This window comes from Drosophila innubila, chromosome X (genome assembly GCF_004354385.1).
Source record: "Drosophila innubila isolate TH190305 chromosome X, UK_Dinn_1.0, whole genome shotgun sequence".
Taxonomy (NCBI): domain Eukaryota; kingdom Metazoa; phylum Arthropoda; class Insecta; order Diptera; family Drosophilidae; genus Drosophila; species Drosophila innubila.
The window spans coordinates 38,282,183-38,566,388 of NC_047626.1; the positions used below are offsets into that span (position 1 = coordinate 38,282,183).

A 284,206-nucleotide genomic window follows, 5' to 3' on the forward strand; every position below is an offset into this window, starting at 1 on the left:
CTAATGTGAAGAATTATCGATCGATAAAGCGGCCTGCCCTTGGTTTCAATTTTACCGGGACTTAGCGTTTTCCCGCTAAACTAGCGGTTTTTTCAAAAAGTCGTAGAACAAACATTTCTATTTTTTCGAAAAGGAATAAATCCCCATCATTTCATTTAAGCTTCTTTAGCGCGTCGATGCAAATAGACAAACAAACTGACTTTTCATTTCATTTTGAGAAGTCCACTAAATTTTTCAATTTTATTTATCTTTTGAACCAGTTATCGGATTTGGGTGATTGAGGTATCAATCGACGCGTATTTTTAAGTAGAATTTTTCAAAAATAAAAGTAAAAAAAAAGGCCTTAACAGCCCCATTAGCTGCAATCATTTAAATTTTTCCCCTCCCACTTACACCCTCGTATCTCTTGACCCTGGTTGGTTAGAAAAAGTTTTAGTATTTGTAAGTTAGGACTAAACCTTTCGATCGGTATATAACTCGGTCTGATCGGACAGTCGTAGCAAATTTTCCAACTTAGCTGTATATATTGTTAGTTGCCTTTCGCACCCTTCGTGATGCTTTCGTCACTAACGCGAACTGCCGTCCGCAGTGATTATTTAATTAGGACAATCCAAGTTATGGTACTGCTCCCAATGGTGGCCAGGTTTTCTCTACCCGATGCCGGCTAGCTCATTCTTTGGCAAGCATCGTTCTTGCCGTTAATGTTGGCTTCGACAGACAGTGCAATTTGACCGTCACACGTTGTTGCTGTTTTGTAGTGCACACAATTGCAAATCACAAGCGCTGGGCTGTTGCTGGCCTCGAACTTGTTGATGTTGTGCAACAGCTGTCTCAGCGAAGCCGCTGCTTCAGCGAGTCAACGGCACTTAGAATGCTGACGCGGCGCGGGGGGCGACGAGGGAAGTAGAACGTTGGGCTGGGGGCGATGAGAGTCGAGGGGGAATAACTGCACTGTTAACTTATATATAGTAATAATTTGTTGGTAAGAAAAGCGAAAAATTTAAATGGCAAAGTAATGAAGATGGACGTGGCCGAAACGACGCCAGATTTGGTGGGAAAATTTCAGATTTGGCGAAAAAGCCTATTCTGTGAGGTTGGTTAAGATAATTTTAGAAACAAAAAAGTTTGTCATACTAAAGGTTAATTTGCATTCGATTGTTCCAATGACAGCTATATGATATGGTTATCCGATTTTGACCGAAATTGGTTAGAATGTCAAAAATAGTAAACAATCTGTAACTTTGGTTGAGATAGCAAGAAAAAAAAAAACAAAATATTCCATACATAGCAATTTGACAATTTGAATAATCTCAATACAATATTAAATCCCCAAAACCAAAGCTTTGATTTTTCTCAAAGCTTATGAAATGAGGAATAGTGTAACTGCCTAGTAGGCGGCGTACATTGGGGTCTAGGACCTAAACGTAGCTCGCATAGAGATCAGTTGAGAATTGTATGTTCAACGAGAAATTTAATATTTAACTAAAATAATATCTTTACGCATTTATTTAGTTTTTGTGTTATTTCTACATTCGAATATTCAACCTTAGAACTGAATACCTATTCATTCTTACATACATCTACACACAGCTTAAAATTTAACCCAATAGACTTAAAACTTTCAATTTTTTAGTTAAAAAAACTATGATTTTCTTGTCGCATTTATAATTCAGTTTTCAGTCATTCGTTTAATTATATTATTTTAGTTTCGCGCAACTCGCCACTCTAAAGTATAGAAATAAAGTAAGGACAGCAAACGGAAATAGGATTCTCTTCGATTTCGATACCGATACTCACGGTTGCATTTGTAGTTCTGTTTGCTGGAATGTCTGTTTTGCAACATCCAACAGTATTTCTATTTTTTAACTTAAAACTTCTAGGAAAACTATAACTCTTACTTTTTTGGTTTTCCTTTACGTATGGCTGTGTTATTGCCACATTACCACATGACAGCTATAAGAGATAATGAACCGATTTGAACCAAATTTGGTAAGGATATATAACACATTACTGGATTCATAACCTGTGAGATTAGCTGACAGATCTCAAGAAACAACAAAATTTTTTATACTAAAGAGTGATGCGCAATCGATCCCTCCTATGTCAGCTATATAATATGGTAGAAGGGCTCGCTTCGCTCGTAGTCAAGCATGCTCAGCAAAATACAGAAAATCATACTGAGCGATCGCAAACAAAATATAAGGAGATGGCAGAGGCCATGAAGATATAAGAAGGGAGTGTTTACACTCTTCCACGAACATTTGGATATGAAAAAACTTTTCAGATAAGGTTTTTTTTTTATCGATCCACTATATCATATATCGACCGATCGGTCGAAAATCAAGTTGTAGTATGAAAAAGTTTTTTGTTTTTTGAGATATCTCAACCAATCTGACAATGTACACATCTGGGCTGATACTATACATCCTGACTAAATTTGGTTCAAATGGGTCCACTATATCATATAGCTGCCATAGAGGCGATCAGTCGAAATTCAAGTTCTAGTATGAAAAAGCTTTTTGTTTTTAAAGATTTCTTAACCAAATTGATAGAATATGCATTTAAGTTTGTTTTATACATCCTGACCTGAAGTTGGTTAAAATCGGTCCACTATGTCATATACCTGTATAGGACCTGGGCGCAGGTATCCTACTGTAGACCGTGCTCGACTGTAGCCGCACCACACCGCGAAAAAAGCGAGCCGGGAAAAGGTGAGCGAAGCGATAGCTAATGAATCTATCTGTAATTCATTCACACACAGCTTTGAATTTAAGCCAACACTTTTAAAGCTATACACTTTTGAAATAAGAATTTATATATTTTTATTTATTTTTTTTCTAGCAGTTTTATTCTAGGAAAACTCGAAAAAAAAGTATCCATTATTTACATAGCTACATAAACTATCTATTATTTACATATCTACATAAACTACGCGTTTGATGTATTAATCGTTTATATCTATAGAGAAACGGCTGAGTTATTAGCCTTGCAAGCCCGATTTCAAGTTAAGATCGGTTTCATGACAGCTATATGTTATAGTGGTGAGATTTTAACCAAATTTGGTTAGGCTCATAGCTTAAGACTTGGGAAGAGATAGATAGAAAAATAAAAAAAATGTTCATACTAAAGGTGGATTTTCGACCGAACGTTCCTATGATCAGAAAGTAGACATCCACAAATTGATGTTCTGTGAGATTGGTAAAGGCTTCTTAAAATGAAACACAAACTTTTTTTCATAAAGCTTTATTTACACTGAAAGCGAACTGAAATGTGGGTATTCGAACTCCCATTTTTTGAGACTGAAGCGGCGACTCTAGCCAGTGCGCTACGGACCATCATGAACTATAACTGATAAATCGGAGCTAAAATGCGCTTAGCAAAACGTGCAAAATAAAATCGTTTGTCTGCTTAGCACCCTCTGCAGTACTTAAATCTAAAGACCTATTTAACTACCAGTGATGCATCACCGGGATAGAATTTGCCTAGCGCCTCTGCATTACTTGAATTTAACGACTTAGTTAACTACTAGTGATGCGCCACAGGGACAAGATTTTCCGATACTATGGCGAACGTGGCGAAGAGTCAAAATCAAAATTCAAATGACAAAACCTAAAATTTTTTTTTCTGTCTTTTAAATGGAATTTTCGATTGCAAACGCAGCTCTAAAACCAGACGGTCCGGCTAGGAAAACCGGAATGTATTGCTACATTCAAATTAAGCAAAAACGTAGACCTCAAAACATACGGGAAAATAAAGCAAACAATAACCGCGGTGACTCATACCAATTTTCTGGGGATCCAGTAAGCAACAACAATAGATTTGCGCCGCTGGCTGATACTGTCAACGGCCAGCCTGCCAAAGCTGGACAAGGTCCAAAGAAACTAAAGCCCCCACCTATATAAATTCGGGAGAAAATATCCAATGAATTTGTGAACAAGATGGTTGATCTCATTGGAAATAAAAACTTTCACATCATTCATCTAAACCAAAAAAACCTCTACACGAGTGACTCGTCTAGTGACTAGCAATTTCTAGCCCCAAAATTTCTGATATCCAATTTTGTGACGAACGAAATTGAGTTAAATATAAAAATTTTAAATAAAAATATTATTTATATATTTATCTGTATATAATATATATTTATTTATATGTATATATAAACTTTGGTGCAAATACATAGCCGCACCCAGTTTTTTCAGTTTACGCATAGAAACGGTGGAGCTAGAAAAATTTTGAGATTACCGTTTGAAAGAGCATTAAAAATGAGGGAAAAGAGATAGTAAACATCATCACTCTCCATGGAAACTTTTACCGTTATGATTTATTTTTGTTTTCTGCAAGGTGCAGAATTATAGCCGCACTTCACCAAATTAAATACTATGCTGAAAAATGTTAACGAATTTATTTATTTTTATTCAGTTTAATGTTAAATATAACCTTCCTAAGCAATAAATAATTAGTAGATCCTATTCGCCACACAGTCTACCAGACTTTGTAAATCGCTTAGGGACAGATCTTTCCCTGACTTACTTACTGCCAATTTCAGCGCCTTAGGGTTATCTTACTTGGTGTTTTTGGCGAAAATCCTTTAGATCATCAACGCCCACAAGTGATTCACTGGATTTCAGTCCAGAAATCATACGTACCACTCCAAAAATCGAATTCAAGCCAAGAACACGTCTCACAGCTAACACGCATTTATGAGATGCTCTGCTCAGCATATTATTTAATTTGGTGAAGTGCGGCTACAATTTTTCTAGCTCCACTCTTTCTATGCGTAAACTGAAAAAACTGGGTGTGGCTATGTAAAGTTTAGTTGTTTGTCCAACTGACTGAGCATTGAACCGGCCAAACTGCTCAAGACACAAGTTTGAAATTTTAATTTTAAATCGGCGTTTTGGCAATTCGCCCTATAAGTGCGTTAAATTCGATGTCAAAGTTCGCGCTTATTTTGATTTACATATAGCAGCGTTTGGTCAGCCAGCGGGTTCAGAAAATAGATAGTGCAGAGGATGGTGTCGTAGACTCATGCACACGGTTTAAACTCAGGCAGACCAAGCAAAATTTTATTTTTTAATTTACATTTTTTAAAATTTTTTAAAATCAAAAAAAAAAATATTGCAACATTTTGCATTTTTGTTGTTGTTTGTTATGCTGCTTTATCATTGTTATTCTTTTGTGCCAATGTCGCACAAAATCTCAAAGGGCTGCAACATACAATTTGCTTATCAAATGCCAAAGCTGCTGTTCACAGGCTGTGTTAATAGAATGATTTAAATAAAATAATTTGTTCTTTTTAAATTTTTTTCTATCAAATATAATTTAATGCTACATTCCGTATTTTTGTTGTTGTTTTTTTTTTTGTTTTTGTTAAAACCAAAGAAAACTAAGCCCAGGGCTGCAGCATATCAAATTTGCTTAGCAGCTGTTAAAGGTTCTGTAAGAAAGCTGATTTTTACACAAAAAATCTTTTTCTTTAAATTAATAAAACAATAATAAAAAACCGACAAACAAACAAACCGACTTTTCATCTCATTTTAAGAAATCCACTAAAAAATACAAATTTAATTATCTTTTAAACTAGTTGTCGGAGTTAGGTGATCGAGGAATCAATCGACGCGTATTTTTGATTAGTATTCTTAAAAAAAAAAAAATTTTGGCAAAAGACCCCAACGGCCCTCACGTGTATTTATTTTATTTTTCAGATGGCAGCCAAACTTGAGCAGTTAATTTAAATCAAAAATCGTAAATTTTTCTAACTCCATGTATTTTTCGCGATCAATGTTTAAGTTGGGTATGAAGTGAGAGAGTTGAGAGTTGAGTACCTGAGCCCAGGTACTCTTTTATATAATTTGATTTTCGACCAATTGTTTCTATGACTGCTACATGATATATGAAACCGATTTGAACCAAGTCTGGTCAGAATGTACAAAACCAACATAAATGCATATTCTATGAACTTTTTCATACTAAAACTTGACCGATCGGTCCTATGACAGCTATATGATATAGTGGACCGATTTAAACAAACATCGGTCAGGATGTACAAAACTAAGTAAAATGCATATTCTAGCAGTTAAGATATCTCAAAAAACAAAATACAATGGGCTCAGGGTAAAATTAAATTCAAATTGATAAGTCGCAAATCGTAATTGGAGTCGATGTAGACTCTACATGTCAATAGTAGCCACAAACTACAATTTTAGTCAGTCTAAATTCTAGCAGCACAAATTTTCCTCTCTCACTCTCTCGAAACAAATTAGAGTCTGACAGAGGCTGCATTGCGTGCGCAATTTAAAATAAAATGCTAGATAAAAATAATGCTAAAATAAGTCTAGTCTTATGCGATTTTACAAGCGGAAAATGATAAGTATCTTCTTACAATGATAATAAGCGGAACTTAATGAATATATGTGTAAGGATCGAAAATATTAGTGGAATTCTTGAAACAGATTCTGATTTGATTTCGATTTGGTTTAAGCAAATCTGAACCAGTTTCAGGAACGACCCTATTTGCACACTGATTTGATTTTGATTTCGAGAATTTAAAAAAGGTGCGGAAAACACAAATTGACAAGTGAAAGTGTGAAATCTGTTTTTCTAAGACTTTTTATTAACAGTTTGGTTGCAGAATAGTATAATTAGAATAATACTATTTGTTTATAATGTTTAAGCTGCAGTCTTACACATTAACAGCTCCTTTAGTATCTGCGTCTTTTTAAGCAAATTTTGGGAAAAAGCTTCAATTCTCACAGCCCTTTCTTAGCTGTCATATCCATCTGGGACATTTTTAGTAACTCATTCTTAAAATGTAAGAAACTTTTAACATTCTCCAAATTAAAATCACCACAAAATGTAAATGTAATGGTCTCACATATTATCGAAATGAAATCAAAACGAAATCAGCCTAAGACCTGTTTTCGTGAAATCACTTAGGGCCACCACACTTTCCGTACAATTTTTGTAATTTGCCCGGCAGCCCTACACATTTGGTATGGAGCAGCTGTGAACAGCTGATCACCGATATCAAGTCTGTAACGAAAGTAAATCTTAATCTGTTTCAGGAATCCCACCATTAATTATTAAAATTATTTTTTTGCAGCTTTCAGTGCTTGGTAACGATGCAAAAGTAGTGCTGCAAAAGGATCGCTTGTCCTCTCATGCAATTTCATGCATAGCAATTAGCTTCTGTCCGACTTTATTGAAAAAAGTAACGTCATATCAAATTTTGGAATGGAAAAATACATAATTATATAAAATATATATATATTATATATAACACAATTATATTTTAATCTAACTGTATATTTTTATGTACATCAATTATACATTAAAATTTTTATTACATGATAACGATAACATTTTTGTTTATCGCTCGATTTTTTGTAGGTACCCAAAAAAAAAGGGTACATATTTATGTTGGGTACCCAAAAAAATTGGTACTAGTTCGTACTCTCTTTGTGCGCTTACATTGCGCGCGGCTTCCATATAAACGTGTATATGCTGATGCAGATGTAATTATTGAACCCACAAAAAAAACCTCTACAGGAGGTAAAAGTCTAGTGACGAAAGCAATTTCTAGCCCCAACATTTCTGATATCCAATTTTGTGACGAACAAAATTCAGCTTAATCAAAAAATTTTAAATAAAAATATAAATTAATAAAAACAAAGCGAAAATTGGCATTGTGCACTGCGAGTAAAAAGGGTGAGCTTCTTTGTACATAAAAATTACTTTTTGCAAAATTTTAAATCGTTAGAGCCGTTTTGTCAAAAATCGCCAAAATGTAAGCTATAAAACTTTATTTCACCTGTAAAATGTTACCTGAGTACTTTAGAAAAAAAGTTTAAAGGTACGCCTAAAAGCCCTCAAACACACCTTTCCAATGATATATAGCTGTAGCTTCTATGGTTCGGAAACTGTTGAGGTTTCAATTTTACCGGGATTTAGCGTTTTCCCGCTAAACTAGCGGTTTTTTCAAAAAATTCTAGATTTTCGAAAAGGAATAAATCCTTATCATTATATTTAAGCTTTTTTAGCGCTTTGATACAAACAGACAAACAAAGTCCACTAAAATTTTCAAATTTATTTATCTTTTGAACCAATTGTCGGATTTGGGTGATTGAGGTATCAATCGACGCGTATTAAGTAGATAAAAATAAAAAATTTTACCAAAAGGCACCATCAGCCCCATTAGCTGCAATCATTTAAATTTTACCCCTCCCACTTACACCCCCGTATCTCTGGACCCAGGTTGGCTAGAAAAAGGTTGCCATTTTGTAAGTTAGGGGTAAACCTTTCGATCGGTATATAACTCGATCTGATCGGACAGTCGTAGCAAATTTTCCAACTTAGCTGTATATATTGTTAGTCGCCTTTCTCAACCTTCGTGATGCTTTCGTCACTAACGCGAACTGCCGTCCAAAGTGATTAAAACTTATTCCGAAATATCTTCTCTATTTATGAATCAATCGCTTAGAAATTTTCAGGGTCGTTTAATAGGCATACTTCTCAACTGATTGTTCAGTTAGGGAGTGCTACCTGACAAATTACGCCTGAAAATCCTTTTAAGCGATTTGTGGGCAAAGGGGGCGTGGCATTTAAAATTGGAAATAAACTTGATCTGCTTATGGTATCCAGGAACCTACATACATGGTCTCTGAGATCGATGAGTTCAAACAGACGGACAGACGGACATGGCTCAATCGACTCGGCTGTTGATCCTGATCAAGAATATATATATTTTGTGAGATCTGCCACGCCCCTATCTGCCGGTTACATACATTCTGCCAAACACATTATACCCTTTTTTGCCCATTTTCAAAGGGCTTAGTATAGAAAAATATTAGGATAATAAAATAAAACTAAAAATTAGATTAGAAATTAACAATTAAAATTAGTATTCAATTAAATTATGAACTAAAATGAGAATTAGCATTACGTCTGGGGTATACTAAATTATAATTAATCCAACATTTGTTGCATGGATTGGGAAAAACCCAATCACATCAATAAAGAATAAAATGAGAAAAAAGAAAAACCCGATAAATCTACGATTCGATGGTCTTGTATTTTTCATAGGACACCAAAGGCCCATTACACAGCTCAGTAAGATCGGAGATTTACCGAAGATAATTAAAAAGAGAAGATTTGATAAGGGGAGAGAGAGATTGGTTGAAAGTAAATAATAAAGCTCACTATAATTCGCGCATAAAACTCGAAAACGATTGTGCAAAGCGTAGTCTGTATTGCAAGTGGGTAATAATAAAGGGCTGGAGTTCCTAGTTGCCCTGAAGGTGACATTGAGGTAGAGACGTTCTAATAGCGCTGGAGGAAAATTACTCCAAGACAAGTCCAACGGTTTTCAAGGGACGGAAGATTCAGAAGGATAAGTCTACTAGAGTATGGTGGCAAACAGAGGTTCGGATTCCAAGATAAGCCGCGCACGGCAAAGGGTAAAAATTGCTTCTGTGCAGACTCAATTCAATCTAGATAAAGAATGTGCTAAGGGTTCCAGACACAAAACTACAATCAAGAATAGGGCGAACTAAGGAAGTGTAGTCGGTCTTCCGTTTTTAGAATATAAGTGGAAAACTGATTTATATTTCTTTTCGAGTTTATTTATTGTGTTAAGAATTGATTTTCTGACGTTTTAAAATTTGTATGATTATTTTTCGATGAACCGTTTTTTTTACAAAATTTTGTTAACCATTAAAATAATGAAAAATACTAAATTAACTTATGACCAAATAAACTGCTGTTTTAATTGCAAAAAAAAAAAATATACTGAAAAAGTCTATCGATTTATAAATAAGACTGCTAGTAGGTAACATTATTTAATAAATAACAAGGGGGCTCCGCCCCCTGCTCGCTTCGCTCGCCTACCCCCGGGTCGCTTCGCTCGCGGTGAGGTGCGGCTACAGTCGAGCACGCTCGACAGTTGGATACCCTGAGCACATGTACTCTTTTATAAAACTTGATTGTTGCCCATTTTCAATGGGCTCAGGGTATAAAAATTACACACGCGAAACTATGAACAACTTTCGGTTTTCTTAAATCACTGTGTTTATCACTGCAGACTACGTTATAAATGCTTCACTGAACTAATACATCACTCGGTATTATATTAAACTTATTTAAAATTAATAAGAAATTGATAAATTGGTGAATCGCAAGTCGTAATATTAATCGCTTGCAATCGATACAGAGTGTGTCAAGAGTAGCCACAAAGTACAACTTCGTTCAGCCTGCAATCTGACAGCACACATTTTCCCCTGGGGTCGTTTTTCAGGGTCGTTTAATACGCATACTTCTCAACTGATTGTTCAGTTAGGGAGTGCTATGTCAAAAATTGCGCCTGTAAATCGTTCTGTGCAATTTGTGGGCGAAGGGGGCGTGGCACTTAAAATTGGAAACAAACTTGACCTGCGTATGGTATCCAGGAACCTACATAACAAATTTGAAGTCTCTAGGTCATATAGTACTTGAAATCGAAACCCAAATGAAAATGGGTACTATTTCGTACTTTCTTTGTGCGCACCTTGCAAACAAACGTATACATGCTGTCTCGCTCGCACGTTTGATTTGCCATGCAAATGTTATTATTGAATTAAATGTAAATTCCGAAATAATTTCTCTATTTATGGGTCAATCGCTTTCTAAAGCATTCGATCTTCATTGCCCAAATAGTCCTCAAATTCAGTCTACTTCCCGCCGAGTTCTGCTCCAAGATTCAAGAAGTTATCATTAATTCGGTATTGTGTAAAGATAACAAGTGCGGTAGGCTGGATCTACATATATATATTAGGATATCACCACTCTTCAGAGCTAACCCCAATGAGGAAAAAGCTGAAGCACTGCATTATGGTCGGATGCAGAAGCTGTATATAGAAATCAGTTGCCTACAAATAAATGAGGAATACAATACTCACATTGGAAGAACTCCCTGTGATGGACGGCCATATGGGCAGTTACAATCTAAGGACAAAGAGCAGAAACATTAAAAAAGCTATTCTACTAAATGATGAGTTGTTTTTCCATAATTTTAGAACTGGGTACTTGCATAGAAAGTTTCCGACTCAAACTTTACGATCGCAGAGCAGCTGAAGCAAGCTGAGTTCCTAACAAAAATAGCAAAAGGACTTGTTTCCTTCAAGGAAATGGCATGAAATGACTTATCCGGCTTACTAAGCATATCATATAAGAAAATGTTTTCCTTCAACCAATTGTCGTTGTTTTTTTTCAAACATTTTTATGCATCTTTTGGACTGCTTCCAATTTTCTGCAGCCTTAGCAGCAAAATTACTAAGTTTTTATACCCTAAGCCCATTGAAAATGGTCAAAAAAGGGTAAAATGTGTTTGGCAGAATGTATTTAACAGGTAGAAGGAGGGTGGCAGACCCCATAAAGTATATATATTCTTGATCAGGATCAACAGCCGAGTCGATCTAGGCCTGTCCGTCTGTTTGTCTGTCCGTCTGTCTGCCTGTCCGTCTGTTTGAACGCGTCGATCTCAGAGACCATGTATGTAGGTTCCTGGATACCATACACAGATCAAGTTTGTTTCAAATTTTGGATGCCACGCCCCCTTGGCCCAAAAAGCGCACAAAGTGACTCACAGGCCCAGTTTTTTAGATATCACTTCTTAACTGAACAATCAGGTGGGAAGGAAGTCTATTAAGCGACCCTGAAAATTTCAAAGCGATTAACCCATAAATAGAGAAAATGTTTCGGAATTACATTTAATTCAATAATTACATTTGCATGGCAAGTTGAACGTGCGAGCGAGACAGCATGATACGATTATATGCAAGGCGCGCACAAAGACAATACGAAATAGTACCCCTTTTTTTTGGTTATCGTGTTAGTATGTTATGACTATTTCAGAAACTAAAAGTGCTCGAGACTTCAAATATGGTGTGTAGGTTCCTGGATACCATACGCAGGTCAAGTTTGTTTCCAATTTTGAATGTCACTCCCCCTTCGCCGACAAATCGCACAAAATTATTTACAGGTGCAATTTTAAAGATATCACTCCTTGACTGAACAATCAGGTGGGAAGTAAGTCTATTAAACGACCCTGAAAATTTCAAAGCGATTGAGCCATAAATAGAGAAGATATTTTGGAATTACATTTAATTCAATAATAACATTTGCATGGCAAGTTGAACGTGCGAGCGAGACAGCATGATACGTTTATATGCAAAGAGCTCACAATGCCAGTACAAAATAGTACCCATTTTTTTTTGGGTACCGAGTAGAATCGAGCGATAAGCAAAAGTATTATCGATATCATGTAATGAAATTGTTGATGTATAATTTATGTGTATACAAATATACAATTAGATTAAAATATAATTGTGTTAATATATAAATATGTATTTTTGCATGGCAAAATTCCTTATGACGTCACAATTTTCAATAAAGTCGGGCAGAAGCCGATAGCTATGCATGAAATTGCATGAGAGAAAAAGCGATCATTTTGCAGCACTACGTTTGTATCTTTGCCGAGCACTAAAAGCTGCAAAACAATAATTTTAATTACTTATATTTCCGATTTCCCACACATATATATGATAAGTAACTGCTTATTATCAATGTAAAAAAAAATTTAAAAATTTTTGCTTTAAAAATCTCATAAAATTAGACATTGTCTTTTTTCAAATTTCGCGCGCACTGCAGCAGCCTTTGGCAGGCTCAAATTTGTTGCGTAAGAGGGAGAGAGTGAGAGAGGAAAATGGGTGCTGCCAGATTGCAGGCTGAGCAAAGTTGTTTGTGGCTACTCTTGACACACGCTACATCGATTGCAAGCGATTACGATTACGACTTGGGATTTACCAATTTATTAATTTCTATTTAATTTTAAATAAGTTTATTATATTAAAGTTTATTATATTAAACTTATTTAAAATTAATTAGAAATTGATAAATTGGTAAATCGCAAGTCGTAATCGTAATCGAGTGATGTATAAGTTCAGTGAGGCATTAATAACGTAGTCTGCAGTGATAAGCACAGTGATTTAAGAAAACCGAAAGTTGTTCATAGTTTCGCGTGTGTAATTTTTGATACCCTGAGCCCATTGAAAATGGGCAACAATCAACTTTTATAAAAGAGTACATGGGCTCAGGGTATCCTGCTGTCGAGCGTGCTCGACTGTAGCCGCACCTCACCGCGAGCGAAGCGAGCAGGGGGCGGAGCCCCCTTGTTAATATTGACATTGTGCCTATAATTAGAAATAATTTAATGATTGGCAGAAAGATGCAGATAATTTTGACACTGGACGATGCACTAAGGACCATTCTTAGAAACACATAAGGATTTCAGCCGAAAACAGCCAAATATCACAAGTTCTATTCCACGAAAGTCTCGGATATGTTAGTCACAATACTCTTAATGAAATGTTAAGTTCTACATCAATTTACCACTAGTACATACATGTACAGAGCACACAAGTACTTTTTCATTAAACACATACCAACTTCATCTAAGTTCAACAATTTTTTCTTTAAAATTATGAAAAAATAATGTTTTACAGAGCAATGCAAAACAAAATTAAAAATCGATCGAAACCTCGATCACCCAAATCCGACAACTAGTTCAAAAGATAATTAAATTTGAAATTTTTAGTGGACTTCTCAAAATGAGATGAAAAGTCAGTTTGTTTGTTAGTTTGTATGTTTGCATCAAAGCGCTAAAAAACCTTAGATGATGGGGATTTTTTCCTTAATCCCGCTTAAATTTGAGCCCCAATAGTTATATGTATATATATCATTGGAAAGGTGAGTTTAACGGCTTTTAGGCGTACCCTTGAACTTTCTAAAGTACTCAGGTAACATTTTACAGGTAAAATAAAGTTTAATACCCTGAGCCCATGAAAAATGGGCAACAAAGGGTATGAATGTATGTAACAGGCAGAAGGGGGCGTGGCAGACCCCCAAAAGTATATATTCTTGATCAGGATCAACACCCGAGTCGATTGAGCCATGTCCGTCTGTCTGAACGCGTCGATCCCAGAAACCTTAAGAGCTAGGGACTTCAAACTTGTTTTTATTATTGGATCGGATTACTTTATCATATAGCTGCCATTGGAACGATACATCGAAAATGAAGTTTTAGTATGGAAAGTTTTTTTGTTTGTTGAAATATCAGAGCCAAACTGTAAGAACATGCATCTCGGGTGGTATTATACATCCTGACCAAATTTGGTTAAAATCGGTCCACTATATAATGTAGACTATAATGGAGAAAATAGAGACGCTCAATCGAAACTTAAGTCTTAGAAGAAAAAGTTTTTTGTTTTTTGAGATATCTTAATCAAACTGATATAATATGAATTTAACTTGGTTTTGTCCATCCTGGCCGAAGTTCGTTCAAATCGGACGACTCTATCATACAGCTGTCATAGGACCGATCGGTCAAAAATCAACTTTTAGTATGAAAAAGTTTTTTGTTTTTTGAGATTAATAAATTTTTCATTTCGAGTTTCTTTATTATATGTTTAGAATTTATTTTCTGACGTTTTAAAATTTATATTATTATTTGCCGATTAACCGTTTTTTTTACAGAATTTTGTTAAACATTGAAATTGTGAAAAATACCTAATTTAATTATGACCAAATAAAATGCAATTTCAATCACCAAAAAAAAAATATATTGACTGAGTCTATCGATTTGTGAATTACACTGCTAGTAGGTAATTTAATTCTCTTATGTTTTGTAAAAAAATAAATACAAAAATGCAACTTGAAGTATTCTTAAAAAGCGATAAACTGAAGACCGTCTGTAGACGTTCTTGGCGGTTTGGGCGGAAAAAATATGGCCGTTCGCTTGCATCACAAGGGATTATCAAACGCGAGCTTTGGAGATAACTTTTGCTATCTTTTGCTTCTTAAGTTTTTTTTTGAGTTGGTAACCACTAAAATAACTAATAATATGCAATTTTGCTTAATTTAAGTGTCTATTATTTATAAAAAATATATGTTTATAAGCAATTTTAAATGAACAATTGCTTGAGTTGATAGATTCTGTAAAAGCGATGATAAGTTTAGCAGGTATAATAGTGATGGGACTTCCCAAGACATTCAGGCAACAGTTTCACCTAAAGTGTTGGTCCTATACCCATCGATATAGAAGAACTATAATCATCAACAACTGCATGCTTCAAGCCTTTCTAAAGCATTCGATCTTCATTGCAAAATTAGTCCTCAAGTCCAGTCTACTTCCCGCCGAGTTCTGCTCCAAGATTCAAGGAGATATCATAAATTCGGTATTGTGGAAAGATAACAAGTGCGGTAGGCTGGCATCTATATATATATATATGTAAGGATATCACCACTCCTCAGAGCCAATCCCAATGAGGAAAGAGCTAAAGCACTGCATTTTGGTAGGATGCATAAGCTATATATAGAAGTCAGTTGCCTCCAAATAAATGAGGAATAAAATACTCACATTGAAAGGAGTCCCTTTAATGGACTTCCTTATGGGCGGTTACAATTCAAGGACGAAGAGTGGAAACATATAGAAAGCTATTCTACAATTTGACGAGTGACTTTTCTATAATGAACATGAATGCCACTTATGCTAACATATTATACAATTGGGTTCTTGCATAAAAAATTTCCGGCTCAAGTTTTACGATCGCAGAGCTGAAGCAAGCTTCCTTCAAGGAAATGGCATGAAATGACTAAGCCGACTTAGCAATCACTGAAAGCGAGCTGTTCATCTGATATCAGTTAAAGATATGCAAATGCAAATCATTTTCCAATTTGGTTGGATAACAAGGAAAAAGATGCATATATTCAGGGTATTGGTAAAAGTGAATGCTCAATTAATACAAGTCAGTCTCCCAGAATTGTTTTTGGGACTAACATTACAAAAATAAATATATTTTAAGACATCTAAATTAAAAAAAATTTTCTGTGAAAAGGATTTTCCACAAATTACATAGTTACGGTCAACTCACGCAATTGTTCAATTAAAACTGCTTATAAATTTATATATTTTTTAGTAGTCACTTAAATTTAAGTCAATTGCATATTATTATAGTTATATAAGTGATTACCAACACAAAAAATAGCTAAAGTTATCGCCAAAAGTCGCGTTCGATATTCCCTTGTGATGCAAGCGAACGGCCCTAATTTTTTTCCGCTCAAACCGACAAGACCGTCGACAGACGGTCTTCAGTATTTTGCACCTGACGGTCATTCCAACCACCGGAAAATTATAAAATTTAAAACTTCAGCTTATTTAAAAAAATATGAACATGATTGAATGTCTATTTCGATTTTGCCTGTTAGAGGGTTAACCAGATTTCCTCTGGGTCAAACTCCAGTAGAGGGAAGATTTTATTTTTAGTTTTTTATTTCATTTTATTAATATTTTTTTTAATTTTATGATATTTTACAATTTGGTTAAAATCGGGTTTCTATATCATATAGCTGCAATAGGAGCAATCGGGTTCACATTAAGCTTTGGTATAAAACATTTTTTCTTGCTTAAGTTATCTCAACCAAACTCACAGTTTGTGTTTTTTTTACCATATGTTACACCCTGACCAAATTTTGTCAAAATCAGATGACTACATCATATAGCTGTCATAAGTACAATCAAGCTCAAATTAACCTTTAGTATGAAAAACTTTTTTGTTTCTTAAGACATATCAACCAAACTCACAGGTTGTGTGTTTGAGACTGCCTGTTACACCCTGACCAAATTTGGTTAACACCGGGTAACTATATTATACAGCTGCCTTTGGAACAATTGGATGGAAATTAACTTTAAGTAAGAAAATTATTTTTATTTTTTCAGCTATCTCAATCAAACCCACAGAATATTTATTTTTTACTAAATGTTACGCCTTTAAATTTGGTCTAAATCGGATGACTATATAAAATAGCTGCCATATGAAAAACTTTTTTAATTTTCGCAATATCTTAACCAAACTCACGGATTCGCTTTTGGACGACAAAGATCGAACTTTCTTCCAAATCTAGCAGAGTGCATACAATTATTCGTTTCTTTTACAAAAAATGTTTTATTATATCAATTTGTTGCTATTTATTGCAATAAGCAAAAAAAAGCATTATTGATTAAAAAACCTGTCGAATAAACCCAATGTTAGAAATAACGACTCTTTGCTTTTAAATGGCAGAAACTGCAGTTAAAATGCCTTCACTTAAATTTTTACATTTATTCTTTTCTCATATACAAACAAGTTAATGTGTTGATAATTATATATTTTGACCGGACAAAGCCCCTTCGCATTATTCGAAATCTACAATTGACTTTTTAGTGAGCATAAATGTTAAATTTGTTCCCAAAGGCAGAAATCTCACTTATTTACCGCAGTGCCGCTCAATTAAAGATTTTTTTGGTTAACTTAAAAGTTTGGTGTATAAGAATGGCTGGAAGGCCCAAAATATAGACCAGTAGACACGACGCATCCGAAAATGCCTTAAAAAAATTGACCCAAAAGGCGTACAGCGAGCATGCTCGAGTGTCTGAACAAGACTGCGTAGTGTAGCCGCATAGGACCTTTTGAATAAGTCCATTAAATAAAATAGACTTATAATAAAAACAAGTCGGGAAGGCTATAGTTGTGATCTCGACCATGTGATACCCGTTACTTATTTCAATATATATAAAAGTAGTAAAAAGAAATTACTTTTATTACTTTGAAAACATTAATTCACCATATCTGCTGTTCTACTTGTCCGATCTTGATGTGATTCAGTGGAATAATACATAATAATATTATATAACAGTAATTACCATTAAAACGGAATTATCTTAAAAACTGTGGGTGGTGTGGTTTTTTGCAAATTGCGGGGGTGAAAGGGGGCGTGGCTTGAAAATATAGAAATCTGTGTGCCAAATTTTTTTACTCTACCTCTTACAGTCTCTGAGATCCTTGTGTTTATACAGTCGGACGGACGGCGATTTGCGTAACAAAAATGTAAAACAAACTTGACCTTCTCCAACACCTTTGAAGTCTGTGTGTAAAAGTTTGGTTACTCTATCTCTTATGGTCTCTGAGATCTAGGCGATCACACGGATGGACATGGCTATATCGATTCGGCTATTTATGCTGATCAAGAATATATATACTTTATAGCAGGGGTGCTCAGTGCCTATACACACGATGCACATTTTTTTTTGTTGTGCACATAGCATATGGAAGTGTGTGAGCTTACACAATAGTAGGCTCCTAGTGCACATTGACAAATTACACAAACAATTTTTGACATTTCGTTTTCCTTCCCTTTCGATCCTTTCAAAACAAAAACAATTTTACGCATTCGCTCTCTTACTTTTCATTTTCTGACATGTCGCCGAGCTCAGCAACAACAATTTCATAGACTTTGTTGTTGCATGAGTGACTCGTCGCTAATCCGAATGTAGTTTGTTGTTGCCTTATCACTGCGGACGGCAGTTCGCGTTAGTGACCAAAGCAGCACGAAGGGTGCGAAAGGCGACTAACAATATATACAGCTAAGTTGGAAAATTTGCTACGACTGTCCGATCAGATCAAGTTGTATATTGATCGAAAGGTTTAGTCCTAACCTACAAAATGGCATAATAAAATTTTTTCTTATTCTCCTGGGTCACGAGATACGGGAATGTAAGTGGGAGGGGAAAAATTTGTATGATCGCAGCTTATGGAGCCGTTTGGGCTTTTTTGTAAAATTATTTATTTTTCTTATTTAAAATTCTTTTTAAAAATACGCGTCGATTGATATCTTGATGACCCAAATCCGTTAACTGGTTCAAAAGATAAAGAGGTTTGAAATTTTTAGTGTACTTCTCAAAACGAAATGAAAAGTTAGTTTCTTTGTTTGTCTGTTTGTCTGTTTGTATCAAAGCGCTAAAAAAGCTTAGATGTAATGATGGGGATTTATTCCTCTTTGAAAATCTAGAAATGTTTGTTTTACGACTTTTTCAATTTCCCGCTAGTTTAGCGGGAAAACGCTAAATCCCGCTAAAATTGAAACAGTTTCCAAACCATAGAAGCTACAGAAATGTTCTATATATCATTGGAAAAGTGTGTTTGAGGGCTTTTATGCGTACCTTGAAACTTGTTTTATAAAGTATTCAGGTAACAATTTACAGGTGATATAATGTTTTTAAGCTTACATTTTGGCGATTTCTGACAAAACGGCTCTAACGATTTCTGTTAAATTATGTTATGTTATTATGTTTTAATACGTACTATTTCGCGTTTTTTGGTATATGAAACATAAATTTTGGTTGAGGGGTTTGGAAGATATTACCTGCTAAGTGAATAAATACATTTTTTTATAGGTCAAATATCATGTTTTAGTACGAAAAATGAGAAATGGATTTATGAGATATCTCAACCAAACTGATACAATATGCATTTAGCTTGGTTTTATATATCCTGACCAAAGTTGGTTCAAATCGGACTACTATATCATATAGCTGTCATAGGACCGATCGGGTCAAAATTAGGTTTTAGTATGAAAAACTTGTTTGATTTGTGAGATATTTTAACCAAATTGATAGCATATGCATTTAAGTCAGTTTTAAAAATCCTGACCGAAGTTAGTTCTTATCGGACCACTATATCATATAGCCAACCGGTCCAATATTAAGTCTTAGTATGAAAAACTTTTTGTTTTACGAGATATCGTAACTAAACTAATAGAATATACATTTAAATTAGACTTATATATTCTGACCAAAGTTGGTTCTAATCGAACCACTATATCATATAGCTGTCATAGCACCGATCGCGAGAAATCCAAGTCTTAGTATGAAAAACTTTTTTTTTTTATAGTAAGTACGGGGTACGGGTACGGCTGCAGCAACACGAGCAAAGCGAGCGGGGGGCGTTTAACAACTAAATTTATATATTTTACTATTTGCCTGCATTAATGATAAAGCAAAAATGTCAAAAGCAATTCCAAAAATTTCTGATATCCCACAAAAAAAACATCTACACGAGGTAAAAGTCTACTGACGAAAGCAATTTATAGCCCCAAAATTTCTGATATTTAATTTTGTGACGAACAAAATTCAGTTTAATTTAAAAATTTTAAATAAAAATATAAATTAATAAAAAAAAAAGCGAAAATTGTCATTCGGCACTGCGCAAAAAGTAATTTTTATGTACAAAGAAGCTCACCCTTTTTGCTCACAGTGCACAATGCCAATTTTCGCTTTTTTTTATTAATTTAAATTTTTATTTAAAATTTTTAAATTAAAATGAATTTTGCTCGTTACAAAATTAAATATCAGAAATTTTGGGGCTATAAATTGCTTTCGTCACTAGACTTTTACCTCGTGTAGAGGTTTTTTTTGTGGGATTGTTTAGTATACACTGAAAACGAAAAACTTCACTTTGTTATGAATTGTCTTACGCATGTATTTTATTCACATTTTTTCATTTGTAATTTCATTTTTTCACTTGAAGAAACATCTTCCTATTTTTTTCCAGTGTACACATTAAAACAAAAGAAAATTAAGTTTTATGTGTTCGTGCTATTTATTTTATTTGTATTTTTGTGGGCACATCCATAAAGCAGCTGTGAGCACCCCTGCTTTATAGGGCGGGAGATTCCTCCTTCCCCCTATTACATACATTCCAACGAACACAATATACCCGTTTACTTATTTTTTAAGTAACAGGTATAACAAACTCAATGACTGCGGACGGCAGCTCGCGATAGTGACGAAAGCAGCACGAAGGGTGCGAAAGGCGACTAGCAATATATACAGCCAATATGGAAAATTTGCTATGACTGGTGTAATGGTGTAGTCCAAATTTACAAAATGGCATACTTAAACTAAACTTCTTCTAACTCACCTGGTTCATGAGATACGAGGGTGTACGTGGGAGGGTAAAAATTTAAGCGATCGCAGCTAATGGGGCCTTTTGGTAAAATTGTTTGAAAATTCGCGTCGATTGATACCTCGATCACCCAAATCCGACTACTAGTTAAAAAAGTAAATAAATTTAAAAATTTTTAGTGGACTCCTCAAAATGAGATGAAAAGTCAGTTTGTTTGTTTGTTTGTTTGTTTCTTTGTCTGTTTGCATCAAAGCACTGAGAAACCTTAGATGTAATGATGGGGATTTGTTCCTTTTCGAAAATCTAGAAATGTTTGTTTTGAAAAACCCGCTAGTTTAGCGGTAAAACGTTAAAATGTTAACCCAATAGCTTCCGAGCCATAGAAGCTACAGATATGTCCTATATATCATTGGAAAGGTGAGTGTTAGGGCATTTAGGATTTTTCTGAAGTACTCAGGTAACATTTTACAGGTGAAATAAGGTTTTTTAGATTACATTTTAGTGATTTTTGAAAAATTAACACATGACATTTTGATCAAATTTCAAAAGATTACAGTCAATGAAATTCCGCGTTTTGGTATATCACACTTATCTGTAATTCGTTTCGGCAAGATATTACCAATTAAGTGTAAATATACATATCTACACGAGGTAAAAGTCTAGTGACGAAAGCAATTTCTAGCCCCAAAATTTCTGATATCCAATTTTGTGACGAACAAAATACAGTTTAATCTAAAAATTTTAAATAAAAATATAAATTAATAAAAAAAAAGCGAAAATTGGCATTGTGCACTGTGAGCAAAAGAGGTGAGCTTTTTTGTACATAAAAATTATTTTTGCGCAGTGCCGAATGCCAATTTTCGCTTTTTTTATATTAATTTATATTTTTATTTAAAATTTTGAGATTAAACTGAATTTTGTTCGTCACAAAATTGATATCAGAACTAAAATTGCTAACTTTACCTCGTAGAGGTTTTTTGTGGATATCAGAAATTTTGCAATTGCTTTTGCTTTTGACATTGTAACTTTATCATTAATGCAGGCAAATAGTAAAATATATATATTTTGTTGTTGAACGTATTTCATATTTAAAAAATTTTTGTTTCAAATATAAAGAAAAACAAGGGGGGCTCCACACCCTGCTCGCGATGCTACAGCCAAGCATACTCTACTCTCGGAGACCCCGTACTTACTATGAAAAAAAAAGTTTTTTATACTAAGACTCGGATTTCGCCCGATCGGTCCTATGACTATAATATATAGTGCTTCGATTAGAACCAACTTTGGTCAGGATATATAAGTCTAACTTAAATGCATATTCTATTAGTTTGGTTACGATATCTCGTAATACAAAAAAGCTTTTCATACTAAGACTTAATATTGAACCGATCGGTCCTATGACAGCTATATGATATAGTGGTCCGATTTGAACCAACTTTAGTCAGGATATATAAAACCAAGTTAAATGCATATTGTATTAGTTTGGTTAAGATTTCTCATTAAACAATAAAGTTTTTCACAGTAGAACTTGATTTTCGCCCGATTTGGCCTATGACAGCTATATGATATAGTGGTCCGATAAGAACTAGCTTCGGTCAGGATTTTTAAAACTAACCTAAATGCATATGCTATCAATTTGGTTAAAATATCTCACTAAACAAAAAAGTTTTTCATACTAAAACATAATTTTGACCCGATCGGTCCTATGACAGCTATATGATATAGTGGTCCGATTTAAACCAACTTTGGTCAGGATATATAAAACCAAGCTAAATGCATATTGTATCAGTTTGGTTGAGATATCTCATAAATCCATTTCTCATTTTTCGTACTAAAACATGATATTTGACCTATAAAAAAATGTATTTATTCACTTAGCAGGTAATATCTTCCAAACCCCTCGACCAAAATTTATGTTTCATATACCAAAAAACGTGAAATTGTACGTATTACAACATAATAAAATAATAAATCGTTAGAGCCGTTTTGTCAAAATTCGCCAAAATGTAAGCTTTAAAACATAATATCACCTGTAAAATGTTACCTGAATACTTTAGAAAAATTTTAAGGTACGTATAAAAGCCCTCAAACATACCTTTCCAATGATATATAGAACATATCTGTAGCTTTTATGGTTTGGAAACTGTTTCAATTTTAGCGGGATTTAGCGTTTTCCCGCTAAACTAGCGGGAAATTGAAAAAGTCGTAAAACAAATATTTCTAGATTTTCAAAGAGGAATAAATCCCCATCATTACATCTTAGCTTTTTTAGCGCTTTGATACAAACAGACAAACAGACAAACAAAGAAACTAACTTTTCATTTCATTTTGAAAAGTCCACTAAAATTTCAAATTTATTTATCTTTTGAACCAGTTAACGGATTTTGGTCATCGAGGTATCAATCGACGCGTATTTTTGATAAAAATTTTAAAAATAAATAATTTTACCAAAAGCCCCAACGGCTCCAAGCTGAGATCATACAAATTTTCCCCTCCCACTTACACCCCGTTAATTAGAAAAAGTTTTAGTATGCAATTTTGTAAGTTAGGACTAAACCTTTCGATCGGTATATAACTCGATCTGATCGGACAGTCGTAGCAAATTTTCCAACTTAGCTGTATATATAGTTAGTCGCCTTTCGCACCCTTCGTGCTGCTTTCGTCACTAACGCGAACTGCCGTCCGCAGTGATCACTAAGAGTTCGAAGATTACAGCAGCAATAGAGTGGCATATCAGCAAACCCATGTAGCAGACAGCTTTTGCGCGACAAGAATAACTAGTTCTGTCCGAAAATTTTGTTTTGTGATGCAGAAAAAGCCAGTGTTGCCAGATAGTTTAGTTTTGTTTTTTGACAAATCGGACTTAAACTAGTTTAATTAACCTAAACTTGTTGTGTCTTTCTGCAGCGCATATGAAATTTATTTATTCCTTTTATACCCTGAGCCCATGAAAATGAGCAAAGAATGGTATAATGTGTTTGGCAGAATGTATGTAACAGGCAGAAGGTGGCGTGGCAGACCCCCCAAAGTATATTTATTCTTAATCAGAATCAACAGCCGAGTCGATTGGGCAAGGTCCGTCTGTCTGTCCGTCCGTCTGTTTGAACGCGTCGATTTCCGAGACCATAAGAGCTAAAGACTTCAAGCTTGGTATGTAGGTTCCTGGATACTATAGGCAGATCAAGTTTTGTTGTTTTAATTTTTGGATCGGACTAATATACCATGTAACTGCCATAGTATAGTATGAAAAAGTTTTTTGATTGTTGAGATATTCGAACCAAACTAATAGAATATGCATCTGGGCTTGTATTATACATCCTGACCAAATATGGTTAAAGTCGGTTTACTATATCATAAAGCTGCAATAGCTGCAATCGAAAATAAGGGCTTAGTATGAAAAAGTTTTTTGTGTTTTAAGATATCTCAACCAAACTGATGGAATATGCATTTAATTTGGTTTTGTCCACTTTGACCAAATTTGAAAAACTGTTTCTATCTTCTACTTACAGCAATGGCATTATAGAAATGGAGCAACTTTACCAAGCCTAATATGATTGGTAACATAGCTAAGTCGAACACAAACTAATTATATATAATAAAATCAAGGCCTGTGACTACAAAAAAAAAGTGTGTCTTAAAGACACAATATCACGCAACGACCTCAAGCTACTTAAAGGCAACAGTTCATTTCTTGGTAAAAAAGATGGAAATGGAGCCGACGGGCGGTTTACCGCCAGATAGACATCGGCAGTTGGTTCTGTGCAATCGAGCCACAGAAATAGACGTTATAACTCCCCCGACTTTGACAGAGCAATCACAGGCTCAAAAGCTACAGCAGCAATATGTCAAGCCAACTACATTGAGCTTGCAGCCACTCATTGCATTACAGGCATCAGCCCAAGTGTTTCCCCCTATACAAACCAGCAACAATTTGAAGACATTAGAAAAAGTCAGCAGCGCCTGTAAGAGTAACGCTGCATGTGGAAGTAGTACCGCTTTGGCCTCCACCGCCACTGCTATATCTGCAACTACCCAGGCAGCAACTGCTTTCAGCGCCAGCTCGGTGGGTCTTCACCATCAACATCATCACCACCAGCAAGTAGCAGCTGTTTCAGCGGCAAAAGCTCAATGTCCAGTTGGTTCTATATGTGGCTCGAGCTCATACAGTAGTAGTACACCATTTTGCGCCACTACACTGACACAGGCACAAACAATTGAAAAGTTGTCACGTCCGATGGCTTTCGATAAGGTAAGTAATTGTGTAAATGTTTTTTCTTAAAAGTGCTTGAGCGTTCACCGACACTTTTTGCTGAAAAGCCTTCGTTGTCGTGTAAACACACAAAATTTTAAAGCGTCCAGGCTTCAGGCGTCGTGTGTACTCATAAAATTTTAAAGCGTCGGTAAAAACCGACGCTCACCGATGGAAGTAGAACACGTTCTATTCCATCGATTTTTTGCGTCTGTCAATTGAAGTCATTGAAAATCATACAGAAATATAAGAGTGCACCCAGAGCGTCGGTACAAAAAAAACGGTTAGAAGATCCCCGTCTGTACAAAGCTTAAGAAAACCAACTAGCAACAAGGTACAAGAACTCAATTGTTCAGGAATCGTTTTTTTTTTAGGCTAGGCAGCAGACAAAAAATATCGTTGTCAATACCCACTTTTATAGTCTGAAGAACTTTTTTGTTTTATGAGATATCTCAACCAAGCTGATACAAAATGCAAATTACCCCGTTCCTATGTATTCTGACCGGAGTTGGTTCAAATCGGACCACTTTATCATATAGCTGTCATAGGACCGATCGGGCGAAAATCAAGTTTTAGTGTGAAAAACTTTTTGGTTTTACGAGATATTGTAACCAAACTAATAGAATATGCATTTAAGTTAGACTTATAGATCCTGACCCAAGTTGGTTCTTATCGAACCACGATATCATATAGCTGTCAAAGACCAATCGGGCGAAATCCAAGACTTAGCTTTTTTTTGTCATAGTAAGTACGGGGTCTCCGACAGTAGAGTATGCTCGACTGTAGCAACGCGAGCTAATCGAGCATGGGGAGGAGCACCCTAGTTTTTAATTAAAGAACAATTTTTTTTTTAATATGAAAGAAATTAAACAAATAAATTAATTATTTTACTATCTGCCTGAATAATTGATCTCACAAAAAACAATATCTACACTAGGTAAAGTCTAATGACGAAAGCAATTTCTAGCCCCAAAATTTCTGATATCCAATTTTGTGACGAACAAAATTCAGCTTAATCTAAAAATTTTAAATAAAAATATAAATCAATAAAAAAAACGAAAATTTAAAAAATTACTTTTTGCGCAGTGCCGAATGCTAATTTTTGTTTTTTTTTTTATATATTAATTTATATTTTTATCTAAAATTTTTATATTGAACTGAATTTTGTTCGTCACAAAATTGGATATCAGAAATTTTGGGGGTAGAAATTGCTTTTGTCACTAGACTTTCACCTCGTGTAGAGGTATTTTTTGTTGGATATTTACATTCCGCCGACGTATATTCTCACTTCGAAATTTTGACTGAGCAATATTTTCACTTGTCGCCTTTCTCATTGATTCTAAATCTCGCTCCGATATAATTATTATTATTATTTTTTTCTCTTTTACACTCAGAAAAATTTTTTTTCTATATTCAAGAAAATCGCCATAAAATTAGAACCGCCCTAAAGTTGAGAAAAGTCTTCTAATTATAAGAAATATTTTTCTTCAAAATAGAAAGCACCACCCTTAAATAAATGTTTAAGGGATAGTTCTTTTAAAAGCCAAAAGTTTTCTAAAATTTAGGAAAGTTGCCTTTAATCGGCTGCTCAAAAAACTTTCTGTATTTTACGATGAATTGCCTTTTAATGCTCACCAAAAACAAAAGAATTCGAGGCACAGTAGGCTATTCACAATGAAAAGGTTTCTAAGTTGTGTTCATAACTCCCGTGGCTCTGTGGTTAGAGACGCTAGCCTGCCACATTTTCAGTCTGGAAAACTGGGTTCGAGTCTTAGAACCAGACCCAGACGTCATGAAAAAACTCATATTTCAAGATTTTAAGTCATAAAAATAAAATAAACTAGGGGGGACGCTCGCTTCACCCGCCCACCCCCAGCTCGCTCCACTCGCGGCGCTAAAGTCGAGTATTCTCGACTGTCGTAGACCCCGTTCTTACTATGGAAAAAGCAAAGACTGCTAAAAATGCAAAAATAATTTGTTCCGTTGACGCCCTTGAAGAGCGCTGTGTTACATTTTTGACTACTTATTTCAATGGCAGCTATATGATATAGTAAACCGATTTGAACTGTTAGAATGTATTAAACAAACGTAATAGCGTATTCTGTCAGCTTGCTACGATATCTCATAAAACAAAAAGTTTTTCACACCAAGACTTGATTGTCGCCCGATCGGTCCTATGACAGCTATGTGATATAGTGGACCGATTTGATCCAACTTCCGTAAGGATGTATAAGAGTAACCTAAAAGCATAATCTATCAGATTGGTCACAATATTGGTCACAAAACCAAAAAAAACTTCATACTTAAACTTTATTTTCGCCCGATCGTTCCTATGACAGCTATGTGATATAGTGGTCCGATTTGAACCAACTTCGGTAAGAATGTATAGACTTAACAAAGTTACATGCATATTGTATCAGTTTGGGTGAGATATCTCATAAAACAAAAAAGTTTTTCATACACTCAGAAAAATATGCCATCCTAAAATTAGGTACGCCCGTACTTGAATTTATACCGTTTTGTTCTTAAAATTTTAAGATTGCTGTGTACTAAAAATCTTGAGTTAAGAATGAATCGATCTTAAATTTAGAATTCTGTCTTCACATTCCTATGGCAGCTATCCGAAATAGTAGTCTGATTTTATCCAAACTTAGTCATAATATATATAAGACCATGGTAAATATAAAATCTGTGAGTCTCGTAAAGATACCTTGAGAAACAGCTGAGTTATTTGTACTTAACTAGTTTAAGATTTTTTTTGTACTTAAAAAAGTTTTTGTCAAGATCGAAAGGAATTTAAAAATAAGATCGTTTCGTACTAAAAACAAGTACGTTTTGGGATATTTCTTTTTCATTGTCGCACCTAAGAATTCTCAACTGGTTCTGGCGACGCATATATGACGTTAAGCTTGGATCGCTGGTAAAATCAGCACCTATTCCGAAAGGTCGCTAACCATGAAAATACAGTATTATTAAATGGTATTAAATTTTGGTAACTTGCTTAATTTTAGTACACATTAAAGTTAATTAATTACGACAATAATTTGTACTAAAAACAAGTACATTTTCGGTTTTGTCCAAGATTTTTGTGTACTTAAAGTAGTATGTTTTCAATTTTTTTAAAGTTGAATTAAACCCAAAGCGTACTTAAAATATCCCCGAAAATTCTCATTTTATGATTTCGGTACTTGCGAAAACCGAACTCGAAATAAGATTTTTGTTCTCAACTTTAGAATTTCCGAACTTAGACAGCTTTTGAGATCGTTTGTACTTGAAAACGGACTGTTAAATACGGAAATCTTGATTTTTTTCTGATTGTACTTAAACTTGATTTCCGCCCGATCGGTTTTATGACAACTATATAGGATAATGTTCCGATTTAAACCAACTTTGGTCAGGATATATAAAACTAAGTTAGATGCATATTGGATCAGTTTGGTTGAGATATCTCATAAAACTAAAAGTTTTTCATACCAAAACTTGATTTTCGACCGATTGTTCCTATGGGCGCTATATGATACAGTGGTGCAATCGAAAAAGAAGCAAACTTAATGTGCCTGCAATATTGAGGAATCTGCATACCAAGTTTGGTGTCACTTGCTTTTAAATTGTTCTAATAATTTGAATATGAAATTTTCTTTGTTGATTTTTAGAGGGCGTGCCCGGCGTGCCCGGATTCTAAAACAAACTTGATCTTCTTGCAATATAGAGGAACCTACGTACCAACTTTGGCGTCTCTAGCTTTTAAATTGCTCTTTAAATTTGGATATGAAATTTTCCATGTTGATTTTTGGCCAGTAAAGGAGGCGTGGCCAAATTCTGAAACAAGCTTGATCTGCTTGCAATATAGAGGAACCTACACACCAAGTTTGGTGTCTCTAGCTTTTAAAGTCTCTGAGATCTAGGTGTTCATACAGACGTCAGGACAGACTGACATTGCTATATCGACTTGGCTATTGATGCTGATCAAGAATATAAATACTGTTTAGGGTCTGCCACGCCTCCTTCTGCCTGTTACGCACATATTCTGTAAAATAAACTTAATAGACCCCTGTACTTTTTTTAAGTACGTGTATCTGGTAATGTGTTATATATCCCTACCAAATTTTGGTTCAAATCGGTTTACTGTTCAATATAGCTACCATAGGAACGATCGGTCAAAAATCCACCCTTAGTATGAAAAACTTTCTTATTTTCTAAGATATTTCAAACAAACTCACAAATTATGTTTTCTATGTTGTCTTATACATCTTCACCAAAATCGCTTCAAATCTGTCCACTATCACTGCGGAGGGCAGTTCGGGCTAGTGACGAAAGCAGCTAAAGGTGCGAAAGGTGACTAGCTATACATAGTGACATATCCATTGCACATACCCACTTATATTATTTAATACAACACCTCACTTATGTATGCCTAAGCACATTCTCGTATCAAGTAATAAGATATCAATAAGAATAGAGGGCCAGTGAAAATAACATTTCAAGTGCTCCCACGAGCCTAATGTTAACATAAACATCCGCTAGCTCACTAAGGGTCAGTATTGTCAACGCGGCACAAATCCAAGCTGTTGCTTAGAACCCCAAACGTTCGTCATCTCAAGAAAGCGATCCCTAAGATCTCTGTTTACTTAAGAGCAGATTCCATCTCCAAGATCCCACAGCCGAGGTTTGCTAAGCGTCGCAAACACACTTTATGATTAGTCTAGATTTATTCTCTAGCTCGAATGTTCGCCTTTTCCGTATTATAAATAAAGTTAATTTTTTTATATAACTAAACCGGATTGAACATTGTTATTGGCGTAGCCGGTAGGATGTGTTAAGTGTTTTTCCAAAATTGATCAACTGAATAGACTATTAAAGGATTCGCGATATCCCAAATCAAATAACGTTGAACTTCAATAAAGTGAAACTAATTTAATACACATCCGCTAAAGAACTTATGTGCGTAAATAAGTTACAATAAATCAAGTTTAACCACTTAAGGATAACTAATATCCTTGGCTAAAACAAAAGTAATTGTGCTTATTTAAACGTAAAATTAACTTTGTGTTTTTGTGACCACTAAAGGATATTTATTATCCCAGGCCACATTTTCGAATCAAAAAGAAAATAAAACCAAAGTGAAAATGGTACCACCACCAGTAATGGAGCTATCAGAGCATCATCTGAAGCAAGCCCTTGGACAAATCCAAAAAATTCAAACCTTCGATGGAACAACTGAAGAGCTGGCAGCCTTCATAAGAAGAGTCGACAACACAGTATCCTATATGGAGCCATTGAGATGCAGACGACTGGAGCAGCTCAACGTGTATCTCAATTGTCGGCAGCAACAAACTAGACAGGATTAAGTAACGCCCTTATCGAGGAATTCAAAACACAGACGCCCTATGAAAAACTTTTACGTAGATTATACAATACAAATTATAATGGCAGTGTCCGTAAGTTTATCGAAGACCTAGAGTATAAGACTTTTGTAATATCAAACAAGTTAATGCTAGAAGGAATACCTTCAAATACAATTTTATACACAAATGCCATGAACAACACAGTTAAAGACGTAATTTCAAGAAAACTACCAGACAGAATATTTATGGCTCTTGCTAGACATGACATAACGACAGTAACAAAATTGAAACAAGTTGCACAAAGAGAAGGACTGTACGAAAATAACTATTCGGACCGACCAAAATCAAACGGTAACAATAATACTTCGTACCCATCAGGCAGTAATAATTTTCGCAGGAATAATGGAAATGCATATCAAAGCTTTTATCCACAAAATATGCATGTTAATTATCAAAATAATAATCCGCAAAACCGAGCGAAAGCAATCAGCAATTGCATCAAGAATTCAAACAGAACCTCAATCAAGGTAGAGTTAGTAACCCAATGAATACCAACCAAATAAAATAGCCCTGGTACTTAAATCAACCAGTCAAAAGACAACGAGAAAGTAATAGTGGTCAGTACAAAATGGATACAGCTGAAAATTTTCATCAAGCAGCCTCGACCCCAAATCAAAAGAAACCCCTTCATTCGATTAATTATGAATAACCAACATCTCAGGTGTGTAATAGATACAGGATCTTCTATTAATTTAATGAGAAAAAATTTTCTAGAATTCCCAATTACCACTTGCAAACTAGAAGTTCATACTATAAATGAAATATCAACTTAAACCAAAGTATTTCTTTAGCCCCTAACAAACTCTGTCCGTCACACCAAAATTTTATATACACGAATTTTCAAAAAATTACGATGTATTAATAGGCAGAGAATACCTCCTAGCCTGTCAAGCAACAATTAATTACAAGAAGAAGTTGTAATTTTGAGCGGGTATCAATTTATCATGAGATATAATCATAAAGACTTTGTAAAGGACAATACTGCATTTAATAGCCGTGATCCACCATTTACAAAAGACATCGCAATTGATTGCCTTGATCCACCTCTTACAGAAGATAGGCCTTTTAATTTCGCTATTGAAAATGAACTTAAAGAAAGTAATCAGTACAGGTTAAAACATCTCAATGAAGAAGAAAAAAATAAATTAACTAAAATCTTATTCGAGTTTAGAGACATACAGTACAAAGAAAGTGAAAATTTGACTTTCACCAGTACAATTAAGCATGTCATTCAAACTAAACACGAAGATTCCATTTACAAACGACCATACAAATACCCTCAAGCATATGACGAAGAGGTAGAAAAACAAATTAAAGAAATTATAGATCAGGGAATAATTCGCAAGTCAAATTCTCCTTACTGCTCACCAATTTGGATTGTACCAAAGAAAAGTGATGCATCGGGAAAACAAAAGTTTAGAATAGTCATTGACTATCGAAACCTTAATGAAATCACAATCGATGATAAATACCCTATCCCGATAATGGATGATATATAAGACAAACTTGGAAGATGTCAATATTTCACTACCATTGATCTAGCAAAATGCTTCCATCAGATTCAAATGGATTCTGATTCAATTCCAAAGACCGCGTTTTCAACAAAAAACGGCCATTTTGAGTATACTCGTATGCCTTTTGGACTTTAAAATGCTCCTGCAACTTTTCAACGTTGCATGAATAATCTTTTAGAAGATTTAATCTATAAAGATTGTTTGGTCTATATGGACGATATTCTAGTGTATTCCACTTCATTGGAAGAACACATATTGTCATTGAAAAGAGTTTTCAAAAAGCTCAGAGAAGCCAAATTAAAATTACAGCTATACAAATGTGAATTTATGAAAAAATAAACCGAATTCCTTCAGCATATTGTAACAACTGAAGGTATAAAACCGAACCTAATTAAGGTTGATGCCATTCAAAAATATCCAATACCAAAAACAACAAAGGAAATCAAATCATTTTTAGGACTTTGCGGATACTATAGAAAATGTATTCAAAACTTTGCAAACATTGTAAAATCCATGACATTGAAATTGAAGAAAAATACAGTAATTGACGTAAAGAATAAAGATAACATTTCAGCTTTTGAAAAATTAAAAATACCTATAACTTCAGATCCAATATTAATATACCCCAACTTTGAAAAGCCGTTTTCATTAACTACAGATGCAAGCAATATTGCTATAGGAGCAGTACTATCTCAAGACCATAAACCTATATGCTACGCAAGCCGAACACTAAACGAACATGAAATAAACTACTCAGCAATTGAAAAAGTACTTTTAGCAATTGTTTGGGCCATTTAATATTTCAGGTCCTATCTGTGCGGGAGAAAATTCGAAAATCTCAATGACCACAAACCTTTAGTTTGGTTAAACAATGTTAAAGAACTAAATATGAAATTACAGTTAGACAAATGTGAATTTATGAAAAAGAAAACTGAATTCCTTGTAACAACTGAAGGTATTAAACCGAACCCAATAAAAGTTGATGCTATTCAAAAATATCCAATACCAAGAACAACAAAGGAAATCAAATCATTCTTAGGACTTTGCGGTTACTATAGAAAATTTATTCCAAACCTTGCAAAGAATAAAGATTACATTTCAGCTTTTGAAAAATTAAAAATACCTTTAACTTCAGATCCAATATTAATTTACCCCAACTTTGAAAAGCCGTTTTCATTAACTACAGATGCAAGCAATATTGCTATAGGAGCAGTACTATCTCAAGACCATAAACCTATATGCTACGCAAGCCGAACACTAAACGAACATGAAATAAACTACTCAGCAATTGAAAAAGAACTTTTAGCAATTGTCTGGGCCACCAAATATTTCAGGTCATATCTTTTCGGGAGAAAATTCGAAATCCTCAGTGATCACAAACCTTTAGTTTGGTTAAATAATGTTAAAGAACTAAATATGAAATTACAACGATGGAAAATAAGACTTAATGAATTTGATTATCACATTAAGTATGTCCCAGGAAAAGAAAACTATGTCGCAGATGCTTTATCAAGAATTAAACTAGAAGAGAATCTATTAGGAAAAATTTCCAACAGTACAGCAGCAACAGTGCATAGCGCACAAGAAGATAATCAAAATTATATTTCAATAACAGAAAGACCAATCAACTATTACAACAGACAAATAGAATTCATTAAAAGTAACAATAATGAAGTAAATGTATTGCACTATTTTCATAAGACCAGAACACAAATTAAGTACAAAGAAATGACAAACACCCACGCTAAGGAATTAATTAAAGAATATCTATATACTTTCATAACGAGGTAGATTTCCTAAAATTTCAAACCGCTTTCATAGAAATAATAAGTCCAAATAATTTAACAAAAGTAATGAGATCAAATAAAATGTTAACAGACATTCAAACATATGCAGAATTTAAAGAATTTATCGTTAAAACACATAAGAAATTATTGCACCCAGGTATTGAAAAATTAACCGTACTTTTCAAAGAAAAATACTACTACCCAGATTATCAGAATTTAATACAAAACATTATTAACGAATGTCAAACTTGTAACATTGTTAAAACAGAACATAGAGACACAAAGCTAGCATTTGAACTAACTCCAGAAACATTCAACCCTAGAGAAAAATATGTTATAGATTTTTATATGGTGGACAACAAACAATTTTTATCTTGTATAGACATATATTCTAAATTCGCATCCCTTATCGAAGTAAATGGTAGAGATTGGCTAGAAGCAAAGAGAGCGTTACTCAAAATATTTAACGAAATGGGTAAACCAAAAGAAATAAAAGCAGACAAAGATTCAGCATTTATGTGCTCAGCGTTACAAATCTGGTTAAGATCCGAAGAAGTGGACATTAATATTACTACAAGTAAAAATGGCATTTCTGATGTTGAAAGATTTCATAAAACCGTTAATGAAAAGTTAAGAATTATAAATAGTGAATCAGATCCAGAAAATAAGTTGACTAGGTTCGAAATAATACTTTATAAATATAATCACAAAACTAAACATAATACTACAGGTAGAACACCAGCAGTCATTTTCATATACGCAGGAACCCCAGAATATAACACTCAATTAATTAAAGCAAATCAAATAGAGAAACTAAACGAAAAACGTAAAGATTTCGAAATTGACATTAACTATAGACAATCACCTTTAGTACGATCAAAATCAACTAACCCATTTAAGAAGACAGGTAATCTAAAACAATTAGACGAGAAACATTTCGAAGAGACAAATAGAGGCAGAAAAATTATACATTACATATCTAAATTTAAGAAGAAAAAGAATCGAAAAATGGATATCTTATATTCACAACAGGAACCAAAAACTTACCAATTAATTACGAATACCACTACTTAACTGTTAATTTAACAAAAATTGAAGATACATACAATAATCTAATAAAACAAGCAAAAGAATTTGAAACATTAACACAAATTAAATATTTAACAAAGAAATTGAAAAAAGAGAAATGAACGGTATTAGATTATCAAAACGCAATAAAAGAGGTCTAATTAATTTTGTAGGAACATTTTACAAATATCTATTTGGTACATTAAATCAAGAAGATAAAGTAGAATTAGAAACAAAAATAAATAACCTTTCAGAAAACAGTGTTCAAGCAAATGAATTAAACCAAGTAATAGATGCAGTAAATAAAGGAATAGAAGTTATAAACACTTTAAGTTCAATTAATGAGGGAGAAGAAAAATTAGCAATAATAACATTTAACTTACAAGAATTTACAGAATACATAGAAGATATAGAGCTAGGAATGCAACTGACAAGATTAGGTATTTTTAGCCCTAAATTACTTAAACATAGTCCATTATCACACGTGAATTCTGAAAAGATTTTAATCATTAAAACTTCAACATGGCTTAAAACAACTACAAACGAAATTTTGATAATTTCCCATATTCTTCGCGAAATTATTAATACGCCAGTTTTTGAAATTATTCCATATCCAGACAAAAACAAAAACATTTTAACTGAAATTATCCATGACAAATATAACTTACAAAACAGCCAAGCTTACACAGATAAAACCAAAGATCAAGTTATGAACAAATGCATTACAGGAATATTAAATCAAGCATCAACCGAATGTAGATATTCAAAGACACACAAAACTTTTGAAATTAAATACGTAGAGCCTAATATAATGTTGACATGGAACTTACCTTAAACTATTTTAAATCAAAATTGTCTGAATAGAGAAATAACAATAGAAGGTGACAATATAATAAAAGCATTTAACTGTTCACTTCAATTAAAAGAATTATTAATTACAATCACTATGTTAGATTACACACAAACAGTTTATGTAAACAATAACGTAACTAAATTAGAACCACTTTCCTATATTCAAGCAAAAGAAATTGTACAACAACAAACAAAACATTATAATACATTTCAAATTATTACATTAACGACACTTATAATTATTATAATCACTCTAATACTATATTTTAGCTATAAGTATAAAAACATACCACACAAAATAATTGTTAATTATAAGAAACAAACAGAAACAAACCCACAAACAAATAATGTAAACTTAAATCAAATTTTAAACGTTAACGAAAATCCAAATATTGTACTCGAATCTATCCCAACTTTATACCCTAAAATCACCGCCCGAGGACAGGCTAATTTTTTATGGATGGGGAAGTGACATATCCACTACACATACCCACTTATATTATTTAGTACGACACCTCACTTATGTATGCCTAAGCACATTCTCGTATCAAGTATTAAGATATCAATAAGAATAGAGGGCCAGTGAAAATAACATTTCAAGTGCTCCCACGAACCTAATGTTAACATAAACATCCGCTAGCTCACTAAGGGTCAGTATTGTCAACGCGGCACAAATCCAAGCTGTTGCTTAGCACCCCAAACGTTCGTCATCTCAAGAGAGCGATCCCTAAGATCTCTGTTTACTTAAGAGCAGATTCCATCTCCAAAATCCCACAGCCGAGGTTTGCTAAGCGTCGCCAACACACTTTATGATTGGTCTAGATTTATTCTCTTACTCGAATGTTCGCCTTTTCCGTATTATAAATAAAGTTTATTTTTTTTTATAACTAAACCGGATTGAACATTGTTATTATATACAGCTAATATCGAAAATTTGCTATGACTATCCGATCAGATCGAGTTATATACCGATCGAAAGGTTTAGTCCTAACTTACAAAATGACATAGAAAAACTTTTTCTAACTCTGTTCTAAAATACCTTAGATGTAATGATGGGGTTTTATTCCTTTTCGAAAATCTAAAAAGTTTGTCTTATGATTTTTTGAAAAAACCGGGAAAACGCTAAGTCCCACTAGTTTCCAAACCATAGAAGCTACAGATCTGTCCTATATACCATTGGAAAAGTGAGTGTTAGTGCTTTTAGGCGTACCTTTAATTTTTTTTCTGAAGTACCCAGGTAACATTTTACAGGCAAATTAAGGTTTTTTAGCTTACAATTAAGCGATTTTTTAAAAATTGACTCATGACATCTTTATCAAATATCAATAGGTTGTTCGTTTCGGCAAGATATAACCGATTAATTGTAGATATACATATTACTGGCATATCAACAAACCTATGTAGTAGACAGCTTTTGCGCGACAAGATTAACCAGTTTTACCTGAAAATTTTGTTTTGTGTTGCAGAAAAAGCCAGTGTTGCCAGATGAGTATAATGTGTTTGGCAGAATATATGTAACAGGTAAAAGGGGGCGCGGCAGACCCCCCAAACGTATGTAAATTCTTGATCAGGATCAACAGACGAGTCGATTGAGCCATGTCCGTCTGTCTGTTTGAGCGCGTCGATCTCAGAAACCATAAGAGCTAGAGACTTCAAACTTGGTATGTAGGTTCCTGGATACCATAGGCAGATGAAGTTTTTTTTTTATTTTTGGATCGGACCACTATATCATATAGCTGCCATAGGAACGCTACATCGAAAATGAAGTTTTAGTATAAAAAAATGTTTTGTTTGTTGAGATATCAGAACCAAACTGATAGAACATGCACCTGGGCTTGTATTATACATTCGACCAAATTCGGTTAAAATCGGTTAACTATATCATATAGCTACAATAGAGACGCTCAATCGAAAATTAAGTCTTATAGTCAATTTATACTGAGGCCGGTAAGCAAAAAGCCTGAGCTTACGGCGAAAGTCGTTTACACTGATGAAAAGGTCGATATTTTGAAGTCTAATTGTCAAATTGTAAATTGCTATCTATCTTAACCAAATTAATAAATATGCATTAATGTTGGCTGTGTACATTTGGTTCAAATCGGTCCACTTTATCATATAGCTGCCATAGGAACAATTTTTCGAAAACAAACTTTTATAAAATAGTACCTGTGCTCAGGGTATTCTACTGTCGAGCGAGCTTGACTGTAGCCGCACCTCACCGCGAGCGAAGCGAGCAGGGGGCGGAGCCCCATTGTTGTCTTTATTATTTAAGAACACAATTTTTATACCCGTTACTTAAAAAATAAGTAAAAGGGTATATTGTGTTCGTTGGAATGTATGTAACAGGGAGAAGGAGGCATCTCCGACACTATAAAGTATATATATTCTTGATCAGCATCAATAGCCGAGTCGATATAGCCATGTGTGTCTGTCCGTCTGTCCGTCAGTCCGTCCGTCCGTCCGTATGAACAAAAGTATCTCAGAGACTATAAGAGATAGAGACACCAAGCTTTCACTCACAGACTTCTATATACCCCACGCAGATCAAGTTTGCTTCAAATTGAAGCTACGCCCCCCTCCTCCCCCGCAAATAGCGAAAAACCTTTCGCTCGTCTGTTTGAACAAAGGAATCTCAGAGACTATAAGAGATAGCGTAACCAAATTAGACAGACAGATTTCTATATACCTTACGCAGATCAAGTTTGTTTCAAATTTAAGCCACGCCCCCTCCGCCCCCGAAAATCGCGAAAAACCACCACACCCACAGTTTTTATGATAATACGTTTTTTGTGAAAATAAACGTTATCTATTAGTATTATCTATTATCCCACTGAATTGCATCAAGATCGGACAAGTAGAACGGCAGTTATGGCGATTTAATGTTTTCAAAGTAATTTCTTTAAACAAAAGGATCTCAGAGTCTAAAAGAGATAGAATAACCAAATTTGGCTCACAGATTTCTCTACACACCACGCAATTCAAGTTTGTCTTACATTTTTATCACGCCTCCCTCCGCCCTCGCAAGTCGCGAAAAACCACCACACCCACAGTATTTAAGATAATACGTTTTTGTGGGTATTAGAGTTGCAAGTTGCTATTATCTATTATCCTATAAAATCGCAGCAAGATCGGATAAGTAGAACAGCAGTATGAACGTGCCGAAGCTCTTGAAGCAAAATTAGCTCCTTAGAGTATGCAATAGTTTTAATATTGTTAGACAACAAAAATGCATCAAATAATTCTCAACTGGTTCTGACGACGCAAATATGACATTCGGCTTGAATCGCTACTCGACTCAACCCAAATGGTACCGATGAATCTTCAATGATGATGGAACTGGCATCTATCGAATCGTATTGAGCATACTCCTTGCATTTATGCAAGTGTAGTATGTTGTTGAGCGTGTCAAGTCACCGGTTACCATATAGAGAGGTCGCTAACCAAGGGGATTGACATTTAGCAAAATTATAAACCTGAAGAAGTTGCTAATTAAAAATTTTTTGAATCGACAACTAAGTAACAACAGCAACACAATATGCCAAGCAAACTTTTCTGTCATTCTTGTGCCTAAGAATTCTCAACTGGATTCAGGCAATATAAAATAACAAAAATTAATAATAACAAAATCCCTTTTTCTTAAAAAAAAAATTCTTAAAAAAATACTTTTATACATATTTAAGTTAAGTAACGGATATCCTATAGTCGGGATCTCGACTATAACCTTTCCCACTTGTTTTTCTTGTTTGATTTATTTTGGTTTATTATCATTATTAAGGCGAAGACAGCTGCACTGCGACCCCCTGGATCGATTGTGCCCCCTTCTGAGCCTATAGCTCTCCCATCAACCCTATTTCTCTCACAAAGTCGAGAATTTTCGCCGGATTGAGGTCTGCGATGTCCTACCAGCGGCGGGAGATCACCTGATAGTAATTCTGAGTCTCTGTAACTAAGGATATGGCTGTTACCAATACCCTGTCGTGCCATCCTTAACAGAGTCGCTCTTTCTAGTAATCCAATGAATACATGGAGTGGCACGAGCTCCATTAGAACTTCTATGACCGTTGTCGGACATGTGCTTATAGCTCCCATCATACTTATGCAGGCCATTCGTTGCAGTCTTAGCAACTGTTTCTTTACGGTGATGAGCTGCGCTCTATCACCCCAGGCTATTGATCCGTATGTGAGCATTGGCCTGACTACCATAAGGTATAGCCATCTAATTATTTTCGGTGATGTGACTCATGATTTTCCGACTATGCTGCGGCATGTGTAGAGTGCTCTAGAGCACTTTGCAATCGCATTCTTGACATGTGAGCCGAAGTTTAGTTTATTGTCAAAAATGACTCCTAGGTATTTAACCTCATTACTCGTTTCTATATGCTATTTGAAAGCCTCACTTGCCTTATTTTCTGCAACTTGTATCTTCTAGTGAAGGGAACGATGACTGTTTTGGGGGGGTTAAGATTGAGGCCCACCTCTTCACACCACTCTCTCGTTATCCGTGGACCTAGCTGAACAATGTCATCGGTATACCCTTGACATTGAATTCCATAGCTGGCAATGCCCTTTGTCTGTAACCGAGTGCGAGGCTACTAATCATGATCTTCCTAAGCAAAGGGAGGAGTATGTCCTGCCCCTGCTGTAGAAAGGAGGGTGATATCATGTCAAGGCCAGGCGATTTTTAGGCTTGGAAGGTTCCAATTGCCCATTGTTCTAGTCTGGCTATACTACTGCTAGTGAATGTTCGATCCCTTCGCTTCAAAGCTATGTTTGCTTCCGGTGCACGCCTCGAAAGTGCCCTGTGGAACCGGGCATCTTTGGTTGTGTTTCCTATACTCTCGCAAAAATCACTATAATTCTTCCCCCTATCGTTCTTGACCTCCTTGTTATAGGAGTTCAGGCTTTTAAGGTATAAGTCCCATATTCCGTCTCTCTTCGCTCGATTGAAGAGTCGGCGGGTGGTGAGTCGTAGCCTCTCGAGGCTGTGGTTCCACCATGAGGCATCTGTTTCTATGCGCTTCCTTTCAATAGGACAGCTTTCTTCAAAGGCATTAGTTATGCTATTGCTTAAATTTAATACTACTTCCTCGAGTTCCAATGGTGAACGGGGGATGCTTCCCACTTCTCTCCAAGGTGGAGACTTGCCGGCGGAATAAATTATCATTATTATACCCGTTACTTAAAAAATAAGTAAAAGGGTATATTGTGTTCGTTGGAATGTATGTAACAGGGAGAAGGAGGCATCTCCGACACTATAAAGTATATATATTCTTGATCAGCATCAATAGCCGAGTCGATATAGCCATGTGTGTCTGTCCGTCCGTCCGTCCGTATGAACAAAAGGATCTCAGAGACTATAAGAGATAGAGACACCCAACTTTCACTCACAGACTTTTATATACCTCACGCAGATCAAGTTTGTTTCAAATTTAAGCCACGCCCCCCTCCGCCCCCGAAAATCGCGAAAAACCACCACAACCACAGTTTTTATGATAATACGTTTTTTGTGAAAATAAACGTTATCTATTAGTATTATCTATTATCCCACTGAATTGCATCAAGATCGGACAAGTAGAACGGCAGTTATGGCGATTTAATGTTTTCAAAGTAATTTCTTTAAACAAAAGGATCTCAGAGTCTAAAAGAGATAGAATAACCAAATTTGGCTCGCAGATTTCTCTACACACCACGCAGGTCAAGTTTGTCTTACATTTTTATCACGCCCCCCTCCGCCCTCGCAAATCGCGAAAAACCACCACTCCCACAGTATTTAAGATAATACGTTTTTGTGGGTATTGGAGTTGCAAGTTGCTATTATCTATTATCCTATAAAATCGCAGCAAGATCGGACAAGTAGAACAGCAGTATTAACATGCCGAAGCTCTTGAAGCAAAATTAGCTCCTTAGAGTATGCAATAGTTTTAATATTATTAGACTTAACAAAAATGCAACACATAATTCTCAACTGGTTCTGACGACGCAAATATGACATTCGGCTTGAATCGCTACTCGACTCAACCCAAATGGTACCGATGAATCTTCAATGATGATGGAACTGGCATCTATCGAATCGTATTGAGCATACTACTTGCATTTATGCAAGTGTAGTATGTTGTTGAGCGTGTCAAGTCACCGGTTACCATATAGAGAGGTCGCTAACCAAGGGGATTGACATTTAGCAAAATTATAAACCTGAAGAAGTTGCTAATTTAAAATTTTTTGAATCGACAACTAAGTAACAACAGCAACACAATATGCCAAGCAAACTTTTTTGTCATTCTTGTGCCTAAGAATTCTCAACTGGATTTAGGCAATATAAAATAACAAAAAATAGTAAAAAAAAAATCCTTTTTTCTAAAAAAAAAAATTCTTAAAAAAATACTTTTATACATATTTAAGTTAAGTAACGGGTATCATATAGTCGGGATCTCGACTATAACCTTTCCCACTTGTTTTTAAATATGAATGAAATTTAACAAATAAATTTACATATTTTACTATCTGTCTGCATTAACCCGAATATTTCCAGCGTTACCATATGGTAACAAGCAATAGGCATTTACTAAAACTTCATTTTCCGACAACACATTAACATTAGACTAACTTTAATATGATATTCTAAGAGTAAATTGTTGTCTCTTACTGATAAAAAGTTGATTGAAACAATCTCTTGAAGCTAGCTAATCAAAAATGCGCTTAAAGTTGCTCACTATATTCTGTGCAAAAAACTAGCATTTGGCAATTCGTCGCAAGTAAATTTAAATCGTTTAACTAATTTTAGTACTGAACTATAGGCAATGCCCACATCGTTAGAATGGTAAAAGAGTGCTCTTTATAATTATAAAAAAAAAAATCGAAAAAAAAAACACTTAGGGTGTTCACTTCACAGTGGTAGCATGGCAGTGGGCACATGTGCTTTACGGGAATCGTGAGCATCCCTTTACAATTCAGTCCTGCCCAGAAATTTTTATTTCAGTTTTTTAATTTGGTTTGAAAATGTTTGAGCTTCCTGGTAGTCTAGATGTTAGAGTTTACGATCTACGTACAAAAGTTGCCGGTTCAAATCTGGAATCTCTTTCAATGTTTTTATTTTATTTTTATTCGATGCGCCCATTATAAACAATTTATATATTTATAAAATATGAAAATTCAGTTAATTTTTTGTTGTTTTGACTTGCAAAGGAAGTTGTGGGTTGCATTGTAAAATTTTCCTACTATCAAACAAATGCTTTTGTGTAGTGACGTCACTTAATAAGAAGTGTCAAAACTTTTACACTAAAATATGCCAAAACTACTAACTTTTGATTGAAATGATCGACTTTTAATAATGTTTTTTATCATCTTTACATGGGCATATGTGCCTAACTATTTGTAGTCAAGGGTCTGGGTCCTGGCAGGAAATTTTTCAGTACAAGTTGTTGGTGTCACGTCTAGTCATGTATATCAAAGAGGAGTCCCCTGTTGGATAAAGACTTATATAAGACTTTTCGCAAATATTCGTAATTTGTAATATTAAAAAAACCTTTACATTGTTATTCCCAGCGTTACCATATGGTAACAGCCGAAAAAATTGTCTTGTCGATCATCCTGCCAAAGACGAACAAAGAGAATGTCTTTTTCGGATTCAGCGACCTCTAATTTATCTGTCCTGAAAGTTTTATGAAGAAACTCGATAAATAGTTGCTCAGGACGATTCTTTTTGCAAACAGTGCAGAATTTTTTTCGTCACAAAATTGGATATAAGAAATTTTTGGGCTGGAATACGCTTTTGTCACTAGACTTTTACCTCGTGTAGAGGCTCTTTTATGGGATATCATATAGCTACCATAGGACCGTTCGGTCTAAAATATTTTTTTAGTATGAAATTTTTTTTTGTTTTTAAAGATATCTCGGCTAAAATAATAGAATATGAATTTAAGATGGTCTTATGCTTCCTTATCAAAGTTGGCTCAAATCGGTCCACTATATCATATAGTTGCCATGGGACCGATCTTTCGAAAATCAACTTTTCTTAAAATTTGTTTTCTTGTTTATATGCAAAAAATTTAGTCGTCTCTCCATAGATATGAATCTATCTTATATATCTTAAACGACACTCAATTAATACACCTATGCAAAAAAAACGCAGTTCATAAATTTTTTCGAGTTTTGCTTGAATTTTAATTTAAAAAAAGCTAAAACACAACCTTAAAAAAAAACATTAATTTCCTAATTCAAAAATCGATAACTCTAAGACTACTGTTTTGACTATCGGTTTTGGCATTCTCAAGTAATGACGACTAAAGGAGACGCACCTCTAAAACACGGCAGGAAAATTTTAAATATTTTAAATATAAATAAAAAAAACTACCGAAGAAAAAAATGTTTTTTGTCGTATGGGTCCCTATATCTATACAAAAAAGTGGGTTTGGCTCAATTCAGAAGAAAAAGGTCCAAAATTGTTGCCCAGTGTTATCTCCTTATTTCACAAAATTATTTCTAGATATTTAGAAACTTTTTTCTAAAATTACGCCCAGTCGCCTTTGGCGCCTTTTCTAGACCCAATTTCTATATATAAGTGTGAAAATCGACTGTTTTAGGGCGATTCTACGGTAAGATTTTTATGAGTGTAGGACTATATCTTCCAAAAAAAAAACCTCTTTACGAGGTAAAAGTCTAGTGACGAAAGCCTTTTCATACCCCAAAATTTCTGATATCCAATTTTGTGACGAACAATTTAATTTATAAAACTAAAACAATAATATAAAATAAATAACAAATTAATTTATAAATATAAAACAAATATATAAAATAAATATAAAAAAAATTACATTCTGCACCAAAAAATGTTCAGCATATAATTACTTAAAATTGTTTTTTACGCAGTGCGGAATGCATTTTTTTTTTAATTTATAAATTTTTGTTTTAAAATTATAAATTAAATTGAATATTGGTCGTCACAAAATTAGATATCAGAAATTTTGGGGCATGAAAAGGCTTTCGTCACTAGTCTTTTACCTCGTAGAGGTTTTTTTCTTGGAAGATATCAGAAACTTTTGATACTTTGAAAGAAGGTTAATAATATGCATACTCCAAATATAAAAATCAATTCACATTAACATCATAGCAGGATACCCTGTGCTCAGGCAGCTTGAAGCCGTTTGGCACGCCGAAGATTTGAGGCGTTACATTTTTGACTGATTGTTTCAAGCTATATAATATAGTCAGCCGATTTGAGTAAAGTTTGGTCGGAGTGCAAAAGACCTACTTAAATGTATATTCTGTCAGATTGACATATCCCAAAAAATAAAAAAAAAATTCGTACTAAAAAGGTTTTTTCGACCGACCTATGGCCTACGATCCTATGGCAGCTATATGATATAGTGGACCGACTTAAACCAATTTTGGTCAGGATGTATAAGACAGACTTAAATGCATTATCTGTCAGAAATGTTGAGATATCTCAAAAAACAAAAAAGTTGTTCGTACTAAAACGTGATTTACGACCGATCGGAAAATGTATATATTCAGTTAACAGGTAACATCTTCCAAACCCGTCAGCCAAAATGTAAGTATCATATAACAAAAAAAAATTTACGTATAAACATATTGAAAATAAATAAAAATCGTTAAAACCGTTTTGTCAGAAATCGCCAAAATGTAAGCTAAAAAACCTTATTTCACCTGTAAAATGTTACCTGAGTACTTTAGAAAACAAGTTTAAAAGTTAAAGTTTAAAAATTTAAAGACCTTAAAATTACCTTTCCTGCGATATATAGGACATATCTGTAGCTTCTATTGTTTGGAAACTGTTGTTCAATTTTGGCGGGAAAAAGCTTTTTTCCGCTTAGATAGCGGGTTTTTTCAAAAATTCGTAGAACAAACATTTCTAGATTTTCGAAAATAAATAAATGCCCATCATTACTTCAAAGGTATTTTAGCGCTTTGATACTAACTTACAAACAAGCAAACTGACTTTTCATTTCATTTTGAGAAGTCCACTAAAATTTTCAAATTTAATTATATTTTGACCTAGATGTCGGTGATCGAGGTATCAATCGACGTGTATTTTTGATAAGAAATTAAAATAAAAAACTTTACCAAAAGGCCCCCACGGCCCTATTAGCTGCAATCATTTATTTATGTCATTTTGTTAGTTAGTACTTAACGTTTCGATCAGCATATTACTCGATCTGATCGGACAGTCGTACCAAATATTCAATATAAGCTTTAAATATTGCTAGTGGATTTTCGAAACCTTCGTGCTGCTTTCGTCATTAGCGCGAACTGCCGTCCGCAGTGATTTAGGATTATAGGGCGACTATAGAATTCAAAATATTTTGTTCATGCGTCCTTAGCCTCACAAGGTTTGGGTATACTATGTTATGCAAATGCAATATGCATGGCAAGCAATACTTTATAAACGTCTCTACTTAACTGCTCGTGGAGGGAAACCAAAAAGATATTTTTAAATTAATAACGCACTTTTCTACTGCTAAATGTCCCAGTTTCTTGTGCTCTAATCGAAATAACTGATCTTCCGCAGTGTTGTGCCATTACGCGTAATTTTTGAATGTCTACACATTGTTGACGACAATGCGTAAACATTGTAGACAATCCGTAAGCAATGTAAACAATCTGTAAACAATGTAAGCAATCCGTGAGCAATCCGTAAGCAGTGGAAACTTTGCATAAACAATGTCTACAATAGTATTCTTCATAGGTTTAGCTACGCTGCTGGTTGATTTTTGCTGTTGTTATCTTTTTTTTAAATGGCCTGAAACCCTTGCTAATAAAAAACTAAAAGCAAAAAGCTAAATGCAATGTGTCAACCAATTGTTATTATCTATAGATATATAACTTATATTTATATAAAATTATATATTTCTTAATATTTTGGTATTCTTAGTAAATATTTCAGTCGCCTTTAATAATGTCGATTGATCCTGTACTTAAAATTCTTTTAGAGCTCGACAATGTGTTTCAAATGTATAGTGCATCAGGGGTGACACAGAAAGCAAAACAGCCCGAAAATCTCCTAAAACCTCCATACATCTCCATCCGAACAAGCGAGCAGAAAAATCAAATGAACGAACTAACATATATTACTCATAATCACGGACTTACCTCTCTCGATCACTTCTTATTTCAAACCATTTAATACAACTCCATTATGGTGCACCATAATATTATAACAATAAGCAATAAAATTGGATAGTTACCCAACTTTATTTGAATATAATTCATTTATATTCAACCATTTTATATAACTTTTTTCCCTTGAGTGCGCCAGCTCACTCTTCTCACATTGTCGGCATTGTCTACATTGTTGACATTGCTTACATTGCTTACACGTTCACAATTTATAGTTGATACTCAATTGTTTACACGTAGACAATCGTGTAATCTACATGGTGTAGTCTACGCGGCACTTCACTGATCTTCCGTGCCAGAGGTAACATAAAACCGCAAGCTATGCTTTTCATCCATTATGTAAACAACGTCATATACTAACTCAAAACCTAGGACATCGGTATTCTCTAACAAATCACGGGCTCTCACAATATCTGAATCTCTCATCTGTTCAGTTTGTAATATTAAAACAATATACTCTTTTGTTACGCCAATTACACCAACGATAGCAAAGGATTGTAATAAGGAATTTTTAAAAGTTTTTCACTTTGTATCTGACCCTCTCCCAACGCTTTTTTACTATCGTTCACTAATTTTTCTGAAATTCTATATCCCGATCTCTAAGGATTTCGACGTGCATGTCTCAACAATTATTGTCACTACAGTTATTTCTTCGCTCATCCCTACATCTGTCCTCCGGTTTCCACTATAGTCATTCCTACTGTTATCCCTATGATGTTCCATACGGTAGTCATAGCTCTCCAATTCCAAAGACCACCGAGCAATTTTTGTATTAATTGCCTTTCAACTGAGGGTTTGCACCAAAAAATTACAGTCAGTCACTATTTTAAAGGATCTATGCTCTAACTAAGCCCTTGATCGTCGCAATGCATAAATAATAGCAAGAGTCTTAACCTCAAAGCTATCAGACCTAAACGAGGCATCTGTCGTCTTGCAAGAGTAAAAACCTACAGGATGCATCCTTCCATCGTCTTTACGTTGCATTGACGCGTGCACTTGCATCAGTGTGCAACTCTGTTTATCCATTGGGACTAAATATTGCCAGTACCAGAGGATCTGCCAGTGCTAACTTAAGAGCATTAAATGCCTCTGCTTGCTCTTCATTAACCCGAAAAGCTTCCATATTTTTAGTTATCGATATTTATCATTTTATCTTAACATTAATCTAACGATATTTAGAGCTGTGCATTTTTGGCTATATCGATAGCAATATTATGACACGCTTTTCTTTTTTGATAAATAAGTTCTTAGTCCCATCCATATCTATTGGAAGGTCTAATACATCTACCATATCGCGACACTTTTCTGTTATCAGACTTAAGTTCTAATTCCTCATCTGAACTGAAACTGTGTGGATTCTCATTTTCATCAGACAGATTATGGTTATGTGCATATACAATTGCACCATCAGTTTAATTTTCAAAAGTTTTCTCGGTTTGTTCTAACATAATATTTCAGCTTGACTTAAATTAACATTTTCAATTTCGCTTAAATTTACATTTTCAGTATAATCTAAAATTACATTTTCAGTTTGATCTAATCCCCTTTCCTCACTTAAACAACATTCTAGCATTTTATCATTTTGGTGAAAAAGCAACATTTCTCCCTAAATATTTCATATGAGGGCTAGTGGTGGGAGAATAGTACATTTCGAGCAAATGTAATAGCATTTCAATGAAACTATGCGATATTCATCGTTTATGATTCGATATTTCGTATTTTTTTAGGATATCAAGAAAGTATTATGACTTAATTACACACAAATACAATAAATAAACGGCGCCAAATTTGAAACAAATTTACAACATAGCATCGGCGAACAACTGCGTTGATTGCTAAATTTTCCCAGACGCCTTCTGAATCACAGCGTTTTTCTGTAGAAGCTCGTTGTTTTTAGCTGCTTCTTTATTGGTTTTTAATGGGCGAATCTTGTGGATTGGTTGTTTTATCACTCCATTTTAAGTTTTAATTGAGACTACTCTGACTTTTCCATCAATCCCAGGGTGGGTTTTTTCGTTTCATCCAAGTGGCCATTTTGTAGAACTTGTATTTTCACTTTTAACTAACACAATTTCGCCGATTTCCAGGTTTGATGACTCCGTTGCCATTTTAATCGCTTTTGAAGGGTTACCAAGTATTCGTCTTTCCATTTTTGCCAAAAGTTTCCAACGATTTGTTAATGACACCATTGGATCTATCTCATTTTCCGTTACCTCTAACATTGGTCTCCCGATGAGAAAGTGTCCTGGAGTCAGGATGTCATCAAACTAATTGCTGGAGTTCATCGGAAATAATGGTCGTGAGTTCATTATAGCTTCAATCTGTGCTGTGTTGTCTCCAATTATTCTTTTTAAGTGATATTTCACCGATTTTACTCCATCTAGCGTAGCATGCTCCTGTCCATCGTGGAATCTTTAGGCTTTCAATGGATTTTAGTTTTTTGTTAAACTCTACCCATTCTTCGGAAAGCGTCGTACTCAGTGTCGCATCCCAACTAGAGCCCTGCATGAGTGCACACTAAACAAAAAATTATCCCATTTTCCCAAACAAATCATGTGATACTCATAACACTATCAATCCTCACACTGTCTGTACAATGACTTTGTTTTAAAACTCATTCATGAGCATGAGTCTATGATCCAGTCGAGTCAAATTCTAAAGCTAGTGTGAGTCCGGTTCAGAAAAAAAGATTTGCTTGATGAAAAATCACAGTCTCTCCCATTACAGCTTTCAAATACAAGCAACAGGTGATATTGAAAATCTCTCTACTGTAAGCACTGTGAACACTATCAACAGTATCAACACTGTCAATTTCTTTGCTCAGAGAAAAATTTATGACTTTAGTGATTTTCTTTGCTTTAAAAAACTTGTAAAACCAGAAAAAAGGGAAATTGGCAATTGAAATTGGGATTCCCAACTCATTTCTGACATCCAAAGTTTTTAAATGAACAATTTGGCTACAATTGTAGTTGGTGATAGCCATCCCATTGGGTCGAATATTCTTGCTAATGTTGATAGAATTTTCCGTTTTGTTAATTTTTTGTCTGTTGGACTGCAAATATTAAAACTGAAGTGATCATCATGTGGACTCCATTTTAGCCCAAGTGTTTTTATAGTTTTTTCATTATTAATTTCAAATAATTTTTCGGTGACTTGGCCACATAACGTTGTCGTAACTGATTTGTCATTCGATGTCCATTTTTGCAGGTGAAATCTATAATTTTTTAGCTCCTTTGATATGTTATTATAAATGTCGACACATTCTTCTTTACTTTCAGCTCCTGTCATTAGGTCATCCATGTAGAAATCGTTTTTTATGATTTACTTTATGATTGGTCTTGTACATCTTTCTGATATTTCTAGCAAGCATCTTGTTGCTAAAAACGGCGCCGATGTTGTCCCATATGTTACTGTTGTTAACTTGAATTCCTTGACCTTTCGAGTCGTTTCTGAATAGGATTTTCAGATACTCTTGATCTTCTTCTGCTACTTTGTACAATTTGTCCACGTCAGCGGTCGTTACATATTTCCAGTTTCTTCATTTTAGAATTATTTTAAAAACCGTTTCTTGAATATGGGGTCCGGTGAGTTAAACGTCATTTTAACTTTTCCCATCGAACACAACATGAAGTTTGGTTGTCAAGCTTTCTTCTCTAATCACTGGTTGATGTGGTATATAATAATATCCGTCTTCAAGCTCCTTTGTTCCTCTCATGTTATTGTTTTCAAGATAGTCTTTCATAAACTAGGTGTACTGTATCCTTAGATTACTGTCTTTCAGTAATCTTTTCTCCAAATTTATGAAACGTGTCATTGCTCGGCTCCTGGATTCCCCTAATTCTTTGTCTTCAATTTTACCAAGAATCTGCCATCTTTATCAATCTGTGTTGATTCTTTAAAAAGTTTCATGCACTTTTCTTCGTCATTATATGCTTTTGCTTGTGGAACTTCTTCAATTTCCCAAAACTTTTCTAAATTAACTGCCGTTTGAATTTGCTTCGCTCCGGGTATCTTCACTGCTCCAGATAGGATCCATCCGAGTTTGGTGCATTGGCCTATTACCGTGTCTTCTTGTTTCAGTCCTTTTGCTAAAATTGCTGCTAGCAGCTCGCCTCCAATCAGAATATCAATCCGACTTCTCTTATTAAATGTGGGATCCGCCAACAATTCATTCTTCCATATGTTTTTATCATACTCGAATGATTGTGGAGGTTGCGGACTAACAACTTTTGTTAGGAATACTGCTTCGGCTTCGAGCTTGTCGTCGCTTGAGAATCTTGGTCTGATTCTCAACTTTACTACGGCCTTAGAAACTCCAACTATATTTTCTCCAAGTCCATACAATTCTGTAAGCTTCTTTTGTTTTTATAAATTAAGCGTTTGTGCTGTTTTCTTGGAAATAACTGAAATCTGTGATCCTTGGTCCACTAGGGTCCGACAAATGATCCATTCTCCCGTGAGTGATTTCACCTCAACTTGAGCTGTAGCCATCAACGTAGTTTTGCTGCTCTTGTTGTCATTGTCGTTCTTGTTTCATTTTCGAGATGCAGTAACTCGTGATGTCTCTCGCCGCATTTCCCGCATTTTTCTTGACAATATTTTTTTTGAATGTATTTGTGATGGAGGCACCTGAAACATATCCCCTAAGATCTAACGAATTGCCATTTTTGACTTGAATTTGACACAGTCTATGATGTTGTGACCTGGTATTTTACAGTAGTTGCAGGCGTTGTTCTCTGTCGTGCTCATTATTTTTGGGCTTTCCTTGTAACTCCTTGGTCTTGGCGCCTGGATCGTTTGTAAGTGTCTTTTCAGGAATTGTATGACGTCCTCTAATGTCTGAATTTCCTTCATCTTATTAGAGGCGATTTCATACTGCTGCAGTCCTTGCCGATCAAACTTTCTGATTAAAATGCTCGAAATGAATGGCTCTTCATCCTTGACTGGGATACCCATTCCTTTTATTGCGTGCAGACTATTGTTCGTTGTATCTAGCATGTTTTGAACGCTCTTATCTGATTCACTATTCATACTCGGCAAGTCTAAAATGCAATTCCAGTGGCTCGAAAATAATTTCCTCGAATTTTCGTACCTGTTCTTTAGGATTTTTGGCGCTCAGTCGTAGTTTTCTGTGCTGATGTGTAAGTGCCTTATTAATTGAGCCGCTTCTCCTCTTACCAGTTATTTTAGTTGTATGAATTTTGACTTGATATCTAAGTCGCCATTCGTGTCTCCCATTTGAGTAAAGGTATCCGAAAAGCTTGACCGTGCCGTAATATCTCCAAAAAACGACGGTATTTCCACTGGTTTCAGCTTAATTCTTTGTATTGACGGCTTGTTCTGTGAGCCATCGTATTGTTTCTCTTTTTGCTTCGTTAAGATCTTTTTAGTGATCCTGTATCGAATTAGTTGCTTGGCCATTTATTCTCATTTCCTTAAATAGCTCTGTCAGTCTATTGAAATCTTTTTTGATTTCGTCATAATCATTTTGGTGATGTTTATGGTTTTGTCCAGCACGATTCATCGTTCTTTGTAAGGTGCGAGCTGCTCGGTTAAATTCTTCTGCTCGTATTTCATTTTCTTCAATGTCGTTTATCGTTGTCTCAATCAATGATTGCTTATTTGTTTTTTTTATTAAACTCATTTATTATCCTATTTTTGATAACTTGAGTTTTTTCGTATGCTTCTTTTTCGAAATATTCGCCTGCCAAAAGCGATTCATGTGCTTTCAAAATTTGATGCTGTGTTTTGAACAGTTCCCACTGTTCTTGAGCTTTTGTCGCCCAATTAGACTAGGCTGCTCGTCTTTGTCCAACTCCGCTATCCAGCGTTTTTACTGCGCATATATTGTAGACTGACTTGCCCCTAATGCGTTCAGCTGTTCCCGTGTTTAAGCCATTTTTATTAATTTTCTTTTAAATAAAAAGCAAAACCGAAATAATATATATATTTTTTTTTATTATTTTATTTCAAATATTTTTGACTTTCAAATGTTTTTAGCTCTTAAATAAGATTTTCTTTTGCTGCTTTAGTGGTAATTGCAATTAATGTATGCCATTCCTTACGTCTCATATTCCTTTGAATCCTTTTACCGGCTCGTTTTGTTTCGTTTCTGAACTCTTTTCACGCCTTAGATTGTAGTCCTCTATCGTCAAAGGTAATTAGCCGGCACCTTCTTCTGCAGCGTCCTTTAAAAACTCTTTCCGTTTCTGGCTTGAATCTTCTAATTTCCTGATTTGGCGTGCCTTGTTATCGGCAATACTTAAGCGTCTTGACGTATTTTTGATCACATGTCGCCGAGTTTTCTTCAGAAGTTCTTCAAATTTTTTTGAGAACTCTTTCATACTCTGCTTTCTTTAGTTTTGTGTTGCAGGATTCCCACGTTGCGCCTTCTTCAGCGATTGTACTCAGTTTCCCGCGCCGCCTTTTTTTTCTTCAGTTTCTCGGTGTTGTGGCATACTTTTTTTTTTTTACCACTTTTTTGTTTTATTTTTGTTTTTTTTTTATTGCTTGTGTTCTCTGTGGTTATATCAAACCATACTCAGAGTTGATGCCTCAGTTTTTTCTGTACAGGATTCCCACGTCGCATTTTTTTTTAGCGATCGTTGCCAGGTTCCCGCGCCGCCGTGTGTTTTTTGTTTCTTGCTGGCGTGGTTCACAATTTTCCACTTTTCCAGCGCTTTGCTCGTGTTCTCTGTGGTTTCGCCGAACAAATTGGAGCCGTAGATTTTTGATGGAAGATTCCCACGTCACCTTTTTTAGCGATCGCTGCAAGGTTCCTGCGCCGCCGTTTTTTCAGCTCTGATTCTCACGCCACTCTTTCCTTTGCGTCGCTCAGTGCTGATTCCTTCGCAGATCTTCTGCGCCGCACAGTGGGACAGGAAGGGTGGGGGGTGGGATTTAAATCATTTTTTCGATAAACGCGATTTAAAAAAAAAAAAAAAATGCATTCTATAGAGAAATCTCCAGAGATTACAAATCCAAAAGATTTTTGAAATCAGGTACAAATTGTGGGCGTGACAGCCTCTCAAAGTTGAAAAATTTTTCAGTGCGCGCACAAATGTGCAAATTTTACTAAAAATGCTAACTTTAAAACGGTTTTGTTGTCAAGTTATACGGCCGATCTTTATGCTTTTGGTTTTATATGAAATGTACATTTATTTCTAAATGAATGCCGTAGAATTTTGTTTCTTCACGTGTTGGCTTTTTATCCCAGCGATGTTTAAAAAAAGCACTAAAATTAGGCTATTTTTTGACTTTGATGGAATAGAACTTCTAATGGACTCCTAAGGACTCCACCCCACTATAACAGGAGTCTTCGGTAATCAATTCTCTATCCAATCAACCCCGGTCTTTCTTGCGTCCAGCTGCGTCTAAGAGATTTATAGGCCAAAAACTGATGCAACCTCGCAATAAAATGGTGTTAGAAGAGGAAGAGCGCAGTCAATTTCATACGTTTTCGTTATGCGAGGCATCATACAAGATTTATCAAACAAACAAAATTTTTTTTTTTTTTAATAAACGTAATTAAACTTTTTTTTTATATTAAACGATGCTGTTTAAAGAATAAAAAAGATTGAAATTTATATTTCGAACAAAAAATAAATGATTTTTTTTTTAATTTTCCATGTAAAATATGCACTGAAAATATTTTTCAACTTTGACCGAAAGCCCTGAATCAACCAGTAGGCCTATTACGCAGTGAAAACACTCATTTTAAAGCTTATAAAGTTCTCTATCAAAATAAGTATAAAGTTCTCTATGAAAATATCTTTATTGGTTCAAAAGATATGATTTTAATACAGCAAAATGAGAGATTGTCCCACTGTGCGCCGCTTGTCGTTGCTCTGCTGCTTTCCGTCCAGTCCCACGCTGCAGTCGCATCTAGTTCACCGGAGAATTATTTGTTTGTTTTTTTTTAAATTTCCTAGCTGCGCCACGATGCACGACAGGTGCTATCTATGGACTTGTTATTCGCGATACCGATTAAAGTATCAACTGGAAGTAGCAGTCACTAAGTCGTAGGACAAACATTTCTAGATATTCAAAGAGGAATAAATCCCCATCATTACAACTAACCTTTTTTAGCGCTTTGATACAAACAGACAAACAAAGAAACTAACTTTGCATTTCATTTTGAGAAGTCCACTAAAAATTTCAAATGTATTTATCTTTTGAACCACTTAACGGATTTGGGTCAGGTATCAATCGACGCGTATTTTTGATAAGAGTTTTTAAAAAATAAATAATTTTACCAAAAAGCCCCAACGGCTCCACAAGCTGCGATCATACAAATTTTTCCCCTCCCACTTACACCCCCGTATCTCATAACCCAGGTGAATTAGAAAAAGTTTTAGTATGCCAATTTGTAAGTTAGGACTAAACCTTTCGATCAATATATAACTTGGTCTGATCGGACAGTCGTAGCAAATTTTTCAACTTAGCTGTATATATTGTTAGTCGCCTTTCGCACCCTTCGTGCTGCTTTCGTCACTAACGCGAACTGACGTCCGCAGTGATATCCATTTTTTGATTGAATCGGGTTTATTTCTAAGCGTTGGCCATTGGTTTGTTGAGTCAAAAATATTATTAAGAATAGTATTGGGAATAGTATTGTTTTATGTAGTGATTTCCTGGTTTGAGTTGTCATTTTGATGTTGATCTGGAATTATCGTATTTGCTTTTTTTAATTTTCTTTTTCTTCTTAAATTTAGATTTGTAATGTATAATTTTTCTGTCTCTTCGAAATGTTATTCGTCTATTTGTTTTAGATTACCTGTCTTTTTAAATGGGTTAGTTGATTTTGATCGTACTAAAGGTGATTGATTATAGTTAGTGTCAATTTCGAAATCTTTACGTTTTTCGTTTAGTTTCTCTATTTGATTTGCTTTATTTAATTGAGTGTTATATTCTGGGGTTCCTGCGTATATGAAAATGTCTGCTGGTGCTCTACCTGTAGTATTATGTTTAGTTTTGTGATTATATGTATAAATTATTATTTCGAACCTAGTCAACTTATTTTCTGGATCTGATTCACTGTTTATAATTCTTAACTTTTCATTAACGGTTTTATGAAATCTTTCAACATCAGAAATGCCATTTTTACCTGGAGTAATATTAATGTCCACTCCTTCGGATCTTAACCAGATTTGTAACGCTGAGCACATAAATGCTGAATCTTTGTCTGCTTTTATTTCTTTTGGTTTGCCCATTTAGTTAAATATTTTAAGTAACGCTCTTTTTTTTTTTTCTTCTAGCCAATCTCTACCAATTACTTCGATAAGGGATGCGAATTTAGAATATATGTCTATACAAGACAAGAATTGTTTGTTGTCCACCATATAAAAATCGACATTGAAAGTTTCTGGAGTTAGTTCAAATGCTAGCTTTGTGTCTCTATGTTCTGCTTAAGCAATGTTACAAGTTTGACATTCGTTAATAATATTTTGTATTAAATTCTGATAATCTGGATAGTAGTATTTTTTTTTTGAAAAGTTCGGCTAATTTTCAATACCTGGGTGAAATAATTCCTTATTCTTTAAATTCTGCATATGTTTGAATATCTGTTAAAATTTTATTTGATCTCATTACTTTTGTTAAATTATTTGGACTTAATATTTCTCTGAAAGCGGCTTGAAATATTAGGAAATCTACCTCGTTATGAAAGTACTTAACGCTTTTCTTTGTACATAGATATTCTTTAATTAATTATTTAGCGTGGGTGTTTGTCAATTCTTTGTACTTAATTTGTGTTCTGGTCTTATGAAAATAGTGCAATACATTTACTTCGTTATTGTTACTTTTAATAAATTCTATTTGTCTGTTGTAATATTTAATTGGTCTTTCTGTAATTGAAATATAATTTTGATTATCTTCTTGTGCGCTATGCACTGTTGCTGCTGTACTGTTGGAAATTTTTCCTAATAGATTCTCTTCTAGTTTAATTCTTGATAAAGCATCTGCGACATAGTTTTCTTTTCCTGGGACATACTTAATGTGATAATCAAATTCATTAAGTCTTATTTTTCATCGTTGTAATTTCATATTTAGTTCTTTAATATTGTTTAACCAAACTAAAGGTTTGTGGTCATTGAGATTTTCGAATTTTCTCCCGCACAGATAGGACCTGAAATATTAAATGGCCCAGACAATTGCTAAAAGTTCTTTTTCAATTGCTGAGTAGCTTATTTCATGTTCGTTTAGTGTTCGGCTTGCGTAGCATATAGGTTTATGGTCTTGAGATAGTACTGCTCCTATAGCAATATTTCTTGCATCTGTAGTTAATATTGGATCCGAAGTTATAAGTATTTTTAATTTTTCAAAAGCTGAAATGTTATCTTTATTCTTTACGTCAATTACTGTATTTTTCTTCAATTTCAATGTCATGGATTTTACAATGTTTGCAAAGTTTGGAATACATTTTCTATAGTATCCGCAAAGTCCTAAGAATGATTTGATTTCCTTTGTTGTTTTTGGTATTGGATATTTTTGAATGGCATCAATCTTAATTAGGTTCGGTTTTATACCTTCAGTTGTTACAATATGCCGAAGGAATTCGGTTTATTTTTTCATAAATTCACATTTGTATAGCTGTAATTTTAATTTGGCTTCTCTGAGCTTTTTGAAAACTCTTTTCAATGACAATATGTGTTCTTCCAATGAAGTGGAATACACTAGAATATCGTCCATATAGACCAAACAATCTTTATAGATTAAATCTTCTAAAAGATTATTCATGCAACGTTGAAAAGTTGCAGGAGCATTTTAAAGTCCAAAAGGCATACGAGTATACTCATAATGGCCGTTTTTTGTTGAAAACGCGGTCTTTGGAATTGAATCAGAATCCATTTGAATCTAATGGAAGCATTTTGCTAGATCAATGGTAGTGAAATATTGACATCTTCCAAGTTTGTCTAATATATCATCCATTATCGGGATAGGGTATTTATCATCGATTGTGATTTCATTAAGGTTTCGATAGTCAATGACTATTCTAAACTTTTGTTTTCCCGATGCATCACTTTTCTTTGGTACAATCCAAATTGGTGAGCAGTAAGAAGAATTTGACTTGCGAATTATTCCCTGATCTATAATTTCTTTAATTTGTTTTTCTACCTCTTCGTCATATGCTTGAGGGTATTTGTATGGTCGTTTGTAAATGGAATCTTCGTGTTTAGTTTGAATGACATGCTTAATTGTACTGGTGAAAGTCAAATTTTCACTTTCTTTGTACTGTATGTCTCTAAACTCGAATAAGATTTTAGTTAATTTATTTTTTTCTTCTTCATTGAGATGTTTTAACCTGTACTGATTACTTTCTTTAAGTTCATTTTCAATAGCGAAATTAAAAGGCCTATCTTCTGTAAGAGGTGGATCAAGGCAATCAATTGCGGTGTCTTTTGTAAATGGTGGATCACGGCTATTAAATGCAGTATTGTCCTTTACAAAGTCTTTATGATTATATCTCATGATAAATTGATACCCGCTCAAAATTACAACTTCTTTCTTGTAATTAATTGTTGCTTGACAGGCTAGGAGGTATTCTCTGCCTATTAATACATCGTAATTTTTTGAAAATTCGTGTATACAAAATTTTTGGTGTGACGGACAGAGTTTGTTAGGGGCTAAAGAAATACTTTGGTTTAAGTTGGTATTTTCATTTATAGTATGAACTTCTAGTTTGCAAGTGGTAATTGGGAATTCTAGAAAATTTTTTCTCATTAAATTAATAGAAGATCCTGTATCTATTACACACCTGAGATGTTGGTTATTCATAATTAATCGAATGAAGGGGTTTCTTTTGATTTGGGGTTCGAGGCTGCTTGATGAAAATTTTCAGCTGTATCCATTTTGTACTGACCACTATTACTTTCTCGTTGTCTTTTGACTGATTGATTTTAAGTACCAGGGCTATTTTTATTTGGTTGGTAGTTCATTGGGTTACTAACTCTACCTTGATTGAGGTTCTGTTTGAATTCTTGATGCAATTGCTGATTGCTTTCGCTCGGTTTTTGCGGATTATTATTTTGATAATTAACATGCATATTTTGTGGATAAAAGCTTTGATATGCATTTCCATTATTCCTGCGAAAATTATTACTGCCTGATGGGTACGAAGTATTATTGTTACCGTTTGATTTTGGTCGGTCCGAATAGTTATTTTCGTACAGTCCTTCTCTTTGTGCAACTTGTTTCAATTTTGTTACTGTCGTTATGTCATGTCTAGCAAGAGCCATAAATATTCTGTCTGGTAGTTTTCTTTAAATTACGTCTTTAACTGTGTTGTTCATGGCATTTGTGTATAAAATTGTATTTGAAGGTATTCCTTCTAGCATTAACATGTTTGATATTACAAATGACTTATATTCTAGGTCTTTGATAAGCTTACGGACACTGCCATTAGAATTTGTATTGTATAATCTACGTAAAAGTTCTTCATAGTGCGTCTGTGTTTTGAATTCATCGATAAGGACATTCCTTAATCCTGTCCAGGTTGTTTGCCGATAATTGGGATACACGTTGAGCTGCTTCTTCTAGTTTTATTCTTGATAAAGCATCTGCGACATAGTTTTCTTTTCCTGGGACATACTTAATGTGATAATCAAATTCATTAAGTCTTATTTTCCATCGTTGTAATTTCATATTTGGTTCTTTAACATTGTTTAACCAAACTAAAGGTTTGTGGTCACTGAGAATTTTGAATTTTCTCCCGAAAAGATATGACCTGAAATATTTGGTGGCCCAAACAATTGCTAAAAGTTCTTTTTCAGTTGCTGAGTAGTTTATTTCATTTTCGTTTAGTGTTTGGCTTGCGAAGCATATAGGTTTATGGTCTTGAGATAGTACTGCTCCTATAGCAATATTTCTTGCATCTGTAGTTAATATTGGATCCGAAGTTATAAGTATTTTTAATTTTTCAAAAGCTGAAATGTTATCTTTATTCTTTACGTCAATTACTGTATTTTTCTTCAATTTCAATGTCATGGATTTTACAATGTTTGCAAAGTTTGGAATACATTTTCTATAGTATCCGCAAAGTCCTAAGAATGATTTGATTTCCTTTGTTGTTTTTGGTATTGGATATTTTTGAATGGCATCAATCTTAATTAGGTTCGGTTTTATACCTTCAGTTGTTACAATATGCCGAAGGAATTCGGTTTATTTTTTCATAAATTCACATTTGTATAGCTGTAATTTTAATTTGGCTTCTCTGAGCTTTTTGAAAACTCTTTTCAATGACAATATGTGTTCTTCCAATGAAGTGGAATACACTAGAATATCGTCCATATAGACCAAACAATCTTTATAGATTAAATCTTCTAAAAGATTATTCATACAACATTGAAAAGTTGCAGGAGCATTTTTAAGTCCAAAAGGCATACGAGTATACTCATAATGGCCGTTTTTTGTTGAAAACGCGGTCTTTGGAATTGAATCAGAATCCATTTGAATCTAATGGAAGCATTTTGCTAGATCAATGGTAGTGAAATATTGACATCTTCCAAGTTTGTCTAATATATCATCCATTATCGGGATAGGGTATTTATCATCGATTGTGATTTCATTAAGGTTTCGATAGTCAATGACTATTCTAAACTTTTGTTTTCCCGATGCATCACTTTTCTTTGGTACAATCCAAATTGGTGAGCAGTAAGAAGAATTTGACTTGCGAATTATTCCCTGATCTATAATTTCTTTAATTTGTTTTTCTACCTCTTCGTCATATGCTTGAGGGTATTTGTATGGTCGTTTGTAAATGGAATCTTCGTGTTTAGTTTGAATGACATGCTTAATTGTACTGGTGAAAGTCAAATTTTCACTTTCTTTGTACTGTATGTCTCTAAACTCGAATAAGATTTTAGTTAATTTATTTTTTTCTTCTTCATTGAGATGTTTTAACCTGTACTGATTACTTTCTTTAAGTTCATTTTCAATAGCGAAATTAAAAGGCCTATCTTCTGTAAGAGGTGGATCAAGGCAATCAATTGCGGTGTCTTTTGTAAATGGTGGATCACGGCTATTAAATGCAGTATTGTCCTTTACAAAGTCTTTATGATTATATCTCATGATAAATTGATACCCGCTCAAAATTACAACTTCTTTCTTGTAATTAATTGTTGCTTGACAGGCTAGGAGGTATTCTCTGCCTATTAATACATCGTAATTTTTTGAAAATTCGTGTATACAAAATTTTTGGTGTGACGGACAGAGTTTGTTAGGGGCTAAAGAAATACTTTGGTTTAAGTTGGTATTTTCATTTATAGTATGAACTTCTAGTTTGCAAGTGGTAATTGGGAATTCTAGAAAATTTTTTCTCATTAAATTAATAGAAGATCCTGTATCTATTACACACCTGAGATGTTGGTTATTCATAATTAATCGAATGAAGGGGTTTCTTTTGATTTGGGGTTCGAGGCTGCTTGATGAAAATTTTCAGCTGTATCCATTTTGTACTGACCACTATTACTTTCTCGTTGTCTTTTGACTGGTTGATTTTAAGTACCAGGGCTATTTTTATTTGGTTGGTAGTTCATTGGGTTACTAACTCTACCTTGATTGAGGTTCTGTTTGAATTCTTGATGCAATTGCTGATTGCTTTCGCTCGGTTTTTGCGGATTATTATTTTGATAATTAACATGCATATTTTGTGGATAAAAGCTTTGATATGCATTTCCATTATTCCTGCGAAAATTATTACTGCCTGATGGGTACGAAGTATTATTGTTACCGTTTGATTTTGGTCGGTCCGAATAGTTATTTTCGTACAGTCCTTCTCTTTGTGCAACTTGTTTCAATTTTGTTACTGTCGTTATGTCATGTCTAGCAAGAGCCATAAATATTCTGTCTGGTAGTTTTCTTTAAATTACGTCTTTAACTGTGTTGTTCATGGCATTTGTGTATAAAATTGTATTTGAAGGTATTCCTTCTAGCATTAACATGTTTGATATTACAAATGACTTATATTCTAGGTCTTTGATAAGCTTACGGACACTGCCATTAGAATTTGTATTGTATAATCTACGTAAAAGTTCTTCATAGGGCGTCTGTGTTTTGAATTCATCGATAAGGACATTCCTTAATCCTGTCCAGGTTGTTTGCCGATAATTGGGATACACGTTGAGCTGCTTCTTCTAGTTTTATTCTTGATAAAGCATCTGCGACATAGTTTTCTTTTCCTGGGACATACTTAATGTGATAATCAAATTCATTAAGTCTTATTTTCCATCGTTGTAATTTCATATTTAGTTCTTTAATATTGTTTAACCAAACTAAAGGTTTGTGGTCATTGAGATTTTCGAATTTTCTCCCGCACAGATAGGACCTGAAATATTAAATGGCCCAGACAATTGCTAAAAGTTCTTTTTCAATTGCTGAGTAGCTTATTTCATGTTCGTTTAGTGTTCGGCTTGCGTAGCATATAGGTTTATGGTCTTGAGATAGTACTGCTCCTATAGCAATATTTCTTGCATCTGTAGTTAATATTGGATCCGAAGTTATAAGTATTTTTAATTTTTCAAAAGCTGAAATGTTATCTTTATTCTTTACGTCAATTACTGTATTTTTCTTCAATTTCAATGTCATGGATTTTACAATGTTTGCAAAGTTTGGAATACATTTTCTATAGTATCCGCAAAGTCCTAAGAATGATTTGATTTCCTTTGTTGTTTTTGGTATTGGATATTTTTGAATGGCATCAATCTTAATTAGGTTCGGTTTTATACCTTCAGTTGTTACAATATGCCGAAGGAATTCGGTTTATTTTTTCATAAATTCACATTTGTATAGCTGTAATTTTAATTTGGCTTCTCTGAGCTTTTTGAAAACTCTTTTCAATGACAATATGTGTTCTTCCAATGAAGTGGAATACACTAGAATATCGTCCATATAGACCAAACAATCTTTATAGATTAAATCTTCTAAAAGATTATTCATACAACATTGAAAAGTTGCAGGAGCATTTTTAAGTCCAAAAGGCATACGAGTATACTCATAATGGCCGTTTTTTGTTGAAATCGCGGTCTTTAAAATTGAATCAGAGTCCATTTGAATCTGATGGAAGGCTTTTGCTAGATCAATGGTAGTGAAATATTGACATCTTCCAAGTTGGTCTAATATATCATCTATTATCGGGATAGGGTATTTATCATCGATGGAATCTTCATGATTAGTTTGAATGAAATGCTTAATTGTACTGGTGAAAGTCAAATTTTCACTTTCTTTGTACTGTATGTCTTTAAACTCGAATAAGATTTTAGTTTATTTATTTTTTTCTTTTTCATTGAGATCTTCTAACCTGTACTGATCACTTTCTTTAAGATAATTTTCAATTGCTAAATTAAAAGGCCTATCTTCTGTAAGAGGTGGATCAAGGCAATCAATTGCGGTGTCTTTTGTAAATGGTGGATCACGGCTATTAAATGCAGTATTGTCCTTTACAAAGTCTTTATGATTATATCTCATGATAAATTGATACCCGCTCAAAATTACAACTTCTTTCTTGTAATTAATTGTTGCTTGACAGGCTAGGAGGTATTCTCTGCCTATTAATACATCGTAATTTTTTGAAAATTCGTGTATACAAAATTTTTGGTGTGACGGACAGAGTTTGTTAGGGGCTAAAGAAATACTTTGGTTTAAGTTGGTATTTTCATTTATAGTATGAACTTCTAGTTTGCAAGTGGTAATTGGGAATTCTAGAAAATTTTTTCTCATTAAATTAATAGAAGATCCTGTATCTATTACACACCTGAGATGTTGGTTATTCATAATTAATCGAATGAAGGGGTTTCTTTTGATTTGGGGTTCGAGGCTGCTTGATGAAAATTTTCAGCTGTATCCATTTTGTACTGACCACTATTACTTTCTCGTTGTCTTTTGACTGGTTGATTTTAAGTACCAGGGCTATTTTTATTTGGTTGGTAGTTCATTGGGTTACTAACTCTACCTTGATTGAGGTTCTGTTTGAATTCTTGATGCAATTGCTGATTGCTTTCGCTCGGTTTTTGCGGATTATTATTTTGATAATTAACATGCATATTTTGTGGATAAAAGCTTTGATATGCATTTCCATTATTCCTGCGAAAATTATTACTGCCTGATGGGTACGAAGTATTATTGTTACCGTTTGATTTTGGTCGGTCCGAATAGTTATTTTCGTACAGTCCTTCTCTTTGTGCAACTTGTTTCAATTTTGTTACTGTCGTTATGTCATGTCTAGCAAGAGCCATAAATATTCTGTCTGGTAGTTTTCTTTAAATTACGTCTTTAACTGTGTTGTTCATGGCATTTGTGTATAAAATTGTATTTGAAGGTATTCCTTCTAGCATTAACATGTTTGATATTACAAATGACTTATATTCTAGGTCTTTGATAAGCTTACGGACACTGCCATTAGAATTTGTATTGTATAATCTACGTAAAAGTTCTTCATAGGGCGTCTGTGTTTTGAATTCATCGATAAGGACATTCCTTAATCCTGTCCAGGTTGTTTGCCGATAATTGGGATACACGTTGAGCTGCTTCTTCTAGTTTTATTCTTGATAAAGCATCTGCGACATAGTTTTCTTTTCCTGGGACATACTTAATGTGATAATCAAATTCATTAAGTCTTATTTTCCATCGTTGTAATTTCATATTTGGTTCTTTAACATTGTTTAACCAAACTAAAGGTTTGTGGTCACTGAGAATTTTGAATTTTCTCCCGAAAAGATATGACCTGAAATATTTGGTGGCCCAAACAATTGCTAAAAGTTCTTTTTCAGTTGCTGAGTAGTTTATTTCATTTTCGTTTAGTGTTTGGCTTGCGAAGCATATAGGTTTATGGTCTTGAGATAGTACTGCTCCTATAGCAATATTGCTTGCATCTGTAGTTAATGAGAACGGCTTTTCTAAGTTGGGGTAAATTAATATTGGATCTAAAGCTATAAGTATTTTGAATTTTTCAAAAGCTGAAATGTAATCTTTATTCTTTACGTCAATTACTGTATTTTTCTTCAATTTCAATGTCATGGATTTTACAATGTTTGCAAAGTTTGGAATACATTTTCTATAGTATCCGCAAAGTCCTAAGAATGATTTGATTTCCTTTGTTGTTTTTGGTATTGGATATTTTTGAATGGCATCAATCTTAATTAGGTTCGGTTTTATACCTTCAGTTGTTACAATATGCCGAAGGAATTCGGTTTATTTTTTCATAAATTCACATTTGTATAGCTGTAATTTTAATTTGGCTTCTCTGAGCTTTTTGAAAACTCTTTTCAATGACAATATGTGTTCTTCCAATGAAGTGGAATACACTAGAATATCGTCCATATAGACCAAACAATCTTTATAGATTAAATCTTCTAAAAGATTATTCATACAACATTGAAAAGTTGCAGGAGCATTTTTAAGTCCAAAAGGCATACGAGTATACTCATAATGGCCGTTTTTTGTTGAAATCGCGGTCTTTAAAATTGAATCAGAGTCCATTTGAATCTGATGGAAGGCTTTTGCTAGATCAATGGTAGTGAAATATTGACATCTTCCAAGTTGGTCTAATATATCATCTATTATCGGGATAGGGTATTTATCATCGATGGAATCTTCATGATTAGTTTGAATGAAATGCTTAATTGTACTGGTGAAAGTCAAATTTTCACTTTCTTTGTACTGTATGTCTTTAAACTCGAATAAGATTTTAGTTTATTTATTTTTTTCTTTTTCATTGAGATCTTCTAACCTGTACTGATCACTTTCTTTAAGATAATTTTCAATTGCTAAATTAAAAGGCCTATCTTCTGTAAGAGGTGGATCAAGGCAATCAATTGCGGTATCTTTTGTAAATGGTGGAACACGGCTTTTAAATGCTGTATTGCAGAAAGCGCAGCCCAGGACAACAACATGCGCGGCTTATACCAGACTATAGCCAAGCTAGCAGGGAACCCCCAACAACAAGACCGACCAATCCGAGATATAAACGGAAATCTCCTATCTGATGACGAAGCACAACTCCAAATCTGGCAACAGCACTTCCAAGAAATCAGTCAGACAGTCACGCAAGACGAATCTGAGGAAGAACAACTGATCTGGAGGTTGCCGGCAGCAGCGAGCAGAAACCCGAGGATCTCGCACTTACCCCCATCCACGAGAGACATCACGAATGCAATTAGGAGACTCAAGACCAACAAAGCAGCTGGGGAAGACGGCATCCCTGTCGAACTCCTCCGGATAGATGCACAAGTGATGGCCGAAACATTGCTTCCACACATCAATCGAATTTGGGAACTTAAGGTGATACCAGACGCCTGGAAACGCGGTATCATCATCAAACTCCCAAAGAAGGGGGATCTCAGCGACTGCAATAACTGGCGAGGAATAACGCTGCTCAACACCAGCTACAAGATCTTAGCGACTCTGTTGAACGAAAGACTACAGGAGAAGATCGAACCAACAGAGATGAACAGGCAGGCTTCAGACCACAGAGGAGTTGCGTAGACCAGGCAAACACACTACGCGCAATAACCGAGCAAGCTGTGGAATGGCGCTCACCGCTGTACCTCCTGTTCATCGATTTCAAGAAGGCGTTTGACACAGTAAAGAGAGCAGCAATATGGCAGGCACTTGCGAGGAAAGGAGTTCCAGACAACATCGTTGCAATAATAAAAGCAATGTACGAAAACGCAGAGCTGTCGGTACTGCACAAGGGAAAAATCAGTTCCCCCTTCCAGACGAGAACTGGCGTGCCCCCTGTCACCTCTACTCTTCAACTTGGTAGTAGACGAGATAATGAGAGAAGTGTGCACATCCAGACGCGGTATCACGTGGAGCCTCACACAACACCTAGAGGACCTGGATTACGCGGATGACATCTGCCTCATGTCTCATAAACTCAGTGACATTCAAGCCAAAGCGAATGACCTCTCCAGGATTGCCAGTAGAGTCGGCCTTGAAATAAACGCAGCCAAAACAAAGGCAATGCGCTTCAACCACGTCAACCAAGGAAGCATCACCATCAATGGGAACATAGTCGAATTCGTCGACAAGTTCTCCTACCTTGGCACCGTCATCACCAGCAACGGTGGGGTGGACGAAGATGTAGAGAGCCGTCTCACGAAAGCACGATCGGCATTCGGCAGAATGTACCGTGTCTGGAGAAATCAGCGAATAAGCAGGAGAACGAAGCTGAGGATCTTCAACGCGTGCATAAAGACGATACTGTTGTATGGCAGCGAGACGTGGCTCACATCGCAACGGATGATACTCAAGCTGCAAGTATTCATGAACAAGTGCCTTAGAATCATATGTTCAGTATTCTGGCCCAACAGAATATCGAACGGTGACCTATGGCACTTGGCGAACGAAGTCCCGATCCAACAGCAGCTAATGAAGAAGAAATGGAGTTGGATTGGACACGCGCTACGGAAACCCCATGGCAGTACCACCAGGATGGCACTTGAATGGAATCCCCAGGGAAGCAGGAGAGTTGGGCGACCCAAGTGTACCTGGCGGCGAACAACAAGAATCGAGCTCACCCGGCACAACATCAGCTGGGACATGGCAAAGCAGACTGCGCAAAACAGAGTCCGGTGGAGAAATCTAGTAGAGGCCCTAAGCTCCCAAGAGGAGTAAAAAGGAAAAAAAAAATTGTCCTTTACAAAATCTTCATGAGTATATCTCATGATACCCGCTCAAAATTACAACTTCTTCCTTGTAATTAATTGTTGCTTGACAGGCTTCGAGGCATTCTCTACCTGTTAATACATCATAATTTTCTGGAAATTCGTGTTTATAAAATTATTGGTGTGACGGACAGAATTCGTTAGGGGCTACAGAAATACTTTGTTTTAAGTTGATATTTCCATTTATTGTATGAGCTTTTAGCTTGCAAGTGGTAACTGGGAATTCTAGAAAATTTTTTCTCATTAAATAAATAGAAGATCCTGTATCACTGCGGACGGCAGTTCGCGTTAGTGACGAAAGCAGCACGAAGGGTGCGAAAGGCGACTAACAATATATACAGCTAAGTTGAAAAATTTGCTACGACTGATCACATCGAGTTATATACCGATCGAAAGGTTTAGTCCTTACTTACAAAATGGCATACTAAAACTTTTTCTAATTCACCTGGGTTATGAGATACGGGGGTGTAAGTGGGAGGTGAAAAATTTATATGATCGCAGCTTTTGGAGCCGTTGGGGCTTTTTGCTAAAATTTAGTGGTCATCTCAAAATGAAATAAAAAGTCAGTTTGTTTGTTTGTCGGTTTGTCTGTTTGTATCAAAGCGCTAAAGAAGCTTAGATGTTATGATGGGAATTTAATTCTCATCGAAAATATAGAAATGTTTGTTCTACGACTTTTTGAAAATCCGCTAGCTTAGCGGGAAAACGCTACATCCAGCTAAAACTAAAACCCCAACAGTTTCCAAACCATATAGATATGTCCTATATATCGTTAAAAAGCTAAAATTTTAACTGTAATTAAAAATAGTTCGGCAATCGGCACTACGCAAAAAATGTATTTTTGGGTATAAGGAAAGTCTACTTTTTTGAGCAATGTGCTGAATGCCGAACTATTTTAATTTATAATTAAAACTATAATATTTATATAGTTTATATATTAAATTGTATATTGTTCGTCCCAAAATTGGATATCAGTAATTTTGAGGCATCTAGCCCCCGTCACTAGACTTTTACCCCTTATACCCCTCTAATCGAAAAAAAAACAAGAACAGTTGAAACCAAAGAAAGCTCCTAGCTGCGATCTAATCACTCAAAAAATGATCATTGAACTTCTAAACTGTGCTATTTCCCTCATCTGTCAACTTTTCAACGCGATTACAACATTCAGCTACTTCCCAAAAAAATGGAAGAAATCGGTCATTATAATGATTCCCAAACCTGGAAAAGGTTATACAATACCATCATCGTATAGACCAATCAGCCTACTACCGTGCTTGTCTAAGCTTTTTGAAAAATGCCTTTTGACGCGCATAATTCCTCATCTGAGAACTCACAACATAATCCCAACACATCAATTGGCTTCCGAGAAAAGCATGGAACTATCGAGCAAGTTAACCGAATAACATCAGAATTACGTACAGCATACGAACATAGAGAAATGGCTAGCCGACTGGTGTATTAAAATATATAAACAAGAGTGTAAACACATTACGTTTACTCTCAACATGCAATCATGTCCTCCGATAGCACTGTATAATACGCAACTACCACAAACCAAAGAAGTAACGTACCTTGGCGTTCATCTTGATAGGCGGCTCACCTGGCGTCGTCACCTTGAAGCAAAGAAAACGCAGATTAAACTGAAAGCCAATAATCTTTATTAGCTTTTGAACCCCCGATCTCCTCTCAGCTTGGACTACAAGGTCCTACTTTACAATTCTACCATAAACCCAGTGTGGACCTACGGCTCGCAGCTGTGGGGAAGCGCGTGCAGTAGCAATATTGATATCATACAGCGAGCACAATTGAGGACTATCACTGGGGCACCATGGTATGTTCGAAACGAGAACATTCATAGAGATTTGAACGCTACATACGTCCAAGATGAAATAGCACGTCAAAAGGCGAACTACAATATTAAGCTATCCTTGCACCCAAATCCTCTTGCTCGGCGATTAACTCGGGTCTGCAGTGGGACCCGCCTTAAACGAAACGACCTTCCAGCCCAGCAATAAACCCTTGGGGCGCCGTAGTTCGTATTAAGTCAACATGACTGTTAGTTAAGCTTTAGATTTGATAAACTTATTGTAAGTCTCCCTCGGAGAAGATTCAATAATAAAGGCAATGTAAATAAAAGAAAAAAAAAATGTCACTGCAGACTACGCTGATTAATGCACCACTTAACTTATATATTACTCGGTATTATATTAAACGTATTTAAAATTAATTAGAAATTGATAAGTTACAAATCGTAATCGTAATCGCTGGGAATCGATGTAGAGTGTGTCAAGAGTAGCCACAAACTACAACTTTGCTCAGCCTGCAATCTGGCAGCACCCATGTTCCTCTTTCAGTGTCTCCCTCTCACGCAACAAATTCGAGCCTGCCAAAGGCTGCTGCAATGCGCGCAAAATTTGAAATAAAAGACAATGTCTAATTTTATGAGATTTTTAAAGCGGAAAATGTTAAGTTTTTTTTACAAGGATAATAAGCTGATACTTATTATATATATGTTTGAGAAATCGAAAATATAAGTAATTAAAATTATTGTTTTGCAGCTATCACTGCTCGGCAAAGATGCAAAACTAGTGCTACAAAATGATCGCTTTTTTTTTTCATGCAATTTCATGCATAGCTATCAGCTTCTGCCCGACTATATTGAAAATTGTGACGTCATAAAAACTTTTGCCATGCAAAAGTACATATTTATATATTAACACAATTATATTTTAATCAAATTGTATATTTGTATATACATAAATTATACATTAACATTTTTATAACATGATATCGATAATATTTTTGCTTATCGCTTGATTCTTATTTGGTACCCAAAAAAAATTGGGTTCTGTCTTTGTGCGCGCCTTGCATACAAACGTGAACATGCTGTCTCGCCCGCACGTTGGATTTGCCATGCAAATGTAATTATTGAATTAAATGTAATTTCGAAATAACTTCTCTAATTATGGGCCAATCGCTTTGAAATTTTTAGGGTCGTTTAATACGCATACTTCTCAACTGATTGTTCAGTTAGGGAGTGCTCTGTCATAAATTGCGCCTGTAAAACGTTTTGTGCAATTTGTGCAAATTGGAAACAAACTTGACCTGCGTATGGTATTCGAAAACCTGCATTCCAAATTTGAAGTCTCTAGCACTTATAGCATCTGAAATCGACGCGCTCAAACAGACGGACAGGGCTAGATCGACTCGGCTGTTGATCCTGATCAAGAATATATGTATCGTACTTCATGGGGTCTGCCACCCCTCCTTCTGCCTGTTACATACATTCTGCCAAACACATTACACCCTTTATTGCCCATTTTCAATGGGCTCGAGTATAAAAAAAATAATAACTACATTGAGCCGATCTGATGACCTGTGCAAGGACCAGCACCGGCACCGCCTGAGCCCAAAGGCCCGGGACAACGGCAGCAGCAACAACAACAGCAAAAACAAAATAGGCATCAGCAACAACAACGGCAGCAACAACAACAACGGCAACATTTAAATGAAAAATCTGATACCGTTCAACAACATGTACTGCAAGTATACATGTCATCAAGCAAGAGAGGCAGACAACCGCTGCTTGTGCCAACGCAGGAAACAAGTGTGAATGGCATAGGACCGCCTTTTACACCATCGAGGGAATACAGTGCGAGAGACATAGGACCGCCCCTTCCACCAACGAAGGCCCCAAGTGCGAAAAGAAACGGACCGCCTTTTGCACCAACGTTTGAAATCAAGGACCGGCAGCGCTACAAAGAGCGCCCAACACGGACCGGCAGCGCTACATATAGCGCTCAACATAAAATAAAAACAACAATTTCATATATATATTAATATAAGCTAAAAATTGTAAAATTGTAAATTGTAAAAGGTCAGAAAATTCTTGCTGACTTAATATCTATCGAGTGGCAACGATACTGATTGAAAAATAGGAACCCGAAAGGCGGCTATTAACTTACAAACATGTGTGTATATAAAAGTTATTTACATGGCCATACCCCATGAAGTGGAATGAGCTCTGCACAAAAGTCAAAGAACTTAAAGACGAGTTTGATAAATCGTATCAATGTCTCACTCAAAATAGACAAACCCAACAAAGCACCGTAATTAAACACGCTTCAAGTTTAGTGAGCATTTAAAATGAAATACGGGTGCTTTACTATGAACGCTCTGAAAGAATATCAGACCATTCCAGATTTGAAGTCTCTAGCACTTATAGTATCTGAAATCGACGCGCTCAAACAGACGGACAGACGGACAGGGCTAGATCGACTCGGCTGTTGATCCTGATCAAGAATATACATATATACTTTATGGGGTCTGCCACACCTCCTTCTGCCTGTTACATACATTCTGCCAAACGCATTATACCCTTTTTTGCCCATTTTCAATGGGCTCAGGGTATAAAAATCGAATTACAAGGCCAATTTAATAGGTACAGATTAAATTCAGCGTACGTATAGATTACCATCTTTATGATGTATGCTGGAAATTTTATTGCGATCAGATAAAAAACAACGAAATTAGGCAAATTAGTTTCGCTTCTGTTTTTAGATTATAAATGGAAAACTAATAAATTTTTCTTTTCGACCTCATTTATTATATGTTTAGAGTTGATTTTATTATGTTTTAAAATGTATATGATTAATTAATCCGATTAACCGTTTTTTTACAGAACATTGTTAAACATTGAAATTGTGAAAAATACCAAATTTAATTATGACCAAATAAAATGCAATTTCAATCACCAAAGAAAAAATATATTGACTGAGTCTATCGATATGTGAATTACACTGCTAGTAGGTAATATTATTCTCTTATGTTTTGTAAAAAATTAATACAAAAATTCAACTTGAAGTATTCCGTCTGCAGACGGCCTTGTCGGCTTGAGCGGAAAAAAATTAAGGCCGTTCGCTTGCATCACAAGGGAATATCATCACACGCGACTTTTGTCTTTTTTTTGTTTTTGAGGTGTTTTTTTGAGTTGGTAATCACTAAAATAACTAATAATATGCAATTTTCTTAAGCTTAAGTGTGTATTATTTATAAAATATATTAATTGACAAGCAATTTTAAATGAACAATTGCTTGAGTTGATAGATTCTGTAGAAGCGATGATAAGTTAAGCAGTTATAATAGTGATGGGACTCCGATTATGTTGTCTATTCCGAAACCATTAGAAAATTGTAAAATTATTGAAAATGATAATTCCGATGCATTTCTTCAAGATTTGAGCCTCTCATTCAATGCTTCTTAAGACACTCAGGCAACAGTTTCACCTGAAGAGTTGGTCCTATACCCATCGATATAGAAGAACTATCCTCATCAACAACTGCATGCTTCAAGCCTTTCTAAAGCATTCGATCTTCATTGCAAAATTAGTCCTCAAGTCCAGTCTACTTCCCGCCGAGTTCTGCTCCAAGATTCAAGGAGATATCATAAATTCGGTATTGTGGAAAGATAACAAGTGCGGTAGGCTGGCATCTATATATATCTAAATATATATATAAAATTCTTTGTCCAGTTCATTCATTCACTCATCCATATATCATTGTACAGGCCAAACCGCTCAAGATACATATTTGAAATTTTGGGCCAATAAACTTAAGATAATTTCATCGGGAGATAAGGCTGCGTTTGGCCAAAATCCACCTGTACGTGCGTCAAAATGGAGTTCAAAGCTCACATGTATTTTCAGTTTACATGTTATATTATATAAGTTTGTTGCTACTTATTGCATTCAGCACAAAATTTCCAACGACAAAAAATTTTTAATTTTTTTTAAGTAACTGATAACTGATAATAATTGCATCGTACGAAAGGTAAGACACGTAGTAGTCTGATTTGTATAAGAAGGTATCATGTCATTTAGAAGGTACTAATTACTGATCCATCAGAAGAAAAAGATAATAATAAACTGATAAAAAAACGTGCCGAATAATCCCAATGTTAGAAATAACGACCCTTTGTTCTTAGATGGCAGAAACTGCAGCTTAAATGCCTTTATTTGCATATGTTTTTGTTACTTATATTATTTTCTTACATACAAACACGTTAATGTGATTGGATTTCAAAATAATTGGATACCCAATAATAATTGGAAAATTATGATAATTTTTAAAGTAAAAGCATTAAAAATTATAAATTATGAAGTTAATCTGAATATTTGAAGTCGTGTTTATAAGAATTCATTCGATTATTTTGAGTGCTTGCTTATCGCGTTATGTGACGTGCATGACCCTCATATAATAAATACATGAACAGCTTATATTATTTTAATCGAAAATCTATTACTTTTGCGGGATTTTTAAGTCACTTAATCACAAATCGATGTCTGTTACATAACAGAAAAGTTAATGCATGGGCTTTATTGAACTTGAAATCAACAAAATAAAATATTTGTTTATCTTTGCGTGAAGAATTGTTCTCTTCAAGATTTTTAACACACCATGGATATAAGGAACTGCTTTCAAAATGGCAAGCTTATATAAATATTTAAATTTTAAACAATAGCATAAGCTCTGTTGCTACTACTTTCAAGGCATATCATCTGTTAAGAGAAACAAGGGGGGCTCCGCCCCCTGCTCGCTTCGCTCGCCTACCCCCGGCTCGCTTCGCTCGCGGTGAGGTGCGGCTACAGTCGAGCACGCTCGACAGTAGGATACCCTGGGCCCATGTACTCTTTTATAAAAGTTGATTGTTGCCCATTTTCAATGGGCTCAGGGTATCAAAAATTACACACGCGAAACTATGAGCAACTTTCGGTTTTCTTAAATCACTGTGCTTATCACTACGTTATTAATGCCTCACTGAACTAATACATCACTCGATTACGATTACGACTTGCGATTTACCAATTTATCAATTTCTAATTAATTTTAAATAAGTTTAATATAATAAACTTTAATATAATAAACTTATTTAAAATTAATTAGAAATTGATAAATTGGTAAATCGCAAGTCGTAATCGTAATCGCTTGCAATCGATGTAGCGTGTGTCAAGAGTAGCCACAAACTACAACTTTGCAATCTGGCAGCACCCATTTTCCTCTCTCACTGTCTCCCTCTTACGCAACAAATTCAAGCGTGCCAAAGGCTGCTGCAGTGCGCGCGAAATTTGAAATAAAAGGCAATGTCTAATTTTATGAGATTCTTAAAGCGGAAAATGCTAAGTTTTTTTTTACAACGATAATAAGCAGACACTTATTATATATATGTGCAAGGAATCGAAAATATTAATAATTAAAATTATTATTTTGCAGCTTTCAGTGCTCGGCAAAGATGCAAGAGTAGTGCTGCAAAATGATCGCTATTTCTCTCATGCAATTTCATGCATAGCTATCAACTTCTGCTGATTTTTGCCATGCAAAAATACATATTTATATATTAACACAATTATATTTTAATCAAATTGTATATTTGTTTATACATAAATTATACATTAACATTTTCATTACATGATATCGATAATATTTTTGCTTATCGCTTGATTCTTATTTGGTACCCAAAAAAAATTGGGTTCTGTCTTTGTGCGCGCCTTGCATACAAACGTGAACATGCTGTCTCGCCCGAAAATTCCGAAATAACTTCTCTATCTATGGGTCGATCGCTTTGAAATTTTCAGGGTCGTTTAATACGCATACTTCTCAACTGATTGTTCAGTTAGGGAGTGCTATGTCAAAAATTGCGCCTGTAAATCGTTCTGTGCAATTTGTGGGCGAAGGGGGCGTAGCACATAAAATTGGAAACAAACTTGACCTGCGTATGGTATCCAGGAACCTACATAACAAATTTGAAGTCTCTAGGTCATATAGTACTTGAAATCGAAACCCAAAAGAAAATGGGTACTAATTCGTTCTGTCTTTGTGCGCGCCTTGCATACAAACGTGAACATGCTGTCTCGCTCGCACGTTTGATTTGCCATGCAAATGTAAATATTGAATTAAATGTAAATTCCGAAATAACTTCTCTATTTATGGGTCAATCGCTTTGAAATTTTCAGGATCGTTTAATGCGCCTACTTCTCAACTGATTGTTCAGTTAGGGAGTGCTATGTCAAAAATTGGACCTGTAAATCATTTTGTGCAATTTGTGGGATAAGGGGGCGTGGCATCAAAAATTGGAAACAAACTTGACCTGCGTATGGTATTCTCAGACCTGCATTCCAAATTTGAAGTCTCTAGCACTTATAGTATCTGAGATCGACGCGTTCAAACAGACGGACAGACAGACGGACAGGGCTAGATCGACTCGGCTGTTGATCCTGATCACGAATATATATATACTTTATGGGGTCTTCCACCCCTCCTTCGGCCTGTTACATACATTCTGCCAAACACATTATACCCTTTTTTGCCCATTTTCAATGGGCTCAGGGTATAAAAAGGGTCGGGACAGCAGCAGTGGAAGCGTCAAAAGCGATGATTTGCAACATGAAGAAAAATGTCAACGTCACGCCATTTACCTCACCACGGATTCATAATGAATTAATCACGATTTGCGGTACAGTGATTAGAAGCAACATAATATCGTTATATTAAGTTAAAGAATCATTTGCATACTCCGATTTGGCTGATAAAATCGCTGATAATCTGAAAAAAAAAACAACTCTCGATTGACTTGCGTTTTTATGATAAAATATGGGAAAAATAAGAGAAGAGTTCGTTGGATTTATTGAGCTTAAAGGACAAGACGACTCTTCCATTTCTAAGCAAATAGATGAATTTTTAGTGAATCATGAACTCATTCCTGAAAATTGCGTTGGATTTGGCTTCGACGGCTGTTATACAATGGCAGGCAAAGATAGCGGCGCTCAAGCTATTTCACGAAGAAAATATACTGGCGCACAATATTTTAAATGACATGAACGCTGTTCCACAAGTACGAAATACTATTTCCACCATTAAAGACATCATAAGTTATTTCCGTGAATCGACAACGCGAAGAAATTATGCTCCTTGTATATCACCCTTAGGTGAGACGGGATGGTCGGAAAAATATAAGGCTATCAGAGTATTTGCTGAGCAATTTTCGGAGATTATGGAAGCATTATGCACGCTATCAATAGAAGGCAACTCTGGCACCAGAAAAACTGTATACTAGCTGTATTCTGCAGCGACATTCGCTATAATTGGAGCCTACTGCAAATATTTTTCAGAAAAAGTCGATAGAGCTAATTGCCGCTAGTCAACACATAAAAAAGATTACAGATGTGCTTGAAAATTATCGTTCAATTGCAGAAAGATGTGCAGAAGAAATTGTTACCAAATCGCGAAACATTTTAAAAGATCTAGGAACGGACATGACACTGCCACGCATCACTGTAAGTCAAAGGCACAGAAGCAGTTAATGAAACCGAATACTGGCGACGTTCTTTGGCCATACTATATCTGGATTTAATAATAGCATCTTTGAATCTTCGATTTTGCAATGAAAACACACCAGCTTTTGTGCTATCAATATTGCACCTATTGCATATGGTTAAATATTTAATTGATGAGATGAAGAAGAAGTTGGAGCCTTTCCAAAAACTATATAAGTTAGATGTCAGTGCTGAACTTACTCTTTGGCACAACCTGTGGAAAAAAAGAAGGGTGCGAAAGGCGACTAACAATATATACAGCTAAGTTGGAAAATTGGCTACGACTGTCCGATCAGATGAAGTTATATACCGATCGAATGGTTTAGTCCTAACTTACAAAATGGCATACTAAAGCCTTTGCTTACCAACCTGGGTCATGGGATACGGGGGTGTAAGTGGGAGGGGAAACATTTTAATGATTGCAGCTAATGGGGCTGTTGGGGCTTTTTGGTAAAGTTTTTTATTTCTTAAAAATTCTACTTCAAAATACGCGTCGATAAATACGATCCGATAACTGGTTCAAAAGATAAATAAATTTGAAAATTTTAGTGGACTTCTCAAAATGAAATGAAAAGTCAGTTTGTCTGTTTGCATCAAAGCGCTAAAAAAACTTAAATGTATTTATGGGGATTTATTCTTTTTCGAAAATCAAGAAATGTTTGTACTACGACTTTTTGGAAAAACCGCTAGTTAAGCGGGAAAACGCTAAATCGCGGTAAAATTGAAACCTCAACAGTTTCCAAACCATAAAAGCTACAGATATGTTCTATATATCATTGGAAAGGTGTGTTTTAGGGCTTTTAGGCGTACCTTTAAACTTTAAAATCTTAAATAAAAATATAAATTAATAAAAAAAAAAAAGCGAAAATTGGCATTCGGCACTCGCAAAAAGTAATTTTTATGTACAAAGAAACTCACCCTTTTTGCTCACAGTGCACAATGCCAATTTTCGCTTTTTTGTTATTAATTTATTTTTTAATATAAAATTTTTAGATTAAACTGAATTTTGCTCGTCACAAAATTGATTTAATTTAATTAATTTAACTTGAATATTATTTTTTTTTAACCATTCTTATATACATACGAGCCCAAACCACTATTAATTCGTACGGCATGCTTTTTTACGCGCATGCAATGTTTAACATACGATATTTGCAATGATAATGCAGATTTCAGATCCAAATATATTTTTCCCTTAGAGACAATTTTATTCTCTATAAGATAGAAGAAAAACTTTCTTTGTAATTCCAACAAAAACAATAATAACCGTAATTTATTTGAACGCTTCGTTTAACTGATAACAAAAATTTGACCACTATTAATTCGTACGGTTCAGAATATGACTTATAAATATATAGTTTTTTATCCTTTGATTTAAAATTAATATTGGATAACATCGCCTTTGACTTTTATTACACATCTACAGCACTTTGGCATAGATTTTATTAAATTTTGGCATTGCTCTCTTGAAATTGAATTCCATATCTCTTGCAGCTTCTTTTTCAAATCTGGAAGTGTTCTTTGAGGCTCGTTCCTCAAATTTCTCTTCATGATTCCCCAAATATTCTCAATTGGATTGAGATCTGGACTGCTTGACGGCCAATCTAAGGCCTCAATTTGTTTATATTCCAGCAAATTTTTTGTTCGCTTGGCAGTGTGTGGTGCTGCTCCACCCTGCTGAAACGTAAACTCTCCACAGTCGGCCAGTTTTGGTATAGATGGCAGTGGCTATGGTACGCTTCTTCTTTTTTACGCATGACTCTTTTTCGGGAATCACCGACACACACAATAAATTTAGCTTCATCGCTAAATATGATGGTGTTCCATTGTCTTTGAGTCCATGGCATCCGCTCTTGACACAATGGTTTTTCCTTGGCCTTATGAATGTAATATAACTAGTCGTTATACATACTTTATAGAAGCGATATCCAATATCTCCCATCTGGAGACGTGTCCATTCACGCTTATAAGTCTTTCCAATTTTCTCCGACCACTCAGATGCCACATTTCTTAAAGATTTGCGGCGATCAGTCTTGACAATTGTGGCCAGGGCTCTTTTATCACGAGTTGTTATTGTCGATGTTCGGCCTCTTTTATTGTCAATATTAACATTTGACTTAAAGAACTGTATTATTCCTTGTACCGACGACTTAGACAGTTTTAATTGCTAAGCTATATTGCCAAATGTCTGTCCACATTTATAATTTTCAATAATTAAACTTCTTATCTCAGTGCAAATGGGCTAACCACGTGCCATGGTTGCTAAACTTAGAATAATGTGAAGCAATTCTATTATTTCGCCTTCTGCATTGCATTATTATTTACAGATTATAAGTAAATAGTGATTATGTGACAGTGTTTGCTTTTGTTTTGATCTTCTTCTAAGATTCTAAGCTAAACTTACGCAGCGTACGAATTAATAGTGGTCAAATTTTTGTTATCAGTTAAACGAAGCGTTCAAATAAATTACGGTTATTATTGTTGTTTTTGGAATTAAAAAGAAAGTTTTTCTTCGATCTTATAGAGAATAAAATTGTCTCTAAGGGAAAAATATATTTGGATCTGAAATCTGCATTATCATTGCAAATATCGTATGTTAAACATTGCATGCGCGTAAAAAAGCATGCCGTTCGAATTAATAGTGGTTTGGGCTCGTATAAGAATAAAAATAAATATTGCGCCCCCCTAACTTATATCCTGCGTACGCCCTTGCAACAGTTTAAGATATGAAAATGGAATTTTTTCCAATTTAGTTGGATAAAAAAGAAAAAGATGCATATATTCAGTATTTTGGTAGAAGTGAATGCTCAGTTTATACAATTCAGTCCCCAAATTTTTTTTTTTTGGACTACCTTTGCAATAATTAATATATTTTAAGACATCTAACTTAAAAAAAAATACATGTGAATAGGATTTTCCACATATTACATAGTAACGGTCAAATCAAGCAATTGTTTATTTAAAACTGCTTATAAATTGATATATTTTACATAAGTCACTTAAATTTAAGTCAATTGCATATTATTATAGTTATATAAGTGATGACCAACTCAAAAAGCAACTCAGAAACAAAAAATAGCAAAGGTATCGCCAAAAGTCGCGCGTGATATTCCCTTGTGATGCAAGCGAACTGCCATATTTTTTTCCGCTCAAACCGACGAGACCGTCTACAGTCTCTTGCACCTGACGGTCGTTCCAACCAACGGAAAATTATGAAATTTAAAACTTAAGCTTATTTAACCTATATCTACTTATTAAATAAATATCAACTTGATGGAATGTCTATTTCGATTTTGTCTGATAGAGGGTTAATGTTATGGTAACATAATAAAGGCGAAAGGCGACTAGCAATATAAACAGCTAATATTGACAATTTGCCAAGACTTAAAATTTTAAGTGGACTTTTCGAAATGAAATAAAAAGTCAGTGTTTGTTTGTTTGCTTTTTTGTATCAAATCGTTAAAAAAAAGCTTAGATTGAATGATGGGGATTTATTCCTTTTCGAAAATCTAGAAAAGTTTGTTTTACGACTTTTTGAAAAAAAACCCGCTAGTTTTGCGGGAAAACGCTAAATCCCGCTAAAATCAACAGTTTCCAAACCAAAGAAGCTACAGATAGGCTTTTATGCGTATCTTTGAACTTTTTTTCTAAGTTAATCAGGTAAAATTTTACAGGTGAAATAAAGTTTTTTAGCTTACATTTTGGCGATTTCTGACAAAACGGCTCTAACGATTTCTGTTAAATATGTTGTAATACGTACAATTTTGCGTTTTTTGGTTTATGAAACATAAATTTTGGTTGAGGGGTTTGGAAGATATTACCTGTTAAGTGAATAAATACATTTTTCTATCGGTCGAAAATCACGTTTTAGTACGAAAAACTTTTTTGTTCTATAAGAAATCTTAACCAAACTAATACAATATGCATTTACCTTGGTTTTATATATCCTGACCAAAGCTGGTTCAAATCGGACCACTATATCATATAGCTGTCAAAGGACCGATCACTCCAATATTAAGTCTTGGTATGAAAAATTTGTTTGTTTAATGAAATATTTAACCAAACTAATAGAATATGCATTTAAGTTAGACTTATATATCATGACCAAAGTTGGTTCTAATCGAACCACTATATCATATAGCTGTCATAGGACCGATCGAGCGAAATCCAAGTCTTAGTATGAAAATTTTTTTCTTTCATAGTAAGCACAAATTCTGTTACAAACGTCTGACCGCCAAAATTTTTCAACACAAAATTTTGGGAAAATGTGCTTGCACACATTTTGAAACTAAAATTGTGCTTTGTATTTGCCCTTGTCTGAACAGAGGTTGAGCATTAAAAATAAAATTTCTAACAATTAAAAATACACGTTGGAGCATAAAAAAACCTCTACACGAGGTAAAAGTCTAGTGACGAAAGCATATTCCAGCCCCAAAATTTCTGATATCCAATTTTGTGACGAAAAAAATAAAGTTTAATGTAAATATTTAAATCTATATATAAATCTCTTTGTCCAACTGACTCACTGACTGACTTAGCATTGTACAGCCCAGACAGTTTGACGTACGACCATGAAACTTGCCCACAATATTCTTAAGATAATTTCATCTTTTGGCTTTTTTTAAATCAATTTGACAAAACAAAGACATACATTTATTTAATTAACATATAGCAGTGTTTCGTCAGCTGGCGAGTTAAGTACCTGAGTAAGTAGTGTAGAGGATTGTGTGTAAGCCCCTGGTGCAAGAAGGCGCGGGTTCAATTCCCACAACAGGCAGGATTTTTATTTTTTAATTTAATTTTATTAACATATTTTTAAATTTTAGGATATTTTACAATTTTGTCAAAGTCGGGTTACTATATCATATAGCTGCAATACGAAAAGTCGGGTTCAGATTCAACTTTAGTAACTTTTTTGTTTTTCAAGTTATCTCAATTAAACTCACAGATTGTGTTTTTTTTACCATATTTATGTTACACCCTGTTCAAATTTGGTCTAAATCGGATGACTATATAATATGGCTGCCATATGAACGTCGGTTTCAAATTAACCTTTAATATGAAATACTTACAGATTCGCTTTTGCACGGCAAATATCGAAGCTTTCTGCCAAATCTAGCCGCGTGCATACAATACGTTTCTTTTACAAAAAAATGTTATATTATATAAATTTGTTGCTACTTAATGCATTCAGCATGAAATTTCCAACGACAAAATTTTTTTAATTTTTTTCAAATAACTGATAACTGATAATAATTGCATCGTACGAACGGTGAAAAACGTAGTAGTCTGAATTGTATAAGAAGGTATCATGTCATTTAGCAGGTACTAATTACTGATCCATCAGAGGTAAAAGATAATAATAAACTGATAAAAAACGTGCCGAATAATCCCAATGTTAGAAATAACGACCCTTTGTTCTTAGATGGCAGAAACTGCAGCTTAAATGCCTTTATTTGCACATGTTTTTGTTACCTATATTATTTTCTTACATACAAACACGTTAATGCGATTGGATTTCAAAATAAACAAATTTGTGGGGTGCCCGGGTTACAGAATATCTTTTAAATAAATATTGAGTGTCCGAATTATAGCGTTGTCCGAATTATTAAAATAGTAGAGTAATATAGTTTTGTGTTAATGAATTTTATTCAAGAAAAATATGAGAAGTGCTCCTCTCTTCAACACATAAATTCCGCGAGCGAATCGAGCAGGGGGGAGCCCCCCTAGTAAATATATAAATGAATTAAAAAAAAAAGCAATATTGACAGTCGTCACTGCGCAAAAAGTAATTATTATGTTCCTGGTAGCTCTCCCGTTTTGCACACAGTGCAGAATATCAAATTTCATGTTTTTTTTTTAAATTTATATTATTATTTAAAATTTTTATATTAAACTTTATTTTTTTGTCACAAAATTGGATATCAGAATTTTTGGGGCTGTAATATGCTTTCATCACTAGAGGTTTTGTAGAGGTTTTTTTTATGCTCCATCGTGTATTTTTAATTGGTAGAAATTTTATTTTCAATGCTCAACCTCTGTTCAGACAAGGGCAAATACAAAGCACAATTTTAGTTTCAAAATGTGTGCAAGCACATTTTCCGAAAATTTTGTGTTAAAAAATTTAGGCGCTCAGAAGTTTGTTACAGAATTTGTGCAAAATTTTAATCGTTTTGCCTCAAATATTTTGTGTATCCGACCATACCTTAACACACTCAAATCCAATCCAGTTGCCTTAATACTATTTACTAAACTATTTTTTCTCGTACTAGTTGCCTCTATACCAGATCTAGAACAGCTCGTTCTTGACACTAGTTAACTTTTTTCCTGCAGAGACACTAAATATTTAAAATATTGGAACGTTTCCACGTTGGCCTTGACTTCACTGTGGCAGTGTCCAAAACTCTATCTGATTTGATTGATAAAGAATAGAGCTGCTCTAGAGCAAGGCGTACTTATTTAAGGTGACGTCTTCAATACAGTTCCTCCCTTAGAGGCATATATTTTGATAGTTCCAGCGCCTCTTTCTCTGAGAGTGGAGGGAGCACTTTTGTCAGTTTAACTACCTCAGCTGTCAACGAAGACATCACCTTAATTAAGTACACCTTGCTCCAGAGACTCTAGAGCTCTTCCAAATGCAAAAAATATACTATAAAGTTTATTTTTAGAGAAAAATCTACAATAGAGGTTTCAAATTGCTATACTGTACATAGAGTTCTACAGCTTGTTTTCTCTTGTTTACCTAGCTCTATTTAGCTCTACGCTTTACACAATACTAAAAAGAACCTCTATAGTGTCCAGAAGCGTTAACGAATTCAAGTTATAACATCTTTTTCTATTGTTAGACGACCGCAGTATAGTTATCTAAGAGCAAAAGTCATTTCGAATACTAATTCAAAATTCTGAACTCGGTTTATGCTTTAAAGATGGAAGTGCTCGTGCGTGAGATGCAGGATCAGGAGAATGGAGTACCAGTACGACAGCAAAAGATATTTCTCACATCTATACCATATGCGTTTATGGGTATGTAAGATATTAAGTTAATGTTAATAAGGATGTAATTTATATAGTTGATACTTTTTTTAGGTTACGATCTAATTGAATGGCTCATGGATCGAGTACAGATTGAGGAGTCTGAGGCATTAAACATTGCCAATCAATTATGCCTGCATGGCTATTTTTTTCCCGTCAACGACTCCAAGACGTTGACAGTTAAGGACGACTCTTCGCTCTACCGTTTCCAAACACCCTATTATTGGCCCTGGCAACACAAAGCTCCAGATAATGTGGAGTATGCCATATACTTAGCAAAAAGGTCACTTCGCAATAAACAGCGACACGCACTGGAAGATTATGAGGCCGAGGCTTTAACATCACTGCACAAGAACCTTAAGGCAAAATGGGACTTTATTTCAATGCAGGCTGAGGAGCAGGTGCGTCTGGCTAAGGACCGCAAAAAGGGTGACAAAATCGTTGGTGACTCACAGGAACGTGCTTACTGGCGCGTCCACCGTCCACCACCGGGTCAATTTACGCCGCTTGAGCCATGTCCGATTCCATCGCGGGATCGACAGGGTCTAAAGCCTAATAAAAAGAAGACTGTTGATGATATACAACGTGAAGTTAATTATTTTGAAAAATCCTTAAACCGCACACGCATGAAGATGTCTCAAGCTTGTGAATCTCTTGTCTGCTACTCGGAGACGTTCAGCGAGTATGATTTCTTTCTGCAGCCAGCTCTGCCCTCAAATCCTTGGGTAACCGACGATATTGCTTTTTGGCAGTTGAACAGCACCTTTGTAGATATACCTACAGAAAAACGAGTAAAACGATGGGCCATTTCTATAGAGGAGCTCGTATCCGATCCAACAGGCTTGCAAGAGTTTACAATTTTTTTGGAGAAAGAGTACTCTCATGAAAACATACGTTTCTGGATTGCCGTAAATTGTCTCCGTCGTTCTGCACACTCCCAAGTGGCTCAGAAGGTTAACGAAATATTCGAGTTAGTAAAACATCTCCAGCAAAACTGGCACAACGATTATAATGTAATTCTTGTTTTTAGAGAGTTTCTGAAGCCTGGAGCGCCATGTGAGATAAACATCGATGGAAAGACCATGGAAAGTGTTCTGCGCGGTCTAAAACACCCCTCACGTTTTACTTTCGATTCTGCTTCTGAACACATATATATGCTGCTGTTAAAAAAAGATTGTTATCCACGCTTTGTACGCTCGGAGCACTACAAACGGCTTGTAGACAGTGGTATACAACCCTCGCACAAAAAGCGTTTCTTTAATTTCGGAGGAGTTGGTGGAGCCAAGAAGAAGATGACAGCTGCCCTTTCTAGTCAACTACACTTGAGCGATGTTGCAAAAGGCTCTAGCAGTGCTGTTGGCCCAGGCTCAATTATTCCAACACCGCATGCTGGCAGCCTAATACGACGTCGCGGTAGTGATCGCAGTCTCACGGGATCGGCACACGAGCTCGCTGGGATTGGATTCGACAAGGAACGGTGTTCCAAAGTCCCGCACTCTCACTCTCAAAATAATCTTTGTGAAATTCCATACAGGTGAGCTATTGCTAGTGATTATTCATGGGATTCGTAACTCAATCCTGATTAATATTGTTACATAAATGTTTGTATGTTTTTACTAACAATAAAAAAATATACAAAGTGTCTATTAGTTTTGTAACAAATAAAATCGAAATATTTTTTATTGGTTCAAAAGATATGATTTTTCCGACCAAAAATCGAAAAGTGGCCACATTGTGCGGCGTAAGAAATCGTAGTTTGTTAATAGTGAATAAGTGTTCAAAAAATAAAATGTTTTTCCTAAATATAAGTTGAGATATTCACAATTTCTTTTATCCACAAGTTTTTAGATAATAACAGTCTTGGGAGTTTTAAATTTATAAATCAGAAATAAACATCTTTAAAGGTTTAATTTTATTCCACAAACATAATAGTTCTTAAAGACTTTAACCCGAATAGTAATAGCTTGACCATATGGTCACATGCAAAACACATTTACTAAAACATCTTTTGTAGACAACATACTCGTATTAACATTAGTTTTACTTTCTTTTAATTTTCTAATAGTCTTTTTACATTGAGACCGGTATGACGCCATAACGAAAAAAGCCGGTACAGAGACCTTAAGTAGGCCTTTACCATACAAAAATTTGGCAGTTAGGCTCAAATATAAAGACCTTAAGGCTAGCCCGTATGATTAACGGCGTCTTTAATGCCATTTTTTTTGACAAAAGGTCTCAACCCTGGATAAGAATTGATTAAAAATCGATTTACAACCACAGAAAAAGGACGGTTAATATTTGAAATATGCCTTGTTAACCGTCAAACAGTGATGTAAAAAAACACCGATGTATCGTACATCAAATTTTATTTAACAATGTTTCGCGATGTTTTTGCAGATACCGATGTCCATCGATGCATCGTAGTTTGACAAAAACATCGGGCGTAACTATTAAGACTGCTATAAAAGCATAACATACAATAAATATGACTGGTACGAAAGCACTGATTGTTATTACTATAATTTAAAACATTGTTAATCAAAAATATGGATCAACGGAATTTATTGTAATGATATTTATATTAAACACGGTCAATACAAAATTTTTAATGTTATGAAAACAAAATTTTTATTATTTTATTAAATTCGAACAATAGATTACGATATTAGCGCTTAGTTTTTATTAACTTTTTTTTAATGGAATTTTGTTAAGAAAACGGAACATCGGACAACACTGCACTATGGCGTATTTTAGGAAATTGGGTGGCAAAAATCTGTAACTTTTGAACCGGGTGAGATATCAATCTAAAAATTGAAATATATATTCTTAACACCTTAAAGAAAATTCGGACTCAAAAATAAAAGAAGGCGTGGCAAGGGAAAGGGCGTAAATTAACGTTCAAACGAAAAATTCCAAGTTTTTCAACATTTTAAAGGCGATAAAAAATTTAAATAAAACTTTTAAAAATAAAACTTTTATTTTTTATTTTTATTTTGAAAAATTATAAAGTTGTTAAAAAAATTGAAGGGAAAAATTTTTTTTTGCAATTTCTTAGGTCAATAAGTCCCTTTTGACCTTAAATTGCGCCCTTTCCCATGACACGCCTACTTTTATTTTTCGGTCGTAATTTCTTTGAAGTGTTCATTATATACATTTAAAATTTTAAAATATCTCACCCAGTTCAATAGCTAGAGCTTTTTCCCATCAACTTTAGCCAATCCTAACATAGTAAAGCCTTTGAATGTTTCAAATTACTATATTTCCTCCGTAACATGGAAAAAAATACCGTAGGTTATGTTACTTAAAGTCAAAAATCTAAAATCGGGCACAATTGTTGCAATGGTTTTTATTTTGACCTTCTTCTTAAATATTCACAGAATCAAAAACAAAAGTTAATTTTGGTGGACTCGACTGGACTTGATTTTGAAAATCAAGCTATAGTTGAAGCAGTCCCCAAAATTATAAGTTCATTAAAAAAAAAAAAATTTGTAAATCATTATCATTTTTTTTTTTTCAAATTACTTTTAAATATAAGTCAGATTACAGAATAAAAAAAGTTTGTTACCAAACCTCACCTCGATTTATAGATGTTTTGATCAAAAGTTGCACTTAAAACGCATATTTTTTTTCGTTCAGAAATTATTCGAAAACTACCCCTAATTTGAAAAGCTTCACACGCCACAAAAATTTTACAAAAAATATTAAACTTTCTGTTTCAATTACTAGAACCAATTCTCAATCGAACAACTTTCAAACATTTGCTACAAATCAACTCAAAATTGATTTTTGCCACGATGCATTTCGCTACCATCAATCCCTCATTAATTCAACTTTGCAACCAACTAGTCGTCGGACAAACATGATGGATCCGTTATAAATACTAATTTTATGTAAAATTTATAAAAATGTTGAAATGAGCAAATTTTAATTTGACAATAGGACTTCAAAATACCGGCCTTTTTATCGGTTTTTTTAATCCGTGTAAACGATTTTCCCTTAAAGCCTAGTTTACATTCGGAGCGAACTGAAATCGTTACGTTTGCCCTTGCTCCTAGCTGAAAATCAGCTGTTTAGTTATGTACAGAATTTTGGTATTTTCGCTATCGATATACGTATTTAATCGACCGTGCTCTTTTATTGAGCCCTGTGAAACCAAATCAGCTGTTCATAAACAAAACAAAATGACAAAAACTAATTTAACCAAATAAAATGCAGGAAAGTGTTAAATCAATTATGCTTGTTATCTGTATTTATGTAATTTCATAGTTATGCATGCTTATTGCATATATTCAATTTTATTTAATTATCATTGAAGAAAGTTTAATTTTATTTTTTTTATATATATTTTTATCTGCGTTCTTCATTTTATCGGCATTTATAAGCTGCACCTTATCCACAAATCGTAAATTTTTTTACCGTATGTTTTGTATGGAGTTTTTGATTCCGCGGTCGTTTCGCTCTAAGTGTATCCAGGCCTTAAGGTAAGGCTAAAGGTAGGTGCTCCCTAAAGTTTGTGAGGAGCGAAAAAAATGTGATGAACTTGGACGCCTAGCGTTGCAAACTAGTGTGAGCAACTCAACAATAAAAAGTAACCAAATGTTGAATGGTCACATTGGGGCGTTTTCTGTGGTTTGTTTATATTTTAAAAAGCGCCAAAATTGAAAAATAAAAGTTTTTAAGATATGGAGACGGGATTGTTGGCATATTGCCTTATGCTGAAGTAAAAAACGAAGGGAGAACGCAGGCGACGCGCATGTTGGGCCAATCTTTAAAAATTACATCGAAATGTTTTATTCATCCAAGTCATATAGGATGGTGTACTTCTCCACTACTTTTATCAAGCGTCTTCTTTTCACTTTAAATTCACCCATTATTAATTGAATGTATTATCCTTGTGTGCAAAGCAAACAGCTGACATTTCTCTAATGGCTGTCAAAATTTTGAGCCCGACTCATAGTTGGTCAATCGACAGAGAAAAATCAGCTGTTTCCTATAGTGTTGAACAACGCCACACCTTATCTGGCAACTCTCTTTTGATGCCTTTAGTGAGTACCGGACCAGCGGAACTGCTGCGAGATAGTTTATCTTGCGTTCCGCCACCGTTTTTTTTAAATTGAGTTTAGCCCTGCGAATGGAATTTTTCGATGTGAGTACCTAGCTTAACCGATAAAAAGTACCTGATCAAAAATGCGCATTTTCTGCAGTTTAAATCGGTAAATGCAAATGGTAGTAAGTTTGTTGATATATTTTAACTAATTTTACTAATTAACAACATGAAATACACAAAAACATTTTGAATGAAGAATAAGAATTGCGACTTTTTCTTTTGGTAAATTTACGCTTTTTATTTAGGAGTGACCATATGGTCACTAACATGGAGTAAAAATTACTTATTTTTTATTTTCGAAAACGCTGTATTATCAATGAATGATATGACATAAAGGGAATATCTGTAAAACAAATAAATTTGTTAGAGGTCTTCCTTAGTTTGTGCATCGACGATCACTTTTGAGAAATCACTCAAAAATTAAAAAAAATTCGACATGACTCCGAACTAACCACAAAAGACTATATTTAAATAAAAAAGATTAAATTTCTAAGCTAGCACTTCCTTTTTGCTTTTTAAAACTATTTCATTTGTTAAGATCGGTGCTTAAACATCGGACTTACAGATTTTTTAACAATAACAAAATTGCTAAAAATCCGTTACATTTAAGGTGGGCACCATCTTTTGAAATGTGTGTAATGTATGAAGAAAGCATGCTATTTTTGAGAAGTGTTTGAATAAATTTTTCATGTTGATTAATTTAATAATATGGTTGTGAAAGGGTTGTAAAATGGCTTGGTACTTGGCTGAGATGGGATGACTTCCTAATAGGTTATTTGGTTATGCCCAGTTGAGATGGGAATTTTTTAACAGACACTTTTTCACCGACACTAAATTGTGCCATTCACACAATTCACATCGAATGTCAAACAAAAATTCTAAAGGTTTTTGTTTTCACCGAGTCTGGTCACACTTTGAATAATTTCATACAAAAAAAGCTTTAACATAGTAGGCATTTGACCGACATCAAAAAACCGATGAAATATGACGATTCCAATCGGTGAGCATTTTAACCGACGCTGTCAATTTTTGTGTGTTCACTTGACAGTTTTTTAGCAGAAAGTGTCGGTGAAAAAACGCTTGTCTGACCGGGGCATTAGTGACCAAAAGTACTTCAAAATTAAAAAATTTGTAAGCACATATGTACATGTGTATCAGGCCTGTTCTGGTTTTCACTTCCTATTATATCAGATTTCAAAAAATGTAATTTTTCTCCTTGCATTTGGGCTAAAAATTTTCAAATTATATTTTAAAGGCATCCGACAAAGCTTTTCGAAAGTGAAAACGGGAACAGGCCTGTATATGTAACTAATTAATTAATATGTAATGTACATTGTACTATAATGACAAGTTGTTTTTAAAAGGGGCATCCGTTGTTATTTTGCATTTATGTCTTGATGAGGAGGAAAAGCAACATTTCGCAATGCAAACTCAATAACTAATTTACAATCCACAGTTGAATATTGCAGCAATTGAATTGGCAATATGGATGTGCCATCGATAGCTTTCGATAGTGATCGGCTTCTGTTATAAATCACGAAAATAGCTTCGTTTACATACTTGTATATATAAATTTATTTTTATAAAAAGTGAATTGTGAGGTAGTTTTACTATATTTAAAATTATTATAAGCTTTATTTAAGTTCAAATCAGAAAAAATTACAACATTTATGGCAAAATCAATGCGCTCTAATATATACACAAAGATTGTCAACGCATCACAAAAAAATGAGCATGATGTCAATTTGAATTGTCGTTGTCAACGTAGCCATTTTGACTTTAACTCTTCACTTAAAGCGTTTACACTTCCAATGTCAACATGCGAGGAATCGGAAATATAAATAATTAAAATTATTAATTTGCAACTTCAATTAGCTTCTGTCCGACATTATTACAAAATGTGACGTCATATGGAATTTTGTCATGCATAAATACATAATTAGATATTAACACAATTATATTTTAATATAATTGTATACTATATTTGTATGTACATACAAACGAATACATTCTGTCTCGCTCGCACGCTCAATTTGCTATGCATGTGTAATTATTGAAATAAAACTAATTCCGAAATATCTTCTCTATTTATGGGTCAATCGCTTTGAAATTTTTAGGGTAGCTTAATAGGCTTACTTCTCAACTGATTTTTCAGTTAAGGAAGGCTACTTTAAAAATTGCTCCTGTAAATCCTTTTGTGCGATTTGTGGGCGAAGGGGGCGTGACATTCCAATTTTGGAAACAAGCTTGACCTGCGTATGGTATCCACGAACCTTCATACCAAGTTTGAAGCTCTTATGGTCTCTAAAATCGACGCGTTGAAACAGACGGACAGACAGACCGACAGGGCTAGATCGACTCGGCTGTTGATCCTGATCAAGAATATATATATTTTATGGGGTCTGGCACGCCTCCTTCTGCCTATTACATACATTCTGCCAAACACATTATACCTTTTTTTTTCGCATTTTCAACGGGCTCTGGGTATAATAAAGAAATATAGTAAATAAAATTATTTTAGACTTCAGCAATATTTTTAAGAATTTAATTTGTCCCATTACCTTTTGTTTTTGAATTTTTAATTTTTTTTTTAGGTGCATAATTTATGCAAATTAATGTTTTTAGCGATCCGCAGCATTTCATCCAGCAGAAATGGCTTAGAGCAAATTTTTTTGGCATTGAATTCGTTAAATATATCCTCCAAACTATGTACTAATTTTGGCGACAAAGTCTGCTGATGAGTTTGTCAAGCCTCCTGCTGATATCATATCCACATATGTAAAAGTAGCGTTCTCTTTGTCGCTGCAGTCGAGTGGCAATCTTTTAATTAAATCCCCTGAGATGTACTCTATGGAATCGGCCGTTAGTTGGTTTTCCATCTCTACCTCGATTCCATCTGTCACCTATTCAATGTATGTGTCAGCCACACTTTGAGACTTAAGCTGGGTATGGACATAAGATTTTTTATCTATTGGCGAGCAGAAGCAGTGTTGCCAATGCAATATATAAAAAAACCCTAAATTTTAATGGTAACTCTGTTACGTCAGCTGTTTTTTGTTTACATTTTAAAAACGCACAACAAATTTGAGTTAAGAGTTTGGTCAATAAAAATTGAGTATAAAAATGAAGTGAAATAAAATGGAAGAGTATTTGGACATGAAAAAGAGAGTAGATGCGGTGATCAGTGTGGGTTCTGCAGGTTTAATAGCATATTATGCTCTGCTGGAGGAGGAAAAATCAAAAAAACGCAAGCACCCCGAGCATTGGCTAAACGCTTATTTGTGTGAAAGACACGTCAAAGGACGATTTGCAAGCGATGTAAGTTTAAATTAGCGATATACTTCTTATGTATTTAATTATATTGGTTATGTTTTGTAGTTCGAAAATATGACCAAAACGCCAAGTGTTTCTGGAGAGCTTCCATATGAGCATAGAATGGTGGAGCCCTATTTGGTGCCAAAGAGGAACACACGCCCAGACGCAATTCCGCTGCAAACCAAATTTGCAATAGTTCTTGAGTGAGTATAAATTAAACATATAGACATAAACAGATTTTTTCAATCACCTGTTTTATTAGATTTCTAGCGTGCGGAAGTTTACAACGCCATGTCGCCTCAAACTACCGGATCAGCAAACAACATTTGGGAGCGACCATTGATCTGGTGTGTATAAGCAATTGTGCAGCGCTGTCCGGAGAGTTTCCAAAGTGGACTACTGATAATATGTTGAAGTGGGTCGAGAAATTCGAGCGGAAGTGGAACTTTCCAAACTGCATTGGCACCGTAGACGGTAAACACGTCCAAATAAAGTGTCCATCCAATAGTGGCAGCGCTTTTTATAATTAATTATAATTACAAAGTTAGTTAATAAGTCATTATAAATAAAGACTCAGCAATAACTGTTTTCCTAAAAATTTAGGGATTCCACTCGATTGTAATCATGGCGGTGTGTGAAGCATCGTGTCGTTTCACCTATATTGATGTAGGTGCTTATGGAAGCGAGGGCGACATGAATGCCTTTACTCATAGTAAGCTTGGAACGGCATTGTTGTCAGGAGGTCTGCAGTTTCCGAAAAACAAAATAGTAAATGGTGTGTCGACTCCTTTTTTTTTTTTGGTAGGAGACGATTCCTTCCCATTAATTACGAGGATAATAAAGCCAAATGGAGCTCGAGGCCATACGATAACCGAGCGAATTTTTAGCTATCGACTTCATCGAGTTCAGCGTACTATTGAAAATACTTTTGGAATTCTCAGCGCCACTTGGATGGCCGTGTAACGCACTTTGCTGAGCCACCCAGATAGGGCTCGAAAAATAGTTGCAGCATGTTGCGCCTTACACAACTTTATGATGGGAACCAACGGGTATAAAGAATTTATTCCATGTAATATAGGCTAGCTGCTCCCAACAAAATTTGCCCAGTTTCCGTTAATCCATGGTCGCTATCTAAATTACCCGAAGTACATTACAAATACCATAAAATAATTTGTGAACTCCTCAAGTGATTCTGTTTCTTGGCAGCGAGAAAGAGCTGGTATAAAAGAATAAATATTTATTTGAACGCACTCTTGGTTTATCTTTTATTTAACTACTAGGATTTTTTAATAAAGTGTGTGTTTTTTAGAGGTGGGTTTTTCGTGTAGAAACAAGCTGAAATGTTTTTTGTTAAATCTGGCAACTCTAATGTCATTTATGTTCAGATTGGTTTGCCATTTTATCACGAACAAGTTGTCAAAAGAACAACGCTTGAAAATTGTGCAAATTTATTTCGAAAATAATGTTTCAGTTCGCGAAGTTTACCGCAAGCTCCGTCCATTTTATGGTCGACATAATCATCCATCAGAGCATTTAATTAATTTAACCATGTATCGTTTCCGCACTACGTTTTCTCCATGTGATAATACGCATCCGCAGAGACGTCGAACAGAGCGTACCGAAGAAACAATTGCCGCTGTAAAACAAAGTGTTGAAGAGCCATATCATCCTTTTTCCGGAAAGATTTGTCCCTTTTGAAAATTAATTTGCCTGAATTTTTCTAAAACATCCCCTATCCGGAAATCTGTCCTTTTCTTCATTTCTGTTATACTTTTAAATATTCGCCTTAAATATTTATTTAATGTTAAAGTTGACTCGATTTACTTGTAAACGAATCAATAAAAGTTTGCCCCAATTTCGGGATTCGTGATTTATAGGGCTGGACATTGCAATGTTAACAACTGCAGTAAAGCCTATTACAAATCTCCGTTGTCAATTCAACCTTTCTTTCATATCTATTTACAGGCTTTTAAAAGTATTGAAAAAAACTTAAATCATATATTTTCTTTGTTTTTGGTTCTTACTTTTTGTTTTTATTTTTTAATATTGATTATTTATTAGACTCTTTTTCAATTTTAATATTTTTAACAGCCAAAAATTTACAACATCGCGGCAAAAACAGCAATAACACAAAAACTTATGCATTGTATTATTCGTGTGCACCTGGGAATTGTCCTGTTATTCTGTCCCTTTCTACAATATTTGTCCTATTTTTGTCCTTTTTTCTTAGTCCATCTATCCTGTTTTTCTTATCGACTTATGGCAGCACTGTTCGCCACCGTGCATAGCAATTGGAGCTTAGTCCATCAACTTTATGGACGATTTTGCGCAAAGATCTTGGCTTACGACCTTACAAGATCCAGCTTGTTCAAGAATTAAAGCCGCGAGACCATGCATTGCGTTTTTATTTTGGTGTATGGGCCAAAAATGGGATTGATCTCAATGCTGATTTTCATCGCAAAATTTTGTTCAGAGATGAGGCTCGTCTTTGGTTGAATGGCTACGTCAACAAGCAAAATTGCCGCATTTGGAGTGAAGATAATCCACATGAGACCCTTGAGACGCCATAACATTCTCAAAAAATGACTGTTTGATGTGCTCTATGGGCTGGTGTAGTCATGGGCCATACTTCTTCCGAAATGATGCTGGAGAGCCAGTTACCGTTAATGGAAACCGGTATAGAGCCACGATAGCCGAATATTTTGTTCCCGAATTGGATGGCATGAATGTGGATGAGATATAGATCCAACAAGACGGCAGTCGCGAAATAGACCTGTCAATTAGCCACCAAGATCGTGAGATTTGACACCATTGGATTATTTTAGGGATATGTGAAGTCGCCCGTTTACGACAGCAAACCACAAAAGTTAGGGGATTTGGAAGCCAACATTTTTGCTCGAAAAAGTGCTTGAAAATTGGACCTCTAGACTTGGCTATATTCGAGCCAGCCGTTGCGGCCACATGGCGGAATGGCATAAATTTATCCTTCCAATGAAGCCAAATTGGTGGACTTTAAAACGATTTTCTTGTGTTTTATTTAAATTCGAAGTTATATACCTCTAAAAATAACACCCTTTGCAAACTAGACATTAATTAACCAAAAATTATGTATTCATAAAACAGTAATTCAAATAAAAATAAAGATAAAAAATAAAAAAAAAATTTTTTTTAATTAAAATAAAAATTAATTTTTTATTAAAATCGAAAAATAATAAAGAAGTTATAAAATAAAAATTTAATTAATCAAAAATTATTCCTTTTTTGACATGCTTCGGTACTTCCAGAAGACTTGAGTCACCTCTTCTTCAGCTTGTCGACTCAGCTCTGGGTCTATTTCATTTAACAAGCCCTGTCAATAAGTCACAGCTGGAGAGTTTTCCATAGTAGGAGCCGGTTTAGGAACTGGGCGGTCAAGAATTTCTGAATGCTTGTTAATAAAGCTGCCCAACATGCATTTGCATACATTGTCATTGGCCTTGGGCTGCTCTGGACCAAGTCCACCGGCACTACCACTGTTTCGCCTTTCAGACGCCTTCAATGCTGTTTTTCACTCGTTCACTAAAGTTTTAATATCCATTTAAATATATCTCTATTAATTTTGCAATACAAATGAGCTTACCGCTTTTGTTGAGGACCTCCGATACACATTCCCATGCACTTTTAAGTTGAATTGCATTATAATGCTGCTTATGAAACAAATCCCATATTATGGGACTCGTTTCAATTTCTAGAATTAATATAATTTATCCATATCATTGAATAAACTTGTCAGCTGGAAAAGTCTGAACAATTCCATATTTAAGCTGAGTATGGACATAAGATAAAAGCTGTGCGCTAAATGTCAAATCCATAAAAAAAAAACAGTTGTTAAATTAGCTCGACAGAAATTCAGCCAGCGTTTTAGCTGGTTTGTTCGGAGAACGGATAACACAGAGTTGCCAGATCAAGAAATTTTCGTTTTTCAACACTGCCAGCTTTAAGCTCGGGTGACTGCGAAAATATGGAATTGTTCAAACATTTTACGCCTGTCAAGCTAAAAATGGCCGTTATTCATTTGAAAACAAAACAAAGACGTCTTGTATTTTTAACCAGGACAAAATTTCAAGAATATTAGCTAAAACTGATACAATTTGTCAGCCAAAACTATATAAATTATTAATTTTTATTAATAAAATTGAAAAATACGCACATAGCTTTTCTGTGTCTTTGCATATTCGTCCTACTTGAATTAAATGTCTAAATATCCTACACTTTCGCCAATTTCCATTCCCTACGCCTCCTCAATGTAATCTAATCAGTTGTGCGATTTTAAAAATGTAAACAAAGCACAACTGTCGGAACAGAGTTACTATCATAATTTTGGTTATTTTTGTGTGTTGCGTTGCAACACTGACATTCGCTCGCCGACAGCTAAATATTGAGCACTTTTTCTTCGCTTGTGTCAAATCTTATGTCCATACTCAGCTTTACGCAGTCACCCGAGCTAAGAGCTAGCGTTTTTTATTTTCGTGTTACCATGTGGGAACGCTTGGAAGTACAGGGAACAGGTTTTTTCTATACATTTTAATCGCGTTTCGGTACTGTTTTGTTAATTAAATATGATTGTTCCTCTGGCAGCCAAATTTGGTCAGGATGTATAAAACCAACTTAAACGCATATTCTGTGAGTTTGGTTGGGATATCTCAGAAAACAAAAAAGTTTTCCATACTAAAGCTTAATTTGACCCCGATTGTTCCTATGACAGCTATATAGTGCACCGATTTTAACCAAATTTGGTCATATATATCAAGGAGGAGTCCCCCTGTTGGATAAATCTGTGTTTTGTAGACTTTTTCAAAAATATTCGTATTTTTTAGAATAAAAAAAACCTGTAATCGCTTATTCCCAGCGTTACCATATTTTAACAGCCGAAAAAATGGTCCTGTCGATTTTTCTGACAAGGAAGAACAAAAAAAATGTATTTTCGGATTCAGCCACCTCAAATTTATTAGTCCTGAAAGGTTCATGAAGAAACACGAAAAAAGTTTTAGTATTTGCGTAATCTGAACTTAAACTCAAGTGGAGTTGGGTGGTCAAGCAGACCACCTTTGCCCCGCATTGCACGAAAGAAATGCTCCATTTGATCTTGGGAAATTCTACTCGTTATTAAGTATTCGATGTTATATCGTCCTACAAAACACATTCATATAGAATCTTTAGTTTTGAAACACTTGACGCTGCGCATCTAAACTTTGTCCAAATGGGTGTTTCATTGGACTATTGTTTGATGTCGACAGCTTAGAATTATAAATGTCAAACCAACCATTAGCAAGCTAAATGAAACCCGCCATTTCGCAGGGGCTGTACATTTTTTATCCCAAAGCATAGCAACGTCTGATTGCGCTGGCAGTCGTGTTTGACAGCAGCTGAGTTGCTAGCTTCACTCTTTGCATTGCTGCAGATCGGACGGTCACGCGCTCTTTATTAATCTTCCACATAATGGAGAGTTCGGATACGGAGGAGTGGTTCATTGCTTGTCTTATCGTTTACACAGTTATAATTTTTCCATCAATTACAAGCCCTGAATCAATAAAGTTATTTCCAGGGACTGAAAATAATGATTATTGTTCAAAATAGCAACATAAAAAATCAACCATAAGGAGAAGTTCAATTTTTGTTTTGAATGTACCAAAATTTTTGTTATTTGTATATCTCTGCAAACAGCTAATAAACATTTATTTGATTTATAAAAGAAAAATATCAAAATTAATGGTTATTTAAAGACTTGATTTTATAAATCACATTTAATAATTATTTGTGATCAAAAAAATTTAGAATAATAATTATTATTGATTTTTATTTAATTAATCTTTTATAAGAGTCTTTGATTTTTTTTTTAATAAAAGTCTTTAAAGACTTTGAAAACTTTTATTTTGATAAATAATATAAAAGTCTTTAAAGACTTTTACGATTTGAAAACTTTTGAATAAAAGTATTTGTCAATATCTTTGCTTATACTCAAGATAAAACTATTAAAATTACAACACCAGTAAAACCTACAACATTCTATGAACCTTTATCCTATACTAACTAACTATGCTCTTTTTCGCCGCACAGCGGGATCAATTCACAATTGATGGAGAACTTTACCGTTAAGGGTATTAAAATTCAAATGCCTAATTTTTAAGAACTTTTTAATTTTTCGTTATAAATAACAATATGTAATTAAATGTAGGAGTAATAGCACAGGGGGATAAGTTCAATCTAGTAAATTTGTAAACGTGAGCTCAAATACTATTATTATTTTATGGATTAAATAAATATTTTTCTGTTTTTCCAACTACTTCAGTACTTTATTTTACAATGTAATAGGGGAAAATATTTCCATGGTTGGTATAGATAAAAGAGAACCAAGTGTGTTATTTTGAAATTTTTTCTTGATTATAAGCGGAGATATTCAGAAAGGCTTTTATTCAATTTTTTCATACGACAAAAGTCTTGAAAGACTTTTATTTTATTCCTCAAAAATAAAAGTCTTTTGAGACTTTTAAAGTTTTAAAATCAGAAATAAAAGTCTTTACAGACTTTTAAATTATTCATCAAAAAAGACTTCAAAATAAAAATTAAAAATAATGATTAATTTTAATTTTTATTTTTTTTTAATAAAAGTAACTATTATTTTGTATTTATAAAATAAAAGTCTTAAAATAACCATTAAAAGTGACTTTTTTTGGTAATTCTTTTTAACAGTTATGGTCCCTGGTTATTTCGTATAAGTCTGACGAGATGCGGCGCATCTGCAAAAACAAACACTTTCATTGAAGGATCTGCTGGACGGTCAAAAAATGTTTTTGCTATTCACAAAAAGAAAATATAAGAAAATTTTTTCCCCATTACATTCCCCATTACATTGTCCACAATTTATGGTTTCCGGGACGCATATCGTTTACAATACCGACGATATGGTACCCTACCGCGAAAAGCTTTTTAATAAGCATGTGCAGTGTCGGGACATCCATCGCCTTATCAACATAAAAATATGTTGGCATTGCCACTACGGCAACTTTCTTGTGCAAGCACATATTCTCTAGGACAAGCCCTGCATCAATCCCTTCCTGCCTGTCAATTAACAGTATTTGTAAGCATTTATATAATTAACAAAAAGACAACATACTCGGTTTGAAAATTTAAGTCCAAGGTATCAACACCACAATACGAAACCTTGTGCTCCGTAAAAACTTGCTGTGCCTCTGCCTTCTGCGGGAAAGGATTGGCGTCAGTCACCTACGTTTGGAGGAACTTTGAGATGCATAATAAACATAAGTCGGTTTCTCGCAAATCCTATCGCTCTTTGGGAAGTTTACGCCTGAGATTTTAATCCAAAGCTGCCTCTTCTCTCCGTCCTTAGGTACAGCAAAATTGCTATCAGACGTTTTGGATCGGCACGAAGCGCAATATTTCAAAGACAATTTGGTTTCAAATATGTAATAAAGTGAATAAAGTTAGCACGTTTCGCACAAAATCGTTTGCAAATTTAAATTGATAAGACGAAAATAAACATAGAAATAATATGATACCGCTCTCAATGAAGTTTGCTTCCCAACTGTCAAAATAGCTTACTCAAAAGAGGGCAACAGTTTTAAACAAGTCACCTAGTTGTCAATTCATCTTGCACATGATGATGTAAATGAATGTGGCACAAAAGATGAAGGCGGTGTCGTGGATGTCGTGCTCAATTGATGGCAGGTTGTGAAATGTTGCTTCGGAATGGAGATCATGTAGATAACACTGCGTTATCTACACCCAGCGACAAAAAAGGCCGTTCATGGCAGTTTATGAATTTTTCCCTTCTCTCGTCAAAGGACCCCTCAAATTTTATTCTATTCGCCTATTTTTTAATTTGACCAGTTGAAAGAAAAAAATTAATAATAATAAAATAAAGTTTTTTTTCATACAAATCAAATTTTTTCCAATGATTTACACTATTTTCTACAGACTACTGACAAAATCAATTTCATTCGTATTTTTTTGTTAAATTAACAATTATTTAATATTTTTGGCTTCCGATTTCCTATTTTCGCGGTTATAAGACCCCAAAAATTGTCTATGGGATTCAGGTCAGGACTGTTACCTGGCCAATCTAAGGACTTAATACCCAAATCCTCCTCACAAATGGTTATCAGTCGATTAAGAATAGTCAAAAGTAATTTAAAAAATTATTGAAACAACAAAGAGTCAAAGACTAACTTACAGAGTGCGCCCTATGACAAGTTTCCGAATCGTCCTGAAATATGGGTTCATGTTCCCTCTCAGTAACGGATTCAATACTAGGCACAAGTTTTTTTTCCTGGGAATAAAGTCTGATTTGTCCTGAAAATTATCTTTATTTTACGGAATAGTTCACAGTAGGTTAGAAAATCGATTATGTGTCTTACTATTTATTTTTAAATGCGATTTGATATAGCCCTGTCCGTCTGTCTGTCTATCTAACCTCTATATTATGAAGCTGTCATGGGATCGATAGTTCGAAAACTAAGATTTTGTATAACAAACTTCTTCGTTTTTGATATTTCTCAACCAATCTGACACAATATACATTTAGCTGGTATTATACATCCTGAGCAGATTTTCTTAAAATCGGTCCACTATATCATATAGTTGCCATAGTAACAATCGCTCATTATTCAAGGTGTTGTATACAACATTTTTTTTATGTATCTTAACAAAACTTACAGAACATGCATTATAGTTGTTCTTATATCTCCAGATCAATGCTAGTTCAAATCGGTCCCTGTAGGTCCCATAGGAACAATCGGTCGAAATACAACTTTTGTTATAAGGTACCTGAATACACCGTGATCGACTAAAGCCGAACCTCACTGCGAGCAAGCTACCCCTGTTTTTGATTGTCCGTGGTTGTGTGGGTGAGTGTGTATATGTGTCCGTCTGTCTGTCCGTCTGCTTGAACGCTTCGATCTTAGAGACTATAATAGCTAGAGACTTTAAACTTGTCATGTACGTTCCTGGATACCGTCCTCAGGTCAAGATTTTTTTAAAATCGAAATTGAAGTTTTTTTAGTATATGCTTCTTGGTTTTTGAAATTCCTCAACCAATCTGACAAAATATTCATCTTGGCTGTTTTTCTACATCCTGTTTGTTTACATTGGTCCACAATGCCACAGTGGGTCGTGATTCAAGTTTTTGTATTAAATTTAGCTATGTATGTGTGCAATTATGTATGAATGCCTGGCTTTGTGTATGTATGAATTTGGTTATGCATGTATGTGTATGTAAGTTTTTTTTTTTTTTGTATAGGGAGGAAAGCATTCAAGTTGCGCTGTCTTTCAGCGCGACGCAACGATTTCATGATATCTGCAGCTATGTGGGTTACAGCGACCCAATTGTTTTGCGAGCTAAGTAGGATATCTATAAAGTCAGGGACTCTTAAATGCCTCCCAAAATTTAGGTTTAGCTCTTCCCGTTCAGCAGAAAATCTAGGACAGACAAAAAGGACATGCTCTGCATCTTCAATAACCCCTGCACAGTGTGTGTCTCGTGATTAAACCTATATAGATAGGATTTAAAACACCCATGTCCTGTCAGTAGTTGAGTCAAGCAATAGTCGGTTTGTCCGTAAATCCCACTCACCTACGGCCGTATGTCCTGGACAATTCTTCTGGTCCAGCTGCCGTTGGCAGCAGCTCTTTATCTCTTCTGCCAATTCGCCAAAGTCGTCTCCATCTTTGCGGATCCGTTTCACCTGGTTTCCTCAGCTAGCAGGTCTAAGGGGATCATTCCAGCAAGCACCAGTGCTGCATCGTCAGAGACAGTACGAAAGGCACGGAGCACCCTTAGCGCGCATGTGCGATATGCCGCCTTACATGTCTGCCCATACGCCTTGACTGTCATTGCAGGTGCCCATATAGGTGCTGCGTACAAGATGATGGACCTTACCACGTTGGATATGAGCGATCTACTTCGCTGCCGAGGGCCTCCGACACTCGCCATTATGCCAGCAAGTGCGGTAGTTGCCTTTGTCGACTTGCTTGCAACGTATTCCAAATGGTACTTGAAGGTAAGCCTGTGGTCCAGCTGGATCCCAAGGTATTTTATGGTCGGCTTTGAGGTTATCGTGCAACCGGCGGCTTCGATGGTAGCGCATTCTACGGCCTTTCTGCTGCTTATGAGGACTGCTTCTGTCTTGTGGGCAGCTAAGAAGAGGGAATTGCTTGCAAGTCAGCCTATTACCTGTTCTATGGCGCCACATTTCTAAGCTCTTTTGCCAATGCGACTATAGCGATGCCATCGGCAAAGCTAACGATGCGGGTGCCCGGCGGCGTTGGTAACCTTAGTACCGCGTCATACATGACGTTCCACAGCGTTGGGCCTAAAACTGATCCTAGAGGGACGCCCCCAGAGATTCTATGCTGTAGACGACCGCAGGAGGTATCATAGAGCAGAACCCGATCCCGAAAGTAGCTGTTTACTATGCTCACGATGTATTTGGATATTCTCAGGCGGTGCAGTGCGTTCATAATGGACGCCCAGCTTGCAGAGTTAAATGCATTGAGCTCATCCAGTAATGTTACGAGGCAGTACTGTTTTTTCCCGCCTTTCCATCGTTCTCCCTCAATCGCTTTGCTGTCTATATCGACTACGACCTTGTTAGCATCAACTGTGCTCCGCTTTTTCTGGAAACCAAACTGCCAGTCCGAAAAGCCGCTCTTTTCTACATCAACAATAGCTCGTAGCAAATCCGGGTCTGTAGGCATCGGCCGCCTTGCCAACTTTCCCATTACCATCTTATACTCTGTCCCAAATGGTTGCTCATCTGCTTCGGCGCATAATTCCTTTCAGCATCTTGATTTGCTGCGTTTGATGGCCTTGGTGAGAATGGCTTGCTTCACCCTGTAATCCTCTAGCAGTTATACAAAGTGTGCTCCTCCTCTCGCACGTTGTTGGCGACACCAAGCTGCATGGCATTGCCTTCTCGCATCTGCAATGTCATTGCTCCACCAATGTACTGGCTGCAGCCTCATTTCCTCCGCTGAATCATAGAAGCTTCACAGGCATTCTTAACCGCCAACGCGACTCTGTCTGCATACTCATCTGCGTTGTCGCTGGGCCGTATATGCGTGGTGTTCATCATTAGGAGGAGGGCTTCCTCATCTAGCGTCTCCGGATTATACGTCCTGAACGACGGCTGTCTTCTCCTTCGCAAGTTTGACGCAACAGTGCAAGTGATTGCTTGATACAGACCACTTGGGCTGGCGAAAGTCAGGTATATCACTAAACCTCTTCGTGCTTTTGTGTAGGTATGGGCGTTACCTGAGTTGAGCAACGTCACGTTCAACACAGCGAATGCATCCAACAGCATTCTACCCCTCGGTGTAGTCCAAATACTGCCCCAGTCGGTTGCCCAGGCGTTGAAATCCCCGGCAATAATCACAGGGGAGCGTGATCTTGCATCCTCCGCTATTGGCCATCACGAATCCTCTCGTTATGCGATTTTCTCTCAGTTGTGAAACAGTGTTCCCACAGCTCTAAATGGCGGCTCCAACATTGTGATTCTGCACCCAGCTTTCGTCCTGTCTGGCACTGTAGGGCTCACATAGAATAGCACTTACACGCTTCGTTTGGCTTAGTAAGTCCTGTGCGGCTCTGCGATTGCTTAAATTAAGTTGGAGGAACTTAATTTTTTACGTTGTTTATTGCCTTCACATATAACGGGCAGCCCCTACAAAGCGTGTGGTGACCCGTTTTTTGCTCTCTAGCTCTTGAGCAGAGTATGCAGAAGGTATTGTTGGAGCAGTCCTTGGCAGGATGACCTTCGCCGCCATATTTAAAGTACTTCTTTGATGAGTCGTGCTTGCTTCTGCAAAGTGCAGCCGTGTGTCCGAATGTGTCCCAGGCACTTAAAGCACCTACGTGGGTCGAGATTACTTCGTATATTGCATACTGCCCATCCAATATGAATGTGACCCATCACGATAAGCTTGTCTGCGACTTCCTTGGAGAGGAGCATTGATGAAATCTGTGTGCCGCGGTAGCCTTTACGCAGCTTTGGTGCTGATTTTACCGGTAGATCGTCCTCGACATGTTCAATTACCTCCAGCGTTACTTCTTCGGTTGTTGCCCATTCCGGAAGATCTTTTTTTTCACACGCACATTTAACATCTGCTGTCTTTGTACTTACCCAGTATTGCTTCTGGTCGGCCCCTGCGCCTAGGCGCTGTCTTCGCCCTGGATTTAACCTTCTGCCATTTTGGCTCAGTCTCTACAACAACTTGGACTTCATCAGCGTGGCCACGCTTTTCCTTCGCTTTTGCCGCCACTTGGGTATATATCGCGCCTCTAGCAGATGACGTGGACACAGGCTCACTTCTGGGTAATTTATCTCCTATTTTGTTATTGCTGCCCAAATTGGCATTTCTCTTGTCGATCGGCAGTAAGGATGGACTAGTCTAAGAACAATTATCTGTGATATTAAGTGTAGTGGTTCCGCTGCTGGGGCCATGTGGGCTTTGCGAACTAGGGACCATTTCCAGAATGTTTGTGTATGTGTGTATGAATGTTTTTATGTATGTATGTTTTTTTTTTATTTCAAAACTATATATCCAAAAAAGTTAAAGTTAGCTTAGGGTGGGCCGAGGAATCTCGCGGTACTACCGTTAGGTATTACTTCGCGAAACCCTTGGCGGGCTTATTACGCCCCTTCCACGTTGCGCCTGCGCTCTCTTTCCAGTACCCGTAGTGTTGTCGTAATTCGGGCCGCAAACGTGGATGCCGCGGACCAGAACTCGTCCTTCTCAAGCATACGGTTTACCAGGTTCTCCGCCGTTATGTGGGTACCAATCACTGTTTTCAGCTTCCTTCGTAAATCGCCTTCGGTGAATCGCCTACAGGTAAAGATAACGTGCTCAGCGGTTTCCTCCACTGCTGGGTATACAAAAGGGTCACGTTCGTTTCCAAATTTGAACAGGTAGTTCCGGAAACAACCATGCCCGCTTAAAAGCTGTGTGAGGTGAAAGTTCACAAAACCGGTCTTTCGGTTTATCTATTTGCCCAGGTTACGAATAAGCCTGTACGTCCACCGACCCTTTTCTGACGCATCCCATCTAGTTTGCCACTGCATCAGACTCGTCTCTCTAGCGGCTTTAGCTGTTTAGCGGTGCGCTGGAGAGATGCCATTTTGCTTCTCTGTGTACACCGTGTTTCTCTCCTTGGCCAAAAGGTCGAGTGGTACCATACTCGCGATGACGAGCGCCGCATCTTCAGAGACCGTTCGAAAGCCACTGCAGCTTCGAAGTGCACCGAGTCTGAATGTCGACTGTAGACCTCTCATATATGTCTTCACATTCGTCGCTTGTGACCACGCTGGGGCTCCATACAGCATAGTGGCTTTCACCACTGTCTGTAGCAGCAATCTGCGACCCTGTTTAGGCCGGCTTGTGTTAAGCAAAATCCGGTTCAGCGCCTGCGAAATCACTGCTGCTTTCTTTCCAGCGTACTCCACATGCTCCCTGTAGCTCAGTCTCGTATCGATTAGTACACCTAGATAACGGATAGCTCTGCTCGATATGATGGTAGCCCCGTCGAGGCGAATTATTGCTATATCGACGATCTTCCGGCAGCTTATCAGGGCCGCTAAAGTTTTATGGTCGGCGAGCTGTAGGCCAACGGAGGAAAACCAATCCTTGACAGTTGCTGCATATGCGTTTCAAAGCAACTCGGCCTCATGAAGATGCTTGGCAGTCACTACTAATGCGACATCGTCAGCGAAGCCCACAATAAAGACTCCCTCTAAAGCCGGAGTCTGAGAATGCCGTCGTACACAGCATTCTACAGCAATGTGCCCAAAACCGAGCGCTGAGGCACTCCACCTGTCACTTTAAAAGATTTTTTTCCTGCGTCTGTGCTGTACTGGATGATCCGGTTGCGAAAGTTGTCTTCGAAGATACTCACGAGGTACCCTGGGCTGTTAAAGCGTCAAAGAGCTCCAAGAATGCACTCCCAGTTTGCAGAATTAAAGGCGTTCTTAATGTCTAGCGTCATGACAGTATAGTTATTTTTACTGCCGCTACGCCACCTGGTTCCTTCGATCGCTTTCTCAGCTAAGTCGGTAACTCTTTTGGTAGCGCCCACCGTTGATCTCGCCTTTCAGAAGCCGTACTGTAGAGGAGAAAGATCGCCTGCCTGACGGATAGATTCCTCCAGCCTGTTGCAAATTATGCGTTCCAGAATTTTGCCAGCTGTGTCTATAAGGCTAATTGGCCTATACGATGAAGGCAGCTCTGACGGTTTGTTGGGCTTCGAAAGGAGCACAAGGTTTTGTGTTTTTCATTGGTTGGGGAAAACGCCATGCCCAATGCAACTCCCATACACTTCAGAAAAAAGATCAGGTCGCAGCGTGATTGCCAGCTTCAGCGCTCGATTCGGAATAGAATCCGGTCCGGGTAGAGTCACGAGTCGTGCACGACGCTCTCAATAATTCAGCCGTAGTCACCTCGGGAGCATCGTTGAATGGTGGGTTCAAAAGTGCAGGATCTGTGCGCAAGCTCGGAGTACCAGAAAACTGACTATCGCATTCTGGTCACTAGCTGTGTAGACATTGCTAATGGCCCATCGAGATTCACTCCAAAGCGAACTACTCACGAACGTTAAGTCGATGATGGAACCTACGCTAGCCCTGCTGAAGGTATGTTGGTCCCGGCTGTTGAGAAGTACAACATTCAATGATGCAAACGCTTCCAGTACAGCGCACACTGTGGAATTTGTTGAGACGCTGCCCCACTTCTGAACCCATGTGTTGAAATCTCCGGCATTGACTAACTGCGCTTATATCTCGCACTTATACTAGATCATCCAGTATTGCAGTGCATTCTTCCAGCTGTAGGCTAAGTGCCAGGTAACAGCTATACAGCCAAAGCTCACCCACTCTCGCTCGTACAAAACCACGTGATTGGCATCGCGATTCCAGTTGTTGGGGCTGAAGGCCACAAACCCAAATAACTGCTTTACCGCTTTAATCCGCCAGGTATGTCGGACATTCAATTTGCTTGTACGACTCACTAATTAGCGCCACGTCAACAGAGAGCTCGCTAACTGTCTGCTGAAGCAAATCTTGGACAGCAGCACAGTGGTTGAGATTCAGTTTTAACAGCTTTGAGCTCATTTTGATGACGAACTTGGTCCGTTGATGGCCGTCAGGGGGCATCTTCTACTACCAGCATGGTGCTTTGTGTCCGCTTTGCCAGCCGCAACACATTTGAAGCACTTGGCATCGCTAGTGCAGTCTGCTGCTTTATGGCCTTCGCCCCCGCATCTAAGGCAACATCTAGAACGATTAAAGGTGCTCTTGCAGAAGCTAGCAAAATGACCAAATTCAAGGCATCTGTAGCACCTTTTCCTTGGAGTTTTTTCTCTAACTCTGCCTCCAGCCAATCTTTAATTTGTCTTCGCTCAGTACGCGGTTTGCTAACGCAACTGGTAGGCTAACGACAGCAATTTGCATGCCATTTTAGCCTGGTCTTAGCGGCTTGACTACACTCACATCTATCAACTCATCCGGAGTTGGAGTAAGAGCTGCAAGTATATCCTCCTTGGTGGCCAAACAGTCAATATCTCCGAATGTATGTGTATGTATGTCAGTGTGCGTATTTGTGTGTATGTATATGTTAATGTTTGTGTGTGTATGTGTGAAATTGAACCACGAATTTGACTCCCTTCAGTGCAAATTTTGCAAAAAGCCGTATTATTGCACAATAAGATTTTCTCAGCTATGTTATGCCCAAATTTCATCATCCTCGGGCTTACCGTTTATATGATTCGTGACCACTTAGATTCAACCCAATTTTGTTTATCCTTCGCTTAATTTATGCGAGTATTCTTCATTCGAAGATTTAGAAGTGGCTTTTTGGCAAGTGTCCTTGCCATTAACCCCATCTCCGACGCTGAATAGTTCGAGCCGAAATATATCTTGAATAACGTTGCTGCACTTCAGACGCTATCTTGGAGGATCTTCCCTTACACTTGTTCATTTTTTTCTGCCTGATCCTTCCTTCCAATCCAATCCAAATTTTTTCAAAAATCGTCTCACTGAGCTTTTATTAAAGTTAGTTTTATCCGCTATTTTACGAACTGACACATTTTGTTTAGCCAATGCAATAATTTCTGCATTTTCTTCCAGTGTCAGCTTTTTTCCATAAGCTATAATTTCTTAAGAGCTCTAAGAAAAAGTTCAGCAAGATGTGCTCTTCAGTGTTGTGGCATTGCGCGTAATTTTTGAATGTCTGCACTTTGGTGACGACAATGCGTAAACAATGTAGACAATCCATAAACAATGTAAGCAACGCGTAAACAATGTCTACAATAGTATCCTTCATAGGTTTGGCTACGCTGCTTGTTGATTTTTGTTGTTGTAATTTTATTTTTAATATGGCCTTAAAAATAAATAGCAGAAAGATAAATGCAATATGTCACCCAATTACAATAATCTATAATATTTATTTATTTACACCGTTAGGATAACTTATATTTGTATAAAATGATTAATTTCTTAATAATTTTGGTATTCTTAGTTAATATTTCTGTCGCCTTCAATAATGTAGATTGATCCTGTACTTGAGATTCTTATAGCGCTCGACAATGTGTTTCAAATACACAATAATCAGGGGTGACACATAGAGCAAAACAAATCGAAAATCTCCTATAACTCCATGCATCTTCATCTAAACAAGCGAGCCGAAAAATCAACTGAACGAACTAAATTACTCATAATCACCGAATTACCTGTATCGATCACTTCGAACTTATTTCAAACCATTAAATACAACTCCACTCTGGTGCATTAGAATATTATAATAGTAAAAAATATCTATCCAACTTTAATTTAATATAATAAGAAATTGCACACGATGTTTGTATGTGTACGTGTGTGAGACACTTTAGCCATCGTCACTTATCTGAACAGAACCAGGAACACCAACAGTAAAGCTTCTCCAGAACACCTCCTTTACCACCAGCAATCTCCAATAAGTGGTCCAATATAATAAACACTTTTGTTTTAGTTTTTGAATTTAACTTTTTGTATTCAATATTCTTTTCTATTATAACACGTCTTGCCTCTTCAATTATTTTTCCAAAAGAGAACGATACCAAGCGAGTAGTTTATGGAAACAGTCTCGATATATATTAGAGTTAACAGAGCACCAATGAGTACAGCGCTTTTGCTTACACTATACAATTATCGGTATCAATTATTATGAGAAATCCCTAATTGTTGACATTGTTTATACGTTTACACTTTACTGTTTACACCAGCGGTGGGCAAGGAATTTGCAATCGTGAGCACTACAACAACATCTACAACAAACACAACTTCTGAAGTCATAAATTAAAACAAAATGAACACATTTATGACTCTGTGCGTCGCGACGAAAAATCTGTGTGGTTGTTGTTGGTTTTGACAAACCAAAACAATTATACACTAAAAGAAGTTCTAATTAATTTTATTTGCAAGTCGAACGCTTATTATGTGGTAAAAATCAAAACGCATCAAAACCAACTTTACTTTTTCACACAGTGTACAAGACGCTGCTGAAGTCATAAATCATAGCAAAATTAACACAGCAAAATTAACAGCCGAAACTCGAGCATTTGCTGTGTGTTTGTTGTTTAGTTTTATTGGGGGGTCATAAATGAGTTGCGCGCGGCGTCAAAAGTTGTTGTTGTTGTTTGAGTTTTGTGAGTAGCGCGAGCAAGGGCTTGCCTATCGCTGGTTTACACGAAGACAATCGTATAATCTACTCGGTGTAGTCTACGTGGCACATCACTGGTGCTCTTAGCAACTTAGAAGCCGAAAATTACTCGCAATGTGAAGAAACAATCAGGGGAACTCCCACAAATTAAAGTTATACGAATAGAATAACTTTTGGGGAAACTCCGAAATACAGTGCGGCTTTTGAGGTCGCTGATCACGAATATTAAGTCAATTGGTAAAAATTCAAAATGGTGGATCCATTTATTATTTACTCCCAATTATTATTTACTCCGCCCCCTGCTCGCTTCGCTCGCGAAATTGAAAAGTGAAAGAGAGGAGCACTTCTTATATTTGTATTGAATAAACATCTTTAACGCAAAACTAAATTACTATACTATTTCAATAATTCGGACACTTGTTAATTCGGACAACCTAATAATTCGGACACTCAACTTTCATCTATAAATAATTCTGTAACCCGGGCACCACACAAATTCGTTTTTTCTGAAATCCAATCACATTAACGTGTTTGTATGTAAGAAAATAATACAAGTAACAAAAATATGTGCAAATGAAGGCATTTAAACTGTAGTTTCTGCCATTTAAGAGCAAAGGGTCGTTATTTCTAACATTGGGTTTATTCAGCACGTTTTTTTATCAGTTTATTATTATTTTTTACTTCTGATAGATCAGTAATTAGTACCTGCTAAATGACATGATACCTTCTTATACAAATCAGACTACTACGTTTTTCACCGTTCGTACCATGCAATTATTATCAGCTATCAGTTATTTGAAAAAATTGAGAAATTTGTTGTTGTTGGAAATTTTATGATGAATGCAATAAATAGCAACAAATTTATATCGCCAGATTTGGCGGAAAAAATCTAGATTTCATAGAAAAATTTGAGACTTGGTGTGCAAAAGCAAATCTGTGTTTGGTTGAGATAAATTAAAAAATAAAAATGTTCATAATATTTGAGTTTGCATTTGTTTCTGTTTCCTTTGCTGTTGTTGTTGCGAGCTGCAAAGTAAATATCGATATGACGTTCAAAGCGATGTATCGATAAGCATACTAAATGCTGCATTTATTTATTAACAATTTACAAACAATTCGGTTAATTTAGTTTTCATAATATTAATTTGACAAAAGAATTATTAATTTAAAGAAAATTATTTGTTAGTGTAAATCAGCTTCTTTACAGAACCTTTAACAGCTGCTAAGCAAATTTGATTTGCTGCATTCTGGGCTTAGTTTTCTTTGGGCTTAAAAAAAAACAAAAACAAACAACAACAAAAATACGAAATGTAGCAACACCTTATTTTTGATCAAAAAATTTATACAGGAAAACATTTACAGAATAAAATATTTTATTTAAATCATTCTATTAACACAGAATGTTAACGGCAGCCTTGACATATTTTAAATAAATTTAAATAAAAAATGCAAAATGTTGCAATATTTTATTTTTGATTTTAAAAAATATTAAAAAATGTTAATTAAAAAATAAAATCTTGCTTGGTCTGCCTGAGTTTAAACTCACGTTACCGTGTGCGTGAATCTACGACACCATCCTCTGCACTATCTAGGTTCTGAACCCGCTGGCTGATTAAACACTGCTATATGTTAATCAAAATAAACGTGAGCTTTGACATCGAATTTAACGCACTTATAGGGCGAATTTGACAAAACGCCGTCTTAAACGCCGATGAATTTGTCAAATCTGTGTTGTGTTAAAATTTCAAACTTGTATCTTGAGCCGTTTGGCCGGTACAATGCTCAGTCAGTTGGATAAAAAACTTTATATTTATAAATAACATTTTTTGAAAGAAAAACTAATAATTATATTCAGCCAGCTGCCAGCTGCCCCTGTGAATTGGACTTTGAGAAAATCTCCAGATTTAGCGGGAAAAAGGCTGATTTGGCGGGAAAAATCTAGATTTGATAGAAAAATTTGAGACTTGGCGTGCAAAAGCAAATTAGTGAGTTTGGTTGAGATAAATTAAAAAACAAAAATGTTCATAATATTTGAGCTTGCATTTGCTTCTGTTTCTTTTGCTGTTGTTGTTTTTGTTGCTAGCTGCCTTGCTGCTGTTGTTGTTGGCCATATCAATTTGCCTGTTGCTGTGGCTGATGTACCTGCAAATTGGGCTGCAGCCCACCCACCGATCTCTCGCCGCCAAAATTCATTTTCAACTATTAGTGATGGCAATGCAAAGAAGCGATACTTATGCAAAGTAAATGTCGATATGACGTTCAAAGCGATGTATCAATAAACGTATATAATGCGTCATATATTTATTAACAACTAATAACTGCTTGCGTTTCAGGACTGAGCCTCTTTATAACGAACCTTAAACGAGCTTTCGTCGTTATACAGAGCTCTTCTAACTCGCTCCTATATGCATCGTCTGGATCAAATGCTTCTACTCGAGTTCGATATTTTAATGCGCTATCTATATGTGAGGTCAACATTTTTAATCTACATTCTAATTCTGTTGAATCAAGGTTTTATATACCTTCATCAATTTGGTCATGTAAACGAAGCATGCTTTTAACGCACACATTTCGTTTCTTTTTTGAATCATCGAAAGTCTCTTAAGTGTTTGCCATGTCGATAATTAAATGCGATTACTTTTTGAAAAATAAAAATAAATCGAATTTATTATTCGATTAAAAAATTATTAATTTCAATTAATATCGCAATATACAATTTTAATAAACGTATTATAGTATTCGATAAATTATTTTTAAATTGAATAATAATCGAATTTATTATTTGATTAATTTAAATTGAATAAAAATCGTATTTATTATTCGATTTAATAATTAGTAATGTTGAAATTAATTTATTATTAATTCTTCAAAAAATTAATAATCTTTTCAATTATAATCGAATTTAATATTGATAGCACTCGCTTAAACTTTAAATTTGAGAAAAAAAGCGAAAAAACAAAGCGAACGCTATCACTTGACAAACGACTTTCAAAAATTAATATGCCTGACCAATGTTAGGAAGCGAGCGTCTCTTGGCCAAAGCGCGCCAACGATATTGCACACGACACCAACTGCACAGCTGCCGCTAAGCATAGAACGAAAACGAAATAAAGCGGGCTGCAGTGAGCTTGGTGTATGTATGTGTGTGTGTGTGTGTGTTTAATGCACTTGGATGCAAGCGCTTGGTTTCAAACAGCTGCGATTGCAAGTGTGGGCAAGAGAGTGGGGGAACGAACGATTGAGCGAAATGAAATTGAAATAGCAAGTAATTTATGCTTAATATTTTAACAATCGCTCAGAAGCACTAATTCGCACATTTATTGTTATTAAATTAAACAATACAAATCTTAAAAGCGGTTATATTTTAGTACATGCAATTTTTTTTTCTATGCTCAACTACTTTACGTATGTGGCAGGAATTGAAAGCATTAACTTTATTAGCACAATCAACGCAATTTGTGGTTGTTAAGCTTTTAATATCTAGCACAGTACTTGCTGGCGCGGATACTTCCGACGCTACTTTCCTTGGCATTTTCAACGAAGATTGCAGCAACCAACAAAGAAATCCAACAAGGGAAAAATCTCCAGAAAGAGTATCCAAAGTGACGTCCAACAAATGGCCACTTAAAAAAATAAAAGTGTTTATGCACTTTCAAACGAAAAACAATCAACTTAAAACTGTCCACCCGAGGGCGCCATGAAAAATTAAATGAGTTTATTTAATTTATTAATTTCTTAAAACCGAAAAGATTTGGTTTAAGTTTGTAACAGGCAAAAGGGGGCGTGGCAGACCCCCCAAAGTATACAGGGTTGCCCATATTCGACGGACCCATGTTTTTTTTTTTTTTAAATCAAAGAAAAAAATAAAAATTTGGCGGTTGGCAATCTTAATCATTTAATTTGTTCCAAGTAGATTTGTATACATCAATTTTTGAATATGATATCTCTCAAATGGCAGCCTCTGGCGTTGATGGCGTATTGTGCCCTTTTTGCAGCATTTTCCATCGTTTTCGCCAACATTTCGGCATGAATAGCGGCTATTTCTTCACGAATGTTGTCCTTGAGCTCTTCTACGGTCCTTGGCTTGTTAACGTAAACCTTTGACTTCAAATATCCCCACAAGAAGAAGTCAGGCGGCGTCAAATCGGGCGAACGCGGTGGCCAGTCCAGATCACCACTTTTCGACATCAAACGGCCCGGAAACAATTTCTTTAGATAATCGATTGCTATGCGACTTGTGTGCGGTGGAGCGCCGTCTTGTTGAAACCAGAACTGCCCCATACGCTTTCGACGAATAATTGGCATCACAAAATTGGTCATCATGTCGCGATAACGCTCCTGGTTGACGGTGTAATATGAAAATATGATAATAGTTTCAAACGATTTGCTTTGGAGCGTCTGCTCCTTTATGTTACTTTATTCAGAATAATCTTATAAATTAATGTTGGGTTTGGCTAACCCGAAAACATGCCATACTTATATCTATGTAAGTTAGAAGGCATATACATATGTATGCAGAAGGCATGCATATGTTATATATGCCTTGACCACTTGAGCTGCAAGTGTAAGCTCAGCATTCCCACACGCTGCGATCGGTTTGTATATAAGCGAGGATCGTATTGCTTATGCGCTGGAATGTCTATGTTATGCTAAGCGGTCTTTGTGCATTTGTATATTTATATATATGTTGTGACAAAGTGTCACAATGTATTGAGGGACTGTCATACCCTTTGATTTATGCAAATGGCAGGGTAGATATGCTACACCTCCCTTTTTAAAGAAATGACGTAATACATGTAGTCATTTAGTGTTAGTGTTATTTAATTAATTTTTTTTTTTTTTAGAAATTAATTTATCTTATTATAAATATATCTATTAAAAATGTTTTTATCTCTTTTTTTTTTTTAAATATTTGTGTTTATTGATAAAAAAAATCTTTGTTTTTTTTTTATATATATTTGATTTACTTTAACTCCATTCAACTTTAAATTTTTATTTGACTTTCCTAGAAGAATTTAAATTTTCTTTATTTTATTCCCATTTGTTTTTCATTATATATTTTATCTTACTCAATTTTTTTTAAAATTTAATTAGGTTGATCAGACCTGTTTTTTTTTTTATGAAACGTTTCATTGAATATATATTTTTAACCTATCCTTATGTACTTTTTGTTTCTTATTCTTGCTATCTCTAATTGTAATATTATCTTTATTATCTATATCTATGACCTCAAATGGTCCTATATATGTAGAATCTAACTTGTGTCCTGCTTCATTTTTTAACAGAACTTTATTTCCCACTTCTATGTTAACATCTAGTGTTTTATTGTCATAATGTTTTTTATTTCTAGTTTTACTATTTTCTAGTGATATTCTTGCTCTTTTATACGCTATTTCTAGTCTAAACTTAATTTCTTTAGCGTAATCATCTACATTATGTAATTGATCTATTCTAGTCGTTTTATTAAAATCTATGAACTGTCTTGGAAATCTTCCAAATACTAGTTCGTATGGACAATAGTCATGTGTTACGGAGGGTGTTGTATTGAAACAATATGTGAAATATTGTATCCAAATATCCCAATCGGTTTTGTCTTCAGATATGTATGAACGAACGTATTCATTGAATGTTCTATGACTTCGTTCTATTGTACCTAAAGTTTGGTGATGATGTGCAGTAGACGTTATATTGTCTATCTTTAAATATTTGCACAAGTCATTTATTACTGAGTTCTTATATTCTGTTCCCATGTCCGTAATGAACGTCTTCATTGGACCGTACTTTAGAATAAAGTTTTCAAATATAGCTTTGGCAACAGTTGTTGCACTTTTTTTTGGAATTGGAATAGTTACTAAATACTTAGTTAAATCGCATATTAGCGTAACTGCATATTCATTGCCATTCTCTGAGCGTGGTAGTGGACCTATAGTATCTACTATCACTCTATCAAAAGCTGTAATTGGTGTTTCAGTTAAAGTCATTGGGGTCTTTATATGAGTTGTTGTTTTTGATTTTTGGCATTTTTGACATTTACGTACGTACTCTTTGACATGACGAGTCATGTTTTTCCAACAGTAATGTCGTTTTATTTTAGCTAGCGTTCTAGTAATGCCATTATGACCTCCTTGAATTGGATCGTCATGAAATTTATACAGTATCGCTTCTTGATCTTTTTCATTTTTTATTAGGGTCACCGGCTTGAGTAGCGCTACTCTTAATATATTCAACATTTTATTGCCCATATTTTTGAAAGATTCAATTGAAATTAATTCAAAGATCTTTTCGCTCGGTGCCACTTTGAGTTGGCTGATCTTAAGTATACCGGCTTGCATTTCAAGCCTTTGGAAGAACTGACCTAAGTCAAGATTTTTATTGGTGTACAGATCGCTAACATCAATTCTTGCTACAATTTTTCTTCCATGTTTCAAAAAACATATCTGATTTTTTATTAGCAAGGCCACTACTTTTCGTACTTCGTCATTACAAATGACTTCATATACGTTGGGCTTAGAAGCGTTGTCAAGAGATTGCATCGGCAAATCTTCTTGATCTTTTCCTGCGCAGGATTTTTTCTGTCTATACTGTTGCCTGGTAGTGACTTTCAGGACTTTATGTTGCATATCTTTTAGTTCTTTTATATTAATACGCGAAAGTGCGTCTGCTACAAAATTATCTTTTCCCTTTAGGTATTCTACTGTGAAGTCATATTCTTCAAGCTCTAGCCGCATGCGAGTTAATTTTGAACTGGGATTAGTCATAGAAAAAAGATATGTTAATGGTCTGTGATCCGTTTTAACAGTGAAGTGTTTGCCATAAATATATGGTCTGAAATGGGTAATTGCCCAATGAATTGCTGCTAACTCTTGTTCTGTTGTGCTCTTATTGCCTTCCCCTTTTGTAAATGAACGAGATGCATAAGCTATTGGGAGCTGAATTCCGTCACGGTTCTGAGTTAGACCCGCTCCGCAAGCTTGTTTACTAGCATCTGTTATAATGCAAAATTCTTTGCGAAAATCAGGATATTGTAAATATGTGGGGTGCATAAGTTTTTTTTTTAGGTATTGGAATGCTTGTTGGCAGTCACTTGACCATTCAAAAAAAACATTCTTTTTACATAATCTAGTTATGTGCCGTGAATAATCGGCGAAGTTCTTTATAAATCGACGATAATAATTGCAGAATGCTACAAATCGTCTTGCGCTGTCCGCATCATGAGGGACAGGATAATTTTTTATGATGTCAAATTTCTTGTCATCTGGCAATACTCCTTTGTCAGTGCATTTGTGACCCAAGAAAGTCACTTCATGCATGAAAAATGAACATTTTTCTGGATGCAACCTTAGATTATATTTATTTTCTACATACATTAAAAACATCAGTTAAGTTTTTAATCATGTGTTTTTCGGAACATCCTATCACCATTAAGTCATCCATATAAAGGAATGCCTGAGAGGGTTCTAAACCCGAGAATGCTATAGTCATCATTCTCTGAAATGAATTTGGTGCTATTTTAAGACCAAATGGTAACCGCGTGAAGCGATATGAGCCATTGCTCGTTGAAAAAGATGTTATATTTCTTGAACTTTCTTCAAGTTGAATTTGGTGGAAACCTGACATTAAGTCAAGGCATGAAAAGTATTTAGCTCTACCCAGTTGGTCTTTTATCAGAAAGTAGTTTTTTATTGATTTGGCGATAGTCTATTACTAATCGCCATTTCTTTTCTTCCAAATTTGGTAATGATTTTTTCGGAACTAACAAGAGTGGGCTGTTGTACTCGGATACAGACGGTTCTACGATTTTGTCATCTATTAATTTCCCTACTTGTTTTTGGATTTCCTCAACTTGGCTATGCGGGCTTCTGTAGTTTTTGATATAAATGGGTTCATCATCTTTAAGTCTTAATGTTTGCTTGTAAAAATTATTTGTCTCTATTGGTTCGGTATCCAGTCCGAACAAATCACTATACTTGGTGCATAATTCTGTTAATTTATTTCTGAATTGTTCTGGAAAATTTTTCTTTAATTTTGAAAGTACTTGTTCGCTTCTATTTTCTGGATTAGTGTTATGAATGTCGTAATCTGTCAAATTTTCAAATTGGATTTTGTTTACTTTGACCAATTGGTCAGAATTGGTTGTGTTTAGAACGCGAATATATACATGTTTGGATGCTGCTATAGTATTTGCAACATAAATTCCAATATGTATTTCTTGATTAGGAACAAATATATAATCATTTACTGTATTAATGTCTATTTTTCGTATAACTTGGGATCTGGCTGGCAGAAGAACTGTATTGTTGCCAGCACTATATGTTATCGGAACATAAATAGGATAATTTAAATTTTGAGGTCTAATTATAAACCAGTCTTCACTTGGATTGAAGTCTATTCGACAATTGAATTTTTTAATAAAATCAATGCCTATTATTCCATCACATGGTATTTAAAAATCTGAGTTTACTAAATGAAATTCGTGTGGAATAATATATTTTGTTGATTGAAGTTCTATTGAAATTGTTCCTTGAGATTTTATTACACCCTGGCCTATGCCTTGGATGTTTATAATTTTGTTTTCTTGAATTTTGAAATTATCTGAATTTATTTTTAGAAGTGAGATATCTGCACCAGTATCGATTAGGAATGTGAGTTTATTTTTAGGTGAGTGATTATAAAAAGTGACAAATATATTAAGACTGTAGTTGATGGAATGAACTTTTGCATTTACGGGTTGTTTCCTAAAGGGTTTTGGGAGTTTTCCGACGCGTTTTGCGTCACCCTCACATTGTTACTATTATTGCCTCGATTGGAGTTACCTCGGCCTCTTTCTTGATATTGGCCTCGTCTTCCTCCACGGTTATTGTAACTATTGTTGTTACCGCCTCGGTTGTAATTGTTGTGGTTGAAATTTCTGCCACGATTATAACCTCAGCCTCCTCTATTGTTATTATATGCACCTCGTCGATAATACAGGAAAGTGTTACTTTGACCTGTTATCTCCGTGCAACTATTAACAAATTTGGAAACGGCGTCATTCATATTTGTGAATGTGCCTGCTTGCATGATAAGTTTTACCTTATCAATTGAACAATTTTGTGTCATTGTGACATAGGCTCCTTCAAGGGCCTTTGCCAGTTTTTCCACCTCTTGGGTGTATTGGTTAGCCGTTTTGTTGTTCTGTTGCAGATTAAGTAGCTTGGCAGATACAACTTCTACTGATTCTCCTTTTACTGCATTTGACAGTTGCGTAATGATAGCAGCAATTGTCTGCTCGTTACTTATTAGATTTCTCGCATGGCCTTTTAGTTTTTTTTTAAAGGATTGGACTGCCGTTGTCTCGTGTGTCTCTTTGATTGAGTTCACTAATTGCAACGCGTCTAGAAAGCTTCTTAAATTTTTAGCTTTGCCATCGAAATCTGGTATCAGAGATGACGCTGTTTTTAAGAACTGTACTTGTGTTTGAGCCATGTTTGTTTCTTTATTGTTACTTATATTGGATTGCGTATTGTTTGCTACTCTTGTTGACGGGTTATTGTTTTGAGTCAATTCCCCTTTGGAATCTTCCTCCGCAACTATGCTGAGATACCCTGTGTTTGGGGATTTCGCTCTAGGACTTATCGGTTTGTTTCCACCGTTATCAGTCACTACTAGCGTTACTGGACTGTTTATTACTGTAGGCACGTGAATATATATCGCATGCTTTGTTTTTCTAGTAATAAGGTTGTCTCTTAGACGATTGATAACGTCTGAAGCTTGAGTCCAATGTAGGTCTGATATTCTTTCAGAGCGTTCATAGTAAAGCACCCGTATTTCATTATAAATGCTAACTAAATTTGTAGCGTGTTTATTTACGGGGCTTTGTTGAGTCTGTCTATTTTGAGTGAGACATTTGTATGATTTATCAAACTCGTCTCTAAGTTCTTTGACTTTTGTACAGAGCTCATTCCACTCCATGGGGTATGGCCATTTAAATAACTTTTATATACACACGTGTATGTAAGTTAATAGCCGCCTTTCGGATTCCTATTTTTAATCAGTATCGTTGCCACTCGATAGATTTCAAGTCAGCAAGAATTTTTTTAACTTTGGCAATTAAATCTTCCAGTAATAAAAATAGGGTTATACCCGCTGTTAATACTACTAAGAGAAATACTTTTATATCTTTTTTCATATTTATTTTTTTTTTTTTTTTTCTTATCAATTAGAAAAAAAAAATTTTTTTTTTATTTACTATATTTTATCAAGATCATTACCTCGGCTTAAGTATTGCTTCTTTAATGATCTTTTATGCAAAAGATAAATTTTGAGTGCGAGATTTATCGCAGAAATGGTTGTTAAAATAATCATAATATAGTAGAGCGAATCTATTTGGGAAGTGTGATCAACAACTTCTACGTTATTAATAACGTTTGCTGGGCTATCAGCCACTTTAGACTTTTGGCCGCCCATTTTGTTTGATTAATATTTGATATATTTTTTTTTTTAATATTTGAAAACAAAATTTTTTTTTTATATATTCAATGATAAGTATTTTTTTTTGATCTAACGTTTATGAATAAATAATGAATTTTATTTCCAAAATCTTGGTTTAGTTTTTCATTTAATCTTATATGGGATTTTATCAAGAAAGGAAAGTATATTCTTCCATTTGAAAATTGAAAATAAAAATTGGAGTGATATTTTTATGCAATGAACTTATTGCAAGATTTATCAATTACACAAAGATTCTAAACGCAGCTGAGTATAAATACTCAGCGCCAGAGACGTGGAAAAGTTAGTTATTTAGTTTATGTGGTTGGCTCACAATTCAAATTACATTTCATATTTATAAAAAAAAATTCTCCAACCACATATGTTAGTAAAAAGCCTAACAGGTTTTAGTGTTTTGCGACTTGCACTGACGTGCTTCAATTCGCATTTAGGAATTAAATCTATGGCAAGTAAAGGCTTACGCATATTTGCGGCCCCCTTGCGTGGCTTCGCTCGGTTGCGAAGTTTCAATTCAGCTTTCAGTTCGTTTATGCGCTCTATGTAGCGCTGCCGGTCTTCTGATGTCGTCGTTGCCGCCAGCAAATCTTGTTGCAGGCGCTTCTATTGAAGTAGCTTTCGTACTTGTCCTCCATGTTTTGTCTTCTGTTTTTCTGTAGATTGTTTCTCCTGCCGTGTCCGGTACTCAGCTATTGTGAGTGGGCGTGGTCCATCGGCTGGATTTGCCTGCAAGGCCTCTTGCAACGTCGGCAAATCCCTTTGTTCAATAGGAACAGCTGTCTCGAAGTTGGGCTCCTCTGCCATTAATTTTTTAGATGCTGCAATGCCTTTGCTGGTTTAATGCATATGGAGAGACTTATTCTCCTATGACGCATCAACTGGGCGTCACCGGCTTGGGACACTGATGCTCCCTCGATTGCGCAAAGGGCGGTATGCCCTTCGCACTTGTTGTTTATCGGCTGCTGATGTCCTGGGCCTATGGGCTCAAGCGGGACCGGTGCTGGTCCTTGCACAGGATCATAGTATTTATTAAATTTATTTTATTTTGTTTTGACACTTTAAACTTGTGCACTTGTCACTGCACAAGACATCAGTTAAATATATCACTGCAGGTTAGTTTAGACCATGTTCACGGTCGCCATGTAATATGAAAATATGATAATAGTTTCGAACGATTTGCTTTGGAGCGTCTGCTCCTTTATGTTACTTTATTCAGAATAATCTTATAAATTAATGTTGGGCTTGGCTAACCCGAAAACATGCCATACTTATATCTATGTAAGTTAGAAGGCATATACATATGTATGCAGAAGGCATGCATATGTTATATATGCCTTGACCACTTGAGCTGCAAAGTGCAAGCTCAGCATTCCCACACGCTGCGATCGGCTTGTATATAAGCGAGGGATCGTATTGCTTATGCGCTGGAATGTCTATGTTATGCTAAGCGGTCTTTGTGCATTTGTATATTTATATATATGTTGTGACAAAGTGTCACAATGTATTGAGGGACTGTTATACCCTTTGATTTATGCAAATGGCAGGGTAGATATGCTACAACGGTAACAGCATGGCCATTTTCATTTTGGAAGAAAAACGGCCCAATGACCGTTTTCGCACTAACGCCGCACCAAACTGTGACTTTTTCGTCATGAAGAGGCACTTCTTCAATCTCCTGAGGATTTTCAGTGGCGTAAATACGGCAATTTTGCTTATTTACGGTCCCATTCAATGTGAAATGGGCTTCATCGGACATGATAATTTTGTTCCAAAATTGCTCGTCATCTTCGGCCATTTCGATGACTCTTTGGGCCCATTCCAATCGACGAGGCTTGTCCGCAGGCAACAATCTTTGCGTCAATTGAATTTTGTACGGGAACAAATGCAAATCAACGCGAATAATCCGTTTTAAAGTGGACCGAGCCATGCCCAACTGCTGAGAACGGCGTTTTTGGGATGTTCTTGGGGACCTCTCAGCACTGGCTCGTACGGCAGCGATATTCTCGGCCGATCGCCTTGGTCGACTTTTATTTGGCCTCTTCGGATTAGAAAGAGCCTCACCAGTCGAAAATTTTTCGTATAAACGCTTAATGGTGTTCTTAGAAGGCGCAGTTTTCACATTTTTTAATTTTTTAAAAGCACATTGAGTTTTCACAATTGACTTGTTCTGTTGAATGTAAATTTCAGCTATTTCAGAGCGCTCGCGTGGCGTGTATTGTTCCATGGTAAAAATCTGCTTGGACTGACGCTTCAAACGCGGTATGTCATTAAGCGATCTGACATCTCTGTCAAAAGTTATGGAGTTGCTAGATGGGTCCGTCGAATATGGGCAACCCTGTATATATTCCTGATCAGGGTCAACAGTCGAGTAGACTGAGCCATGTCCGTCTGTCTGTCCGTCCGTCCGTCTGCTTGAGCTCATCGATCTCAGAAAACATTAGAGCTAGAGACTTCAAACTTGGTATTTAGGTTCCTGAATACCATAGGCAGATCAAGTTTGTTTTTATTTTTGGATTGGACCACTATATCATATTGCTGCCATTGGAACGATACATCGAAAATTAAGTTTTGAATGAAAAAGTTTTTTACTTGTTGAGATATCAGAACTAAAATGATAGAATATGCATCTGGGCTGGTATTATACATCCTGACCAAGTTTGGTTCAAATCGGTCCACTATATCATATAGCTGTCATAGGACCGATTGGGCAAAAATAAACTTTTAGTTGAAAAAAACTTTTTGTTTTTTGATATTTCTTAAGTAAACTGTTAGAATATGCTTTTAAGTTGGGTTTGTACAAACTGACCAAATTTGGTTCCATATATCATGTAATTGCCATACTCTCAGAAAAATATGCCATCCAAAAATTAGGTACGACCGTACTTGAATTTATAACGTTTCGTTCTTAAAATTTTAAGATTGCTGTGTACTAAAACTCTTGAATTAAGAATGAAACCATTATGCAATGGTATTTAATTTTGGTATTTTGCTTAATTTTTGTACACATTCTAGTGTATGTTTTAAGATTAAAATTAATTAATTATGACAATGTTTTTTACTATAAACAAGTACATATTGGGCTTAGCTCAAGTTTTTTGTGTACTTAAAGTAGTTTGTTTTATCTTTTTTCAGACTTGAATAAAACCCAAAACGTACTTAAAGTATCCCCGAAAAATCTCGTTTTAAGAATTCCGTACTTGCGAGAACTGAACTTGAAATAAGATTTTTGATCTAAACTTAAGAAATTCGGAACTTAGACAGCTTTTGAGATCGTTTGTACTTGAAAATGGCCTGTTTAAGTACGAAAATCTTGATTTTCTTCTGAGTGTAGAAACAATTGGTCGAAAATCAACTTTTATAAAAGAGTACCTGGGCTCAGGGTATTCTACCGTCGAGCGTGTTCGACTGTAGCCGCACCACACCGCGAGCGAACCGAGCCAGTGGTAGGCGAGATTGCTTAAGTATTTATTTGAAATTTTTGCAATGTCTTTTGCTTTTGACATTGTAACTTTATCATTAATGCAGACAGATAGTAAAATATGTAAATTTAAATTTATTATTTTTTGAGCTAGTTGTCGAATTTGGGTGATCGAGGTATCAATCAACGTGTATTTTTGATAAAAAATTTTAAAATTTTAACCAAAAAGCCCCAACCCCCCCATTAGCTGTAATCATTTAAATTTTGCCCCTCCCATTTACACCCCATTATCTTAGTTTTAGTATGCCTTTTTGTAAGCTAGGATAAACCTTTCTATCGGTATATAGCTCGATCTGATCCGACAGTCGTACCAAAGAAAGTTCGTGAAAACGCGGACGCATTTCTAAAAAAAGGTACACAAAAAGCAACATTTTAAGAAAATTCAAAAAAAAAAATCTCACAATACAACCAAAAAAATGTTATATGGGGCCCCAATATTTATCCCAAAAAGTGGGTTTCGTGTATTTAATTTTTTGGCTGTTGCCTATTGTTATTGCTTGGATCAATTGCTGCTCCGAACAATTGATTTATAACATTTTTAAGCTTCTAGCACCGATTTTAATTAAAAATTATCACTCGACTACCTGGTGTCTGGTAATTGCATCTCTTTGTTAAATTTAATGAAAAAGACGAAGCAGAAAATAAAAAGGAAAACAAAATTCAAAGAAACGAATTCTTTGCAACCGAATTGACTCTGCATTACTTTCGTTACAAATTTGCATTACCTATCGTTGGTAAATTCATTGCTTAATTCTCTATAGTGAAATCACCAGCAACATTTTTCGACTGCTACTAACCGTACTAGAGGGTAGTTAATGCAAATCAGTGACTTCTCAGCAAAGTAAAAATATTCAAAATGAGCAAATGAACGTCAAATGAGCAGCAGCAGCACACACCCCGCCCAACATCTGGAGGGTCTACTGTGCAAACCGCCGCTAAAAGTTCCACCGCAAGTGCGGTGATGCAACGGAAGTCCGCCTAACCCAGCAGAAAAGCTATAAAAAATTGACACAAGTGATACCCAAGTTGCGCGACTGATGCAAAGAATCGCCATCTTGGAAAAGGAGCTACAGCGTGCAATCAGGCAAGTGATCCCGTTGGACGCAGCAACGTTGGAGTGAACAGCGCTGCTAGCACGCTGGTGCCATCATTGAGTTTAAATACACAATTTTAAAGTGCGTGCATCATGACGACATCTTTGAGTGCAAAGTGCGTTCATTATGGCGCCAGCATTGAGTGAAAATATACAGTTGCCTTTGAGTGGAAACTTGCCGCTGCGAAGCATCGGAATTGGGCAGACATCTTTGAGTGGAACTTTGCCGCCATATTTTGGCGCGTCGTCCACACACTTAAACGGATTATTGCCGCCAGCATCCAACTGTTATGTGACTATGATCCATATGGATTGGAGCATACAACTATTGGATGGGCGTCAGCGCACTTGACTCCAGGGGATGCCAATATGGTGCCATCACCATTAACTGTAATATGTGGATCTACGACGTCGACCACGAGGACGACACGCAAACGACCAGATCTTCCCGAGTTTGGAGGTCAGCCTGAGGATTGGCCCATATTCTTCAACGCATACACGGAAACAAGTGCAACATATGTCTGCACGGATTTGGAAAACAATTTGCGATTGCTGAAGGCGCGACACTGTCAAGTCACTGCTTATCCACCCAAGCAACGTGAACGCTGTGCTCGAGCAACTACGCTTCCGGTATGGACGCCCGGAGCAACTCATACGTAGCCTACTTCAAAGCGTATGCGAGGTGCAACAGATTCAGGAGCACCAGTTGATGAAAATCGTTCCGTTCGCTACACGTGTGAGTAATCTCGCAGCCTTTCTTCAGTTAATCCTTAATAAAGAGCAGCATTTGGGAAACCCTACCCTAATTGAGGAACTGGTCACCAAACTGCCAACGGGCAGGAAAGTGGAATGGAAATTGGAATTTACATTGTAAAAAATGTAAATGAGTAAAAAATTTTAAGAATTTCAACCGAGCTTCACCATCAACGAGGATAAGGTTTGTGAATGAGCACCAGCTTTGTTTCTCTCACCACAGCCAGTGGATGGAACAGTTAGAGATCTTAGAACACCGCCGCCACCGGAACTGAATGGAAATACGGGCCGGAGGACGCCAACAAGGGCAATCCAAGCGGTACCGGAAAGGAACTTGAGTTGTGTCGACCCGAATGAAAAATGGCTGCTGTTTCGCATATTGCCTGTCACATGGTACGGAGCAGTAAATAAGCGACTGGACACGTACACACTCTTCGATGAAGGATCGTCCGTGTCCATGATTGACGACGAGCTGAGACATGAACTGAACCTGAAGGGTCAACGACGACAATTGAACATCAATTGGTTTGGTGGAAAATCTGCCAGAGAGCCTACCACTATTGTAAGCTTACAAATTTGTGGAGTTGGCAAACGCTACGATTTGAAGAATGTGAATTCGGTTCAAAACTTGAGTTTGCCGATGCCGTCACCGATGTCATGCCATTTAGCAGTGTCTAAGGACGATGCTGTACATAATGTGGTAAGCGACTTCTTCGAGATCGAGAACTTTGGAGTGAAGCTTGCGCCGCCGGTAGCAGCCAGCGCCGACGTTAGGGCTCAAAAGATGCTCGAAGACACCACGGTGACAGTGGGGCAACGCTATCAGACCGGACTGCTATGGAAAAATGATAACATTGTGCTGCTAAGAAGCTTTGAGATGGCACACAAGAGGCTTATCAATATGGAGATGTGCACAATTCGTAGAAGCCTATAACCGAATTATGAACGACTACCTGACTAAAGGATACGCTCGACGCTTGGAAAGCCTTGAAGTCGATTTGGGAAATAGCGAAAAAGTTTGGTACTTGCCCCATTTTGAAGTAGTGAATCTCAACAAACCAGGAATCCAAGTGTCTAAGAAATGGTTGTAATGACGTTTCGCGCAGCTTGCTCACCAAGTGCGGCGCATTACGTGAAAGCCATCAATGCACTGGAGCATCAACACACGGATACACGAGCAGTCAAAGCTATTACGGATTACCACTACGTAGACGATTATATGGATAGCTTAGCGACAGAACTGGACGCCATCGCTGTATCAACACTGGTGAGAGCAATTCACGCTAAGGCTGGATTCGATTTGTGCCGATTTGCTTCCAGCTCGCCACTTGTGATCGACGCCTATGGCCAACATGGGGCAGCTAAGGACGTCAGATGGAGCGACGCTGAGGAAAAGATATTGGGAATGTACTGGCAGCCAGACACGGATGACTTCAAATTCAATGTGAAGTTTCATAAAGTCCCGATCAAGGTGCTGAGTGGCAAACGAATCCCTACCAAGAGGGAGTTCCTAATGTCAACATTTGATCCGTTGGGATTTCTTTGCTGTCTTTTGATTACCGCCTAATTGCTGCTGAGAGAGATTTGGCGACGAGAAGTTAAGTGGGACGAACCACTACTGGATGAAATCAGCGATACCTTTGAGAAGTGGCGCCAGGAGATAGCCAACGTGGAGAAATTTCGATGTCCACGCTACTACTTCGGCCCAGGAGTAATTGGAGATACGCAACTACACATATTCGTGGATGCAATATCGTGCTCTGGACAGACTCAAAAACAGTGCTGCACTGGATTAGTAGCACGCATCGCCGATACAAACAGTTTGTTGGCAATCGTTTGGCGGAAATGCACAGTGGCAATGGGTGCCAACCGCTGACAACGCGGCCGCAATCCAAGGTGGATCTAAGCCAAGGATCCCGATGGCTGAACAGGCCTGCGTTTCATTTATCATTTCAGAGATTTTCGAGCTACAACCGTTTGCTGAGAACCACTGCCTGGGTACAGAGATTCATTCGGAGATGCCGTGGACAGTGGGAGAAGCTGAAATGAGGACGCGGAGTACTTGTTGATACGATGGTCACAATGCGAGGCATTCCCAGACGAGATGCGGGCTTCGTATCACAAGAAGATAGTCGCTGGAGGAAGCGACATACGAGTATAGGCACCCTATTTGGATGAATATGGAATCTTGCGTGCTTATGGCAGAGTAGACGCAGCTCTTTGCAAGCCATACAGCAAAAGACGACCGATCATACTGTCACACCGGCATCCATTCTCGGAGCTTATAATGAAGCACTATCATGTGAAGATGAAGCATCAGAATCTGGATGCTACAATAAGCAAGATTCGGACCAAGCTCTGGGTGACGAATCTGCGGCGCTTATTGCAACGGATTGCCTTCGCATGCGCTAAATGCAAGCTACAACGGGCGCAGCCAGCGATACCTATGATGGGTCCCTTGCCGGAGGACCGCCTTGAAGCCAATGGAAGGCCATTTAAATATACCGGATTGGATTATTTCGGCCCACTGCTTGTAACGGCTGGACGCTGCAAGGAGAAGCGGTGGGTCGCCTTGTTTACGTGCCTGACCACAAGAGCGATTCATCTGGAGCTGGCCAACGATTTGTCCACTGACTCGTGCATCACTGCCATGAGGAACTTTCCATGCCGTTGAGGACCAGTGCTTAAACTACGGCGCGACAATGGAAAGAACTTCGTTGGAGCTGACCGAGAGGCAAAAAGTCTCGTGGATGTTTTCGAGCTGGAGAAGATTCAGGATGAGAGATCGGTTCTGGAAGGAATGGGTGCTCGAGTATTTGCCTACACTCGTGTGTCGTGAAAAGTGGTGCCGGAGCACCGATGCAATGCACACGGGAGATGTTGTATTCATCTGCGATCCAGCCATGCCACGCAGGGAGTGGCGAAGGGCATCGTGGAAGAGGTCTACGCTGGAGTCGACGGAATACCCCGACGTGCTAGTGTGCGCGTTACTGATGGTGACCGAGCCCGAGTCATAATGCGTCCCGTCTCCAAATTGGCAATTTTTGATGTGAATGAAGCAGCTGTTTCACGGGGAAGGGGATGTCGCGGAACAAATTAGTTTCGATTAGTAATGTAGTATTCTAGTTTATGTTAAGTATTGGAATATGCATTTTGGAATTTTGCATTCCCAGCTGTTTTGGTCACACTTATTTATATTTAATATATTTAAGGAATTGTATTGGAATTTTGAGTGATTTGTTGTTTGGTTCGAGGGATGGGAAGCAGTCACTGCGGTAAGAATTAAGTTATAAATTTTGTACTGTTTTAAAATGAATTTGTTACAGAATAAAATCCTTCTCCATATATCATTGCTCATAAATTGCTTTTGAATCAGTCGATATTCGTTCATTAGCCTGAGGATTCCGAGCAACTTCCCTTCGTAAGCGAAAAATTCTATGACTAAATCTGAATGTGCTGGCAATGTAATCCGCGTTTTAAAAAATTGCTCATATTCCATCTGCAACGCTGAAAGGGTTAAGTGACTGCCATAAATGAAATATAGTAATATGATGGTATTTATATTCTACCGAAAATTATTAAAACATGCAATAAATACAAATAGGAGAAGCTATTTCTATTTTTGTTTGTCGCTCGACAGAATCGTATATCGCCTCTGAGCGCCATCGTGCATAAGAGAGCAGATATTATGTCTTGTTTGTTTCATTATATTAGGATCAAATAAATAGACTTGATACTAGATAAATTTTTTTACATAATCACACTCAATGCCACTTTGAAAAGTGTAACCTTCTCTATTTAATTCACAGAGTAACACCTAACACAAAGTTCGGTCAGCTAGAGTCTACCTTGGAGAACTTATTAGCTCCAGACAGTGGTGTCTGCCCTTGGGATGAGTTGTCGACAATTGATCCAACAGCTGTAGAAAATGTTAAACTGACCACGTCTACAATTGATTCTGATTCTACTACAAGTTGGCTTGCAACTCCAAAGCCGGATAAAGCCAACGCCAGTGATGGTCTGAAGCCTTTGATTAGGTAAAAATGCAAACTTTATTTAAAATAATTATTAATGGATTGCCTCTTTTAGCACTTGTCCGGAAAGCTGTGAGGTAGCCCATCGCATGCAACGTAATCTGGGCATCCGACATCAGAAAACCGTAGATAGTGGAGAGGCGGGTGTTAAGCATTTAGTACCCAATTTAACCGAACAACGTCGTGCATCCGTTTCCTATACACCCAGGTATACCCATAAGAGACAATAAGATAGAGGCTATGAATTAAAAAAAAATTAAAGCGGTCTAGTTTGTCACCAAAATGTGAATTACAAGCAAAGGTACCGTTGCAGACCCCGATTATTATCAACGGTGATCTTATAAGAGCTTTCGGGTTCAATTTTCATAATAAAAACAAAAGGGATAGGCTATAGTCGAGATCCCGACAATAGGACAACCGTTACTTATTTCAATACTTTAAAGAAATTACTTGTATTACTTTGAAAACACTAAATCGCCATATCTGCCTTTCTACTTGTCCGATATTGGCGCGATTCAGTGGGATAAGTAGTAGTAATATAGTAGTAATATTATCTAATTACTACCCTGAAGTTCTGGAGGTGCCGATTGGCCATGCTTGAACTACCGACTCCGCTTCTCCCTACATGCGTACTTACTTGACTGACCCTATGGTAAGCGAACGCCGAACCACCAAGCAAATAAATATGCTCTAGCATTACATTTGCTTTTGTTAAATTGCGAATGGTGCATGGATGACCGTAAAACATAATATCGATTATGCTTTCTGTCGCTGTTTGTTTATGAATTTACAAAAACAATTATGATGCTAGTACCGTTTGTTTTCGTTTCGTTTGCTGTTCTTTTGCAGTGATCGAAGGTTGCTGCGTCTGTCGGTTGATCAATTTTATGAGAGAATTGCAGTTGTGAGTGCAGTACAGCAGACGTCAAAAGCAAATATTAAGTGAAGTTATAAATAAATAAACAAAACCAAAGTTACTTTTTTTGGTTTTTTGTGGCTTTTCTGTCTTCAGTGACCCATAATTAAAATAAATAAAACTATAAACTGTTTAAAATATTTAAAATATATATCTTATTATTATATTTCATGGTAGAGTCTTGACAATACATCGATGTATCGTCGATGTATCGAAAAAATATCTAACATCGATGTACAATTTTCAACCCCGATGTTCACTTCCGTGTTAGCATCGATGCTCTTGCTCAACATCGATGTTGCTATATGTACATTTCTTACCTTCTATAAAAGCATACTCAGAAAAGAAGACAAAAGTGTACGTACCACGTTTTATTAATGAATGAAAAATAAAAACTTTTTATTTTGTTTTAAATTTATTTAATTTTATGTGAAAAACTTCGATGTATCGCTTTCGGTTTAAAACAGCGGTGGGCAAGCCCTTGCTCGCGCTACTCACAAAACTCAAACCGATAAATTGGCTTGCTCGAGATTTTTGACAATACAACAACAACTTTTGACGCCGCGCGCAAATCATTTATGACCCCCAATAAAACTAAACAACAAACACAAAGCAAATACTCGAGTTTCGGCTTCGACGCGTACCGTCATAAAAGTGTTCATTTTGCTATGATTTATGACTTCAGCAGCGTCTTGTACACTGTGCGAAAAAGTAAAGTTGGTTTTGATGCGTTATGATTTTTACCACATAATAAGCGTTCGACTTGCAAATAAAATTAATTAGAACTTCTTTTAGTGTATAATTGTTTTGGTTTGTCAAAACCAACAACAACCACACAGATGTTTCGTCGCGACGCACAGAGTCATAAATGTGTTCATTTCGCTTTAATTTATGATTTCAGAAGTTGTGTTTGTTGTAGATGTTGTAGTAGTGCTCACGATTGCAAATTCCTTGCCCACCGCTGGTTTAAAACATCGGTAACATCGATGTTGGCCAACATCGATGCTTCAAAACATCGCCAACGATGATCGATGTTTTCCAGCTTCTAATTCATGGTTGTTTTGTTGCTGTCGACCACTTTCATTTCGATTTAACTGTCATTGTTTCCTTGTTTACTTTCAAGCGCATTTTCTTTGCCACGACACAATTTTACTTGTCTATTTATTTTTTTTTTGTTGATGTTTGGGTCTTCTAATATGCCTTTCACTGTACATATTTTCCTGTTAATTATAGGCTATTTCCACGACCACTCACATTTGCCACATTTGCTCACATTTGAATGTGCCTCATATTTGGCTTTCCACGACCAAATGTGAAACTGTTAAGACACTCAAAGCAAATCAGCTGTTCGGCTTCTGTGCACAAATTATGAAAAGCAGACAATAACAACATTTGATTATTTATTATGATATTATAATTGGCGACAATTTTATGCCTACCGATTTTATTGATGAAAACAGCTGGTTAAGGTGATAATTGCATTTTTTTTTTACGAGTTTATGGATAAACATCGCGTGTTCGATAAAAAAAATACTGAAATTCACCGGGTCGAATGATAAAAAATCGGCTCATTCATTATGAATGAGCTAAAATGATCATACGGATTTTGTACTGAAATGAAGTCCACATTTGGGCCAAATGATTAAAGTGGCGTCAAATAAGCCAAATGTGCTGTCGTGGAAATAGGCTATTAGACTGACATATTATTGTCGTAACTTTGTTGTTAATTTATTTTAGGAAAAAGTCACTTTGATTTTGATTATTTAACTATAACTTCATTTAATATTTGCTTTTGATGTCTGCTGCACTCATCACAACTGCAATTCTCTCACAATATTGATCAACCGACAAACGCAGCAGCCTTCGATCATTGCGAAAGAACAGCAAACAAAACGAAAACAAACGGTACTAGCATCATGATTGTTTTTGTAAATTCATAAACAAACAGCGGCAGAAAGCATAATCGAAATTATGTTTTACGGTCATCTATGCCCTGTTCGCGATTTAACAAAAGCTAATGAGGTGCTAGAGCATTTTTTTCACTCGATGGTTCGGCGTTCGCTAACCACAGGGTCAGTCAAGTAAGTACCCTTGTTGGGAGAAGCGGAGTCAGTAGGTCAAGCATGGCCAATCGACACCTTGAGAACTTCAGGGTATAAATATACGATTTAAATTTGGTTACTCTTCCTCTTATGGTCTCTGAGATCCTTTTGTTCATACGGACGGACAGACAGACAGACGGACTGACACACTTGGCCATATCGACTTGGCTGTTGATGCTGATCAAGAATATATATACCTTCTCCCTGTTTCATACATTCCAACGAACACAATCAGGGGTGCCACAGAAATCGAAACCAACCGATATCCAACCAAAAATCAACTTTAAAAGATGTTTTTTAGATCTTTATCATTTTGGCAGGAGAATTTGATCAAGTTCACTTTTATAAAGCATGTTATGCATAAAAAGTGTTACTGTTTTGAAAAGGTCATTCAATTTCATAACTATGTGTATCAACACATTTCAATATTACAAAGGTTTTGATTAAAGATTTTTAATTCTACAATTCATTCACTTTTAACGCACAAATCTGTCCCGAGCAAGCGAGATGCCACCTAATTTTTGAATCAATTTAAAATTATTCGGAGTCTTGAATATGTTATTTTGATTGAGTTTTTATAAATTAAATGAACATAAAACAAGGATGCTCCGCCCCCTGCTCGCACGCTCGACAGTAGGATACCCTGAGCCCAGGTACTCTTTTATAACAGTTGATTTTCGACCAATTGTTCCTATGGCAATTATATGATATATGGAACCAAATTTGGTCAATTTATACAAAACCAACTTAACCCTCTAACAGGCAATATCGAAATAGACATTCCATCAAGTTGATATTTAATTTATAAGTAGATATAGGTTAAATAAGCTTAGGTTTCAAATTTCATAATTTTCCGTTGGTTGAAACTACTGTCAGGTGCAAAATACTGAAGACCGTCTATAGACGGTCCTGTCGGTTTGAGCTGAAAAATATGGCAGTTCGCTTGCATCACAATGGAATATAAAACTCGACTTTTGGCGATAACTTTTGCTATACTTTGCTTCTAAAGTGTTTTTTTGAGTTTGTCATCACTTATATAACTATAATAATATGCAATTGACTTAAATTTTAGTGACTATTATAAAATATTTTAAGCAAATTGATAGCATATGCATTAAAGTTGGTTTTTAAAATTCTGACCGAAGTTGGTTCTTATCGGACCACTATATCATTTAGCTGTCATAGGACCAATCGGCGAAAATCAAGTTCTACTGGGAAAAACTTTTTTGTTTTATGAGAAATCTTAACCAAACTAATTCAATATGCATTTAACTTGGTTTTATATATACTGACCAAGGTTGGTTCAAATCGGACCACTATATCATATAGCTGTCATAAGACCGATCGGGTCAAAATAAGGTTTTAGTTTTTAGTAAAACTTTTTTGTTTAATAAAATATATTAAAACCAAATTGATAGAATATGTATTTAAGTTAGTTTTATGTATCTTAACCAAAGTTGGTTCTAATCGAACCACTATATCATATAGCTGTCATAGGACCGATCGGGCGAATTCCAAATCTTAGTTCATAGTAGGTACGGGGTCTCCTATAGTAGAGTATGTTCGGCTGTAGCAACGCGAGCAAAGCGAGCAGGGGCGGAGCCCCTACTTTATCTTTATAATTAAAGAAAATTTTTGTTTTTAATATGAAATACGTTCAACAACTAAATTTATATATTTTACTATTTGCCTGCATAAATGATAAAGTTACAATTGCAAAAACTTCTGATATCCCACAAAAAAAACCTCTACACGAGGTAAAAGTCTAGTGACGAAAGCAATTTCTAGCCCCAAAATTTCTGATATCCAATATTGTGATGAACAAAATTCAGTTTAATCTTATTTAAATAAAAATATAAATTAATAAAAAAAAGCGAAAATTGGCATTGTGCACTGTCAGCTTCTTTGCACATAAAAATTACTTTTTGCGCAGTGCCGAATGCCAATTTTCTTTTTTTTTTTTTATCGTTTTCCGCTAAACTAGCGGTTTTTCTAAAAGTCGTTGATCAAACATATCTAGATTTTCGAAAAGGAATAAATCCCCATCATTACATCTAAGCTTCTTCATCACTCTTTATCACAAACAAACAGACAAACAATTTTTTCATCTCATTTTGAGAAGTCTACTAAAAATTTCAAATTTAATTAATTTTTGAACTAGTTGTCGGATTCGGGTGATCGAGGTATTAATTTTGATTAGAATTTTTAAAAAATAAAAAAAAGTTAACTAAAGGCTCCATCGGCCCCATTAGTGGCAATCATTTAAATTTTTCCCCTCCCACTTACACCCCCTTGTCTCATAATCCAGGTGAGTTAGAAAAAGTTTTAGTACGCCATTTTGTTAGTTTGGACTAAACCTTTCGATCGGTACATAACCCGATCTGATCGGACAGTCGTAGAAAATTGTCGATTTTAACTGTATATATTGCCAGTCGCCTTTCGCATTCTTCGTGCTGCTTTCGTCACTAGCGCGATATAGTAGTCCGATCCAAAAAAAAAAACAAACCTGATCCTATGGTATCCAGGAACCTACATACCAAGTTTGAAGTCTCTAGCTTTTATGGTCTCTGAAATCGACGCTTTCAAACAGATGGACATGGCTCAATCGACTCGGCTGTTAATCCTGATCAAGAATATATATACTTTGGGGGGTCTGCCACGCCTCCTTCTGCCTGTTAAATACATTCTGCCAAACACATTATACCCTTTTTTGATGTTCGTCACAAAATTGGATATCAGAAATTTTGGGGCACCTAGCCTTTCGTCACTCGACTTTTACCTCCTGAAGAGGTTTTTTGGAAGAAAAATACGCGCCGATTGATCACCCAAATCCGAAAACTGTTTCAAAAGATGAATAAATTTGAAAATTTCAGTGGACTTTTCAAAATCAAATGAAAAGCCAGTTTGTTTGTCTGATTTCATCAAAGCGCAATGGAAGCTTAGATGTAATGATGGGGATTTATTCCCTTTCGAAAATCTACGTGTTCGTTCTACGACTTTTTGAATAAACCGCTAGCTTAGCGGGAAAACGCAAAATCCCTCTATAATTTCCAAGACATAGAAGATACAGATATGTTCTATACATCATTGGAAAGGTGTGTTTGAGGGTTTTTAGGCGTTCCTTTTAATTTTTTTTTCTAAAGTACTCATGTAACATTTTACAGGTGAAATAAAGTTTTTTAGCTTACATTTGTCGATTTTTGACAATACGGCTCTAACGATTTCTGTTATGTTAATATGTTGTAATACGTACAATTTCGCGTTTTTTTGGTATATGAAACATAAATTTTGGTTGAGGGGTTTGGAAGATATTACTTGTTAAGTGAATAAATACATTTTTCTATCGGTTGAAAATCACGTTTTAGTACGAAAAACTTTTTGGTTTTATGAGATATCTCAACCACACTAATAGAATATGCATTTAAGTTAGACTAATATATCCTGACCAAAGTTGGTTCTAATTAAACCACTATAAGTATCATATAGCTGTCATAGGACCGATCGGGCGAAATTCAAGTCTTAGTATGAAAAACTTTTTTTCATAGTAAGTACGGGGTCTCCGGCACTAATTAAAGTAAAAATTTTTTTTTTAATATTTTTTGCCTGCATTAATGATAAATTTACAATGTCAAAAGCAAAAGCAATTGCAAAAATTTCTGATATCCCACAAAAAAAAAATTTTCACGAGGTAAAAGTCTAGTGACGAAAGCTATTTCTAGCCCCAAAATTTCTGATATCCAATTTTGTGACGATCAAAATTCAGTTTAATCTAAAAATTCTAAATAAAAATATAAATTAATAAAAAAAAGCGAAAATTGGCATTCGGCACTGCGCAAAAAGTAATTTTTATGTACAAAGAAGCTCACCCTTTTTACTTACAGTGCACAATGCCAATTTTCGCTTTTTTTTTTAATTTATATTTTTTATTAAAATTTTTAGATTAAACTCAATTTTGTTCGTCACAAAAATGGATATCAGAAATTTTGGGGCTAAAAATTGCTTTCGTCACTAGACTTTTACCTCGTGTAGAGGTTTTTTTTGTGGGATATCATCCAATCTGGCAAGTTGTGTATCTGGTAATGTGTTATATATCCCTACCGAATTTGGTTCAAATCAGTTGACTTTTCAATATAGCTGCCATAGGAACGATCAGTCGAAAATCCAACATAAGTATGAAAACTTTTTTTTTAAGGATATTTCAACCAAACTCACGAAGTGTGTATTCTATATTGTCCATTACATCTTCACCAATTTAGATTTAAATACGTTCACTATAACATACAGCTGCCAAATGACCGTTGGTCTAAAATAAAGTTTTAGAATGAAAGCAATTTTTGTTTTTGGAGATATCTGAATCAAAATCATAAATTGGGTATCTTTAATTGCCCATTACAAAGTAACCAAATTTGGTAGAAATCGGACCACTATATCATATAGCTGCCATAGGAACGATCGACAAGCAACTTTTAGTATGAAAAACATTTTATTTTTAAGTTATCTGTACCAAACTTACAGATTATAAGCCTCGTATTGCCTTATACAAATTGTCCAAATTTGGTTGGAATCGGACCACTATAACATATATGTAGCTCCCATGAGACCAATCAGTCGAAAATCAACCCTTGCGTAAAACTTGTTTTATTGTTTATATTCTAATTACTTAGCCGTCTCTTCATAGATTGTAATGAATCATATATTGTTATTTAACGACGCGTAATTAATGCAGCTATGTAAATAAAATAGAAAATAAAATGAAATATTTTTTTTTTTACTTTTCCTAGAATTTTAAACAAAAAAAAACTAAACGAAGCTAAACAAAAAATCATCATTTTCATTATTCGAAAATGTATGTCTCTTCAACTACTGGTTTAAATATTAAACATTGTATAAACGAATTATAGATATATTCAGTAGCTTTCAAAAAAGTAAAGATTTTGAAAATTGGTTTTGGCATTCTCGAGTAATTATGACAAATGTGGGTGCACCTCTAAAAAATGGTACGGAAAAAATTACAGATTTTTTAAAAATTCTAAAAAACAAATCTCACCGTAAAAAAAAATGTTTTTCGTCATATGGGGCCCCAAATCTATCAAAAATAAAGGGTTTGGTTCTTGTAATTTTTTGGCTGTTGCCTAGTGTTAGGCGTCGATTAAAATATGATTCACTAAAGTCAGCCTTAAATATAAAAAATGCTGTTGTTTCTTGAGAAATATCAGCCAATCTCACAGGTTATGCAACTGGCAATGTGTTATATATACTTACCGAATTTGGTGCAAATTCCGTTCAATATCTCATATAGCTGTAATGGGAACGATCGGTCGAAATCAACCTGTAGTATGAAAAACTTTCTTTTTATGTAAGATATTTCAACTTAACTTACAAATTGTGTATTCTGTGTTGACTTATACATCTACACCAATATTGGCTCAAATCGGTTCACTATATCACATAGCTGCCATATGAATGATCGGTCCAAAATCAATTTTTAGTGATGACCTTTATTGTTTTTTAAGATATATTAACTACACTCATAGAATATGCATTTTTATTGGTCTTATTCATCCAGGCCAAGGTTGGTTCAAATCGGTCCACTATATAATATTGCTGTCATGGGATCGATCGGTCGAAAATCAAGTTTTGGTAAGAAACCCTTTTATTTTATTTTTTGAGTTATCTTCCCATTTTTGAGTTGATTTTAACAATAAGTCGAAAATTTTATGTAGCGTCCTGCACGGGCATAAAATCTTCGGCTTGCCGAACGGCTTCTTAATGTCTGAACACATGATATTCTATCGTTGCATGCGGTCGACTCATCTGTAATTGTGATTTGATTTATAAATTTGGAGTAAGCATATTAATGACCTTTTATCAAAATAACAATGTCAGATGCTTGTGAAATTACAAAAAATCTGATATCTTCCTAAAAAAAACCTCTACGAGGTAAAAGCCTAGTGGTCTAGTTAAGTCTTTCCATATCCCAAAACTTCTGATGTCAAATTTTGTGACGAACGATATTAAAATTACTATATATAAATAATTTAAAAAAAGGGGATGGCACCAATTAATACTTCATCTGAAAAAACTTAAAGCATTATCCAAGCTGTCATGTATAAAACTGTGCCATTTCCACTGTTTCACAGCGCAGCTAACTATTTGAACATAACTATAGTTACAATCGATAATTGACTACAATCATCACTATCTTACTTTTGTCATCTCAAGTTATTTCACCATTGTATGAATTGATCTATATGAATAAAGATCTAAAAATAGAGGAACGCAAAAGTGGTGTCAGAATTGGGGTTTCAACATGCCGTTAGGAGCAGAAGATGTCCAACTTCTTACTTCAGCCCTTGCAGAGGCTCTACGACATGCTGTTTCACAAGCTACGACTGATGCAGCGAATGCTTTTAGTTCACAACGCGTACAAAATTATGCGGCACCTACAAAAATTCCTGCCTTCAAAATGGAGGAATATAAGGAGACGGATATGTCGTCTGTGGAAACTTATTTTTAACGATTCGATCTTTAAGGTTTCTACTTCATCCAAGGAAGCCTGAGGATATTACATACGAGGAAATTAAAACTATTCTGATCCATCATTTTGACGGAAAAAGAAACAAATACGTGGAAAGTGCTAAATTTCGACAAATAACATAAGGTGAGAACGAGTCAGTTGCATGTTTTGGCTTGCGTTTAAAACAAGCGGCGCTTCATTGCGAGTATGGCGAATTCCTAGATAGAATGCTTATTGAGCAGCTCATTTTCGGAATGGATTCTAAAGAAATGTGTGATGAAATAATTTTAAAAAACCCAATTTCATTTAAAGAGGCGTTTGATATTGCGCATACCTTAGAGACGGTTCACAAGACTTCGAAAACCATGAAAACGACTAATTCAAATATAAAAATGGAAGCCACTAATAAGTTAGGTTATGAACCAAATAAATGTAAGAAAAATTCGGCTTTTCCAAACCCAAAGATAAGTGGAACTGAACACAAGAAACCGGAAGGTTTCGCAGGTTCCTGTCATGGTTGCGGAGGGAAGCACATGAGAGACCAATGTAAGTTTAAAGAAGCCACGTGTTTCGTGTGCGGTAAAATAGGTCACATTTCAAAAGTCTGCAAGTCCAAAACGCAGCAAATCACCAATGATTCTGATAATAGCGATCAAGAATCAGTCAGACAAGACTACGAAACTAATTTAATTAATAATAAGGGCTCAAAAATGGTCAACACCACAATAAATGGATGTAACATTAAAATGAATGTGGATACTGGCGCTCCATGCGGAATCATAAGCAAAGCTACATTCGATCAAATAAAGCACACAGGCGGGCTTCAAAGAACAAGCAGGCAGTTTACTAGTTATACTGGCCATGGAATTCCATGTGTGGGCAGAGCACCGGTACACGTTAAGATCGGTAAAGTCACACAAAAGCTCAATGTATATGTTATGGAAGGCCACTACGATTCGCTAGTGGGGAGAGAATGGATCACTCACTTCGCTACTGAAATTAATTGGGAGACCTTATTTGCAACAAACGAGCAAATCAAAGCAGTTAAAGTTTCTATACCCAAGCTTCAATCCAACGAGCAACAACGTATACAAAGCATCCTCACAAAGTACGATAACATATTTAGCGAGCAACCAAGAAAACTCGCAGGAACTCCAGCTTCACTTCATCTAAAGCCAGGGGCTACACCAATCTTTTGTAAGGCCAGACAAATTCCATTAGCGCTAAGAGAGACATGCGCAGCAGGAATAGATTTAAAAATAGCGGCGGGACTATTCGAAAGAATCGAATACTCAGAGTGGGCATCATCTACACACATTGTAACCAAGAAAAATGGAAAAATCCGAATGACACGCAACTACAAGCCAACATTAAATCCGAGGTTGATCATAGATGATCTACTTAACAAAATGAATAACGCTAAATTGTTTTGCCATCTAGGCATAACCGATGCATACTCTCACCTTACGATCGATAGTGAATTCGCAAAGGCGTTAACATTAAATACTTCTACTCATGGACTCATACGGCCAACGCGTGCGGTATACGGCGCGTCTAACATACCAGCAATATGGCAAAGGCACATGGAAAATATCCTTAAGGATCTACCTAACGTTTGCAGCTTCTTCGATGACATCCTGATCTATGCTGAAAACTTCGACAAACTTTTAGAGGCACTGGAAAATACACTGAAGAATTTAAAGGGTCATGGACTACGCCTTAATCGTTCCAAATGTATATTTGCTGCTTCATCAATAGAATTTCTGGGCCATAAAATCGGTTCCAAGGGAATTCACAAATCGGACACACACATCAAAGCGATTCTACAAGCACCAAAGCCATCATCGGTTGAAGAGATGCAACTGTTTTTGGGTAAAGCATGCTACTACAATTCATTTATATCCAAATTATCAGCGCGAAGCAAGCCGTTGAGGGAGATGCTTTTGAAGGATAAATTCGAATGGACACCGGAAGCTGATAAAGCATACGCTGATATAAAGACAGCGTTGACGTCGTCTGAAGTTTTAATGGCGTACGATCCCAAATTTTCATTACTATTGGCTACAGATGCGAGTAAAACTGGATTGGGAGCAGTGTTGTCACACCGCTTGGAGAATGGACAAGAGCGTCCCATCGCATATGCAAGTCGAACATTAACTAGCACAGCGCAAAAGTACCCACAATTATTCAGATTTTTTAGCCAATTTTGATTTTGATGTAACCTTCAAGCCAAGTAAAGAAAACGCTAATGCAGACTATTGTTCTCGAGCCTCCATTTCACAAACCATCAATAATGTGAAGGCAAAAGGCCAGGAAAACAACGAATGGCTCCACGACGAGTTCGACTCATTCATTGTTAAGCAAATTCAGCAGCTACCACTACAAGCACCTAAAATTGCTAAGGAAACAAGAAGCGATGATCAACTGAGAAAATCGTGAGACTTCTTGAAGCCGGGAAAGATTTAAAAAGATGTGGATTTAAATCACCAGAAGTCAATTATAAGCTTATGTCGGGATGCCTGTTATTTGAACACCGTGTGGTTATACCTCCGTCTCTTCAACATACAGTACTCAAGGATCTACACCTAGCACATATAGGTATCGTCAAAATGAAAGGCCTCGCACGATCATTCATCTACTGGCCAGGATTAGATACAGATATTGAAAAGATGGCTAATTTATGCGAAAACTGTAATAAGAATGCGCACAATCCACCACAGTATGCCCATCATTGGGCTTATCCTAAAGGTCCATGGGAGAGAGTCCACATTGACTACGCAGGTCCGGTCGCGGGCACAATGCTGTTGGTGATCTCAGATGCTTATAGCAAATGGTCGGAAGTTAAGACGACTAATACAATGACAGCATCGGCTACTATTGCAATTCTGGACAGCTTATTTGCAGCATATGGCGCGCCTTCTACCATTGTATCGGAAAATGGTACAAATTTCACTTCGCAAGAATTCATGGACTTCCTTAGTCGAGTTGGTGTCAAAATCCATAAGCTTACGGCACCTTATCATCCAGCGACGAACTTACAGGCGGAGAGATCAGTGCAGACTGTAAAAAATGCACTTAAAGCAATGCAGACCACCCCTTCTACAATTAATGCAAGCCTTAACGAGTTCTTGCGGCAACATCGAAGGGCTCCTCATTCGACTACAGGACAAGCCCCTTCTCAATTATTTTTGGGTCGACTAATTCGTACACGCTTAGATTTGATCATTCCAGATACCTTAGACACAAAAATCAACGAACGACAATTCCATGAACGTAAATTCCGAGCATTTCAACCAGGTCAGAAGGTTTGGTTCTTATCAAACAACCCACGGGAGGACAAACGGCTGCGTGGTTGGGTGAGTCGTCGCCTAGGCGACATTCATTACGAGATACAGGCTGGAAACAAAGTTCAAAAACGACACATCAACCAAATTCGTAAGCGAGAGGAGAAAGATCAGAAGACAAATGACGAAAAGGGTACACCACCTAGAGTCAACAGCCAGAGCCAACGGCCACCTCCAGCTCCTCGTCGCCAGCCAATAGCACCCGAGGCCGGAACCCTGAGAAGATCAACAAGAGAACCTGACCTATTCACCATAGATAAAGGGGAAGAAATGTTATGTATAAAACTGTGCCATTTCCACTGTTTCACAGCGCAGCTAACTTTTTGAACATAACTATAGTTACAATCGATAATTGACTACATTCATCACTATCTTACTTTTGTCATCTCAAGTTATTTCACTATTGTATGAATTGTTCTATATGAATAAAGATCTTAAAATAGAGGAACACAAAACAAACCACTTTCCAAACTATTTTCCCTAAGAATAGGCTGTATATCCTCCACAGAGATCAATAAAGTGGTACTATCTTGGTGATGAATTTTCACTAACCACAATCACAAAATTTTGCCAACATGATTGTACATCACTGCCATTTAGCAGAACAATCGAACAAATTTAATCGATTTTCGGCTGTGGATGTGTTTTCGTGAACGCACCCATTGGTATTCAAACAAAAATATTGTATTACATTTGCCATTCATAGATGGAATTATCGATTACATTGCTTAAAGTTAATTATCGAGTATAAACATAATCCCACAAAAAAAACCTCTACACGAGGTAAAAGTCTAGTGACGAAAGCAGTTTTTAGCCCAAAAAATTTCTGATATTCAATTTTGCGACGAACAAAATTCAGTTTAACCTAAAAATTTTAAATAAAAATATAAATTAATAAAAAAAAAGCGAAAATTGGCATTGTGCACTGTGAACAAAAAGGGTAAGCTTCTTTGTACATAAAAATTACTTTTTGCGCAGTGCCGAATGCCAATTTTCGCTTTTTTTTTTATTAATTTATATTTTTATTTACAATTTTTAGGTTAAACTGAATTTTGTTCGTCGCAAAACTGGATATCAGCAATTTTTTTGGGCTAAAAACTGCTTTCGTCACTAGACTTTTACCTCGTGTAGAGGTTTTTTTTGTGGGACATCAGAAATTTTTGCAATTGCTTTTGCTTTTGACATTGTAACTTTATCATTAATGCAGGCAAATAGTAAAATACATAAATTTAGTTGTTAAACGTATTTCATATTTAAGAACATTTTTTTCTTTAATTATAAAAAAGAACTAGGGGGCTCCGCCCCGTGCTCGCTTCGCTCGCGTTGCTACAGCCGAGCATACTCTACTGCCGGAGACTTCGTACTTACTATGAAAAAAAAAGTTTTTCATACTACGGCTTGGATTTCGCCCGATTGGTCCTATGACAGCTATATGATATAGTGGTTCGATTAGAACCAACTTTGGTCAGGATATATAAGTCTAACTTAAATGTATATTCTTTTAAATTGGTTAAAATATTTCATTAAACAAAAAAGTTTTTCATACTACGACTTAATATTGGACCGATCGGTCCTATGACAGCTATATGATATAGTGGTCCGAGTTGAACCAACTTTGGTCAGGATATATAAAACCAAGTTAAATGCATATTGTATTAGTTTGGTTAAGATTTGTCATAAAACAAAAAAGTTTTTCATAGTAGATCTGGATCTTTGCCCGATTGGTCCTATGACAGCTATATGATATAGTGGTCCGATATAAACTTCGGTCAGGATTTTTAAAACTAACCTAAATGCAAATGCTATCAATTTGGTTAATATATCTCACTAAACAAAAAAGTTGTTCATACTAAAACCTAGTTTTGACCCGATCGGTTCTATGACAGCTATATGATATAGTGATCCGATTTGATCCAACTTTGGTCGGGATATATAAAACCAAGTTAAATGCATATTGTATCAGTTTGGTTGAGATATCTCATAAAACCAAAAAGTTTTTCGTACTAAAACGTGATTTTCGACCAATAGAAAAATGTATTTATTCACTTAACAGGTAATATCTTCCAAACGCCTCAACCAAAATTTATGTTTCATATACCAAAAAACGCGTAATTGTACGTATTACAACATATAAATTTTTAATTTAAAACGCAATATACCCTTTTATTTATTTTTTAAGTAACGGGTATAAAATTTGTACATGCATACGTACATATGGTTTGTACTATATATTAAGCCAAAGCGTGCTCTGTACAGCGTTCATGAAAACGGTCGGCAATGCAAAGAAGGTGAGCATTTAAATTACTGTAGCATTTGAATTAATATGACCATATCAAATGAAAATATATACATATGGGCATTTCTCTCATGTCGAATGCGACATTCGTACGCATTCAAAGTGAAAAAAAAACATATGACAAAAGGCGAAACATACAGCTATTGATTAGCACTAACAAATTGATTTCTCAAGAATCTATAATTCAGTGAGAAACCAATTCTCAAAACTTAATAAAATGGCTAAGCTTCTTTCGAGTGATTTTGACTCTAGTCTCGAGTTGCCTAGCCAATATAAATTTAATTCACCACCTGATTCTCAATTTTTAGCAGTTCCCCCTAACATATCAGTTACTCAGTCTCCCGGGACTCCATTGGCATCTCGTCACCATCAAGACGATACGTTTTCATTATCGCCCTCTCCGGGTATTGCTAGCCTATTCAATTCTCCTACACCTTCTGCAGGTGGTTCTATCGCTCAGACAACTGAATAGGCCCAAGTCATCGTGTCTTCGGTGCGGGCTGGATCTGGTCGGAAGGGTTTAAGCCCAAAAGGCGTTGTGAATCCTTCCCTGTTTCTCTTACAGCCGGCAGCTCCAACGTACAGGAGCTCGCCAGTACGGCTTCAAAAAACTAGACCTTAAACAAAAAAGTTTTTCATACTAAGACTTAATATAGGACCGATCGGTCCTATGACAGCTATATGATATAATGGTCCGAGTTGAACCAACTTTGGTCAGGATATATAAAACCAAGTTAAATGCATATTGTATTAGTTTGGTTAAGATTTGTCATAAAACAAAAAAGTTTTTCACAGTAGATCTGGATCTTTGCCCGATTGGTCCTATGACAGCTATATGATATAGTGGTCCGATATAAACTTCGGTCAGGATTTTTAAAACTAACCTAAATGCAAATGCTATCAATTTGGTTAAAATATCTCACTAAACAAATAAGTTGTTCATACTAAAACCTAATTTTGACCCGATCGGTTCTATGACAGCTATATGATATAGTGGTCCGATTTGATCCAACTTTGGTCAGGATATATAAAACCAAGTTGAATGCATATTGTATCAGTTTGGTTGAGATATCTCATAAAACCAAAAAGTTTTTCGTACTAAAACGTGATTTTCGACCAATAGAAAAATGTATTTATTCACTTAACAGGTAATATCTTCCAAACGCCTCAACCAAAATTTATGTTTCATATACCAAAAAACGCGTAATTGTATTACAACATATTAAAATTTAACAAAAATCGTTAGAGCCGTTTTGTCAGAAATCGCCAAAACGTAAGCTAAAAAACTTTATTTCACCTGTAAAATGTTACCTGAGTACTTTAGAAAAAAAATTTAAAGGTACGCCTAAAAGCCGTCAAACACACCTTTCCAATGATATATAGAACATATCTGTAGCGGGTTTTAGCGTTTCCCCGCTAAACTAGCGGTAAATTGAAAAAGTCGTAGAACAAACAATTCTAGATATTCAAAGAGGAATAAATCCCTATCATTTCATCTAAGCTCTTTTAGCGCTTTGATACAAACAGACAAACAAAGAAACTAACTTTTCATTTCATTTTCAGAAGTCCACTAAAAATTTCAAATTTATTTATCTTTTGAACCAGTATAAATAAAAAATAAATAATTTTACCAAAAAGCCCCAAAGGCTCCACAAGCTGCGATCATACAAATTTTTCCCCTCCCACTTACACCCCCGTATCTCATGACCCAGGTGAATTAGAAAAAGTTTTAGTATGCCATTTTGTAAGTTAGGACTGAACCTTTCGATCAATTTATAACTTGATCTGATCGGACAGTCGTAGCAAATTTTCCAACTTAGCTGTATATATTGTTAGTCGCCTCTCGCACTCTTCGTGCTGCTTTCGTCACTAACGCGAACTGCCGTCCGCAGTGATGTACATAAAAATATACAATTAGATTAAAATATAAATATATATAATTATGTATTTTTGCATTCCAAAATTCGATATGACGTCACATTTTTCAATAAAGTCGGACAGAAGCTGATTGCTATGCATGAAATTGCATGAGAGGACAAGCGATCATTTTGCAGCACTACTTTTGCATCGTTATCAAGCACTGATTTTGGTGATCAGCTTTTCACAGCTGCTCCATACCAAATGTGTAGGGCTGCCGGGCAAATTAAAAAAATTATACGGAAAGTGTGGTAGCCCTATTTGACTTCACGAAAACACGTCTGAGGCTGATTTCGTTTTGATTTCATTTCGATAATGTGTAAGACCATGCATTTCGATAACAATATTTGATTTGGTGTTTTGGTATTTGGTGTTTGCTTACATTTTGTGGGGATTTTAATTTGAAGAATGTTGAAAGATTTTTACATTTTAAGAATGAATAATTTAATAACTATATATTTAATGCTGAATAATTACTAAAAATGTCCCCGATGGATATGACAGCTAAGAAAGGGCTGTGAGAATTGAAGCCTATTCCCGAAATTTGCTTAAAAAGACGCAGATACTAATGGAGCTGTTAATGTGTAAGACTGCAGCTTAAGCATTAGAAACAAATAGTATTATTCTAATTATAATATTCTGCAACCAAACTGTTAATAAAAAGTCTTAGAAAAACAGATCTCACACTTTCACTTGTCAATTTGTGTTTTCCGCACCTTTTTTAAATTCTCGAAATCAAAATCAAATCAGTGTGCAAATAGGATCGTTCCTGAAACTGGTTCAGATTTGCTTAAACCAAATCGAAATCAAATCAGAATCTGTTTCAAGAATTCCACTAATATTTTCGATCCTTACACATATATTCATTAAGTTTCCGCTTATTATCATTGTAAGAAGATACTTATCATTTTCCGCTTGTAAAATCGCATAAGACTAGACTTTGCATTTTATTTTAAATTGCGCACGCAATGCAGCAGCCTCTGTCAGACTCTAATTTGTTTCGAGAGAGAGAGAGAGAGTGAGAGAGGAAAATTTGTGCTGCTAGAATTCAGACAGACTAAAATTGTAGAGACTAAAATTGTAGTTTGTGGCTACTCTTGACATGTAGAGTCTACATCGACTCCGATAACGATTTGCGACTTATCAATTCGAATTAAATTTTACCCTGAGCCTTTAACTTAGTTTTGTACATCCTGACCGAATTTTGTTTAAATCGGTCCACTTTATCATTTAGCTGTCATAGGACCGATCGGTAGAAATTTAAGTTTTAGTATGAAAAAGTTCATAGAATATGCATTAATGTTGGTTTTGTACATTCTGACCAGATTTGGTTCAGCTCGGTTCCATATATCATGTAGCTGTCATAGAAAATCAACTTTTATAAAAGAGTACCTGGGCTCAGAGCATCCTACTGTCGAGCGTGCTCGACTGTAACCAAACCTCACCGCGAGCGAAACGAGTTAAATTAATAAATAAATAATCGCGATTGGCACTAAATTTATGACTATTTTTTTTCCCCGAGAAGCACCCTTCTCTATTAACGGCCAGAAAAAAAGAGGCTGTTAGTGGGTGTCTTAAAAAACAAGAAAGCTAATAAGAGCGAAATTGGGCCACCCGCCATTTCACTTTGACCAAAACACAAACAACTCTCTCACTTCATACCCAACTTAAACCTTGATCGCGAAAAATAGATGGAGTTAGAAAAATTAACGATATTCGATTTAAATTAACTGCTCAAGTTTGGCTGCCATCTGAGAAATAAAATAAATACACATGAGTTAACACAAAATATTTGATTAATGTGTATCATACGATTAATCGTGCTTTAGTGTTGAAGTGATTCACTCATCTGGTCTCCTACGATGCAAGCTGAATTTTATTATAAAGGTGGCGTCGTCCGATGTCGGGTAGTCCCATATTTTAACTCGCTCTCCGCTTTGTGTCTTTACACAAGCGGTAGAAAGAGATTGGAACGCTTTACGTTCTGCACTTTTTGTTTGTTATTGTTTCAGCTGACAGAAATGAAAACATTCTTGAATATTAATAAAACTTAATCGTTAAAACAAATTGAATTTCAATTCATAAATTAATATTTCCTAAAGAAGAAAAAAATGAGAAAACAATAAACTTTATAATATCGGGCCTCGCAAGAGACCTGCTGTGGTGGAGACGTCACCCTTAGAAAATTCACCTTGTTACGGCAGCTAGCTTAGCTGCTTTTTTATTAATGACGTTCAAGTGATTGTTCACGATTTGTCCTCGTGCCGCTCTTAAAACTTATCTACTTGTTTGATGCATATTTTTTAACTCGACCATGCAAAAATTAAACGAAAAAAACCCCCATTTTGGATAGATTTGGGATCACAAATGACGAGCAACATTTTTTTTTTCTATGGCAGAGTTTTGTTTTTCGATTTTTTTTACCTTTTTTTTAGAGGTGCGCCCATTTTTGTCATCATTACTTGTAAATGCCAAAACTGATTTTCAAAAGCTTGACTTTTTCTAAAAGCTAATAAATATATATATACATATAAATATATATATACATATAAATGTATATATATATGTATATATATTAATCATACACAGTCTTAGATTTAAACCAGTAGTACTAGAGCTATCAATTTTGAATTAAGAAAATTATGATTTTCTGCTTAGCTTTGTTTTTTTTTTTTGCTTTTTTAACTTTAAAATTCGAAGAAAACTCGTTTCTATTATAAAATATATCAATTTATAAGCAATTTTAAATGAACAATTGCTTGGTGATTTTGGTGTATTGGCCGATAATGAAATTGATCTCGATGCTGATTTTCATCGCAAAATTTTGTTCAGTGATGAGGCTCATTTTTGGTTGAATGGCTACGTCAACAAGCAAAATTGCCGCATTTGGAGTGAAGATAATCCAACTGAGACCTTTGACCATCTACAAAAACTGTCTGTTTGGTGTGCTCTATGGGCTAGTGGAGCTATTGGGCCATACTTCTTCCGAAATGATGCTGGAGAGTCAGTTACCGTTAATGGAAACCGAAATAGAGCCATGATAACCGACTATTTTGTTCCCGAATTGGATTTCATGAATGTGAATGAGATATTGTTTCAAAAAGACGGCGCTACATGGCACACAGCGCACGTCACAATCGATTTATTGGAAGAATACATTCGATGAACGCATAATTTCGCGGAATGGACCTGTCAATTGGGCACCAAGATCATGTGATTTGACACCATTGGAAGTCGCTCGTCTACGCCAACAAACCACAAACGTAAGGGGACTGGGAAGCCAATATTCGTAGAGTTATTGCCGACATACGGCCCCAAATGCTCAAAAAACTGCTTGAAAATTGGACCCCTAGACTTGGCTATATTCGAGCCAGCCGCGGCGGCCACATGCCAAAAATCACATTAAAACATTAATGGCATAAAATTATCCTTCCAATAAAGCCAAATTGATGGACTTTAAAACGATTTTCTTGTGTTTTATTTCAATTCGAAGCTTTATACCTCTAAAAAAAACACCCTTTAGCATGAAAAACTGTTTTATTTTTTAAGTTATCTGTACCAAACTTACAAAAAATCTGAGTCTTGTATCGTCCTATACAACTTGTCCAATTTTGGTTTGAATCGGACCACTCTAAAATATAGCTGCCATGGGACTGATCAGTCGAAAATCAATCTTTGTGTGAAACTTGTTTCTTAAATTAGCCGTCTCGCCATAGATTTTTATGAATCATAAAAAGCTAAGCAAAAAATCATGATTTTTCTAATTCAAAAATAGATAGCTCTTAAACTACTGGTTTAAATCTAAGACTCTATTCAGAAAAAAAATCAAGATTTCCAGTCTGAAAAAATTGAAAGCATACTACTTTAAGTACACAAAAATCTTGAGCTCAACCCAAAATGTTCTTGTTTTTAGTACAAAACATTGTCATAATTCATTAATTTTAATCTTAAAACATACTCAAGTATGTGTACTAAAATTAGGCAAATTACCAAAATTAAATACCATTTAAAATTGCTGTATTTTCATGGTTAGCGACCTTTCGGAATAGGTGCTGATTTTACCAGCGATCCAAGCTTAACGTCATATATGCGTCGCCAGAACCAGTGGAGAATTTTTAGGTGCGACAATGAAAAAGAAATATCTCAAAACGTACTTGTTTTTAGTACGAAACGATCTTATTTTTAAATTCCTTTCGATCTTGAAAAAAACTTTTTTAAGTACAAAAAAAAATCTTAGGCTAGTTTAGTACAAATAACTCAGTTGTTTCTCAAGGTATCTTTACGAGACTCACAGATTATATATTTACCATTGTCTTATATATTCTGACTAAGTTTGGATAAAATCAGACTACTATTTCGGATAGCTGACATAGGAATGTGAAGACAGAATTCTAAATTTAAGATCGATTCATACTTAATTTAAGATTTTTATTACACAGCAATCTTAAAATTTTAAGGACGAAACGGTATAATTTCAAGTACGGTCGTACCTAATTTTAGGATGGCATATTTTTCTGAGTTTATCTATGACTGAAATATAGATATACTCATTAGCCTTTAACTAAAGTATAGTTTTCAAAAATCGGTTTTGGCATTCACAAGTGATGATGATAAAAGTGGGCGCACCTCTGAAAAAAGCCAGATTTTTAAAAAAATTTAAAAAAAAACTCTTCCATAGGAAAAAAAAATGTTTTTCTTCATTTGAGGCCCAAAATCTGTCCAAAAAATTGGGTTTCGTTCGTGTAATAGCCATAAAATTCAAATTTGTTGACCAGTGTTATTTATATGAATGTACCAATTCCGATGCAATTTGTGTCTGAAATCAGTGTAGAATGTAGAAATAATATTTTTGAGGCTGAAACAATCTCATTCTTGATAAGCTATTTTGGGACGAAGTGTATGTTCTTTCCTGTTGTTTACTTGATTATTTGTTTTTATTTCAGCAGCGCCTGGAAGCATGAGCTCAAATGCGACAGTTGCGTAACGACTACAATCTCACCCCTCGCTAGTGACAGCTTTCCACTATTAGAAATTCGCTCTGCCTGCCTTTCAAGTATTACAACCAAAGATTTGCAATCTAGCAATGATGATAGTGTGGATCATATGGACAATATCAACAAGTTGTCGATATCAGAACGAAGAATTGACTTGTCTGTCTCTGAATTGCCAGTTGTAACTACACCAGTGTCAGTACCAACGCAGCCGCCAATTAACAAGAACACTTCATCACCAATGTGCTCACCTAATTCAGTGAATTCACAGGGTCAGCCCTCATCAAAATATGCACCTTTAGTACAATTATGCGATAAGAGTCCAACCTTAAACCTCCGAGTTAACACAAATGCGGGAACAGCCACAAAAGACCGGCGTTCAGACGTCGACTCCCAGGCTGTGGTAAAAGAAGTGCAAATCGAGCTGATTAAGCCGTTTATTAACAACAGTAATGAAATGCAAGTTAACCTTGCATATAAAGTACTGGAGCAAGATGTACATAATAAAAATAATGATTATCCGGGCCGCATCAAGGAATCTAGAAACGATAAAAATCCTGAAAATCTGGTCAAAGTCGATGATACATTGGATCTGGAGGTGGAATGTGCTGAGGCTGAGTTGTCGCCCACCACCGATGAATACCAGGAAGGAATAAACTTTGGAGATGACAGAACAGATGCTGTTTACGATTATGAGATCGGAAACACAGCCCAACTAAGGGGCAATATACCGCCTATATCGATACCAGCGCCTTCAATGGCACCGCTTGCTGTACTAGATATCGACACAGTTGATGATGACCATGATGAGCTGACGATTGTCAAAATGCCAATGCCAGCCTTAAGCAGCGATGATATACGTCGTCGGCGCAAAAAGCGTAATTTGGAAGCCAGGAAGTTCACCTCCCTGGAAGAAAAGGATAAGGGTAATGAGAAGGCCAGCACATCAGTTGAAACGGCAACGGATGACGACAAACACAACGCTGTATGCCCTTGGGAAGATGAGTGAGTAAATTGTAAAAATTGTTTCGGTAAAAAATTCTAAAATATATATGTCTTTCTATCTGCACAGGAACGTAAGCACTAGTGATGGAACTTTTGTAAAGACATACTCTACTCTAGGTTACTTATGAAGAAACCCACAAATTTTTGAATTGGTGGTCAGAAAGCTGCTTAAGAAAAAATAGAACAGAAATAATAACACTTATTTATACAAAAGCAACTTACTTATTGTACTCTGTATTAAAAACCATTTTGCATGTAATTAACAAATATTATACTGTACATACATAATAAAAATAACATATGTGTGTTTAATCTCATATATTTGTGGGAAATGGAAGTGACAGTGTTGATCAATGTCAGGCCAACAGGAATAACAGAGCAACACGAGAGCTGGTGCGAGCAAAGGCTCGCGAAAATATAAAGCTTATGCAGTGAACGGCTACAGTTGGGCAGACTCGACAGTAGAATACCCTGTGTACAGGTACTCTGTAGTAAAAGTTGATTGAACAAAATATGGTCAGGATGTAAAATAAGAGCCCAGATGCATATTCTATGAGTTTGGTGAAAATATCTAAAAACTAGTCGGCCGGTGCTACAGTCGAGCATTCTCGACTGTAGGAGACCCCGTACTTACTATGGCAAAAACTAATAATGGAAAAAATTAAAAAATATTTAGTTAACTTAGATGCATATTCTATCAGATTGGTTACGATGTCTTATAAAACATAAAAGATTTTCATACTAAGACTTGATTTTCGCCCGATCGGTCCTATGACAGCTATATGATATAGTGGTCCGATTTGAACCAACTTTGGACAGGCTATATAAAGCCAAGTCTTATGTATATTCTATAAGTTTGGTTATGATATCTCATACTAAGACTTGATTTTCGCTCGATCGGCGATGGCGGCGAGAGATCGGTGGGTGGGCTGCAGCCCAATCAGCAGCCACAGCAACAGGCATATTGATATGGGCAACAACAACAGCAGCAAGGCAGCTAGCAACAAAAACAACAACAGCAAAAGAAACAGAAACAAATGCAAGCTCAAATATTATGAACAACATTTTTGTTTTTTAATTTATCTCAACCAAACTCACTAATTTGCTTTGCACGCCAAGTCTCAAATTTTTCTATCAAATCTAGATTTTTTCCGCCAAATCAGGCTTTTTTCCCGCCAAATCTGCCGATTTTCTCAAAGTCCAATTGCAGGGGCAACTGGCAGCGTGAATATAATTGTAAAGATTTAAAATCTAACGCTTGAATTTGAATTTGTATTGCTCACAAGATCGGTGTGACCATTTGAAGTCGAAATATCGGTTTCGATATTTATGAACGGCGATATCGATTTCATTTTACTTTGACGCGTTTTCAATTTGAATCATCCGCAGTTGAGACAGTGTGTGTTAGTGAAAACCGAAGTATATGTATATGAGTAGCGCCACTGATGAGCGCGAAAAATTTTTGAAAGGATTGAAAAAAACTGTGTGTTATTTTCTCGTAACATCCACCTGGCCAACTAAAGACGGCTGTGAGTTGGAGCATAGCTTGCCGCCAGTGCAAATAAATAACTCCCAACGAGTTTGCCAGAGTGGGGTTAACGAGATTAATAATTAACAGTTTTGTATGAACAAATACAACTTAAGAAGCAAAAGTGGCAAGGAGGTGATTCAGAATCGGAGCTAGACAAGACAGTGATTAAAAACTCCGATAACTCTAAAGATGCATTTGCCGCTATTTTGGTAAGTTTAAGGGAAATTTCAGCGGCTGTGTTACCAAACACACAAGACATACCCAGTATTGGCCAATTAGCTAAAACGGAACGCCAAAATAGTAAGCAACCATGTGGTTCTGCTGACACGATCCAGCGACCAATTCGAGATGAAGCTCAAAATCAAGAGGTGTCCTTGCAAACCGCAAAACGTCATGTCGCAAGCCATATCAAACTCTATGATCTACCATCATTTTCGGGGGCAGCTGAGCAATGGCCGATGTTCATTGCAAACTACAACAACACAACGAGCGAACTCAGTTATAACAACCGACAAAATCTGATCCGATTGCACAAATGCCTCATTGGAGATGCAAAAGAAGCGGTGGAAGCCATGTTTATCCGGAAGATGTCCCAAAAGTAATAGATAAACTATAATTTCGATTTGGTCGGCCGGAATTACTTGTTCGTTCACAGCTTGCGAAAATAAAAGAGCTTTCCAAAATCGCTTTCAACAAGCTAGACCAAGTAATTCATTTGTCTACAAAAGTGCGTTGCGTGGTGGCTTTTTTGTCGTCTGCCAATTGTCATTAACACTTATATAATCCAACACTTCTGGTCGAACTTGTAAGCAAGCTACCTACTGATGCTCAGTTAAATTGGATCCGTTATGCAAACTGTTTTCAAGCAAGCCCTTCAGTTGCCGACATTTTTGAATGGTTAGGCACATTTGCCAGACAAGTTGGCCGACTACCCCGTGTGGAGACTCCAAAGAAAATTCGAGATTTTAAGCCTTTGTTACACACTTATCGCGTGGAAGCTGAGTGTTTATTATGTGAAAACAATCACCATATAAGTCAATGTAAGAATTGGAGCGAAAATACAGACGTCAATGCTCGTTGCGATGTTGCCAAAGCCAATCAACTTTGTTTTGCATGTCTGTCAAAAGGACATAGCACATCGAATTGCCCAGCAAAGACCAAATGTGATATAGACGGTTGTACACGTACTCATCACAAGACCTTGCATAACACCGTAATCAGAGCTCAAAGAGATAAAGTAGATAGGCCGGCGACTGTGCTTACTTACAATTCTTACACTGAGACCATTCAGCAGTTATTTAAGATAATTCCTGTTATAATGTATGGCCCAAACGGTAAAATCGAAACCTTTGCTATGTTTGACGAAAGCAGTTCCATAACATTAATTGAAGAAAACGTTGCAACTAAAATGGGCTTGACCGGACATCAACAGCCATTAAATTTGCAATGGTATGACTATAAAGTAATTACCGAAATGTCAAAACGGGTCTGCTGTCAAATTTCTGATAGCATGTTTACAGCTCGATTTAATCTAAAAGGAATACAGACGGTACAAAGCCTAAACTTACCGACACAGAAGTTTCATAAACAACAGTTTAAAAACTTTTTCCAATTATTAAGTATGAGAATGCAAAGCCAGCCTTGTTAATCGGCCTTGACAATGTTTATTTAGGATTATCGAAAACTGTGATCGGAGATGGTATCTCACAACCAGTAGCAATTCGAACTATACTCGGATGGCTAGCGTAAGGACCAGCTAAAAATAAGTATCCACAAGCATTAGTTACGCATATTAAAACCGACAGACTCTATGACCCAGTTAAATAATACTTTGCCACTGAACATTTTGGTACTTACGATTTGGCAGTATTGGAATCTGAGGACGACATCCGAGCTAAGAACATCATGTTTGCAACAAAAACAAATAATAAAGACCTTTCCAAATGGGTTTACTTTGGAAAGAAAGTGTAGAGTTGCCTAACAGCTATATTATGGAAGAAAGTCGTTTATTAAGTACTGAGAAAAAGATGTGTCACAATAGAGAATATGCAAACAAATACAAAGAAGAGATAAATAAGTTTTTGGAAAAGGGATATGCACGAAAACGATCATCAGATGAAATCAACAATCACTCAAAACATACATGGTACCTACCACATTTTCTGTGCAGAAGATACACAAACCGGATAAATTAAGAATCGTGTTTGACTCCGCAGCAACAGTAAACGGAAATTCCCTGAATTCGTCCCTATTTAAAGGTCCTGAGCAAACCAATCCAATAATTGGACGCCGCAGCAACAGTAAACGGAAATTCCCTGAATTCGTCCCTATTTAAAGGTCCTGAGCTAACCAACCAACCAGGAAAGGAAAATTTGGTGTAGCAGGGTATAAGGGAAATGTTGTCACAAATTGGAATCCAACACGAATATCAAAATGCTCAAAGATTCCTTTGGCGCGAAGTAGATCCATCTCAGCCCATTCAACATTATGCCATGACATCACTGATTTTTGGAGCAGTCTGTTCACCTTATTGCGCAGAATACATCAAAATGCAGAAGAGTTTATTGAAGAAATGCCAGAAGCCGCGAATGCTATGCACCATTACGTAGATGATTTGGGTATATGCCTTAACGACGAGAAACATGCCATTACAGTCTGCAAAGATGTTGTCCAAATACATCGCCACGGAGGTTTCAGAAGACGCCATGAACGATGATCCGATCAGATAGAATATGCTTAACATGGAGGTGCAAATGGTGACAAGATCTTGGGAATGTACTGGAACACATCTGACGATTCTTTTTTTTAATTTATGACGAAATTTAATCGAATCACTTCAGAAGTAATGCAGGGTAAACGTGAGCCAACGAAACGTGAATTGCTGGGAATTGTAATGGCCATTTACGATCCATTCGGCCTATTAGCGGATTTTCACATATTTGCCAAAATCCTTGTCCAAAAAACATGGAGCCATCAAATGAAATGGGATGATGTTTTACCCAGAGAATTACAACCAGAATGGGATTGTTGGTGGAAGGCACTACAAAACATGCACAAATTTCAGACACCATGTTGTTATTCACCCAATCTAAGACATTGTAACCATATAGAATTGCACATATTCGTAGATGCGGGTCAAGATGCCTTTGCCGCTGTTGCCTACCTTCATCTGGCCGGTAACTGTGAAACCGATGTTGCTTTTGGTATGGGAAAAACACGTCACGCACCTACCAAGCTCTTATCAATCCAATATTGGGAATACGTTTGAAAAAATTGATAGAAAAACACCAATATGTTACAATATATTATATTGTGTTTTGGAGTGACTCAAAACCACTTTACAGTGGATCCATTCGACGGAACGGAAGCTTAAGCCATATGTTGCACACCGAGTTACTGAGATTTTGTCAACAACGCACCCAAATCAATGGAGGTTTGTGCCGTCCATTGATAACCCGGCAGATGCAGCAATTCGCCTAATAACCCATCCGAAGATTAGTACTGACAGTCTATGGCTCAATGGACGTCGCCAGATGAATGGCCACAGATGACGATACAACTGCCTATTGCGCCACTCGAAGAAGAAGTCTTAACTAAAAACATTCTAAAATGTCACGTGAGCATACCCTTTATTGCCATTGCTAATTATTCATCGTACTTCAAGCTAGTCCGTGTTGTTGCCTGGGTATTGAGAGCCAAGAAAATCTAGACTTTGAATAAATCAGAAGAAGAACATCTGTGGAGCTGACGAACGCTGAATTCGTATTGTGCAGGATGGTACAACAGGATGCATTTGCTAATGAAATTTCTACGTTAACTAAAAATAAGCAAATTGTCACCATATTTGGAGAACGATGGACTGCTACGTTTAACAGGGCAAATTGACGAAGCGACTTATTTACCGTTCAGCGTAACCGTACCGTACCGTTCTCATCTTTGGTTATGCAACATTTTCATAACAAATTTCATCACTAGAATACTTCTGTCACCATCAACGAATGCCGTCAACAATACTGAATTCCAGATATCAAATCCTTGTCGGAACGGGTACAACGAGACTGCTCAAAATGTATTGCTGAGCGAAGTCAAGCTTTGGCGCCACTCATGGGACAACTTCCAGTTGATAGCCTAACACCATATTTTAGACCATTTTCCTACTGTGGTGTAGATCTGTTTGGCCCAATAAATGTCTCCCGTGGCCGTCGTCGAGAAAAACGTTGGGCTGTAATATTTACTTGCTTAACCATACAAGCAACCTACTTAGAAATAGCTGAAGATCTTTCAACCGATGCATTTATTGTCACTCTGCGAAATTTCATCAATCGTCGCGGAGTACCAATTGTAATCAGAAGCGATAATGGGACTAACTTCACAGGTGCCCAAAAGAAATTGAATAAGAATGAGCGTTTGCTTAACTTGAAACTTTATTAGATGAAACTTCACGTCAGAAAATTAAATGGATTTTCAATTGTCCATCAAACCCTAGCGCTGGAGGATGCTGAGAGAGACTAATTCGCATTGTAAAATTATTACTCAAGAAAACCCTTCAAGACGTCGCTCCACGAGTTGAAACATTGCGCTCAGCATTGATAGAAGCAGTAAATATCTTAAATGCACGCCCATTAACAGAACTTCCACTGGATCATGAGAATGATGAGCCCCTGACGCCCAACCATTTTTTGTTATGATGTGCTAACTCCACTCAAACTCCATACCCACCGGAAAACATTATTTGCTTGAAGAAACAATGGCGGATTGCGCAATAGTTGAAGGATCGTTTATGGAAGCAATGTATTGTTGAATATTTGCCACAACTGATGTGCCGCAGCAAGTGGCATGACAAAACAGATCCTGTAAAACTGAATGACATAGTCATCATCATGGATGAAGCTACTCCCCGAGAGAAGTGGAAACGTGGACGAGTCGTTAATTTGTATGCTGCAAGAGTTGGACAAATACGCAGAGTGGATGTGAAAACTACTAATACAACTTTGAGTTGCCCAATATAGAAATTAGACATCTGCATTAATGCATTCATTTCCTACACCATAGTACGGTACAGTAATATAGTGTTGTTAAAATACTGCACTCATTTTTTGCTGTGCAGTATTTTCCAGTGTGCAGAAGAATGGAGTACAACATTATACTGTTCTCACTCTAGGTGAGAGCAGTAGAAATGTAGTACACTTCGTGAGTGAGTGCAATATTTGTCTCGTTTCTACACTTTGTACACCATATACAAATATGAGTGTAGTGTCTTACAACGGTACAGTTGACTTTAAGATTTTGCAAGACGTAGACATGGATGGTAAAGAGAACGACCCAAGCGCAATAAATGCTAATGAAAGTGTAAGTTTTTGTCAAAATAAAATTATATATTACTTATTCATGTTGATTTATTAAAAAATGTGTTATTTTACTATCATCAATCTATCTTCTAAAAGCATCACTGGTATGTGCGTTTTATGATATTTTTCTCTCGAGATGGGGTGGGTGAACTGCGGATGCAGCAGTCCCCCTGAGGTTTCGTTTTCTTCAGGACGTGTTTTTTGTTCATCTGCCATGTGCTGAGGCATAGTTCACTTCTCTCTAATATGATACTCAACTGCAGCTGATTTTCTAGCCTCTTTCAACACATTTTCTGTTAGTGTGGTCTGCTTTTTCTACATTTTCAATGTTTTAATATTCTCTAAAATTTAATGAGCATTTCTTTCAAAGTCTCCTGCACTCTTTTGATTAATTTGGACACTAAATATGATTACTGTTAGCCTATCTTCTCTCTAAACAATAATTTGTCTATATTTATTGCTACTTTTCTCTGAGTTATAGTTTGACTACAATTTTGCTATTAATCACAATACTTATCATTTATTTGAATGAATGATTTTTAGCTAGTTTACAACTAAATTTCCAGCCACTCTTAACACACTTCTATTAGTATAGTCTGCTCTTTCTGCATTTCCAATATTAGAATATTTTTTAAACTCTAATAGACGTTTCTTTTAGTGTTTTCTGCGCTCTTTTGGTTAGTCTTGATACTTAATATTATTTTTAGTTCAGCTTTTCTCTGAGCTATAGTCTGTCTACAATTTTTGCTATTAATCACAATACTTATCTTTTATTTATGAATGAATGATTTTTAACTAGTTTACAACTAAATTTCTAGCCACTTTTAACACTTTACTATTAGTATAGTCTGCTCTTTCTGCATTTCCAATATTATAATATTTTTAAAACTCTAATAGACGTTTCTTTTAGTGTTTTCTGCGCTCTTTTGGTTAGTCTTGATTACTAATATTATTATTTTCTTTGTAGCTCAGCTTTTCTGTAAATTATAGTTTGATATTAATTCGTAAGTGATTGATCTTTAATTAGTTTGCAATTAGTTATCTTGCCACTACATCTATTATTTAAATAGCTTATTCTCTGCTGTCCCACATGCACATATACTAGTCAAGGTTGTTTATGATGTATTCCATATTGCTAGTGTTTCACAGGCATTCCTTAGGCTGATCAACCAATCTTAGCGTTGACCAACTATGAGTTGGCTGCAATTGTTGGCTTAATTCGTACTTGCTCTTTCATTGATGGCTTGTTTCTTTTGAATGATTGTTTAAACTAAAGCAAGTGCTCGCCTTGGCAAAACAACCTAAGCAACGCGTGGTCCCCATGTAGGGCGCAAGCGATGTATCTGATCCAAAGCATACCCGACCTTTTCCTTGGTCCTCCTACTTGTAGGTTGCATATTGAGAACCCTTGTGGGTCCATATATGCATATTTATAAGAAATTTTTATATCGTTCTATGACTTTTCTGTCACTTTAATAATTTCTGCTCTGCTCTTTGACTTTGTTCTAATCAAGCATGCCTTGATTTCCTGCTGTCAAATTCTCACCTCAATAATTTGACTTTGTTCTAACCAAGTATGCCTTGATTTCCTGCTGTCAAATTCTCACTTCAGTAATTTCTCTGAAAATTTTCTCACTTTGGATTTAACATTCATAGAGGCAACATTATTAAAGTAAGTTTCTCCTCTCTTTTTTATTCTTTTGGTTAAACATAATGATTTTATGATTAACCCTGATCATAGGGCGTCATATTTCAGCATTAAAAAAGGAAACTATCCAGCATTTTTCTGAAGGCCTTCAATCAGCTATCTAAAAGCAGCATTCTTTCTTGGAGGACTTTAATCCAAAGACGAACATAACCTTATTCGTGGAGAACTAACGTTGGGCATTTTTCTGGAAAGCGTCCATTCAGCAATTTACAACATCTATCATCAATCTATCTTCTAAAAGCATCACTGGTATGTGCGTTTTATGATATTTTCTCTCGAGATGGGTGGGTGAACTGCGGATGCAGCAGTCCCCTGAGGTTTCGTTTCTTCAGGACGTGTTTTTGTTCATCTGCCATGTGCTGAGGCATAGTTCACTTCTCTAATATGATACTCAACTGCAGCTGATTTTCTAGCCTCTTTCAACACATTTTCTGTTAGTGTGGTCTGCTTTTTCTACATTTTCAATGTTTTAATATTCTCTAAAATTTAATGAGCATTTCTTTCAAAGTCTCCTGCACTCTTTTGATTAATTTGGACACTAAATATGATTACTGTTAGCCTATCTTCTCTCTAAACAATAATTTGTCTATATTTATTGCTACTTTTCTCTGAATTATAGTTTGTCTACAATTTTGCTATTAATCACAATACTTATCATTTATTTGCGAATGAATGATTTTTAGCTAGTTTACAACTAAATTTCCAGCCACTCTTAATACACTTCTATTAGTATAGTCTGCTCTTTCTGCATTTCCAATATTAGAATATTTTTAAAACTCTAATAGACCTTTCTTTTAGTGTCTTCTGCGCTCTTTTGGTTAGTCTGATTAGCTAATATTAATATTTTTTAGTTCAGCTTTTCTCTAAGTTATAGTTTGTCTTCAATTGATGCTATTAATCACAATACTTATCTTTTATATGCGAATGAATGATTTTTAGCTAGCTTACAACTAAATTTCTAGCCACTATTAACACATTTCTACCTGTATAGTCTGCTCTTTCTGCATTTTTAGAGTACTCCTAACACTAATAGATACTACTTTAGGGTTTTCTGCGCTTTCTGGTTAGTCTTGATTCCTAATATTATTATTTTCTTTTGTAGTTCAGCTTTTCTGTATGTTATAGTTTGATATTAATTCGTAAATGATTGATCTTTAATTGGTTTGCAGCTAGTAATCTTGCCAATACATCTATTAATTAAATAGTTTATTCTCTGCTGACCCTCATGCACATATACTAGTCAAGGTTGTTTATGATGTATTCCATTTTGCTAGTGTACCACAGGCATTCCTTAGGCTGATCAACCAATCCTTAGCGTTGACCAACTATGAGTTGGCTGCAATTGTTGGCTTAATTCGTACTTGCTCTTTCATTGATGGCTTGTTTCTTTTGAATGATTGTTTAAACTAAAGCAAGTGCTCGCCTTGGCAAAACAACCTAAGCAACGCGTGGTCCCCATGTAGGGCGCAAGCGATGTATCTGATCCAAAGCATACCCGACCTTTTCCTTGGTCCTCCTACTTGTAGGCTGGTGCATATTGAGAACCCTTGTGGGTCCATATATGCATATTTATAAGAAATTTTTATATCGTTCTATGACTTTTCTGTCACTTTAATAATTTCTGCTCTGCTCTTTGACTTTGTTCTAATCAAGCATGCCTTGATTTCCTGCTGTCAAATTCTCACCTCAATAATTTGACTTTGTTCTAACCAAGTATGCCTTGATTTCCTGCTGTCAAATTCTTACTTCAGTAATTTCTCTGAAAATTTTCTCACTTTGGATTTAACATTCATAGAGGCAACATCATTAAAGTAAGTTTCTCCTCTCTTTTTTATTCTTTTGGTTAAACATAATGATTTTATGATTAACCCTGATCATAGGGCGTCATATTTCAGCATTAAAAAAGGAAACTATCCAGCATTTTTCTGAAGGCATTCAATCAGCTGTCTAAAAGCAGCAGTCTTTCTTGGAGGACTTTAATCCAAAGACGAACATAACCTTATTCGTGGAGAACTAACGTTGGGCATTTTTCTGGAAAGCGTCCATTCAGCAATTTACAACATCTATCATCAATCTATCTTCTAAAAGCATCACTGGTATGTGCGTTTTATGATATTTTTCTCTCGAGATGGGTGGGTGAACTGCGGATGCAGCAGTCCCCTGAGGTTTCGTTTTCTTCAGGACGTGTTTTTTGTTCATCTGCCATGTGCTGAGGCATAGTTCACTTCTCTCTAATATGATACTCAACTGCAGCTGATTTTCTAGCCTCTTTCAACACATTTTCTGTTAGTGTGGTCTGCTTTTTCTACATTTTCAATGTTTTAATATTCTCTAAAATTTAATGAGCATTTCTTTCAAAGTCTCCTGCACTCTTTTGATTAATTTGGACACTAAATATGATTACTGTTAGCCTATCTTCTCTCTAAACAATAATTTGTCTATATTTATTGCTACTTTTCTCTGAGTTATAGTTTGTATACAATTATGCTATTAATCACAATACTTATCATTTATTTGAATGAATGATTTTTAGCTAGTTTACAACTAAATTTCCAGCCACTCTTAACACACTTCTATTAGTATAGTCTGCTCTTTCTGCATTTCCAATATTAGAATATTTTTTAAACTCTAATAGACGTTTCTTTTAGTGTTTTCTGCGCTCTTTTGGTTAGGTTTGATACTTAATATTATTAGTTTTAGTTCAGCTTTTCTCTGAGCTATAGTCTGTCTACAATTTTTGCTATTAATCACAATACTTATCTTTTATTTGCGAATGAATGATTTTTAACTAGTTTACAACTAAATTTCTAGCCACTTTTAACACTTTACTATTAGTATAGTCTGCTCTTTCTGCATTTCCAATATTATAATATTTTTAAAACTCTAATAGACGTTTCTTTTAGTGTTTTCTGCGCTCTTTTGGTTAGTCTTGATTACTAATATTATTATTTTCTTTGTAGCTCAGCTTTTCTGTAAATTATAGTTTGATATTAATTCGTAAGTGATTGATCTTTAATTAGTTTGCAACTAGTTATCTTGCCACTACATCTATTATTTAAATAGCTTATTCTCTGCTGTCCCACATGCACATATACTAGTCAAGGTTGTTTATGATGTATTCCATATTGCTAGTGTTTCACAGGCATTCCTTAGGCTGATCAACCAATCTTAGCGTTGACCAACTATGAGTTGGCTGCAATTGTTGGCTTAATTCGTACTTGCTCTTTCATTGATGGCTTGTTTCTTTTGAATGATTGTTTAAACTAAAGCAAGTGCTCGCCTTGGCAAAACAACCTAAGCAACGCGTGGTCCCCATGTAGGGCGCAAGCGATGTATCTGATCCAAAGCATACCCGACCTTTTCCTTGGTCCTCCTACTTGTATGCTTTGTTTCACAATGTTTATATGTATCAATGCAATAGGCTGGTGCATATTGAGAACCCTATCCTCATGTATCTTAAGTTAATATTTGCTTTGGTTACGTCTGGGTTATCAGTCATACACAGTCTTGCTATCCCTTATTCTCTTTCAGCTTCTAATCATCTAAATCTTCATTTCTTGATCTGATTGGGTTTTTCTGGGTTTTCCTGATCCTTGCAATAAATGTTGGATCAATCAATCATCCCACATTAGTTACTTTTCAATGTTCACAACATTCTAAAATTATACTACTAACTATTCTTTAATTGAATAAATTTGGCTCTAAGTTAATAAATTAACATACAAAATACTGTGTTTATTTTAATCGTTAATATTAAGTGGCGAAAAAGGTCTTATTGTACCGGGCCTGGCAGTGGCACTTCCAAGCTTCTTGATTTTGACAGACCTGCAATGGCTGGAATTGTTTTGTGCTGGGGCTTGGGCTGGAGCTGAGCTGAGACTTCTGTTGACATTGCATTTCATTTTACTTGGTTGTTTCTAAATTGTACTCCTTTCTGCTTGAGCTTAAATGCTATTATGTTTTTATTTAATGGTTTGATGCTTTGGTTTGATCGGCCGGCTTGTGGTTACACTATTTCTGTATCCTGTTAATGCTGTCTATTCAATACAATGCGTGCCTGTAGACAACTAACACTCTGCTTTCTATATCTAGGACAGCGCAATGCCTAATTACATTGGTAGTCATTAGTGATTTCTGACTTCTTCTTCGTTAAGTATGATTTGTAGGGTAGTACATGTGTAAGTACCCTTATCTTGCAACAGGTCCATCTTCAAAGAGTTTCTAGGACAGCGCAATGCCTAATTACATTGGTAGTCATTAGTTATTTCTGACTTCTTCTTCGTTAAGTATGATTTGTAGGGTAGTACATGTGTAAGTACCCTTATCTTGCAACAGGTCCATCTTCAAAGAGTCTTTTGACTTTCTGTTCTAACTTACATTAGGTAACTGGCTTCTGGGAGCTCTGCCTTGTTAGCCTTGGCAAATGGGCCCATCATCAGTGTGTCTATTGACTTTCTGTCTAAGCCTACTTTAGGTAATTGGCTTGATTGGTTTTCTGGGAGCTCTGTCTTGTTAGCATGCAGCATAGGCAAATAGGTTTATCATCAGAGAGTCTATTGACCTTTCACCCAGGAGGTCTGTCTTAAAACATACTTTGCAAAGGCTAATAGGCCCATCATCAAAGAGTCTACTGACTTATCGTTCAAGCTTACTTTAGGTAATTGGCTTGTTTGGCTACTAGGTGCTCTGTCTTGTTAGCATGTGCAGCCTAGGCAAATAGGTCCATCTTCAGAGAGTCTATTGACTTTTCATCCAGGAGCACTGTCTTATCAACATATGCAGCAAAGGCGAATAGGCCCGTCATCAAAGAGTCTACTGACTTACCGTCCAAGCTTACTTTAGGTAATTGGCTTGTTTGGTTACTAGGAGCTCTGTCTCGTTAGCATGTGCTGCCTAGGCAAATAGGTCCATCATCAGAGGAGCACTGTCTTATCAACATCTGCAGCAAAGGCGAATAGGCCCGTGATCAAAGAGTCTACCGACTTATCGTCCAAACTTACTCTAGGTAATTGGCTTGTTTGGTTACTAGGAGCTCTGTCTCGTTAGCATGTGCTGCCTAGGCAAATAGGTCCATCATCAGAGAGTCTATTGACTTTTCATCCAGGAGCACTGTCTTATCAACATATGCAACAAAGGCGAATAGGCCCGTCATCAAAGAGTCTACTGACTTACCGTCCAAGCTTACTTTAGGTAATTGGCTTGTTTGGTTACTAGAGCTCTGTCTCGTTAGCATGTGCTGCCTAGGCAAATAGGTCCATCATCAGAGAGTCTATTGACTTTTCATCCAGGAGCACTGTCTTATCAACATCTGCAGCAAAGGCGAATAGGCCCGTGATCAAAGAGTCTACCGACTTATCGTCCAAACTTACTCTAGGTAATTGGCTTGTTTGGTTATTAGGAGCTCTGTCTCGTTAGCATGTGCAGCCTAAGCGAATAGGTCCATCATCATAGAGTCTATTGACTTTTCATCCAGGAGCACTGTCTTATCAACATCTGCAGCAAAGGCAATTTAGCCCGTGATCAAAGAGTCTACCGACTTATCGTCCAAGCTTACTTTAGGTAATTGGCTTGTTTGGTTTTAGAGCTCTGTCTTGTTAGCATGTGCAGCCTAAGCAAATAGGTCTATCATCATAGAGTTTATAGATTTATAAACTAACCGAAGTACAATAACTAATTTTATTACTGGGAGCCCTGTCTTATTCTCATGTGCAGTCTAGGTAAATTAGTTTATCGCCAAGGGGTCTTTTGACTTACCGTCCAAACCTACGCTAGGTAACTGATACGAATTGAAAAAGTAATGGCACGCATACCTAAGATACCATGCAATAATGCTACTTACAAAGCCTGGGCAACATGGCCCTTCACCAATGAGTTAACTGACTTACTGCCACCTACGATAGACAAATAAATTTATTTGAACTGATCAAATGGAAGGCAATGCCTTACATATCCTAAGACAATGTAATCTCCTCGACGCCTTAAGCATTGCGTGGACCCCACCGTGGGCGCAAGCGATGATTCTGATTCAAAACATACCGCTCTTATGGTACGCCATTTGGTATGTTATTGTTTCGCCTCGATTATATGTGATATTGCAACAGGCTATCACATATTGTTAAAAAAAAAAAAAAAAAAAAAATGATTTTTAACTAGTTAACAACTAAATTTCTAGCCTCTTTTAACACATCTCTATTAGTATAGTCTGCTCTTTCTGCATTTCCAATATTAGAATATTTTTAAACTCTAATAGACGTTACTTTTAGTGTTTTCTGCGCTCTTTTGGTTAGTCTTGATACTTAATATTATTATTTTTAGTTCAGCTTTTCTCTGAGCTACAGTCTGTCTACAATTTTGCTATTAATCACAATACTTATCTTTTATTTATGAATGAATGATTTTTAACTAGTTTACAAATAAATTTCTAGCCACTTTTAGCACATTTCTATTAATATAGTCTACTCTTTCAGCATTTCCAATATTAAAATATTTTTAATTCTCTAATAGACATTTCTTTTAGTGTTTTCTGCGCTCTTTTGGTTAGTCTGATTAGCTAATATTATTATTTTTATACCCGTTACTTAAAAAATAAGTAAAAGGGTATATTGTGTTCGTTGGAATGTATGTAACAGGGAGAAGGAGGCATCTCCGACACTATAAAGTATATATATTCTTGATCAGCATCAATAGCCGAGTCGATATAGCCATGTGTGTCTGTCCGTCTGTCCGTCCGTCCGTCTGTCCGTCTGTCTGTCCGTCCGTCCGTCCGTCCGTATGAACAAAAGGATCTCAGAGACTATAAGAGATAGAGATACCAAACTTTCACTCACAGACTTCTATATACCCCACGCAGATCAAGTTTGTTTCAAATTGAAGCTACGCCCCCTCCGCCCCCGCAAATAGCGAAAAACCTTTCGCTCGTCTGTTTGAACAAAGGGATCTCAGACTATAAGAGATAGCGTAACCAAATTTGACAAACAGATTTCTATATACCTTACGCAGATCAAGTTTGTTTCAAATTTAAGCCACGAAAATCGCGAAAAACCACCACACCCCCAGTTTTCTCAACTGGTTCTGACGACGCAAATATGACATTCGGCTTGAATCGCTACTCGACTCAACCCAAATGGTACCGATGAATCTTCAATGATGATTGAACTAGCATCTATCGAATCGTATTGAGCATACTCCCTGCATTTATGCAAGTGTAGTATGTTGTTGAGCGTGTCAAGTCACCGGTTACCATATAGAGGTCGCTAGCCAAGGGATTGACATTTAGCAAAATTATAAACCTGAAGAAGTTTCTAATTTAAAATTTTTGAATCGACAACTAAGTAACAACAGCAACACAATATGCCAAGCAAACTTTTCTGTCATTCTTGTGCCTAAGAATTCTCAACTGGATTCAGGCAATATAAAATAACAAAATCCCTTTTCTTAAAAAAAAAATTCTTAAAAAATACTTTTATACATATTTAAGTTAAGTAACGGTATCCTATGGTCGGGATCTCGACTATAACCTTTCTATTTTTACTGTTACAATATTTATACACGTTACTTAAAAAATAAGCAAAAGGGTATATTTTGTTCGTTGGAATGTATGTAACAGGGAGAAGGAGGCATCTCCGACCCTATAAAGTATATATATTCTTGATCAGCATCAACAGCCGAGTCAATATAGCCATGTGTGTCTGTCCGTCTGTTCGTCCGTCCGTCCGTATGAATAAAAGGAACTCAGAGACTATAAGAGATGGAGATACCAAACTTTCAATAATTAATATAATTTATATATTTGTTTAAATTTTGATATTAAACTCAATTTTGTTCGTCACATAATTGGATATCAGAAATTTTGGAGCAGAAATTGCTTTCGTCACTAGACTTTTACCTCGTGTAAAGGTTTCTGTTGTGGGATATCCGAAAGACTCCAGCAATGAGTTCGATGACATCCTGACTGGAGGACACTTTCTCATTGGGAGACCAATGTTAGAGGTAACGGAAAATGAGATAGATCCGAAAGTGTGTAGGGATGAGCATGTCGCGCAACTCAATTTTTGTTATTTGCATATTTGTTTGTTGTTATTGCATTATTTTGGACGCTATTGCTTACATCATTAACAGCTGTAAGAAACAAAAAATGTTAATCTTCAGTATGTTAACATAACAGTTGCAATGCGTTGGCAGGACTTGCAATTGGCATTCATAGTATGCGATATAACAATAAATTCGACAAATCGTTCAAGGGCATGCATCTTTTATCGGTAATGATGCCTAGCATTTCCGTCGAGCTGTATCTTTATTGATGAACAAGTTGACAAGTGCAGTTGGCATCGTATTGATTTATAAATCTTGAAACATCCACCTGAGTGAACATAAATTCAGTTCTTTTTGCGGAACTTAAAGTGCATTCAATTTGTGTATTGGGCAAACGTGCACATAGTTTGTGATTATTGTTTAATAAAGGTACTGCTTAGATCATTAACATCTGTAAGAAACCAAAAATGTTAATCTTCAGTATGTTAACATAAAATTTGCAATGCGTTGGCAGGACTAGCAATTGCCATTCACCTTATGCGATATATCGATAAATTCGACAAATCTTTCAAGTGCATGCATCTTTTATCGGTAATGACGCCAAGCATTTCCGTCGATCTGTCTCTTTTTTGATGAACAAGGGGACAAGTGCAGTTGGCATCGAATTGATATATAAATCTTGAAACATCCACCTGAGTGAAAATAAATTCAGTTCTTTTTGCGGCACTAAAAGTGCATTCAATTTGTGTATCGTGCAAACGTGCACATAGTGTGTGATTATTCTTTAATAAAGGTACGTTGTACATAAAGTGGTTGACTTGTGTCTAATTAGTTTTCGTATAGGCCTTGGAGTCTGTGCTATGTTCGGCGGGAAAATATTTAACATAGTTCTGCAGCAATCCTTAGTTGCAACACAGTTGCAACGACGCAACTGAGACGCCAGCGCAGAGACGCTGCGATCAGTTACTCGTAGCCAATACGCCACCAATTGTACAGACACACACACACATCCCTTTTGTGGTATTGCGAAGCTGTTGCTTGAGCGCAGACGCGCTTTCATTTGGATAAGTTGGCATTGCGAGAACTCATTGCTGTTGAGACGTCACGCTGTTCCTGTTGTCGACACGGTGTGCACACTCTCGTGGCAGAGACACTGTGCACCCACCATTTTATGAGTCGCTGCCGCTGTTACGTGCTCAAACGCTACAGCCGACACACACAGTCAACGACGACGTGGCATACAACCTGCTATACCCGCCGTTGTTATACCTGTGGCCTCATGGCTCTTGTTGTTCTGACAACAAGAATGTGGAACTAACCTCTTGGAAGACCTAAACTGAAAAGATGACCCTGATGATATAATATCGCTTTGGAAGCGAGTATGCTGATTTTGATTTTGCTTTTGATTTTGCGTGTCTATTGAATTTCACCCAATGGCACTTAACGTAACGTAAATGATATATATTATTTAATTTAAATTACTTTAAAGCTTTTTATTTAAATACTGATGACATAAATTGTCACAAAAAAAAACTAACGTATTGAAACATATAGTGCAGAAACCTTAGCTTTTATATATTCTAATCCGTTTTGAAGTTCACACAGCAAACCCTTCGTCTTCAGGCCTGTCGACATCGTGGGAATATTGAAATGCTGAATTAAAGTATGTTCGGCATGTCCGAATAATAACAATAAGTAAGTCTATATAACAGCGAATTTTTAAGTATCATCGTAACTTTTGGCGGCTGCCACATTGGCAAAATATTAAACATCGTTCTGCAGCAATCCTTAGTTGCAAAGCAGTTGCGACGACGCTACTGAGACGGCAGTGCAGAGACGCTGCGATCAGCTCTTCGTAGCCAATACGCCACCAATTGCACAGACACACCCACACACACACACACACACACATCCAAGGATTGTAAGGAAAATGCGTGCTGTATACTCTGCACTAGAACTGGAGCTCAAAAAACGGGACACCACACACTTAGCAAGGGCTGCCCGTTCTACACGAAGGCAATAACAAAAATAAAAAATTAAGTTTCTGCAGCTTAATTTAAACCACTGTAGAGCAGCACAGAATTTGCTAACGCAGGCAGTGCGCGAGAAGGCCATCGATGTAGCCACTTTGTGTGAGCCGTACAAACCGAAGCAGGATGGAAGCTGGCTACAAAATCACAGTGCTGGAGCAGCAATCTGGAGCTGTGCTGATCCGCCATTCCAATTAAGAGAGCAGAGCACGTTTAGGGGCTTTGTGCGAGCTAAATGTAATGGAATCTGCATTTATAGCTGCTATATTGCACCAAGCATCCCGATCGCGGAATACGCCGAAATCCTCTATGGAATTGTAGTTGACGCGAGATCACGGTCGCCAGTAATCATTGCTGGAGACTTTAATGCGTGGGCCACCGAATGGGGAAGTACCCGTACCAACGCAAGGGGTAGGCTACTCATTGACACGATCCAGCGACCAATTCGAGATGAAGCTCAAAATCAAGAGGTGTCCTTGCAAACCGCAATACGTCATGTCGCAAGCCATATCAAACTCTATGATCTACCATCATTTTCGGGGGCAGCTGAGCAATGGCCGATGTTCATTGCAAACTACAACAACACAACGAGCGAACTCAGTTATAACAACCGACAAAATCTGATCCGATTGCACAAATGCCTCATTGGAGATGCAAAAGAAGCGGTGGAAGCCATGTTTATCCGGAAGATGTCCCAAAAGTAATAGATAAACTAAAATTTCTATTTGGTCGGCCGGAATTACTTGTTCGTTCACAGCTTGCGAAAATAAAAGAGCTTCCCAAAATCGCTTTCAACAAGCTAGACCAAGTAATTCATTTGTCTACAAAAGTGCGTTGCGTGGTGGCTTTTTTGTCGTCTGCCAATTGTCATCAACACTTATATAATCCAACACTTCTGGACGAACTTGTAAGCAAGCTACCTACTGATGCTCAGTTAAATTGGATCCGTTATGCAAACTGTTTTCAAGCAAGCCCTTCAGTTGCCGACTTTTCTGAATGGTTAGGCACATTTGCCAGACAAGTTGGCCGACTACCCCGTGTGGAGACTCCAAAGAAAGTTCGAGATTTTAAGCCTTTGTTACACACTTATCGCGTGGAAGCTGAGTGTTTATTATGTGAAAACAATCACCATATAAGTCAATGTAAGAATTGGAGCGAAAATACAGACGTCAATGCTCGTTGCGATGTTGCCAAAGCCATTCAACTTTGTTTTGCATGTCTGTCAAAAGGACATAACACATCGAATTGCCCAGCAAAGACCACGTACACGTACTCATCACAAGACCTTGCATAACACCGTAATCAGAGCTCAAAGAGATAAAGTAGATAGGCCGGCGACTGTGCTTACTTACAATTCTTACACTGAGACCATTCAGCAGTTATTTAAGATAATTCCTGTTATAATGTATAGCCCAAACGGTAAATTAGCTATGTTTGACGAAAGCAGTTCCATAACATTAATTAAAGAAAACGTTGCAACTAAAATAGGCTTGACCGGACATCAACAACCATTAAATTTGCAATGGTATGACAATAAAGTAATTACCGAAATGTCAAAACGGGTCTGTTGTCAAATTTCTGATAGCATGATTACAGCTCGATTTAATCTAAAAGGAATACAGACGGTACAAAGCCTAAACTTACCGACACTGAAGTTTCATAAACAACAGTTTAAAACTTTGTAAATTTTCCAATTATTGAGTATGTCTGGCGTGTGCGTACTGGAGAGAATTAAAGAAATCCATCTACTTGTGCATAGCGGAATCAGAAGTCGTGCACTTCTAGCCGTCTTCTTTTAAACTTAGCTCGTCGGATGGGGTATGGGTTCTTTCTTCATCCGCTATGCTAATAATGTCTTACAAATCATTCTATTAGTTCTTATATTCTTCAAGTAAATTCATTTACTACCTTTACGTCGAATTTGTAAAGCATGATCGGAACAATTTTATACTCTTAATAGCAAATGTTTATAAATTTCATTTCAATGTAAATTAAAAAAAAAAAAACAAAGGATAATTCTGCCTGTCACAAAGGAAGAAAGGAGATTTTATGTCGGTATACTCAAATTACACAAATTCCTATATCGGTCGTGGCTGAAGGCTCGCCAATTTACAATTACTTGTATCAATCTTGATTATTTGGCTGGTGTAGCTAACCAGTAAGTACTCACAGTCTTAACAAATCCATCGATGCGTACGCTGGCCCATCGTTGCACGATGATGATGATGGCGTTATAATCTGTGAATCAGCAAAGAAAATCTAAACAGGAATTTAGGTATACCGAACAAACATCGCTTAACCTCTCGTGACTATCAGAATTATGTTACAATATTCTTATTATTTTAAATCATTACTTTACTGTATGGATTATTAAAAAAAATCAAATTTATATTAGATAATATATTAATATATTAAATATTTAAATTTAAGCTTTTAACAATTTAACTTGAATTAATGTGTCATTGAGACACGTGGTTCGTTAAGGCGATGTGTGCACTGCAACTATTATAATCAGCTTGGGTTGCGCGTTCAAAGCGCGAAATTAAATAATAAATCCTGTATGTGCCCTCTCTTGCCCACAAGATGCGGTAGCCAAATGGTCCGGTCCTCTACTCACGCTGCTCTCTAGCAGCAGACGCAAGTTTATAAGTGTGGCCGCAAGATGACGTGACCGTGGGGCAATATGGTTATCAAAGTCCAGGCTTGATTCGCAAATCAAGGATTCAGAATCGAAAGATCCCGTGGCTCACTTGGTAGCGTAGTTACAATGTCGTGAACGCTGTTGGCTGCGAATTCTGCCGCGATGAGGTAGCGCAGTCGCGCCGCTGCTTTTCTGCCGTCAAATCAATTTTTTTTGGATCCTCGAGTCTCGTAGATGTCCGACCAGCCACACTGGATAAATATGTATATACGGAGGTATATAACTAAGGGCGAGAGCGCAGATGCGCTATGGCTGGCCGGCAACGCACGAGAATTATGCTCCAATCGAACTGCCTAGAAAAAATTTTACTTTAGGGAAATGCATATTTTCTATATTAATAGAGATATCATCTTTTGGCAAAAAGAGATCAAAACAGCTCCAATTAAGGCACTTTATACGGCAGAAAGTTCCTCGAACAGATTGTGGTAAATCAGAGTAGTTGCTTTTACTTTGGTTGGTTTAAATACTTATAATTTCGCACTCAAATATTTGCGTCTTGTTCTGTCGCCTTCTCGAAATTAAAAGAATGCAGCGTGCCAAACCACGCGTCTGTCGCCCTTCGTTTTCAGCAAACCTCACACATACTTATGCAAGTCTACATGCGAAAATCTCACCGAATGAATTTTAACGGTGATCAATCGATCAATCTTTAGGTCCCTTTATTCGTGTTGATTCTCACGTAGCGCACGCAGGCCGTTTGTTGTGGAAGTGCGAGCGAAACAGAGGCTCTAACAGAGTTAGCGCAAGGTGCAGCTGTGAGCGAAACCAAAATATTGATACAATGGGACAACTTATGAAATTTTCGACAACTTTTGCGCGATGTGCGCGAATACAAAAATGTAAATCGGAATATCTACCACCTGATCCCCAAATATGAGAATGCAAAGCCAGCCTTGTTAATCGTCCTTGACAATGTTTATTTAGGATTATCGAAAACTCTGATCGGAGATGGTATCTCACAACCAGTAGCAATTCGAACTATACTCGGATGGCTAGCGTATGGACCAGCTAAAAATAAGTATCCACAAGCATTTTTCATCCGAATCCAACACCCAGTTAAAGAATACTTTGCCACTGAATACTTTGGTACTAACGATTTGGCAGTATTGGAATCTGAGGACGACATCCGAGCTAAGAACATCATGTTAGCAATAAAAACAAAGAATAAAGACCTTTTCCAAATGGGTTTACTTTGGAAGGAAAGTGTAGAGTTGCCTAACAGCTAAATTATGAAAGAAAGTCGTTTATTAGGTACTGAGAAAAAGATGTGTCACAATAGAGAATATGCAAACAAATACAAAGAAGAGATGAATAAGTATTTGGAGAAGGGATATGCACGAAAACTATCATCAGATGAAATCAACAATCACTCAAAACGTACATGGTACCTACCACATTTTTCTGTGCAGACGATACACAAATCGGATAATCATTTTTGACGCCGCAGCAACAGTAAACGAAAATTCCCTGAATTCGTGCCTTTTTAAAAGTCCTGAGCAAACCAATCCAATAATATCAATACTACTGCAGTTCAGGAAAGTAAAAGTTGGTGTAGCAGGGTATAAGGGAAATGTTGTGACAAATCCGAATCCAACACTAATATCAAAATGCTCAACGATTCCTTTGGCGCGAAGTAGATCCTTCTCAGCCCATTCAACATTATGCCATGACATCACTGATTTTTGGAGCAGTCTGTTCACCTTATGCGCAGAATACATCAAAAACCGTAATAATTAAAATTATTATTTTGCAGCTTTCAGTGCTCGGCAAAGATGCAAGAGTAGTGCTGCAAAATGATCGCTATTTCTCTCATGCAATTTCATGCATAGCTATCAGCTTCTGCTGATTTTTGCCATGCAAAAATACATATTTATATATTACCACAATTATATTTTAATCAAATTGTATATTTGTATATACATAAATTATACATTTACATTTTCATTACATGATATCGATAATATTTTTGCTTATCGCTTGATTCTTATTTGGTACCCAAAAAAAAAAAAAATGGGTACTTATTCGTTCTGTCTTTGTGCGCGCCTTGCATACAAACGTGAACATGCTGTCTCGCCCGCACGTTTGATTTGCCATGCAAATGTAATTATTGAATTAAATGTAAATTCCGAAATAACTTCTTTATTTATGGGTCAATCGCTTTGAAATTTTCAGTGTCGTTTAATACGCATACTTCTCAACTGATTGTTCAATTAGGGAGTGCTATGTCAAAAATTGCTCCTGTAAATCGTTTTGTGCAATTTGTGGGCGAAGGGGGCGAGGCACTTAAAATTGGAAACAAACTTGACCTGCGTATGGTATCCAGGAACCTACATAACAAATTTGAAGTCTCTAGGTCATATAGTACTTGAAATCGAAACCCAAAAGAAAATGGGTACTATTTCTTAAGCATCTCCCAAACCAGAGCGAATAAATCGCAGCGGCAGCGGCGCGAATAAACCGCGTGATGTTTTCCGCGCCAAAATCGCAAGTGTGTTCACACCGCGGCGAATTTATTCGCGGTTTCTTTATTCGCAAAAATGTCTTCGTCAAATGACAGCCATAAAAAAAGACATTGCGCATAAACAGCTAAACGCATAAACGTCACATGTGATGATTTTTAATAAATATTTTTCAATAAAAGTGAATGATTATAAGTTAAAAACTGCTTCTCGTATTATAGTATTATAATTATATTGTATAAAAAGCCAAAATATAATAATTTAACATGTAAACAAGGCAAATATTCAACACATGCATCACATGTGACGTCATCAGCGCAGAACATGAGCAAATTTCTGCGCAATCTAATGTTATCGTTCTTGGCGGCAAGCGGAAAAAACGCTGCATGCGCGGTTCTGGAAAAAAACGTTGCACATTCGCCGTCGAAACGAATTCGCTCCGCTTTGGTGTGCATACGTTCATAAGACGCAATGTAATTATATATTCGCGCCGCTGCCGCTGCGATTTATTCGCTCTGGTTTGGGAGATGCTTTACTGTGTTTGTGCGCGCCTTGCATACAAACGTGAACATGCTGTCTCGCTCACACGTTTGATTTGCCATGCAAACGTAATTATTGAACTAAATGTAAATTCCGAAATAACTTCTCTATTTATGGGTCAATCGCTTTGAAATTTTCAGGGTCGTTTAATACGCATACTTCTCAACTGATTGTTCAGTTAGGGAGTGCTATGTCAAAAATTGCGCCTGTAAATCGTTTTTTTGCAATTTGTGGGCGAAGGGGGCGTGGCATCAAAAATTGGAAACAAACTTGACCTGCGTATGGTATTCACAAACCTGCATTCCAAATTTGAAGTCTCTAGCGCTTAAAGTATCTGAGATCGATGCGTTCAAGCAGACGGACAGACAGACGGACAGACGGACAGGGCTAGATCGACTCGACTGTTGATCCTGATCAAGAATATATATACTTTATGGGGTCTGCCACCCCTCCTTCTGCCTGTTACATACATTCTGCCAAACACATTATACCCTTTTTTGCCCATTTTCAATGGGCTCAGGGTATAATAAATAAAATATGTTACCGAAAGGCCTCAACAGCCCCACTAGCTGCAATCATGTGAATTTTGATCTTCCCACTTACACCCCTTTGTCACATGAACCAGGTGTGTTAGCAAAAGTATGCCATTTTGAAACCTTTTGATCGGTATATAACTTGATCTTGTATAGTTAGTGACGAAAGCAGCACGAAGGGTGCGAAAGGCGACTAGCTATATATACAGCTAAGTTGGAAAATTTGCTACGACTGTCCGATCAGAACGAGTTATATACCGATCGAAAGGTTTAGTCCTAACTTACAAAATGGCAAACTAAAACTTTTTCTAATTTACCTGGGTCATGAGATACGGGGGTGTAAGTGGGAGGGGAAAAATTTGTAAGATCGCAGCTTGTGGAGCCGTTGGGGTTTTTTTTTGTAAAATTATACGCGTCGATTGATATCTCGATGATCCAAATCCGCTAGCTGGTTCAAAAGATAAATAAATTTGAAATTTTTAGTGGACTTCTCAAAATGAAATGAAAAGTTAGTTTCTTTGTTTGTCTGTTTGTACCAAAGCGCTAAAAAAGCTTAGATGTAATAATGGGGATTTATTCCTCTTTGAAAATCTAGAAATGTTTGTTTTACGACTTTTTCAATTTCCCGCTAGCTTAGCGGGAAAACGCTAAGTCCCGCTAAAATTGACAACAATTTCCAAACCATAGAAGATATGTTCTATATATCATTGGAAAGGTATGTTTGAGGGCTTTTATGCGTACCTTAAAACTTTTTTTCTAAAGTATTCAGGTAACATTTTACAGGTGATATTATGCTTTTAAGCTTACATTTTGGCGATTTTTGACAATACGGCTCTAACGATTTCTGTTAAATTTTATTATGTTGTAAAACGTACAATTTCGCGTTTTTTGGTATATGAAACATAAATTTTGGTTGAGGGGCTTGGAAGATATTACCTGTTAAGTGAATAAATACATTTTTCTATCGGTCGAAAATCATGTTTTAGTACTAAAAACTTTTTGGTTTTATGAGATATCTCAACCAAACTGATACAATATGCATTTAACTTGGTTTTATATATCCTGACCAAAGTTGGTTCAAATCGGACTACTATATCATATAGCTGTCATAGGACCGATCGGGTCAAAATTAGGTTTTAGTATGAAAAACTTGTTTGTTTAGTGAGATATTTGATAGCATTTGCATTTAAGTCAGTTTTAAAAATCCTGACCGAAGTTTGTTGTTATCGGACCACTATATCATATAGTTAATCGGTCCAATATTAAGTCTTGGTATGAAAAACTTTTTTTTTTTACGAGATATCGTAACCAAACTAATAGAATATGCATTTAAATTAGACTTATATATTCTGACCAAAGTTGGTTCTAATCGGCTAAACGGCCACTATATCATATAGCTGTCATAGCACCGATCGGGCGAAATCCAAGTCTTAGTATGAAAAACTTTTTTTTTTCATAGTAAGTACGGGGTCTCCGACAGTAGAGTATGCTCGGCTGTAGCAACGCGAGCAAAGCGAGCAGGGGGCGGAGCCCCCTAGTTTTTGTTTATAATTAAAGAACAATTTTTTTTAAAATATGAAATACGTTGAACAACTAAATTTATATATTTTACTATTTGCCTGCATTAATGATAAAGTTACAATGTCAAAAGCTAAAGCAATTGCAAAAATTTCTGATATCCCACAAAAAAAACCTCTACACGAGGTAAAAGTCTAGTGACAAAGACAATTTCTAGCCCCAAAATTTCTGATATCCAATTTTGTGACGAACAAAATTCAGTTTAATCTAAAAATTTAAAAAAAAAATATAAATAAAAAAAAAAAAAAAGGGAAAATTGGCATTCGGCACTGCGCAAAAAGTAATTTTTATGTACAAAGGAGCTCACCCTTTTTGCTCACAGTGCACAATGCCAATTTTCGGGTTTTTTTTTTTTTATTAATTTATATATTTATTTAAAATTTTTAGATTATACTGAATTTTGTTCGTCACAAAATTGGATATCAGAAATTTTGGGGCTAGAAATTGCTTTTGTCACTAGACTTTTACCTCGTGTAGAGGTTTTTTTTGTGGGATAATATAATAAAGAAATTAACAATAATGGAATGAGCATGATGAACTGATAAAATTAAAAGAAAAGAAATAAGTGTAATGAAAATGATGACGTAATAATGGAAATAAATTAATGAAAAGTGAAAAACCATTTAATTCTAACGGCGCTGAAAGCGCCTTAGATGGGATCGCTTCACAACCAACATGCTCAACTTAAAGATATAAAGTCAAACTTAGAGCCCTGTTCTGATTTATTTAAGCCAGCGGTGCCCAAACACATACATTGACCGTTGGCATTTCATTTGTAAGACTGAGAAAAACCCCGAAGTTGTCTGCGAGAAAGACGTTTTTCTGTTTTTTCTGCCGCTCTCCACGCTTTGCTGAAAAAATGACAACCCGAACAGAAAAAAGACCAAAAAAATATACAGATGCTTTTTACATAAAAAGTGTTGACATTTAGATGATATAATTATTAATATACTTTCATTAGGCACCTTCTTTTTTTTACCAATTGTGCATGAATTTTTATTGGCTTTTGAACCCCCGATCTCCTCTCAGCTTGGACTACAAGGTCCTACTTTACAATTCCACCATAAAACCAGTGTGGACCTACGGCTCACAGCTATGGGGAAACGCGTGCAGTAGCAATATTGATATCATACAGCGAGCACAATTGAGGACTATCACTGGGGCACCATGGTATGTTCGAAACGAGAACATTCATAGAGATTTGAACGTTACATACGTCCAAGATGAGATGCCACGACAACAGGCGAACTACAACATTCAGCTATCCTTGCACCCAAATCCTCCTGCAATTAACTCGGGTCTGCAGTCGAACCCGCCTTAAACGAAACGACCCTCCAGCCCAGCAATAAACCCTTGGGGCGCCGTAGTTCATTTTAAGTCAACATGACTGTTAGTTAAGATTTAAATATAAGATTTGATAAACTTATTGTAAGTCTCGCTTGGAGAAGATTCATTAATAAAGGCAATGTAAATTTAAAAAAAAAAAAAAAACCAACTAAGCTGATAATCAAAAACTTGTAAACCGTCAAGACGTTCAAGGAAAAGCTGTGAAATTCGAAGTTAACATTTCAATTTAAATTTAATTCACATACAATTCAATAGTTGCATTGGCAGCCGCCAATATGCTTATAACACACACACACACACATCAATAAACCTATTTGAATACACCATCACAAACAATCAACGTCAGCTGTCACAAATATCACCTACATTAAATCAATAACATAACCTTCACCATGTCATCTAATAAGCCCACTAAACCGGCACAAAAAAGAGCTCGCGAGAACTCAAATGGCGAGATCAAGACTGACGCTCCAGCCAGGTTCATAAGAGCACTTGATACCAAACTCATGGAACTAATATATCAGAAGTTCGAAGAGCAGACTGACGAGCTGCAAAAGAACGCATAATGAACGCCCTCCAGGAGCGAATAGGTTCCTTTGCAGATGAAGTTCAGATTTTGTCCAGGCAGGTCCAGGAACTATAAGCTGAGGTCGGTGAAATAAAGACATTTAGATCACAAGTGGGACATCTTTCATCTCGGATGACCACTCAGGCCAATGCATGGAATTTCGGTAACTGACGGCGAAATTTTCTGCGCACTTTGTTCCACTCACTTTGTTTTGCTCTGCATTCCACCCCGGCTCCAAGGATTTGGAACATCTTAAGGACCAAACCACGCCAAAATCAAACCATGGTTGACCCTGTCATAATAGTCACCAGTATGTGCCTCGTAGACTACACCATGAAGATTACACGATTGTCTAAGTGTAAGGAATTGAGTGTCAACTATAAATTGTAAATGTGTAAGTAATGTAGACAATGCCGACAATGTGAGAAGAGTGAGCTGGCGCACTCAAGGGAAACAAGTTATATAAAATTGTTGAATATAAATGAACTATATAAAATCTTTGAATAAAAATGAATTATGCTCAATTAAAGTTGGGTAATTATCCAACTTTATTGTTTATTATTATAATATTATGGTGCACAATAATGGAGTTGTATTAAATGGTTTGAAATTAGTTCGATTTGTCGAAAGACAGAAGTGATCGAGATTATGTGACCGTGATTATGAATAATTATTTCGTTCATTTGATTTTTCTGCTCGCTTGTTCAGATGGATATGTATGGAGTTTTAGGAGATTTTTCGGGCTGTGTTGCTTTCTGTGTCACCCCTGATTATAGTGCATTTGAAACACATACAGGATCAATCGACATTATTAAAGGCGACAGAAATATTAACTTAGATAATCAAAATTATTAAGAAGTATATAATTTTATATAAATATAAGCTATATCTAACGTGTAAATTAATAAAATATAAATATTATAGATAATTGCAATTGGGTGACATATTGCATCTAGCTGTTAGTTTTTAATTTTTTTAGCAAGGGTTTCAGGCCATTTAAAAAAATAGATAACAACAGCAAAAATCAACCAGCAGCGTAGCCAAACCTATGAAGGATACTATTGTAGACATTGTTTATGCATTGCTTACAGATTGTTTACGGATTGCTTACATTGTTTACGGATTGTCACCATTGTGTAGACATTCATAAATTACGCGTAATGGCACAACACTGATAGTCACGTTTGACAACGTGCATGATAGGGAGCAGCTCTTACGTGCTGCTGTTAATTATCGCCTCGAATCTAAGAGACAACTAAACCTCAGCATGCTGGGCTTCGATTTACTTAATGAGCAGCTTACTAAAGAAAACTATGCGCTCCTTAAAGAAGCAATGAAGATTAAAAAGCTCAAACATCTGCATGCTGTTTTCACGCGGAGAGGTGTTGTGCACGTTAAGAAATTTGAGAGAGGCGACGTCTTTAGCATGGGCGAAATGCAAGATCTCTTAGATCTGAAGAATATGGGAGCGGTAGAGCCCGATGATACAGATCGATGGGGGACCGATGCTTTTCGCAATGAGCAGGTGTCAAAGCTCGTTTTGTGTTCTCTTTCGTAGTTTTTATTATGTTCATGTTCGATTTTATCATATTTATGCTTATTCTTATCTCTAAAGATTTTTTTGAACATTATCTTGCTCGCGCTTCTAAGCTCGAGAATTGAATTATTTTCTCCCTTAAATTAAATTCAAATGTGTAGCATATTTATGGTGTGTAGCATATTTATGGTGTGTGTCAACTTAGCTTCGTTAAATGTGAAATGTGTGTGCATTCGATCGATTTCTTTTAACTGGTCAATATGTCCAATAATTTAAATAATAGGTCCACAGCGAACAGTCAAGTGTTTTCAGAGTGTTAAGCAAGCAAAGAAGAGGGCTTAACATATGTCATATCAATGCTCAGAGTATGGCCAAGAAGATCGATGAAGATTCAAAAGTAGATATAATTTCTGTTTCCGAAACTTGGTTTACGTCCAGTGTTAGTAATATGTCAGTGTCTTGTGTGGGATTCAATCTTTTTCGTTCCGATCGTGAGAGCCATGGAAGAAGAGTAGCGATTTATGTGAGGAACAACATTAAATGCAAGATAATATGCAAGCACCCTGTGGACGGTGCAATAGAATATATATTCCTGAGTATAGAACCCAAGCATGACTCAAATAAAATCCTTATTGGCTGCGCATACAGACCAAATAAAAACACTGACTATTCAGGCTTTATTAACGTGCTGTGTGACATTTCAATGAGTTATAGCAATACCTTCTGTATAAAAAGTACCAGGAAATTGTCATTTAAATTTGCCGCGAAAGAAGTTTCGGTGTAGGTTGGCACAACCTTCCTTAATTACCAACCGGAGTTTGGGCTCGATCGGTCAACTAGTTTGCTTGTCCAAACAAGTCTACCTCAGTGTTGCTCTGAGAATTTTTCCATGAAAAAAAGAGTTGAAGAAAGGGTGTGGCTGAAATTTTGTGTCGCAAACGAAATTTCGTGTGCATCCACTGAAAATGTTGAAAAAAGCCTATGGTGACTCAACCATGTCGAAAACTGGGGCATAAGAGTGGTTTAGTGCATTCAAAGAGGGGCGTGAAGTGGTCGAAGATTTGCCTCGCTCCGGCTGGCCATCCATGTCTACCACCGACGATCACATCGAAAAAATCAAACATTTAGTGCTGCAAAATCTTCGTTTCAGTATTAGAGAGCTGGCAAGCGAAGTGAACATTGATAAAATGACCGATCATGGCATTATAATCAGTAGATTGGGCATGAAACGTGTCGCCGCTCGACTGGTCCCGAAAGACCTGACACAGAGCCACGATTATAGCCGATTACAAAGCCAAAAACTCGGTCAATACTGTCGACCATCCACCGTTTTCGCCTGATTTGGCACCGTGCGACATCTTTCTCTTCCCGAAACTAAAATTGCCACTCCGTGGCACTTGTTCTTCATCGATTTATGACATCAAACGGAATTCGCAGCGCGTCCTAAAGGCCGTACCAGAATTGGACTACCAGAAGTGCATGGAAGATTGGAAGATTCCCGGTACTTTTTTTTACATTAGGTATAATCTACTTCACCGTGACCTGATTTTGCATACAGTGGAGGAGCAAATTGGAAGGCACACTAGCAGATATAGTGATAGACTAAGAAGACACCACAGTATGCTCGCAAGACGCAAGATTAAAAAGAAAGGGTTTTGCCAAAACAATTGGCCAACCTTAAATATAAAATATTTGCAAGTCCTCATGCGCCTAGCTTAAGGTTTGGTCCTATTATATATTACTATAATTGATTTGTTATGTTACTATTTTTTGTATTGTATGGATTTAACGCTTAATAAAAATTCCAAAAAAAAAAAAAAAAAAAAAAAGGTATAATCTTGGCTGGCGATCTCAACAGTAATATGTTAACCGAGCGTCATATCGCAGATGAAATGAACTCTCTAGGTTTGACTCTTGTCAATACAACTGATCCAACATTTTTCAAGCACCTGTGTTACCCTACTTGACGTATTTTTCGTAAGTGATAAAAGTAAATCGATTCTCTTTGACCAATTCTCAGTACCTGTATTTTTAAAACATGATCTTATTTTTATGACATATGACATTCCCATAGAATCCCAGTGGCTCTGAATGTCCCTTTGCTTGATTGTCCCTAACATTGTCCATGATGTTGCTGTTATTTCTTGACGTTTTGTTGTTAGGTTTGTAAAAATTCTGCTATCGTCAACTGGTCGCTGCTTGGTTGAAGCAGGCAGAATTTTTTTTGGTCTGTTTTTTTTCTTTTCTCTGATTTGCCTCGTGTCGACGGGTCGACAGAAGGGCAAGCGCATTTGTTGTTGTTCTCTTCTTTGTCGGGAACCCCGCCGTCTTCAACAGTGGTAGCGTCTCAACAAAAGAAAAAATAACGGGACCCATTGTTGTTGTTTCTCTCATTCGTTTTTGGCACGCTTTGCATTGTTCTCGAGTCCATTTGATTCTTGACCGCAAAGCAATCCACGTGTTGCAATTTTTGAGTTCAAAGTGTTTTGTGTTGAAGTTATTTAAAAAAAGGGGGCTCCGCCTCCTGCTCGCTTCGCTCGCGGTGAGGTGCGGATACAGTCGAGCACGCCCGACAGTGGGATACTCTGAGCCCATGTACTCATTTATAAAAGTTGATTTTCGATATATCATGGCAATAATATGATATATGGAACCAAATTAAACCAAATTTCAGAATGTAAAAACCCAACTTAAACAGTTTACAACTAACAGTTTACAAAAGATATCTCAAAAAACAAAAAACTTCTTACTAAAAGTTGATTTTTGACCGATCAGTCCTATGACAGCTATATGATATAGTCCCCCGATTTGAACGAACTTCGACCAGAATGGACAAATCCAAGTTAAATGCATATTCTATGAGTTTGGTTAAGATGTCTCATACTAAGACTTCATTTTTGATTGAGCGTCTCCATTGCAGCTATATGATATAGTGGACCGATTTTAACCAAACTTGGTCAGGATGTATAATACCAGCCCAGATGCATATTCTATTAGTTTGGTTCTGATATATCAACAAATAAAAACCTTTTCTATACTAAAACTACATTTTCGATGTAACGTTCCTATGGCAGCTTTATGATATAGTGAACTGATTTTAACCAAATATGGTCAGGATGTATAATACCAGCCCAGATGCATATTCTATTAGTTTGGTTCTGATATCTCAACAAAAAAAACTTTTTCATACTAAAAACTTAATTTACGATATATTGTTTTTATGGCAGCTATATGATATAGTGGTCCGACCCAAAAATAAACATTATACCCTTTTTTGTGCCCATTTTTAATGGGCACAGGGTATAAAAACAAATTTGATCTGCCTATGGTTTCCAGGAACCTAAATAACAAGTTTGAAGTCTCTAGTTATTATGGTCTCTGAGATCGACGCGTTCAAACAGGCGATCAGACAGACGGACAAGACTCAATCGACTCGGCTGTTGATCCTGATAAAGAATATATATACTTTGGGGGGTCTGCCACGCCCCCTTCTGCCTGTTACATACATTCTGCCAAACACGTAGTCTCAAAAAACTAATTTGCTCTATTTCTGTAGCTTACCAAAATGTACGAGGCCTTAATAGTAAGCTATCTAGACTATCTGTAAACAGTCATTACTGAGACCTGGCTCAAACCTGCCACATCAGATATTTGTATTCTTTCTTCTAAATATACTACATATAGATGCGATCTTATTTCTCGAATTAGAGGTGGAGTACTGTTGGCTGTTGACTCCAATCTCCCCTCGGAACCGATTCCAACCACTTTTGATTTGGACATTGAGCTCATTTGTGTAAAAGTATCTTTCAATAAATTTTCTATTTATTTAACATGTTCTTACATTCCACCCCCTGCTGATGAGACAGTATATGATACTCATCTAAACGCTATTAAATATATATCATCTTTAGTTTCTGACACTGACTTGCTCTTTGTCTTGGGTGATTTTAATCTGCCCGATGTTAAATGGATCGCCTCCAATGGCTCGAATTTACTCATTCCTGATAATTCCGATAGCTTTATTGATGGTCTCTCAGAGCTATCGTTGGTTCAGATCAATCCAGTTCGAAACTCTATTAACAGGACACTCGACCTGCTATTTGTATTGGATTCTTCCGATATCATTGTATCTAGGATTGACATCCAACTCTTAATATTAATATTAAAAATGCGCAGACGGTGTTTTAGAAAAACAGATTTCAATAAGCTAAACAATCTGATTTCGTGTATGGATTGGTCTGAACTATACGTATGTTCTGATTTGGAAAATGCCATTAAGCTTTTTTATAGAACTGTAAAATCTTTACTTGATATCTGCGTTCCGCTTGTATCTCCTATCAGTTCTGCTAGACCTCCTTGGTTCTCTAGAGAACTATCACATTTAAAAAGTGTAAAATCCAAGCTATTTAAAAAATATAAAATGTCAGGAAATCCTTACGATTTCTCTCGACACGTAAATACCAACTCAAATTTTCTGGTACTTAACTCTCAGTGCTACAACAATTACTTACAACGTTGTAATGTTGAATTCTCTAGAGATCCTAAATTCTATAAATTTGTAAACTCTAAACGCAAAACTGTATCATTTCCATCATCTCTCACCTTTAATAACGATCAAGCTAATCCTGACCAATCCATAGCCGATTTGTTTGCCGACTTTTTCCAAACTACATACTCTACGAGTAGTCCCCATGCTGGTCACTCTTACCCTTACATGCTGAACAGTATAAACTGTATGTACAGTCCCGCAATCACAGAGAGCTCGCTTCTTTGTGAGCTTAAATTAATTAAGCCAGTACGAGGTGTGTTCAAAAAATATCGCGAATTTTGAATTTTCGCGGGTTACGTATATTCGAATTTCGATTTTTTTGTGGCGTTATGTTGGTACTCATGCCTTTCTTTTATGCCGACAAGCTCGGCCATTTTGAATGTTCACTTAATTGTTGACAGCTGCTTTGCTTGCACGTATTTTGGATCGTCTTTGATTTTTGCCTATTAAAAAAAATGGATCAAAGAACCTGTATCAAATTTTGTGTGAAAAACGAAATTAAGTGCGCGGATTCATTCCGAATGTTGACTGTGGCATACGGAGAAGCTACCTTGGACCGAAGCAACGTTTATCGGTGGTACAAAATGTTCTCAGAAGGCCGAGAAGATGTGAACGACGAAGAGCGTGCCGGACGCCAAGTTCGGTCGAATGGGAAAGTTTTGCTGACAGTTTTCTTCGATTGCAGGGGCGTGGTGCATCATGAGTTCTTGCCACAGGGTAGAACGGTCAATAAGGAATATTACCTGCAAGCTATGCGCAATTTGCGCGAAGCAATCCGCTAGAAACGCCCGGATTTGTGAAAGAACAAGAATTGGCTTTTGCACCACGATAACGCCCCTGCTCACACATCGTTGCTTGTGCCCGACTTTTTGGCCAAAAACAACACACTAATGATGCCGCAGCCACCGTGTTCCCCAGATCTGGCCCCCTGTGACTTTTTCTTGTTCCCTAAACTGAAGAGGCCCATGAAAGGATGACGTTACGCTACGCTTGACGAGATAAAGACGGCATCGAAGGAGGAGCTGAACAAGATAAAAAAAAAATTATTTTTTGAAGTGCTTCGAAGATTGGAAAAACCGTTGGCACAAGTGTATAAAATCTCATGGGGATTACTTTGAAGGGGACAAAATTGATATACATGAATAAATAAATAATTTTTGAAAAAACACAAAATTCGCGATACTTTTTGAACACACCTCGAACATTCACCAGGTTCCGATGGTGTGCCTAGTTCCGTATTAAAGTACTGTGCGGATTCCTTGTGTAGACCGCTACGTAAGTTATTTACTTTGTCAATTGACTCTTCATCTTTTCCAAATCTATGGAAAGACTCTTATATTATCCTTCTTTACAAAAAGGGTATTAAGTGCGACGTTCAGAATTATAGGGGTATTGCTAAGCTTTCTGCAATTCCGAAGTTGCTTGAGAAAATAATAACTTCTCATCTTCAAAATTTATGTGGGTCTATTATCTCCCCTACTCAGCATGGACTTATGAGATGTAAATCGACAACCATTAACCTTCTTGAGTTTACTTCTCTTGTGATTAAAGGGTTCAAGTAAAAGATGCAAATTGACGTTATTTATACGGATTTTAGTATAGCTTTCGATTCTGTAAATCACTCCCTACTAATTCATAAGCTTGATCTTCTCTGCTTTCCGAAAAATCTTCTTCTTCGGATATCCAATTATTTAAGTAACAGAGCTCAAAGAGTTAGTTTCAAAACTTTCATCTTGGCCCACTTCTATTTACGTTATTTATAAACGATCCTCCAACTGTTCTATCTCACTCACGTGCACTCATGTATGCCGATGACGTCAAGCTTTGTTTAACCTATAGTGAACCTTTCTCTGATAGGTTTTTGCAAGCGGACTTAAACGCACTGTTTCTTTGGTGTCAAGCTAATTTTCTAAATTTAAATAGCTCAAAATGTAATGTAATGACTTTCTACAGATCCTTTCGGCATATTTGTCAGTATTCACTTAATGGCATTATCTTGGAATGCTTAAATGAATCCGAAAATGATTCTAATCGCACGGTAAGTGATTTGGGTATAATTCTAGATCATAAACCGAAGTTCGATAATCATATTGCTGTTGCAGTCAATAAAGCAATGGGAGTTCTTGGGTTTATTAAGTGATGGTCCAAGGAATTCGATGATCCTTATATTACTAGGCTTTTATATACATCTCTTGTTTGCCCGATTCTTGAGTATGGGTCATGCATTTGCTCCCCTCAATACGAATCACATTGTGCCAGGATACAATCTTCGCTTACTACTAAAGCCTCTATATAAGTATTTCTAACTAATCTTACTAACTAACTAATCTCTAATTTTTATCTTGTTCTGATTAAGTTTTTCTGGGTTTTCCCCAATCCTTGCAATAAATGTTCGACCAATCGTTTTCTTTTTCATTTTAGAAAATATATATAATATTCCAGAATATTTATATTTATATTTACATTACACAGTAATATTCTAATTTATTTGTTAATTTAAATATATAGTTAAGTGCCGGCTGCTTATAGCTTGACAATAAATAAATAAATAAATATCAGATATACATCGCGGGAATAAATTAGCATAAATTACGATAAAAAGATCAGGCTCCTAAAGGCTTGCAATAATTGATACACTGTATGGCGTTGCCCTTAGCAACACCGAAATAATCGTAGTTGGCGAATGTTAAGCCCTTAAAGTTTGGATGACTTTCCCTGTAACTTATAGCCTGCCTGCAACTAAATTTTTGACAAGAAAATCAAAGCTCCCTTAAAAGCCATTTTGTCTAGACGGTAAGGTTGATAGCAAGATGATAAAAACGGGCCATAATCTTCTCCAAGAAAGACTTATAATTTATCAAATCTTATATTTAAGCTTTTAAGCCATGTTGACTTAATCTGAGCTACGGTGCCCCTGAGCTGCAAACCCGAGCTTATCGCCGAGCAAGAGGATTTGGGTGCAGGGATAGCTTAATGTTGTAGTACGGCTTTTGTCGTGCTATGTCATCTTTGACGTATATAACGTTTAAATCTCTATGAATATTCTCGTTTCGAGCATACCATGGTGCCCCAGTGATAGTCCTCAAGATTTTTAATTGTGCTCGCTCGATGATATCTATATTGCTACTGCACGCGTTTCCCCATAGCTGCGAGCCGTAGGTCCACACTAGTTTTATGGTGAAATTGTAAAGTAGGACCTTGTAGTCCAAGCTGAGAGGAAATCGGGGCTCAAAAGCCTATAAAGGTTATTGGCTTTCAGCTTAATCTGCGTTTTCTTTGCTTCAATGTGACGACGCCAAGTGAGCCGCCTATCAAGATGAACGCTAAAGTACGTTACTTCTTTGGCTTGTGGGAGTTGCGTATTAGATAGTGCTAAGGGAGGACATGTTTGCATGTTGAGAGTAAACGTGATGTGTTTACACTTTTCTTTATTTATTTTAATACGCCAGTCGGCCATCCATTTCTCTACTACCACCAAATTTTCAAATAGTTGCGATCAAAATCACACATATCGTTAACGGCAATAAATTGGGCAACAAATACATTGGTCCGTACGAGATTGTTTAAGTCAAGCGTAATGGCAAGTTTGACGAAAAGAAAGATGCCAAAAGTTGTGTAATTAACGATTGAAAGTTATCTCAAGTTCTATTCTGATTTTTGTCATTATACTCATTCATTTAAAATTGATCGATTATTATAATGATTTTATTATTATGATTTATAATTGGGGGTGAAATTTCAATCCCACCAAAAAAACCTCTACACGAGGTAAAAGTCTAGTGACGAAAGCAATTTCTAGCCCCAAAATTTCTGATATCCAATTTTTTGACGAACAAAATTCAGTTTAATCTAAAAATTTTAAATAAAAATATAAATTAATAAGAAAAGGCGAAAATTGGCATTGTGCACTGTGAGCAAAAAAGGTGAGCTTTTTTGTACATAAAAATTACTTTTTGCGCAGTGCCAAATGCCAATTTTCGCTTTTTTATACCCTGAGCCCATTGAAAATGGGCAAAAAAGGGTATAATGTGTTTGGCAGAATGTATGTAACAGGCAGAAGGAGGGGTGGCAGACCCCATAAAGTATATATATTCTTGATCAGGATCAACAGTCGAGTCGATCTAGCCCTGTCCGTCTGTCTGTCTGCTTAAACGCGTCGATCTCAGATACTGTAAGTGCTAGAGACTTCAAATTTGGAATGCAGGTTTGTGAATACCATACGCAGGTCAAGTTTGTTGTTTCCAATTTTTGATGCCACGCCCCCTTCGCCCACAAATTGCAAAAAAACGATTTACAGTCGCAATTTTTGACATAGCACTCCCTAACTGAACAATCAGTTGAGAAGTATGCGTATTAAACGACCCTGAAAATTTCAAAGCGATTGACGCATAAATAGAGAAGTTATTTCGGAATTTACATTTAATTCAATAATAACATTTGCATGGCAAATCAAACGTGCGAGCGAGACAGCATGTTTACGTTTGTATGCAAGGCGCGCACAAAGACAGTACAAAATAGAACCCATTTTCTTTTGGGTACCAAATAAGAATCAAGCGATAAGCAAAAATATTATCGATATCATGTAATGAAAATGATAATGTATAATTTGTATATATACAAATATACAATTTGATTAAAATATAATTGTGTTAATATATAAATATGTATTTTTGCATGGCAAAAGTCAGCAGAAGCTGATAGCTATGTATGAAATTGCATGAGAGAAATAGCGATAATTTTGCAGCACTACTCTTGCATCTTTGCCAAGCACTGAAAGCTGCAAAATAATAATTTTAATTATCAATATTTTCGATTCCTTACACATATATATAATAAGTATCTGCTTATTATCGTTGTAAAAAAAAACTTAGCATTTTCCGCTTTAAGAATCTCATAAAATTAGAAATTGCCTTTTATTTCAAATTTCACGCGCACTGCAGCAGCCATTGGCAGGCTTGAATTTGTTGCGTAAGAGGGAGAGAGTGAGAGAGGAAAATGGGTGCTGCCAGATTGCAGGCTGAGCAAAGTTGTAGTTTGTGGCTACTCTTGACACACGCTACATCGATTGCAAGCGATTACGATTACGACTTGCGATTTACCAATTTATCAATTTCTAATTAATTTTAAATAAGTTTATCATATTATAGTTTATTATAATTAATTTTAAATAAGTTTATTATATTATAGTTTATTATATTAAACTTTTTTAAAATTAATTAGAAATTGATAAATTGGTAAATCGCAAGTCGTAATCGTAATCGAGTGATGTATTAGTTCAGTGAGGCATTAATAGCGTAGTCTGCAGTGATAAGCATAGTGATTTAAGAAAACCGAAAGTTGTTCATAATTTCGCGTGTGTAATTTTTGATACCCTGAGGCCATTGAAAATGGGCAACAATCAACTTTTATAAAAGAGTACATGGGCTCAGGGTATCCTACTGTCGAGCGTGCCCGACTGTAGCCGCACCTCACCGCGAGCGAAGCGAGCCGGGAGTAGGCGAGCGAAGCGAGCAGGGGGCGGAGCCCCCTTGTTAAAATTTAAAGTAATTTTTTTTTCCATTTAGAGCAACAGGCGGAGTCCACACTAAGACGTAAGTTTGCATAGCAAAGAAGATAGTTGATATCGGCATTATTGTTATTTTATTATTATTTTAAACGTTCTTTAATATTTCTCCCTTTATTTTTTAATTTTATAGAAGAACACAACGAGCTTTGCCAGGAGGTAAAGTTAGTGAGGGAAGCGGTCGAAAATCTCAGATCAGATGAGAAAATTGCGATTCTGGACTTGGCTTAGGATATCAAAGCAGAGCTGTCCTTCCTGGCAGAAAAAGTAGCAACTCAAACTGCTTTCATTAAGCAGCTTATAAAAAAGAAGACCGCAATATCCGAGACACAAGGGTCAACCTTCCCACTCAGATCTGATACCGTTCTGATTGCGGTTGATTAAAAATTTGCCCTGAGAATCGGCAAAATTAAGTAATTAACTAACAGCAAATTTGTGAAATAATTATTTTTCCCTTATTCGCAGGTTAACAGAATGAAAGACTTGCTCACTTAACAAACAACACTTTCAAAGTTCATAAAAATGTACTCTCCGAAGAGTTGATCCTGAAGTACAACGTCGACGCAGTGAGCAACAAAAAGGCGCTGAAACCTCATGAATCGTTTTTCCCGGCATTGTTGGGTAAATATCTTATACTTTATATTTTTTTTATTGAAGGTCTGTGAAATTCATTTAATATTATTTCAGATGCCATTCAACTCGTTAATTCGACGCCATCCGCTGAGAAACACCTTCGGTCTGCAATACAATGCTTGGAGAACAGCGCGAATCATCAAAAGACTAGGGGCTTAAATTCCCAGAATAAAGAAAATATTAATTAAATAAAAGAACATAAAAATAAAAAAAAATTATATGTAAAAAAAAGTATTTATTATTTACTGGGGAGAAAAACATTGGGAATACCTTCGGAATTTGTACAAAAGGAATCCTTAAGGACTTTTGTGAAGAAAAATGTCTATAGTCCTACTGTCGAGTCTATAGCTCTTATGGTCTCTGAAATCGACGCGTTCAAACAGACGGACGGATGAACAGACAGACGGCTCAATCGACTCGGCTGTTGATCCTGATCAAGAATATATATACTTTAGGGGGTCTACCACGCTCCCTTCTGCCTGACATATACATTCTGCCAAACACATTATACCCTTTTTTGTCCATTTTCATGGGCTCAGGATATGAAAAGAATAAATAATCATTGAAATTGTTCCCCTCCCACTTACACCCCCGTATCTCATGACCCAGGTGAGTAAGAAAAAGTTTAAGTATGCCATTTTGTAAGTTAGGACTAAACATTTCGATCAATATATAACTTGATCTGATCGGACAGTCATAGCAAATTTTCCAAATTAGCCGTATATATTGCTATTCGCCTTCGCACCCCTCGTGCTGCTTTCGTCACTAGCGCGAACTGCCGTCCGCAGTGATATGTAGTATTATCATATGTGGTTTTTTAATCTGCAATGAAGGAGTTTGAATTACAACATTTTGACGATATTTTATTAAAGCGTTCAGTTCGGAACGACAAAGTGCTTAACCCTCTAACGGTAAGACCGTCTGTAGACGGTAATCCGTTTTTAAAATGAAAATGGAAAACTAATAAATATTTATTTTCGAATATATTTATTATATATTAAGAATTGATTTTCTGACGTTTAAAAATTTATATGATTATTTTTCGTTGAACCGTTACTTTACAGAATTTTGTTAAACATCGAAATTGTGGAAAATACCAAATTTAGTTATGACCAAATAAATTGGAATTTTAATCGCCAAAAAACATATGTTGACTAAACTATCGATTTGTGATTGAAACTGCTGGTAGGATATATTATCCCCTATGTTTTGTGAAAAAATAAATACAAAAATGCAACTTAAAGTATTCTTAAAAATCGAAAAGCTGAAGACCGTCTGTAGACGGTCTTGTCGGTGTAACGGAAAAAATATGGCCGTTCGCTTGCATCACAAGGGAATAAAGTACGCGTCTTTTAACGATAAGTTTTGTCATTTCTTGATTCTAAAGTTCTTTTTAAGTTGGTAATCACTAATATAACTATAAATATGCAAATTACTTAAATTTAAGAGTCTATTATTATTTATAAAATATATTAATTTGTAAGCAATTTTAAATGAACAATTGCTTGAGTTTATAAATTCGGAAGAAGCGATGATAAGTTTAGCAGTGATAAAAGTGATGGGACTCCGACTATGTTGTCGACAGCATTTGATCTAGAAACCCATACTATTCCATATATTTTGGAATAGCACAACTCCTCAAAGACAATTCCAATGAGGAAAAAGCTAAAGCACTGCATTATGGTAGGATGCTGAAGCTATGTTTAGAAATCAGGTGCCTGCAAATAAATGAGGAATACAATAGTCACATTTGAAGGAGCCTCTTTGATGGACGGCCTTATGGGCAGTTACAAACATATTATACAGGTGGGTTCTTGTATAGAAAGTTTCTGATTCAGAGTATGGGATCTGAGAGCAGCTATAGCATGCAGAGTTCCTTACAAAAATAGCAGCAGGACTTGTTTTCTTCAAGGAAATGGCATGCAATGACTTGACCGGCTTAGCAATCACTGGAAACGAGCTGTTCTTTTGATATCAGGTAAAGATATGATAATACAAATCATTTTTCAATTTGGCTGGATAAAATTGAAAAGTATGCATATATTTAGTATTTTGGTAGGAGTGCATGCTTAATTTATACAAATTAGACTCCCAAAATTTTTTTTGCGACAACCATTATAATAATAAATATATTTTAAGACATCTAAATAAACAAATTAATGTAAACAGGGATTTCCCATATATTACATAGTAACGGTCAACTCAATAATTTGTTTATTTAAAATTGCTTACAAATTGATATATTTTATAATGATTATTTAAATTTAAGTTAATTGCATATTATTATTATTATATTAGTGATTACTAACTGAAAAAAAAACTTTAGAAGCAATAAATAGCAAAAGTTATCGCCAAAAGTCGCGTGTGATATTCCCTTGTGATGCAACTTGATTGAATGACTATTTAAATTTTGCCTGTTAGAGGGTTAATACTTATTAAAAAATATATATTCAGGTAACAGGTAATATCTTCCAAGCCCCTCAGCCAACATTTATGCTTCATATACAAAAAAACGCAAAATTTTACGTACGAAAACATACTCTAATTTAATAAAAATCGTTAGAGCCGTTTTGTCAGAAATCTCCAAAATGTAAGCTAAAAATCTTATTTCACCTGTTACCTGAGTACTTAAGATAAAAAGCCCTCAAACACACCTATCTAATTATATATAGAACTTATCTGTAGCGTCTATGGCTTGGAAACTGTAGAGGTTTCAAGCTTAGCGGGATTTAGCGTTTTCCCGCTAAACTAGTGGTTTTTTCAAAATGTCGTAGAACAAACATTTCTAGATTATTTATAAGAAATAAATCCCCATCATTACATTTAAGCTTCTTTAGCGCTTTGATGCAAACAGACAAACAATTTTTTCATCTCATTTTGAGAAATCCACTAAAAATTTCAAATTTAACTATCCTTTGAACTAGTTGTCGAAATCGGGTGATCGAGGTACCAATCGACGCGTCGTTTTAATTTGAAATCTCAAATAATAAAAAAATAACCAAAAGGCCCTAACGGCCCCATTAGCTGCAAACATTGAAATTTTTCCCCTCCCACATACTCCCCCTTATCACACAATCCAGGTGAGTTAGAAAAAGTTTTAGTACTTGTTTTAGTTGGACTAAACCTTTTGATCGGTATATAACTCGATCTGATCGGACAGTTGTAGCAAATTGTCAATATTAGCTGTATATATTGCTAGTCGCCTTTCGCAACCTTCGTGCTGCTTTCGTCACTAGCACGAACTGCCGTCCCAGTGATATCTCCAAAAACAAAAAAGTTTTTCATACTAAAACTTGATTTTCTACCGATCGGCCCTATGACAGCTTGGTAAACAATCGATAATTAGAGTTATTTTGAGGGACCTATCATTAAAGGCAAAAATTTTACTAAACAAAACTTTTCGCTTGCTGTCATATTTATTTCATTTCTTTTTAACTTGTATAATTCAAGTGGATGAGATTTATTTTTAATTTATCACTGCGGACGGCAGTTCGCGTTAGTGACGAAAGCAGCACGAAGGGTGCGAAGGGCGACTAACTATATATACAGCTAAGTTGGAAAATTTGCTATGACTGTCTGATCAGATCGAGTTATATACCGTGTACAGTGCACAATGCAAATTTTCGCTTTTTTTTTATTAATTTATATTTTTATTTAAAATTTTTAGATTAAACTGAATTTTGTTCTTTACAAAATTGGATATCAGAAATTTTGGTGCTAGAAATTGCTTTCGACACTAGACTTTTACCTCGTGTAGAGGTTTTTTTTGTGGGATATTTCTCCTAACGGAAACTTATCTTTTCTAAAGTTTATTTGTGTCAAAGACACAATTTTATCTTCAATTAGAGCCAAAAGTGTTTTGCATATGCCAAATACCCATATACCTTCTAAAATATCGTGCATTAAATAAAAATTTAAGTTGTCAGTTACATAAGAGTTTTTGAGTTCATTAAATAAGCAATCAAATTTAATACCCGTTTATAAATAATAGTTTTCTTTCAAATCGGTTTCAAATAATTTCTTACTTCTGAAATATATTAATTTCTCCGTACTGTCAGTTTTCATTTCAATATTATTGATGGTACAAACTCTACAAAATCTTTTGGCTCTAAACGATGATACAAATCCTAATGTGGAATTCAATCTCAAATTATCTCCTAGAACTAAACCTAAGACGAAATAAACTTCTTTGCTTCCTTTCGGTGTACAAATTACCATTCTCGCTCTAGTTCTTCAAGCACCCGATATAAATGGTAAAAAAGTGTTTTATGGTCATAGTTTTTCATCGCATGTGTTGGAATAAAAGCAAAAGGAAAAATAAAGTCCAATTTAGACAATAAATGATGAGGCAGCGTTGGGAATGAATATAAATAGCCGCTATTAGATGACACATGGGGACCAATAGCATTATTTTGTATGAAAACCATCAAAATAAAGAAAGAATGGAATTACAAGATCATCTTGAGAATAATTTTTTTTTTTTTATATCTGAATTGACGAAGTTTACAAAAGATTTCCGACTTCAAATTTTTCTTTTTGGTGTTTTACAGTCAAGCTCGACATATTCGGAAGTTCAAAAAAAGACTTGATTTGAAACTTAACTGGCATAATGTAAATATCAATTTCTGACGGAAGAAAAGATACATTTCCCCTTTGAACTTTTGGCGCAAATGTATTTGATATTGTGAACGACTTTGGTTCTTCATACAATTGCATCTCTTTTAAAACTTTAATTAATCGATATTCGGTTGTAATTTCATCAAACGGGTTGTAGCAAAAAGAATTAATGGATTTTAAATCTTCTTTGATTTCTGAATTGCTTGAATTTATTATTATTTCATTACGAATATTAGAACTAAGGGAAAGCAACTCTGTTATCAAATTTTAAATTGTAATATCTTCACTTCGAGGCATAAATAGTTTATCGTAAAGTCGGAGCGTGAAAAGCATAGACTGTTTCATAAGACATTTAATGCTTTCTTGCTTTTAGCCCTTTTATAAATTGGCGTTGAAATTCTTAATCAATTACTTGCTTTTCTTTTACACAAATGTCGGAATTTAGAGGAACAAAATTATTATTAAAAAGATTTTGTTCACTAGAAGAGCAATTTTGGTAATTTAAATAAGGCTTATTCAAATGTTTTTTATATGTGTAATAGCTAGAAAATAATTAATTACAGTTATTTATCTTACAAAAATTGAAAATCGCTGTTAAGTTAGGAGATTTTAAATGAGCTTCCGTTAGAATTTAAAACAAATATTTTTGAATAAACAACCAAGTCAAGTTTGCCGCTTTGGGGTACTCTAGATTTAAGGTATTAAATAACTTAAAACAAATATCAATGCATTCGATAAATGAGATAAGTTTGTACAATGTTTTATCGAAATATACATAAAATTATTTTAGCTCAAACGCATAAACGCTTTCAACAATTACAAAAGGATGAAGCGTTTTTTGATTACCCTACCTTATTTTGATGAGAGTGATGATCTTTTCTTCGTGGTCTCCAAGTGTATCCAAGCGTAGCACGAAACTTTCCTGAAAATCGTGAAGTGTGACCTTCGTTCTAGAGCACTTACAGCTCGTGGAAAACCAAGCACCCACGATTTTCCAAAGATTTACTTTTTCGGAAAGCTAATGAATATATCTAATATTCATTAATACAAACTTTAAGACTTAAATCAGTAGTTTAAGAGACATAAATTCTTGAATTAAGAAAATTATGATATTTTTTAGCTTTTGCCTAGCTTTTTATACCCTGAGCCCATTGAAAATGGGAAAAAAAAGGGTATAATGTGTTTGGCAGAATGTATGTAACAGGCAGAAGGAGCGGTGGCAGACCCCATAAAGTATATATATTCTTGATCAGGATCAACAGCCGAGTCGATCTAGCTCTGTCCGTCTGTCTGTCCGTCTGTTTGAACGCGTCGATCTCAGATACTACTATAAGTGCCAGAGACTTCAAATTTGGAATGCAGGTCTGTGAATACCTTACGCAGGTCAAGTTTGTTTCCAATTTTTGATGCCACGCCCCCTTCGCCCACAAATTGCACAAAACGATTTACAGGCTCAATTTTTGACATAGCACTCCGTAACTGAACAATCAGTTGAAAGGTATGCGTATTAAACGACCCTGAAAATTTCAAAGCGATAGAACCATAAATAGAGAAGTTATTTCGGAATTTACATTTAATTCAATAATTACATTTGCATGGCAAATCAAACGTGCGGGCGAGACAGCATGTTCACGTTTGTATGCAAGGCGCGCACAAGGACAGTACGATTTAGTACCCATTTTTTTTTTGGGTACCAAATCAGAAATAAGCGATAAGCGATAAAAATATTATCGATATCATGTACTGCAAATTTTAATGTATAATTTATGTATATACAAATATACAATTTGATTAAAATATAATTGTGTTAATATATAAATATGTATTTTTTCATGGCAAAAATCAGCAGAAGCTGATAGCTATGCATGAAATTGCATAAGAGAAATAGCGATCATTTTGCAGCACTACTCTTGCATCTTTGCCGAGCACTGAAAGCTGCAAAATAATAATTTTAATTATCAATATTTTCGATTCCTTACACATATATATAATAAGTATCTGCTTATTATCGTTGTAAAAAAAAACTTAGCATTTTCCGCTTTAAGAATCTCATAAAATTAGACATTGCCTTTTATTTCAAATTTCGCGCGCACTGCAGCAGCCTTTGGCAGGCTTGAATTTGTTGCGTAAGAAGGAGAGAGTGAGAAAGGAAAATGGGTGCTGCCAGATTGCAGGCTGAGCAAAGTTGTAGTTTGTGGCTACTCTTGACACACGCTACATCGATTGCAAGCGATTACGATTACGACTTGCGATTTACCAATTTATCAATTTAATTAATTTAATTAATTTAATTATTTTAAATAAGTTTATTATATTAAACTTATTTAAAATTAATTAGGAATTGATAAATTGGTAAATCGCAAGTCGTAATCGTAATCGAGTGATGTATTAGTTCAGTGAGGCATTAGTAACGTAGTCTGCAGTGATAAGCACAGTGATTTAAGAAAACCGAAAGTTGTTCATAGTTTCGCGTGTGTAATTTTTATACCCTGAGCACATTGAAAATGGGCAACAATCAACTTTTATAAAAGAGTACATGGGCTCAGGGTATCCTACTGTCGAGCGTGCCCGACTGTAGCCGCACCTCACCGCGAGCGAAGCGAGCAGGGGGCGGAGCCCCCTTGTTTTACTTTAACGTTCGAGAACAAGTCAAAAAAATATTTATTGCATTTTAATTTCTATTTTATTTGCATAGCTGCGTTACGCGTCGTTTAAGATATGATTCATTAAAATCTATGGAGAGACGGCGATAGAATATTATTTTGTGTCTATGCATGTACTTGTCGACTTTCATGACTTCCTTGTAGAGCGGCATGACCTTTAGTAAGAAAACTTGTGATTATTGAAATATCTTAACCAATCTCACACAATATAAATTTGTTGTTATTTAACACATTTTGACCATATTTGGTTCAAATCGGTCTTCTTTATCATTTAGCTGCCATAGGAACGATCGGTCGAAAATCCATCTGTTAAATGCAAAATTGTGTTATTTCTTGAGATATATCAACCAATCGCTAAAGTTGTATATCTGATAATGTGTTATAAATATATCCCTACCAAATTTGGTTCAAATCGAATCACTATTCAATATAGCTGCTATAGGAACGATCGGTCGAAAATCATGTCTTAGTATGAAAAACTTTTATGTTTAATGAGATATCGTATCCAAACTGATCGAAAATGCATAAAACTTGGTTTTATATAGCCTGTTTTTTAAATATGAAAGAAATTTAACAACTTTATTTATATATTTTACTATCTGCCTGCATCGGTCCTATGACAGCTATATGATATAGTGGTCCGATTTGAACCAACTTTAGACAGGATATATAAAACCAAGTCATATGCTTATTGTATCAGTTTGCTTTAAATATCTCATTAAAAAAAGTTTTTCATATTAAAACTTGATTTTCGACCGATTGTTCTATGGGCGCTTTATCATATGGTGGTCCGATTCAAAAAGTACCAAACTTGACCTGCCTTGAATATAGAGGAATCTACATACCAAATTTGGTGTCACTAGCTTTTAATTTGTTCTTATAATTTGGATATGAGATTTTATTTTTCGATTTGCGGGCGATAAAGGGTGAATTTTGAAACAAACTTGATCTGCTTGCAATATAGAGGAACTTACATACCAAGTTTGATGTCTCTATCTCTTATAGTCTCTGAGATCTAGGCGCTCATACAGACGGAAAGACTGACATTGCTAAATCGACTCGGATATTGATGCTGATCAAGAATATATATACGCCTTCTTTTGCGTTTTACGCACATATTCGTTAAAACAAACCCAATAGACCCCTGTACTTTTTTTAAGTACAGGGTCTTAGAAACACGCAAATTGACATTCGGCACTGCGCAAAAAGTAAATTTTATGTACAATGAAGCTCACCCTTTTTGCGAACAGTGCACAATGCCAATTACCGTTTTTTTTTTTAAATTTATATTTTTATTTAAAATTTTTATGTTAAACTAAATTTTGTTCGTCACAAAATTGGATTTTAGTAATTTTGGGGCTAGGAATTGCTTTCGTCACTAGACTTTTACCTCGAGTAGGGATTTTTGCAGAATGTGCATTATATAGCCTGTCCAAAGTTGGTTCAAATCGGACCACTATATCATATAGCTGTCAAAGGACCGATCAGGCGAAAATCAAGTCTTAGTATAAAAATCTTTTATGTTTTAGGAGACATCGTAACCAATCTGATAGAATATGCATTTAAGTTAATTAAATATTTTTTTGAATTTTTTCCATTTTTATTTTTTGCCATAGCAAGTACGGGGTCTCCGACAGTCGAGTACGCTCGACTGTAGCACCAGCCCACTAGTTTTTATTAATCTCGCACAAAAACAAAATCAAAGGGCTGTAGCATATCAAATTTGCTTAGCAGCTGTTAAAGGTTTTGTAAAGAAGCTGATTTACACAAAAAAATATTTTTCTTTTAGTTAATATTTGTTAATTAATAATTAACTAATATCTAAACTGATAATTATCAGTTATTTGAGAAGAATTTAAAATTTATGGTTGTTGGAAGTTTCCTGCTGAACGTTATAAGTAGAGACAAATTTATATAATATAACTTTTTTTGCAAGAGAAACGAATTTATATATTCACGCTTCCAGATGCCCCTGCATTTGGACTTTGGGAAAATTGCCAGATTTTGGGGGAAAAAGTCAGATTTGGCAGGAAAATTCTAGATTTGTCACAAAATTTCGAGACTTGACGTGCAAAAGCGAATCTGTGAGCTTGGTTAAGATAACTTAAACAAGGGGGCTCCGCCCCCTGCTCGCTTCGCTCGCCTACCCCCGGCTCGCTTCGCTCGCGGTGAGGTGCGGCTACAGTCGAACACGCTCGACAGTAGGATACCCTAAGCCCATGTCCTCTTTTATAAAAGTTGATTGTTGCCCATTTTCAATGGGCTCAGGGTATCAAAAATTACACACGCGAAACTATGAACAACTTTCGGTTTTCTGAAGTCACTGTGCTTATCACTGCAGACTACGTTATTAATGCCTCACTGAACTAATACATCACTCGATTACGATTACGACTTGCGATTTACCAATTTATCAATTTCTAATTAATTTTAAATAAGTTTAATATAATAAACTTATTTAAAATAATTAAATTAATTAAATTAATTAAATTGATAAATTGGTAAATCGCAAGTCGTAATCGTAATCGCTTGCAATCGATGTAGCGTGTGTCAAGAGTAGCCACAAACTACAACTTTGCTCAGCCTGCAATCTGGCAGCACCCATTTTCCTCTCTCACTCCCTCCCTCTTACGCAACAAATTCAAGCCTGCCAAAGGCTGCTGCAGTGCGCGCGAAATTTGAAATAAAAGGCAATGTCTAATTTTATGAGATTCTTAAAGCGGAAAATGCTAAGTTTTTTTTTACAACGATAATTAGCAGATACTTATTATATATATGTGTAAGGAATCGAAAATATTAATAATTAAAATTATTATTTTGCAGCTTTCAGTGCTCGGCAAAGATGCAAGAGTAGTGCTGCAAAATGATCGCTATTTCTCTTATGCAATTTCATGCATAGCTATCAGCTTCTGCTGATTTTTGCCATGAAAAAATACATATTTATATATTAACACAATTATATTTTAATCAAATTGTATATTTGTATATACATAAATTATACATTAACATTTTCATTACATGATATCGATAATATTTTTGCTTATCGCTTAATTCTTATTTGGTACCAAAAAAAATGGGTACTTATTCGTTCTGTCTTTGTGCGCCTTGCATACAAACGTGAACATGCTGTCTCGCTCGCACGTTTGATTTGCCATCCAAATGTAATTATTCAACTAAATCTAAATTCGAAATAACTTCTTTATTTATGGGTCAATCGCTTTGAAATTTTCAGGGTCGTTTAATACGCATACTTCTCAACTGATTGTTCAGTTAGGGAGTGCTATGTCAAAAATTGCGCCTGTAAATCGTTTTGTGCAATTTGTGGGCGAAGGGGGCGTGGCACCTAAAATTGGAAACAAACTTGACCTGCGTATGGTATCCAGGAACCTACATAACAAATTTGAAGTCTCTAGGTCATATAGTACTTGAAATCGAAGCCCAAAAGAAAATTGGTACTATTTCTTACTGTGTTTGTGCGCCTTGCATACAAACGTGAACATGCTGTCTCGCTCGCACGTTTGATTTGCCATCCAAATGTAATTATTCAACTAAATCTAAATTCCGAAATAACTTCTTTATTTATGGGTCAATCGCTTTGAAATTTTCAGGGTCGTTTAATACGCATACTTCTCAACTGATTGTTCAGTTAGGGAGTGCTATGTCAAAAATTGCGCCTGGGGCGTGGCACCTAAAATTGGAAACAAACTTGACCTGCGTATGGTATCCAGGAACCTACATAACAAATTTGAAGTCTCTAGGTCATATAGTACTTGAAATCGAAGCCCAAAAGAAAATTGGTACTATTTCTTACTGTGTTTGTGCGCGCCTTGCATACAAACGTGAACATGCTGTCTCGCTCGCACGTTTGATTTGCCATCCAAATGTAATTATTCAACTAAATCTAAATTCCGAAATAACTTCTTTATTTATGGGTCAATCGCTTTGAAATTTTCAGGGTCGTTTAATACGCATACTTCTCAACTGATTGTTCAGTTAGGAAGTGCTATGTCAAAATTGCGCCTGTAAATCGTTATTTTTCAATTTGTGGGCGAAGGGCGTGGCATCAAAAATTGGAAACAAACTTGACCTGCGTATGGTATTCACAAACCTGCATTCCAAATTTGAAGTCTCTAGGTCATATAGTACTTGAAATCGAAGCCCAAAAGAAAATTGGTACTATTTCTTACTGTGTTTGTGCGCGCCTTGCATACAAACGTGAACATGCTGTCTCGCTCGCACGTTTGTTTTGCCATCCAAATGTAATTATTCAACTAAATCTAAATTCCGAAATAACTTCTTTATTTATGGGTCAATCGCTTTGAAATTTTCAGGGTCGTTTAATACGCATACTTCTCAACTGATTGTTCAGTTAGGGAGTGCTATGTCATAAATTGCGCCTGTAAATCGTTATTTTTCAATTTGTGGGCGAAGGGGGCGTGGCATCAAAAATTGGAAACAAACTTGACCTGCGTATGGTATTCACAAACCTGCATTCCAAATTTGAAGTCTCTAGCGCTTAAAGTATCTGAGATCGACGCGTTCAAACAGACGGACAGACAGACGGACAGACAGACGGACAGGGCTAGATCGACTCGGCTGTTGATCCTGATCAAGAATATATATACTTTATGGGGTCTGCCACCCCTCCTTCTGCCTGTTACATACATTCTGCCAAACACATTATACCCTTTTTTGCCCATTTTCAATGGGCTCAGGGTATAAAAACCAAAAAGTTTTCGTAAAGCTTAAAATGAATTCGATTGTTCCTATGGCACCTATATTATACAGTTACCCGACTTTTACCAAATTGTAAAATATAGTTAAATTTAAAAAAGTATTAAAGTATGCATTTAAGTTAGACATACATATTCTGACCAAAGTTGGACCGATCGGACGAAAATCGAGTTTTAGTGTGAAAAACGTTTTGGTCATATGATAAATATGAAAGAAATTTAACAACTATATTTATATATTTTACTATCTGCCTGCATCGATCCTATGACAGCTATATGATATAGTGGTCCGATTTGAACCAACTTTAGACAGGATATATAAAACCAAGTCATATGCTTATTGTATCAGTTTGCTTTAAATATCTCATTAAAAAAAGTTTTTCATATTAAAACTTGATTTTCGACCGATTGTTCCTATGGGCGCTTTATCATATGGTGGTCCGATTCAAAAAAGTACCAAACTTGACCTGCCTTGAATATAGAGGAATCTACATACCAAATTTGGTGTCACTAGCTTTTAATTTGTTCTTATAATTTGGATATGAGATTTTATTTTTCGATTTGCGGGCGATAAAGGGGGCGTGGCCGAATTTTGAAACAAACTTGATCTGCTTGCAATATAGAGGAACTTACATACCAAGTTTGATGTCTCTATCTCTTATAGTCTCTGAGATCTAGGCGCTCATACAGACGGAAAGAATGACATTGCTAAATCGACTCGGATATTGATGCTGATCAAGAATATATATACGCCTTCTTTTGCGTTTTACGCACATATTCGTTAAAACAAACCCAATAGACCCCTGTACTTTTCTTAAGTACAGGGTCTTAGAAACACGCAAATTGACATTCGGCACTGCGCAAAAAGTAAATTTTATGTACAATGAAGCTCACCCTTTTTGCGAACAGTGCACAATGCCAATTACCGTTTTTTTTTTTAAATTTATATTTTTATTTAAAATTTTTATGTTAAACTAAATTTTGTTCGTCACAAAATTGGATTTTAGTAATTTTGGGGCTAGGAATTGCTTTCGTCACTAGACTTTTACCTCGAGTAGGGATTTTTGCAGAATGTGCATTATATAGCCTGTCCAAAGTTGGTTCAAATCGGACCACTATATCATATAGCTGTCAAAGGACCGATCAGGCGAAAATCAAGTCTTAGTATAAAAATCTTTTATGTTTTAGGAGACATCGTAACCAATCTGATAGAATATGCATTTAAGTTAATTAAATATTTTTTTGAATTTTTTCCATTTTTATTTTTTTGCCATAGCAAGTACGGGTCTCCGACAGTCGAGTACGCTCGACTGTAGCACCAGCCCACTAGTTTTATTAATCTCGCACAAAACAAAATCAAAGGCTGTAGCATATCAAATTTGCTTAGCAGCTGTTAAAGGTTTTGTAAAGAAGCTGATTTACACAAAAAAATATTTTTCTTTTAGTTAATATTTGTTAATTAATAATTAACTAATATCTAAACTGATAATTATCAGTTATTTGAGAAGAATTTAAAATTTATGGTTGTTGGAAGTTTCCTGCTGAACGTTATAAGTAGAAACAAATTTATATAATATAACTTTTTTTGCAAGAGAAACGAATTTATATATTCACGCTTCCAGATGCCCCTGCATTTGGACTTTGGGAAAATTGCCAGATTTTGGGGGAAAAAGTCAGATTTGGCAGGAAAATTCTAGATTTGTCACAAAATTTCGAGACTTGACGTGCAAAAGCGAATCTGTGAGCTTGGTTAAGATAACTTAAACAAGGGGCTCCGCCCCTGCTCGCTTCGCTCGCACCGCTCGCTTCGCTCGCGGTGAGGTGCGGCTACAGTCGAGCACGCTCGACAGTAGGATATCCTGAGCCCATGTCCTCTTTTATAAAAGTTGATTGTTGCCCATTTTCAATGGGCTCAGGGTATCAAAAATTACACACGCGAAACTATGAACAACTTTCGGTTTTCTGAAGTCACTGTGCTTATCACTGCAGACTACGTTATTAATGCCTCACTGAACTAATACATCACTCGATTACGATTACGACTTGCGATTTACCAATTTATCAATTTCTAATTAATTTTAAATAAGTTTAATATAATAAACTTTAATATAATAAACTTATTTAAAATTAATTAGAAATTGATAAATTGGTAAACGCAAGTCGTAAATCGCTTGCAATCGATGTAGCGTGTGTCAAGTAGCCACAAACTACAACTTTGCTCAGCCTGCAATCTGGCAGCACCCATTTTCCTCTCTCACTCTCTCCCTCTTACGCAACAAATTCAAGCCTGCCAAAGGCTGCTGCAGTGCGCGAAATTTGAAATAAAGGCAATGTCTAATTTTATGAGATTCTTAAAGCGGAAAATGCTAAGTTTTTTTTTTACAACGATAATTAGCAGATACTTATTATATATATGTGTAGGATCGAAAATATTAATAATTAAAATTATTATTTTGCAGCTTTCAGTGCTCGGCAAAGATGCAAGAGTAGTGCTGCAAAATGATCGCTATTTCTCTCATGCAATTTCATACATACATAGCTATCAGCTTCTGCTGATTTTTGCCATGCAAAAATACATATTTATATATTAACACAATTATATTTTAATCAAATTGTATATTTGTATATACATAAATTATACATTAACATTTTCATTACATGATATCGATAATATTTTTGCTTATCGCTTAATTCTTATTTGGTACCAAAAAAAAAATTCGTTCTGTCTTTGTGCGCGCCTTGCATACAAACGTGAACATGCTGTCTCGCTCGCACGTTTGATTTGCCATCCAAATGTAATTATTCAACTAAATCTAAATTCCGAAATAACTTCTTTATTTATGGGTCAATCGCTTTGAAATTTTCAGGGTCGTTTAATACGCATACTTCTCAACTGATTGTTCAGTTAGAGTGCTATGTCAAAAATTGCGCCTGTAAATCGTTTTGTGCAATTTGTGGGCGAAGGGGTGGCACCTAAAATTGGAAACAAACTTGACCTGCGTATGGTATCCAGGAACCTACATAACAAATTTGAAGTCTCTAGGTCATATAGTACTTGAAATCGAAGCCCAAAAGAAAATTGGTACTATTTCTTACTGTGTTTGTGCGCCTTGCATACAAACGTGAACATGCTGTCTCGCTCGCACGTTTGATTTGCCATCCAAATGTAATTATTCAACTAAATCTAAATTCCGAAATAACTTCTTTATTTATGGGTCAATCGCTTTGAAATTTTCAGGGTCGTTTAATACGCATACTTCTCAACTGATTGTTCAGTTAGGGAGTGCTATGTCAAAAATTGCGCCTGTAAATCGTTTTGTGCAATTTGTGGGCGAAGGGGGCGTGGCACCTAAAATTGGAAACAAACTTGACCTGCGTATGGTATCCAGGAACCTACATAACAAATTTGAAGTCTCTAGGTCATATAGTACTTGAAATCGAAGCCCAAAGAAAATTGGTACTATTTCTTACTGTGTTTGTGCGCTTGCATACAAACGTGAACATGCTGTCTCGCTCACGTTTGATTTGCCATCCAAATGTAATTATTCAACTAAATCTAAATTCCGAAATAACTTCTTTATTTATGGGTCAATCGCTTTGAAATTTTCAGGGTCGTTTAATACGCATACTTCTCAACTGATTGTTCAGTTAGAGTGCTATGTCAAAATTGCGCCTGTAAATCGTTATTTTCAATTTGTGGGCGAAGGGCGTGGCATCAAAATTGGAAACAAACTTGACCTGCGTATGGTATTCACAAACCTGCATTCCAAATTTGAAGTCTCTAGGTCATATAGTACTTGAAGCCCAAAAGAAAATTGGTACTATTTCTTACTGTGTTTGTGCGCGCCTTGCATACAAACGTGAACATGCTGTCTCGCTCGCACGTTTGTTTTGCCATCCAAATGTAATTATTCAACTAAATCTAAATTCGAAATAACTTCTTTATTTATGGGTCAATCGCTTTGAAATTTTCAGGGTCGTTTAATACGCATACTTCTCAACTGATTGTTCAGTTAGGGAGTGCTATGTCAAAATTGCGCCTGTAAATCGTTATTTTTTCAATTTGTGGGCGAAGGGGCGTGGCATCAAAAATTGGAAACAAACTTGACCTGCGTATGGTATTCACAAACCTGCATTCCAAATTTGAAGTCTCTAGCGCTTAAAGTATCTGAGATCGACGCGTTCAAACAGACGGACAGACAGACGGACAGACGGACAGACAGACGGACAGGGCTAGATCGACTCGGCTGTTGATCCTGATCAAGAATATATATACTTTATGGGGTCTGCCACCCCTCCTTCTGCCTGTTACATACATTCTGCCAAACACATTATACCCTTTTTTGCCCATTTTCAATGGGCTCAGGGTATAAAAACCAAAAAGTTTTCGTAAAGCTTAAAATGAATTCGATTGTTCCTATGGCACCTATATTATACAGTTACCCGACTTTTACCAAATTGTAAAATATAGTTAAATTTAAAAAAGTATTAAAGTATGCATTTAAGTTAGACATATATATTCTGACCAAAGTTGGACCGATCGGACGAAAATCGAGTTTTAGTGTGAAAAACGTTTTGGTTTTATGATATACTTCAACCAAAATTATACAATATCCATTTAACTTAGTTTTATATACCTGACTGAAGTTGATTCATATCGGATTGGTCATAGGATCGATCGGACAAAAATCGTAACCAAACGGATAGAATATGCTTTTAACGTATGCTTATGATGTGCAAATGTATGTGAGCCGTCCACTGTGTAATATTACTCAAAAAAACATCTACACGAGATAAAAGTCTAGTGACGAATACAATTTCTAGCCCCAAATTTCTGATATCCAATTTTGTGACGAACAAAATTCAGTTTAATTTAAATTTTTAAATAAAAATATAAATTAATAAAAAAAAGCGTACTCTACTGTCGGAGACCCCGTACTTACTATGAAAAATAAAGTTTTTTATACTCAGACTTGGATCTCGCCCGATCGGTCCTAAAAGTTTTTCGTACTAAAACGTGATTTTCGATCGATAGAAACATGTATACATTCTGTTAACAGGTAATATCTTCCAAGCCCCTCAGACAAAATTTATGTTTCAAATACAATAAAACGCAAAAATTTACGTACTACAACATACTCAAATTTAATAAAAATCGTTAATTGTCAGAAATCGCCAAAATGTAAGCTAAATAACTTTATTTCACCTGTAAAATGATACCTGAGTACTTTAGAAAAAAGTTTTAAGGTACGCCTAAAAGCCCTCAAACACATAATAAATAAATAAATACTTAAACAACTTAAATTCGTACAGAGGCTAAATTCAATTGACACTTTTTAAATAAAAGAAAATTTAAGATACTAACCATCAAACATACATAAATAAAGTCAAGTTTAACATTTATAGATTAACATAATTTAATGAACAATTGAATTAACAGAAAAAATGTATATTAACATAAAATTAATTAACATAACATTCATATAACATGACTAACATACATTATACTCTGTTAATATAATATTGATGTAACATCTAGAACTAAAATTATATTATGTTACTAGGGGGCTCCGCCACCTGGTCGCTTCGCTCGCCAACCCCCGGCTCGCTTCGCTCGCGAAATTGAAACGTGAATAAGAGGAGCACTTCTAAAAGTTTTCTTGAAAAATAAATTACTGTTCCATTCCAATAATTCGAACACTTGTTAATTAGGACAACCTGAAATTTTAAACACTTAATTAATATCCATAAAACGATATTTTGTAACCCGGGCACCACACACATTTTTTGATCCTGAAATCCGGTCATATGTGTTTGTATGTAAGAAAAGAATAAAAGTAGATAAATATGTGCAAGAAAAGGCATATCAATTGCATTTTCTGTCATTCAAGAGCAAAGGGTCGTTATTTCCAACATTGGGCTTATTCGACAGGTTTTTTAATCAGTAATGCCTTCTTATATTTGATGAAGATCAGTAATTAGTACCTGCTAAATGACATGATAGCTTCTTGTATAAATCAGACTACTACGTTTTTTCACCGTTCGCACGAAGCAATTTTGTCAGTTATCAGTTATTTGAGAAAAATTTAAATTTTTTGTTGTTGGAAATTTCCATCTGAATATAATAAGTATTATAAGTAACAAATTTCTATCATATAACATTTTTTGAAAGAGAAACTAATAATTATTGTAAATGTTCGTCGATTAAACACAAAAAGAGATTATATTTTTTGTTTATTTAAATAAGTAGATAAGTTTAAATAATAATTCAATTTAGTGCAAAATTTCAAATTAATTCTTTTCTGTTCGTTTCAATTTCGTTTTTTCTCATCCGCGGCACATCTGTTCTCTTTCACAATTCTTTTTTTTTCTGTGCCCGTCTTCTTTCAATTTAATACACTTAAATTATCGATATCGCCGTTCGTAAATATCGAAACCGATATTTCGACTTCAAATGGTCACACCGATCTTGTGAGCAATACTTATTCAAATTCAAGCGTTAGATTTTAAATCTTTACATTCCTCTCCTAGGTAAATCGATACCAGATTCACAACTTAATTTAAGTATAATTTATTTCGTATTGGGCAACTCAAAGTTGTATTAGTAGTTTTCACATCCACTCTGCGTATTTGTTCAACTCTTGCAGCATACAAATTAACGACTCGTCCACGTTTCCACTTCTCTCGGGGAGTAGCTTCATCCATGATGATGACTATATCATTCAGTTTTACAGGATCTGTTTTGTCATGCCAATTGCTGCGGCACATCAGTTGTGGCAAATATTCAACCATACATTGCTTCCATAAACGATCCTTTAACTATTGCGCAATTCGCCATTGTTTCTTCAAGCAAATTATGTTTTCCGGTGGGTATGGAGTTTGAGTGGAGTTAGCACATCCTAACAAAAAATGGTTGGGCGTCAGGGGCTCATCTTTTTCATGATCCAGTGGAAGTTCTGTTAATGGGCGTGCATTTAAGATATTTACTGCTTCTATCAATGCTGAGCGCAAAGTTTCAACTCGTGGAGCGACGTCTTGAAGGGTTTTCTTGAGTAATAATTTTACAATGCGAATTAGTCTCTCTCAGCATCCTCCAGCGCTAGGGTTTGATGGACAATTGAAAATCCATTTAATTTTCTGACGTGAAGTTTCATCTAATAAAGTTTCAAGTTAAGCAAACGCTCATTCTTATTCAATTCCTTTTGTGCACCTATGAAGTTAGTCCCATTATCGCTTCTGATTACAATTGGTACTCCGCGACGATTGATAAAATTTCGCAGAGTGACAATAAATGCATCGGTTGAAAGATCTTCAGCTATTTCTAAGTAGGTTGCTTGTATGGTTAAGCAAGTAAATATTACAGCCCAACGTTTTTCTCGACGACGGCCACGGGAGACATTTATTGGGCCAAACAGATCTACACCACAGTAGGAAAATGGTCTGACATATGGTGTTAGCCTATCAACTGGAAGTTGTCCCATGAGTGGCTCCAAAGCTTGACTTCGATCAGCAATACATTTTGAGCAGTCTCGTTGTACCCGTTCCGACAAGGATTTGATATCTGGAATCCAGTATTGTTGACGGCATTCGTTGATGGTGACAGCAGTATTCTAGTGATGAAATTTGTTATGAAAATGTTGCATAACCAAAGATGAGAAGCAATGATTTTTTGGCAACAATATTGGTCGTCTTGCGCTGAACGGTAAATAAGTCGCTTCGTCAATTTGCCCTGCTAAACGTAGCAGTCGTCAATTCGTCAGCTCCACAGATGTTCTTCTTCTGATTTATTCAAAGTCTAGATTTTCTTGGCTCTCATTACCCAGGCAACAACACGGACTAGCTTGAAGTACGATGAATAATTAGCAATGGCAATAAAGGGTATGCTCACGTGACATTTTAGAATGTTTTTAGTTAAGACTTCTTCTTCGAGTGGCGCAATAGGCAGTTGTATCGTCATCTGTGGCCATTCATCTGGCGACGTCCATTGAGCCATAGACTGTCAGTACTAATCTTCGGATGGGTTATTAGGCGAGTTGCTGCATCTGCCGGGTTATCAATGGACGGCAAAATCAGTCCACTATATCATATAGCTGGACCGATCGGACGAAAATCGAGTTTTAGTGTGAAAAACGTTTTGGTTTTATGATATACTTCAACCAAAATTATACAATATCCATTTAACTTAGTTTTATATACCTGACTGAAGTTGATTCATATCGGATTGGTCATAGGATCGATCGGACAAAAATCGTAACCAAAGGGATAGAATATGCTTTTAACGTATGCTTATGATGTGCAAATGTATGTGAGCCGTCCACTGTGTAATATTACTCCCACAAAAAAAACCTCTACACGAGATAAAAGTCTAGTGACGAATACAATTTCTAGCCCCAAAATTTCTGATATCCAATTTTGTGACGAACAAAATTCAGTTTAATTTTAAATTTTTAAATAAAAATATAAATTAATAAAAAAAAGCGTACTCTACTGTCGGAGACCCCGTACTTACTATGAAAAAAAAAAGTTTTTTATACTCAGACTTGGATCTCGCCCGATCGGTCCTAAAAGTTTTTCGTACTAAAACGTGATTTTCGATCGATAGAAACATGTATACATTCTGTTAACAGGTAATATCTTCCAAGCCCCTCAACCAAAATTTTTGTTTCAAACACCAAAAACACGAAATTGTACGTATTCAATAGATATCGTTAGAGCAGTTTTATCAGAAATCGCCAAAACGTAAGCCTAAAAACATTATATCACCTGTAAAATGTTACCTGAATACTTAGGAAAAAAAGCCTAAAGGTACGCAAAAAAGCCCTTAAACACACCTTTCCAATGATAAATAGAACATATCTGTAGCTTCTATGTAAACTGTTGAGGTTCAATTTTACCGGGATTTAGAGTTTTCTCGCTAAACTAGCGTTTTTTTCAAAAATTCGTAGAACAAACATATCTAGATTTTCGAAATGGAATAAATCCCCATCATTACATCTAAGCTTTTTTAGCGCTTTGATACAAACAGACAAACAAACAAACTGACTTCTTATTTCATTTTGAATTGACCACTAATAACTTAAAATTTAGTTATCCTTTGAACCAGTTGTCGGATTTGGGTCATCGAGGTATCAATCGACGCGTATTTAAAAAAATAAATAAAAAAATATTGCCAAAAAGCCCCAACGGCTCCATAAGCTGCGATCATATAATTTTTTCCCCTCCCACTTACAACCCCGTATCTCATGAGCCAGGTGAATTAGAAAAAGTTTAAGTACGTCATTTTGTAAGTTAGGACTAAACCTTTCGAGCGGTATATAACTCGATCTTATCGGACAGTCATAGCAAATTTTCCAGCTTAGCTGTATATATTGTTAGTTGCCTTTCGCACCCTTCGTGATGATTTCGTCACTAACGCGAACTGCCGTCCGCAGTGATGAATGTATTGACATAACCACTAAGGCATTAGCAAACATTGACAAGTGGGCAAAAGATAACGGATTAGCTCTTAACCCTTCCAAGGCAAATTGCATAGTTATATACAAAAAAACAATTAATACTGACAGGCTAAGGAAGATTAAATTAAATAGCTGTGCAATAAAATAAATAGATCGGGTCAACAACCTGGGATTCACCCTGAACAATACATTGGCATGGAATGACCACATAATAAAAATGGTTGGGAGGACGTACGAACTAGTTAGAATACTATGTATGACACAAAGATTTGTACCTGAGAGAATAATACTACTAATACCAACACTCTTCTATGGAGTGAAAATTTTCGGCAACTGTAATTTTAGGTGCAATCAGAAATTGAATGTGGTCTATAATAACATCGCAAGATATATCTTTAACCACAAAAAAAAACCTCTACACGAGGTAAAAGTCTAGTGACGAAGGCAATTTTTATCAATCTCTATTCAGTATCTTCCAAACCCCTCAGCCAAAATTTATGTTTAATACAACTACTCAAATTTAAAAATCGTTAAATCCGTTTTGTCAGAAATCGCCAAAATGTAAGCTAAATAACTTTATTTCACCTGTAAAATGATACCTGAGTACTTTAGAAAAAAGTTTTAAGGTACGCCTAAAAGCCCTAAAACACATAATAAATAAATAAATACTTAAACAACTTAAGTTCGTACAGAGGCTTAATTCAATCGACACTTTTAAAATAAAAGAAAATTTAAGATACTAACCATCAAACACACATAAATACATTCATGTTCAACATTTATAGATTAACATAATTTAATGAACAATTGAATTAACAGAAAAAATGTATATTAACATAAAATTAATTAGCATAACATTCATATAACATGTCTAACATAAATTATACTCTGTTAATATAATATTGATGTAACATGTAGAACTAAAACTATATTATGTTACTAGAGGGCTCCGCCACCTGCTCGCTTCGCTCGCCAACCCCGGGCTCGCTTCGCTCGCGAAATTGAAACGTGAATAAGAGGAGCACTTCTAAAATTTTTCTTGAATAAACTTCTTTAACTCAAAAATAAATTACTGTTCGATTTCAATAATTCGAACACTTGTTAATTAGGACAACCTAAAATTTCGAACACTTAAATATTATCCATAAAAAAAATTTTGTAACCCGTGACCCCACACAAATTTATTGATTCTGAAACTCGATCATATTAGCGTGTTTGTATGTAAGAATAGAATAAAAGTATGATAGTAATAAAATTGCAAGTGAAAACATTTCAACTGCAGTTTCTGTCATTTAGGAGTAAAGACTCCTTTTTTCAACATTGGGTTTATTCGGCAGGTTTTAATCAGTAATCTCTTCTTTACTTCTGATTGATCAGTAATCAGTACCTGAAAATGACATGATACCTTCTTATACAAATCAGACTACTACGTTTTTCACCGTTCGTACGAAGCAATTATTATCAGTTATCAGTTATTTAAGAAGAATTTAAAATTTATTGTTTTTGGAAAATTCCTGCTGAATGTTATAAGTAGAAATAAATTTATATAATATAACTTTTTTTGAAGGACTTTGGGAAAATTGTCAGATTTGGCGGGAAATAGTCAGATCTGGCGGTAAAATTCTAGATTTGGCAGAAAAATTCGAGACTTGGCGTGCAAAAGCGAATCTGTGAGTTTGGTTGAGATAACTTATGAAAAAAAAAAAGTTTTTCATGCTAAAGCTTAATGTGAACCCGATTGTTCCTATGGCACGTATATTATACAGAAACCCAAATTTAAAAGAGTATAAAAAAAATAAAATTAAATATAAGTTCTTGCCTGTGTTGGGGTTTGATCGTGCACCTGGGTCACTAACACACCATCCTCCGCACTACCTACTAAACACTTCTATATGTAAATCAAAATGAATGCGAGCCTTGACCTCGATTTTGACGCACTTGCACTTGGATTTTTCAAAATCGTCGTCTTATCTCCTGTTAACCTATGTTAACCTAATTTTAGCTCTGACATGTAATTTTAAACTTTAAGCGCCTTAATTTATAAGCTTTGTCTTTTAGCGTTAGGTATCATATCGTAAATAAATGAATAAAATAATTAAAAATATCATATAGCTGTCATAAGACCGATCGGGCAAAAATCAAGTCTTATTATTAAAAACTTTTTTGTTATATGAGATATCGAAACTAAACTAATAGAATATGAATATAACTTGGTTTTATATATCCCGACCGAAGTTCGTTCAAATCGGACCACTATGTCATATAGCTGTCATGGGACCGATCGGACGAAAATCAAGTCTTAGTATAAAAAACTTTTTTGTTTTATGAGATATCGTAACCAAACTTATAGAATATACATATAACTTAGTCTTATACATCCTCACCGAGGTTGGTTCAAATCAGTCCACTATATCATATAGCTGGACCGATCGGACGAAAATGAAGTTTTAGTGTGTAAAACTTTTGGTTTTATGAGATATCTCAACCAAAATAATACAATATGCACTTAACTTGGTTTTATATATCCTGACCGAAGTTGGTTCATATCGGATTGGTCATAGGATCGATCGGGCAAAAATCGTAACCAAACTGACAGAATATGCTTTTAACGTATGCTTATGATGTGCAAATGTATGTGAGTCATCCACTGTGTAATATTAATGAATGTATTGACATAACCACTAAGCCATTAGCAAACATTAACAAGTGGGCAAAAGATAACGGATTAGCTCTTAACCCTTCCAAGTCGAATTGCATAGTTATATACAAAAAAAAAAAAAAACAATTGATACTGGCAGGCTAAGGGCGATTAAATTAAATAGCTGTGCAATAAAATATGTAGATCGGGGATTCACCCTGAACAACCTGGGATTCACCCTGAACAATACATTGGCATGGAATGACCACATAATAAAATGGTTGGGAGGACGTACGGACTAGTTAGAATACTATATATGACACAAAGATTTGTACCTGAGAGAATAAGACTACTTAAACCAACACTCTTCTATGGAGTGAAAATTTTCGTCAACTGTAATTTGAGATGCAATCAGAAATTGAATGTGGTCTATAATAACATCGCAAGATATATCTTTAACCACAAAAAAAAACCTCTACACGAGGTAAAAGTCTAGTGACGAAGGCAATTTCTATCAATCTCTATTCAGTTAACAGGTAATATCTTCCAAGCCCCTCAGCCAAAATTTATGTTTCAAATACAATAAAACGCAAAAATTTACGTACTACAACATACTCAAATTTAATAAAAATTGTTAATTGTCAGAAATCGCCAAAATGTAAGCTAAATAACTTTATTTCACCTGTAAAATGATACCTGAGTACTTTAGAAAAAAGTTTTAAGGTACGCCTAGAAGCCCTCAAACACATAATAAATAAATAAATACTTAAACAACTTAAATTCGTACAGAGGCTAAATTCAATTGACACTATTTAAATAAAAGAAAATTTAAGATACTAACCATCAAACATACATAAATAAATTCAAGTTTAACATTTATAGATTAACATAATTTAATGAACAATTGAATTAACAGAAAAAATGTATATTAACATAAAATTAATTAACATAACATTCATATAACATGACTAACATAAATTATACTCTGTTAATATAATATTGATGTAACATCTAGAACTAAAATTATATTATGTTACTAGGGGCTCTACCTGCTCGCTTCGCTCGCCAACCCCCGGCTCGCTTCGCTCGCGAAATTGAAACGTGAATAAGAGGAGCACTTCTAAAAGTTTTCTTGAAAAATAAATTACTGTTCCATTCCAATAATTCGAACACTTGTTAATTAGGACAACCTGAAATTTTAAACACTTAATTAATATCCATAAAACGATATTTTGTAACCCGGGCACCACACACATTTTTTGATCCTGAAATCCGGTCATATGTGTTTGTATGTAAGAAAAGAATAAAAGTAGATAAATATGTGCAAGAAAAGGCATATCAATTGCATTTTCTGTCATTCAAGAGCAAAGGGTCGTTATTTCCAACATTGGGCTTATTCGACAGGTTTTTTAATCAGTAATGCCTTCTTACATTTGATGAAGATCAGTAATCAGTACCTGCTAAATGACATGAAAGCTTCTTGTATAAATCAGACTACTACGTTTTTTCACCGTTCGCACGAAGCAATTTTGTCAGTTATCAGTTATTTGAGAAAATTTAAATTTTTGTTGTTGGAAATTTCCATCTGAATATAATAAGTATTATAAGTAACAAATTTCTATCATATAACATTTTTTGAAAGAGAAACTAATAATTATTGTAAATGTTCGTCGATTAAACACAAAAAGAGATTATATTTTTTGTTTATTTAAATAAGTAGATAAGTTTAAATAATAATTCAATTTAATGCAAAATTTCAAATTAATTCTTTTCTGTTCGTTTCAATTTCGTTTTTTCTCATCCGCGGCACATCTGTTCTCTTTCACAATTCTTTTTTTTTTCTGTGCCCGTCTTCTTTCAATTTAATACACTTAAATTATCGATATCGCCGTTCGTAAATATCGAAACCGATATTTCGACTTCAAATGGTCACACCGATCTTGTGAGCAATACTTATTCAAATTCAAGCGTTAGATTTTAAATCTTTACATTCCTCTCCTAGGTAAATCGATACCAGATTCACAACTTAATTTAAGTATAATTTATTTCGTATTGGGCAACTCAAAGTTGTATTAGTAGTTTTCACATCCACTCTGCGTATTTGTTCAACTCTTGCAGCATACAAATTAACGACTCGTCCACGTTTCCACTTCTCTCGGGGAGTAGCTTCATCCATGATGATGACTATATCATTCAGTTTTACAGGATCTGTTTTGTCATGCCAATTGCTGCGGCACATCAGTTGTGGCAAATATTCAACCATACATTGCTTCCATAAACGATCCTTTAACTATTGCGCAATTCGCCATTGTTTCTTCAAGCAAATTATGTTTTCCGGTGGGTATGGAGTTTGAGTGGAGTTAGCACATCCTTACAAAAAATGGTTGGGCGTCAGGGGCTCATCTTTTTCATGATCCAGTGGAAGTTCTGTTAATGGGCGTGCATTTAAGATATTTACTGCTTCTATCAATGCTGAGCGCAATGTTTCAACTCGTGGAGCGACGTCTTGAAGGGTTTTCTTGAGTAATAATTTTACAATGCGAATTAGTCTCTCTCAGCATCCTCCAGCGCTAGGGTTTGATGGACAATTGAAAATCCCAACGTTTTTCTCGACGACGGCCACGGGAGACATTTATTGGGCCAAACAGATCTACACCACAGTAGGAAAATGGTCTGACATATGGTGTTAGCCTATCAACTGGAAGTTGTCCCATGAGTGGCTCCAAAGCTTGACTTCGATCAGCAATACATTTTGAGCAGTCTCGTTGTACCCGTTCCGACAAGGATTTGATATCTGGAATCCAGTATTGTTGACGGCATTCGTTGATGGTGACAGCAGTATTCTAGTGATGAAATTTGTTATGAAAATGTTGCATAACCAAAGATGAGAAGCAATGATTTTTTGGCAACAATATTGGTCGTCTTGCGCTGAACGGTAAATAAGTCGCTTCGTCAATTTGCCCTGCTAAACGTAGCAGTCGTCAATTCGTCAGCTCCACAGATGTTCTTCTTCTGATTTATTCAAAGTCTAGATTTTCTTGGCTCTCATTACCCAGGCAACAACACGGACTAGCTTGAAGTACGATGAATAATTAGCAATGGCAATAAAGGGTATGCTCACGTGACATTTTAGAATGTTTTTAGTTAAGACTTTTTCTTCGAGTGGCGCAATAGGCAGTTGTATCGTCATCTGTGGCCATTCATCTGGCGACGTCCATTGAGCCATAGACTGTCAGTACTAATCTTCGGATGGGTTATTAGGCGAGTTGCTGCATCTGCCGGGTTATCAATGGACGGCAAAATCAGTCCACTATATCATATAGCTGGACCGATCGGACGAAAATCGAGTTTTAGTGTGAAAAACGTTTTGGTTTTATGATATACTTCAACCAAAATTATACAATATCCATTTAACTTAGTTTTATATACCTGACTGAAGTTGATTCATATCGGATTGGTCATAGGATCGATCGGACAAAAATCGTAACCAAACGGATAGAATATGCTTTTAACGTATGCTTATGATGTGCAAATGTATGTGAGCCGTCCACTGTGTAATATTACTCCCACAAAAAAAACCTCTACACGAGATAAAAGTCTAGTGACGAATACAATTTCTAGCCCCAAAATTTCTGATATCCAATTTTGTGACGAACAAAATTCAGTTTAATTTTAAATTTTTAAATAAAAATATAAATTAATAAAAAAAAAGCGTACTCTACTGTCGGAGACCCCGTACTTACTATGAAAAAAAAAAGTTTTTTATACTCAGACTTGGATCTCGCCCGATCGGTCCTAAAAGTTTTTCGTACTAAAACGTGATTTTCGATCGATAGAAACATGTATACATTCTGTTAACAGGTAATATCTTCCAAGCCCCTCAACCAAAATTTTTGTTTCAAACACCAAAAACACGAAATTGTACGTATTCAATAGATATCGTTAGAGCAGTTTTATCAGAAATCGCCAAAACGTAAGCTTAAAAACATTATATCACCTGTAAAATGTTACCTGAATACTTAGGAAAAAAAGCTTAAAGGTACGCAAAAAAGCCCTCAAACACACCTTTCCAATGATAAATAGAACATATCTGTACCTTCTATGTAAACTGTTGAGGTTCAATTTTACCGGGATTTAGAGTTTTCTCGCTAAACTAGCGTTTTTTTCAAAAATTCGTAGAACAAACATATCTAGATTTTCGAAATGGAATAAATCCCCATCATTACATCTAAGCTTTTTTAGCGCTTTGATACAAACAGACAAACAAACAACCTGACTTTTTATTTCATTTTGAATTGACCACTAATAATTTAAAATTTAGTTATCCTTTGAACCAGTTGTCGGATTTGGGTCATCGAGGTATCAATCGACGCGTATTTAAAAAAATAAATAAAAAAATATTGCCAAAAAGCCCCAACGGCTCCATAAGCTGCGATCATATAATTTTTTCCCCTCCCACTTACAACCCCGTATCTCATGAGCCAGGTGAATTAGAAAAAAGTTTAAGTACGTCATTTTGTAAGTTAGGACTAAACCTTTCGAGCGGTATATAACTCGATCTTATCGGACAGTCATAGCAAATTTTCCAGCTTAGCTGTATATATTGTTAGTTGCCTTTCGCACCCTTCGTGATGATTTCGTCACTAACGCGAACTGCCGTCCGCAGTGATGAATGTATTGACATAACCACTAAGGCATTAGCAAACATTGACAAGTGGGCAAAAGATAACGGATTAGCTCTTAACCTTTCCAAGGCAAATTGCATAGTTATACACAAAAAAACAATTAATACTGACAGGCTAAGGAAGATTAAATTAAATAGCTGTGCAATAAAATAAATAGATCGGGTCAACAACCTGGGATTCACCCTGAACAATACATTGGCATGGAATGACCACATAATAAAAATGGTTGGGAGGACGTACGGACTAGTTAGAATACTATATATGACACAAAGATTTGTACCTGAGAGAATAAGACTACTTAAACCAACACTCTTCTATGGAGTGAAAATTTTCGGCAACTGTAATTTGAGATGCAATCAGAAATTGAATGTGGTCTATAATAACATCGCAAGATATATCTTTAACCACAAAAAAAAACCTCTACACGAGGTAAAAGTCTAGTGACGAAGGCAATTTTCATCAATCTCTATTCAGTATCTTCCAAACCCCTCAGCCAAAATTTATGTTTTGAATACAAAAAAACTCGAAAATTTACGTACTACAACATACTCAAATTTAAAAAATCGTTAAATCCGTTTTGTCAGAAATCGCCAAAATGTAAGCTAAATAACTTTATTTCACCTGTAAAATGATACCTGAGTACTTTAGAAAAAAGTTTTAAGGTACGCCTAAAAGCCCTAAAACACATAATAAATAAATAAATACTTAAACAACTTAAGTTCGTACAGAGGCTTAATTCAATCGACACTTTTAAAATAAAAGAAAATTTAAGATACTAACCATCAAACACACATAAATACATTCATGTTCAACATTTATAGATTAACATAATTTAATGAACAATTGAATTAACAGAAAAAATGTATATTAACATAAAATTAATTAGCATAACATTCATATAACATGTCTAACATAAATTATACTCTGTTAATATAATATTGATGTAACATGTAGAACTAAAACTATATTATGTTACTAGAGGGCTCCGCCACCTGCTCGCTTCGCTCGCCAACCCCGGGCTCGCTTCGCTCGCGAAATTGAAACGTGAATAAGAGGAGCACTTCTAAAATTTTTCTTGAATAAACTTCTTTAACTCAAAAATAAATTACTGTTCGATTTCAATAATTCGAACACTTGTTAATTAGGACAACCTAAAATTTCGAACACTTAAATATTATCCATAAAAAAATTTTGTAACCCGTGACCCCACACAAATTTATTGATTCTGAAACTCGATCATATTAGCGTGTTTGTATGTAAGAATAGAATAAAAGTATGATAGTAATAAAATTGCAAGTGAAAACATTTCAACTGCAGTTTCTGTCATTTAGGAGTAAAGACTCCTTTTTTCAACATTGGGTTTATTCGGCAGGTTTTTTAATCAGTAATCTCTTCTTTACTTCTGATTGATCAGTAATCAGTACCTGAAAATGACATGATACCTTCTTATACAAATCAGACTACTACGTTTTTCACCGTTCGTACGAAGCAATTATTATCAGTTATCAGTTATTTAAGAAGAATTTAAAATTTATTGTTTTGGAAAATTCCTGCTGAATGTTATAAGTAGAAATAAATTTATATAATATAACTTTTTGAAGGACTTTGGGAAAATTGTCAGATTTGGCGGGAAATAGTCAGATCTGGCGGTAAAATTCTAGATTTGGCAGAAAAATTCGAGACTTGGCGTGCAAAAGCGAATCTGTGAGTTTGGTTGAGATAACTTATGAAAAAAAAAAAGTTTTTCATGCTAAAGCTTAATGTGAACCCGATTGTTCCTATGGCACGTATATTATACAGAAACCCAAATTTAAAAGAGTATAAAAAAAATAAAATTAAATATAAGTTCTTGCCTGTGTTGGGGTTTGATCGTGCACCTGGGTCACTAACACACCATCCTCCGCACTACCTACTAAACACTTCTATATGTAAATCAAAATGAATGCGAGCCTTGACCTCGATTTTGACGCACTTGCACTTGGATTTTTCAAAATCGTCGTCTTATCTCCTGTTAACCTATGTAAACCTAATTTTAGCTCTGACATGTAATTTTAAACTTTAAGCGCCTTAATTTATAAGCTTTGTCTTTTAGCGTTAGGTATCATATCGTAAATAAATGAATAAAATAATTAAAAATATCATATAGCTGTCATAAGACCGATCGGGCAAAAAAAGTCTTATTATTAAAAACTTTTTTGTTATATGAGATATCGAAACTAAACTAATAGAATATGAATATAACTTGGTTTTATATATCCCGACCGAAGTTCGTTCAAATCGGACCACTATGTCATATAGCTGTCATGGGACCGATCGGACGAAAATCAAGTCTTAGTATAAAAAACTTTTTTGTTTTATGAGATATCGTAACCAAACTTATAGAATATACATATAACTTAGTCTTATACATCCTCACCGAGGTTGGTTCAAATCAGTCCACTATATCATATAGCTGGACCGATCGGACGAAAATGAAGTTTTAGTGTGTAAAACTTTTGGTTTTATGAGATATCTCAACCAAAATAATACAATATGCACTTAACTTGGTTTTATATATCCTGACCGAAGTTGGTTCATATCGGATTGGTCATAGGATCGATCGGGCAAAAATCGTAACCAAACTGACAGAATATGCTTTTAACGTATGCTTATGATGTGCAAATTAATGAATGTATTGACATAACCACTAAGTCATTAGCAAACATTAACAAGTGGGCAAAAGATAACGGATTAGCTCTTAACCCTTCCAAGTCGAATTGCATAGTTATATACAAAAAAAAAAAAAACAATTGATACTGGCAGGCTAAGGGCGATTAAATTAAATAGCTGTGCAATAAAATATGTAGATCGGGGATTCACCCTGAACAACCTGGGATTCACCCTGAACAATACATTGGCATGGAATGACCACATAATAAAAATGGTTGGGAGGACGTACGGACTAGTTAGAATACTATATATGACACAAAGATTTGTACCTGAGAGAATAAGACTACTTAAACCAACACTCTTCTATGGAGTGAAAATTTTCGGCAACTGTAATTTGAGATGCAATCAGAAATTGAATGTGGTCTATAATAACATCGCAAGATATATCTTTAACCACAAAAAAAAACCTCTACACGAGGTAAAAGTCTAGTGACGAAGGCAATTTCTATCAATCTCTATTCAGTTAACAGGTAATATCTTCCAAGCCCCTCAGCCAAAATTTATGTTTCAAATACAATAAAACGCAAAAATTTACGTACTACAACATACTCAAATTTAATAAAAATCGTTAATTGTCAGAAATCGCCAAAATGTAAGCTAAATAACTTTATTTCACCTGTAAAATGATACCTGAGTACTTTAGAAAAAAGTTTTAAGGTACGCCTAAAGGCCCTCAAACACATAATAAATAAATAAATACTTAAACAACTTAAATTCGTACAGAAAATTCAATTGACACTTTTAAATAAAAGAAAATTTAAGATACTAACCATCAAACATACATAAATAAATTCAAGTTTAACATTTATAGATTAACATAATTTAATGAACAATTGAATTAACAGAAAAAATGTATATTAACATAAAATTAATTAACATAACATTCATATAACATGACTAACATAAATTATACTCTGTTAATATAATATTGATGTAACATCTAGAACTAAAATTATATTATGTTACTAGGGGGCTCCGCCACCTGGTCGCTTCGCTCGCCAGCTCGCTTCGCTCGCGAAATTGAAACGTGAATAAGAGGAGCACTTCTAAAAGTTTTCTTGAAAAATAAATTACTGTTCCATTCAATAATTCGAACACTTGTTAATTAGGACAACCTGAAATTTTAAACACTTAATTAATATCCATAAAACGATATTTTGTAACCCGGGCACCACACACATTTTTTGATCCTAAAATCCGGTCATATGTGTTTGTATGTAAGAAAAGAATAAAAGTAGATAAATATGTGCAAGAAAAGGCATATCAATTGCATTTTCTGTCATTCAAGAGCAAAGGGTCGTTATTTCCAACATTGGGCTTATTCGACAGGTTTTTTAATCAGTAATGCCTTCTTACATTTGATGAAGATCAGTAATCAGTACCTGCTAAATGACATGAAAGCTTCTTGTATAAATCAGACTACTACGTTTTTTCACCGTTCGCACGAAGCAATTTTGTCAGTTATCAGTTATTTGAGAAAAATTTAAATTTTTTGTTGTTGGAAATTTCCATCTGAATATAATAAGTATTATAAGTAACAAATTTCTATCATATAACATTTTTTGAAAGAGAAACTAATAATTATTGTAAATGTTCGTCGATTAAACACAAAAAAGAGATTATATTTTTTGTTTATTTAAATAAGTAGATAAGTTTAAATAATAATTCAATTTAATGCAAAATTTCAAATTAATTCTTTTCTGTTCGTTTCAATTTCGTTTTTTCTCATCCGCGGCACATCTGTTCTCTTTCACAATTCTTTTTTTTTTTCTGTGCCCGTCTTCTTTCAATTTAATACACTTAAATTATCGATATCGCCGTTCGTAAATATCGAAACCGATATTTCGACTTCAAATGGTCACACCGATCTTGTGAGCAATACTAATTCAAATTCAAGCGTTAGATTTTAAATCTTTACATTCCTCTCCTAGGTAAATCGATACCAGATTCACAACTTAATTTAAGTATAATTTATTTCGTATTGGGCAACTCAAAGTTGTATTAGTAGTTTTCACATCCACTCTGCGTATTTGTCCAACTCTTGCAGCATACAAATTAACGACTCGTCCACGTTTCCACTTCTCTCGGGGAGTAGCTTCATCCATGATGATGACTATATCATTCAGTTTTACAGGATCTGTTTTGTCATGCCAATTGCTGCGGCACATCAGTTGTGGCAAATATTCAACAATACATTGCTTCCATAAACGATCCTTTAACTATTGCGCAATTCGCCATTGTTTCTTCAAGCAAATTATGTTTTCCGGTGGGTATGGAGTTTGAGTGGAGTTAGCACATCCTAACAAAAAATGGTTGGGCGTCAGGGGCTCATCATTTTCATGATCCAGTGGAAGTTCTGTTAATGGGCGTGCATTTAAGATATTTACTGCTTCTATCAATGCTGAGCGCAATGTTTCAACTCGTGGAGCGACGTCTTGAAGGGTTTTCTTGAGTAATAATTTTACAATGCGAATTAGTCTCTCTCAGCATCCTCCAGCGCTAGGGTTTGATGGACAATTGAAAATCCATTTAATTTTCTGACGTGAAGTTTCATCCAATAAAGTTTCAAGTTAAGCAAACGCTCATTCTTATTCAATTCCTTTTGTGCACCTATGAAGTTAGTCCCATTATCGCTTCTGATTACAATTGGTACTCCGCGACGATTGATAAAATTTCGCAGAGTGACAATAAATGCATCGGTTGAAAGATCTTCAGCTATTTCTAAGTAGGTTGCTTGTATGGTTAAGCAAGTAAATATTACAGCCCAACGTTTTTCTCGACGACGGCCACGGGAGACATTTATTGGGCCAAACAGATCTACACCACAGTAGGAAAATGGTCTGACATATGGTGTTAGCCTATCAACTGGAAGTTGTCCCATGAGTGGCTCCAAAGCTTGACTTCGATCAGCAATACATTTTGAGCAGTCTCGTTGTACCCGTTCCGACAAGGATTTGATATCTGGAATCCAGTATTGTTGACGGCATTCGTTGATGGTGACAGCAGTATTCTAGTGATGAAATTTGTTATGAAAATGTTGCATAACCAAAGATGAGAAGCAATGATTTTTTGGCAACAATATTGGTCGTCTTGCGCTGAACGGTAAATAAGTCGCTTCGTCAATTTGCCCTGCTAAACGTAGCAGTCGTCAATTCGTCAGCTCCACAGATGTTCTTCTTCTGATTTATTCAAAGTCTAGATTTTCTTGGCTCTCATTACCCAGGCAACAACACGGACTAGCTTGAAGTACGATGAATAATTAGCAATGGCAATAAAGGGTATGCTCACGTGACATTTTAGAATGTTTTTAGTTAAGACTTCTTCTTCGAGTGGCGCAATAGGCAGTTGTATCGTCATCTGTGGCCATTCATCTGGCGACGTCCATTGAGCCATAGACTGTCAGTACTAAGGTTCGGATGGGTTATTAGGCGAGTTGCTGCATCTGCCGGGTTATCAATGGACGGCAAAATCTCAGTAACTCGGTGTGCAACATATGGCTTAAGCTTCCGTTCCGTCGAATGGAAACACAATATTATATATTGTAACATATTGGTGTTTTTCTATCAATTTTTTCAAACGTATTCCCAATACGGCGGCCTGCAGCTCTAAGCGAGGGATTGATAAGAGCTTGGTAGGTGCGTGACGTTTTTTTTTCCATACCAAAAGCAACATCGGTTTCACAGTTACCGGCCAGATGAAGGTAGGCAACAGCGGCAAAGGCATCTTGACCCGCATCTACGAATATGTGCAATTCTATATGGTTACAATGTCTTAGATTGGGTGAATAACAACGTGGTGTCTGAAATTTGTGCATGTTTTGTAGTGCCTTCCACCAACAATTACAATCTGGTTGTAATTCTCTGGGTAAAACATCATCCCATTTCATTTGGTGGCTCCATGTTTTTTGGTCAAGGATTTTGGCAAATATGTGAAAATCCGCTAATAGGCCGAATGGGTCGTAAATGGCCATTACAATTCCCAGCAATTCACGTTTCGTTGGCACACGTTTACCCTGCATTACTTCTGAAGTGATTCGATTAAATTTCGTCATAAATTGAAAAGAATCGTCAGATGTGTTCCAGTACATTACCAAGATCTTGTCACCATAGCATTCGCGGCTTCTGGCATTTCTTCAATAAACTCTTCTGCATTTTGATGTATTCTGCGCAATAAGATGAACAGACTGCTCCAAAAATCAGTGATGTCATGGCATAATGTTGAATGGGCTGAGAAGGATCTACTTCGCGCCAAAGGAATCGTTGAGCATTTTGATATTAGTGTTGGATTCGGATTTGTCACAACATTTCCCTTATACCCTGCTACACCAACTTTTACTTTCCTGAACTGCAGTAGTATTGATATTATTGGATTGGTTTGCTCAGGACTTTTAAAAAGGCACGAATTCAGGGAATTTTCGTTTACTGTTGCTGCGGCGTCAAAAATGATTATCCGATTTGTGTATCGTCTGCACAGAAAAATGTGGTAGGTACCATGTACGTTTTGAGTGATTGTTGATTTCATCTGATGATAGTTTTCGTGCATATCCCTTCTCCAAATACTTATTCATCTCTTCTTTGTATTTGTTTGCATATTCTCTATTGTGACACATCTTTTTCTCAGTACCTAATAAACGACTTTCTTCCATAATTTAGCTGTTAGGCAATTCTACACTTTCTTTCCAAAGTAAACCCATTTGGAAATGGTCTTTATTATTTGTTTTTATTGCTAACATGATGTTCTTAGCTCGGATGTCGTCCTCAGATTCCAATACTGCCAAATCGTTAGTACCAAAATGTTCAGTAGCAAAGTATTCTTTAACTGGGTAATGGAGTCTGTCGGTTTTAATATGCGTGACTAATGCTTGTGGATACTTATTTTTAGCTGGTTCATACGCTAGCCATCCGAGTATAGTTCGAATTGCTACTGGTTGTGAGATACCATCTCCGATCAGAGTTTTCGATAATCCCAAATAAACATTGTCAAGGACGATTAACAAGGCTGGCTTTGCATTCTCATAAGTGGGGATCAGGTGGTAGATATTCCGATTTACATTTTTGTATTCGCGCACATCGCGCAAAAGTTGTCGAAAATTTCATAAGTCGTCCCATTGTATCAATATTTTGGTTTCGCTCACAGCTGCACCTTGCGCTAATTCTGTTAGAGCCTCTGTCTCGCTCGCACTTCCACAACAAACGGCCTGCGTGCGCTACGTGAGAATCAAAACGAATAAAGGGACCTAAAGATTGATCGATTGATCACCGTTAAAATTCATTCGGTGAGATTTTCGCATGTAGACTTGCATAAGTATGTGTGAGGTTTGCTGAAAACGAAGGGCGACAGACGCGTGGTTTGGCACGCTGCATTCTTTTAATTTCGAGAAGGCGACAGAACAAGACGCAAATATTTGAGTGCGAAATTATAAGTATTTAAACCAACCAAAGTAAAAGCAACTAATCTGATTTACCACAATCTGTTCGAGGAAGTTTCTGCCGTATTAAGTGCCTTAATTGGAGCTGTTTTGATCTCTTTTTCTTTCGAGTGCCAAAAGGTGATATCTCTATTAATATAGAAAATATGCATTTCCCTAAAGTAAAATTTTTTCTAGGCAGTTCGATTGGAGCATAATTCTCGTGCGTTGCCGGCCAGCCATAGCGCATCTGCGCTCTCGCCCTTAGTTATATACCTCCGTATATACATATTTATCCAGTGTGGCTGGTCGGACATCTACGAGACTCGAGGATCCAAAATAATTGATTTGACGGCAGAAAAGCAGCGGCGCGACTGCGCTACCTCATCGCGGCAGAATTCGCAGCCAACAGCGTTCCCGAAATTGTAACTACGCTACCAAGTGAGCCACGGGATCTTTCGATTCTGAATCCTTGATTTGCGAATCAAGCCTGGACTTTGATAACCATATTGCCCCACGGTCACGTCATCTTGCGGCCACACTCATAAACTTGCGTCTGCTGCTAGAGGGCAGCGTGAGTAGAGGACCGGACCATTTGGCTACCGCATCTTGTGGGCAAGAGAGGGCACATACAGGATTTATTATTTAATTTCGCGCTTTGAACGCGTAACCCAAGCTGATTATAATAGTTGCAGTGCACACATCGCCTTAACGAACCACGTGTCTCAATGACACATTAATTCAAGATAATTGTTAAAAGCTTAAATTTAAATATTTAAATTGGGATATCTAATATAAATTTGATTTTTTTAATAATCCATACAGTAAAGTAATGATTTAAAATAATAAGAATATTGTAACATAATTCTGATAGTCACGAGAGGTTAAGCGATGTTTGTTCGGTATACCTAAATTCCTGTTTAGATTTTCTTTGCTGATTCACAGATTATAACGCCATCATCATCATCGTGCAACGATGGGCCCAGCGTACGCATCGATGGATTTGTTAAGACTGTGAGTACTTACGGGTTAGCTACACCAGCCAAATAATCAAGATTGATACAAGTAATTGTAAATTGGCGAGCCTTCAGCCACGACCGATATAGGAATTTGTGTAATTTGAGAATACCGACATAAAATCCCCTTTCTTCCTTTGAGACAGGCAGAATTATCCTTTGTTTTTTTTAAATTTACATTGAAATGAAATTTATAAACATTTGCTATTAAGAGTATAAAATTGTTCCGATCATGCTTTACGAATTCGACGTAAAGGTAGTAAATGAATTTACTTGAAGAATATAAGAACTAATAGAATGATTTGTAAGACATTATTAATGGTTCGTCACCAGTACCTAACGGGACTAATAGGATGCATTGTCGCTGACTAAATAATTAAGAGGTCAGACTAAGGGGTGACCGCAATATTATCTTCGTATCACCAAGGTTGGGTGGGTATAGACAGTAGAGCATAATCAACACCTCCGATACCCTACGCTCTATCACGCTCTGTTCCGTCAACCCTCGACACCGTTCATATTCATGTGTGTAGCACACGCTACACAATTGGCGCCCAACGTGGGGTCGAGCTGATCAGGAGAATGCAATTTTCGTTAACGCAACGTAGTCGGCAACAGAAGGTGGCCGAGAGAGTTAGAAAATAATTCAAACAAAGTAGGTCCACCATAGGCATTTCTAAAGGAAACGCGTTTACGTCCCGAATGTCAGTCAGTCTCACAGCAATTGTTCTTCTTATACATCCCAATTTATATAAACATTTTGTAAGCGCAAAAGTGCGGTTAAGTTTCGCGACCTGACGCCGAGAGGATCGGTAACTCCAACTCTTGGAGATGCGACAAGGGTTCGATCTCGTATGCGGAATAGTCGACCATAGTACGAGCCCGTGACTCAATATTAACGTTCGGTCCTGAAAAAAAAAAAAAAAATCGCATTCAAATTGGATAGTAGGATTTTATGATATGTAATTTTATGTACAGTATATCGACACTTGGAATAGCGACTACAATTTGATTTTATATGCGAATTGGTCGACCAGCTAGAGACTGTTTATAGACTTGCAAATTCGTAAGGTATCTGCTTTTCAAATCCCAAGTCTGTTGTATTTTGTAGCAACGCATATGGAGCAGCAAGCACTTAGAGAAGCGTCTGAGAGTTTGACCAATGCGGAGGCCAAGATTCAAATCAGATCCAAAGAGTAAATAATTTTGTTACCACCGACGCACACTGGGGCAGGCGGCCGATATGCGTGGCAAAAATCATTTTTTTGACGAAAGCGTTTGTAAAAAGTAATAAAGGCATTCGATAGAGAAATCTCAGAGATTACAAATCCAAAAGATTTTTGAAATCAGGTAAAAATTGTGGGCGTGACAGCCTCTCAAAGTTGACCCTTATTTCAGTGCGCGCACAAATGTGGATTTTTTCCTAAAAATGCAAGCTTTAAAACTGATTTGATGACAAGTTATATGACCGATCTTTATGTTTTGGTTTCATCTGAAAAGTACATTCATTTTAATTAAATGCCGTAGAATTTTGTTTCTTCACTTATTGACCTTTCATTCCAGCGATGTTTAAAAAAAGCACTAAAATTAAACTATTTTTGACTTTGATGGAATAGAAAAAATTGACTGAAGGACTCGATCCCACTACCACAGGAGTCTTCGTTAATCAATTCTCTAACGAAATAACCCCGGTCTTTCATGCGTCCAGCTGCGTCTGGGAGAGTTATAGGACGAAAACTGATGCAACCTCGCAAAAAAATGGTGATAGAAGAGGAAGAGCGCAGTGCAATTTCATACGTTTTCGCTATGCCAGGCATCATACAAGATTTATCAAAAAAACAAAATTTTTTTTTTTTTAAATAAGCGTAATAAAACTTTTTTATATATTAAACAATGCTTTTTAAAGAATAAAATAGATTGAAATTTATATTTCGAACAAAAAATAAATAAATTTTTTTTTTAATTTTGCATGTAAAATATGCACTGAAAATATTTTTCAACTTTGACCGAAAGCCCTGAATCAACCAGTAGGCCTATTACGCAGTTAAGCACTGATTTTAAAGCTTATGAAGTTTTCTATCAAATGCTTTTTAAATTTTGAAAATATCTTCACTGGTTCAAAAGATATGATTTTTGCAACGCAAAATGAGGATCTGCCCCACTGTGCGACGTTGACGGTTAAGAGAGTGATAGATATTACGCATCTTATTTAGTTCCATTTTGGGAAAGTGACGAACCTAAATTTTATGATTGATAATTTGAAAGTGATAATAAACATTATAAATAATTATGGCAGTTCAACATAGTACTGAAGACTTAGTATCAGCTCTTCGTGAGCAAGAATTATTTTGCGGAGTCTGTTTTGAAGTTATTTCTTTTAATGATCTCACCGCAGTATCACCTTGTAAACATAAGTTTTACCACCGCTGTATAACAACAGCACTTCAAGAAACAAATAGCTGTTCGGTTTGCAAAAACGCATGTACGGCACGACAGTTATCACTGTCTAATAACAGTCTTGCAGCTGAATTAGGAGAAGCAAGTGAATTAGCTGGAGCCGCAGCTTTACAGACACAGGCAAGTCAGGTTGAAAATACACGAGCGAGTGCAACTATTAACAGGGAGCCACAAAATAGAAGAGGAGCTCGTGGTAAAGGGAATAACTTGCGAAGAGGAATGTCAACGAGGAATACTAATAGAAGTTTCCTGTCGCAAAGCAACAAGAGTGGCAACGTTAGCACCGGATTATCGGCATATCGGCTGAGCAAGATGTAACTGAGGTGGCCAAAATAGTTCGAGAGGCTATGCAATCCCAGCAGCAACTTATGATGCAACAATTGACCTCGTTTATTCAAACACAAATAGCTTTAATTCAAGTTAGAAATTCGGATTCTAATGAATCATCGGAAAGAGCAGAAACATCCGCATCACCTGAAGCACCGGCAAGAGGTCAAATAGCAGGCCAAACGAGTATGTCGTCTCGCCGTAGCCAAAATACAAGTATTCGTGGTCGTTTTCCACCTGAGAAAGTCGAGAATATTATTCAAGGCTGGCGAGTGAAGTTTGAAGCATCTAAAGATGGTATTTTAACTGAAGAATTTTTCTACAGGACTCGAGCATTGACCAAACAGAATTTGCAAGGAGGTTGTAGCTTTTTATGCGATCATTTACATTTGCTCTTCGGAGGCAAAGCAAGCGACTGGTATTGGAAATTTCATCAAGCCAATCCCAGCTTCACATGGGAAGCATTTTGTACTGAGTTTCGTAAGAGGTTTGAAGATATCGATACCGATATGGATATTTGGGAATTGAATAAGAACTTTTCAAAGAATATCAGTTTGCAGTCGAGAAATTGGTAGGGCGTTTACGTAGTCCGGTTTCTGAGAATTTGTTAGTTCGACTTTTAATTCGAAATGCAAGGACTTCACTTCGATATAAGCTTATGCACTTGGACGGTTGCACATTATCGAGGTTGAGGGAGGAAATACGTACGCATGAGCAGTTCTGTAGGCAGCAAAAGTTGCCTGGCCCAAAAAGCAGTTTTCAGCACTGTGCAGGAGTCTCAGAATTAGAAGACTCAGACGATGTGTCAGCTATACAACGGAATTGGAATTGCGGCAAATCGGGCCATCGTTTTGATGATTGTCTTGAGCAACGCGCTATTTTTTTCTATGGCTGTGGGAAAAAGGATACCTTCAAACCAAAGTGCCCAGTTTGTAACCCTTCGGGAAACGAGCTAGGGCAGCGGTGGGCACGAAATTTGCAATCGGGAGCACTACAACAACATCTACAACAAACACAACTTCTGAAGTCATAAATCAAAGCAAAATGAACACTTTTATGACTCTCTGCGTCGCGACGAAAATCTGTGTGGTTGTTGTTGGTTTTGACAAACCAAAACAATTATACACTAAAAGAAGTTCTTATTAATATTATTTGCATGTCGAGCGCTTATTATGTGGTAAAAATCAAAACGCATCAAAACCAACTCAACTTTTTCACACAGTGTACAAGACGCTGCTGAAGTCATAAATCATAGCAAAATGAACACTTTTATGACCGTACGCGTCGCAGCCGAAACTCGAGCATTTGCTGTGTGTTTGTTGTTTTTTTTTATTGAGGGTCATAAATGAGTTGCGCGCGGCGTCAAAAGTTGTTGTTGTAGTCAGAGCTCTGGGAGCAGCAGGAGCAAGGACTTGCCCACCGCTGATCTAGGGGATGCACAGAAGAGAAATCTTCCAGTGCATCCGAAACAATAAAACATAACTCCGATTCTGGGTCTGTAGTCGATGACGACTTAGACCGCAACCAGCAGGATGCACGTGGCGTTCATGTCAGCGATGCAAAACCTGTAAATAATTCTTGTCAACCTTACCATATTCGACTAGCGCGGTACATGGCTGCTCGAGACCGAATTTTTGGTGAAGTCAGCCAGGTCAAGCCACATAAATTACCCAGACGTTCTACTTTGCGACTACGATCATTTTGGAAAAATATCCGTACAAACCGTAAGAAACTCGTCTGCTCTATATTTCTTAGTTCGGACAATCGCATATTCACTGAGATTCGTGTAGAAGACTATGATTTTGGTGCCTTACTCGATTTCGACGCTACGATAAGCTGAATATGCGCTAACGCTGCTAATGAGCTTTCGAAGCATCCGAAGGTCAAGAAATGTTCGGGTCGGATTAGAACCGCGAACAATTCAGAGTGTCGAGAAATAGGTCGTCTTCTATCGAACGTGACTTATCGAGGCGTTACTAAATCAGTTACCTTCTATATAATACCTGATTTGAAACAAGACGTATACCTTGGCGTCGATTTTTGGAAAGATTTTGGTCTGCTGAATAGAATTTTGGATGGTAGCAATATTGTACAGGAACTTGATGTGGGCAGGGAAGATGATGATGAAGTAGATCCAGACGTTCACATTTTGAGCGAACAACAACAACAAGCTCTAAGGAACGTCATTAAAAAGATTTCTTCATTTGAAAAGGAAGGTTTAGGTCGTACAAACTTGATTGAGCATTCAATCGACGTTGGCAATACAGTCCCTATAAAACAGCGACACTGGTCAATATCTCCCGCTAAGGAGAAAGACATGTTCGCAGAGGTTGAAAACATGCTGAAGCTAGGTGCAAGGTGATGCCGTTCGGATTGTGCAACGCTGCGCAGACGCTATGTCGATTAATGAATCGTGTAATACCACCTCATCTTCGAACCATTTGTATTTGTATATTTAGACGATTTAATCATCTTTTCTGACGATTTCGAAACACACATGGAGCTTTTGACAGAAGTAGCCATGTGCTTTAGAAAAGCGAATCCTACCATTAACATCGCAAAATCAAAATTTTGCATGAAAGAGATAAAATATTTGGGATTCATTATTGGAGACGGAAAGTTGCGAACAGATCCCGGCAAGGTCAGCGGTATCCAGAATTTTCCCGTTCCTTCAACTGTCAAACAGCTTCGAAGATTCCTGGGACTGGTATAGAAGATTTGTGAAGAGCTACGCTAGCGTCAGCATGCCGTTGACTGAGTTGTTGAAAAAGAATAAATCGTTCGTTTGGAATAGTTCCGCTCAAGGCGCGTTCGACCATCTAAAAGCCAAATTAACGTCCGCTCCCGTCTTAAGCCCGCCAGATTTTTCGAAAGAGTTCTTGTTAGTTTGTGATGCCAGCTTGCACGGACTCGGATGCGTATTAGCTCAAGAAAGCGAAGACGGCACCGAGATGCCTGTCGCGTATATGTCGGTTAAGTTGACAAAGGCTCAGCGCAACTACTCAGTAACCGAACTCGAGTGTCTAGCCGTGATCAAAGGAATCCAAAAGTTCCGTGCCTATATCGAAGGTCAAGACATTGTGGTTATAACTGATCACGCCTCATTGTTGTGGTTAATGAAACAGAAGGATCTCTCTGGCAGGTTAGCGAGATGGTCCATTCGATTGCAGGGATTTTCATTTTTGATCAAGCATCGGAAAGGCTCTCAAAATGTTGTTGACGATACATTGTCGAGACGTGATGAAGAAGACATCGATGAGCTCAATGATCTTGGTCCAATAGTAGAGTTATCGTCCAAAGAATTTGAATCGCAAGAGTATCTCGATCTGATAGCTCAAGTGGAGCACAATCAATTCAGATTGCCTGATTTAAAGGTTGTGGAAAAAATTGTGTATAAGCGCACGGAACATGCGATCGGAGATGCAGCTCAAGAATCGAGTTCTTGGAAACTCTGGATTCCCTCTGGATTAGTAACCGATGTTTTAGAATGTTCACACGATCCTCCAGATGCAGCACATCGTGGAACAGGGAAAATTATCGTATGCGTGAAGAGATTTCTCTTTTGGCCTGGCATGGTATTCCACATTGGGAAAAATTGTTCAGTCTGTCGTTCTACTAAAAGCCCAAACTGCGTCCTAAGACCGCCCATGGGTAAGCCGATGTCCTCTAATAGACCCTTTCAGAAGCTATATATTGATTTATTAGGGCCATACCCTCGTTCTAAGAATGGCAACATTGGACTTCTGATCGTGGTTGACCACAACACACAATTCCACTTTCTGCATCCCTTGAAGAAGTTCGTTTCTACTCGGATTTGTGATTTCTTGGAAAAGTCTATATTTTATTCATTTGTAGTTCCAGAAACTGTGATGTTGGATAACGGTTCCCAATTCAAATCCGGATATTTCAGTGCATTCTTAACTCGTTTTGGTATCTCGCAAATCTGTACGGCAATACATTCACCACAAGCCAACGCAAGTGAGCGATTAAATCGATCGGTACTTGCGGCCATTCGAGCGTACATTGGCACTGACCATACAAATTGGGATCTGCATCTTGATGAGATTAGCGGAGCATTAAGAGCTTCTATTCACCGTAGTACTGGCTATTCACCATATTTCTTATGTTTCGGTCAGAATATGATTTTAAACGGTTAGGACTACGCGCTTTTGCGCAAATTAAATCTGGTTAACGATGACACGGTCATAGATCGACCATCGGTAATGCAGCTTGCTCGTAGATTAACAAAGGTCAAGATAGCAGCAACCCACGAGGACAATGCTTGAAGGTACAACTTGCGAAGTAGAGTCAAAGAATTGAAAGAAGGAGATCGTGTCCACGCTAGAAATTTCGCTCTAAGTGATGCGAAGAAGAAATTTTGTAGTAAACTTGCACCGGTCTTTAACAAAGCTACTGTTCTTCGAAGTCTCGGCCAGTCGTATTATGAATTAGTAAAAGAATCAGGGAAAATATTGGGCGTGTATCATCTCAAGGATATACAAGCCTGAGTAACGAGCTGTTCTTTTTCAGCTATCGTCCGCTTAAGGAGGCCTTCAGCCGACGTATCTGCGTTGTGGGGATCAGCTGGTAGATATTTCGATTTACATTTTTGTCGAAAATTTTATAAGTCGTCTCATTGTATCAATTTTTTGGTTTCGCTCACAGCTGCACCTTGCGCTAACACCGTTAGAGCCTCTGTCTCGCTCGCACTTCCACAACAAACGGCCTGCTTGCGCTACGTGAGAATGAAAACGAATAAAGGGACCTAAAGATTGATCACCGTTAAAGTTCATTCGTGGAGATTTTCGCATGTAGACTTGCATAAGTATGTGTGAGGTTTGCTGAAAACGAAGGGCGATAGACGCGTGGTTTGGCACGCTGCATTCTTTTAATTTTGAGAAGGCGACAGAACAAGACGCAAATATTTGAGTTCGAAATTATAAGTATTTAAGCCAACCAAAGTAAAAGCAACTACTCTGATTTACCACAATCTGTTCGAGGAAGTTTCTGCCGTATAAAGTGCCTTAATTGGAGCTGTTTTGATCTCTTTTTCTTTCGAGTGCCAAAAGGTGATATCTCTATTAATATAGAAAATATGCATTTCCCGAATGTAAAAGTTTTTCTAGGCAGTTCGATTGGAGCATAATTCTCGTGCGTTGCCGGCCAGCCATAGCGCATCTGCGCTCTCGCCCTTAGTTATATACCTCCGTATATACATATTTATCCAGTGTGGCTGGTCGGACATCTACGAGACTCGAGGATCCAAAATAATTGATTTGACGGCAGAAAAGCAGCGGCGCGACTGCGCTACCTCATCGCGGCAGAATTCGCAGCCAACAGCGTTCGCGACATTGTAACTACGCTACCAAGTGAGCCACGGCATGGCCGCCAATTGTTGAGGGTCAAGTTCTGGAGGAATTAAATTTCGTCAGCACACAGCTAATATCTCTGAGTACAAGAAAATGGTAAACGAAACAATGGAGCTATGTGTAATGTTTCCGCAGTCACACATGAGAAAGCTTCTAAGCGTAGATGCGTCCCACCTCAGGGATCTGTTAGAAGCTCTTGGCGTGCACCACAGGGTGGCAAGAAGTTTAGATTTCTTGGGCACAGCCCTCAAAGTAGTTGCGGGCACACCTGACGCCAGTGACTTCGAGAAGATCAAATTTACTGAGTTACAGTTAGTGAACTCTAACAACAGACAGGTAGCTATCAACACAAAAGTTCAAGAACAAATCAATCAACTCACTACAAGTGTCAACACATTACTAAAAGCTGCAAAAAAAAAATCAGATAGATTCCGCGCATTTATAAGAGACTCTTTTAGCTCGGAATAGAATGTTGCTGATGGAAATGCAGAATTTGTACTCGCTGTTACCCTTGCAAAAATTAATATCATAAGCCCAAATATATTAGATCACGCAGATTTGAAATCTGTTTGGATCGATGAGCCCACAAGAACTTCAAAAAATGTCTTGCAGAACGGTGATGCTGTATCCAGTTGCACATGAGAATGCTGTGCTACAAATCGACGACAACATTATATCTGAGTGCGGAGATCGAGTGCTCGCCCTTAAGAATTGCACTTCCACGCCGGGAGGAACTTTTTGTCAACTTTCACCGACCAGCTCCTGTGCCAGAGAGCTGCATGCTGGTGGCCTGGCAAACTGCCAAATACAGCCGAGTCACTTAGACCCGATCACATGGGTCGATGACGGAATTTTGATCATCAATAACCGGCCTGCTAAAGTTTGCACTGACAACGGTACTGAGACTTGGGTTCACGGAACAAATTTAATCACGTTCAATAATTGGGCTCTGATCAACGAGACTAAGTACTTGAATCGCAACAATGTCCAGAGTAAGTTCCCCGGCATCGCGGCATCTCCCCTTCTGAACGTCACCGGCCACCAAGACGTGCTGAGTCTCCCTTACCTTGAATGAACGTAACCTGGAGATCATCAAGGAAGACAAGGACGAAATTGGAAGCGTCGACAGCGTGGTAATAGCCTTCTTGTTGGGTGCTGCGTGTTGCACCATAATATGCATCGGAGTCATCTACCGTCGGTTCACCAGAAACATGGCATCGGCCAAGGAGATTAAGACGGTGATAGCCGAGATAGAAGCGGCCGAGGGCGGCCTTAAATTAAAAGGGGAGCAGTTAACAGAGGCCAACGACACCAGCTCCAGATGCTGATATAGCACTGGGCCGGATGTTCCTACGAGTTAACAGGGGTCAGCAAAATGCAATATAACACCAGCCACAGATGCTGACATAGCTCTGGGCCGGATGTTCTTGCACGACGGCAGCGCATGAGGCGCAAGCTAAGCATTCTAGCGGCCGTTGTGAAAAGCACACAATAGCTTAAGTAGTTTTGGTCAACCTTTTGTAAATTTAGTTTTTAATTCAGCTTTCACTGAGGCACATCGGCCCAGCGATTTCACGCGTAAAGTAACTCGCTCACTACGGCATATCGGCCTAGTGTTCTATAAACTACATAACGTTAATCAACTTTGTGTTACAAAAATAACAAAATTATCGAAATAAAAGTCTCATAAGGAAAATCCGCGAGGACTTATTATTTAAATATTAATTTATATATATCCCCAATTACGCACTATATCACTGCGAACGGCAGTTCGTGTTAGTGACGAAAGCATTACGAAGGGTGCGAAAGGCGACTTACAATATATACAGCTAAGTTGGAAAATTTGCTACGACTGTCCGATCAGATCGAGTTATATACCGATCGAAAGGTTTAGTCCCAACTTACAAAATGGCATACTAAAACTTTCACCTGGGTCACGAGATACGGGGGTGTAAGTGGGAGGGGAAAAATTTATATGATCGCAGCTTATGGAGCCGTTGGGGCTTTTTGGTAAAATTTTTATTTATTTATTTTTATTTTATTTTATTAAAAATTCTTATCAAAAATACGCGTCGATTGATACCTCGATGACCCAAATCCGACACTAGTTCAAAGGATAACTACATTTTAAATTTTAAGTGGTCATCTCAAAATAAAATAAAAAGTCAGTTTGTTTTTTTGTCTGTGGGTCTGTTTGTATCAAAGCGCTAAAAAAGCTTAGATGTAATGATGGGGATTTATTCCTTTTCGAAAATCTAGTAATGTATGTTCTACGACTTTTTGAAAAAACCGCTAATTTAGCGGGAAAACGCTTAATCCCGGTAAAATTGAAACCTCAACAGTTTCGAAGCCATAGAAGCTACGGATATGTTATATATATATGTTATATATATATACTATATATCATTAGAAAGATTTGGTTGAGGGCTTTTATTTCTATAATTTTCAAAAGTACTCAGGTAATAGGCTATTTCCACGACCACTCACATTTGGCTCATTTGGTCACATTTGGATGTGGCTCATTTTTGGCTTTCCACGACCAAATGTGAAAATGTTAAGACACTCAAAGCAAAACAGCTGTTCGGCTTCTGTGCACAAATTACAAAAAGCAGACAATAACAACATTTTATTATTTATTATGATATTTTAATTTGCGCAAATTTAATGCCTACCGATTTTATTGATGAAAACAGCTGGTTAAGGTGATAATTGCTTTTTTTTAAGAGCTTATCGATAAACATCGCGTGTTCGATAGAAAAATACTAAAATTCACGGGGTCGAATGACAAAATATCGGCTCATTCATTATGGATGAGCCAACATCATCATCCGGATTTTGTACTGAAATGAAGTCCACATTCGGGCCGGATGATGAAAATGGCGTCGGATGAGCCAAATGTGCTGTCGTGGAAATAGGCTATAACATTTTACAGGTGATATAATGTTTTTAAGCTTACATTTTGGCGAGTTTTGACAAAACGGCTCTAACGATTAAATTTTATTATGTTGTAAAACGTACAATTTCGCGTTTTTTGGTATGCGAAACATAAATTTTGGTTGAGGGGTTTGGAAGATATTACCTGTTAAGTGAATAAATACATTTTTCTATCGATCGAAAATCACGTTTTAGTACGAAAAACTTTTAGGACCGATCGAGCGAGATCCAAGTTCCAAGATCCACTGCGCAAATAGTAATTTTTAGTACAAAGAAGCTCACCTTTTTTGCTCACAGTGCACCTGCCAATTTTCGCTTTTATTTTTATTAATTTATATTTTTACTTAAAATTTTTAGATTAAACTGAATTTTGTTCGTCACAAAATTGGATATCAGAAATTTTGGGGCTGGAGATTGCTTTCGTCACTAAACTTTTACCTCGTGTAGAGGTTTTTTTTGTGGAATTAATATTACACAGTGGACGACTCACATACATTTGCACATCATTAGCATACGTTAAAAGCATATTCTGTCAGTTTTGACACGATTTTTGTCCGATCGATCCTATGACCAATCCGATATGAACCAACTTCAGTCAGGTATATAAAACTAAGTTAAATGAATATTGTATTATTTTGGTTGAGATATATCATAAAATCAACACGTTTTTCACACTAAAACTCGATTTTCGTCCGATCGGTCAAACTTTGGTCAGGATATAAAAGTCTGCATGTATTATTAGTTTGGTTATGATATCTCTAAAAATCAAAAGTTTTTCATACTATGACTTGATTTAAGCCCGATCGGTTCCATGACAGCTATATGATATAGTGGTCCGATTTTAACCAACTTCGGTCGGGATATATAAAACCAAGTTAAATTCATATTTTATTAGTTTGGTTATGATATCTCTAAGAACAAAAAAGTTTTTCATACTAAGACTTGATTTTCGCCCGATTGGTCTTATGACAGCTATATGATATTTTATTTATTCATTTACGATATGGATTCTAACGCTAAAAGACAAAGCTTATTAATTACGGCGCTAGTCACATATATTATTCTAGTGATGAAATTTGTTATGAAAATGTTGCATAACCAAAGATGAGAAGCAATGATTTTTTGGCAACAATATTGGTCGTCTTGCGCTGAACGGTAAATAAGTCGCTTCGTCAATTTGCCCTGCTAAACGTAGCAGTCGTCAATTCGTCAGCTCCACAGATGTTCTTCTTCTGATTTATTCAAAGTCTAGATTTTCTTGGCTCTCATTACCCAGGCAACAACACGGACTAGCTTGAAGTACGATGAATAATTAGCAATGGCAATAAAGGGTATGCTCACGTGACATTTTAGAATGTTTTTAGTTAAGACTTTTTCTTCGAGTGGCGCAATAGGCAGTTGTATCGTCATCTGTGGCCATTCATCTGGCGACGTCCATTGAGCCATAGACTGTCAGTACTAATCTTCGGATGGGTTATTAGGCGAGTTGCTGCATCTGCCGGGTTATCAATGGACGGCAAAATCAGTCCACTATATCATATAGCTGGACCGATCGGACGAAAATCGAGTTTTAGTGTGAAAAACGTTTTGGTTTTATGATATACTTCAACCAAAATTATACAATATCCATTTAACTTAGTTTTATATACCTGACTGAAGTTGATTCATATCGGATTGGTCATAGGATCGATCGGACAAAAATCGTAACCAAACGGATAGAATATGCTTTTAACGTATGCTTATGATGTGCAAATGTATGTGAGCCGTCCACTGTGTAATATTACTCCCACAAAAAAAACCTCTACACGAGATAAAAGTCTAGTGACGAATACAATTTCTAGCCCCAAAATTTCTGATATCCAATTTTGTGACGAACAAAATTCAGTTTAATTTTAAATTTTTAAATAAAAATATAAATTAATAAAAAAAAGCGTACTCTACTGTCGGAGACCCCGTACTTACTATGAAAAAAAAAAGTTTTTTATACTCAGACTTGGATCTCGCCCGATCGGTCCTAAAAGTTTTTCGTACTAAAACGTGATTTTCGATCGATAGAAACATGTATACATTCTGTTAACAGGTAATATCTTCCAAGCCCCTCAACCAAAATTTTTGTTTCAAACACCAAAAACACGAAATTGTACGTATTCAATAGATATCGTTAGAGCAGTTTTATCAGAAATCGCCAAAACGTAAGCTTAAAAACATTATATCACCTGTAAAATGTTACCTGAATACTTAGGAAAAAAAGCCTAAAGGTACGCAAAAAAGCCCTTAAACACACCTTTCCAATGATAAATAGAACATATCTGTAGCTTCTATGTAAACTGTTGAGGTTCAATTTTACCGGGATTTAGAGTTTTCTCGCTAAACTAGCGTTTTTTTCAAAAATTCGTAGAACAAACATATCTAGATTTTCGAAATGGAATAAATCCCCATCATTACATCTAAGCTTTTTTAGCGCTTTGATACAAACAGACAAACAAACAAACTGACTTTTTATTTCATTTTGAATTGACCACTAATAATTTAAAATTTAGTTATCCTTTGAACCAGTTGTCGGATTTGGGTCATCGAGGTATCAATCGACGCGTATTTAAAAAAATAAATAAAAAAATATTGCCAAAAACCCCAACGGCTCCATAAGATGCGATCATATAATTTTTTCCCCTCCCACTTACAACCCCGTATCTCATGAGCCAGGTGAATTAGAAAAAGTTTAAGTACGTCATTTTGTAAGTTAGGACTAAACCTTTCGAGCGGTATATAACTCGATCTTATCGGACAGTCATAGCAAATTTTCCAGCTTAGCTGTATATATTGTTAGTTGCCTTTCGCACCCTTCGTGATGATTTCGTCACTAACGCGAACTGCCGTCCGCAGTGATGAATGTATTGACATAACCACTAAGGCATTAGCAAACATTGACAAGTGGGCAAAAGATAACGGATTAGCTCTTAACCTTTCCAAGGCAAATTGCATAGTTATACACAAAAAAACAATTAATACTGACAGGCTAAGGAAGATTAAATTAAATAGCTGTGCAATAAAATAAATAGATCGGTTCAACAACCTGGGATTCACCCTGAACAATACATTGGCATGGAATGACCACATAATAAAAATGGTTGGGAGGACGTACGAACTAGTTAGAATACTATGTATGACACAAAGATTTGTACCTGAGAGAATAATACTACTAATACCAACACTCTTCTATGGAGTGAAAATTTTCGGCAACTGTAATTTTAGGTGCAATCAGAAATTGAATGTGGTCTATAATAACATCGCAAGATATATCTTTAACCACAAAAAAAAACCTCTACACGAGGTAAAAGTCTAGTGACGAAGGCAATTTTTATCAATCTCTATTCAGTATCTTCCAAACCCCTCAGCCAAAATTTATGTTTTGAATACAAAAAAACGCGAAAATTTACGTACTACAACATACTCAAATTTAAAAAATCGTTAAATCCGTTTTGTCAGAAATCGCCAAAATGTAAGCTAAATAACTTTATTTCACCTGTAAAATGATACCTGAGTACTTTAGAAAAAAGTTTTAAGGTACGCCTAAAAGCCCTAAAACACATAATAAATAAATAAATACTTACACAACTTAAATTCGTACAGAGGCTTAATTCAATCGACACTTTTAAAATAAAAGAAAATTTAAGATACTAACCATCAAACACATAAATACATACATTCATGTTCAACATTTATAGATTAACATAATTTAATGAACAATTGAATTAACAGAAAAAATGTATATTAACATAAAATTAATTAGCATAACATTCATATAACATGTCTAACATAAATTATACTCTGTTAATATAATATTGATGTAACATGTAGAACTAAAACTATATTATGTTACTAGAGGGCTCCGCCACCTGCTCGCTTCGCTCGCGAAATTGAAACGTGAATAAGAGGAGCACTTCTAAAATTTTTCTTGAATAAACTTCTTTAACTCAAAAATAAATTACTGTTCGATTTCAATAATTCGAACACTTGTTAATTAGGACAACCTGAAATTTCAAACACTTAATTAATATCCATAAAACGATATTTTGTAACCCGGGCACCACACAAATTTTTTGATCCTGAAATCCGGTCATATTAACGTGTTTGTATGTAAGAAGAGAATAAAAGTAGATAAATATGTGCAAGAAAAGGTATATCAATTGCAGTTTCTGTCATTCAAGAGCAAAGGGTCGTTATTTCCAACATTGGGCTTATTCGACAGGTTTTTTAATCAGTAATGCCTTCTTTACGTTTTATGAAGATCAGTAATCAGTACCTGCTAAATGACATGATAGCTTCGTGTATAAATCAGACTACTACGTTTTTTTACCGTTCGTACGAAGCAATTTTATCAGCTATCAGTTATTTGAAAAAAATTTAATTTTTTTGTTGTTGGAAATTTCCTTCTGAATATAATAAGTATTATAAGTAACAAATTTATATCATATAACATTTTTTGAAAGAGAATCTAATAATTATTGTAAATGTTCGTTGATTAAACACAAAAAGAGATTATATTTTTTGTTTATTTAAATAAGTAGATAAGTTTAAATAATAATTCAATTTAGTGCAAAATTTAAAATTAATTCTTTTCTGTTCGTTTCAATTTCGTTTTTTCTCATCCGCGGCACATCTGTTCTCTTTCACAATTCTTTTTTTTTTCTGTGCCCGTCTTCTTTCAATTTTATACACTTAAATTATCGATATCGCCGTTCATAAATATCGAAACCGATATTTCGACTTCAAATGGTCACACTGATCACTACAAATTAAAATTCAAGCGCTAGATTTTAAATCTTTACATTCCCCTCCTAGGTGAATCGATACGATATTGGGTTTCGATATTGGGCAACTCAAAGTTGTATTAGTAGTTTTCACATCCACTCTGCGTATTTGTCCAACTCTTGCAGCATACAAATTAACGACTCGTCCACGTTTCCACTTCTCTCGGGGAGTAGCTTCATCCATGATGATGACTATATCATTCAGTTTTACAGGATCTGTTTTGTCATGCCAATTGCTGCGGCACATCAGTTGTGGCAAATATTCAACAATACATTGCTTCCATAAGCGATCCTTTAACTATTGCGCAATTCGCCATTGTTTCTTCAAGCAAATTATGTTTTCCGGTGGGTATGGAGTTTGAGTGGAGTTAGCACATCCTAACAAAAAATGGTTGGGCGTCAGGGGCTCATCATTTTCATGATCCAGTGGAAGTTCTGTTAATGGGCGTGCATTTAAGATATTTACTGCTTCTATCAATGCTGAGCGCAATGTTTCAACTCGTGGAGCGACGTCTTGAAGGGTTTTCTTGAGTAATAATTTTACAATGCGAATTAGTCTCTCTCAGCATCCTCCAGCGCTAGGGTTCGATGGACAATTGAAAATCCATTTAATTTTCTGACGTGAAGTTTCATCTTATAAAGTTTCAAGTTAGGCAAACGCTCATTCTTATTCAATTCCTTTTGTGCACCTATGAAGTTAGTCCCATTATCGCTTCTGATTACAATTGGTACTCCGCGACGATTGATGAAATTTCGCAGAGTGACAATAAATGCATCGGTTGAAAGATCTTCAGCTATTTCTAAGTGTGTTGCTTGTATAGTTAAGCAAGTAAATATTACAGCCCAACGTTTTTCTCGACGACGCGTCGCGACGGCCAATGGAGGCATTTATTGGGCCAAACAGATCTACACCACAGTGGGAAAATGGTCTGACATATGGTGTTAGGCTATCAACTGGAAGTTGTCCCATGAGTGGCGCCAAAGCTTGACTTCGCTCAGCAATACATTTTGAGCAGTCTCGTTGTACCCGTTCCAATCAACAAGGATTTGATATCTGGAATCCAGTATTGTTGACGGCATTCGTTGATGGTGACAGCAGTATTCTAGTGATGAAATTTGTTATGAAAATGTTGCATAACCAAAGATGAGAAGCAATGATTTTTTGGCAACAATATTGGTCGTCTTGCGCTGAACGGTAAATAAGTCGCTTCGTCAATTTGCCCTGTTAAACGTAGCAGTCCATCGTTCTCCAAGTATGGCGACAATTTGCATATTGGGCTTGTCTTTGGCAGAGGCAGATTTTTAGTTAACGTAGAAATTTCATTAGCAAATGCATCCTGTTGTACCATCCTGCACAATACGAATTCAGCGTTCGTCAGCTCCACAGATGTTCTTCTTCTGATTTATTCAAAGTCTAGATTTTCTTGGCTCTCAATACCCAGGCAACAACACGGACCAGCTTGAAGTACGATGAATAATTAGCAATGGCAATAAAGGGTATGCTCAGGTGACATTTCAGAATGTTTTTAGCCAAGACTTCTTCTTCGAGTGGCGCAATAGGCAGTTGTATCGTCATCTGTGGCCATTCATCTGGCGACGTCCATTGAGCCATAGACTGTCAGTACTAATCTTCGGATGGGTTATTTGGTGAGTTGCTGCATCTGCCGGGTTATTAATGGACGGCAGAAACCTCCATTGATTTGGGTGCGTTGTTGACAAAATCTCAGTAGCTCGGTGTGCAACATATGGCTTAAGCCTCCGTTCCGTCGAATGGATCCACTGTAAAGTGGTTTTGAGTCACTCCAAAACACAATATTATATATTGTAACATATTGGTGTTTTTCTATCAATTTTTTCAAACGTATTCCCACTACGCCGTACATACCTGCTTAATTTGCCATTGTCCATGCCATTCTTGACCATCGAATGATTTGAAAAGTAACTCGTTTATTGAAACAGCTCTATCGTTTCTTGAAGTTACAATTGCTCCTTCAGCTAACCAATATAATGATTTCTCAGAAATATGTGAAATATCAGGATATATTTTGGAAATGAGATCTTCAAGAGAGGTTACAACAGTTTCCAAAAATGAAGGTTTGGTTGTTTTGTCATCAACTGTTTTAAATATTCCATATCCGATTTTAAGTAAAGTATTTGAAAAATCATTTGCACATGCATCGCCATTTAGGTGTACGCGCACATTTTTGGTAAGTGCTAGTTTTTTTATAGCAGGCCACAAAAATTACGGTTTTAAGCACGATTTAATCTCATCCGCTCTTGTTCCCCGGGGCACAACTGTAAGCGGTTGCCGAAAATCTCCAGCTAACAGAACTGTGAAGCCTCCTATTAAAAGATTATTATTTCGGAGGTCTTGTAAGTTCTATTTAGAGCTTCAAATCCACCCTTATGAGCCATAGTGCACTCATCCCAAACAATTAGCTTACAATCTTTGCCCTATTGGACTGATTTGAAATTTTGCAATGTGAAACTATTCACGCATTATATCAAATGGAAGCTTAAAAGCAGAGTGTTCTCTTCGACCTCTAGTTAGGAATGTCGCAGCAATACCAGAAGATGCGGCAGCTATGGCAATATTTTTATGTTGTCGAATTTTTGCCAACAATAAATTCAATAGAAAGGTTTTGCCTGTACCCCCAGGGGCATCCAATAAAAATATGTCTCCATTTTTAGCTTTAACGCTGTTTAGCTTTTACTGTTTTTAAGTCTACGAATGAAGTTTGACCCCGTATCTCATGGAGTAAAAGCCTCAGGTGAAAGCTGTTTTTGCAAACGGGTCGTCTTTGCAAAGTTCAAAGAAGCCTGTTAACTTCGTTTTAGACGGATTGCAAATCTTTTCAGCAAGTTCATTGCGTTAATTTGGATTAAAGGTTACACCTTGGCCATTTTCCAAGTGCACCCTTCTTTGAAAGATAGCCGAAAATCTTTCACGCATAGGAAATGCAAGAATTCTCCATACTGCTTCTGAACTGCTTATATATCGACCACTTTCATACAATTTAATTTCATCGTTTTTATTTTCAAGTGTATATGGCGCTTGGTCACTGCCTTTATTTACATATTTGCAAATATATTTAATTCACTTTACAGAACTGCAATACTCTACATTTATATGTGCTTCAAATGTTCGTGATAGAACACTATTGTAGGGCACAACCCAGCGATTATCAAGAATTTTACCTCTAACATTAGCAGTAAAACCATTATCATTTGGGGCTCTCCGCCGATATTGAGGATAACCATCATTTCCTGTAATAGTTTCTTTGAGGAGCTGTCGGGAAAATTTATTACTGCATTTTCCTTGATGCATATGTACATTGTGAATTTGGGTCACTGCGGACGGCAGTTCGCGCTAGTGACGAAAGCAGCACGAAGGGTGCGAAAGGCGACTAGCAATATATACAGCTAATAAGGAACATTTGTTATGACTGTCCGATCACATCGAGTTATATACCGATCGAAAGGTTTAGTCCTAACTTACAAAAACTAAAACTTCTTCTAGCTCACCTGGTTTATGAGATACGGGGGTGTAAGTGGGAGGGTCAAAATTTAAACGATCGCAGCTAATGGGTCCGTTTTTTTTAAATTCTTATCAAAAATACGCGTCGATTTATACCTCGATCACCAAAATCCGACAACTAGTTTAAAAGATAATTAAATTTGAAATTTTTAGTGAACTTCTAAAAAATGAGATGAAAAGTCAGTTTGTTTGTTTGTTTGTATGTCTGCATCAAAGCGCTAAAATAAATAGAATGAAGGTGATTTATTTCTTTTCAAAAATCTAGAAAAGTTTGTTTTACGACTCTTTGAAAAAAACGCTAGTTTATCGGGAAAACGCTAAATCCCGCTACAATTAAAGCCCCAATGGTTTCCAAACCATAGATAAGTCCTATATATCATTGGAAAGGTGAGTTTAAGGGCATTTAGGCGTACTTTTAAAATTTGTTTCTAAAGAACTCAGGTAACATTTTACAGGTGACATAAGGTTTTTTAGCTTACAATTTAGCGATTTTTGAAAAATTGACATATGACATCTTTATCAAATATGACTATCAATATGTTATAGTCGGTTAAATTCCGCGTGCTTTGGTATATCACACTTATCTGTAAAACAGCAGCAAAAAAAATTGGAATATCAGCAAATCTATGTAGCAGACAGCTTTTGCGCGACAAAAATAACCAGTGTTGCCAGAAAATGTTGTTTTGTGTTTGCAGAAAAAGCCAGTGTTGCCAGATAGTTTAGTTTTGTTTTTTGACAGTTCGGGCTTAAACTAGTTTAATTGACCTAAGCTTGTTGTGTCTTTCTGCAACGCATATGAAATTTATATATTCTTTTTATACCCTGAGCCCATGAAAATGGGCAAAAAGGGGTAAAATGTGTTTGGCAGAATGTATGTAACAGACAGAATGGGGCGTGGCAGACCCCCAAAGTATATATATTCTTGATCAGGATCAATATTCTACATTCTGACCAGATTTGGTTCAAATCGGTTCAGGGTATCCTACTGTCGAGCTTGCTCGATTGTAGGCACACCTCGCCGCGAGCAAAGCGAGCAGGGGGCGGAGGCCCCTTGCCCTCTTTATTATTAAAGAAAACAATTTTTTATAAAATGAAAGAAATTCAACAAATAAATTTACATATTTTATTATCTATCTGCATTAATGATAGTTATAGTATAATATAAAAAAAAGGCAACTGCAAAAATTTTTGATATCCCACAAAAAAAACCTCTTCACGAGGTAAAAGTCTAGTGACGAAAGCATATTCCAGCCCCAAAATTTCTGATATCCAATTTTGTGACGAAAAATATAAAGTTTAATATAAAAATTTTATTTTTATATAAAATAATAAAAAAAAAACGAAAATTGACATTCGGCACTGCGCAAAAAATAATTATTATGTTCGTGGTAGCTAAACCTTTTTTGCTCACAGTTCAGAATGTCAATTTTCGTGTTTTTGTTTTTATTAATTTATATAATTATTTAACATTTTTATCAGAAATGTTGGGGCTGGAATATGCTTTCGTCACTAGACTTTTAACTCGTGTAGAGGTTTTTTTTTGTGGGATTTAATGTACCGCAAGGTCCATGAATCATATTTAATTTTACTATATCATGAAGCAGAGGATCCCGGATTGGGTCAGGATTTTCTGTTGATATAATATCATCCATCTGATCAGGCAGTATCCTATTTTCTAACCATAATAGTAGATGAACATGTGGAAGACCCCGTCTTTGCCACTCTGTTGTATACATGAAGCATTTAGCATCACCAAACAATTTGCCTTTAGTTAATAACATTACCATCCACCAAGTTGATCAATATGAACATCTTCCCTGCTTATGGCACATTGTAAGCACCGAATGGTATTTTATTTTAAATAATGTAAACAACAGCGGCCAACATCTTTTGATGTATGCATACACGTCGAATGCCGCGTGATGGCGCATGGTGGTTTCCAGGGCGGAGGGCTGGTTGCTGCACGAAATTTCCCTACTTTTCTTTCCTCTATTTTTGATTCTCCTGTACTTTGAACTTTGTATTTATGAAAATTTGGGAGAACATATTTCAAGAACAGGGAATAAAAACGTGCACGTCGGAGCTAAGCTCCAAAAACAATTCATAAAAATAAAATATAATAAAAAGGCAGATTTGTACTGTACCAGTGTGCTGCGAAACTCCCTGTAGTTGGGTAATTTTTTTGAGTTTTTAAATTAGTGGTAAGTTTAGTGGTGGATTATAGCGTATACATATAAGGCGGAATCCCAACAGCAAGAAGAGCCAAGCAGAGCAGGAGGTTGCCACCGGAGGACCCACTCTGGCATTCTACTATGCCACAACTGCCGACTCGTTACCCACTATTTTGAAATTATTATTGAAACCCCATGCTCGGTCGCTGAAATATTCATGAAATATAAAAAAAAACAATAAATCATAATTAATACCAAAATTGAAGTGCACATACATATAGTTTATTTTCTCATGACAAAACCTAAGCGTGCATCAAACTAATGACATACAGTTTGCCTGCTTAATGTCTAAATACGAAATCAATTAACAAAATCAATTATTTATTTATTTTTATTTTATTATAATTATCAGCGCCGTTGCGACGAAAAGTTGCTCCCGTAGCAAAGATTTTGTCGGCGCGCCCTCCACCCCCTACAATTTCTTTTTAGCAACATATTTTTTAAGCAAATAAACAAAACAAAGATAATTCCTTTAAAAACATATCAAATTGACAACTCCAGTGTCAAAATGTTTACTAAAATTAATTAAATATTACTAAAAAAAAAAAAACTTATAACATGATAATAAGCTCGTTACATAAAAATGGGTACTATTAGATTCGTGACAGATTATAATCTGGTATACCAGTTTGAACACTTTTATCTCCGAGACTATTCGAGTTAGAGGAACCAAATTGGTAAATTTTAAAATTTGGCCAGTCCCACGTCAGCCCATGTTTTTTTTAGTTAAATCAAATATTATACTTCTTTGACTTTCAAAATGCTGACATACATCCTGAATACATATTTAAAAATACATGATAAAATTAAAAATTAAATTAATTAAATTTTAAACTTTAATTTTATAATGGTTTGTTATTTCTAAAATTGTAAAATTGATTTAAGGTCCCCCTGATTGAGGTATTAATTGTTAGATTTTATAAAAGCAAAATCATAAATTACTTTACCCATATTTGGAGATATTCGATTGATAGCAAACGGAGACTGCGAAGTTATCTTGTCCAATTGATGATCGTAAGTGGTTCAAATTTATTTGCTATCATTTATTTAATTTCAGGCTCAACCCCTCAAATTTTTTTCTAAGTTCAAACTCTTTTTGAAATATCGGCGCCCCTAATATCTTAGCGCCTGGGGCGGTTGCCCCCCTTGTCACCCCCTTAAAACGGCGCTGATTATTATTATTATTTATTTGCTTGTTAATTTATTTTGTTATTTATTTAATTATTTATTTTGCTTATACTATTTATTTCTAGCTACTCAAGCGTTAGGTTTGGTATAGGGTGCCTCAGTCAGGCTGTCTTAAATAACTGTCCTAGAAGAGAATACAAAATGAAAATGTTAGTGATAAGCCAATAAATGTTTGTGATTAGTGAAATGAATCAGTTGGTGTAATTACCTTGTCATGGGGTGAAGTGGACTGACATACGGCTGGAATGACCGGGATAGGGAGTTGATCGAATGAGTCCAGGTTCAACTAAAGGTTGGGTGGGCGACGCAGTTGCTGACTTATTGTCAGTTCCCACAAATCCTTTTTTTTCCCAAGAAATAAATAATTGTTACCCGACTTTCCGGATATCGAGGGTCGTCTCCATCCCTGGAAGAGCCGAGAGCTAGCTGGAAATCGATATTCGGTTTTGATTAGACCGTCGGCACGTAACAAATGGCGCCCAATCTGAAAACAGGAGAATCCTTGAATGTCTGATGTATTCCGTATTTGCAAATTCAATTTACCCATAGCTAGCAATTATCCCTTGTGACCAGTAGTCTCTACTGAAGTTGTTGGTCCGCGAGAAGGACGAAAAGTCCACTGTAGTTGCCACAATGGAACGCATGACGAAGACTACACGTTCGGTTTAACATCGTCTTTCGGCTGGTCCCAGAATGAGCCGTAAGATGCCCAAAGCTGCGCTGCCGTCGAGAGACGATAGTTGAACAACGAGGAGTGGCCGTATGAGAGGGGCATCTGTACTGAAATCTAATAGGCGAGTGATTGCACTTCGGCTGGTCCCAGAATGGAATTCGCATGTGCAAAGCTGCGCTGCCGTCGTGGTGCTACTGAAAGGATAGCACATTAGTACACTAGAAAAATAATTATTAATTTTTTGATTAATACCGTCATCTTTGGAATAGCCACTCTGATCTTTTGTTGTAAGGGCACGGGAAAGTCAGGCTATTGGCATTTTGTTAACATGTAATAGTACAAATTACGTGAGACATTATGGCGTGTCCAGAAAGAACGGAGAGGAAAGCGTTAACATCCGGTTAAGAACGAGGAGATATATTGTCGTTCTATACAACCCCAGTCGTATCGTCATGTTCATTTCACCCCTGCATTATATGTATGTGTGTCTGAAACGAAAAAATATTTGAATATTAATATAAAATAAAATAAAAACATATTAAGCTATACAAGCGAAAATACTAAATGACTCAAAACAGTGTATGCGGATGTTCATGTATTTTATCATAATTATTTGTAGCAATATAAAATATATACATCTGTTTATGATGACTTATATTAATGCAGCGGTGGGCAAGCCCTTGCTCGCGCTACTCACAAAACTCAAACAACAACAACAACTTTTGACGCCGCGCTCAAATCATTTATGACCCCCAATAAGACTAAACAACAAACACATAGCAAATGCTCGAGTTTCGGCTGCGACGCGTACGGTCATAAAAGTGTTCATTTTGCTATGATTTATGACTTCAGCAGCGTCTTGTACACTGTGTGAAAAAGTAAAGTTGGTTTTGATGCGTTTTGATTTCTACCACATAATAATCGTTCGACTTGCAACTTTTTTTTTTTTTAAATGGCTAACTTTATTTAATGTGAATTTACAAGTACTTATTTTATTTTACTTAGTTTTTATAGCCTACTGTTACTATTAATAGTAACTTATACTATAGTGGAGACTTGCAAATAAAATTAATTAGAACTTCTTTTAGTGTATAATTGTTTTGGTTTGTCAAAACCAACAACAACCACACAGATTTTTCGTCGCGACGCACAGAGTCATAAATGTGTTCATTTCGTTTTAATTTATGACTTCAGAAGTTGTGTTTGTTGTAGATGTTGTTGTAGTGCTCACGATTGCAAATTTCGTGCCCACTGCTGTATTAATGTATACATGTACATGTTAGCATAATTTAGTGTTGTCGGTGTCGGTGTCTATTAATGTTTGGAATTACAATTTATGAAGAAGGTGACAATTTTGCATGTTTCGTGATTTGATTTGTAATTTAATTCTTATTAAATCTATAAAAGTAATTATGATTTTGGTCACATTATAATAGTTACGATTATAGGAAAAGAGAAAGGTTTCAGATTCATTTACAATAAGAAAGTTATGCATTCCAAAATTATCGTTTAAAATAATATATAATAATAAAAGGGAAGTTATATAATATTTAACATAAATATACAAATCTAAACTAGATGGTAAAAGCAAAGATACATAGAAAAGAAATAGAAAAACTTAAGGATAATTACAAAACAGGCATATTAGTGGCCACTCGTAGGGAAGGGAGGAGTACAAGTTTGGGGGAGAAAAAGAAAGCAGATAGAAGGTTGTTAAGGGGATTGGAGTATATCCGAAATAGAGGGGAGGAGATCCTCGGCCCAGTGACTCGTTCTCAGTCCAGCAAATCAGAAATGGCCTCAGGAACGCGATCGCATGAGGCTGTGTGCTGCGTCACAGATGAAACAAGACATGTCCCAGCTTGTAGCAGCTGGTGGCCTCCTGAATGTTTCAGTCGACAAAGGAGCAGAGACGAAGCAGTCGGGGTCCATTGTCGAGCGAACTCAAATCGGCGATTAATGTAGCATTACGGCAAGCTCAACAGACTTACCGGACGTGTTTGACAAGCGAGCTGACCCATTTCCAGGATGAGATGAGGGAGGAGATGCTTCACTTCATGATGGATATACAGCAGATGGTGAGGCCAAAGAAATCACCGTCGCCGCCTCCAACGGATCCACCAAGGCTTCCACAACTGCCAATAAATCCGCCAACGCATCCTCCTATTCCCTCAACGTTTAATGTGCCCCCACCAGCGACATCTTTTACAGCTGCGTCAATGTTTTCGGTACCCCCTCCAGCGCTTTTTGGAGACCATGCCGGAACAGTCTCGATTCCACAAAATCAATGGAGCGATGAACATTTGCGGGAGACAGATCAAAGGGGGTACACGGAGCGTCACAACAGATGGCAGGTAGATACGCGTCCCACAGGAGGAGACACACAAGCCACTTGGCCATACGGGGGATCAGAGCGGCGTGCTGATCCGATCAAGATCCAACGATGGAAAATCACGTTCGACGGAAGCTCGAAAGAAATGCCTGTGAAAAAATTCATATTAAGAGTCGAACATATGCAGAAAGTGTATAAGGTACCGTGGTCAGATGTGAACAGGGACTTCCATGCGTTGGTTGATGGCAGGGCGAAAGACTGGTTCTGGACACATGTTCGTACCGCTCCGATCCTCGATTGGCCTAATCTGCGCTTCTGGCTGGAGCAGCAGTTTCAAAGTCGAAAATCCAACATCGGCGCTAGGCGAGAGCATCGATGACTATGCCCAGGAGATGATATCACTCCGCTCGATATTGTCCACTCCATTCTCGAATTATGTCCTGATAAAAACAATTAAAATCAACATTAGAGATGGAATTTCACTAGTGATATATTCCATGGCAATCACTAACCTGGGTAGGCTGCGAGACGAGTGCCATGAGGTGGAACGATGGCTTGCAAGCAGATGGACCAAGCCATAACAGCCTTCGCAACCACCACTGCCAGTAAAGATGTCTCGGCACCACGTCCAGGAGGCACATGTTCCTTTGTCAGAGCCGGATGCTGAGAAAGAAGAAGAACAGGCAGTAGAGGCATTGTATCGTCAACGGGAAGGCGGCAGCAATCTAACGTGCTGGAAGTGTGAGTCCACTGTACGCACCATATTCTGCTATACTTGCGGTCTTTCCGGAATAGTATACCCAAAGTGCTCTAGGTGTCAGCAGGGAAATTCCAGGCGGAGCAAGACGCAGACGGAGGAGTCTCGCTCCAATCCCACAAGTCAGAATTAAATGCCTCCGAGCCTCAGATATTAGATAGGACCCCTAGAATAAAAGGTAAGGAATTCATTGATAAGCTATTGGAAAATAAAAATAGAAATAATGGAACACAGTGCGCATACTCGTTGCGTTATCCCTTAGAAGTTCGGCGAGCAGCATACGATGTGGCAAGAGCGCGTATTTTTGGTGAGGCCACCCAGAACGTACATCGTGCCAGAGATCGCTTTCAGAAAAGACGTCTAGAGCGGAATAATCTGTGCGCTGCGATCAAGACGGCGGCTACAGGCGACAAGCGGGCCATTGCAAACGTAGAAATTATTCTATTTTGATCATGAATCAAATAAAGAAAAAAGGTCTTATTATTTTAACGACGTCGAGTCGGAGTATGTTGTGAATCTTTTGGATCTTTATTTAGAACTGGTACAATTTATATTTTTCAATTTACTCGAAAGCGAAACTTATGGTTTCGCAATCGTCTCATAGCGGCCGCTCAAATATGCAGCGCTTGCCTGCTATGCAACGACGTCCGGCCAAAAGCTTATTCAGCAATTTTGGCTGGCATCGGGTTACGGTCAACAATCCAGAGATTGTTGACTTTAGTTAACTACCCTCCCCTCAAGATTAAGGCCGTCCTCGGGCGACCCTATTCCGGCGATCACCTCTCTTAGCTGCGTCGCAGATCTCTTTGCCACGGTGATTCGTCGATAGGCGAGGCCAATACAGATGAGCGCACAACATATGGCTATCACAATGAAAGCCGCACGGTACACATGGTCAGTTCCGGCTGATTCCTTAAACCTTTGAATTTCCTCCAAATTACGTACATTCAGGCGATGAAGGTACGGGAGGCTGAGAACATCTTGGCTGGCGGTGATGTTCAATTGTGGAGAGAGGGCAAGTCCGGGAACTCTATTTTGTATGTTGTAATGATTAAGGAATAGAGTTCCATTGATCGTGGCCCGGTCGCTGAAGGTGATGAGCTGCGTTCCGTGTATCCAGATTTCGGTGCCATTGTCAACCTGTACTTTTGCCGATCTATCGTTTATGATGAGTGATTGCGTCTAGGTTGCTCGGTTGGGTCTCGCAGTGTGCAGTGCCCCCTGCGTGAAGTTCTCTGGCGCATGAGCTCCTTGATGCAATACGACAAAATGTGGCTCCAGGTGAATCGCTGCAACTCGCAAGGGTGTGAGTCGCTCCATCGCATTCAGCTATGATATTGTCTTTTAATTGTAGTATGAAGTTCTTATGGATGACGGGAAATAAGGTGACTTTTTTGCAAGCAAACTTGATTACTGGGAACTTAATAATATAAAAAAGCATGTTAACGGATTGGAGCACTTTAACGGACGAGACAGACATAAGGTCCCCTATGGGAGTATTGGTGGGTTCTTCCAACCAAATCGACTTCAAATCTGAGTGATCTAAAATGTTTGGGCTTACGATGTTAGCCTTTGCCAAAGTTACAGCAAGCATTAAATTTTGCAATTCCATCATCAGCATTCTATTCCTTGCCAACAACGTTTCATACAAATGGCCGGTGTCTATTTGGGAATTTTTAGCTACCTTGAGAATTTCATTGACAGAGGAAGTTAGTTTATTAATTTGGTCTTGAATTCTAGAGTTTATTTCTATCTGTTTGTTGTTTGAATTTATTAGCTGTAACTCTGTAAACCTGATCCTTTCTAAATCACTAGCATCGGGCGTGCCCGCCACAACCTTTCCTGTGGAGTGGATATTTTTTAGCTAATTTCTTGTTTAAAATGGGGAACCCACCACCAAAAATCCTTAATATAAATTATGCCAAGTGGCTAAATATAAATGAAAAAGAATATTACTAACTTATGCTAGACTGCCTAGTGGCTAAAAATAAATGAAAAAGAATATTACTAACTTATGCTAGACTTCCTAGTGGCTAAAAAAATAAATGAAAAAGAATATTACTAACTTATTCTAGACTGCCTAGAGGCTAAAAATAAAAGGGAAAACAAAGGGACTGCCTTGATTACTTTAGGTTGTCCTTGTGGACCACCCTCCCTTTAATGAAGACCGAGGTCCCCAGGTCCGCTTCTACGGCTCGCTCTTCACACAAAGGTGTGAGCTTGTTGCCAAGTCTTCGGTTGGATTTTACCAAGACTTTTTCACCAACTTCGAAGACCCTATCCTGCCGCGATGCATTTTCCCTGGTTCTGACCGCAATCTGGGCGTTTCTAATTCTGTTTTCTATATCTTCTTGCGCCTCATCTGAGCGCGTTTGGACAATGTCAACCGGTCTCCTATTAATAACGGAGTGGATTGACTTGTTGTATTCTGTTGTTACTAGTAGAATGATTTCTACTGTGTCGCTTATTCCTTTGTCAATTTTCAAACATCTGGCAAGTTCCAGCAATGTGCTGTGAAATCGCTCTACCTGCCCATTGGAAACACTGTGTAGGGCAGGTGCGTTTGAAATGCTGACTCCAAAATAATTGCTCAGCATTGCGGAAATCGTTTGTGAATTCAACGCTGGTTCGTTGTCACAGTATATCGATTTTGCCTTTGGAAAAAAATTCATGAGCTGGAGCAAGGCTGGCTTCAGGTCCTCAATAGTTCTTGAGGAAACGGGCTGAACCACAGCGAATTTGGAAAATTTGTCAATGTAGGTGAGGAAAAATTTTTTGTCAGTAGAGAAGATGTCTATGTGTAGCATCTCCCCTACCTATGAAGGAACTGGTGTTTCACCGAGCTCTTGTTTTCTAGGGTGTCTATCGTATTTAGCCCTAGCGCATGTCTTGCAAATTTTGGACAATTTCATTGGCCAGTTTGGCCATTTTTGGGAAGTAGTACTCAGAAAGTATTTGCTTCACATTTTCCTGAGCCGACCTGTGGGCTCTATTATGTTCGGTGGTGAGAATTTCGCTCCTTTCCCCAACACTAAATATGTCAACTACACGATTTTTGCAGTGCCAAAATTTAGTGGAAGGGAATCTTCGAACTACTTCATCTTGTATCATTGCGAGAGTATGCAAATCACAGTGAAAGGCATTGACGCCTTTTGGAATGATTACATCTTCTAGCTCGCCCATAAGAGAATCTTTACAGGTGAAACTGATTAAGTGACGCCTTTTGTTTTCAAACAGGATGAGCCTGCGTTTTCCTGAAAAGCGTGTGTCCTCCAGAACTATTTGGTTCTGAAAGCAATTTAACGGCTTTTCTGTGGTTTCTATAGTGTGTGTGAGGGAAACCTCACTGTGAATTGTTGCAGCGCAAGAGTCGAGCTCTTTTCCTTCCAAAGCGTTAAGCTGTTGTCTGGACAAGGCGTCTGCAACTAGGTTCTCTTTACCGGGCTTGTAGAATATTCGTTTTATACACCGTTTTAGGCTCTGGAAAGTCTTGTATGGCTTTTACTTTCTCCGGATCTGTTGTAGTACCGTTACTGGTGACTATGAATCCGAGAAAGTTCACGCTTTTCTTTAAAAAACGTGATTTTTCAACCGAGACCCTCATGTTTGCCTCGAGTAGGTTTTTAAGAACCCAATCCACATGCTTGACGTGCATTTCTTCACTTTCTGAGAAAATGATCACGTCATCAACATATACGTAGCAGAATTTGCCGAACTGCTCTCGCAAGATATCATCAATGGTCCTTTGAAAGATGCTAGCAGCATTTTTCAGACCGAAGGGGAGTCTTCGAAACTCGTACTTTCCCCCGTTTACTGCAAAAGCAGTTTTCTCACGATCGCGTTCAGCGAGAATGATTTGATGATACCCAGGTCTAGTGTCGAGAAAAATTTGGCTTTACCCAAGTTTCCCAATATCATTGGGATATTTGGCATGGGGTATTTATCGGGTATGGTTCTTTCGTTGAGCTTGCGAATGTCCATAACTAAGCGCATGTTCCGATTGCCAGCTTCGTCAGTGCCCTTCTTGTCTACCACCCAAATGGGGTTATTATAAGGGGAGACTGACTTTTGTATTATGCCATCTTTCAACAGATTCTGGATTTCTTTGTTTACGAAATCAGCTGTGCCTATTGGGTATGGGTAAAGCTTGGCATATATCGGTTCCTCATCCACCGTCCTAATTGTAGCTACAACGGAGGTGTTGTAAGGCAAGGATTCATTGGGGTCTGCGAAAGCCCTATTTCTATACTTTAGCATTTTGAGGAAATCTTTTTTTACAGAAGGGGGTGCGTCCGAGCAATCTACATTCGTGTGATTGACATCAGAGCAGGTATGGAAGGAAATTTGTTCTTCTTCCAAACCCCATTTGAGCCGCCCTGAGGCTAAGCAAAGTGACGCTTCCGCCTGCTTTAGCAGGTCGTGGCCTATTATTCCATCGAACGTTGTAAGGTCCGGCAGAATGAAAAATGTTGCCTTCAAATTAAACAATGAAACAAAACATTTTTGCGTAATTCTAGTTGTTCCGTGAATTGAATAGATAGTGAAGGGGGACTCTACAGAGCGGACACCGCTTGCAGCAGCGTTGGCATATTCCTCTGTCCTCTGTCCAGCATCTTGCGACATGATTCAGCCTCTGCTGTCCCCTCTGACCGCCTGAGCGGTCAGACGCGGATTGCTTCCTGTTTGTGAAGGCTGGGGCCTGAGTAGGATGCAAGATTCTTGAAACAGAGGGATCAACCTCCATGGGCACCTGTGTGCCGTTATTATTTTGTTGCCTGCCGCTTCGCTGATCGCTCTGGGCTTGTGGCTTGTTCTGTTTATTAAAATGCGGATTTTTTGAACCGCTTGATTGTGAGTCAGTCTGCTGAGATTGTCTCTCCTGCTGGCGACCCTGAGTCTTTGCATATGGCTTGCGCTCTTTGTCCTCTAGACTTTTCGCAAAATTAGCTGCGAACGCGGACCTTTCATGATTAGACGTGACCTCTTGTGCGAGAGCCAACGCCGTAGGCAAGTCTTTAGGCTTTGCCGTAAAGAGTACATCTGTGAGACTACGCTTGAGGCCCTATATGAATACTCGGAGCGCATCGTCTCTGAATTTTTCGCAAAGACCCTTTGCCAGGGCCGGCTCATATGACATGTTGACTTTGTTAGTCAACAATGTGAGCTTTATCTTTACTTCATCATAGTATTGAAGCAGCGAGTCTGAGAGTACCCAATTCTTGCTCTATGACATGGATTGGTCGTTTGTCGCTATATGTAAAGTCGATGCGACTAATTATAGCGTCGAAAATTAATACTCTACCGAATGAAGACAACAGTGAATCAGCGGCACCTCTAATCTTACTTCTGATAATGATGACTGCCTGGTAATGGCGAGAACTGCCATTATAGGGTTTAAAAATGTGATAAGCGGCAACAGGGCCCTGTCTCCAAGAGACATAAGATTCTTGTACCCCAGTAAATTCGGGCAAGCATTTCACTGCATCTAGAGGCTCGTCACAGCGGACGTGCGGACGTCATTCCTAATTTCTATAGCAGTATAAGACTGCACTACTGGAGGTGTAACGTGAGCTGCCGACACTTGCTCAGACAACTCATTGATTCTTTGTAACAAGGCTTGCTGTTCACGTTGGTTAACAGCTGCCTGCTCAGCTAAGGCATTGGCAATCGGTGCCCGCACTACTGTATTAAGCTGTTCTGGGTCCATTTTGGGTGAAGAAGCTACAAGGGCGCGTTTATTTTTGATGACTCTGTTCCTAAAACTCTAATGTTACTATCAGAATCTGAATCACTAGAACGATGCAAAGGGGTTCTATAGAGCGAAAACGGCGAGCTCATGGGCCCACACACAAAACGAATAATCAAAACAAAAGAAAAACAAACAAAAACAATTGAATTCAAGTGCTGGCGACTGAGCGCAAGACCAACAACAACAAATATGCATGAATAAAAGCTGTGGCTCAAATTTCATAAGCTGAGCGGATTGCGCGCTCTGGTAATTAGTTTTTAATTAATTTTTTTTTTTTTTTACACAACTTCAAATATGTTCACGGAGTCAATGAAATTCTCAATGCAATGTTTGTCAATAATTATATTTATTATAATTGGTAAAGCTATGAAAGTCTTTGCAAAAAATAATTCTCAAATAATTTTAACTCAGACTTGAAATAGATTTAATATAAAAGTTCCTACTTACATGTTTTTTTCTGAATGGAAATCCTAGACAAATTATTCTAATCCCGAGAGTTATAGAGTTGATATTCCCGCGCTGCAGTCAAGGTGTTTGAAACTTCAACGCTGTCCAGATAACTTGTGTGTTAAACTGGCGACACACCGCAGCCCGAAGAGCGCCAGCGGCTTCGGTGTACAAAATAATTAATATTGCGCTTAAGCGCACCTCTGTCAAGTGCGATAAAAGACGAGGTCAATTCACTGTCACTGTTGAATTTGAGCGATTTTATAATTCGCTCATACGCACTGTACGTTGGTTGTGTGTGCTTAATTATGTTCACTGCACTTTGCAAATGTATTAATTGCAATTTCGTGGACACTTGGTTGAGTATGCTTAGTAATGTTCACTACACAGCTCTGTCGATCTGACTGAGTCTTTATTGTAACTTTGCAAATAAATTAATTTGCAATTCCGCGGGTAACCAAAATAATTACCACTAGTTGGGCGCCAGTTATTCCATTTTGATCACGAATCAAATAAAAAAAAAAGGTTTGATTATTTTAACGACGTCGAGTCGGAGTACGTTGTGAAACTTTTGGATCTTTATTTAGAACTGGTACAATTTATATTTTTCAATTTACTCGAAAGCGAAACTTATGGTTTCGCAATCGTCTCATAGCGGCCGCTCGAATATGCAGCGCTTGCCTGCTATGCAACGACGTCCGGCCAAAAGCTTATTCAGCAATTTTGGCTGGCATCGGGTTACGGTCAACAATCCAGAGATTGTTGACTTAAGTTAACTTAGACATTCAACGCCATAGATACGGCTGCTTCGGTAAGCTTGCTCGGCAGCGGCAGTGCTAACTTTCTAGAAAAGATGGGAGCAGTTTTAAAATATTCACCATCGACAGTTTAAGCGGCAGGAGGCACCAAACATACCGTCGTGGGAAAAATAGAGGTGTCAGCGAAATAAAAGGGAGACACTAGAGACATCACTTTGTATGTGTGCCCGACATTGCAGCAGACGTTGTAACTGGGAGTAGATTTCTGGCGCAAATTCAACCTCGCACCCGAGATTCTGGGAGCAGAATCCTTGGAGCACATTGAATCCGAATTCGTCACCAAAAGCGAGCCTGTTGAGCCACATGATCTAAATCCAGAGCACCAACAGAAAATGAAAGAAGTAAAGAATCAGTTTTTGGCCTACGAAAATACCGGATGAGGAAAAACTCACCTGTTACAACATGCAATTCAACTGACCGAGGGAGCTGTGCCAGTCAAGCAACGCTTTTATCTAGTATCGCCTGCAATACAACAACTACTTTATGCCGAAGTAGATGAGATGCTTAGGCTGGGCGTTATCGAGCCCAGTGAGAGCCAGTGGAGCAATCGAATTACGATAGTACGAAAGCCTGGAAAGAATCGTTTATGTTTAGATGCACGCAAGCTTTATGCGGTAACAAATAAAGATGCTTACCCCTTACAAAATATAGAATCGATTATCTGTAGAGTCGACAATACGGTGTACATCAGCAGCGTGGATCTCAAACATGCGTTTGGCAGATCGAGTTGGAGCCAAACTGCCGAGAATATACTGCGTTTACAATTCCAGGACGACCGCTCTACCAATTCCGCATGATGCCATTCGGTCCCTGCAATGCGGCGCAGCGTTTATGCCGGTTGATTGATCGGGTGATTCTGCAGGTGTTACGAAAGAGAGTGTTTGTATACCTGGACGATCTCCTTATAATCTCGGGAGCCAGGGAAGAACATTTGATTTTATTAGGAAAAGTGGCAAAGGCGCTAAGAGATGCTAATCTTACCATACGTCTCGCAAAGTCCAAGTTTTGCTTCAAATATTTTCGGTATCTGGGATACGTGATTGGAGATGGGGCGTTGAGAACTGATTCAAATTTATCGCCGTTTCTCCACAGTTTTTAATGAATCAAATTTTAAACAACGCTCAATGAATGCAGCTTTGCAGAAAAAAATTAAAACCGAAGTTAAGAATTTTTTTCGAGTTTTCCTTGAGTTTTAAAGTAAAAAAAACCAAATAAAAAAATTCAAAAAAATAACAACATTTTCTTAATTTAAAAAATAATAGTTCCTAAACTACTGGCTTAAATCTTAGACTGTGTATGGATGAACTATATGTATGTTCATTAGCTTTTAGGAAAAGTAAAGCGTTTGAAAATCGGTTTTGCCATTCTCAGAGGTGCGCCCACATTTGTCATCATTATCGGAGAATGCCAAAAGCGATTTTGCAAAGCTTTTTCTGTTTGAAAGCTAATGAATAATCTATAATTTATAAATACAATGTTTAAGATTTAAACCAGTAGTTTAAGAGATATCAGTTCTTAAATTAAGAAAATTATGATTTTTTTTTTAGCTTTTTAGCTTTAAAATTCGAGGAAAAGTCGAAAGAAATTTATACCATTTTATTTCCTATTTTATTTGCATAGTTGCGTTAGCTACGCGTCGTTTAAAATTCATTAAAATATTAGAGAGACGGCGATATAATATTATTTTGTAGTCTTGTAGTCTTACACATTTTGACCACATTAGGCTAAAATCAGATTTCTATATCATATAGCTACCACAGAAACGGTCGGTCAAAAATCCATCTTTAGTATGAAAAGTTGTGTTATTTCTTGAGATATATCAGCCAATCGCAGATGTGACATATTTTGTAATGTGTTATATATCCCTACCGAATTTTGCTCAAATCGGATCACTATTCAATATAGCTGCAATAGGTCGAAAATCCACCTTTGTTATGTTCATGTTTTATCGTTTGTGCCAGCTCGATGTTTATTGTTATTTGTATTTTCCTTAATTATCGGTGCTGTCGATATATTTTGTTATTTATTTAAATAGGCGGCTATCGATAGGTGATATCGTCAAATGCGGCGAGTAGTCTGTGGGGGGAGTGGCAACTCCAGATGTTTTGCTAGACAGAGATAGGTAGCAACTCCAAAGCGAGACAGCACATATGCGCTACCCCTTCATGCCCCTCGATGCAATTGAGTCAAATTGGACTCAAACTGCAGCAACGGTGGGATGAATAGGATAAAAAGGGAATTGGCAAATTTTCATCAAACCACGTTGCTGCAGAACATGCGGACGAGGAGTTGGAGATTGACAGCGGTCAAAAGCGGTTGCCATTGGGCAGACCCAGATTTTATTTTTTGAAAAGTTGTCGCGCTTTGTGCCACTCCAGCACACGTGTGCCTCGCCAGAAGTGTGCCGTGCGGATACTTGTGCCGACCGCTGTTTTCGAAACCAAGTCGTGCCCGACAAGAGCTATCCGCTTAGAGAAGAGTGCTGTGCCGTCAATTGTGTCTTGTGCCGCATTGGACATCATTATATCCGGCGTCAGTTGGCATCGTCGTGGGAAAACTCTGGAGTCGTCCATTGGGATCCACTCGTCCAAGAGAATCGCAGCCCGTTGTGACATCGTACGAGTGAGTCAGAACCAATTGCCAGCCACGAGTACGGCCAAATTCTAAGTTGAAGAGCTGCAAAAAAAATACGTTCGCCTGTTTCCCTTTGTACCGCCCAAAAATAAGTTCGACGCCGCTGTCTTAAATAATCATTAACATTTATTGGAAATATAAATGGAATGTCGTACATAACAAAAAAGTCGAACAAAATTATAAATTAAAACTTATATAAAATTAAATAATAATATAATAAAATTAATTAATAATTAAAATTAAAGTAAAGTAAAAGGAAGAAAAGAAAAAAAATGTAAATAAAAAGTTAAAAGTTAATTTAAAAATATTAATTAAAGTAAAGAAACAAAACAAACAGAATAGGAACAAGAATGCAAACCATTACAATAACACACATAAACAGATAAATATTCAATTACATACGCACGAGATATATACATATATATATATATAGATATATAGATATACATACACGTATTTACAATTTTGATGAAACAATTAATACACCTAAATATCGCCCATTGACCACCCAGAGAGCTCATTAGGTAGGCAAGGTACTTTTAAGCGATTTACACATATCATCACATTTACATTCCATCGTAATACTTACGTTTAAATATATATATTATATTTGTTGTGTCGTCGCTGCAACAAGATGTTGCAGAAATCATACGTTGGCGTTATTTCCAAGTTACATGTTCCATTTTCGTTCCTCGTCTGTCGGTTTGTTGATAATATCAAAAACATACCTGTAAATATATATTAAGATACGATGTTAATTATGGAGAAGAAGCACATGACGGAATAATATAATACTTACCTGATGATAAAAATGTCCGAGTAATTATTGCTGTAGGGGGAGGGAGAAACACGATGGCCAACACAGGATGAAGTAGGTCAATTCGGTGGCCAACATGAGGGAGATGACGTTGAGGTGGTCATCTCAGGCAGGGCGGGTTCGCCTGGGTCCGGAACCGGGATCCTGTTTGGACGAGAGGTGGATCAGTGTTAGGTTTTGTGAATGTTTGTTTGTTTACTTACCGTTTTGATTTCCGACGTCTTTTGTTGTAGTGTTGTGTAGTTCCGTTCGCCACAGCTGTTTGTGTATCGATGGTGTAATCGATTGTTCGGACTGCGGGCCAGGGATGGGACTCTACCCTGAGAATCGATGAGCCAGCCGGCGCGGCCCACCGAGAAGAAAAGCAGTTCGTAACACCTTTAGTATGAAAAACTTTTTTATTATCTAAGATATTTTAACCAAACTCACAAACTGTGTATTCTATATTGTCCTTTACAATTCAACCAATTTTGGTTCAAATCTGTCTACTATATTATATAGCTGCCATAGGACCGATCGGTGTAAAATCAAGTTTAAGTATGAAAAACTTTTGTGTTTTTTGAGATATCTTAACTGAACTGATAGAGTATGCATATAAGTTGGTCTTATGATCCTTACCGAAGTTGATTCAAATCAGTCCACTATATTATATAGCTGCCATTGGGCCGATCGGTAGAAAATTAAGTTTAAGTATGAAAACCTTTTTTGTTTTTGGAGGTATCTCAATCAAACTCAATAATTGGGTATATCAAATTGCCCATTACATCCCAACCAAATTTTGTAGAAATCTGACCACTATATCATATAGCTGCCATAAAAACTATCGATACAAACGGTCGATAAGCAACCTTTAATATGAAAAACTTTATTTATTTATTTTTTATTATTTTTTAAGTTATCTGTACCAAACTAACAAATTAAGAATCTCGTATCGCCTTATATAACCTGTCCAAATTTGGTTGGAATCGGACAACTATAACATATAGCTGCCATTAGACAGATCAGTCGAAAATCAACCTTTGCTAAGAACTTGTTTCATTGTTTATATGCTAATAACTAAGATGTCTTACCATAGATTTTAACGGTAAACATACTTAACGATGGGTAATTACGACCGATCGTACCAATGGCTATATGATATTGATAACTATATGATATTGTTAATCGATTTGAACCAACTTTGGTCGTAATGTGTAAGACAATAGCAAATTCAAATTCTGTGAGTTTGTTCATCAAAGTCGACAAAAACATGCCGACTTTTCCTCGAATTTTAAAGTTATAAAAGCTAAGAAAAAGCTTAAAAAAAATCATAATTTACTTAATTCAAGAATTGATATCTTTTAAACTACTGATGTAAATCGTAAACTTTAATGAATTATAGATATGTTCATTAGCTTTTAGAAAAAGTAAAACTTTTTAAAATCGGTTTTGGCATTCTCGAGTAATGATGACAAATGTGGGCGCACCTGAAAAAAAGTAATAAAACAAAGACAGTTTTTTAAAAAATTCGAAAAAAAATCTCACCATAAAAATGAAATGCTGTTTGTCGTTTGCGGCCCCAACTCTATCCAAAAAATCAGGTTTGGTTCGTGTAATTTGTTGGCTGTTGCCTAGTGATATCGATTGCCACCTAGCTCTCGGCTCTTCCAGGGATGGACACGACCCTCGATATCCGGAAAGTCGGGTAACAATAATTTATTTTTTTCTGAATTTGTAAACGATCGTCTTCTCGGCGTATCTGTTGGGGAAAAAAATAGATTTGTGGGAACTGACGATAAGTCAGCACCTGCGTCGCCCGCCCATCCATTAGTTGAGCCTGGACTTATTCGATCAACTCCCTATCCCGGTCATTCCAGCCGTATTTCAGTCCACTTCACCCCATGACAAGGTTATTACACCAACTGATTCATTTCACTAATCACAAACATTTATTGGCTTATCACTAACATTTTCATTTTGTATTCTTTTCTAGGACATTTATTTAAGACATCCTGACTGAGGCACCCTATACCAAACCTAACGCCTGAGCAGCTAGATAAGGAAAAATTGGGAACTCAGGGGCTACTAACAATAATATTTAAATAGAATAATAAATAGTATAAGCAAAATAAATAATTAAATAAATAACATAATAAATTAACAAAAAAATAAATAAATATAATAATAAAATAAAAATAGATAAATAATTGATTTTGTTAATTGATTTCGTACTTAGACATTAAGCATGTAATCTGTATGTAGAACAATATTAATAAGCGGCAAACTGGACAAAAAGGAGGTTTAAGTCCTGCGGTCAGGCGCCAACGTAGGCCACCGCCCACACCCTGAGATTGAGAGTCTGCTTAGCATGAGACTCTTTAGGTCCTTGGCATGGAAGATCCCGAGCGGAGTGCCTTGCAGTGTCTCGAACTCATACAGGATGTTCCCAACTGCCTTCACGATTCGGAACTTGACATACTTCCGGCAGAATTAGGCATTAATGTTCCGGCGGAAATCGCTGGGCACAAAATTCCGCTTGTACACTTCCTGGCCAAGTAAGTGCTGCATCCTTCGATCCTTCAGGTTGTACCTCATCTCTGCTTTCTCGTAGGCCTGATGTAACGTCTCTCGGATCCTGGCTCTGTAAATCTGCTGCTTCTCCGAGTGGACCAACGGTACTATCGCCGCATCCTCTAATGCACCTAGTTTTCTCGCCAGTGCGTAGTCGGTACCACTCAGGAGCATGTGTTGCCCAAACATGGCAAAGTACGTCGACACCCCTGTGCTCGCATGGACTGCACTGCATAGAGCCGCCTGGATCTCCGGCAACCTTTCGTCCCACGTCGTCTGGTCCTCGCTCACGTGAATCCTAATTGCTGCCAGAACTGACTGATTAACGCGTTCTGAAGCATTCGCCTGCGGCGAGTAAGTCGCGGTCTTGGTATGGGTGATTCCATGGTGGTTTATGAACGCTCCGAGCTCCTGCGACGTGAACTGTTTCCCGAAACGAACTGTTTCTTAACATAAAATTTTATTTTCATAATTATATTTTTTTCACAGCTTGCACTAGCTTGAATTTAATCGACAGACAATGCACAGCACCAACAACTCTCTTTTTTTTTAACTTTTGACAGCTTGCATAAGAAACAAAAACAAATGCAGATGAAGAACTCTTTTGTTTTTTAAGTTATCTCAACCAAACTCATAGATTTGCTTTTGCACGCCAAGTCTCAAATTTTTCTACCAAATCTAGATTTTTCGGCAAATCTGACGATTTTCCCAAAGTCCAATTACAGAGGCAGCGGGCAGCGTGAATACAATTATTCGTTTCTCTTTCAAAAAATAATATTTGGTCAACTGGCGAGTTTAGTACCTAAGCAGCGCAGATAATGTGCTAGACCAATAAGTTGCGGGCTCATTTCCCACACCAGGCAAGATTTTATTTTTATTTTTTAATTTCGTTTTATAACTACTTTTTTAAATTTAACGAAATTTGAAAATTTGGTCAAAATCGGGTTACCATATAATATACATAGCTGCCATAGGAACAATCGGGTTAAAAATAAGCTTTAGTATGAAATTTTTTTTGTTTTTTAAGTTATCTCAACAAAATTTTCAGACTGCAAGGGAGCGGGCAAGGTGAATATAACTATTCGTTTTTTTTTTTTTCAAAAAATTGTTATATTATATAAATTTGTTGCTACTTGTGACATTCAGAAGGAAATTTCCAAATACATCCTTACCGAAGTTAGTTCAAATCGGACCACTATATCCTATAGCTGTCATAGAACCGATCGAAAATCAAGTCTTAGTATAAAAAACTATTGTGTTTTATGAGATTCATAGCTAAACGATTGTCAAGTTCGCGTCGCTCAGACACTTCGCCACCTTGCAAATTAATAGCGTAGCAGACGAGCTAGCTCAACGATTGCAACTTCGTCGAGACGAGGCTAGTATCACTTTCCTTGGAATTGCTCAATGCAATATACAAGTAAAGAGCAGACACACACACTGGTAAAGTCGCGAGTCAATTGCAGTGAGCTTTCATTGGACCTGTGGGTCTTGAAAACCATTTCTGGTTATCAGCCTGACCACACGGCTAATGTCAATGGTTGGAAAATCCCTGAGAACCTGCCATTGGCCGATCCATATTTCCACAAACCACAGAAGATCGACATGCTCATCGGAACTGAGACGTTCTTTGAACTGCTCTCTGTCGGTCAAATTAAACAAGGTCCAAATTGTCCGATTCTGCAAAAAACTCTTGTTGGTTGGATTGTCTCCGGGCGTAATACGCCGACTGGTCTCAAGACGGCTCAGGTAGTAAACCTAACTTGTCAGGAAGACACATATACATCGATAGACACAACATTGCAGAAGTTTTGGTCATTGGAAGAATTGCTGTCACCTAAAAAAGTTCAAACAGTTGAACATCAGTTATGTGAGAGCCCTTCTAGATAATTAAACAAGGGGGCTCCGCCCCCTGCTCGCTTCGCTCGCCTACCCCCGGCTCGCTTCGCTCGCGGTGAGGTGCGACTACAGTCGAGCACGCTCGACAGTAGGATACCCTGAGCCCATGTACTCTTTTATAAAAGTTGATTGTTGACCATTTTCAATGGGCTCAGGGTATCAAAAATTACACACGCGAAACTATGAACAACTTTCGGTTTTCTAAAGTCACTGTGCTTATCACTGCAGACTACGTTATTAATGCCTCACTGAACTAATACATCATTGATTACGATTACGATTTATTTATCAATTTCTAATTAATTTTAAATAAGTTTAATATAATAAACTTTAATATAATAAACTTATTAAAAATTAATTAGAAATTGATAAATTGGTAAACGCAAGTCGTAATCGTAATCGCTTGCAATCGATGTAGCGTGTCAAGAGTAGCCACAAACTACAACTTTGCTCAGCCTGCAATCTGGCAGCACCCATTTTCCTCTCTCACTCTCTCCCTCTTGCGCAACAAATTCAAGCCTGCCAAAGGCTGCTGCAGTGCGCGCGAAATTTGAAATTAAAGGCAATGTCTAATTTTATGAGATTCTTAAAGCGGAAAATGCAAAGTTTTTTTTTTACAACGATAATAAGCAGATACTTATTATATATATGTGTAAGGAATCGAAAATATTAATAATTAAAATTATTATTTTGCAGTTTTCAGTGCTCGGCAAAGATGCAAGAGTAGTGCTGCAAAATGATCGCTATTTCTCTAATGCAATTTCATACATAGCTATCAGCTTCTGCTGATTTTTGCCATGCAAAAATACATATTTATATATTAACACAATTATATTTTAATCAAATTGTATATTTGTATATACATAAATTATACATTAACATTTTCATTACATGATATCGATAGTATTTTTGCTTATCGCTTACTTCTTATTTGGTACCCAAAAAAAAATGGGTACTAATTCGTTCAGTCTTTGTGCGCGCCTTGCATACAAACGTTAACATGCTGTCTCGCTCGTACGTTTGATTTGCCATCCAAATGTAATTATTCAACTAAATCTAAATTCCGAAATAACTTCTTTATTTATGGGTCAATCGCTTTGAAATTTTCAGGGTCGTTTAATACGCATACTTCTCAACTGATTGTTTAGTTAGGGAGTGCTATGTCAAAAATTGCAACTGTAAATCGTTTTTTTTCAATTTGTGGGCGAAGGGGGCGTGGCATCAAAAATCGGAAACAAATTTGATCTGCGTATGGTATCCAGGAGCCTACATAACAAATTTGAAGTCTCTAGGTCATATAGTACTTGAAATCGAAGCCCAAAAGAAAATAAGTACTATTTCTGACTGTGTTTGTGCGCGCCTTGCATACAAACGTGAACATGCTGTCTCGCTCACACGTTTGATTTGCCATGCAAACGTAATTATTCAACTAAATCTAAATTCCGAAATAACTTCTTTATTTATGGGTCAATCGCTTTGAAATTTTCAGGGCCGTTTAATACGCATACTTCTCAACTGATTGTTCAGTTAGGGAGTGCTATGTCAAAAATTGCGCCTGTAAATCGTTTTGTGCAATTTGTGGGCGAAGGGGGCGTGGCACCTAAAATTGGAAACAAACTTGATCTGCGTATGGTATCCAGGAGCCTACATAACAAATTTGAAGTCTCTAGGTCATATAGTACTTGAAATCGAAGCCCAAAAGAAAATAAGTACTATTTCTGACTGTGTTTGTGCGCGCCTTGCATACAAACGTGAACATGCTGTCTCGCTCACACGTTTGATTTGCCATGCAAACGTAATTATTCAACTAAATCTAAATTCCGAAATAACTTCTTTATTTATGGGTCAATCGCTTTGAAATTTTCAGGGTCGTTTAATACGCATACTTCTCAACTGATTGTTTAGTTAGGGAGTGCTATGTCAAAAATTGCAACTGTAAATCGTTTTTTTTCAATTTGTGGGCGAAGGGGGCGTGGCATCAAAAATCGGAAACAAATTTGACCTGCGTATGGTATTCAGAAACCTGCATTCCGAATTTGAAGTCTCTAGCACTTACAGTCTCTGAGATCGACGCGTTCAAACAGACGGACAGACAGACGGACAGGGCTAGATCGACTCGGCTGTTGATCCTGATCAAGAATATATATACTTTATGGGGTCTGCCACCCCTCCTTCTGCCTGTTACATACATTCTGCCAAACACATAATACCCTTTTTTGCCCATTTTCAATGGGCTCAGGGTATAAAAATATTGCCGTCAGTCGATTTGAAGTGCGAATACCATTTAAGTCGGATCCAAATCAGCTTGGCAACTCTTTCGAGGTTCGACGCTTGTCTCGTGATCCTGAGCTTAAGCGTATGTACTTGGAATTTATGAAAGAATATGTTTCCCTTTTCCATTTGTCTGAAATTGACACTCAAATTCCAAGTACTCCACACTATTTTATTCCGCACCAGTGTGTCCTAAGACCACAGAGCTCGCCGACGAAGTTACGCGTTGTTTTTGACGCATCTTGTCGTACTTCATCTCAAGTTGCGTTGAATGATCTTCTGATGGTTGGACCGACCATTCAAGAGGAGCTGTATTCGACTCTGCTTCGATTTCGACTACACAAGCTGACAGCTGACATCAAAAAGATGTACAGGCAAGTCATGATGCATGATGCACATCGGAATTCTAAGCTCATAGTGTGGCGAAAGAACCCATCAGACGCTTTGAGGTCCTTCAGGTGAAACACTGAACACGTATGGCACTGCGCCAGCCCCATTTTTTTATGGCAATACGATGTTTAACATGATTGAGTTGTCACACCCAAAAGCTGCTGACGTTATCAGGCACGACTTTTACGTTGATGATTTATTAACTGGTGCTGCGTGCGTGAAACCTTCAGATAATTAAATCTGAAGTAAAGCAAATCCTTCTAGGTGCAGGTTTCGAGTTAACCAAATGGTTTTCGAATGCTCCTGAGTTCTCCGCAACTGAGATAACGATCTCAGAGTCTGACACAACCAAAACACTAGGCGTACTGTGGTTGCCAAATGAAGATCTGATTATCAAGGCAAATATTTTACTATAAGATCTCTGGCTACAAAGGCTTGATTGGGATGAATCAATTCCTATGAGCTTGGATAACTCGTGGCAGCAATTAAAATCAACTTTGATCCTGTTGCAAAGAATCAAAATACCACGATATGTCTTTACAGTGCTAACTTTACCGATTGAGATACATGGCTTTGCCGACGCATTAATGCGAGTGTTTTGCGCATGTGTATATATACGCATTCATACTGCAGAAGGTTATCGTGTTTTCTAATTGACATCCAAGTTCAAAGTAGCCTCCTCAAGACTAAGACTCTTCCTAGACTTGAGTTGTGCGCGGGTCACTTTCTCGCAAATCTCTGTCGCCGAATCAGAAATCTTATACGGCTACCAATTGAACGGACTGTTCTTTGGTCTGATTCTGAAGTTACACTTCATTGGATCAAGTCACATCCTTCGCCCTTGTCAACATTTGTGTCAAATCGTGTGGCTGAAATCCAAGAGTGGACAGAGAACGCTGAATGGCGCCATGTACCGACAAAGCAGAGCCCAGCCTCGTTTCGAGAGACTGCGATGTTGACGAATTGCTTTCGTCTATTTGGTTCGATGGGCCTTCATTTTTGAAGGAACCAAGAGATTCCTGGCCGGTTAACCAGCATCTGATTACAGACGAGATGCGTACTTTGGAGGTACGTAAAACAGCTGTCGGACTGGCAGCTATGGTAGACCGACCGGATCTCTTGAAAACCATCGACAGTTATTCATCGCATGCTAGACTGCTTAGAGTGTTCGCTTATGTCTTCCGTTACATAAAGATATGTAGAAATGAACGACAGATATTTGAAAATATCCCTACGGCATTAGAGGGAAAATAAGCCTTTGAGAAAATAGTTGAAGTCATCCAACAATTTAAGTTTAAAGATAACATAGATAGGGCTCGAAAGGGCACGCGTGTGGGCCATAGCCTGCAACGTCTCAATCCATTTATACATGAGTATAATGGATTTTGGTGCTCCTTTAGGTTGGTGCGAGTGGGGGGACGACTTGCAAATGCTCCTCTTTCATATGATGCTAAGTTTCCGGTGCTACTTCCTAAAAGCTCGCAATTTGCTAGAAGCTACATTCGATACCTGCATTTAACGAATTGTCATGCTGGCCCGAGAACGCTCGTGAGTATTCTTCGTGAGCGAATTTGGCTCGTTAACGCTCAAGAGGCTTGTCGCCAGACAGTGAGATCTTGTATCCCTTGTTTTAAATGCAAGCCTCATCTGCTAACCCAAATAATGGGTAATTTGCCAGCTGACCGACTCCGAGCACTCCGCCCATTTTCTATATGTGGTGTTGATTTTTGCGGCCCAATTAGCACGACCTTTCGAATGCTTGGAAAGTCTACTTATAAGTTGTATATCGCACTTTTTGTTTGCTTCGCTTCAAAAGCGGTGCACTTAGAACTAGTTTCCGACTTATCCACTAACACATTTTTAAGGGCTTTTCAAAGATTCGTCGGCCGTCGAGGAGTCTCGCAGACCGTCCATTGCGACAACGCGACGAACTTCGAAGGGGCAAGTCGACAAATTTGGAAGTTGCGGACTCAAATCGAGGAGGAGGCGGACGCACTTCGCGAAATTGCACCAAAAAGCGGATGCAAATTTGCGTTCATACCGCCAAAAGCTCCGTACTTCGGGGTCTGTGGGAGGCAGCTGCTCACGGCGCGGCGCTAACTCCGGGCCACCTGCTAGTGGGAAGACCACTAGCAGCAATGCCAGCAGAGTGGGCCCCGGATCAGCAGAGCCTGACCTGCTTAAATCGATGGCAAGCTGTTTCGTTGCTCAAGCAACAGCTCTGGCGGCGATGGTCCAAGGAGTATGTCCTGGGACTCCAAGCGAGGGCCAAGTGGCAACATCGCCTGCCAGACCTAATCGTCGGAGAGCTGGTGGTCGTCGCCGAGAACAATCTGCCGCCTCAGAGCTGGCTGGTCGGCAGAGTAACGGCGGCGCACAAAGGAGAGGACGGCGTCATTCGCATCGCCGAAATTAGAACGAGCACTGGAGGGGTGTTTAAGAGGCCTATCCATAAGCTGGCGTGGCTGCCAGTTTGATGAAGCTACAAAGCTTTCGTTGGTCGCTTTGAGAGCGAATTCGCCTCGCTTCGCCACCATAGTTAGAGCTAGGCTTAAGAACATTTGAAGTGTCAGTTGTCGAATATCATTATACATATAAGTTATTATTAGAATAGTTGATGATGATGATGCCATCGTCGACCATTGTAACGGGATCCAAGTGGCTGGGTTGCGTTGCACAGTGCGCCAAACCTATAGAGTGTAAGCCCTGAGCACAGGTATCGTTCGGCGCTTGCTCACAGATTGTAGTTGTGGTGGTTGGCTCGCAATTTGTGACTGCCAAGACTTGTCTTCCGAATTCCGCTACTACGTTGTCCAATAGCTGCAGGATGGTATTGTTGTGTGCGACTGGAAAAATAGTAACTTTCCGGCAAAGCTTACTTATTCTAGGATATATAATGATAATTTTAACTGTATTGGAAGATTGAAATGTCTTAATTAAATGTCTAGATACATCTAAATGTCTAGATACATCTAACAAGTCGGTTATTGTAGTCCCTGTGAGTTCATTCATAAGAACGGACTTAAGATCAGCATGGTCTAATATGTTTGGATTGATAATACCAGATTTTGCAAGTGTGATTGTCAACATAAGGTTACTAATTTCGTTAATGAGAATTCTATTTCTTGTCAATAATGTTTCATATAAGTAAGCGGTATCTGCCTGCTCATTTTATGCAATTTTAAGTATTCTGTTTACCGTGTCGGTAAGTAAGTTTATCTGTATCTGAGTTTTGGAGTTGATTTCTATGTGCCTGTTGTTGGAACTAACCAGCTGTGCTTCCGTCATTTTAATGTTCTCAAAGTCCCGTGCGTCCGGGGTGCCCGCAAATACTTTAAGTGCTGTTTCCAAGAAGTCAAGGCTTTTTGCGTTGCGATGATGCACTTCGAGAGCGGACAACAGGTCTTGTACGTGTTCGGTGTCTACTTCCAACAGTTTCCGCATATGGGACTGTGAGAATATGTCCAATAATTTCCTGGTCTCGTCGATCATTCGTGCAAATTCCGAAAGGTTGGTAGTATGCCATAAAAAGTCTTTGTCTTCCCAAACAAGTACGTTTCCGTCCGTGATAGGTATGTTGTTCGTGAGTGAGTAGTCCGTTCCGTAAATAATAATGGAATAGTTCTTAAGTAAGTATTGTAAAAAAATGTTCTTAAAACTATAAACAACAACTACAAATTCAACGGAGGTTGTCCTTATGGACCACCCTCCCCTTAATGAGGACCGTTGTCCCCAAGTCCGCCTCTACCTTTTCCTCATTACAAAGCAGAGTAAGTTTGTTTCCTAATCTCCGGTTTGTTTTGACAAGTACCATTTTGCCGATATCAAATACCCTATTCTGCCTGCTCTGGTTAAGCCTGGAATTTTGAATTAATTGCGCTTTTTCTAGTCTTTCCCTGACATCCTGCTGGGTTCCTTCCTGGGTAACTGAATGTATTGACCTGTTATATTCGATGGTAGCCAGCAGTATAAGTTCGACTGTCTTGTTTGTTCCCATTTGTAACTTGAGGCACCTGGCTATTTCTGTGAGGGTGCTATGGAAGCGTTCAACCTGACCGTTTGATGTACTGTGCAAGGGGGGAGCATTAGCTACTCTGATCCCATAGTTGTTTAACAGTAAGGACGTAATGGTCTCCGACTTAAGTGCCGGCTCGTTGTCGCAGTATATCTGCTTGGTTTTCGGAAAAACGTTGATGACCGTTAAGAATGGTGGTATCAAATCCTCTTTAGTACGGGATACTATGTGCTGGTCGATAGCGGACTTAGAATGCTTGTCGATGAAGGTAAGAAACAGTTTTCGGCCCGTAGAAAATACGTCGATGTGAAGCATTTCTCCCGCCCGTGAAGGAATCGGCGTCTGCCCGAGTTTCCTGGGGTGTCTATCGTATTTTGCCTTCGAGCAAATCTTGCAGTTCAGAACTACTTCGATTGCTAGTGTTGTCATCTTTGGGAAGTAATAATCGGTCATGACTTGTTTGCTATTCTCTTGGGCGGCCCTATGAGCTCGATTGTGTTCAGTAGTGAGAATTTCTCTTCTTTTCCCGCTATCGAAGACGTCTGTGACAAAGTTCTTGCAATGCCAAAATTTGGTAGTGGGGAAGCTACTCACGAGTTCGTGTTGCAAACGAGCTAGAACAGGAAGCTCGCAATGGATAGCATTCACCACGTTTGGGTTGACAATAGATTTCACCACGTCAACTAACCCTTTCCTATTAGTAAAATTAATTATATGGCGAGTTTTTTCACCGAAAATGATATAATTCCTTTTTAGAGGAAAACGGGATTCTTCCAACACAATCTGATTCCTGAAGCAGTTCACCGGCTTTTCAGTTGTCTAGATGGTGAAGGTCAGTGACGCTTCGCTATGTACCGTATGTACCGTGAAAGGGCATCAGCTACGTGATTTGCCTTTCCGGGTTTTTACAACAGGTTAGCCCCTGTCTCGCCTATGCGAGCTTTCCAACGCTTAATTTTGGAGTTGGGGTTTCCTTCAGACACCGCGAACGTAAGTGGCTGGTGACCTGTGAAAATATTTATGTCTTTTACACCGTAATGGTAGTGCCGAAACTTGGCCAGGGCCCATACGATGGCTAGCAATTCTCGCTCGTTAGTAGCGTAGTTTGCCTCCCTATCTTTCAGAGTCCGGGAGATCATTGTTATTGGTCTTCCATTTTGGGACAGAACTGGCCCAAATCCGTACGCTCACGCATTGGTAGTCACATCAAAGGGTTTTCTATAGTCTGGGTACATTAACATTACGTCTTCTGACGCCAAAATGTTCCTGAGCCTCTCAAAAGCGTACCTCTGTGTTTCATCCATTTTTACTGGCGTTTTCTTTGACCTATATTTGCTTACCGAACCATTTTCTCCTTTGAGAATGTCTGAAAGGGGTTTCGCTATCGCGGCGAAATCCTTGATGAAGCAGCCGTAGTAACTGGCTAAACCTAAAAACGACCTAACTAAATAGTGACTCCGGCTCGGCGTAATGCTGAATGGCCTTCACCTTTTCAGGATCCGTCTTTGCACCGTTACTTGTCACAATGAATCCCAAATATTCGACACTATCCTTGAAAAACTGGGATTTATCTTGAGCCACCCTCATATTCGCATCGAGCAAGCTCTTTAGGACCCATTCGACGTGTTTTACATGGTCCTTTTCGTCTTCGGAAAAAATGATGACATCATCGACATAGACATAACAAGTCTTACAGAATTCGTACTTCCCTCCATTCACTGAGAACGCTGTTTTCTCCCTGACCTCCTCCGCCTGGTGATATCCGGACTTGAGGTCGAGCGTTGTGAAAAACCTAGCTTTACCCAGATTGCCAGAATCATCGATATGCATGGCATTGGGTATTTGTCTGAGATGGTTTTTTGATTCAGTTTCCTGAAATCAATAACCAAACGCTTCTTCCTTTTACCACTACTGTCGGTACCCTTTTTGTCTACGACCCAAATGGGATTGTTGTACGGGGACCGAGATTTCCTTATGACACCGTTTCTCAAGAGTTCTTTTATCTCTGAGGTGACAAAATCTTCCACACCTCGTGGGTATGGATACAGCTTTGAGTAAACCTTCTTGTTGTCAGTTGTCCGAATCGTGGCAACGACGGCTGTATTGTATGGCAGCGACTCGTTAAGGTCAGCAAAAGCCTTACTGTTATTCTTAAGCATCTGAAGGAATGCGGGCTTTACCACAGAAGGCACGTCGATGTCGAGAACCTTAGTGTGACTTACATTCAAGCAATTGTGATAGTGTATCGTTTCCGATCTACCCTCAATCAACAGCTTGTCTTCTTTCAGGCCTGATAAACGTTGGTCCTATCGGAAGCCTGGCCTTTTTGGTAGTTAGTGGGTTGCCTATATTTAGATGAACCTGGATCTACCTCCATTGGCTCCGAGCCGTTACCACTGGCTGGTTTAGCTTGTGTGATCTCTGTATTATGTTGACCCTTGTGTGTTCTAAAGGCAGGGCTTTTGCCTTGCCCAGTTTGGGGATTTTGCTCATGGTCTTGCTGAGTCTGACCTTGGCGGTTAAAGTTCCGCGTTTCATTTTTGTTAGCTTTCTCTTCCATACCCCTAGTGGTTTGCCTCGGCCTCCTGTGCCAAAGCCAAAGCTGATGGCAAATCAGGTGGGTGTGCCGCATTCAACACGTCTGTCAAGTTACGCCTTAACCCGGAAATGAAAACCCTTAAGGCGTCGCCTCTAAACTTCTCGCACATACCTCTGGCCAAATGTTCTTCAAAGGCCATGTTGGCTTTGTTAGTCAGCAAGGTGAGTGGACATGCTACCCTGTCTAAGAGTACCCATATCCTGTTCTATAATATGTATCGGTTTTTTATCATTATAGGTGAAATCAAGGCGCGATATGACAGCTTCAAAGTTAAGAGGTGTATTAAATGAAGCAAGGATAGCAAATAACCATAGCTTGATAATGGGTGAGCTACCGTCGTAATTTTTGAAAATTTTGTATAAACTGTGCGCTGCCTGTCGCCATTCTACGTAAGGGTCATGTGCGCCATTAAACTCTGGCAAACTCTTCATCGCGTCAAGGGGTTCGTCGCAACGAATGCCCTCTATAATCTGTACGTCCTGGAAAACCTTAATTTCAGGTACCGCTATGTTTGACCTTTTTAAGCGTCCCGCCAATTCATCAACTTCTCTTTTGAATTCGGCCCTAATCTGTGCCTTTATTCTGTCATATTCTTGTGTTTGAGCTGCTAATGCAGCCGTAATGATCAAGCGTAGCTGTTCCGCGTCCATGTCTGTCTTACTTGTCACTGTTTCAGTTACTTGAACTTGTTCGAATTCTTTAATTAAACTGTCTAGAACACTGTCGTTGCTACAGTTACTGTCTCTTCTCGTAGTGCTCATACGTCAAAAAATTACAATCCGTCACGGTACATAATAGAAATGAAATAGCAAAACTCACACATGCAATGTTTAATTCGATTTAAAAAGAAAAAAATTTTATTCACTGATCTTTATTCGAAATTACGAAGAGCTCACTAACATAATTCTGTTTTATGATCTGCTTCAGCTTCCTCCTGTTGCTATTGTGGTTCCGCCTGTATTCGCCGCTGCCCAGAGAGCTCCTGCGGCTCTGGTGTACTTGGATTCGTTGGATCGTTGTTCTGGCAGTCGACTGCTGCCACTTTCACTTTCACGTTTTTCTGTGTTCGTAAGAACTGCAGTATGTTTGCGTTCGTAAGAACTGCTGTTTGTTTTGTGTTTTTATATTTTATTTCCCGATCGCGAAACTGTTCACACCGTGGGTAATTTACTGTTCGGCGCCAGTTATAATTAGAATAGTTCCCCGAGGTATTATTAATAATTCACGGGCACTAAGCGAGATTTAGTAGAACGATATTTATTCGGGCGATCTGCCTCTCAATAAATTCAATTACAATCTAAAAGTATAAAGAATGAATACTTAAAATCTAAGCTATGATTGCGGGCAGCGTCGACGCTGCCGTCGTTGGCGCATAGTAGCAGCGCCAAGAAACTGCAACGTTAGCGCCTCGTGCAGGGTATTGATTTACCCAGCGGATGTTTGTGCAACTACATTGCAAGACGCTAACTCAGCTCTGCAGACCGACGACTACGTTGAACCCGAGACCCAGACCTTAAGCTTGCTCGCTGACCATTGATAACGCTGATTCAGCTTTCTTCATACAGATATCTCGGGCACATTCTTTTCGTTCTGTGGGTTGAGGGTGTCCACGGTTAACTTATACAGCACGAATCGCTCTCCGTTTTTTTGTTTTCGCTGACTACTAAACTTAAACGCCACCAAATCTTTTCGGTTTTGAAAAATTACTTAATTAAATAAACTCATTTAATTTTTCATGGCGCCCCCGGGTGGACAGTTTTAAAGTCGAGTTTTAAGTGCATAAACAATTATTGAAAAATTTCAAGTTCAAGTTCAAGTGCAACAATTATTCGTGCGGCTTGTGACGCGAAGA

At 36.6% G+C, this 284,206-nt stretch overlaps 1 protein-coding gene across 2 annotated transcripts; it reads left to right on the plus strand.

Moving 5' to 3' along the window:
- The first annotated feature begins 1,941 nt into the window (after positions 1–1,941).
- Positions 1,942–153,281, plus strand: LOC117782127. 2 transcript variants are annotated; one of them, XM_034619102.1, is made up of 9 exons: positions 1,942–1,989; positions 24,320–25,059; positions 83,772–83,868; positions 83,932–84,847; positions 84,908–85,411; positions 129,657–129,884; positions 129,937–130,089; positions 151,917–152,969; positions 153,037–153,281. In XM_034619102.1, the coding sequence occupies exons 2-9, from the start codon at positions 24,514–24,516 to the stop codon at positions 153,095–153,097; spliced, it is 3,558 nt and encodes a 1,185-aa protein (XP_034474993.1). In that variant the 5' UTR covers positions 1,942–1,989; positions 24,320–24,513; the 3' UTR covers positions 153,098–153,281. The 2 variants fall into 2 exon arrangements, with proteins under 2 accessions (XP_034474993.1, XP_034475001.1); XM_034619110.1 differs by having other exon boundaries at positions 151,920–152,969.
- Positions 153,282–284,206: the final 130,925 nt, after the last annotated feature.

What these genes read in the sequence shown, in the direction of transcription:
- LOC117782127 (XM_034619102.1), top strand. Translation starts at nt 24,514, where the DNA reads ATGGAAATGGAGCCGACGGGCGGTTTACCGCCAGATAGACATCGGCAG. An exon ending in GTCCGATGGCTTTCGATAAG is followed by an intron (nt 25,060 to 83,771) that starts GTAAGTAATTGT and finishes TATGCTTTAAAG; the next exon opens with ATGGAAGTGCTCGTGCGTGA. An exon ending in GTATGCCCTTGGGAAGATGA is followed by an intron (nt 152,970 to 153,036) that starts GTGAGTAAATTG and finishes CTATCTGCACAG; the next exon opens with GAACGTAAGCACTAGTGATG.